Raw genomic sequence first — 262,971 nt, forward strand, 5'->3', positions numbered from 1 at the left:
ATGTGAAGGAGGATAAAGGCATAAGCTTTACTAGGACGTTTGGGAACATGGGCTTTTTCCAGCCTCCCAGCCTGCCTTTCCAGGAGAAGCCATGTCTCGTGACCGAGGAGGACCTCGGGACCTTTAGGGAGCACCAAGAGGGAGCGTCTCTTTTGGCCCTCAGGGGTCTTCAGGAACTGGAACTGTCGGCCTGCTCCAAGTTAACTGACACCAGTATCACACAGGTCAGTACCTCAGTGATTAAAGCATGTACTTTCAAAAAATGACACAGGATATGATGTCAAAATGTTCCTGGCCATCCCAGGTACTCCGGTTCCCAGACCTGCAGCACCTCTCACTTTCTATGCTGCCTGAGATCAGCGACGACAGCTTGGTGTCCGTAGCCTATCACTGCCGCAGCCTCACCAGCCTGGCGCTCAGCCACTGTCCCCAGATCAGTGACCAGGGCATGGCGCGGGCCCTTCCGCTCCTCCTCAGACTGCAGCATCTGTTCCTGGCCTGCTGCGATGCAGTAACTAACGAGTAAGTGGCATCATCCAGTCATCTGTGTTTTTGTACTATCATTATGGAGAAAATGAACAGAGCTTTACTTCTGGAACCCGACTGCTGCACACTAAAATTATATTTAAAGCACTTTTAGCTCAGGTATGAATGAGTAATCAATTCCTAAATGCTGTATTGTTTTGCATAGGACTGTAATTGTGCAGTTAATGTGGTGAATTACTGCTTCTGAATGAATCTGTGGGTCCAAACATTTCGAATGACTCCAGTAATACTGTAAACATGATCTGCTATTGATTAGTAGATATAAAACTCTACTTCCAGGCAGTATACGACAATAAATATTTTGTAAGAATTTTTTTTTATCCCACTGTGATTTGAATGTGCAGTCTTTATAAGGCCACACTTTACAACTTCTGGTGCTGATAAAACACAGAAGTTGTAAAGTGTGGCCTTATAAAGACTGAGTAATAAGCTCAAAGGTCTAGTTTTATAATACAATTTGTTGCTTAACTCAACCTGTAATTAAAAGTATTAGTCATGTTTTAAACGTGGAATTATACTATCTACATATATTCTAATTCACAGTTTATATTAAAACATTTTAGCAGATGCTGTTGTAGTGACAGTTAATTTCAAGTTTATGACGTTAATAAATCAACAGCGTACCAAAATGATAGCAAAGCCTTTCTATTGAGTTCTCCTCACGGGCTTCACGCGAAACAGTGCCTGATTTGTAATGAAAGAACAAACTAAATAAAAGACAGTAAGACTATTATAATAATATATATTCTTTTATTCCATACAAAGGATAAACAAATCTTGAATTAATATCACGTACCATTGTCAGCTGGTAAAGTGGCCACATTGTTGATCAAGATTGTTACGTAAAACCAGAAGTTTAACAAGGAAAGCTATATACAAAACAATACAGTACATGGTTTTTTTTTTTTGCTAGATCAATTGTCATTAGATTTGTGAAAACCACAAAAAAAAAAAAAAAAAAAAATCAGCTGTTTACACAAGTGTTTATATAAATCCTGCAGATTTTCCACACATTAAAGTCGTCATCTCCATTAATGCACTTTACAATGGCACCACAGAATATTTTAATTATATATTTTTATCTTGATATATTGTTTGCATTATAAATCAACATACTATGAAGTGCTTATGTGGTGATGAAACCACATTTAGATCATTAGCCAAAACAGTCAGTGAATGAAATCAGATAACACAAATCTTTTTTAAAACAGAAACATGATTATCTCCCATATAAAACACTGATGTAGAATCCTACACGGCTAGTGGTATTTTGAACTGAAGGGAAACTGGCTATTTCAAATATATCAAGTAAATTGAAAATATTATTATGTGACAAAGCTCAAAGTATCAAAATCACACCGATAATTTTCAAAGGGTCTCCAAACCACTTGGCCAAACTACTCCTCTAACAACACCCAAAATATCTCCAAACCATTTTCCATATGGAACTTAATCCCACTTCAGTACCTATTTAATCCAGCACACTGACCTTTAATATGCACCTAATAATGCTACAGACTTGTTTGAAAATGCTGCCAATGCAGTAATGCCATCAGTGCATTAGTATAAACAGAAACATGAAATGTTCCAAGCACATCAGTACTCTTTCCATGATAAACTATTAATCGGCGATTGTAATAAATGTTAAACTGTAAAACATCGTACTAGACGAGTACCATTTTGAGTCTCATGAAGGGAATGAATAAGGATGCCAACATTAAGTACAAATGTTTATAACATACTTGATTTTTTTCCCCCTTCCAAATAAGCTGCTTAATGTAATGCCTTTTAGTACAATTTTGGTAGAAGCTAAATAAGTCAAAAAGGGGAAAAGTACCACAAAAAGTGTGCGTTCAGACCTGAGAATTTCAGACAGGTCTATTATGAGATTTGACAAAAAAGGCACGTTAGATAAAACACTCAATGCAAGACTGTCTTATTCACTGCAGGCACTTATATTACAGCATGGCACCACAGATAAATGCGTTCAACAAGCACAAAGTGCTCTCTCTCTCTCTCATATCAAGCCCTGTAATACTATCATAAAGTCTCCCAATCCGAAACCTGCATTTCTGCTGCCACCAAGTGGCCATTTCCAGTTGTTTCTTGTCTTAGCAATGCAGTAACCGCTGCTGACCACACGCTTACGACTCGGCTCGCGTTATTGTTCTGCTTGGCTGAAGTCGTAGCAGAAGTTGAAGTTGCTGGGTGTTTTGGGGATTGGCGGTGCAGTGTCTGGGATCGGCACGTTTTCCAGGTCCAGGAGGCGGAGCTTGATTTCCATAGAGAGGAGAATCTCTAGTTCGCTGCGCATGCTCTCGCTGCTCATCTCTTTACCCAGGAGCACATTGAGCCCGTCAGTCCATAGACAGAACTGGAGGACAAGAACCGAAAGATGAAATTGGACTTTGGGTAAATAATACTTGTTTTTATTACCCCAGTCAGTTAAATTAGCACGCTTGAACTGAATTAACAATAACAGAAGGCTCCCAGCAGTTCAGGAGTGGAAAAATACATTAAACTCACATCTGTTCTAGAAGAGGCGATGAAATTCAAGCTATACTCTTCAACATCATATGTGATGCTGAAAGCCAAGTCCAACACTTCCTGCGAAACAAACCAGGACACAGTTCAGTTTTATCATCTAATGAAACAAGAAAACCTTTGAATTATACATTTTTTGCACAGCCAATGTTTTAAAGTTAATGCATTATGGTAATTTACCACCTGTTTTGAGATTGTTCAGTTTCAATTTTGATTAAATCACAAAGCCAATTGTTTTTTTTAAATAAACCAATTATTTATTCACAATAAGACCAAGCATTAAAAAAATAAATATGCACAATTTCAAGAATGCACAATATATTGGTACTATACTGATTATTGGCCAATATCCTCAGATTTTAATCAGCATTTATCAGTCAATATTCAGATACTAATTTTCCTATTTTTCCATTTAGATTGCAATCATCTAATACTCAATTTTTAAAACACTTTAAAACACTGTTAAATGCAACCTTAAAAAATGCAAAATAATTTTAGTTTTGCTATAGAGTTTTGCTTTTTTTTAATTAAAAGGTATTTTAAAAGTTATCCCTTCACTATTAACCATTTATTTTATTTTCATTTAGATAATTAAAATTAGTCATTCTGATTTTAATTTCTTAAATTATTGCAATAATATTAATACAAAAGTGTTAATCTATTCATTTACACCACATAACTAATTGATTTAAGATATATATATATATATATATATTTCTAATTTAAAAATTATAATCTTAAATTATAAATGATCACCTAGAATTACAATATTGAATCAATTTAGATTTTTATTTGAATTTTAAGAATGAATAGAAACCACTAAAAGAACATTAGCATCATACCTTAGTCTGTTTTCCCTTGTTCTCCTTCATGTGAGGACAGTCTTTCCCTGTTACCACATTCTTGATGTCTGCGACAGGAACTAAGGGCATATCAAAATTAAATGATTTATTCGACGAAGGTCAACGGTCACTTACTCAAAAACGGAGCTCATTCTAAAGCAGTCAGACTCACTCTTTTCCTGAAGAGCCTCAATGGAGGGCATTTCCGTCTCCACTTCCACATCTCCATAGTGCAGGACTTTGTGATTAGGAGAGAGCCGACAATACCACAGCTTGTCTGAAATAAACAAATGACAATTACTCCAGACAGAAGATCCTGATCAGAATTTTCTGGTGTCTGAGAGGTTCTTGGCGTCTCACCTTGTCTCCGTCGGCTGCTGATCTTCCGGAAGAGCGTTCCGTGACACAGACGGTTCAGTCTTTGCTGTCGGATGAGCTCCAGAAGCTCTGGCTTCAGACGTTCCTTCAGCTCACTGAAGGCAAAGACAACAAGAAAATGCATGTGATGGACAGATATGTGCCAGTCACATACTCTGTAAAGTTAGTGATAGGTGATTTCGAAACTTTTGCTTCGAATCATTTGTTTCAGACCATTGATCAAACCGCAAAAACTCCGTAGACAAGCCTGTGTTACATCATAACTGTTTTGAAATGGTCAGATACTTCAATGGTTCACCACTAGGGGGTGACTATCTCTGTACATGAATCAGTTTCTACATGATCTCCTTGCTACGTTTCTGGACTTGGGAACATTTCAGTTGCGTTGCTGTCTATGGAGGGTCAGAGAGCTCTCAGATTTCATCAAAAATATCTTAGTGTCCCGAAGATGAACGAAGGTCTTACGGGTTAGAAACGACATGAGGGTGATTAATTAATGACCAAATTTTCCTTTTTGGGTGAACTACCGCTTTAATACTGATTTTGAGCTTTGAATCATTTAATGAAGCAATTGATTCAAAGATTCAAAAACTACTTACAGCACAGGTGGAGCAAGCGTCTCTTCCTGGTGGAGTCTCTCCGTCTGTCTCAGTTTGAGGATCTCGCTGTAGTTGAGTGCGTTCACCTTATTCTTGAAGAGCTCCAGAGACGTGGGTTTGCTGGACAGAGTCCTGGTGATCTGCTCCCGGACAACCTGCATCACCTTTAGAGAAAGAACAAGATCAAATCTGATTATTAGAAAACAAACTGATGTGTTATGTTTGCAATGTGTGTGATTGTCTGAAAAAGTCGCACAGCGTGTCTTGTCTCTTCCAATAAACTCACACACACAGACCGCTTAACCTTGCTCACCCCTCAACAACATGTCTCTGGGCTTCAGGTCAAGAGAAATGAAGGAGATGGGGAAGCGTGAATAAACCAGCAGGGGAGGAGAAACGGACACTGAAATGATGGGTCTTTCTTCTAGTGAGCGTCCAGCTGTGACACAGACAGAACTGCAATGACACACTCGCTCAGCTGGAAGAGGGTAAACGCTCGCCGACAGAGAGACTGCTCACTTCAGACTTAAAAGGTCAATGCTGAGATCTTTTACATGTTTTGGTCCTGAGAGATATTATAGAAAACCACATTAAGGAAAACAGGTAAGTGTATTATTCAAGTCCTGATATTTTTGAAAACAGGAAAACTGAATTGATGATATAACTTTTTTAGAAACTGTGATAGCATTTTAACAGGCTTCTTTGATTAATAGAAAGTTTAAAATAATTTATTTGAAATAGAAATGGTTACGGTCACTTTTGATCAATTTAATTCTCCCTTGCTAAAAATAAAAAAAGACTGACCTTGACCTTTTATCATCATATATGCGACAGACTGATATATAACTAAGTTTACGTAATCAGTGATTTTTAGATTAATGAATCGTCAAATAAATAAACTTGGCCAGTTAACATTTGATTGTTACCTCTTTGTCACTCACACATTTTTGGTAGATTTTAAATATAATGTAATAAATGTTTATTTCATTTTAGCATGTTAAAATATGACAAAATATGATTCCTAAACAGTTTATTGTGAAGGTTATTCATTAAAAAATTATGCATTTTAATGCCATTTATGTTGTTTGCTTTTCTGAGTGCTGCACAATACCTGAAAAAGCTTGAAAAATATTTTTAAAAAGGCATTTTTTAAAGTTATCCCTTCACTATTAACCATTTAAAAAGCATGCTTGCAATGTAAAGAAACTGGGCTTGTTATCAAACTCAAGCAAAAGAGAGTTAAATAATATAAATTTCTACAATACTACTCAAACAATATACAGGTGCTGGTCATAAAATATCATGAAAAAAGAATATCATGAAAAAGTTGATTTATTTCAGTAATACCATTCAAAAAGTGAAACTTGTATATTAGATTCATTCATTACACACAGACTGATATATTTCAAATGTTTATTTCCTTTCATTTTGATTATTATAACTGACAACTAATGAAAGTCCCAAATTCAGTATCTCAGAAAATTAGAATATTGTGAAAATGTTCAATATTGAAGACCCCTGGTGCCACACTCTAATCAGCTAATTAACTCAAAACACCTGCAAAAGCCTTTAAATGGTCTCTCAGTCTAGTTCTGTAGGCTACACAATCATGGGGAAGACTGCTGACTTGACAGTTGTCCAAAAGACGACCATTGACACCTTGCACAAGGAGGGCAAGACACAAAAGGTCATTGCTAAAGAGGCTGGCTGTTCACAGAGGTCTGTGTCCAAGCACATTAATAGAGAGGCGAAGGGAAGGACAAGATGTGGTAGAAAAAAAGTATACAAGCAATAAGGATAACCGCACCCTGGAGAGGATTGTGAAAAAAAAACCCATTCAAAAATGTGGGGGAGATTCACAAAGAGTGGACTGCAGCTGGAGTCAGTGCTTCAAGAACCACCACGCACAGACGTATGCAAGACATGGGTTTCAGCTGTCGCATTCCTTGTGTCAAGCCACTCTTGAACAAGAGACAGCGTCAGAAGCATCTTGCCTGGGCTAAAGACAAAAAGGACTTGACTGCCGCTGAGTGGTCCAAAGTTATGTTCTCTGATGAAAGTAAATTTTGCATTTCCTTTGGAAATCAAGGTCCCAGAGTCTGGAGGAAGAGAGGAGAGGCACGTAATCCACATTGCTTGAGGTCCAGTGTAAAGTTTCCACAGTCATTGATGGTTTGGGGTGCCATGTCATCTGCTGGTGTTGGTCCATTGTGTTTTCTGAGGTCCAAGGTCAACGCAGCCGTCTACCAGGAAGTTTTAGAGCACTTCATGCTTCCTGCTGCTGACCAACTTTATGGAGATGCAGATTTCATTTTCCAACAGGACTTGGCACCTGCACACACTGCCAAAGCTACCAGTACCTGGTTTAAGGACCATGGTATCCCTGTTCTTGATTGGCCAGCAAACTCGCCTGACCTTAACCCCATAGAAAATCTATGGGGTATTGTGAAGAGGAAGATGCAATACGCCAGACCCAACAATTCAGAAGAGCTGAAGGCCACTATCAGAGCAACATGGGCTCTCATAACACCTGAGCAGTGCCACAGACTGATCGACTCCATGCCACGCCGCATTGCTGCAGTAATCCAGGCCAAAGGAGCCCCAACTAAATATTGAGTGCTGTACATGCTCATACTTTTCAGTTGGCTAACATTTCTAAAAATCATTTTTTTTGCATTGGTCTTAATTGATATTCTAATTTTCTGAGATACTGAATTTGGGACTTTCATTAGTTGTCAGTTATAATAATCAAAATGAAAGGAAATAAACATTTGAAATATATCAGTCTGTGTGTAATGAATGAATCCAATATACAAGTTTCACTTTTTGAATGGTATTACTGAAATAAATCAACTTTTTCATGATATTCTAATTTTATGACCAGCACCTGTACATATCAACATACTGACAGCCACATCACATCATCAACATCTTCCGCCATAAGTTGCTTAATAAAACTAAAATATTTATTCCATTTTATTCAACACAGAGACAAAACACTCATCCTACCTCAGCTGTAGTGAAAGCAGCAGCTGCAGTCCCCTCACAACCACAGCGACACTGAGTGAGTGTGTGTGTGTATATGTGTTAGAGAGAGTGTATGGTCCCTCCCTTCTAGATGCCCACCAATAAACTCACACACACTTCACATCACAGGCCTCAGCAAACCAGCCGGCAATAGCAATATGCCAGCAACTATTAACGGTCGTTAAAGAGAAACAGCACAGTCAGGGTGCAAAGAAAGAAGGAAAAAAGGCGGTTAAGTGCGTAAGTTATTAGAAAACACACACAGTGAGAATAATTCCCCTTCTGAGGTGAAACAAGAGTTCAGCTTTAACTACTTTTCTCAGGTTTGACGTTAAGAAAACCCTTGAATCGTAAAACACGAGCTACGTTTAACACGTTAATGTTTCCAAAAAACCTTCCAGAACAAAGACAAAAAGGGCACTTTATACACTGAAAATACTATTTTAACATGCTATTTTTGGGATGTGGTTTACTGCTGATGTGTATTTCTGCGAGGGAGCGGGATTCCTTTTGTTCCTCTAATACCCCTTTATAAAGTCCCTGGCCACGAGGTTGGTGTGGTGGGGGCAACGATCAGCGAAAACAAAAGACAGGCCGGTCAGCTGGACGCTCGCTCTATCCCAAAGGTCACGGGGGTTTATGGCCTGAAAGTGGTTATTAAACGGAGTAGTGAATAGTTTGGGCTGGAGTAAGGAAGCTTTCTTTAACATCAGAAAAGGAGACGGAACAATTTATGGAATGTTAATATACACAAAAGCACTTTAAAAAAGGAGTCTGGCGCTTTGGTCGAGGAGCAGCATGCTTGTCATTCCACTAGCTTGATGTTTCTCCGACACGTCCAGATGAACCGATCAATATCCATTTGTTCTATAAACTATAAAATCACTGCTGCAGCTGGTCACTTCTCAGATACGTCTGTTGTGTGATTCAAAAGCAAATTAATGCTTTCAAGAAGTGATAAATACTCTTTGATTTTAAAATAATGGCCAATTAAACTTTAAAAATACACTAGCTTTCTTATGACTTTCTTTAAAGGGATAGTTCACCCAAAAATTTAAGTTTAGTCATTAAGCGCAAAACTGTAAGACCTTTGTTCATCTTTGGAACAAAAGTTAAGATATTTTTTGATGAAATCCAGTAGTAAGGACATCGTTAAAATAGTCCATGTTGAATAAAGTCGTTATTTTTGTTTTCTTTGCACACAAAAATTATTCTCGTAGGTTCCACTGATGAACCACTGATGTCACATGGACTATTTTAATGATGTCCATAGCTGCCTTTAATAAGAATGTTATATTACATATTCAGTCAAAAAAAAAGTGTTTATATACTTGATAAAAAAAATTACATTTTACTTTAATTTATTTGTCAAATTTGAACTTTAGTAATTTTAGTAATTCAACTTATGAAAATTAGAAATGTCTTGGTTGGTAACTAAGTAAATAAAGTAAGTTTTTTTTTTAAGTTTAAATTTTGTGTCTAATATTTGTCATTTTATTCCAGTATTATTTTAATTAAAAAAATATTAGAATAATTGTAGTTAGCAGTAACACTGGTCAGCGAGAGGATGGAAAAAGCAAATGTAAAACAAATTGTGTTTTTTGGTGCAAAATTGTGGATTTCAGAAGGGAAAAATACAGTAAAATACAGTTTAGTTTCACTTCTCTGAACAACACAGAGGATGTGAAAAATTCCCTATCAGCAAAGAGATGGTGGCGGTGATGATCTACCTTATCAAAGTCCTCCTGCGTGGCTCTCATCTCCTTCCACGTCTTGTTGAGGAGCTGAATGCAGATGCAGAAAAGCTCCTCCAGCAGCCGGTCCTGAGCAAAGAAGATGGGATGATAGTCTGAACCGGTCTCAGAGGCTGCGGAAAAGACAAGAGTGAAATGAGTTGAACGAGAAAATAGAAATATTTGTGCATGTATGTATGCATACATAAATATAACAAAAGTTTCCAGTGTGCAAAATTTCAAGTGATGAAGTCATATCAAAACATTGTTTTTCCCCATCAGTCCATAACCAAAGCTCTAAAATCATCTGATCATTGCCACAATCTCTAGCGCTGTGTCAATTCACTCACGGGGTTCTCCGATGCGCAAGATCTCGCACAAGATGAGGGTCAGCTGAATGCTGCTGCGGGCAAACGGACACTCGTGCTTGTCCTCTCTGCTGCTGTTCTCCAGCACAAACTGAGACAGAGAAACAAAGACGTATGGGCCGATACATACTATTATAGTGACATTCAAATATTTTTCTGCATTAGATAATTTAATATCCAATTGGGCTCACTCACCCTGCTGTAAGCATCAGGGTAACGGGAGGCAAAATACGCCATGGTGTCCAATGCCAGGAGACCCGGAGGACACCGGCTCAGGTCCTGACCAGGATTACTGTTATTCTGGCACACACAAACACACTCGAATTTAAGCTTTGAGGTTTGTTGTGGTGCAATATTCACACTTTCACTCTAAAACATTTTTTGTTGTACTCACAGAGAAGCCGAGTTTCTTAAACTCTTTAGCGCAGAGAGAACGTCTACGTTCGTTACTCAGACCGCTCTCGCTTTCTGTCTCAAACGCGGCCTGCCTGAGCCCGTGAAGCATGTCCCTCTGCTCCTGCAGGATACCAGAGAAATGCTTGTGTGAGAAATAAAGGTGCGCTAAGCAACTCAATAATCAAATGAAGATGCAGAATGAAAGTAAACCTGGTTGTAGGAGTCCAGAGGCGTCCTCATACGGGCCTCTAGGTGGTTCAGACGGACCGTCTGCAGCACATACAGATAGTGGGCCATCTCATCTCCTACTGAACTAGAGCTGTGGATGATGTTCTGCAAACAGCATCAAAGTAAGATACATGATATTTACTGTTTATTCTGACTGTAATCCAATGGGACATGTTCAGTGTAACAGGAAGTATTGCATGAATGATCTAGAGGTTCAAAACTTTCTCACACCTTGTGAATGTATTGGCGTAGGTTCCTCTTCTCAAGAAAATCAAAGAACTCCTGAAATGATTTCAAATTTAAAATCAGAAAGACAGAAGAATCAGAAATAGTGCTGTCAAATGATTAATCGGGATTAATCACATCTAAAATAAAAGTTTTGTTTACATAAAATGTGTGTAATGTTTATTTATTATGTATACATAAATACACACATACATTCATGTATATATATTTAAGAAAAATGTTAAGTTTATATATTAAATATATTTATATATAAATTATATGAATATAAATATATATGTAAATTACTGCTGTCAAATGGTTAAATCGCGATTAATCGCATCCAAAGAAAGTTTGTTTACATAATGTGTGTACTGTGTATATTTATTATGTATATACAAATACCCACACATACAGTATATATTTTGAAAATATTTACATGTATTTATGTGCATTCATTTATATTTATATTATATATAAATATATTTAATATAAAAATATAAAACTTTTCTTAAATATATACATGCATGTGTGTGTATTTATATATACATAATAAATATACACACATATTATGTAAACAAACTTTTATTTTGGATGCGATTAATCGTTTGACAGCAACAACTAATCAGAAACACCTTGCAAAAATGTTGTGTATGTGTATATATATATATATATATATATATATAAAATATATAATATATTTATTTATTTGCATCTGAGTCCAAAATCAATTGCCTGCACAAGAATATAAATTATGCAGCTATACATTTTTTATCAAATTTATTTGGTCAAAAAATACAGTAAAAACTGAATTATTGTGATATATTATTACAAGTTAAAACAACTGTTGTCTATTTTAATATCTTTTGAAATGTAATTTATTTCTGTGATGGCAAATTTGGATCACACTCCTAATAGAATTTTTCTACTAGCAAAACGGTTCTCAAACACCAATGATTAGCCTTTAACTAATAAAGGGAACTTATTTTGCTAGCACTATTTTTTATCGCAACAGACAGTGGCAGCAAAACCAAAACCATCAGCGAGACAAAACAAAACCCTCTCAACCTCTCACCGGTCTCTCAACCCCTCACCTGTCTGTCTGCCTCGCCACCAGCCAGCAGCATCGCCATCAGCAGAGCCATGGCCTTAGTCTGCAGCTGCTGGTTTGTTCTACGGTACATTAGACAAAAGCAGAGAAACTGAAACATTTATGTTGATGTAGAATGCTGATTTAAAAATTCAACACATGCTAAATATCTATGATGAGCTAAACCAGAAGGTATTTTCCAGAAACAGGAAGTAACATTCACTTGCATGACAAAGGGAAATAACGTTTATTTGTGTTACGCAGAAAAGAAGACAATGACACCCTCTAGAAATAAATCTCTCTTGAAATGCACTTTGAATGTAATGCAACTGTTAAGCAATTTGATTACTAATGATAATACTATATAACAACAACAGTTGTTGATGTTAATTTGTGAAACTATAAAAATGTACCAATGAAACTATGTTAGTCACTGTTTTCAAACCTTAATATAGAGTCTTTATTGTCATCTACTGTCATTACTGCGGTGTACTTCACACCCTCAAATATTGTAGTTCCTCTTTCACACCCATAAAATAAACACTGGTAGTACTGCAAACAGTTAAAGCAAGCGCTCTTCTGAACGTACACCTGCAGATGGGAAATGAGTCTTTCCAGGGTGACTTCTTGTTTGACCTCATTAAACAGACTGCTGCTGCTGAGCACCATGCTCTCCAGGATAGCCAGCGACACCTGCTGGATAGATGTGTCCAGAGCCTTTGCATTCACAAAACTGGCGATCTGAAAAACGAACACAAGTAAACAGATAAAAATAGATATAGGCAACTAGGTAACCATTTAAGATGCAGAAAGGAAAGGAAGGAAGTAAAGGAAGTGACGTGTGGCCAAGTATGGTGACCCATACTCGGAATTTGTGCTCTGCATTTAACCCATTCAAGTGCCCACACACAGCAGTGAGAAGTGAAGACACACAAACACACTGTGAACACACACCCGGAGCAGTGGGCAGCCAATGCTGCGGCGCCCGGGGAGAGAAAAGAGAGAAAATGCTTCAAACGCGCTTTGCATTTTGTAAAAGATATCTATTAGTATGAGGCTCATATAATGCATCACAATATAAACAGACATGTCTGACAATGTATTTTGAATTAGCCTGAAGGGGTATTATAATAAATAATTAAACAACTTATTGTGACTTATTTTCATCGTTATCATCAATAGGTTCTTATTATTTAATGAAACACTTTTCATACTTATTTTACTCTTTTATTTATTAATTAACTAACTTATTAAATAATAAATACAATATATAATACTTATTAAATAATAAATACAATTAATAAACAGTTTAAACAGTTTTCAGATTGACATAAGATTGGAAAACACTTTGGCGGTCATTATGCAAAGAGAATTCTATAAAAATGTGCAGAATGCAGCAACTGACCAATCAGAATCAAGTATTTAGTAAGTCATGAAATAAAGATGGATACGGCTGAATTGTTACAGTGTTCTTACTGTATTATGGAGTTGAAGTGTATGTGTAGCTTTAGTACCTTTTTGATAAAGACACTGGACAAATTCTCCCAGGACACAATGCCATGATCCATGAGCTCCATGAAAGCAGTAAGAGTGTGTGTCATTATCAGAGGAGACCTGCACAAAAAACAACAACACTTTCACTAGTTTAATCTTACATTTATGCTGTAATACAACAGTCCAAACCATAGAAATGCGTCAAAGACAGGCAGGAAACTGACTCGTGAGCGTCCTCTACTATCTTGACGAGCAGAGAGTGTCCATCACGGCTGATAAACTCTTGAGCGAATGTGATGTCAGTGGAGACATCGGCCAGAAGCTTGAGAGAGTCACAGCGCACGCCGGAGTCTGAACTCTGAATGCCTTTATACAGATCTTCAGCACAACGGCCCTGTCAAACACAGTGGTATAAGTCACTGAGCGACAAAACATGGCCATTACACGGTACTGTGGTTGTGTACATTTGAATCTAACACAGACTGAGTGAACAGATGAGTTTAGATACACTATGTAAGTTAAATACGGTCGCTGTCAAACTCTGGTTGCAAAATGACCATTTTGGGCACATGAGGTTGTGTGACACTCACTGGTGCTTTGGTTAAACGCAGGATGCTGCCGTTTTTGATGTCTAGGCGGTTCTAGAACAAAAGTAAAAGAGCAGCCAACAGTCAGTGTACAGGAAATGATACCGTTATTATTAGACATCATTATCACTAGCACAAATGCATGCAATAAAGAGACAGATGGACACAGCATGAAACCAAAAAAAGACAAAAACAAACAGAAAGCTAGATACAGATAAAGACAGAATGTAAAAAACTGATTCAAAAATAAATAAAAAAAGCAAGCAAGACAGACACAGACAGCCATACAGAAAGAAAGAAAGATTTTTTTTAACTGAATGAGAAAGAAAGAAAGGAAAGGAAAATATATATATTTTTTTAATTGAGAAGAAAGAATAAATAAAGACATACATACAGAGAGACAGAGATAAAGAAAAAAGAAAGAAAGACAGTCATTTTTTGGGGGGGGAATTGAATGAAAATAAAGAAGAAAGGAAGACATATAGAGAAAGAACAAGAAAGAAAGAAAAAATAAAGAAAGACAGATGGATGGAGAAAAGAAAGAAATAAAGAATAGTCAATTAAGACAGAGGCAGACAGACAGTCTTTAGTACAGTGCTGATTAAATATGGCAGATGATTCACGTTGTGTAGTTTTTGTTTATAGTATTGCATCCTTATTCCAGTTCATTTTAAACTCTCAGAGTAAGCGTCTGGAAATCTGCTACAGATGCTGCTTGATGACGCTGGTATTTGAAGGGCTCTACTTAGGGTGTCCAAAAGCCCATTTGGGATGCAGACCAAGGCTTGGTGGTTTATGTGCACAACTGTAATTCAAGAACTCTCAATCTCCACACTCTCACTTCATTCCCACGCATACAGATTCATCATATTACACACTTTCATCAGCTCTCAGCTACATCCTCACGATACAGACAGACAAACAACCATGTCTGACTCCACCCGAGATCAACAACAAATATACACCATCAGATAAGTGAAGCACACACATTACTGGACTAAAGTCAACACACAGACACTAACAAGCTCATACACAAAGTTATACAATGGTTTGATTAAGGTGGAAATGACCTACAGATTCAGTGATATATGTCTGGATCCCATCTGCATACTGCAGAGCATAGTTGTCAGGACCCGGAAGATTCCACCTTTAAAAATAACACAACACCCTTTACAAAAACAGGTATTTTACATCATGGAAACATATACATGGATGTTTCAGCAATAGAAAAACACACAGACACCTCAAAAACACACACTTACTTGTCGCAAACCTCTTTTATGACAGAAGTGAGGGGCTTTTTCTGAAATAAGAGACAATTATGAAATGTGTTAAGTGTACATTAGCTAACATGACAAAATGTGAGCAAGGGTCAATGAGGTGATGCTAATTCTTTGTCTGGATCGATTCACAAAATACATAAAAAATGCAGTTCATACATGCAATGACTTGAATACAACTGCTTTATGAGGAGTCATTTCTGAATTAAATGTCACTTTGATATTTTTCCAAGGTTTTTATATTGATTTTTTTTAAATAAGGAAAACAGTTTTGTAATTGTAAACTAAAATGAAAATATTATCAATTGTTTTAGGTCAATTCAAATAAAGCTGAAATAAAACATATTAGATAAAGAACAAACTTAAACAAAAAAGTTAAATATTGGCTTAGCAGCTAAATGAAATAAACTAAAGGACTAAAACAACTAATACTAAAACAAAATGGGATTTTAGCTAAATATAAATATATTTAAAAAATAATAATAACGAATGATGTGCACATACATAAACTAAATTACTAAATGAAAATGAAAACTGAAATGATAAAAATAAAAGCTAATTCAATATTAATAAATACTATAATAGCTCCCCAAAACCGAGTGATATGTATTATTAATATTTCATATTAACAGAATTATTCATTCTAATTAAACGTTCGCTCACTCATTCATCATAAAGCATTTCAACCAAAACAAAACAAGTGACACAACAGGAAGGGAAAAGCTTCTCCCAAGTCAACATCTGGAATATCTCATCATTTGTGGCAGCTCCTGCGGCTCACCGATCAGAAATTTTGGTGTTCTGTGGTAGACCAATCAGTGGCCTATAATTTGTGGTGCACAGGCTGGCAGCGAATGGAGGCGTTTGGGACGGCGAGAAAGTGCAGGAGGGAAGGTCATCGGGTGTTTGAGGTTCTTTCTAACTAATCCTTAAGCACCAATCAGGTTCATTCATATTTCAGCCCTGTCATCTCATGGTTTTGAAAAACCAAAGGAGAGCTTCTTTAAGACAATAACACATTCTGTTAAGACGTCCCAAACAATGGGATCAAAGCCTCTGAAGATAGCAAATACGCTCAGCATTTGTCCACCCTATCGTTTCAAACGGAGCGCATTCAAAACAACTGAGAATGAACTAATTGGTTATGATTTGTAAGAAGTCATTTGTAAGAATTCATTAACTGTCTTTAGCTGACAAAATTCTTACAAACCCTTTAAAAAAAACATGCAAATAAAAATTATACAGCTATATTTATGCAAGAAACATGAGAAAAATAAAGAGTGAATTAATAAATAAACAAACAAACTATAATAAACAAGAAATAAAAATAAAATAAGAGTCATTATTAGTCATTACCGATAGCCTTGTGGGCAATTGCGCTATGGGCGTCTCGAGTTTGAATCCCGATTCGAGGACCTTTCCTGATCCCGCCCCCTATTTCTCTCCTACTTTGATTCCTGTCAGTTCTGATCTGTCCTATTATAATAAAGGTGAAAGCGCCAAAAAAAAAAAATATAATAATTATATATATATATATATATATATATAAATTTAATAAAAAGGTTTGTCTGAAAAACTAAATCTGGTCTCACTTCATTAAAAATCAAGTCCTGGCGTTAAAAATATTTCAGTCCAAATAAAAATTATTTAAAAAAAAAATACATTATATCCATTACATTCATTTTATTTCAGAAATAAGTTATTATAGCCTAAAATACAGGCTTCCTGTATTTTAACTGCACCCAAGGAGCAGTTGGGGGTTCGGTGCCTTGCTCAAGGGCACCTCAGTCGTGGTATTGAGGGTGGAGAGAGCGCTGGACATTCACTCCCCCCACCTACAATCCCTGCCGGCCCGAGACTCGAACTCACAACCTTTGGATTACGAGTCCGACTTGCCCAAGGAAATGCATTGGCTGGGAATGTTTAGTATATAATTTCACTTTTACTTAAAACAGGTTGTTACAAGTGAGAATATTATGTTATAATTCTGATAAAATACAGAAAATCACATGAAATGATCACTAGATTGTTCTTTTACATAAATGTATCATCTCTAATTTTAATTTAGCAGGAAATGTTATTACAAAACTTTCTACATATCTTGCACTTGTAAGCAAGAATTCATAATCAGTTTCTCAAAACTCAGATCTATAGTATTCAGACTTCCTCATTTGCATAAATCCCTTTGTCTTTATGAAATGTATCTGTGAACTTCAGTATGATACTGAATAAACAGTATTTTTATTCCTCAAATGCTGATTACCAACAAGTTTTGCTGTGTTGCATGCACACTGGTCAACATCCTCTTTATGACAGGAAGTACACAGCGGCTCACCTGGTCTAGCTGAATGAGCTGCGGGTATGCGCCCGGCATCTGAATGGCAATCTTTACTATATCCTTTTGTTGCGGCATGTTGAGAAATTAATGTCTACAACCTTGAAAGAGAAAAATCAGGAAATAAACACTAAAATCAGCCTACAAGTATTCAAAGAATGAGTACAAACACATTATACAGGGTTTAATGTTACATACCTTTCATTTCAAAGTGTATGAAATATGCCAACCAAACATAAATACTGAAATATTACAAAACATACTAAATGCCACTGAGGTGAAGAGTGTGGACAAGCACTAGGATGCCAAATGTGTTACTAATTCTATTTCCAGGCTGACTGTATGTTCTGTGTTTACCGTCTTCCTCTTTTAAAAGAGAACTTGTGTCTCTCTCAGGTTGTGCTTTATGTTAAAATACGTCAGCATGCTGGGATTAATGGTATAGCAAGTGCTCTTATTTTCCACTTGTCTCCTACACTTGTGACTATCAGCCTTAAAGGGATAGTTCACTCAAAAATGAAAAATCTGTCATCATTTACACAAAGCGTTGCTGGTCTTCTTTGACTCCCATAGTATTTTATTCCATTCTATGGAAGTCAATGGGGACCATCAACTGTTCGGTTATTCACATTCTTCATTGTGTTCAGCAGAAGAAACAAACTCATTCAGGTTTGGAACAACTTGAGAGGAGGTAAATAATGACAGAATTTTCATTTTTGGATGAAGTATCTCTTTAAGACTAGAATAAGTCTAGACCAACCAGAGTTTATTTTACACACCATCCTATAGTGAAAAGTGATACAGAATGTTAAAGTGATCAAAATTCAAAAAAAAAGTTCTGTCAGTATTTACCTTCACGTCATTCCAAACCTGTATGAATTTCTATCTTCTGCTCATCACAAAAAAGTACATTTTATTTTAAGTATAAATAAACTATACAGAAAATGCAGTACTGCTCATGAATATCCAACTTGCTGCTAAGTGTTAAACAAATCTGTCATTATCATTCAAGGTTTTGACGTCAATAATAACCTTACAAATTCCTCTTCCTCAAAGGTTCATAGTAGCTGCCCGGTGCATTTTTAAGCATGTAACTTCAAGGAACAGCCCAGTCAAAAACAAAAATACAGTAATCATGTCATTCCAAACCTGCGTGACTTTCTTTTTTCTGTGGAAAACACAAGCAGATAGTTTGAAGAACATGTATTTTCTTTATATTTAACCATTTATAGTACAAGGGGGTCCAAAACCATTATGGCCCCTATGATTTCCACTGTATGAACAAACAACATTGAGATATCACATAGTCACACAGGTTTGGAACAACATGAGGGTGAGTAAATGATAACAGAATTTTCATTTTATGGAGGAATGCTCCTTTAAAGTCAGCCAATCAGAAAGAAACGTGTGATTTCAGTCATCTTTTCTTATTTTTGCAAGCAATACGCATCAGACAGTCAGTGAACAGACTGTGGCGGCCCACGAGTGTGCCATCAGCGGCTGAAACTACTTCTATACGCACAAGCACATGGCTGCTTTATTCCAAACTGTTAAACAGACTCAAGTACTTCCATATGTGTCCTCAGAAAACTCCCCAATGGAAGAGGGAAAGCTGCTTTTTGACTGAACTTGGACAATAAAATACACTAATGGGCCCAAAACAACATTTCAGCTAAAACTTCGAAGTTAACTAATCTAAAGCACATGATTGAAAACCTCGTCATATTAATGAGCTTTTTCAAGCTGATTAAATTACTTGTAAGACAAGGCTTTTGGTAAGAGTTGCTGACCCACACTGAATGTTTGTGTTTCCCAGACTCCATTCCCAGCATGCCTCAGCCAGCTCAGAGAGAAGTTGTGACAGCATAGCCCTCCTGCCACTCTATTTTTGGGGGGGTTGAGAAATGGCTACGACAAGAACGAAACCGTCGAGGTACACGGACAACTTCAGGGTCCACTGACAGCATTCCAGACTGATTCTTGCCCTTTGGACCCTGAGCATGTCTGATACAGTCTGATCTCCAGTGGGAGTGAATGGAAGAAATCAGGCTGCCTGGAATTTCCTCTGACAGACCAACAACCTCCAAAGCAGACATCGCACACTTTTACTGCAAAGTTTCATTGGATTTCTAATTCAAATTCTCCTTTAACACATCCAAATGTGCTAGAAATATTTTTAGTCACGTTTGAAGATTTAATGAGCGGGGTTATGCATTTCATCCACTAATAATTGACATCAAGTACTACAAAAGATTTATAGGGAAACCGTTTTATTCAATTAAAAACTATTTGCATATAAACCCTACAGAGCATTTAAACGATATGAAACGCTCTGTTTTACAGCCTTCAAGTACCAACAGAAACAAACTTGCGTTTGAAGCTTCGTTGTTCTATTCGTAACAATAGTTCCCAATGCAAAACGAATAGGTATATGTAAATATTTATTTATTTAGTCATTTAGCAGACGCTTTTATCCAAAGCGACTTACAAATGAATATTTACACGTTTAAATCTGTTTTGACTTATTTAGCGTTCGAGAGGAGTAGCAGCCAAAGTGTTTCGAACAAAAGTTATTTTCTGTCGTCTTACCTGTTGGAAAGCAGGGGGAAAAAAATCACACTCTGCGAGATCGCGGAGCGGATAAACATCTGCGCTTTGTTCGCGCGAAACGGCGACAGTGATTTGATTCTTTTCGAACGATCGGCTGTTACATTTCGTTCAAAGTTGTCGGAGAGTTCTAATTGATCACATTCACAGTTCCGGGTTGAATAATGTCCCTCCCGCCCCCTGGAGGAGGGAGCGGAGATCCTACTCTCCAAAATTTTATGGGATTTTTTTTTTTTTTTTTGAGGGATCAAGAGGGGAGACCCGAATCTTTACCTTAAACTTAACGCTACATTTACAATCAAAGCAGCTGTTTACAGTGCAAGTTAGATGGAAATATCTGAATCTAAATCTGCTAATTTACATATTTTAAACAACCTAGATCTGCAGAATTTCGACTTGAAATTGAGTATTTAAAAATACTAGTAATAAGAATACAATTTAATTAAAAAAAACTTTTTTTTCGTTTGTAAGCTATTATTGCATCAGTGTGTTTTCATGGATTAATATCCTACAAAACAGCATTAATAAATAATGTTAAATGGTTTGTTGACCATTTAATTGTTGAAAAACAATTAAAAATATATTTAATTATTTATACAATTATATAAGACAGTTTTTTCTTCACCAATACATACTATTAGCATAGTGCCTTCAATAGTAAATTAAAATAGGTTTTTTGTGATATTTAAATCTACAGTGAAGTATAACAGTAGATTTGTTGATTTATATAAAGAATAATCCTGACAAAAACAACCAAATAATGCTGCTATAATTAATGCAATTTATGTTAGTGTGACTGACTACAAAAAGATAAAATAACTCTTTGACTGTCTTATATAATAGCTAAACCATTTTATTGACTACATTTGAGTAAGTTACCAACTAAAAAAAACAAGGTTGGTGCCTTAAAACATTACTGGTGTGCACCTCGAGACAAAACAAAGCCATCGATATATTTTAAGATCAGTCAGTGCAAGTTTCTTTCAGTTGAAACAGCTCAGAATTCCATTTTAGTCTAGGACTAGGCTTAAGCCTTGTCTGTGAAACCGGGGGTTTATGTTATATGTTACCAGCCCTAATTTTAAACCGCTACACTACAATAGACCTATTCAAGTGAAACCTGAACAGAAATGCCTAGATCTGCAGGATATGACTCAAGCACCTAGAAGCAGTATGACAGACTTATGGAATTAGGAGAGGGAAAAAAAAACAAGAAAAGTAGGAACAAATGCCTCAAAGTCAAACAAAGATATATTCAAGTGCATCACAAATACAAAAACATTCTTTATTTCATGGGGATGACGATTCCGCTAAAGAACAACAATTCTGGTATTTTGCAATGACAGTGAAGATTTGAAAACTGCTTGAATTCCCTGGATACTGTAAAACTGACTCGGCCAACCCAATCGATGCATAGGGCTGTAAGTGACCTGCGTGATAAACTGTTTTAAAGTGCAATGTGGAGATAAGCCAGACAGAAAAAACTGCTGACTATTTATCTAATGAAAACCAGAGCAGTTGGAGATCTATCGAGTACAAAAATAAATGGCAAATGCTTACTGTATACAAGCATAAAAATATCATTTAGCTGATAGGAACATTAGGAAAACAAGAAACTATTATAGTGGGGCCAACCATCAGTACGGACACAATCAGGAGCCCACATATAATGACATTCTGTTTGGACAGCGCTCAATACACAGCACATTGATACTCTATTTCTAACCATATAGAGAAATAGGGTATCCCCCCCCCCCCCACCCCACCCAAAACAAACATCCTTCTTTAGACAGTTTCTCATATACAGACATAATGAAGACGTCACTTATTTTCAAAAGTATCTATACACATAAATGGGATAAGGAGAGATGTACTTTATGGACTGAAATCATAAAAAACATAAAAATAGCAATTGGCATCTAATTTAACATTTATACAGGACCTTATATATGACCTTTCCACAGCAGTTACTCCATTAAACGAGGTTAAAATCATATTCAAACACTGCAAGCTAGCCATTTTATATGAAAGAATTCTCACAAACCGAACTTTTCTCTGAATTCTAAATTTTTTTTTAGTTTCAAATAGAATAAAAATATTAATTGCAACTTTTTCCTCACAATTCAGATGGTTTTCTTGCAGTTGCGATTCCATTTGTTTTTCCTCTCCAAATTGCTGAGAAAAAAGTATGAATTAAAAAGTTGCAATTACTTTTATTTTAAATTCTGTGATGAATCATTTTGTGGTACCCATAGTGTTAACAAAGCATACCTGAAACATACAAAGCAGGAATGGTTCATCCAATGTTCCTTCACATTTTCTGAGAATAGACGCTATGATAAATAGATTTCGCTATGTAGCACCAAACTATCAATTCCACACAATACACGCCATTCTGCAATGCAATCGTCCCCCTACGTTATTAGCTTAACTTAATTACTTCAGCACGGTGTTTCCGAAAGCTGCAAGACCAAACCTTTTCCTACTGGCAGAATCGCTTCAAAATGTACGCATTAGAGGCATGCGTTCTTCAAAAGCACAATCAAACAAATAATACACCGTTTCATGAACAATCTGTATAATAATCAGTAAATACACTGAACGAGAGGGAGGAAAAGGTGCTACTTTAGAAGAGGAAGACCATTTAAAAAGAAACATCTAGCTGGTATTTTCATTGAACCATTAACCTCTGCTGGTGAATTTAGTCATGAAATTCTCTCGATGTCTATACAAAAGCAGTATAAAAACAATTCATTTGGGACTAATTAACAAAAATGGTTTGTATGGATGTCTAATGTCGTCATCAGATTGGATTAGTTGAATTTAGCAGGGAAAGTTCATTTTCAGTCAGCTGCTTTGGGGTTGGAGTAAATATACATAAAAAAGCTTTATATACACACAGAATCAGCTTATCATACATATGGATCTGACACAGAGCCACTTTCTTTTTTCTCTCCTTTCAAAAGGGTACATAAAAAAAGAAAGTTCTTTTAAGTACACTACTCTCATTGTAAGGTGTGTTTGGAGGTCAAAGGTTGGCAATGGGAACATCAAAGAGGTCACAAAGGCCCTCCGTCTCATCCAGGTTATAGATGTAGTCATGGTCACCCGGAGGAGGGGATAGACGGAGGAGCGGAGAGAAAACTATGAAAGAGAAAGAGAAGAAGAGTGATACCGTGGCCATGTTTGTGTAACCATATGAAACTGTCGCTTGTTTGAGCATTTAGCATCTAAAATGGATAAAATGGCAGATGGTCAAATTTGAAGTACTTTTATTGATTATATAAACATCATATAAGACATAAACAGTGGATTTGTTATATACATAAAACATATATACATCCAAATTTCCATTTCATGTTTAGTAATACACTATATACAGGTGGCCTGACTCATGATCGGCTTTACCTTCTGATGACATCAGCTCCTCAAGCAAATCTGTACTCATAATTTCTGTATGAGAGAGAAAGAAATATGACATACAAAAAAATACTTCTTTGTGCTACATAAAATCACAGATTCTCTGGTTGAGCTAAGCATATCAGCAATAGATAAGCATCGAGAAGGAGCAGCACAAGTTAAGCATGTTTAACCGGTTCTCACCTTTAGGGTCAAACATTTCTGAAAGTTCTTTGGGGAGATCCAGCACTGAGAAAACAAAGAAAACCCAGTCAGAATTGTTTAAGCAAGTCAATTCGGTTGAAAACTTTGAAGCATTAAAGGAATGTTAATTTATCACTTTTATAGTACTGCCCAAAGCCAGACTTCTTTAAATAAAGATTAATGACAGAATCATGCCTTTTTCAAAAGCATAGGCACTTACGATCTGAAGGGTCTGTTTTGATTGGTTCAAAAAGGGTTGAGGAATCAGGAAGTGAAGAGCTGCTGTCCAATGACGCAGAGGACTGAAGCTGCTGCGTGTCTGTTGATGTCGGATTGGCTGCTGTATCTGAAGTGGACGTGCTTGAAATGTCTAATAATAACAACAGAAATAGTAATACAGTGTGAGAAATTATATTTTTCATTTTATATAATTCTATAGCTACATAATGATAATACATGTTATGTAATTACTAAATATAAATACATAATATAGGCTACACTACTGGTCAAAAGCTTAGAATAATTAAGATTTTTTTAAATGTTTTTGAATGAAGTCTCTTATGTTTAACAACCAAGGCTGCATTTATGTTTTTTTAAATACAGTCAAAACTGTAATGTTGTAAAACATTACAATATGTAATGTAAATCATGGTCTAAATCATAGTACAATAAGACAACAAAAAGAGCATTTTCAGACACAATAATTCATTAAAATATGGGCAGCATCCAACCTGTAGCTGCCCCAGCAGCAGAGGCAGTGGTTGTGTTGGAAGGGACGGTGGTGGCGGCGATGGTGGTCGTGCTGGAACTCTGACAGGTGGAGGTGGAGGATGGCGTACTGTTAGCTGTTGGTTTGGTTAGGGCAGCAGAGGTAGTTGAAGCTGGGGTGGACAGGCTCTGAAGCATGTCGTCAGGCGGGGGCACGGGCAGCACCACTGGAGAAGAACTAGAGGGGTCCTTATTCACCAGCAGGACCTCGATGGGGCCTGCAGAGCTCTTCAGGTGAATCTGGTACTTCTTTTGTCCATTAACATGCTAACAAAATTACAATAATAATAAAGAAGTGTACTTTTTCTTTTATAAATGTATAAACTTTCCACATTACTTTTTAAAGGAAGTACAAGCAGGACTTACAGATTCAGGCACAGGAACCTCCAGCTGTGTTCCTGAAGGAGCTCTGATTGCTAGAAGAGTGTCACCTAGTGGAAAACAAGCATATATACAGTTAACGTTAATAAGGAAACATCAACACAAGTAGACATTTGCAGCTTTCTGACTGCTCATTTTTGTTAATGCAGTAACACTGGTGTTATGTTGGGTGTCTGATGGGAAAAACCAACCTTTGAAGCAATTGCAGAGGTCTTGATGTGTTACATACGCCAGAGTGTGTCAAGTTAAGGACATACAGCAAACATATGCTTTCAAACACAAACTTCACTTTGAGGATCAATTTAAAGTATCATAATAGCACCTTGAGCTAAAACAACCTGGACTGTAAAGGATAAGTTCACGTCCAGAATAAACATTCCCTTATAATTTACTCACCCCCATGTCATCCAAAGACGTTCATGTCTTCAGTTGCAAAGAAGTTTGAGGAAAACATTCCAGGATTTTTGTCTATATAGTTGACTTCAATGGTAGCCAATGATTTGAAGTCCAAAATGCAGTTTCAATGCAAATAAATATTGCAAATATTTATATATTTAAATATTGCAAAGTGGATAAATATTAATTTTTTTCAGAAAGTGACCAATCGTTTTGCTAGATAAGACCCTTATTCCTCGGCGGGGATCATGAGGCCCTTTGAAGCTGCATTAAAACTGCATTTTGGACAAATAGTTGGCCACCATTAAAGTCCACTTTATGAACAAAACTCAAGGAATATTTTCCTCAAAATACTTAATTTCTTTGCAACTGAAGAAAGAAAGACACAAACATCTTGGATGACATAGGGGTGACTAAATTATCAGGAATTTTTTATTCTGGAAGTGACCTTATCCTTTAGGTGCTGTGCAGTGGTCACACCACTCAGAATATGAATCCTAAAGATGTAGCTAGAAGGATATGGGCTATTTAGCGAGTCGTCGGTCACATTCTTGATGCTCTGCTGAACCCAAACTCTCTGCTGGTCCAGTTCATGTTCTCTCCTGTCAAGATCCTCCAATTCCAACTTGAGGTCTATCAGCTTGTCTGCGATTTCACGCGTGTTGCAACCCGGACCAACACCCCTACAAATGAACAAAAATAGAAACAGACATTTAGATAGCTCTCTAAAATATAAATAGCTACAGCTTAATAAAGACACTCATTTTAAACAGATGTCTCAGAAGAGCAATTAACTGCATTTTCATGTATGGGTTGGGTTATTTCTCAAAATATAGTAAAAATACAGTAAAACACTAATATTATGAAATAGTATTACAGACAATTTTAATAAATGTCTCTACTCCCACTTTAATATGCCTTTGTCGAATAAAAGCATAATTCATATATTCATATATGCACACACACACAAGTGTTTACAATATTTGTTCATGTTTACATATTATACTTTAACTGAAAAAGGCTGCCATACCCATGCAATAACATTAAAGAGTTTAATATGAATAAAAAAGCATTGGCCTTCTATGCTTGTGCTTAATAGCATATACATGCATAATTGACATTATAATTACATAATTCTACTTGGATTCACAAAGAAAAGATGTCTGAGGGTCTTTTAACCTAGCAGCCCAGAAAAATCTTTAAAGTGTGATTCCAAACACTTTGATAATGCAGTAACAAACAAAATAGGCATAAGGGGTAAGTTTCCACATTAAGGTCATAAGAAAGCATCTGCTAGTCTGCCTTACTTCCACTGGATGCTGTTCTTGGATTTCTTCTCGATGAGTCCAATGCCTTCCAAAACATTGGTGATATCATAGATGCGGCGTTTCTGCCTTACAGCCAAAGTATCTGCAGCCTAAATCACATTCACACAAACAGAGCAAACCAGATTATTGATTCTTCTCATTACCTGTAAATTGACTAACTACACAGCACAGTGCAAAAGTTTTACATAAGCTATTAAAAGAACAGTTCAATAAAACAAGTCACTTTTTATGAATTTACTAATATTATAAAATAATATTAGGCACAATATGAGAGACAGACACCGCTGGTTACCATTCACTTGCATTGAATCTTTATTCCATACAATGAAAGTGAATGGTGACTGAGGCTGTCATTCAGTCTAACAGTGTTCCCACTTAAGAAATCAAGTCAAATGGGCTTGAAACAAAATGAGAGTGAGTAAATCATTCATTTATCCGTCTCTTTAAGACTTGCTAGCTTTATAAAATGGACAAAAACAGCCCAGAAAAGTTGACAAGCAAGCAACTTGATTCAGTCAAGTTCCAGTAGCAGCTGCGCATTTCTAATCTACTACTTCAAACACACAATCCTAGATCACTCAAATCATCAAATTATACTTTAACATTACAGAAGTGTAACATCGCGTTCAAACCCCAATATATTCAAAGAAACGAACCCCTAGGTCGCGCGGGCCTAAACTATCCCAAACTCCAGAGCACGTGCTTGTTTTGAAGGCTTTTGTTTGAGTTTTCTTTCCGGATGGGATTCGCAGTAAAAACCCTCCGGGATACAATAACAAACACCGGAGCTGGTTTGCTTTGCCGACTGGAGTGACATAACATGTGCAACCTGTTAGCTGGCTCGCCTGGTTTAGTTGAGGAACTAGTTTATGTGAGTCGAGCTGAGTAGAGAGGGGTTGTGCGTGCACACGACCCCCTCTTCCCTCACTAGAGCAACTTTTAACTAACTTTTCTGTGCCGTTTTAAAACCTAAAGTGCATCTGTGTGCATGCAAACATGCATATTCAGCAGGCGCTGCGCATCTCGATACTGAAACATCTAACGTTAGCAGAAGATGAAGATGACTGAGCTCGTGTCGTGCTTACAGCTTTGAGATCCAGCACTCCGTCCTTCGCTTCCTGCAGCAGAGTCACAAATTTAGTCGTGAGCAGTCCCAGACTTTTCTCGTGGCGACTGGGGGTCTGCGGCTGCAGCGACTCTCCCATTGCTCCCAGTTCGTTTCTTCCAGTCTCTAAATCCATCAAGTTGCTTTTAAAGTGTGGTTAAATTCCCACCGTTCTCTTTCCGGTTGGTTTATGTCTGTGTATTTAACGCTTTCTGCTGTTATATCGCTGACAGCACCGCTTCTGCCGCCCAAACGCTCGCTTCCCGTCAACAGCAGGTGATTCCTGAAGCATGGACGGGGAAGTTCAGCTCGAAATGAGAGAGTAGAGACCCCCGTTCAGGGACCGGTCCGGTTCAGGACACAGGTTACCCGAACCCAGATGGCCTAACAGAACAGACACTCTCCTGAGCACCAGAGCTGAGCTGCTTGAATGACTGAAGCCGTTGAAGGCGCGGTGCATCATGGGATGACCTGATAAAAAAATGGAAGCTCCTGCATTCTGTCGAGCGGTCTGTAGGGGGCGATAAGAACGGCGCGCGATGAACTAAATCGGCCATGTGGGGGCCACAGATACCGTTTTTTTCTCTTTGTCATATGTTAAATTGAAAAAATGCTAGTTTTTTCAGCTTTTGATGTATTTGAATCAGTTAACCCTTTCAAAGCAGTAAGGTACCCGTGGTTTCGCTTTCTTTGTATTATTTGACTTTTTCTATCACAGATAGATATAGATACTATTTTAATAGATAAATTATATATTAGACAGACAGATAGACATTAGATAGATAGATAGATAGATAGATAGATAGATAGATAGATAGATAGTCAGATAGATAGATAGATAGATAGATAGATAGATAGATAGATAGATAGATAGATAGATAGATAGATAGATAGATAGATAGATAGATAGACGGACGGAAGGATGGATGGATAGATAGATATGTGTGCTGGACCCCTTGAAAAACTTCCTGCTGTGGTGCGATAGTGTAAAGCTGACTCTCAGCGATAAGGTAAGCATGTGTTATATTTACATATTAGTGTTATATTATATAGGTATAGCATTATAGTAGGCCTATTTATTAATGTTTAGAATTTTCTGTTTTAGCAAAAATAATTTTGTTTTTCAAGTTTTTATAATTATAAAGTACTTAATATTTCCGTAACCAACCAACCTCCATCACAAGTCTAATCATGTATTTTGAAATAAAATTTCAAATACAGACAAAGACCTAAACTTGGAAATATATACCACTGGGCCTGGGGTACATTAATGTCTTTAGGTGTACTTAAGTAAAGAGGGTACAGCAGCAGAATATGGCATGCTTGCCAAAGAGGACATCGAAGAGGACCACGTCTTGTTCTCCATACCCAGAGAGGTTCTTCTGCATCAGGGCACCACTAATGTAAAAAAGGTCCTTGAGGAAGGTATAAGAACATTAAAGTTATTGAAATCCCACCTTCTATAGCAGGCTTATAACCATATAAGCATATGTTGTCTAGGGAAGAAATCTTTGGAGAGCGCATCAGGCTGGGTCCTCTTCTTCTGGGTCTCCTATATGAGTACACATGTCCACAATCCCACTGGAAACCATATTTGTCTCTCTGGCCAGATTTTAGGACACTGGATCAACCCATGTTCTGGTAGGTTTTGCTGTGAATATTTACTGACCTTTAAGATACTCCTCAAGGATCCTTCAGTTCTTTAATGGTCACAATGTCTCTGTTTTGAAGGTCCAAGGAGGAGCGTGATAAACTAAACAAAATTAAATGTCTAATTTTATGTTTAGATATGTTTTCTATTTATAATAACTGTATATTATCTATATTTTAATATATTTATATGCAGTGTATTAAAATAAAATAATAACTAAATAGCAATAGTTTTATATAAAGGCTTAATAATAATTATTTATTTATGCCATTTTTATGGTATACCAAATTGGTTATTGGCCGATATTTAAATGGATCAAATTATATATTTAATTGTTCATGCTAATCTCCCCTAATTTTATATTTAAATGACCTATGCTATCATCTAATGAGCATTGAAACTTGAAGCTTATCATACCAGCCATAATGTTAATATCACAATGTTAATATTCCCTACTTTATTTGTAACATTTCCCAACGTTTCTCAATATTTCCTCAGTTTTCAAGAGCCTGTAGAGGATGAGGATGAAGAAGAAGAAAAAGAGCCTAACCCTCCAATGATGGTGCCCATGGCTGACATGCTGAATCACGTTTCCAAGCACAACTCCAATCTGGAATATACACCTGTATGTGGTGCACATGTATTGATTTTTATTGTTTTTATGCTAGATGCTTAGAAATCTCACAGCTCATGTTCACTTGATTGTGCACAGGAGTGTTTGAAGATGGTGTCCATACAGCGCACTGAAAATGGCGAGGAGGTCTTTAACACCTACGGACGGATGGCAAACTGGCAGCTCCTCCACATGTACTGCTTTGCAGAGCCCTTTCCTACTAACAGCAATGATACTGCAGATATACAGATGTCCAGGGTGTACAAAGCAGCAGTGCAAGGTGCGACTTCGTAGACGTCTATAAAAAAAGTCAGTTACTCAACACAAGAAATACTTTAAAACGTTTTTTTTTTTTTAATGCAATTAGAGTGGCAGAAAGTGAAGCAGATCAAAGGCTACTAGTGGACAAATGGAACATGTTGTGTGAAAGTAGATAGTTGGGGAGAAGGGGCTTTTCATCTTTGGCAAATCAGGCTCACTTACTTACAGCGAGCTCTACACTACACTGAAGGTAACCATTTTATCCACATAATATGTTCCTACATTACCTGTTTATATATGTGTATATATATATATATATATATATATATATATATATATATATATATATATATATAAAACTGCATAGGTCCTGTGCATGCCGGTGCAAGATTTCGAGGAGTTCCGTGAAAACGAAGGCTGGGAGGAAGATGAAGAGGATGAGAAAATGGAGCAGGCTCCGAGTTTCGATGGACTGATGGGACTGTCAGCAGAGTGGAAATGTCTCCTGCATGCGGCAGCTGCTCTGACGCTGGACTCTTATTCTGAGGATGTAGAGACGGACAGGAAGCGGCGGGAGGACCAGGGAGCTCTGGCTGAACTCTGCAGCAGAGAGAGGAGAGCTCTGCATGTGCGTTATGGTCAGAAGAGCATCCTACAGCGCTTGCAACAGCTCCCCAAACCAACGTCTTAAAGGATGGGTTTCACAAACATTCTTACATATGTGGTGCTGACACTGCATTCTGTAGTTTGAAGATTGAAAAATCCTCAGCTGATATGGTGTAATTGAACTTGCAAACTGTGTATAGTTTGAGAGTTTTACATTTTGTATGCTGTACATTTTCCTTTAAAAAAAAATCAATTGGAATACGGTTCAGATTGTTTTGATTGTGTGCTGTTGTGGAATGTAAAGTTGGTTTATTTAGCGGGACTTTTGGTGAGTTCAAGTCCAGTCATATTTATGAATTTAGTGGACACTTTTACTAAATAAAGGCATGTATTTCCCGGGAATTGAACATAATACCTTAACATTGCTAGTGTTGTGTGGAACTGTTTGAACAGGAAATTCTCGGTGGCATGAACAAATTTACAAGTTGAGCACATAAGCAATGTAATTTTTTTTATCTTGAAATAGCAGTTTAAAAATCATTCACGACAGTGAATTCCACTTGTTTAATTGTAGAGGGCCCCAAAGCCACAAAAATGTACAAAACTACTTGCAGCTGTTTTAATGTCTCTGTCAAGTCATACCACAAAGGATTTTAAGTCTGATTTTCAGGTATGTTAGTGAAAGATTTGCTTCCACACAAGAAATGTTTGTCAAGATAAAGAATAAATTACACACCTAATTTGCACTCTTTTCAATGTGTGCTCAAAAAGCTTCCCAATTTTTGTCAGTACATTGAAAACAAAATCCAGCTAATCAATTTTAATTACTTGTATGCAAGTCAAAATTATGCTTTATGAGCTTTCCAAGAGGACCGGAACAGTGCTTGACTCAATCTCATATCTGTTTAGAGTGTGAAAAAGGAATCCACAAACCGTTCATATGAAATTCATATTTTGTGTCTCCATTTGAATGGTCAGTGACACACAAAAACGCTTATTCACCTGAATGCTAACTGTGTACAATTGTTGAAGCGATTCACACAAAAACGAAAATTCTGACATTACTCACCCTAATGCCGTTCCAACCCCCTAAAACCGTTGTTCATCTTCAGAACACAAATGAAAGTATTTCTGATGAAATCCGTGAGTTTTCTTACCCTGCATAGACAACGCCAAGGTCCAGAAAGGTAAGTACATTGTTAAAATAGTCCATGTGACATCAGTGGTTCCACCTTAATTTTATAAAGCTATGAAATCATTTGTGCACAAGTAAAAACCTTATTCAACATTTTTTTTTTTACATCAGTTTGACATGCGTTCACAACAGTAATAAGACAAAAAAAACAACAACTGTTGAACAGTTATTTTTGTGGGGTCTTTGTGCACAAAAGTATTCTCGAAGCTTCAAGAAGTTATGGTTGAACCACTGATGCCACATGGACTACTTAATGGGCCTTGAACATGAAAATTGCATTGCTGTCTATGCGGAGTCAGAGAGCTGTCGGATTTCATCAAAAATATCTTAATTTGTGTTCCGAAGATGAACAAAGGTCTTAAGGGTTTGGAACGACATGAGGGTGACTAATTAATGACAATTAATTTAATTTCAATGACAGAATCCATTTTTGGGTGAACTATCCCTTCAACAGAGACCAGAAACCATATGACTTCGTTTCAACTAACATTTCAACAAATGCAAAATAATACAAGGAGGCAAAGTTGCAGTTCAAGTGTTTAATGCGGTAACTACAGAATGCATACATACAGGAAATAAGTAGCGGAACTAAAGGCAACTACAAAGTACTACAAAATACAACACGCAGACCAATACATTTACAAAACAGTCGAAATCCTTACAAAATGAGCTGTATTGGTCCTTTTTGTTCTGCAAGTTGAATCTTTGTACAAACTCCGAAGATCCAATTTACCAACAAATTTCTGAATATTTCCACAATTGTACAAGTGCCAGGGAAGAACCTCCAACCCAAGATTTGTTTCCTCACAGGTGCAAACTAGTGACTCCCCCCCCTCCCCCTCCTGCAGTCCAGGACATCTGTCCAATCCTATCAGCTCACCACACTGATAGCGCTCCCCTTAAAAACCAAACTTAAAAAAAAAAAAAAAAAAAAAAAAGGAAATAAAACAAGACCGCTTCCCTAGCCACTACCAAGCTTCCAAACAAAAGTCAATCCGTCTTGGAAGCAAAAAATAATTTATGGAGAGTTAGGGGAAGCCAAACAGTAAGGAGTGAAATGTGCTCAAGCATGTGCCTCACCTTTGACAAAAAACAAAAAAACCCCTCCTCAATCTGCTCTTAAATGTCCCTTTTTAATATTTACATTGAACATTTAACTTGAGGGGGAAAAAAAGGAAACAGAAAAAAACCTCCTCAGGTCAGATGCCGCCCGATAGAAGGCGAGCGGGAATCCAGTGCCGGCTGTGTCTCGATCAGACGTGCAGGGTGTTGGTGGGGCAAATGAAGGGTTGGGGAGAGGGAGAGCTTTGTCTCTGGGCACAGGAGCAGTTCCTGCAGCCTAACTGGCACCAGTTCCCTCCATCACCTGCTGGGCCTGCTTCTGCCCCATGCAGCACTGAGCCACCGACTGGAACAACCTACACATACACACACACACACACACACACACAAAAAAAACATGGAGACACTGCAGTTCTTCTGTTGTGAAAAAGCAGAAAGATGTGTGTGTGACATGTTGGCTCCCTTACTTCTCGATCTCTGGGGCACAGTGCACAAAATCATGGCTCCAGAACTTAAAGGCAGGGTTCTTGATCAGCTCAATGAAGGTAATGAGCAGACCCCAGGGGTGCGGCCTGTTTACAATCAGCCTCTCCAGCAGGACCCTGCACGACAAGGTTATTATAGTTAACTAAAACAAAAAAACTGTTGTTTCAAAATACACTAACTGAAATTAATTAAAAATAAAATGAAAACTTCAGTTTAATTGCTTTACTAACTTTACTAAAACTTCAATACTTAAATTGTCCTGAAAACCGATTCAAAACACTAAAAACTATAATAGTATGTCAATGACACCAAAATACACCAATAGACCAGAACCTATAGTCAAGTATAGAACTTAAAATTAGAAGTAAACCTTTATTTCTTTTTTTAATTTTTGGTATAACTTTACAATAAAGCTAAACATTTGTTAACATGAGTTACCACAAATTAACAATGAAAAATAATTCTAAAGCATCTGATCTTAATTCCAACATTTACTAAAACATTATAAAAAAGCTGTAAATGATAACATTTAATATTTATCAACTAATATTAACAAAGACTTGTACTGTAACAACTGAATAGTTGTTAGTTAATTTGTTTGTTTTCATTGTTAGTTCATTTTAATTGTGCATTAACATTGACTAATGGGAATTTGTAAAGTGTTGCTGATTTTTTTAGAATTTTAGTTATTAAAAACTAATAAAATAATTAAGGCAACCTGTTCTGGGGTGGTTGGGCAAAGATTTAAAATGTGAAATGTTAATAAAAGGATAGTATCCGTACAAATAATAATGTAATTGTTGTAAAGCCCAGCTCACACTGTGCAATTTTGGCCACAATTTGGTTGTCCAAAACTAATTTTGAAAATCCTAAAAGATTCCTATAATGCTAGGCTAAAATCTGTAGTTTTTAAATCGCTGGTTTGACATGTTCACTGACAGCTGAAGCTGATTAATGGCTATTGCAATCAAATTTTACCTGCGATGAAATTCTGGCAGTGTCAGAAGATTTGGTGCACGGTCCTGAAGTGTGACTTCTACGACGACGGTCAAACTGTCTCCGTTTTTCAGGACAAGCCATGATCAGAATTAATGCTAGAGATTTCTTCTAACCGCCATAAACCTCTGCTCACAGAACTCATTTGGTATGTTGCATTTGCTACGGATAAACGCCAATTGCACCGCTGTTTTCATGTGGGTCTGTAGTGCTGCTTATACTATTCTTAAATACACCGCTATTGGCACCATTCATATACTTTTCACGATAGCTAACATTTCAGCCCTGTGTGTAATGCAACTCAGTCGCTTAATGTGTATAGCCGCATTTTCACTGCACACGTCATTCGGATATGACTGTTGCATTTCTCCCCCTAATGGCAGTCGCACATACCTTTCAAACTTCAGCAACCGTTACCTCGGCATATTCAACATGGTCAAATTAATAATTTTAATGAATACAATTAATGTACGAATGCATAGTCACAAATCAAATGACCCCTAAAGTAAAAACAGTAGTTTTTTTTTTGGGACTAATCAATGTAAATTTAATTATAAAATTATTTCTGCAATAATTACTCTAAAGCAACATTTTACAGAAATAGTGTTTAAAGAATAATGATTCAGGTGAACAAAATATTGGTAATATAGTAACATATATTAACTAATCTTATGCTCAGTTTTTAATAGAATACACAATCAACTCCGTGCAGCTCCCGCACTACTCTCCATTGGAAATGAATGAATTCCAGTCTGTCGCTTGTCATTTATGATAGTGGAAAGGCGGCTTATGGGTTGATGTAAAACTCTGCGCAAATTTTCTTCTGCACACCCATTTTTAACTAGTCTTGACTGTCGTATAGTCTGACATTAATGACAACCAAGATCCCAGTGTGACATGATCATCATGTTCTTACATCTAACAAACAACAATCGTAAAGGACTACTTAAAAAAAAAAAAAAAAAGTGAGCCTGGCTTAAATAAAAAGGAACCGTGCATTAAATGGAACTAAACACTGCTAAGAGTTTAGACAGAAATATGTAATTAAATTCACTTCCATACCTGGTGATCTGCTCTTGAATGGCTTCAGCATTGGCCTCGGCAAACAGATACAGCATGGTACAGCTGAAGTAGTGTGTGTGGCTGTTTGGATAACGCAGCTGATTGGCTATCGCATTCAGGAACAGATAGCGGCCTGGGAGGAGGAATACAAGTCACAATGTGAACTAAAACTAAAGAGCAGGGAAAAATAAGTAAAAATGATTTTTTTTTCCTTCTCACCCTCAGTGTCTAGATCAACTGCAAGGTTCTGGAAGATGTCCATGTGAGCCGAGTGAGTGATGGTGCTCATGGAGGGAGTGCTGCCCTTGTTGTGGATGTGGGCAATGGCCTGGGTTCCCACGTACAGCACCAGAGCATTGATCAGCTGAATGTTGTAACGGTTGCCTGGCTCGTTGGACACCTGCAGGTAGAGTGAATTTTATAAAAAATAAAGAAAAGTGAATCACTGACTAAAAGAACTAAATTACAAAAGATGAACATGCAAGTCTGTTGGGAATGATTTGTGATTCAGAGTGGCGTCCCCTACCTGCAGGTTGCTGCGCAGCTCAGAAAGGAAGGTGACAGGAGAACGGGTCTTGAGGTAGGAGTCAAGATCCTTCTTAAACTGGGACGGCATCACACCGGTGAAGTTAGTGAGGATGCGGGGAGCGATGTTGATCTCACTCAACATATCCACCTGGTGAACACACAGAAACTGTTACATACAGCACAATATGACCACAAGCATACTTTAAGTTACATCTACATACTAAACCACAATGCATCAAATCTGATGTCAAATGTGCAACTCTCTACCTTCAGATTAGGGGTGAAGGGGTCTGGAAGCCTCATGTTGCGGGGGAAGGCACTCAAGATCAGGTTCCTCAGCTGGATGCAGTTGGGCGGGATGACGTCGCAGAAGCCATAATGGTAGTCGCACAGGAATTCTGGGAAGTCATGTAGCAGGACAAGTAGCACACGAAGTGTTCCCTTGGAGAATAGAGAGAGTAACAATGCAAGGTCACAAGATGACCTAAAAAACCACCAGACAGGCGTTCAAAGGCAGGACTATGCTAATACCTTGTAGAGAATTTGCATAGGTTTGTTCAGTTCAACATTCCTTAAGAAGGGTGCAAGATACTTGAACAAGTCTATCAGCAGCTGGGCATACATTGGCCAACCCTGCGAGAGTGGAAAGAGATGTTTAAGGCACAGAAGACAGTCAGTGATTGGGACATGAAAAGACACATGGGATGTGCAATCTTCCTCCTGGAGGGCCATTTTTCCCCAAATTTTTGCTTCAAAGTTTAGTTTTAAATGATCATTAAAGGGATAGTTCACCCAAAAATGAAAATTCGGTCATTAATTACTCTCCCTCATTTTGTTCCAAAACCCGTAAGATCTTCAGAACACAAATTAAGATATTTTTGATGAATGCCAAGAACTCTATACACTATAGAACCATTTTGAAGAGAATCACATACGTAAACAACGCATCCACGTACAGTGCCCTCCATAAGTATTGGAGCAGTAAAGACAAAATTGCTCTGTTGGCTGAGGAGTCGAGACATTTGCAAATATGATTAAAAGATGAATGAGACAAAACTACAGAACGTCACATTTTATTATTAGCCGTTTCAACACAAACATGTTTTACCAAATAAAAAGAACAGCACTTTTAGAGTTCATCCCACTCATTCATGTGAACATAAGTATTGGGACAGTTCAACATAAGGCAGATATAAAAGATTAAAAGCTATTATTTAGTTGCAGATCCCTTGCGCACAATCACAGCAGTGAGTCTGTGACCCATAGACATCACCAGACTCTTGGTCTCATCCTTTGAAATACTTTTCCCAGCCTTTAATGCAGCCAATTCCAATTGTTGTTTGTTTTGGGGAGTTTCTGCCTTTACTCTCCTCTTCAGCTGGTGAAATTCATGTTCAATCGGATTTAAATCTGGAGATTGACTCGGGCAATCTAAGACTTTCCATTTCTTTGCCCTTATAAATTCCTTGACTGAACTGGCAGGGTGTTTTGGGTCATTGTCCTGATGCAATATGAAGCACTTCCCAATGAATCTGGTGGCATTTTCTTGAATATTGGTAGGCTAGATAGTTTTGTACCCTTCTAAATTCATTCTGCTACTGTCATCATACATTAAGTCATCAGTAAAGTTGAGAGGGCCTGTTCCAGAGACAGCCATGCACGCCCATGCCATGACACCACCTCCACCATGCTTTACAGATGAGGCTGTATGCTTGGGATCATTTGCAGTTCCGTTTTTTTCTCCACATTTTTGCTTTCCCATCACTTAGATAAAAGGTTCATCTTTGTCTCATCGGTCCATAAACACAGTTCCAAAACTCTTCTGGCTCACATTTGTGCTTTTTTGCAAACTCTAATCTTGCCTTTCTATTTTTGGTGCTGGTCAGAGGTTTGAATCTTGTTGTATAGCATCTGTAATTCTGTGTCAAAGTCTCCTGAGGACAGTAGATAGTCAGAGCATCACCCCCAGCTTTCTGAAAGTTGTTAGTGATTTTACAGACATGTCTTTTAGGATTCATTTTCACAGCTTTTATGATTCGTCTGTCATCAACTACTGTTGTTTTCTCAGCCGATCAGGTCACCGTTGGTTGCTGGTGTCGCTGGTGGTTTCCAAACTTTTGATTTCTCCATGCCCTTTGTTTTTGCTAGAGCTCTAACTGACTTCCTCTTTTCTTTTAGCATCCAAATTGCATGCTTTTCTCTCAAAAGTCATCCTGGTTTGTGTGTCATCATCGAATGCAAGTTTCAGAACACAGAAGTAATGGATATAACTGATACGACACATTCCCTGCTTTTAATATCTGAAGAATTAATGGAACAAGACACAGCTGATCACTTAGAAAGACCTGCGAGGCAACTGTTTCAATACTTATGATCACATCAGATAGGAGGATGAAAATCTTAAAGTGCTGAACTTCTTAGCTGGTAAAACATCTGTGTTGAAATGGCTCATAATAAAATGGGACATTCTGTAGTTGTCTCATATTCATCTTTTAATCATATTTGCAAATGTCTTTACTCCACAGCCAACAGAGCAATTTTGTCTTTACTGTTCAAATACTTTTGGAGGGCACCGTACATACGCATGTTGTTTACGTATGTGATACTCTCCAAAATGGTGCTATAGGGTGACAGAGGAAACAAATTGTTGAATAAAGTAATTTTTTTGTTTTCTTTGCGCACAAGAAGTATTCTCAGCTTCATAAAATTACGGTTGAACCACTGATGTCACATGGATTATTTTAGTGTTCTTGCTACGTTTCTGGACCTTGATCGGGTTAGTATCCTTGCTGTCTATGGAGGGTTAGAAAGCTTTCTGGATTCATCAAAAATATCTTAATTTGGGTTCTGAAGATGAACGAAGGTCTTAAAGGCTTGGAACGACGGAGTAATTAATGACCGAATTTTCATTTTAGGGTGAACTATCCCTTTAAGACATTGATTAGCTGGTTCAGGTGTTTAATTAGATCAGCAAAACTCTGTAAAAAGTGGCCCTCCTGGATTGGACACCTGATATATATCATGCAGCAGATACAGACCTTCTGTTGTGGGGTATGCGCAAGCATCCTGGCAATGAAGATGCGGTGCGAGATAAGCTCCAGCCAAGCATAGACAAAACCAGGTGCTTTAGTTGGCCTCAGGATGTGGAAGGTATTGCTGAAAATAGGAAATGTCCTTTAATACCCAATCAAAGACGGATTAACACAATAAAGGTACAGTCCCATTAGTAATATTGTGAAATTATTCACAATAGTTTTCTATTAGTAAACGTGACAAAGCCGCATCACCAATTCAAACCCACTGGTCCTACTGAAAAGACTGAAATTCACTGTGAAAATTCACCAATCAATGATAGATGTGACTGCACCTTAAAACTAATTTCATGTGCTTACCAGAAGGCAGTGAGGGTCTGGAAGTTGATGGTCTCCAGGACATGCTCTGGTGCGTTAAGCTCCAGCAGGAGCATGATGAAGATTCTGTGGTACGGAAGCTGCTGGAACTCTGTCTGCCTCACATCGTGATCCTGGATCAATACACCCACCACAATGCCTAGAACCTGAACCATGACACGAATTATTATTAAGCAGCATTATTATTTTTTTTGGAGATCTTGATTAAAGTCAGCATTGAGTCATATCTAACCATTGTAAGCATTCCAACCTTGTTGAGCAGGTTAATTTTGGTGACCGTGTTGGTGGCCTCTCCGGAGTGTTTGACAAGAAGCGCAATGAGCCGAACAAAAGCATCCAGGTTATGGTAGCACTTGGCTCTGATGATGGCGGGGCTGGTGGTCGGGTGCTGCTGTTCGGCTTGAGCGCGGTAACTGATCTCCACGCACATTTCTGTGCACAGCCGGAAGAAGCGAGTGATCAGGTCATCGGTCTTGAGGATGCCCTGCTGGTGCATCTGCAATAGAAAACAAGGCAGGTGTGAATGAAGTACAATTACAGCCTTGAGAGGAACCAAGTTGAGACTTGAAACTTTTGTATTTTGAGTGTTATTGCTAACCTGGCCAACAAATGCAGAGAAGGCCTTGGTGCTGTCTCTTCCTGCAGCTGCTGAGTGGTACAGGTTGACCCATTCTCTCAGTAGGTACTCTGCCTTCTCTCTAAGGCCTGGTGGGTCATCGTACTCAGAGGCTTGAGAAATCCCAGAGTGCATCATGAAGTTCGGCCCACCATGATGACGATCGATCATGGCCTCGTAGTTGGAGCGGACAACATCCATCAGCTGGGGCAAACTAGGGGTTCCACAGAAGTAATTCCAATTTACTTAAGTTTTCCGTAACCAATTGGACAATCAATTGCAGGACCAGCAACATAAGCAGTTGTCTTACCCTTCAGGAGCATTGGCTCTGGAGTGGGCGTTGGTCCTCATCAGCGTCTCAATGGTGTGGAAGAGATCTGCTTCAGTGATGTGACTCCCGCTACGTTCGTCAACCAGTAGGAGCTTCACCAGCTGCATGGCGAATGCCACAGCCATGTAGTTGAGCCCATTCTCCATGGACTATATATACACATATATATAAAAAAAAACAAAAAAACACATGGGTGTAAGATAGGGATGCTCCGATCAGGATTTTTTACAGCTGATACAGAGTACCGATTTCTTGTCATGGTGCTGGGCCGATACCGATGCCGATTCTGATGCTTCACGCTTTATTTAACATGTAGCCTAATAATGTTATATAAATAATCACAAAAAATATTCCTTATACAGTGAACATTTTAATATTCCTTTAAAATGGTTTATGCATTACATTATGTACACTACTATATTGCCAAAAGTATTGGGTCACCCCCTTCTAATGAACATGTTTGACTACTTTAGTAACTTCTATGAGTACAAATCTTAATGTTAAAGCATATAATGATATTCTAGGGAATTGTGTGCTTCTAATTTTATCGCAACAGTTTGGACAGGACCCTTTTCTATTCTAACATGACAGTGCCTCTGTGTATAAGGCAAGGTTCAAAAAGACATGATTGATTCAGTCAGTGTGGAAGAACTTGACTGGTCTGCAGAAAGCCAAGTCCTGATCCCAGCTGAACTCCTCTGGTGTGACTTTATATGCAGACCTTGAGCCAAAAACTCATCACCAAACACCAATGACTTGTACATAAGTGTACTGTCATTTTAGACATGTCCAAAACTGTTGCAACAGACATGGAAATGGCAATGGCAATTTTTAAATACATGAATTATGTTTCCATCTTTGTTGCTACAGTTTTGTTAGTGCCTTTTTCTGTTCTAAAGAAGGGGGTGTCGCAACACTTTTGTCCTTATAGTGTCTCTACAAGTCATTGGTGTTTGGTGATGAGTTTTTGGCTCAAGGTCTGCATATAAAGTCACACCTAGGGATGGGTACCGAAACTCGGTTTATTAAGATTTGTACTCATAGAAATTACTAAAGTAGTCAAACATGTTCATTAGAAGGGGGTGACCCAATACTTTTGCCAATATAGTGTATATCAGGATACTTAATATAAGACAAAAATAAATGCAAACAAAATGTGTCTGATATATATATATATATATATATATATATATATATATATATATATATATATATATATATAAATAATGTCGCCAGCTGTTTTTATGTGCAATAATATTCAAACATTTGTCTATGATGCATTTTTGCTATGCGCAATTCAGAAGCCAGATCGCGCTCACGCGGAGGAGCTTCAGCACACGCAACATGAAAGTCCTGTTTAATTATGATAGAGGAGAGAACCAACTATTCAAACATCTGCTCACACTTTAGGCCTGTGGCTGTTATATTAAGGTATTTTTTTTTTTTTTTTGATTTTGGCTTCCAAGGATTATAGCCGCCTTTCTTCTAGCACAACTCCCTTCCCTTCATAGCGGCGCGGATTCGTTCCTCCGAACCAAAACTTAACATCTGAATCAGCTCAATCAGTGATTGTTATAAAATGTCGTCTTTACTGTTGCTACATTGCAGGACATATTTGATAGTAAAACGTTGAAAGTACAATCTGCTGTTCCCCAGGCTGAAATGTGTGTGCGCACGTGTGCCTGCGCGGCGGCGTGCTCCAAAACGGACAAGCAAAGTACACTTTGAGCTTCGGGCGCGTCGAAATAACACAAAAATATGCCAAAAAATACACACACAATGTGTCAAAATGGCCGGTCATGAGAGTCTTCACTTTTGTTTTAAGTGGACGAGAACAGTTGGGAGAAAATCCGATGCTTGTCAGTATATTGTCTTAAAGTGTCAGACTGGAGCTTGAGCCATCAATGTTAATCAAAGAACAAAATGCAAAGAGAAAATCACCCACAGCTCTTAATCTGAACAACGTTATAGCTTTAATAAACATAAATCTATCAGTACATACAGTGAAAACTATGCAGTTCTCATTTACATTTGATTACTTTTGTAACTATTACTTACCTGAACATTAATATTAGTAGACCTTCATGGAAAAATGAAAGCACTGTTTATTTCATTTCGTTTGTGTGTTTGTTTTATTGTATTTGTCAGTTTGCTTTACTTTGTTTCTTTGTTCATGTTGTTACTGTATCTTATCTTATGTATATAAAACACTAAAAATACCTGCACACTGGTGCATTTACAAATTGATGAAGTGCAGGCATTTTTAGTGTTTTATATACATAAGATACTGTAAGAATATGAACAAAGAAACAAAGTAAAACAAAAAGTACCGATAAGAATACCGTTAAAGTACCGGATCGATAAGCAGTATCGATAAGAGTAGTAATACCGTTAAAACCTTAACGATACCCATCCCTAGTCACACCAGAGGTGTTCAGCTGGGATCAGGACTTGGCTTTCTGCAGACCAGTCAAGTTCTTCCACACTGACTGAATCAATCATGTCTTTTTGAACTGTGCCTTATACACAGAGGCACTGTCATGTTAGAATAGAAAAGGGTCCTGTCCAAACTGTTGCTATAAAAATTAGAAGCACACAATTCCCTAGAATATCATTATATGCTTAAATATTAAGATTTGTACTCATAGAAATTACTAAAGTAGTCAAACATGTTCATTAGAAGGGGGTGACCCAATACTTTTGCCAATATAGTGTATATCAGGATACTTAAGACAAAAATAAATGCAAACAAAATGTGTCTGATGCAACCCAAGGCAGAGACAGGCTCGGACTGGAGTCGCATATAGCCTTCAGACTTGACTTGACCTGAAATGACTCCAGACATTACTCGACTCGAGGAAAAGGACTTGTGAATATTTTAAAAGCAACTCTAGTCTTTTATCCTTAAATACTTGTATAACTGATCCATCCGGACCATGAGCCGTAACAGCAGCACGTCAAAACAGCGGAGCGGATCACATAACAAGCGCTCTGGGTCATTCATTGTAAATATCTTTCAGCGCTATATCCTCCTATTTTTATCTAAAGCTAAATGTGCTTTATTCAAGCCCTTTCAGCTCTGTGCACTTTCTCTATCTGGATGCACTCCGGCGCCAAGTTCTAGAGCTGCTGCAGTTATTTTATCAACAACAGAAACACGGTGAGAGGCAAAATTAAAGATTACTTTCACTAAAATACAGCAGAAAAAAACAATGCTGCAAATACAGTTATTTTTCTTACCATCTATAACCAATACTTAAACCAGATGTAACAAGACGTTTCTGATTTACATTTAGCATTATTAATCTGTAGGCTAAGAACATATATACACACACACATACATATATATACACATGCATATAAAAAATTGTTGTTAGATGCCCAAGTTGGAATTTAAACTTTGAAACCGTTATCTTTTCTGCTCAAGATGAGAACGTTTTGATTGTTTGTTTATTTTGTCCTCTAACATTGGACATTTAAACTCCAATAAAATAAATCAAATGGTTAACTACATTTTTTCATTAGGCAGACGATTTCATTTGTGTGTGTGTGCGCATGTTCGCCTGATCGGGAAGTTGCAGTGACAGAAACGGTGACATTCCAGATAAAGTTTAAAAGGAGTAAAGCCTCTTTTAATGCTATTGAGTAGGCTAATATGGCCAAAAAATATATTTTGTTTTATAAATAAATGTTCATAGAGCGGCCGCGATCAGCTCTGGTGCCCATGGACCCGTAAAGTCTGCGCTCTGCAGACGCATGCAGTGATGCGCAGATCAGCTCTAGGTCACTGAATCTGCATGATGATATGATGAATGGATGGTTCATTTTCAACAGCAAAAACTAATTCGCTCGAAACGTCATAGCATTTCCACACCGGCGATGACTTGCAGCATCCCACACATATATATGTCCTCACGCGTTGCCGTCATCAAATTGCGATCGGTTCGTGAGATCGGCCAAATATACCGATCGAGTCATAAAATGTGATGATTGGCTGATACTGATCTCCGGCTGATCGATCAGAGCATCCCTAGTATAAGAATCGACTTATTTCCAACAGTTTTGTTTTAAGTCCTAGAGACACGCTCCTCACCTGAGCCAGGTGCAAGTCATACTGCTGCATGTTGACCAGGTGGTTTCTGATGAGGAGCTCTACGGCCTCAACGTTGTACTTGTATTCATCTCTGCACTCAATCAGGCATCTGCAGGAGGTGTAGAAGAAAAGGTTAGGACCTTCAAGACCAGTCTATGATGGTAACAAATAAGTTTATGCTGCAGTTGTAGTACTGGCCTGGTGATTTGTTTGTTGCACCACTGTGGGCCGTAGGCACGACCGTCCTGTAGGGCTTTTAGCACCAGTAGGTGGCACTCCCTGTAGCTCAGTAAAAGATCAGTATCAGCGCCACTGGTGGCATCCAGCAGACCCTCGACAGCCTGAGAGTGAGCAAGCATAAAATTAGTTCGATTTAAGCTGAAATCGTATTGCAGGGATGTCCAGTCTTACACCTGTAAGGCCAATGACCCTGCAGAGTTGAGCACCAAAATATTTGCTTGGACGTTTCTGGCAGTGGTGGACAAAGTACACAGATCAAGTACTTGAGTAAAAGTACAGATACGTATAATAAAATATTACTCCAGTAAAAGTCAAAGTACTGCTTTTTAAATTTTACTCGAGTGAAAGTACAAAAGTACTGATAGGTAGATTTATTTAGCAATTTTATGTAGACTACTTAATTTTATATTAGCACATTTTTATAATCCTACTGCCCAAAATACCTGTAATTTTCCCAAAATGACCACAATATGGAGTCAAGATATATATATTTGTTGTTGATATGGACTACGTTGATAAGAGTGATGTAGTGATGTTCACTGTGAAGCTTACACTGCGATGTACCTGAGAGAAAACAGATTTGACCGTCTAATTTTCCCCAGTAAGAAAAAAAGTTAAAACTTCTTGTTTTGCAGAACGTCAGTTATATATGACATGAGAATTAGGCCTGAAGTTAGGAAGAACATTTTAAGGAAAATATAATTATATTTTCATGATTTTTTTTTTCCTCAAACCTTGTCTGTGGTGTAAAAACACCCCTGGCCAAATCACTTCACACTTTGATAATTACTGTAGTTACTGTGTTCTGAACATCACATCCTTTCTTTTTACATCAGATGGAATCGATCTAAGTGGCTGAATAAAAATATTTGGATTTTATATCAAAAAAATTCCTCAATTTAGCACCAGCAATCTTGTTAGCTAGACAGTTAGTATTAGCTAAAAATATTTACTTATTTTCAGTATGGTTATGAATAAACATTCATATATGTCTGCTCGGATCAATCTAAACAATATAAAAATTTGTACTGTTGATAAACAATATAAAAACAGACGTCACATAGGGCTAAATGCATAGCAATTTAATAAAAGTGCTAACTTTACAGCAGCGGGGAATATGAATGTGCATGAGTTATTTTATTTAATCTGTGTTATTTTAACGTTTTGTTTTTTGACCTAAAACAGAGACACTGACATTGATCTGTGTGCATTCAAGCATTTCAGTGGGCTTAAATAGATCATTTATAGCAGATTTAGTTCACAAACAACTGACAGTTTTGACTTAAATATGATTTTCAGTTACAATAATTAATCCTAAAATTCGACATTAGTAACTTTTAGCAGCATCAGTTGTGCGCACGGGCGCTCACAAGATCTCCAGTGTTTACTCGTGAGTTGAGTTCACTGGAGACTCACTCTAAACGGATCATTTGAATCAGTGAGTTGTCGACTTGAGAACAGCTGCAATCGGATCATTCCAATTCGTGAATGAATCGTTTGTTGCGATTTGCGAACCAATTTCACTGAAAAATTGGTTCATTGAAAAGAATATTATAATATTATAATCATTGAAAAGATTATAAGGAGTAACGATATGCTTTGGAATGTAGTGAAGTAAAAGTTACTCAAAATAAAACTACTCCAGTAAAGTCCAGATACTTGAAAAATTTACTTAAGTACAGTAACGAAGAAGTTTTACTTCGTTACTGACCACCACTGGTTTCTGGTGATCCTGAAGACCAAAATGTGTTAGGACTGAAGCTAAACTCTGCAGAACAGGGGCCCTTAAAGGAGCAGGATTGGAAAACACTGCCATAAAGTGTAGTCTTTCTCCTAGAATCTCTCTAACCTTCTGCAAAAGGCCCAGGGCAGCGATGCCATCACGGGAGTTTCTAGCCATGACAACGGCCTCCAGAAGGCTGCGTATGGCCTGGGTCTGTGGGTTCATGGCCAGAGCAGGTGGAATTGCATGCAGGTGCTGCTCCAGGTCTGAAATGCACTTATCATAGATGTGAGCCACATCATCAGTAGGCCATGCCTGTTGCTGCAATGCAGAAAAGAGAACATCTGAGCTACTTAACCAATGTCACAACCAAATACAACCACTTCAAGGATTGGGTCTGTACCTTCATTGGTTGGGCAAGGAAACCAGTGGGCTGAGACAGGTCATTACTGGGTAGGAAGCCTGGAACATTACGGGCGAACTCCTCATAAACAGCCAGCTGTTTAGGATCCACTCCACCGACCTGGAAAAGAGAAGCAAGTCAGAATTGAACATTGTCGTACAGAACAGTAAACCACTGACCCAATGAGAAGTTTACAAAGAACTCGCCTTCAGTCTGATCTGCTCTGGCATGCGCTCAGCCTGATAGGTGAGCACCATGGGGTCACAGTAGCGACGGCCTTCTTGGCGAGCATGCTTCCTTAGCTCAAATTCCTGCAAGAGAAAATTGTGTCCAAATCAGACTGTATGATATTACATAACCACACTACAGGTGACAAGCAGCTGTTCCTCATCTGCTGTAAAAATTAGAAGAGTGTGCAGGGACTCACAGTTGCCAGTCTCTTGTCCATCTCTGGTCCAGCTTTCTCCACTGCTGTCTTCTGGATAAAGCAACAAGCAAGCTCACAGTTGTCCTGTGCAATGCGAGCAGCCGCCTCTTCCATCATCTCTCTCTGCTGGGGTGTGGGAGCCTGAAATGGACATGCTCAGCGAGTCAGAAAATGCTGAAAATTACAATTTTGGGTCAGGATTGAGTTGAAAATTTCCCTACCCTAAGAGCTGCAGCAAAGCTATTCTTCAGGTTGGTGGCGATGCTCATGAGCAGAGGCTCCCTGCAGGTGATCATAGCCATGCCGGCAGTCAGGTTTCGCATCATGTGGTGGGCGGCCACACGCATGTGAGACTCCTCAGAGTCTAGTGCAAAGTCCTTCCTGACTATCTGCTCACAGGTGGTCATAGCGATCTTGATGGATCGGTCCACCACTGGGTGAACCAGTTCCTGTACAGCACGCTCAATTGCGGGTCTCACACACTGCTTCAGCTGAGGGTGGGCCTGAAGTAATGGGATCTACACAAAAAGAGAGGAAGAAAATAAAAATGAATGAAAACAAAAAGTTACAATTTACAAGTTGTCTTGGTAGAGTGCGAGACTAACGTTAACATTGATGTTGATGTGTGGGGCCAGGCCAGCCAGGGCATACACATTGATGTCATGGTAGCTGAACTGTGGTGTGGGCGGTCCGGTAGCTGTACAGGTCGTGGTGGTGGCCGGAGTTGACGGAGCAGCTGTAAATGGAACAGAATCTACTCCTGGTTAAACAGGAAAAGGTATACTATGGAAAAAAGCACGCACCTTACAAAGTGCCTGTTGTAATACCTGTTGTAACTATAGGCAGCATCTCTTCAGGAGGCTTGGTCTCTTTCTTTGGTGCAGAGAGCTGCTCCTCCAAGTTCTTCAGCTTCTCTTTGTCTCTCAGTAGGTTTCCTGGTTTTAGCTCACTGATGTCCAAAGACAGATTCTTGCAGAGCACCTCAATCTCAAACTTGAGGTTAAGCTGTGAAGAGAGAATTGTGGGACTGAGTGAAAACTACTTCCACTGGAAGCTTATGTACCATAAGTTTAGCGTCAATGAAAGCAACTGACCTTTAAGTCATGTTCCTGGTGGAGCTCAGCCAGTACATTCATTATACCCATCGTCCAAGGGTTCTGCGGTCTGAAGATCTACAAAACAGGGCACCAATTGTTAAAAGAGGTTATGTCGTGATATTTACAAAACTGGCCCACACAACACCTGACAGCAAAATTGGGAGAGAAAATTGCATGACTATTACCACACTCCGTAAACTTGATTCCAAGACTTTGGCCACAAAGGGGACGACATACAGTAACTCCTGTTGGCCTTTCACATAAGCCTCCAGCAAGAGAGATTTCAGCTCCAGGTCCTATAAGAGCAAAACATCAATGCAGTCACAGCAAGTATAACAACAAATTGGATCCTTCTATAAATGTTTCAAGCTCAGGCGACGGATAATAAAAATGAACTCACTGTGTACAGGATGGGTTTGTTTTTAGCTAGGGTGATCATTCCAAGCCAGTGACCCAAATTCTTCAGCAGGGATCGATCTGAGAAGTTAGCAGCTGCCTTATCAGAGGTAAGGAGGACCTGAAAAACAAAATGGGTCAACATTAATTCATCAATGTAGGCATACCTAGGTTTTATTACTTTAATCAAGTTATATTTCAAGAAAATTACTTTGATGTTTCTGTAAGTCTCATTGAGAACCATCTTGACAAACTCTGGGTTTTTCAGTGTGTCCAGGAAGTTAGAATACAGGCTGTGGAAGTTGGGCTCAATGCTGACACGCTTCATAACCAGGTACTGAGAGACCCAGGGCATGAATTCTTCTTTCACAGTCTCTTTCAGCTCTTCCACCTTCAAAAACACAGAAAAAGATGATTTAGGAGCTAAAAGCACAAACTTATGATATGTAACTTAAAGATACAGATTGTAAGATCAAACACCTTTTGGGACATGTTTGATTGGGACAAGTTGTTGAAGATGAATGCAATCTTCTCCTGAACATTCTCTGGGGGCTCAACGATCCTTTCAGTTTGGTCTGTGGCCACCAGCAAGGTGTCAATGTTTGTGGTGTTGATTGAAGGCTGTGAAAATTTAAAGCATCAAATACCACAGAGATGAGTTCATCTAGGACCAATGATACATTTCAGAAAATGACATTAACGGAACAATAATTATGTGCACTCACTGGCACGTCCTTCTTCGGTCCAACAGCTGTAGGTCTTGTGATGGTGGTGGTTTTGGCAGCGGTGGTGGTTGTGGTGGCTGTGGTCACTAAGGTGCTGGCCTGGCCAGGTTGAGGGGCTTTGGGGGTCTGAGACTGAGCTTGAGCCTGGGCTAAAGCCAGGCTACCTGGGGTGGTAATGGAGCCTTGCATCTTCACAGGAGGGTCTCTGGACTGCTGGCCATACTCTATATACTATACACAGAAAATGGACGACATACAACAGAAGATTTATTCAGCTGAAAGTTTAACCAACTAGAGCAGAGTGAGATATTATAGGAAAATGCTGTGGGCATGACCAAAATAAAATGAAAAACTAGGTTACCTCTTGTAAATGGTGCGGAAACTGCAAGAAATGGGCTATTGATGCCAAGTGCTGACAGTACTGGGGATAGTCCTTCAGTCTGAGGAAGAGAGCGGTTCAGATTTAATACAATTCAACATATCAAGATGCAAATTAAATCTTGTGTGTTGGCTGAGAAGACTAGACAAACTAGTGACAGTACCTATTTTTAAATCTATCTAGTGCAGCGATTCCAAAGTAATACATCTTTGATCCGAAAGGTTTGCGTAAGGCTTCCAGGACATATCGTAAGGCTAAGCCCAGTGCCATGTACGTGACCAGGCCTTTCTCAATGATCCCCCCAAAGAGGCAAGCGGTGATGTGCAGCTCTTTGTCCGGATACTGAGGGAAGAATCGGTACTCCTCAAACAGATTCCTCAGCATGCAGTTAAAAACTTCCCGTTCCCGCTTGATGTTCGAGTCCTTAAATCTCTGCAGCATTTCCAGCACCTACATTGAAAGAATCACTTTGAATTCAAAAGCTGTACTTAAGAAATTAGCACTGAGGAACAAAGAGCAAAAGCATGATTCTACTCAGTTACTTCTGCTGATCTCACCTCATCCACAGACATTGTGGGGTGCGGCGGATGGTTGTAGATGCGCTGGAAGTAGCTGTTTGCCTCATCGTCTATCTCCTTACTAAAGTGCTGGTTTGCCTCGGGCCACACCTGAGAGAGGTCAGCTGTAGCAAAGGAAAGACTTGTTAAAGCACAATGAATTAAAAAAAAAATAAAAAAATTTGAAGACTTACTGACTAAAGCGCAAATTCAGAAAAAAAAAACAACTAAATAGACGTTCCAGGCAAACAGCTTGTTTCCTTCATATGTCTGATGGAAAAAAACAATATTTACAGACGGATCCAAGCTGGTTGCCAGAACATCTTGCAGAGAATCTTGAGATGGCGCCGCATATGGCTGCTGTGGTGTGGAACGCTCCCGTTCATTTAATGTTTTTGTTTGTTTGTTCTGTGTTTAGTCATTCTCTTACCGTCAGTTTTACCAGAGACGAACTACTGGACATAAGGCAACACACTACAGACAATTGCACGCTCAGACGGAAAAGGGGGACGGCGCGCTGGTTAAGCTCTGCGAACGCGGCTTCCGAACTGCGCTCCCAAGCATTCATCTAGCGAATCTCCGATCCCTTCCTAACAAAATGGATGAACTACTTCTCCTCACCCGCACAAATAAGGACTTTTCAAACTCTGCTGCATTGTGCTTCACTGAAACCTGGCTGAGTGAAATCATCCCGGATAACGTGCTTCATTTGCCGGGATATCAGCTGTTCAGATCAGATCGCATCACGGAGCTAACGGGGAAAACGAGAGGTGGTGGACTATGTTTCTACATAAATGAAGGTTGGTGTTCAAATGTAACAACTCTGAAGAAGATGTGTTCTCCTAATTTGGAGGCCTTCTTCATAAACTGTAAACCGTTCTATTCGCCCTGAGAGTTTTCCTCCTTCATTCTCGTGAATGTGTATGTGTCTCCTGACGCGTGCGTGAGCGCCGCGATGCAACAGCTGGCCGAACAAATATCTAAAACAGAGCAAAGGTACCCGGACTCTCTTTTAATCATTCTTGGAGATTTTAATAAAGCAAATCTCTCCCGCAAACTGCCAAAATACAGACAGCACGTTACATGTCCTACCAGAGACCATAATATATTGGATCATTGTTACACAATAATTAAAGATGCATATCACTCTGTCCCACGGGCAGCTCTGGGGCTCTCTGATCACGGTTTGGGTCATCTCATACCGACCTATAGCCAAAAACGTAAATCTTCTAAACCTGTATTAAGAACTGTTAAAAGATGGACTAATGAAGCAGAGCAAGATTTAAAAGCTTGTTTTGACCTCACTGATTGGAGTGTTTTTGAAGCTGCTGCCACCGATCTGGACGAGCTCACAGAAACTGTAACATCATATATCAGTTTCTGTGAGGATATATGCATCCCCACCAGGACATTCTTATCATTCAATAATGATAAACTGTGGTTTACTGGGAAACTCAAACGGCTTCGTCAGGCCAAAGAGGACGCTTACAGAAGTGGGGATAAAATCTTGTATAACCAGGCCAGGAACAGACTAACAAAGGAGATCAGAGTAGCTAAATAGAACTACTCTGAGAAGTTGAAAAAAGAACTTTCAGCAAAAAACGATCCAGCGTCAGTATGGACTGGTCTGAGGAACATCATGTACAAGACACCACCCCCACAGTCTGTGGAGAATCAACAACTGGCTGACGATCTCGATGTGTTTTACTGCAGATTTGAAAAGGCCAGACTGACGCCCAGTACCCCCCCGCAACCCCCCTTACTCCCTCCCCCACCATTCTACCTGCGTTTAAAGTCTGCGGAGAGGATGTGAACCGGGTCTTCAGAAAACAGAAATCTAGGAAAGCTTCAGGACCAGACGGTATTTCACCTGCCTGTCTAAAAGTCTGTGCTGACCAATTGGCCCCCATCTTTACACAGATCTTCAACAGATCTCTGGAGCTGTGCGAAGTTCCCTGCTGCTTCAAACGCTCCACCATCATTCCCATCCCCAAAAAGCCCAAAATCACTGGACTTAATGACTACAGACCTGTTGCACTCACGTCTGTGGTCATGAAGTCACTTGAGAGACTGGTCCTGGCCTACCTGAAGGACATCACTAGACCCTTGCTGGATCCTCTTCAGTTTACCTACAGAGCAAACAGGTCTGTGGATGACACTGTCAATATGGGACTGCATTACATCCTGCAACACCTCGACAAACCTGGGAATTATGCAAGGATCTTATTTGTGGACTTCAGCTCGGCCTTCAAGACAGCTCTCTGTGCCCTCCTCCATCTGTCAGTGGATCACCAGCTTCTTGACAGACAGGCAGAAGCTAGTGAGGCTGGGCATACTCACATCCAGGACTCTCACCATCAGCACTGGCGCCCCTCAGGGTTGCGTTCTCTCCCACTGCTCTTCTCCCTCTACACGAATGACTGCACTTCAAAGGACCCCTCTGTCAAGCTCCTGAAGTTTGCAGACGACACTACAGTCATAGGCCTCATCAAGGACGGTGACGAGTCTGCTTACAAACAGGAGGTTGAGCAGCTGGCTGTCTGGTGCAGTCTTAACAACCTGGAGCTTAACACGCTCAAAACTGTGGAGATGATAGTGGACTTCAGGAGGAACCTCCCTGCTCTCCCCCCACTCACCATCATGAACAGCACTGTGACTGCAGTGGAGTCATTCAGATTCCTGGGCACCACCATCTCCCAGGACCTGAAGTAGGACAGTCACATTGACACTCTTGCGAAAAAGGCCCAGCAGAGGCTGTATTTCCTCCGCCAGCTAAGGAAGTTCAACCTGCCTCAGGAGCTGCTGAAACAGTTCTACGCTGCCATCATCGAGTCGGTCCTACGTTCTTCTATAACGGTTTGGTTTGGTTAAACTACCAAAACAGACATCAAAAGACTACAACGGACAGTTAGGACTGCTGAGAGGATTATTGGGGCCCCTCTGCCCAGCCTCCAAGAACTTTACACCTCCAGAGTGAGGAAAAGGTCTAAGAAAGTCACTCTGGACCCCTCACACCCAGCTCACTCTCTCTTTGTACTGTTGCCCTCTGGCCGGCGCTACAGATCACTGAGCACCAGAACAGCCAGACACAAGAACAGTTTTTTCCCCTAGGCCGTATCCCACCTGAACAACACACAACACACTGTACATATACATGTACATTACTGTACATCTGTAAATAACTCAAACCTTCATCTGTACATAGGACACATGCACATTCACAGTTCTGTCTATGGTCATGTCTCTTTTCTGTATATTTGTATTCTTTATTACTATTGTTATTCTTAATTATTGTCTATTCTCTTCATTATTAGTGTTCTTTATCACCTTAATTATATGTTGTCTGCACTATGTTAGTACTTTCTGTACTGGAAGCACCTAACACCAAGACAAATTCCTTGTGTGTGCAAACACACTTGGCAACAAAGCTCTTTCTTTCTCAGTAATGTAGACTGACCTGTATTTCCTCTTAGGTTCTAATGACATTTTTGGGCCAGATATGAAAGTTACACAGAGATAAGACTCTGAAATGTGTCAAAAGGACTTTTGTAAGGCTCTGAAGTGCCAGTTTTGAGAGGAAATACAGCTTGAGGTGCCTGGCACTCTCTCAGCCACACCACCACTTACAGGCCTTCATCTTACTCTGCTGGAAGGTAGGCGGGTTCAGCCCCGGTGTGCTCATCTTCCTGGTGCCAAAGGGGTCACTGCTGACGGCGGGCATGCCCAAACCTGACCCAATCCCAGTCAAGCTTGTGCTCAGAGGACCTACAGAAGCAATTCAAGAAATGCAGTTGTAATTAAACTGGAAAACAGTAGTACAGCCTCACTAGATTCTAGACTGGAGTTTCATTACTCCATTGAAGTCTCATGGTACCTTGGAGCTGAGAAGAGAGGGGGTTGATTCCTGGGAAAGCTGTACTGGGGTTCGCGTTGGGCAGGTTTGAGAAGGCTTTGGCTGGGGACTGGGGATTACTGAAGGCAGAGCCCTGCAGGCTGGGGAATCCTTGCATGCTCGGGGTGTGAGAGGTGGACGAGACACCTAGACTCAAAGAGCCCATCGCAGAGAGAGGGTCCATCTGGAATAGAAAGAGACATATTTGAATGAAACTCCATCAAAATCCAATTCTGCCAATCTTGACACTGATGGCTTTTTTCATTCAGTAGATAATGCCACAGTTACCTGCACAGGTGAAATAGCATCTAAGCTGCTGGTGCTGGGAGCTCGTCCCTTTGGCAAGACTCCTGGTGGCGGCTGCCTGGCCTTGTTCATCACATTGCTACAGTTGGCCACCATGGTCAAGATTGTCTCTGACAGCTCTTGAGATACACTCCTGCTCAAAGAAGCCAACAAAACCAAGTGTTTAACTTTAACCCAAGCTTTTCTTTAAAATGCTTAAAAACATGCGCAAGGGCCCTATATACGCACCCAGCACAAGACTGCAGACATGCAAGCATGGTAGCCAGTGTTTCAGGAGGAAGTTGAGCACTTTTCGGCTGGTCTTTCTCTGGGGCCAAACCACCCATGATAGAGGGACAACGTCTCTTCAGGAATGTGACACACGCCTGGATGAACGGCTCCTAATCGACAAACACGACACGTCAGTCTTCATGTGCATTGACTTAGAATTCAAAATATCACACCGTTCATAAGTCTGGGGTTAGTAAGTTTACTTTTTTTCAGTAAGGACACATTAAACATTAAAAGTAACAGACACTTATAGTTTCACACATCATTTCTATTTCAAAAGATGCTGTTCTTTTGAACTTTGTTCAATGTAAAATCTTGATAACTTGAGTATAAGCAGCACAACTGTTTTCAACATTGATCTGTTTGAGAAGCAAATCAGCATATTAGAATGATTTCTGAAGGATCATGTGACACTGAAGACTGGAGTAATGGCTGATGAAAATTCAGCTTTGTAAAAAAATAAATCTTCAAAAGCCTTAAAAAAAAAAAAAAAAGACCCCAAAAAAGACCCCCAAAGCTGAAAGCTCATTTACCCCGTGCTCTCGAATTTTGTCAGTGAGCCATTTGTCAAGTTTGAGGTATTCACGGCGAGAGGCAAGTGCAGCAAGGTCAATAACAAAGGCAAATGGAGTACCATTCAGCAGCATCGATAGAGACTGCAATGCACAAAAACAAGAACATTAAAAAATGTTAAAGTACCACTCTTTTAATATAAAAACTTGTTCTCAGTCTCCAACCCTTATTAATCTACTCCTCATGACAACAGGGGCAGGAGATCAGTACCTTCAAGTCCTGAGCCACATCCAGGATGCGGGATAGCTTGGCCTGGTCGTATTGTTCTCCTCTCATGTACCACTCAGCCATAGAGTGCATGATCAGCTGACGGATGGAGGGGGACTGGCCCTGCAAACATAACGCAAGCACATTAATACACAGTGACAGCAGAACAGAACTTTGCACCTCTTCAAACTGATGTTAAATCCACCCACCTGTCCATGCCAGGCATAGTGCAAGATGATGGCAGAGTTGGGGTGGTTGCCCAGGAAGATGGGCATGAGGGTGGAGATGAGCTCATGACGCAGGGTGTGCCAGGAGGTGCTGATCTGCAGAAGCGCCAACACGAGCATGTCCGGGCAGTGCTTAGTGGGGAAGCTGAAGAGCTGCTTCACCTGTTCATAATGCCCGACTTCAGAGAGGCGCAAGAGGCTCTCCACTAGGTCCAAGCTCTTCCTGTTGAACAAAGCGAAAGGAGAAGATATAAAGTTGTGTTCTGTGTGTTTCTAGAAAAACTAGATGGTCTTAAATTTGTCAAGACTTACCATGTGGCTATTTCTCTGTTGTCATCCTCAGGTGGGGCCTTCAGGATGTCTATGGCAACAGTATGACAGGGGTAGTCAGCAAAGCAGAAAACTTCAGGACTCATCAGCGAGTGCTGAATGAATGACAGCTGGAGAACACAAAAGAGCAGGACTTCAATATGCTACTTTATTTCCAATGCAAATTAGTTTAATCTGATTTAGCAACACTTCAAACCAAGACTTTTTTCTACCTGTCCTTCTGCATGCTTCCATGGTCTGTAGATAAGATCCACTGGGAAAACCTCCATTCCCAGACCCCTCTGGATCCCATAGACCACTATCTGAAGCCCCTTACTGTCCCGGATCAGGAAGCCTGGGTGATCCAGCTCGTAGGTCACCTCTTTGAAATTCAGATTGGGGTTCTGAGAACAACAAGCTCAGTTAAGCAAATTAAATTCTGGTCTGCCAACTAACGTTTGATCTGGTAATGCATCTAAAACAAACACAGCCTTACCACTTCTTTGACCACATCAATTAGAACTTCAACATTCCAGGTGTGGGCCTGAGAGCCGTCACTCTTGTCCTTCCCATCACTCCAGATCCCACCGCCCACTGGATTGGAGATGGACTACAGATAAAAAGAAAAACTAGTTATTCAAACCTGTTCAGAATTCCAACAGAACCAAAAACCAGTTAACAACAACGTACCTGTAGGCCGATGCCATCAGACAGCCCAGAGTGAGTACGGGCCATCATGCCCAGCACTCTGGCCACCTGACTGGCAGTCACCTCTCGCACCCCATACTGCAGGATTATGTTCCTGCATTCTTCAAGACTGTGGAAACACAAATCAATAGATACATGGGAGTCCCTCTAAATGAACAGCATCAATAGTACACTTTCAGGTTATATTCAACTAAAACATTTACATTTTCACACATTTAACTCAAAAGAATTTATTTTCTGTACATTAACCACATTCATGACAACAGGGAAGAGCATACAGGTTTGAAATAACATGAAGATGTGTAAATGACAAATTTAATTTTTAATTTTCCCCATTTAAGATGTTAATACCTCGCACAAAAGCCATAGCCAACTTCTTGCATGAAGTCAGCAAGTGAACTCTCCATCATGGTCTTGTTTAATTCTCCAGAGTCTGGCAGGATCCTGTCCATGAGAATGTCCCGTTTGTCAGGGTACAGCAGTGGTGCGAGCACCACAGGACAGCGCTCCTGCGGGAAATCTGGGACACAAACAAAAACACGGGACTAAGTGACTCTAGAGCACAGCATGAGAACCAGTTCCCATTGGGTGGCCTAGATAAATATAACAAGAAGTAATTACTTAGTGGATTTTTCCACTAACCTCTGCACAGTGTTTTGAGGAACGCGTCAATCTGCTCTTGTCCGACTCCACTCGAGCCCTTCTGACCGAACAGAAGATGGGAGAGGAGCAGATGCAGAACCTCTATGGCAATGTCCTGGAAGCCACCTTCCTGACTCCCTCCGAGGTCTGCGTCCACGTATGAGCGGAGGAGGTCAGGGAGCTTCTGCTTCACAAATTGAGTAGCTGTGAAAGAAAATTACAGGGGTTTGAGCCTAAAGACCCTGCAGAGAATCTAATGCTGCAGAAGTGAAACTGAAAACAAATTAAGAGTCAGGAAGTGAACACTTACCAAACCCTCGGAGGTCTGCGTTACTGGAGTTCAGCAGAGCAAGGCCAAAAATCACCTAGCGAAAGCGGGTACATTTTTAAACAGCCATTCTCACAATTTTTGACATTATTTTAGAATATACTGCAAGACTTTATGCCTACCTCCTGAACCTTGCTTAGCTTGAGAACTTTACTCAGCTGAGTAAATAAATGAGGTGATGGTTTCAAACTCTACAAACAGACATGAAATCAATGAACTCAATGAGTATCAAACAAGCACTTAAAATCACAAAACTGCCAAATTTGAATACAAAAGGTTAAATATTTTGAAAGGCAGATCATCAAACCTTTTGATAGTGCAGGGGATTGTCAATGGCGTAGCAAAGCGTTGAAATAAAATTTGGTTTCGTAATAAGAGAGACACACTCCTGGATCAGAAATTGTGTCTGAAGCAAATAAGAGATGAGTAATAAAACATTAAAACTAATTCTGAAACTAAAACTTTCATGTTTGATAAAGAGTCTCAATATTCAAAGCAGAAGCTACATTTATTACCTGGTGGAAATCTTTGCCACTGCTTTTACCATCGCCACTGAAATCCACATGGGAAAAGAGACAGCGTAATAAATGCCGGTCTGCCTCAGGGCCGTGACGATTCACAATCTGAGGGAAAGTGATGCATCAAATTGTCAGTAACTTCAGTTCCCTGATGTAACTAGCAATGCTGACTTAGTTCTCTAAATTTCAGGTTTAAAATTAAGCGACACCAAAACACCATCGACTCACATGTTGTATTTCCTGCTGGCTGGCTCTGTAGTTTTTCTTAGTTAAATTGTCCACCAGGTAGCTGATTTGAGACAAAGCCAGCGAGAGCGAGTCAAGATTCATTGCTGGTTGGGGCGGAAGCAGGCGGCCGAGCCCGGCGCAAAATCACCATTATTCCCCTTTAGTCACTTCAGTGATAGGTTACTTCTGTCGGTCCCCCCCCCCCCCTCCCCAAAAGGTGTGAAAAGTGTTCGGTGTCCAACAGGCAAGTCTCTGGGTGGATGCTGATTCCAAGTAATGTCCTTCAGTGCAATTCTTAGTGTAACATCTGGACAAACAATGAAAAAAAAAAAAAAGATTAGAAATTGCAAATTAAAGCGACAACATTAAATCTTCACTTAAAACATCTAACAAAATTTCCATAACACACTTTGAAGGAATAATTGTCCCAAAAATGAACATTGTCATTATTTACTTATTCCAAACCTTCCTTTCTACTACGGAATACAAAAGATGTTTTATTGTTCATATAATAAAGATAGGTCACCAAACATCCATCTAAATATCCTGAACTCCAAATTATGCACTAAATATAATACCCATTATGTACTCAACCATCTAGTCCAGGGGTGTCAAACTCAGTTCCTGGAGGGCCGGAGCCCTGCAGAGTTTAGATCCAACCCTAATTAAACACACCTGAGCCAGCTAATCAGATCCTTCAGGTTTATATGAAAACTACATGGTTTGTGTGTTGGAGCTAAACTCTGCAGGGCTGCAGCCCTCCAGGAACTGAGTTTGACACCCCTGATCTTTTGAATTTATTTTGTCCTCCAACATAAATGTCTGGTAGTCCCTCACCTTTCGCTATATAAGGAAAGCTCCAACAGTTGAGTGCACTTAGTATCCAACATTCCACACTTAGTTTTTCAGTTAAATAAGTGCATCAAGTGGGCTTTTTCCTTTTTAGAATTTTAAGTGTGAACACTTGTTACACTTTCTACTAAAATTGGCATACGAATAGACGCATATTGTATAGGACGTACCTAGACAGGTTTGAAGTGACATGAGGGTGAGTAAATAACATTTTTCATTTTTGGGTTAACTGTCCCTTTAATAACATTCTACAACTTAATTCATTAAAACGCTGCAATATAACAGTAAGCAATTTAGATTTTAAGAGAGGTTCAAATCTCCAGTTCTATGAATTAAGTAAACGTTTTATTTTTAACGCGCTGAGGAACTGAACGGTACCTCTGCAAAACCGGAAGCCATATCCATTTAGCCTCTCACAGGCCTTGAATAAAGTTGAAGGGTCGTACAAAGTGAATAAACCTTTAGTGTAATTGATGGTACATTAAAGCCGTCAAGCGCTTGTAAGTATATTTATGAGAAAACAGATGTTTAAAGTGTGACGTTTTGAAACTTAACACGAACAAAAGTGATTTCCACAACATGCAGGCGTGTTTCTAACCTCATTTACCTACTGAAGAAACTTCCTTTAAACATTTAGTCTAAACAATCAAAAGAAACAAAATAGTTACATTATTTGAAGGGCAGTTTTTAAATCTATAATAAATAACTAAATTTTACGAACACTAGTCACGTAAAACCACACGTATGACCGACGAAAACGTTCAATCATTTGAGCAGATTTCAATCTGCATTACTAACAGGTAACTTTGGTGTTATTTTCAAACAACAGCTCTTAACAACAACAACAGTTTGACTTCAAATCATCAAACACTCCCAGTTTGGCTGTGGACAACACTGTTAGCATATTAGCATTCCTAATGCTAACTCATCTTCAGTCTATGTTGCTTCTAATTGATTAATAACTACCTTATTATGACTAGAACATCTTTTTGGATAGCGTTTTAACACGGTCTATCAAAAAAAAAAACTCGAAATGAACTCCCGATATCCCTTTAACAGCCAGTTCTGTCAGATTCAACAGCAGCCGTGCTAATTCAGAGCTGGCTAACAGCTAGGCTAAGCTAACAGCCTAAACCTCATTGTTCCGAACGGAGATGAGCGCTAGCCTGTTCCTGAGGTCTGTGCGATATGTAGCCATAGCGCTCACCCCACGAGCCTTAGTCATATTTAGAAAGTTTTCACAATTAATATTAATGATTGCATCCACCGAACAGTTACAGGCCGTTAAAGGGAATTTCATCGTTGTAGTACGCGCAGGGTCGGTTGGGTTTTGAACAATTTTAGGTCATTAACAGCAATATTAGCTACTCGCTAACGAGCTACCGTTGAATTAGCCGAACAGACAACATATGATGACCAATTCATAAATTCAGCGATTTGTAAGATTGTAGCGAAAAGCCTATCGCGGCGAGAAGACGCGTTACCTCTATCCTGGAAAAATTACGTGCGGATAATCATTTTCATCGTATTTCTTCGTTCTGATCTTGACAGATAAAAGGTCGCTTTCTCCCTCGGTTCGGTTTGGATTTTTCAAAATAAAATGGCGACTGTCAACGGCACGCGCGCGCACCCAGTGCGGTGCTTATTGAGCTCGCGCACAAGCTCGAGGCTACGCAACATAATAAATGACGCGCGCTGACTCTCCTCCATTCCCATGCGCACAAATGTACAAAATGATGGAGGCTTCGCGCAGATGCGAACGCACACCTGTTGCTGTGTGGACGGATCGTCAATTACGATTAGATTGGATATCAGTTGGGTTTTTGCAAGAATGTATTTTTTTTTTCTCTAAATAACTCAAAACACACACAGACACACGTTAGAGTTGCCGTTATAAAAAAAGTTTTTAGAACAATCTTACTAAATCTAACAATCTAATAAATAACTTTTACTATAGTAAAATAGGTTATAGTAGGCTAACCGTGTTTTTTGGGCGTTTTTATTACCAGTTGTAGCCTATAACCACAGTTTTATTACAAATACCACGGTTAAACTATGGTTAGTGTAGCAAAACGTGTTTAATTTGTTTTTTTACCATGCTACCATGGACCTATAGTAGCCATGATTTTTTTGTTGTTGTAACCACGGTTAATTTTCGTAAGGGATATTTTCATGTTATTTTATATCTTTTTATTTTACGGCGTGTATTTGTACAAATTAGGCTATACGTTTAGCACACACCACATAATGCTGTGCATTTAAAGGCACTTCAGTAGACCTTTAATGTTACCCATGTTTTGTCAATGTTAAAATTCTTTTTAATATATCAATAAAAAGTATGAAAGGCTTTTACTCTAGTCTTTATCACTTTATTAAAATTAAGCGAAACAAAACGACAAATGTTTACTTTCACAAGCCGTCACGTATAGGCTTGTAGTAAGCTGTCTCTTGCCTGGAGACTCAATCAGGTAACAAAAAGTGTGGGGAAATGACACCTTTGGCCATTCCGTTGGGTCGTTTGTCCAGTCACAGATACCGTACGGACAGTCCGACCTAGTATGGCTCGGTTTTTCGACGTGTCTTGCTCTATCGAGCAGCAGAAATTATTTTATGTAGACCATTCTGGGTCAATACCATGCTTTTCCACGCCGACTCCGCCCACACAGCTAAGTCTATGCCTTCTAAATAAAAAAACAAAAATTCACCTACGGAGAAATAAAACATAAAACTGATTTCCAGGCCTAAAAAATTAAATGTGTGCATTTTAAAAGTTGAAAAAAAAAAAAAGTGACAAAAGTAATGAACAAAATATATGTGGGAAACCAATTTACTAATTATGATTAGAACTAATTAATTACCTATTATAATCAGTTACCAGTTAAAATTAGTTTTACTACACTTAAAGTGTTATACAAGTAAACAAAGTTTATAGAAAAGGATTATAAAAGACAATGTTTCAATGTCATATTATTATTCCTCTACTAAACAGTTCTCATGGTCTATTTCAAGGCCCAAATAATGAGATTAATATTTAATGACAGTGTGTTTTGAATAATCGCGTGCAGCTGGAAAGCAAAGTGCTCTTGAATGTTGACACGACACTTTAAAAAAATAAAATAAAAAACCCAAACAAACACAAACATTCACTCGTAGAATTTTTAATATGTACAGGCCACATTGTAAAACTGAAAATCCCAATTTCAAGAGCCTTAGCTGTGGATTACAGTGTCACAAAATATTCAACAAAATTATACAACCATATAAAAATTTCAAACATTTGAATGCATTGAAAATGTGAGAGGACACTCCATAAACACGTAATTGATTGACCAGAAAATTGAAAACACACCAGAGAATGCCAAATAAATACTGTACAGCAAGTACTGCATGGTACAAACCCTGCCTGCAGGCCAGCAATGTTTTTGATATTGGTTTTAAAACAGTAACAATAAAAAACAGTGTAGTGTAACATAGCTAATGCAGGACGTGTTTAGAGCAGTGCAGCAATTTTTTTTTGACAGACACAGAAGCTGCTCCTCCAATCCTCCAAACAAAACAACAAAAAAACATCTCAAAGTTCTGACTGCAATACATGTGCACTTTGGCCCAAATCCTGATAAGACAAATAGCACCGTAACAAACTAGGATCTTAATGAGAAAAGCAACAGGTGCTACATTAATGGCATTGTGGTTTTTGTCTTCGAAATGGATCAAAACACAATGCTCGAGTATCTTAGTCTACAATACACCATCATAAAAAAAAAAACCCTTGGAAGATGACATACAGTAACAATACTGTGCTGGTTGTAATGACCTGTTCAATTCTGTGCACCTTTGGGTTGACTGAAGCCCTTTGAATAATTAGTATCAAAGCTGTCCATCAGAAAAACAGTCCATATGTGAGCCCTGAGCGAGTCTTTTGAGTCAATCTGTGATGAAAGTTCCTGGAAGCTTATGGAATGAGCGTTATTGTCTGAAGAGCTTTGTAGATTATGTTGGAGTAGCTATAAAGGTTTTAAAAAAGAACAAACTTGTAATACAAAAGAAGAACTTTTTTCCATGGGGATATTTCCTAAGAAATTTTATATCGGGTTAGATAAAATGGCTCTTTTTGCTGCCTGGACACCAAAATTCAAAGCAAGACCTGACTTGATTACATTATTTGGCATTCATCAAAAGGAATCCAAAACCTTGAGCTCAATTACCTGAGGTCTTTCACACAAAAACAGAGTAAACTACCTCGAAATCACATATATATATATATATATATATCTTACAAAACGTGCCATATTTCAATACATGGTGTTGGTACAACTGCAAAAAATTCTCTCTTAAGACTTGCTTTACAAAAATAAATACTCTTTTCATTTCTTTGTAAAAAGACGAGTAGCCAAATACATTTCAACGTAAAAAAGGTAAAAATTCTCCTTGGTCATCTTAAACGTCTCACTATACACAGCACCAGTTCAAACAGTGTTTCAGAATTTGATGAGGCGGCTGAACTTTATTCTTATGGAAACAACACGTTTCTGAAACCAGATCCTTAGAATAACAGTAAAAACCAGCCAGATAACAAGTGGTGACATTGCTGGTTGAGTACAAATGCACAAGACGCTGAGAAGTAAAAATGAAATATTTGAACATAATGGGACTATTTGGGCAGGTATTTTAATTAAATATTAGCTTATTACACAACACGCTTGTTCTTACCCACAATGCAATACAGATATGGATGCAATTTTGAAAAACAGCTAAGCCTTTGCACAAATCGGCTGTATGGCGACAAATATCTAAACATGTTTCAGAACATATTAAGATCCCAAAGAACAGCAAACCTCCTAAATGCTCAATGAAATAAATTGTTCTCTTTCATAAGTAATAAATACGTAATTTAATAACAGTATAGAAAATAAAAATCAAGCACCAAGATAAAGGAATAAATTAAGGGAAAATGTCTCTTGCCTCATTTGAATGATAAATTCAAGCACCATTTAAAGTCAGTCTCCGGATGCCCACTAGGTGGCAACAGAGGACCAAATATAGCTAAACTACCCAGCGCTCCTCAGCGAGCTATATAAAATATGACAAGATGAATACAAATGTCGACAAAAATAAATTTTTTCTTCTTTAATTTCTCTCAAAATGTGAGAACATTTTGACTGACAGGTAGTTCAAGCAGTCGTCCTGGGTTAATTTTGTCTTGAGGCAGTTATGCAAATTTTCTTGGGAAAAGTTGGTTGCAATCACAAAATGAGAAGATCAAAAAAAGTCAAGCACCTTTATGAAATCAGTTCATCACTTTTTTTATAATGCGCATCCTCAAAGTGAAGCGTTTCTGTTGTGGGAAGCAGCCTGGATGTTATCATTGAGAACCGTAAGCCTTAAAAAGTGATGTTTTCAGTCTTATTTCCTTTCAGTCACCTTGTTTCTTTGGATGAATATTAGCAAAACTAGGAAACCAAGCGGTTATTCAGATGATTCCCAAGCTTCGGGTTGCTTGGTAGCCAATGCCATGCTTTTGAGCCAGTGTGTTCAACCAAACACATTTTATACCCTGTCACCTTTAACATGCATGCTCAGCATCCCAAATCTTCTGCAAGCGGCGGCTGCAATCACTGGAACTACACAAAGAAGGGTTTGTGTCTGCTCAATTTGAGAATCTTGCCCAATCGCTGCTTCGCTGTAGCCATACCTTTCTTCGGACGTTTACCTACAAGAAAGAGGCAAAATAAATAAAATGTATAATAATTTTTATTTGATCATTTTTTATTTTATTTAATTATTATTATTATTATTATTATTAATAGAATGTATTTATAAATAAAACAAAAACAGAAACAAATAACAAAATAAAAACAAATACAAATATAAATAAATAAAATCAAAACAAAAGTAATAAAATAAACAAAACCAAATAAAAAACAAAATATAAAACATTATTAATAAATTAAAAACTAATTAAAACAACAAATAAAGTAAAGAAAACAATAAAAGTAAATAAAAGCAAAATCAAAAACAATGGCCTAATGGTTAGAGAGTCGGACTCGTAATCCAAAGGTTTGAGCAAGACACCGAACCCCCAACTGTTCACTGCTGTGTGTGTGCACGTTGGATGGGTTAAATGCAGAGCACAAATTCCGAGTATGGGTCACCATACTTGGCCGTATGTCACTTCACTTCACTTTTTAAATGTGCAGGTTTTGTGTTAAAATATTTAATGTGTAGAGAAAATTGTGATGCTGTACCTTTGGTGGCCTGATTGCTGATTGGTGGGGGATTTGAGGCAGGTCTCTTGGATGGGTGCAGAGGTGGCGATATGGAAGTTTCACAGTATTGGTAGCCCAAAGTGGGGCTTTCCCCATGGGCTGGGGAGTGTGTGTGACTGCTCCACGCCTCACTGCTGCTGTTGCTGCCACTGTCCTGGCTGTCCATGTAGTTCTTGTGTTCCTGGATCCTATGCTTGAGTTTGGCGTGACGTTCTCCTTCTGAATCACGCTCCCGAAAGCCCTCCTAAAGATAACAATAAAAAAAGATTTAACCCAAATCCTGGCCGTTGGAATAAATGCAAAAATCAATATCAATTTAAGTTTAAAATCAGTAAAAAAAAAAAATGCAATCTCTCCTGTAAAGTAAACCAGATTAAGATTGGGTTTACCTGTGATGAATTGCTGTCTGAATCCTGGTTCTCCTCTCCTGATGCAACCTCCTTTCTACCTGAGAATGGTAAAAGAACACATGCAATGGTTCATCAAAATAATATTTTATCGGAAAAAGTGCCGTTTAGCACTAAAAACTCATGAACGCTTACTGTAGTCAGGGGAGGGATGGTTGGTTCGGGACCACCAGGATTCCTGTGAACTGCTGGGATCTTCTGACGGGTGAGAATACAACAGTCCTGCCATAGACAGCATTCCCTGGATAGCATCCTCTTCTGTGCTTGGCGAGGTAGCGGATTCACTGCAAATATGATTGAGCTTTAAACCAGTGCATTTCAAACACATACACAACCCTAAATTGTTCCCCAGCATATCGGCTCTTACCTTTTAAGACGTTTTTCAAAAGGGTCAAGGTTTTGCCTGGATTGATGTGCATGCGTTGTGTAGCCAGAGCAACTTTTGGTCTTACTTTGGTCGTCTCCATTCCTAATCTTTTCATCTTCCTCTTCCTCTGAAGAGCTTTCAGATTCTCCCTCAGAGCAGTTATTTTTCTGCATGGATAGGAAAAGAGGATTAATCCTAAATTAGGACTCTATGTGCTTCCTGTGCATGAGGGGAAATGGCAACATACCCGTGTAGTGTAGTCCGCATCTGATTCCGAGTCCGAAGAGATGTCTGAAAGTACTAATTCTCTGTTCCTGAGATCTGAACTCTCTTGCTCATTAACGTCTGTGGACAAAATAGCTCACTATTATGGGCAGCAATAGTTTTTAAATGCTAATATCTAGTGACTTGAGTACACAAAATTGCTTAAAAGGAAAAAAATTAAATAAATAAATAAATAGTGCTCACAATATTAACTGAAAAATATTTGAATTTAAATGTAATTTATTTTTGTGTATCACCCATTGACTAGTGAATTTGAGACTTGATTGTACCTGCGAAGGGCTTTATGTCTCTGGCTACATGATGCTGCTTATCCTCGTCTTTGATTTGAATATCCACTTTCTGTTCTTCCTCTTTAGGTACTAGTTTAATCTTGAGTGAATCCATCTTCACATCTCTGGAGCCTTCGTCTTCCTTTATCCTTGGTCTTTTTTCTCCAACATGCTGCCTGTTATCTCTGCGTGGACAATCAGATGGGGATTTAAATGGATGTGTTCCCAAAATTACATGACCAAAATTAACCAAAAAACAAGCGTTGCAACTGCAAGTAGAGTGCTAAAATGACTATTACCTTGCATAATCCTTCTAAATTTAACACTGTCATCAAATCCTGCATGAGTCATTTGTATTTGGTAACATGGTGATTCATGCTAAACTTCCTGCAGCTCCTGACTAATGTGTGATAATCTTCATAAATTAATGCGGTTTACCTGATTATACGTCCATTGCACAGCACCAAACGCAGGTTGTTGACCAAACTCTGCTCTGCCATTGCAGCTGAGGCCGTGGAGACCTTGTTGAACTTGCTGTTGACCTTCAGGTTAAAGGAGGCATCCTAAAAGACAATAATTTTTTAGATGATTCTCTATAGGTTAACGGTATTCTTTAATCCCACTTACCTCCTCATAAGGACCCATTTCAAGTCTTTTTAAGACTTCCTGGGTGTGCTGCTCAAAGATGTCGAGGTTGGAGGGAGCTTTAGGGCTGTGAGATTGATGATGGTGATGATTGTGCTGGTCACGAAGACGTCTGGCTGTCCTGCGTGCGTGAGAACCTCTCTCATGTGCTGACCTCGTGGAAGGACATGCAGAGATTCCTTGAGATTTCATTAGCTTGTTTCCGCAATTCCCATTCTGATAATCCTAGGTTGTTTGAAACAGCATTGTGAGTGAAATACAACAACTACAATATTAGTTATAATGTAGCATTGAGAACTTTTTAACCTCCAAAGATCCATAACACTTAAGACTACACTGCAAAAATTGATTCATAAGACCATTTTAGACTTTACATGTTAGGTTTCTTGGGTTTGCTATGTTCGTTAGAATATAATTTATAATAATAACAAACAAAAACAAAATTTTATTGTGAAATTTTCACATTTAGTTTTATTTATTTACTTATATTTGTTCAATAAGTAAACTATTTTCACAGATTATTTTATCTGATAGATTGCTGATATTACAATTGTATGCTATTTTGTCTTAAATTAAAAATAAAATACAGAACTAAAATCGGTCATTTTAAACACTAAGTGAATTTAGGCATGAAAAATGGATATGATATATTGAATAATATTACTAGTAGCATTCTTAATTTATCTTATTTGAATATTAGCTGATGGCAAAGATAATCTAAACATAAAAATATGAGCATGAGCAAATGTATTATTCTTATTATCATATAATAAAAGCAGCAACAGAACTAAAATGAACGCATAATAATAATAATAACAATAATATTTATATTACATTTTTCTGGTGATGTTAGGTTTTTTTAAAAATACCTTTTTGTAGAAACTTTATTTAAAAAAAAAAGTAAGCAACCTACAACATAAAAACTTTACTGTCCAAGTAAGCAAGTTTCAGTATGTTTCAAGCGGTCTGGCTTACCTCAAGGTACTGGATTTCCTTGGTGAGCATTTTAATGAGATGGTTGGGTCTGATATGGTCAGGGACCTCGCTGGCTGGCTCTGTGACCTGCGGAAGATGAGCACACATGGCAAACAATAAGGGGTTTGTGCCACAGAGCAAACCTCAGGTTCCCACCCAGAACCGCTGACACCAGATACCGGCCCCTGTGGGACGCCCCTTGCCCTCATTTTCCAACAGGGATTACAATGTACAATGGGATGATTGCAGGTGGTTTTAGAGTCAATTTTAAGTTTGCATTTAATCTGATGCAGTTTCTGGTGTGGTAAGCCACTATTTCCTTCACCTCTCTCTTTAGCCAGTTCCTCAGTGCAGTAATCAAAGCTTTCACCCCCTTGATCAGGTATTCGGGAGGCAGGCAGTTATCTTCCCGGGATTCTGACGACAGACAATAAACAGTCGATTAGGAGGGACACCCGGGAACAGAGTGGCAGCACGCCAGTGATTTAAGTGCTCTGTATTGACACGCTGAGTGATTTAAGATGACGTACCTCTGAGAGTCTCCAGCAGATTCTTTGCTACATACCAACAAATGGCCTCAAAATAAGGAAACTTAAAGAGGTCTGGAGTTTTCAGACGCCGCTCCATCTCATAGCACCTAACATGAGGACAGAATTAGTTACAATTGAGCCACGATATATATACACACACAATTCAGAAAATGATACACTTCTTTGGAAAAAGCAAAAAAAAAAAAAGCAAAACACACTAGACAGCAATGTTTCTTTGATAAGACAGTTTTTCACTGTTTTGGTTTCCAAGGTTGGCTGTATTATTAATACTTTAATTTGAGCTCTTGTTGCTATTTTTATTATTGTTTATTTAGTTAGTTAGTTATAACTGATAAGTGGCCAATGCATAAAAGATAACTTAATATTTAAATTAACATTTTGTTGTTGTTAATATTAATAATACAATTTGCAGTTCTTTACTTATTTTTCTTTAATTTTTTGCTGTTTTGTTGTAATTATTATTATTATTATTATTATTATTTAGTTATAACCAATAAGTGGCCAGTATAGTTAAGTCATCAGTATTTAATACATTATTATTTTTATTATTGTTTTTAATAACTTTGTCACCATTGTTATTATACTTATTAGTAATATTTTTCTCCAATATATCTGTCTAGAAAGAAAATGCCCCCAACAGAAGAAAATATAATTAACCATTATTGTTGTTGTTGTTATTTTATCATCATCAACATTTTAATATTTTTGCTTTGTTGCTCCTTTATAAAAATAACAACATTAACTATTCCTTCACTTTTCTTCACATTTTTGCTTTATTACGGTTTTGTTATTAACATTACTCTTAATACTACTATTATTAAAAATTCCCTAACATCATTATTATAATTAATAACACTTATTTTTTCCAATTTCATTTTTGCTTTGTTCCTGTTACTTTTGTAATAATAATAATAATAATAATAATAATAATGTCATGCTGTTAGGGAATTCATTTGGAGAAAAACAAGTATATGTGGAAAGAAAACATGTATATCTGCTAAAATGTAATTGGTTAGACTTTAGGAGACACCATCAAAGCTAAAAGACTTAAAGCCACAGCACTTCATTTCTAAATTTAATGATATCTTAAAAAAATTAAAGTGCTAACTCACCTGAGCTGCATGCCTATGTTGAGGTTATGGAGGAAGTTTCCTCCAAAAGCCATGCAATCCTGAGAGGTGAGAACCGCATGGATCCATCCTGCAAGAGAGGTCAAGAGTGTGTCAACAGCTGACCGACAGATGCAGACACATGTAGACATCTGGTCTGAACTGCAGCTGTCCCTTAGCAGACAGTGAGACATTCATATCCGCTGTACCCAGAGAGATTTCACAAAATCCATCGAAAGGTTTTGGACAATTCAGATTGAGTTCATAGAAACGTCACTCTAACACCTCCAAACATGCTTGTTCAACTAACAACTGATTAAATGCACAGGACTTTAGATATAATGGCAACCAAAAGTTGACATGCATTTGCTGGGCTGAATCAAACTGAGATCTGAGATCTGCTGAGCTGAATCAAACCCCCAGAGTGTTTCAAAACCACTGCAGAGCCCACCAAACAACCAGTCTGTCAACTACATCCATGACTTCCTGTCTATGCTCAAAAATACAGGCTACATGCGAAGGGTGGAATGCATAAATATACGTTAGATTGAGAGCAACTTTCATACTGTAGGTTTTGAAGAACTTTTGAAGTCTGTCTCACTGCGAGGGACATGTAGGGTCTCACGGTCTTAAACCGGTCTGCTAGTGCCATCAACACAGCTGGGAACCAGATTCATTTAAGACCACGCATCCTGACCTGCTCATTTTGAGTGTGGGGGTTCATAAAAGAATCAGATTTATGATACCACCCATAAATATCCTCATATGAAATGAAGTAACGATGACGATATACTACTGGATGAGTACTGTAACTCAAAAAAGTCTTTTGAGATTCACTAATGAACCATTGGCACCAGATTGGATAACACATTGCTAAGATTCATGTGGCTTTCTGGGTGGTAAGAGTTTCTGCTCATTCTTGCAACGTTTGAACCTGAAACGAAGAGCACAAATCAGCCCTGGCCTTCTTGCGGAACTCCCATTAAAGACAGCTGCTCCATAATAAGTGGAATACCAGTTCCTCCACGATTTCTTTTTGAGATAACATCCGTGTGTCAGTAAAAAGTCCCGAGATAAACATAATACTTCCTTTTTCTCCTCCAAGGTGAAGTGTGACATTTTTGCATTACAAGCAAATAAAATTACTGTTTTTAAGCAGGTTTTCACTTAAACAGTAGCCCCGCCCCAAACTCACACCATTGGTTAAGCCTGTTGCTATGCCAGGTTGGCTTAAATCAAAGACTATAGAAATACAAAGATAGTTCACTCCTATACTTATGAATGGGAGAAAGTGCAACGCGCAATATGGTGGGATAGTCTCGCCTTCTAAATGAAGGAGCCAATCGTTGATTGGTAAAGTCATTGCGTCACTGCAGCGGCCGTTAGAAGCTCTGGTTCCCATAGAAACCTGGGGCTGGACCAGCAGGCGCGTGCGCAGTCATAAGCGTGTTGGAGCTACGCATGCGCACTGGCTGGCCTAGCCTGAAAAATAAGCTTTTTAAACACTATTTGAGCATAAGAAACAACATTCATGGGGCAGTTCATTTAAGATTTTATTGCTGATTTGAAATATGTAATTTAATCGTGAGTTCAGCGAGCCGTTTTTGAGATTTCAGGATTCCCCCATTCATCTAGATAGGACTTGGTCTTGTCTGAGCTGCCCGGAGGCATTGCAAATATGGCGGCCGAGTGAACGGACTTTCCTTGAAAGGGACTTTGCTTAAAATCAGAATGAAGCTGCAGTTGTAATCATGTTTTCCTCCCTGTTGTGACACATATAGTGAAACAGCTTCTTGAACAAGAAGAAAAATGAAGGGCATGACTTGATTTTGTCCATCGGAAATAGAATAGATCATTGTCGTTTGCTTTTACGATCTCATCATAATACATAATTCAAATATAATTTATTTTAAAACACTTCGTTTGATAAGAATGTTGTTTTTATCATCATTTAATATCATTGACATAATGAAAATTATTTTTAAATTTAATTTAAAATTATTATTTTTTTATTAAAATAAAATAATGTACTAACCTGTCGGAATCAGAAGTGTTGTTCCCTGCCGCACGACACACTTGTAGCACTTGTCCACTTTCTCCCCGAAGAACACTTCACTCTGGTTTGGAGACGAGCTCCACTCCTCATATAGTGCAAGGTTGGCTGGGGTCGGCTTTATCAAGTAGAAAATCTTCTCCCCCTAGAGTTAAGTAGTCATTTATTATCCCTATATTCTAGTTGGTATCAAATAATTCAGCAATTTATTTTTGACACAAACAATAAGGTACAGTATTGTTCAAAAGTTTGGGTTCAGAGGCTGCATTTATTTGATCAAAAGTACTATAAAAAAAAACAGTAATATTGTGAAGAATTATTAATTTACAATAACTGGATTCTATTTTTATATACATTTTAAAATGTGAAGTCAATGCTGATTTTTCAGCAGGCATTCCTTATTTTGAAAACAGCTGTACAGCTTAATTTTGTGGAAACCACAATACTTTTTTTGGTCAGGATTCTCTAATGAATAGACCGTTCAAACGTTCATCATGTGAACTTACCCACAGGACATGGTACCACACAGATGTGCCCCCAAAATCAATATGGAAGTCGGTATAACTGTCCTTCACGCCCATTAAGCAGTATTTCTGCACAAAGGGCTTGGGAAAGTAAGAGTCATCAGGCCAGTAGTTCTCCACCCAAGACATCTTCTGAGCAATATCAGGAACCACCACCAGCTCTGACATCCTGAGCACAAGATATTTAAGTTATCAAAGTTTTCTCTGCACCCAGAAAAAAAAAAAAACACCTTTCAACATCACTTTCAAACAATACTAACCTGGTGTCTGAAAACTCCAGACTGATGACGTTGAGGACTTTGGGCCGCTGAGGGCTGTAGTAATACTTCACAAACGCACGGAGTTTCATCTTGCTGTCTGCTTGCCTGGCCACATCGATGACATCAATCACTTTGTCGCCTCCTGTAAGCAAAAGGAGCACATTGAGTGATGTGCATGTGTGGGCATCAAAGGAACAGAAAAACAAAACGAATATCGTTACCCAAACAAACTCAACAGGGATAAATTGCAATAATCAACATCATTAAATGACCATAAAGCATATTTTAAATTAAAGAAAGACTGCGTATTGGCACTAAACAGTTTCCCAGGCCATCTCTCCTCAGATGCTCCTTAGAAATGTTTCTTTACAAGACGTTAACTGATGTTTAGAACTGTGAGAGAGACAACTGGCAGGAAAAACATCAAAACCCATCAGAAAGCTGCTGGGAAAAGCCTCAAACACAAAGCAGGACAGCTGGTTCTTGTGTACACAAACGGCACCCTAGTGTACTTAGCCAGAACCAGACTCATCCCACAAAGAAGACCATAAAGAGATAATTTATTGCTGTTCTGGGATCAGGTACATAAACATGACTTGTAACACTGCCAATAAAAATCTCAATTGGATCCTTTATGGATTCAAATCCACAGTGGTGGCTACAACAAATATGGGTTTGATTTAAAAATCCAAGCACCCCAAGCTCCAAGACTGTAACGTGTTTATATGTGCCTAAATTAAAGCATTTATGCTATTAATTACTCCTTTTATCCAGTAACAACAAACATTTTAATAGTTCTGGAGACATAAAATGTCTTATGATCTCAAAAGCACATTTCCAATGCAGCGTGGGACAAAAGCGGCTTTCACAAAAGCAGGTGGAGAGTGCGGTTTGTCATTGTAAGAAAATGGCAATGTGGAAAAAAGCCACAATGTTCGATTTTGCCGGGCAGCTAGCCTGCAGTTAGCAGTCAGAAGTGCATTAAGGACGAAAGCTAGAGCTTTTAGTGTGAGCTCCAGACGTAACGTCACTGCAGTTAACTTTAACATTCATCAAGCAATTCAACTTATGTACCCAACTTTTTTTTTGGTGGGCATATTGTCAGACTATCAACTTAAAGTAGCAAACTTCTTAAATTTAATTGAATTTAAGCTTTAAACAGAGTATCTTAGCATGACACCGTCACTTAGCAAGCCATTTAGAAACCAACTTGAAATGACATGACACTAAGGAACGTCGCACCCATTGATGGTCGTTGCTAAAAAGTCACAAATTGCTTAGAAAACTGTACAGACAAGCATCTCTGACATTCCTCAAATTCCCTGTCATGCATCTCAATAGCTCATTTTACCAGCAAATCAGCATGTTCTTGCAGAAATTAGAGCTAAAATGTCAATAATTAGCATTTTGTACTAACATTAGCAATGTGCTAAAATGTTTACAGAGAAAATGAGGGATTAAGAGGTTATGAAGAAAGAGGTTGTGTTGGGTCACACAATACAAATCTAAATATGTATACATAATATATATCTGAAAACTTTGGCGATGTGACCAAAATCCTGTATCATGATGAGTCATTCTATTTCACGGTAACGATAAAAACTACAGTAGAACATGCTACATGCATTGTATAAAGTAATCAAATGTATAAAAACACTGCATATTCTACACTGTGAAAATTAAATATACATTTCTTCTTATTAAAGTTACAAAAGGGCAGCCAGAGATTTTCTCGTTTTTGATTGACGAATGACAGACAGCAGGAATATTAGACTGCTGTCACTTTAAGAGCTACCCGGTTCCAATATACTGTTACACGTGTCTTCTTAGCCGTTTGCTTTCACTTAAGACCAGGGCTCGAATTGAGGGGGGATGCAAGGGGGGAGATTGTGCTGTATGTGTGTGAGGAACTGAGAGATGATCTAGGAGAGCTGACATTATCGAGTCACTGACTTTCCAAAAAACAAACAAAAACACATCTTGAGAGTCCAAGCGCATTCACTGCGAGATGAAGCCCATTAGAATGCAGTTAGAATTAGTGTTGCTTTCGTCAACGAAAATTATGACTAAATATCATCGTCAACGAACCTTTATCACGTGACGAAAACGAGACAAGGCAAAAATGCTGGTCATGTGACAATGACGATAACTAAATGTATAATGCAATACTGTTGACGAATAAAAACGTGACTAAATGTGGTTTACAAAATAAAAACTATGCTAAAATGTCTCCATTTTCGATGACTAAAACGAGACTAAACTAAATGTTATAATGTTATTTCATCTCGTTTAGTTGCGTTATTATTATTATTTTGCAGTATTTCTGTTTCCGGTGTCTCACTTCAGGTCGCACTGCGCAGCCCCAAGCCCCACTCGCGGCATTATTTTGAAGACGACAACAAAGTTAAGTCTGACACTGAGAAAGGGACGATGGCCGGCCAGCCAGGGTTCGTCTTTGGGAGATGTATGTGTACTTCTAACATGTTTGGTCGGTAAAATAAATGTTGTAAATTCAAATCAGAGCATCTTCCGTGTCTGGAATGGATGTATTCTTGAGTCTATAAGGTAACAATAATATAATAAGATAACCTTGTTTGAAATGGGTTTGGCTAAAAGAACATTTTGGTTTTGTCTATACTACTAGGTACTTATACTATATTGACTGGGTTAAATAGAACTGCATTATTAAAAAGAGACTAAATTACAATTTTCGTCGACTAAAACTAGACGAAAATAGTCATCAGTTTTTGTCGACTAAAACTAGACTAGACTTCTAGTCTAGTCTAAAAAAAAAAAAAAAAGTATGAACGTGACAAACTAATAAAAACTAAAATGACAGCTTCACACAAAGACTAGACTAAAACTAAAATTAAAACAGGCCGCCAAAAACAACACTAGTTAGAATTCCCTTATAATTCAAGCAATGAAAGAAAACAATACCCATGTAAGGTTTTTTTTTACCCATGTAATGTACTTTTCTGAATATCAGCACATGCGCGAGCATAAATATCCTAATAATTTTATACAACAGTGTACAGCAACAAGTGTTTCGTCCCTTGAATTAATCTGTTTTTGAACAAATCAAGTGAGCCAGTGATACAATGGTCTATTCACTTGTTTCGTTTCTAATTGAATCAGCCTTTTAGAAAAATCGCTTGATTTGAATGATTCAATGAATCATTTATTAAAACCATAAACTAAAAAAAAAAAAAAAAAGATTAAAACTGCTGTTTGCGGTCTAAATTTTTCATTAAATAAAATCCTTTTTAGACAAATTTTGTAATCATTGTGTAAAATTAGCTACAGTACAAAATCCCCATTAATGTACTGTACCCCATTCACTGCAATGCTTAGAAATGTATGTAAACAATATGTTTTCGTGACCACGTAGCACAGCAACATCATGTGAGTGTGTAATCGTGACCGAGACGATAGTCCAAAATCCCTACCGGTTGACACATATCTACCGGTTAATTGTGTAGGAATGAACTTGAGGTAAACAAGGCTAACTTTTGAAAATCAGTGAAAAAAAAAAAAAACACTTAGCAGGCAGCTAGCTTAAAAGGTTAAATACATTAGTAGTGGCCCAAAAAGTGTCACGCGGTCACCAGAAGGTGTGGCAGGAGGAAAACTTTGTCACCTCACTGTAAGTGCAATATAATCACTTCATTCCCAGTGGGCAGCAGGCTCCCCCTCAGGACCCAAATGGAGCAGCTGATCGCCGCGTGTATCGTGATAACAATACATTATACACTCAAATGTGAGAGGTAGAGGAGTGAGCTGTAACCTAAACTGCTCAGATAAAGCTCAGTGGGGAAGATATAGTGGCTGTGTAAGCGGACACTGTAAGGACCAGACTCTCAATGGGATGAGGTCTGCTAGGCTGGTGTAAGGAACACCACTTTTATCTGCACTCTTATTTCATTACGGGTTGATTAATGTTTGCTAAAAGGTTAGACCCATCTGACTCACCTAAGATTAACATCTGATCTCCGCAGTGACTGGACTGTAATGCAACTCCATTACATGAAGACAACTCTTAATGTAATTAATATTTAAACCCATGAAGCACTGCTGCTCAGTGTCTATAATGTAGAGCACAATTGGTAAAGGTGAAAGAAACAGGGTGAGAAAAGGATGATTCACTCTCCCTCCTTACCAACATAGCGCTCAACATCCTTGATGGAGAAATCCGGTGGAGGTAAACGAAGTCCGAGCCCTTCCATTTTGTGTACAGCAATGGGATAGCGGAAGCCATGCCTTTCCAGATATCTCTGGGTGACCTGACTGCCATGCATTTGCTGCAAGATCTCATCTCCACTGCAGATTAAAACACAGGAGAATTACTGATTAGAGAGCAGTAGAGAATTACTGATTAGAGAGCAAGCTTAATCTTAATTTTTTTTTCTTTTATGGTTCTTTTGCATTCTTTATGAAGCTTCAAAGAGCTAACCTTTTGTATAACTGAAGAACTGACTTTACACTAAACAGAGATTTCTAGAAAATGCCACAAACACTGGCTTTCAGAGAACATAAGCTGTGCCCATATGTATCGTGTGGCATCATGGGTAGCACCAAGCGCTGGAGTGCTTTGTCATGATGGTGTTGGTTTCCCACAGCTGGCACATATACCTGGGGAAGGTCCTGGCCTGCAGCTCCCGCACAAACACTGAGGTGCCAGCCTGCACTGGCTTACTGCCATCATCTGGCTCCGTGTAGTCATGTCTGTGCCAGTTTCTTTGCTTCTTCACTGTAAAATCAAGCAGAGAGAATTCAATACGTCTGGCCTCAGAACAATACCACAGTCATTACTAGACTACCACAAGTACATAACATCTGTTGCGCTCCACTGCTTGTTGATCACAACAGTTCAGCTGACTAGACATACTGTGAAACCTCTTAAACCAGTTCCTGCCTCCATCTGATAATTAGTCTGATAATTAGAATTCCTGAACAGAAAATCTGCAGAACTTCATATAAATATGGCGGTAAGGGTGAATCAATAGATTCTAACAGTCCAAAAAGTGGGCACATACTCAGAGAGGGTCCATGGTGGACGTCACAGTTGGGACAGTGGTAAACGTCAATGTCCACAGCATGGTGCTCTTCTACCTCAACACAGCTGCGAGAAAATAAAAATGTAAATGAATTAATGATTTGTGCACATTAAATATTTTTTGAGGGCACTGTATGTGCGATTACAAATGAATCCATTATATAAATTACTACATAAAGTAAAATCTGAAAAGTGAAAGGGGCGGTAAGTATTTTTTAATGTGTTTTGACTTTGAAGTAGTTTCTTATGCTCTCCAAAGCTTCATTAATTTGATCAAAAATACAGTAAAAACTAATATCGTGAAACATTGCATTTTTAAAAATAAATTCTATTTGAATATTTTAAAATGTAATTTTAAATGACAATATTAATATATTTGGTTTAGGTGGATTAGATCTGCTATGCTGCTGCTGTTGGTTATTGCTGTAGTAAGTACAGGAACTTGCTACTGCCAATCCAAACAGCGATACAGTGCAGTGAGTATTTAAGACATACTGCTGCTTCACAAATAGCATATAAAATAACCTGTACCAGATCTATACAGGTGGAGCTGGGGAAGGTGGAGGATTTCAGAAGAACTCTGAAGGCGCTGCAAAATGCTCGAATGGATGCTACCCAGCCTTTTAAAATGTAAAGCAGTAAGCTCATTGGCTGCATATACAACCCGAATTCCGGAAATGTTGGGACGTTATTTAAATTTGAACAAAATGAAAAAATGACTTTCAAAGTCACATGAGCCAATATTTTATTCACAATAGAACATAAGAGAACATAAATGTTTAAAAGGATAAATTTTACAATACAGGTCTCAAAAAAGTTGGCACGGGGGCAACAAACGGCTGAAAAAGCAAGACATTTTGAAAAGATTCAGCTGGGAGAACATCTAGCAACTAATTAAGTTAACTGACAGCAGGTCTGTAACATTAGCTATAAAAGGGATGTCTTAGAGAGGCTTTCAGAAGTAAAGATGAGCAGAGGCTCTCCAATCTGTGAAAGAGTGTGCAAAAATGGAATACTTTAAATTTATATACTTTGTGGAATACTTAAAAACAACGTTTCTCAACATCAAATTGCAAAGGTTTTGCAAATCTCATTCTACAGTGCATAACATCATCAAAAGATTCAGAGAAACTGGAAAAATCTCTGTGTATAAGGGACAAGGCTGAAGACCTCTGTTGGATGCCCGTGATCTTCGGGCCCTCAGATGACAATGCATCACTCATCTGCATTATTCTGTCATTGACATTACTAAATGGGCCCAAGAATACTTCCAGAAACCACTGTCGGTAAACAAAATCTACCGTGCGATCTGCAGATGCCAACTAAAGCTCTATCATGCAAAAAGGAAGCCATATGTGAACATGGTCCAGAAGCGCCGTCATGTCCTGTGGGCCAAGGCTCATTTAAAATAGACTGTTTCAAAGTGGAAAAAGTGTTCTATGGTTAGACGAGTCCAAATTTGACATTCCTGTTGGAAATCACGGACGCCGTGTCCTCCGGGCTAAAGAGGAGGGAGACCTTCCAGCGTGTTATCAGCATTCAGTTCAAAAGCCAGCATCTCTGATGGAATGGGGGTGCATAAGTGCACACGGTATGGGCAGCTTACATGTTTTGGAAGGCACTATGAATGCTGAAAGGTATCTAAAAGTTTTAGAGCAACATATGCTCCCCCCTCCAGACGACGTGTATTTCAGGGAAGGCCTTGTGTATTTCAGCGGGACAATGCAAAACCACATACTGCAGCTATTACAACAGCATGGCTTCGTAGTAGAAGAGTCCAGATGCTGAATTGGTCTGCCTGCAGTCCAGCTCTTTCACATATAGAGAACATTTGGCACATTATTAAATAAAAAAAAAAACCATCAAAGACGACCACAAACTCTTCAGCAGCTGGAAACCTATTTCAGGCAAGAATGGGACTAAATTCCAACACCAAAACTTCAGAAACTCAAAACCTCGATGCCCAGACGTCTTAAAACTGTTTTGAAAAGAAGAGGAGATGCCCCCATCCCAACTATTTTGAGACCTGTAGCAGCCATCAAATTTGAAGTGAGCTGAGTTTGTACATAAAATAGTACAATTTCTCAGTTTAAACATTTATGTTATCCATGTTCTATTGTGAATAAAATATTCTCATGTGATTTGAAAATTCGGGTTGTACAACATGAACCAATCAGCTTGTGCCAAGTCATTTAATGCTGTGAATATCATCAGTTGCGTTAAGAACCCATCAGCCTGCGCCATTCATTTCATGAAAGAACTCGGCATTTGTGCTGCTTGGTATTTTTGTGGAAAGTGTGATACTTTCTTGTATTCTGTGATTCTTTGAACAACATTTATTTATATTAAATGGAAATGTTCTGTAACAATATAAATATATTTACTGTTTTTTGTTAATCCATTTAATGAATCCTTTCTGAATCTTGACCCCAAACTGTTGAACGGTACTTCATATTGTGCTTCTTGACTGAAATAAAGCTAAACAAGACATTGTTAGGCTGCATGGTACTTTATCCCCCGGTTTCACAAACAAGGCTTAAGCCTAGTCCTAGACTAAAATGCAAGTCTGAGCTGTTTCAACAGATTTTAAAACATATCAGTGCCTTTGTTTTGTCTTTAGATGCACATCAGAAATGTTTTTTCTCTAAGGCACATTTATAAAAATGACTTGTCCTATTTGATGTCCTAAAAAAAATTCCTAATTGAACAATTGCCTAATCCCGACTTCGTCTAAGCCCTGTCTGTGAAACCGGGCCTATAAGTTTAAGTCAGTTCTAAACATAAGTTGCTAAATGTTCATCAAACAATACAACAGAGGCTTGCGCTTGCTGATGGAGCTTATTAAAACATTTCCCCACATGTGAAGTGTTCAGTAGCTTTGCCAACAAATATCTTATCGCTCAAGACCCGTTTGCCCCACTTCTTCATTTTCCCACTTCCAGCCGCACCCTCCAATTAGCTTAAATGCATGTTTCACAGGAAGTCATATGACAAGCAAGCTCTTGGCATTGTGTGGAGATTCATTAGCCAGGCAGGTAATGAGGCCTTGCACACTTCTCTGGCTCAGGTTTTGCTCGGAACAATAAGGGATTTACATGGAGAATGCTTGACTAGCTGGAAGTAGCCTGAATTAGTCAGACACTGCAATATAACAAACGATATGCAGGATATGCAATGTGGCTTCTTGAACCAACTTCGCAGCCATGATTAGCACATATAGCACATATTAAAATATTCCAAAACATGCTTGAAATGCAATCTTGCCAGAGATTGAGCAGATTCTGCAGTGACTGAGGAGTAACTCCAGACTGGGTCATCTACGGTCGATTATGTTTAACCCCAGACAGGCCTGGCTAAACCAGAACTCCAGATGTGAGGTTACATTTGGTTGGGCTCCAGGGCACGAGACATGAGGTGAAGGGGGAAGGGAGTGTTTGTGTTGGACACAAGTGTGGGAAACTGCAGCATTGAGTGGCAATGGTGTGTCCACATCAAAAGATGTAAATTAGCCTTCCTACTGGGAAAATTTGGGGTTTTGTGTTTTTTTTTTTTCAATGCCACCAGAACAAGAGGTATTACATAGCCACATTATTAACAACATTAGCTGCAAAACAAAAAAAAAGAAAAGTTACATAAATTTCAGTCATTTTTAGCTTGCTGCAAAAGGTTTAGGCAAAGGATTGTGAGACTACTGCAGAATTATGACTTTCTTTCTTGCAATTCTGAGTTTCCTCTTGCAATTCTTGAATCCTCTCACAATTGATTTTTTTTATGCCACTGATAAAAAAAAAAAAAAAAAAAAAAAAGCTAAATATAATTGTGACTTTTTACCTAATAATTCAGATTTTTGCAATTTCATTACAATTATAACTCAATTGTGAGTTATAATGATCAGAACTGCGAGATAATTACTTTATCCTATGGCGGAAACAAGCTTCCAAATACTTAATGTATATGGTATTTTCCTAATTAAAAAAATAATTGCATATTGTTCTTTACAATCCAAAATGTAATTCTGAAAAGAAAAAAAGAAAAAAAAATTCACATAAAAATACAAAAATTTCTATCATACACCCCAATTTTTTAATGTTTACTCAACTTTTTGCACTTTTCTAAAATTGAAGTTTTCATCCAAAAAATAAAAATCTCAAATGCCATTCACACAAGTCACCAAGATCACCAAGTTCGATTACATGCAGTTTTTGGTTTCACTGAACTGGATTCATGCAAACCAGCTTGGTTTGGAGTGGCATAAGGGTGAGAAAACCATTCGCATTATCCAAAAGTGAACTAGTCAATTGTTTTATATAGAGAAAATGACGCCCTAATCGGAAGCAAGTGCACCATATCAACATCTATGTACATTTTTGTCTTCCTCAAAGGAGCCAGAACAATCTGATCTAGCTGCCACTGCAAATGCTGGCCAAAACTTTCCCTCCTTCTGTTTCCTTCAGACTTTCACTTGTGATTGTGATGAGATGACCAAAAAGGACATGCAGGAAGTGACTCATTGACATAATTACATCACAGAGCCTCAGTTCTTGACATACTGTAGGACGAAACACTGGCTTTCTCCTCAAATCTGGGAGAAAGGTCTACTCCTACTCTGAGTAATCTGTGGCGAGGAACACTGTGTCACTAAAAACAGATCTGACTCAAGAGTTATTGAGCCACGATAACAGATGTTGAAACATTCTGCTGCCAAGCAGGATGGGTGAAAAGAACAGCACTGGGTGGGAAAGAAAAGACTGCTTGAGTTCTGAATCTGAATGAGTTCAGGCCTCAAGAGAGCTTACATCATGAGGGATCGGTGGGTTGCTAGCGTAACAAAAAGATTCAGGCAGAAAGAGAGAATGATGCAACAAGCCTAGAAAATATGAAGTGCAATATTATTGCAAGTTTCTGCTGTGGAGAGTTAAATTATGAAATAATCGAGTGTTGTACTCAAATAACAAGTAACTGACTACTTAAATGTTCACCTTCACCTTAAAGGTTCACTTCTGTTGCTGGTCCTCATTGACTTCCATAGTGTGGGGGGAAAAAAATCCACTATGCAAATCAATGGGGACCAGCAACTGAAGGTTGCTTTAATATAAGAATTTTGAAAAAAGTAAAAAATTAGTTTGTAACCGTTTGTCTTGATGTATTGATGTTTTTATTAATGCTCGTTGTTCATTTATTCATATACAAATATGTGAATAAATCTATAGATATTGTATCAATAATGGTTTCAAAATAAGCCAACCACATTTTTCCTTTTTAAATAAACAAACAAACAAATAAAAAGCAACAATAAGCATGGCATCAAAAACGGTAACATTTTAAAATAGTTAAATTTCATCAATGTTACTTATAAATAATTAAAATTAATTCAATAAAAAAGGATTTACAGACTATTTTACCCTATATTTGTTTGTGCATTGCACTATTTCTGTGCCAACTATAAATCAGTATTTAAAAAAAGAAAAAAGAAAAAAAAAAAGACGTTCCATCTCTGTTAGGATCTCGTCTTTGAAGTCAGTTGATTATCGAGTGTTTCTTTCCTTCAATTCTGGTTTGGAAACACCTGAGAATAAATCTATCATTGTGCTTCATGTTCCTCTGTTAGAGTTTCCCTGTTAAAGCAAATGAGTAAGCCATGTTGTCACAAACAAATTCCACAAAACCTCATGAGACTTGCTAAACTGTGCACTTTTCAACCTCAAGAGGGTGGTTCAGTGTAAAATAGGATAATAGCATTAAAGTATGAGAAGCGCAGTAACGAACTTGTTTGTTTCAGTGTTATTGTATTGTATTGTATTGTATTAATTTAAATCTCACCAAGCTCTTGCATTTGCTCATTGCCAAGGCTACGCTGTTGCATGGGGGGGGGGGGGGGGGGGGGGGGGTTTTGGTGTCTGAATCTGAATCAGAATTTGCATCTGTCCAAATCCTTTGTCTAAATAGGACACACATCACAACAGAACAACATTGAGATAATGTACTAGATGATCATACTGGATGATTGTTTGACTAAAAGCTGATTGACCTGAGACACAAACAATGCCTTTGCACCGTTCCATCAATATCATAAATCTGGGTTGTCCATGTCTGGAAGGAAGAGCCTTTAAGCCCTAAAAAGATGTTGGGATTTGGCCTCAAAAGACATAAGAGCACACTGAGTGGTTGTGAAGGGCGAGATCCTCTTCCACGGTTGAAGAACACTCTGACAACAGCCGTTCCTCACAGAGCTCTTATGAACTGCCATTTAGCCTAAATGGAGATAGTCATTACTCCGCGGAAATGTAAGCTTGATCAGGAGATGGAATAAGTCCAGACAAACAATAAGAGGATGTGGCCATTTTTCTCAACGGCACGTTTTTGGAGAAGTGCCCATGGGCCCCAATGAGAGCGCAACATATTTCTGATGGTTCCTGAGATAATGGGTGAGGGCTGGTTTCGTGGGGCTTGTTAGGTCAAATGCAGATCCTAGCAAGGGGTTTAATAGCAGAAGGTTGGAAAATGCTTGAAGGCTCCTTTGAAGAAGTCGTCGCAAGTACAAAACCCAACACAACCAATGAGATCTCCTGAAGGCTTAACCAATCGTTCACGTAGAGGGCAAGCCGATAAAAAGAGCCTCCATGTTGATGGCAAGTTCACAGGCAGAACTTCCAGTATGCAAGCAATAGATCCCATTATGCTTTCAGAATCCCACTTTGTACTATGGTTTGAGCCTGAGGCCTCCTTGTCAACAAAAGTATGCATGAAGATATGGAGATTTTTAACTCAAATGTGTATTATTCCATCACAACCGCTCTAGATTTGTGCTACTAAAGAATTAGGAATGGGAAATCAAAAGGAATTTAATTATTCATAAAGATTCAGAAATGCTTAAAGTCCACCCAAAAATTATTCTACCATCAAAAACAAAAAGTTCTCGTAGCTTCATAATGTTACGGCTGAACCACTGATGGCAGATGGACTATTCTGACTATGTTTTTATACTTTTCTGTGCCTTGACAGTGTTAATTGTTTGGCAGTCAATGGGACAGTCACAAACCTCCCGGTTTTCATCTAAAATATCTTAAATTGTGTTCCGAAGACAAACAAAGCTTTTATGGGTTTGGAAAGACATGGGGGTAAGTGCTTAATGACAAAATTTACATTTTGGGGTGGAGAAATGCAACTAAATGGTCTTTGTCATCACAAAGTTATAGTCAAATTTGCAAAAATTTGAAATTTTGCAGGCAAAGGGCATCAATTGTCCATTATCACAATCAACATGAAGCAGCATTTACTTAGGGTTAAGCATATTTTTATTGGTAAACATAGCAAATTTGCATATTCATAGTTTAACAAACTTGAATCCAATGCAAAATTTGTGTCGAGAAATATTTAGCCATTCCTAAAATTCTAGATTGCATGGATTCCTATTCAGATGATTGCATTTCACCTGAAAAATCTGCCATATAATAGTAAATGTGACCACACCTTAAAGCCCAAAGTATACTTTGTTTTTGTGTGTACGCTTACGGAAGTGTACAGTTGAACGCATAGCCTTTTAAAGCATACTCAAATTGATGGGGTGCGCAAACGCAGGCTGTCGACACATGCGTTAAACTAAAGCTGCGGTTCTCTCATAACCTCCTCACACAAGCGCTTGTCAATGCGTGCATCAGTGGTTCTTGCAGTCTCCACTATTTTGTTGTTCCATGTCTTTAGTTTCGTTTTCTACAGTAAAGCAAAGCCCAGGCCACTGTTGCAACTGAACAACTAGTTAGTGCAAAACCAAGTCAATGCGCATGTACAACCTGTGTACAAAGTAGGTTGCATGATGTGCTTACAGTACACACATACTAATTTTGCAATGAAATCTGTTACATGCACAGTACGCGGACTCTTGCGTACACGTAAAAACTGAAATATCCTTTGACCTTAAGACTTCAGAAGATTTTGAATATACCACATAGTAGCGTTTTCTAAAATTTAATAAATGTCCATTTCCCGCTAACATTTGAGCGGATTCTAAACACAGCTGATTGGCCATAGTGCTCACGCATTCAACAGATATGACTTGTGATTGAAAGTGAAAAAGTGAAAGTGGCTACAATAATCATTGCTTCACGCTCTTCACAGACTGTGCTCACACGGAAGCGTTTGAAAGTCGTATCTATCAGTGGATCCGTCTATTTGCATATATATCAGGGATCTGCTGATAGACACTGCTTTCAAATGCTCCCGTGTGCTTCTGTGTGAGCAGTGGAGTGTGAAGCGGTGATCACTGTAGCCAATCACACATAGATCATATGGACTGCTTTTTGAGCTTAACAACCCCTGTATAGAAAAGAGCAGCATGAACACTCTGCTAAACATCTCCTTTGGTGCTCTGCAGAAGAAAGCAAGCAAGCTCATAAAAGTTTGGAATGACATAAGGGTGAGTAAATGACAATTCTCATTTGTTTAACCTGCTGAAAGCCTAAAGTATAGTTATATAACCTCAGGCCTGGGTGAACACGTCATAATTAGCTCATTTACTTGACTTTTATTTATGGGGTCCCTAATTATGAGGTGGAAGTGTAGGGTTTCCGAGTTGGACAGCAAAGCAGAACCTGACAGTGACCTCTCGTATCCATCAGTCCCAAGCTTGAGTTACTCATCATTTAGTGGACCCCTCATCCTGTGTGACCAACAACACTCTAATTGCAAAGACAGTCCTCCTGGAATAAACTAAGGTTAAGTGCTTTGCTTGAGGGCATAATGATAGAACAGTAAGATAAAGTGGATGAGCAGGACTGTGAGGTGAACCCACACCCTTTGTGTTAGCAAAGATCTCCACTGCAAAGAGCACAGAGGACACTGTCCATTTTGATGTTTGGCTGCACTTATTCGCTAAATTAAGCCTGGCTGAGGGAAGTCAGGGAGGAAACTGTGGGCAAAAAAAAAGCTCAGCCAACAGACAGTGAAGCAGCAGGAAACATAAAATAAAACAAGGGTAACGAAAGATAAACTAAGCCTTCCCCTTTTCTACTTTGTCTCTTTGTGAACCTGACCGTCTGTCTTAAATGCAGACGAGCCCCTGAGAGTAATGAGCACAGGAAGCTGCATTTAGCAGCATAGGAAACTAGGCTTTACTGCTTCAAACCCACAAGCTCGGCCAAGACCATAACCCCAACAATAGCAGGGGACTTCCTCCAGACGCTACTGTGCTGCAAATTCTCACATTTGTTTAGAGATCAAAACACAAACAAGATTGTACCACTGAAAATAGCATAGACTCATACAGTTTAAACAAGACACTACTGTTTAATAGTTTAGGGTCATTTTTGGAAATAAATTACTTCTATTCAGCTAGGATGCATTAAATTGATCAAAAGGCAAATACATGAATAATGTTACAAACTATTTTATTTCAAATACATACTGTTCTTTTGAACTCTTTTTATGCTAAAAATCATGTATCATGGTTTCTGCAAAAACATTAAGCAGCACAACCATTTTAACATTGACACTAAAGAGAAATGTTTCTTGAGCACCAAATCAGCATATTAGAATGATTTCTGAAGGATCATGTGACACTGAAGTCTGGCGTAATGATCACATTTTAAATAAATCACATTTTAAAATATATAAAAATAGAAAGCAGTTCTAATAATATTCCACAATATTACTGTTTTTACTGTAGTTCTGATCAACTAAATGCAATCTTGGTGAATATAGGAGACTTCTTTCAACTCTGGTTTGAGGTGATATTTCCACAGCTCTAACTACATTCCCTTTTCAAAGCATTAAAACACTATAAAAGCACATATTAGATATGACAAATGTGACAGATGACCAGTGAGATCATCCGGTCTATTCATAAAGTGGATAATGGTGTTGAAATCAATAGGTTGGCAACCTAAGGCCGTTAATCATGAGCAGTCTGTGAAAAATCCATCTGACAAGCAGCTCAAATAATGTTGTTACTAAAGACTATAGAAAACCGATATGCACAGACTCTACTTGTTCAGAAGAGATTTTATTGTCATTTAGCAAATGTAACTATAAGATTCCATCAGATTATCACCACATTTTATCCTAATTTATCACAGCACATGATCATCTCGTTATCATTAAGAATCCCTAATGTCTCGTACGAACACGGGGTGACTTTACGACCGGGCCAATCCTAGTAAAAACCTGGGCTGACAAGACAGAAGTCATCTATCTCTCCTCCGTGTTTTCAGCCTCAGAGGGACGTTGATGAATGGGGCTTTGAACTTGCCTCTGGGCAGCGAGGCCTCCATCAATCTTTCCCCTCCTACAAACACACAAGCGCACCCACGCACGTGCATCATGCATGCAAATACACGCATTATTCAAAAGACAGAGACGCAAACAGAACCACAGACCTCAGAACTGATTTAGGAGGATTTGCTAAGGATAAACTAACCATTTAAATGAGTCATTATGTTGCATTCCATTTCTAAGGTCACTGTAAATGCTGTAAAACTGGCCTGCACCTGACAGGTAAAGCATGTATGGGCAGTTTTTGAAAGGGACCCAGTTGTACAGTTTCAGCCTATCAGGAATGAATATCAGTAGTTTCATAATCCTCTGAGGCCTTCACCCCCCAGCAGCTCCTGCCTCCCAAACCAGGCTGTGCATGGAGCCAGATAACAGCCAGGCCCCGGCGACTGGCTAGACAGCTTAATCCCATTGGTGGCAGGCAGCAGTGTCACATGGAACCTTTGAGTAACCGAACAAAACACATCAACCACGCATCCCGAAAATATGATTAGCCCATGTTATCAACACACCACAATGTTGTAATGCAGAGATATAAAACCCCCTTGGCAATTGACTTGCAATTCGAACACACAGGCCGACTGCAAGAATGCTTGAAAACCATGATAAATATTTATATTCTATCATAAGGGTGGAGAATTTGGGTTGTGAACTGTTTCTGATTGACCTCTAAAATGCTGTTATTTAGAAACTGAATTCAAACCATGTCAGTTTTAAGCTGCATATATAGGATAATAAATTTCACATTTGTTTTTTATTTTAATAATATTTGTATAATTTTATATAAGAAATTAAATAATAATAATAATAGTAATATATAAATAATACTTATAAATTATAAAATAAATATTTTAAAATATCAAACTGGGTCTTGTGAAAATATTTTTAATAATTTATACGAATATTTTCACATACATACACACACACACACACACACATATACATACATACACGCATACAGGAACATCTCAAATTAGAATATCGTGAAAAAGTTCATTTTTTCTTGTAACTTATTTCAAAAAGTGAAACTTTCATATTTTAGATTCATTATATGCAAAATTAAAACATTTCAAAAGTTTTTTTTTGTTTTAATTTTGATGATTAGAGCTTACAGCTCATGAAAGTCAAGAATCAGAATCTCAAAATATTAGAATATTTACATACGAGTTTCAATTAATGACCATCCACTTACTGTATAAATTCTGGGGTATCTCTTGTTCTTTGAAACCACAATAATGGGGAAGACTGCTGACTTGGCAATGATCCAGAAGACGAACATTGACACTCTCCACAAAGAGGATAAGTCACAGAGGGTAATGAAAGGTGTGGCTGTTTACAGAGAGCTGTATCAAAGTATATTAAATGCAAAGTTTAAGAAGAAAGGAAGGAAGAATTTGGGTAGGAAAAGGTGCACAAGCAACAGGGATGACTGCAAGCTTGAGAATACCATCAAGCAAAGCTGATTCAAACACTTGGGAGAGCTTCACAAGGAGTGGACTGAAGCTGGAGTCAGTGCATCAAGAGTCACCACGCTCAGACGTCTTCAGGAAAAGGGCTACCAAGCCACATCTGAACCAGAGACAACATCAGAAGCGTCTTACCTGGGCTGTGGAGAAAAAGAATTGGGACTGTTGCTCAGTGGTCCAAAGTCCTCTTTTCAGATGAAAGTAAATTTTGCATTTCATTTAGAAATCAGGGTCCCAGAGTCTGGAGGAAGAGTGGAGAGGCACAGAATCCATGTTGCTTGAAGTCCAGTGTGAAGTTTCCACAGTCAGTGATGATTTGGGCTGCCATGTCATCTGCTGGTGTTGGTCCACTGTGTTTTCTGAAGTCAACAGTCAACGCAGCCATCTACCAGGAAATTTTAGAGCACTTCATGCTTCCTTCTGCTGACAAGCTTTATGGAGATGCTGATTTCACTTTTCAGCAGGACTTGGTACCTGCCCACACTGGCAAAGGTACTAAAAGCTAGTTCAATGACCATGGTGTTACATGTTAATAAATATATGTTATATTATCAATAAAAAAAGGATATTTTAAACAGAAATGTCAAGCCTGACATTTCTGTTTAAAATATCCTTTTTTTTATTGATCTTATGTAATATTCTAATTTTCTGAGACACTGAATTTTGGGTTTTCATTATCTGTAAGCCATAATCATCAAAATTTCAAGAAATAAAGGCTTGAAATATTTCACCCTATGTGTAATGAATCTTTATAATATATGGGTTTCACTTTCTGAAATGAGTGACAAAAAATATTGACCTTTTTCACGATATTCTAATTTTTTGAGATTTAGCTGTACATATATACACACAGACACACATGCACAATATTTTTTGTATTTGTTTTATGCTGTTTTATGAAGACATTTTATATATATTTCTGGTTTCATGAAGATATCTTACGAGTAGTTTCTTAAAGCTCGTAAACTAAAAACAAACATGCCACCCAGGTATTTCACACTTACAAACAAGCTCCAACACGATGTTCTCGCACACTTTCCGGCAATATTTACAGTTCAAGCTAATTTCATCCCGAGCATTTCACACATGGCTTCAGCTCTACGCTGCACACGTCAAACGGTACGTATCCCTTTAAGAGGCGGAACCGTATGCCCATATTTGTAAAACTGGGGGATTTAAATGCCCAACCCCTGCTGTCAATCAAAAAGACCAAACAATCACAGAAACCTTAGGCGCTGAGCTCCATTGCAAATGTGACTTTCCTTTTTAGATTTAATACTCCCATAAAACCTAGCAAACCCCAAAATCAGACGCTACTTTCCAAGCAACCCGTGATGCACATTTAAAGCATTTAACGAGAGAAATAGGGAAGGGTCTGATCTCGTAAACTCAACCACACGTCTTTGTTTAGTTACCCCCCCCCCCATTCCCCGTGTAACTTTTCATCGAAACCCCCACGTTTCCTCACGCTTCACAGACTGTCCGCTGCAGAACAACCAACAAAGAAATAAACTGCATGTTATATTCATTTAATTTACAAGCAATTTTTAATCTACTTTTCCTTTATTAGTAGTAGTAGCGGTGTTGTTTTGAATTGTTTATGTCTCAACTTATATTAACATTCCGATATTTGCTTTGACATGTAGCACGTTGCCCCAACTGCTGTTAAATATGCAATATAAACCTTCAATAGACGTCTGACATACCACAATCTCACGTGCACTTCGATGCTGACATTTATTTACTTTTATGTGACACGAAACAACATAAGGGGTTAATGTCAGCTCCTCGCCACAAAGCTTCTGAGAAAACCCTGCGTGAACCCATTTTTGCTGGATTTTTTGAGAAGCCGCGGAAAAACAGTCAAATGTTACTGCAAAACAATGACAAAGCTTTAACTGACGGGTAACACGAGTGTTTATATTATGAAAACTGCAAACGGGGCGATTAACGGCTGGAAATATTGACAAAGCAGCGCGTGAAATCGCCTCAACGCTCGTCTTACTGGCTCCGAGGTGCCACAGAATTTCAAACGCGGATATTTCTGTTGCGTTTCCAACGCAACGTGTGACGGTTGAAATCCTTACCTGCCGTGAAACCAGTCCTTACAAATATCGCATTCTATCATAAACCGGCTCACATCGTACGGCTGCCGGCAGACGCAGTACAGCTGGGCCGTCGCCATCTTCGGACTGTCCCCAAACAACGCAGCCGAGCTGGGCGGGGATTCCTTTAATTATGCGGAAACAACACCGAGAGGAGAGCAGCGCGAGGGCGGGGCGGGGCGTCATGCATCAACACTGCGCGCGACGCACGCCAAGACACTTCATCATTACGTAACACGATGATAGAGTGATAATAAAACGCATTGAATGAAACAAACGAGTTATGGATAAATAAATTCAAGGTTTTATTTAGTCAAGACCAATAGTTGTTATTTTTGTTAATACAAACTATAGAATAGTTGAAATCACTATCATGTGTAATCATATTTTACATTCATTACCTTTTTTTTTTTTTATTAAAGAAGGAAAGGTACTGGTTTTCTCCTATTTTTAAAAACAATAATAAAGTTTTAAGAAGATATGAACATGAAAGTAAAAGCTTTTGAAAGTGCAACAGAAGTATTTTTTAAATTGAAAACATTTAAATGATGTAACAGACAATTTAACATTTAATTTCAGGAGATTAGGGTCACAAACACTATGTCATTGTAAAATTAGGGAAAATAATTAAGGAAAGAGAGAGATTTTCCACCATATTTTCAATCCAGGTTGTTCAGAATTTACCTTTAGAAACACCTCTGGATTACAGTTTTATGAATGTGTTTATGTTTTACATATCTTGTCAAATTTATATGCTTTAATAGCCACCTTGCATGATGGGAAGCAGACAAATAAACAAAAATCTTAAATATGACAATTTTACACTGCATTTTTTTCACACTGTGCCATTATTTTTATTTTATATTAAGAATTTATGTACCATTTAAATAAGGCTGAAATTGATCTAAAATATATTTTAATATTAATGACTTTATATAATTAACGCAAATTTGTTTGAAATATTATTTATATTTGGAAAACCTATATGTATTGTCATTTTATTTTGTCATGTGATTTTTTTAATGTAACTTTTTGTTAATATCAGTACCACTTTTGTTACTGTCGATATCTATGATTCACATTTTAAAAAATATTTTATGACATTCTTTTGATATTATTTTATTTATTGACGTTATTTTTTTATGACAATTAAGCAGCCCCATTTAAAAAATGAAAAAAATATATATAAATATATTACAATTAAAAAATATATAATTATTTGATTATTAATTTTATTTTATAATATGTTTTTAAATATATATATTATATGTGTCAATTCCACATTTCTTTGTATCATTCTTTGTTTCATTGTATTCTTGCTTTGTTTGTCGAATAAAGTAGATCTGGTCGTCTCGAAACTGAGTAGAAGGTGGACAATGGCACCGCCTTGTGCAAAATCTGATCATTACAGCCGATGTAAAAGCGCAACTCTGACTAAATACTCGTGTATGAACTGCAAGCGACGCGACAAACTACAACGGTTGCATTATAATGTATTATAATGTATTATAATGGCGTTGATTCCAAGTTTGTCGCGTCGCGTCAGATGGGCTTTAAGCTTCTGGGCGTCGCCTTGGCTCGACCCGGACCAATCGGGATTCCGCTCAATACTTTGTAAACAACACAGTTGCACGCTGTTTTGAAAACTTTACTACGAGAGAGGATGTCGCGTGCCGAGGACCGCCAGAAAATCTCTTAATTCGGTAAGGGGCATGTTTAAAATATTTGCAGGGTTTGTGATCTTAAATGTTTGTCACGTCGATGATACAAGCACTTTTCTCATCTCTGAAAGAACGGGCGCAACTACGATGTTGGCAGACATCCGGGACGTTTGTCGGTGAAAAATAGTGTATTTCTTTGGCAAAATCTTTTGTTGTGACATGACGAGTAGCTTTAGGAGTAACTAAAGGGATACTCTTACTAAGGTGGTCATTTTTGTTTCTCCTTTGTTTTGTTAAAGAACGAAGCGTAATGAGATCCTTATAGTAAGTGATGAACTCTTGCGCAATTGAGCCCTGGGGAACATCGGCTTGTTTTCATTGTTATTTTAATATCGTGATGTTCAGGGGTCAAGATGTTTAGTCCACATTTTCACGACTGTTAAATGTGTATGTATGCAAACTTATGGCTGAGGATGGCTCAACACGTGAAAGATATTCTCAATTATATACATGTACACTCACAGTCATTTTAAATATGGGTCCATGACGTGATGCTTGTTTTTGGCCGGAAATTACTCAAAATGCAATTCATACAAGAATGATTTAAACGCATTGTTTTATTAATAGTTGTATTTATATGTTTCAATGTGTGAAGTAAAAGCAATTTAGATTTTTGTAAGGCTTTAAGTCATAAAGTCTTGGTGGTGTAACTGTCCACAGATTGTAAAATAAAGTCCAATTAAAAGGCTAAAATTCTTCATTTATTGAAAAGGTGTTACATTATAGCATATTATTAATCGTTTCAAAAATCATCAAAGCTTTTGTATTTTTTATGGAGAACTTTGTATATCAAAGTCAAGAATTTGCAATATAGAAGAGCCCATTTTGTTGTCGTTGTTTTTAAAAAATATAAAATTTTGTGAATATCAAGATATTTTATTACACTAGTTATTAAAAACAATTAAGTAGTAAAGCAATTTTTACATTTTGACAACATTGTAAACCAAAGTCAGTGTGGCATAGGCTTGACCAATATGTAAGAACTTGATTTGTTGTCAAGTGACATTTTAAAAAAAACAACAACAACATATTTTAACCTTTTTATTTATTTAAAAAAAAGCAGTGAAGCATTTTTTTTTATATTTAATTGAAGAAAACTTTGTAAATCAAAGTCAGTGTTGCATAACAAACAATAAGCAAAATGAACCCAATAAGAATTTTTTTAGTTTTTGAAACTAAATTAATACATTTTTCTTTACCTTTTTATGAAAAGGCAGATTTTGTTACTGTCAAGATCTTTTAGGTTTAGATATTCATAATTAATCTTTAATAACAACAGTTAAAAGTTTTAAATGATTTTTGACATTGATAAAGTTGTTTGTGTATTCAAGGTTTAAAAATATATTTTTTTGTACTTTATATTATGGTTCCACTTTTTGACATTTTTTGTCATTAAATTAAGCCATTAAATAAAATATGTGTTAGTAAATATGAACCCCCCCCCCCCCCCCCCCCCCAAAAAAAGTATAATTCCAACATGATTACAGAATTGTATATGTCTAAGAACTTGATTTGTGTGTTTTAAAATCGATTTCTATCATCCTTACTCATTGGCCCATGCATGTGACTTTTTGTCCCTGAACTGTGAATGGCATCCCAAGCAGGCCATAGTGAATACCTTGGCTGTTATTAAAATCCATCAAAGAACAAACTTGTGGATCTTTTGCTGAACTAATCCAACCTAAGTGATCAAACCAAGACTATATACAAGACTATGTATTGTGTAATATTAATTTTAGTGAGTCATTTGTAATAACAACACAATAGATGCTTCTAAGCGCACCGTCAAGTTTCAACATTTTCGTAGCTGGAAGGTATATGGCATTCAATAACTGTTTCTGCAGTGTATGTTTGCTTTAGTCATGTATGCAGTGCTTCCTCTGTGAAATCTGCTCAACACATGCTTTTCTGAATACAAACACAAACCCAAAAACAAAACAGAAAATGGCTCAGCAGTTTCAGTTTTTGGGTAACTGCAGAAGGCGAGGGGCAGGGCTGGCAGGTGCTCGTTTAAGACATTGAACATGTACACAGGATGTGGGCACAGCCTTCATTTTAGAGCGTCGGCGCTGCACGCGCAGCGTTCATCCAGAGTACTCTCTCCTGAGGAAGAGGAGGAGGGGAGGATGTAGCTTCCTGCCGGGGGGCTCCATCAGGAACACAGTGTCTCTGACTCCTGAGACAGATGCAGGGAGGTCTTTGTGCTTCAACATTCAGTGGTCCCGACACTGCATCTCAGCAGTGTTTTTGACAGAACAAAATTATTTATTGAATATTTTATTATTGCAAAGAATTCTCAAGGTATGCCTGATTTCTATCAAGAGTGTTAAAGCACCCTTCTTGAAAATCAAAATGGCTGATCTTTCTGTGTGGCCGTTATGGTTGATTTATCTCCTACGCACACTGTCACCTGCTGTGGTTTTAAGAGACTTGACTTCTGAGAAATGACATGGTTGACTTTCTGTTACTTGCAAGATCAGTGTTTCGATTTGGAAGAACAACTGAAGGAAATAAGTTTTGGAAATAATATTTTAAAACACCAATTGTATCAAAGTATATTAAAGAAACACATTTTTATATTGTATTTACATAAATAATATTATTTAATTGATTTAATGTTATATATACATATATTGTAATTCTGACTAGATGTGTGCCTAGAAGTTGTTCAGTTGATTTTTAGAATCATAGAAAACATCCCCTCAAGTTATTTTGATTTCACACACTAAATTGATCACTTATTTAAAATGTGAATTGCTCAACGTGTGCATCCTCTCGCTCACACTGTGCGCTTTTGTTTGCTGTTCTTCTGAAGCGGAAATGACGGTAGTTGTCTTCTGAGCAGCTGTTTACGGGCACTGATAGACTGACAGTGAAAGGCTCATCTGGAGCAACTCAACGTCATTGTTTCCTGGAATCTATGCTAATGTAAATAAAGACAACAACAACAAAAGTTATCCGCATAAATAGGCTTTAATATATGCATGAGAGTTTGAATAATTTTAATCATTATTTAGAAATAACATCTGTACTGTTATAGAGACTGGCTTCTGGCTTTAGGTGAACATATTATGTAATAATAATATTATGTAATTCCAGTTATTTCAGTAGGCTATTGTTTAATAGTGCTTTACACAATACAAATAGTTCAAAAGCAGTTTACAAACGATATTAGTATCTTATTACAATGTACAGTTAAGCAGGCCAAATGACACTAGCATGGTTAGGGCTAGTATGAATCTTGAGATGAATCATAACATATTAGTCAGAAAAACAGTAGTAATTTCCATTGGGAAGTGGCTTAGCAATAAAAGCTCTGACTTGCCTATGAGTTATTCATTATGGTAAATGGTTTGTATTTTAAACAGGAAGAGCTTGGCTCAAATCATACATGGGATTTTTTTTTTTTTAACTTTAGTAAAGTCCCTCAAAATCTGGTTTGACTCCTCTCTTTCAGTTTATGCTGTAAAAATGACCTAAAACTGTGATAAAAATGTTTAGCTAACACAACAGAGTGTTGGTAAAGCTCAACAAAGAACGTGAACGCCTAACTTTACACAAAGGAATAAGAAACCTGATACGTTTCTTTGAAAATGCTGTCATCTAGTGGATGAAAGATCATCTTTGAGTAACACTGGAGAAAATTTGGTAACTTATTTTTCGGTTTACGGTATTGTAAGTGAATATACATTGAATTATGTAACTCAGTTATGATTAAAAACAACAAGCTATTTTGTATATGTCATGTTGGTCTTTATTTTGTTTCTAATTTATATTAATGTATATGTAATGTGGCTCGCTGACACATTCTGGAAGAGTAGCCTAGTTGTGCTCAATTTTAATGTCAATTCAAGTTTTGCTTCAATTTTAATTTCAGCATAGTTATCAGTGTTTAAATATATTTTTATTATGCATATAAATGTTTATTTTATATATACATATATATATATATAATATGAATAATACAAATAATGTATACATTAATTAGTGTTATTAGTATAGTATTGTTTATTATTACTGTAGTATTATTATTATTATTATTATGTTTACATTTTAGCTGAAGATTTATTCATTTTTATTTGTTTTTGTCATTTTTATTAATTTAAAAAAATATTTGTATATGTTTTTTCTTTTTTTACTATCATTATTACTACTCTTTTCTTGTCTTTCTATACTGAGAAAGACAATGTTATCAATAATGGTAACAAAAGAATGAATGAATGAAAATGAATAATGTTATTTAACTAGCTATTTACAAAAAGTAAGAAAAAGAAAAAGGAAGCGGGAAAAAAAGAATGTTATCACATTAAAAATCTACTTTTCTATCGTTTCTTCTTTGTCTGGTAAATGTTATTACCAATAATGCCTCACCTCCTAAAATTAGTCACGCTCTAATAAAAATGACTGAAAATATTGTGTTACAACCTATTAATGTCACAAGAAATTGTGAAAATTAGTATACATCACAACTGTATGCTAACATTATTGTTACTTTTTTCTTATTTATTCTTTTTCTCCCTATCATATATTGAAAGGCTGTGGAAAATGTTTCTATATATTTGTCTTTGGTTTTGGTATATTGCTTTTTATTGCTGGTGGTGTTGTTTGTTCATTTTTCTGTACTTTATGTCTATTGTCATTTTTCAATTTGTCACATTCTCAATTTAAAAAACTATATAGATCAAATGTAATTTATTTTTATTTAAGTTTTAGTCATTTTAGAAGCAACTTCAACTTATTTCAGTTAGTTGCCAAGGCAAGATTTGTCATTTTTATTCAAGATTTTAAATTTATTTTCATTTTAATTTGTAAAAATTATTTTATTTCAGCTTTATTTTACTTATGGAAAATAATCTCAATAGTTTTTCTTTTAGATTTAAGTAATAATTACAATACTGTAAATCAATAAATGTGTTCTTATTGAATTATATTTTACATATTTAAATTTTATTTTGTTCCAACACTGACAACTATATCATAAATATCTGAAATATTAGAAATAATAAAAAAACTAAACAATATGAGAAATAACAAGGACAATGAGAAATATAGGCCTATATGTAAATACAAGTGGTACTCAAGTCTATCTATCTATCTATCTATCTATCTATCTATCTATCTATCTATCTATCTATCTATCTATCTATCTATCTATCTATCTATCTATCTATCTATCTATCTATAAAAACTTGAGTACCATGTGTATTCCAATAGGTGGCAGCAAACACCTACTTAACTGATGGTTGTTGCTCCTCAAAGAGGGATTTTTCCCTACTGTTCTGAACTTTACTTGATATCCTCTGCTTCCTTTGGCAGAATGTATGAAGCACTGTCATATTCACCACTAGTGGATTCTAGTTTTTTTTTCCTTCACTCTGCCACGTTAACAAGAAGCAGCCAGGATATTACCTACAGAGTAACCCGAGCCGTTTGTGGTCCACGACTGAAAAATAATGAATAAAGAGTAATTATTGACACACAGGATCCAAAGTTCAGTGACATACTGTACGCACACACATTGGGAAAAACCAAGCGTGGCACAGCGTTTGAAATGAGACCTGCACGCTGGGCGAAGTGTGGGATTAATGCAGCTCATTGAGAGACAGTGCTAGATGCATGTGTGAGATAGAGAGAGGTTTGTCTGAAAATGAGAAGCTATGGATGTGAATGTGGCTAGAGAGTGTGCGTCAGACTGAGAGGACTGTATGTGTAAAAATGGGTGGTCAGCAGGAAAACTCTGCTGTAGACCTCCTCACCTTCCTGTTTAAGCAGACTGCTCTTAATTAGCTCGCCCTCCGCAGCCGCCCAGTAAGATCAACAGCTTAATCAGGCTGGGCCGGCTGTAGCCTCTCTTAATTAGAACAAATAAATGAATCAGAGTCGCAGTGGTCACACACAGGAGTGCCTGTCGACGGGACGTGAATATTGTAATTGATTTCTGTGGGAATTCTCACTGCCCTAGCCCTGGTGTAATTTAGATGCTGGTTTGCTTTACTAGCTTAACTAGCAAGTTTTCTTGACCAGCATAAAAATCAACTGGTCTTTTTCTGTTTCTTTAACATTCATCATCATCTCTTATCAAAGCTTGTTTACCTCAGGGAGTGTGTGTGTGGTTTCAGAGATCTGTGGCACATACAGAAAGTATGTGTTTATGCTTGTGAATCAAAGCATTCATGTATTCGTATTCATGTATTGGGCCATCCGTTGGCATACACACACACACACACACACACATACATATATATATGTATGCATGTATGCATATGTGTATATATATATATATATATATATATATATATATATATATATATATATATATATATATACACTCACCTAAAGGATTATTAGGAACACCTGTTCAATTTCTCATTAATTCAATTATCTAATCAACCAATCACATGGCAGTTGCTTCAATGCATTTAGGGGTGTGGTCCTGGTCAAGACAATCTCCTGAACTCCAAACTGAATGTCAGAATGGGAAAGAAAGGTGATTTAAGCAATTTTGAGCGTGGCATGGTTGTTGGTGCCAGACGGGCCGGTCTGAGTATTTCACAATCTGCTCAGTTACTGGGATTTTCACGCACAACCATTTCTAGGGTTTACAAAGAATGGTGTGAAAAGGGAAAAACATCCAGTATGCGGCAGTCCTGTGGGCGAAAATGCCTTGTTGATGCTAGAGGTCAGAGGAGAATGGGCCGACTGATTCAAGCTGATAGAAGAGCAACTTTGACTGAAATAACCACTCGTTACAACCGAGGTATGCAGCAAAGCATTTGTGAAGCCACAACACGCACAACCTTGAGGCGGATGGGCTACAACAGCAGAAGACCCCACTGGGTACCACTCATCTCCAATACAAATAGGAAAAAGAGGCTACAATTTGCACGAGCTCACCAAAATTGGACGGTTGAAGACTGGAAAAATGTTGCCTGGTCTGATGAGTCTCGATTTCTGTTGAGACATTCAGATGGTAGAGTCAGAATTTGGCGTAAACAGAATGAGAACATGGATCCATCATGCCTTGTTACCACTACAGGCTGGTGGTGGTGGTGTAATGGTGTGGGGGATGTTTTCTTGGCACACTTTAGGCCCCTTAGTGCCAATTGGGCATCGTTTAAATGCCACGGCCTACCTGAGCATTGTTTCTGACCATGTCCATCCCTTTATGACCACCATGTACCCATCCTCTGATGGCTACTTCCAGTAGGATAATGCACCATGTCACAAAGCTCGAATCATTTCAAATTGGTTTCTTGAACATGACAGTGAGTTCACTGTACTAAAATGGCCCCCACAGTCACCAGATCTCAACCCAATAGAGCATCTTTGGGATGTGGTGGAACGGGAGCTTCGTGCCCTGGATGTGCATCCCACAAATCTCCATCAACTGCAAGATGCTATCCTATCAATATGGGCCAACATTTCTAAAGAATGCTTTCAGCACCTTGTTGAATCAATGCCACGTAGAATTAAGGCAGTTCTGAAGGCGAAAGGGGGTCAAACACAGTATTAGTATGGTGTTCCTAATAATCCTTTAGGTGAGTGTGTGTGTGTGTGTATATATATATATATATATATATATATATATATATATATATATATATATATATATATATATTAGGGATGTGACGAGATCTCGTGACATTCAGGAGATTCCAGCAGTGAAACAAGTCTTTATGATGTTGAGACACTGACTCCTTCATTGAATCATTGAATTTTTTTTCTTCCAATATATATATATATATATATATATATATATATATATATATATATATATATATATATATATATATATATATATATATATATATATATATTTAAAAGACTTAAGCAATGAACATTTTGTCAGAATCACTAGTAAATTACGTTATTTTGTGAGAGAATCGTGATCTCCAATTTATTTAAAAACAAATGTTGATTCTCAATTCATCCAGAATCGTGCAGCTCTAGTTTACATGTTGTTTATTACTGCATATGATTCATTAAAAAAGAAGTTTAATTTCATAAAGTATAAGTTGATTTCAAAATGCACCTACATTTTTTTTGTCAGTCTCATGTCTCTTCTCGTGGCATAAGTGTCTCGTCACACCCCTTTTATATATATATATATATATATATATATATATATATATATATATATATATATATATATATATATACATACACACACACACACACACACACACACACACTATGTTGCCAAAAGTATTGGGTCACCCCATTCTAATGAACATGTTTGACTACTTTAGTAATTTCTATGAGTACAAATCTTAATGTTAAAGCATATAATGATATTCTAGGGAATTGTGTGCTTTAATTTTATCGCAACAGTTTGGACAGGACCCTTTTCTATTCTAACATGACAGTGCCTCTGTGTATAAGGCACAGTTCAACAAGACATGATTGATTCAGTCAGTGTGGAAGAACTTGACTGGTCTGCAGAAAGCCAAGTCCTGATCCCAGCTGAACTCCTCTGGTGTGACTTTATATGCAGACCTTGAGCCAAAAACTCATCACCAAACACCAATGACTTGTACATAAGGGTACTGTCATTTTAGACATGTCCAAAACTGTTGCAACAGACATGGAAATACAATTTTTAAGTACACAAATTATGTTTCCATCTTTGTTGCTACAGTTTTGTTAGTGCCTTTTTCTGTTCTAAAGAAGGGGGTGTCCCAACACTTTTGTCTTTATAGTGTCTCTACAAGTCATTGTATAGACACATACGTACGTGTGTGTGTTGTAGTTGACAAGGCACTGCCTATTATTGATACAATATATATACGAATACACACACACATATATATATATATATATATATATATATATATATATATATATGAAAAAGTAAAAAAACAAACAAAAAATATATGAAGTTGCATTTGTAATCCGCTTGACTCAGACATCTGAAATGGCAAATTTAAATGGCCATGGTGCCTCTGGTTTGTGTTAGCGTTAATATGTAGAAACTATACATGGCTTTCTATAAATACTGTTAAAGTCTATGGTATGTCCATTGAGATGGCAGGATAAATGTGTATATGTGTGTGTGTTCTTACACAGAGCAGGCAGAGAGCACAGCATACGCCACTGTGTGGGAACCTGAAGACACACCGACTGAGAATGGCAGTGATGGATGTCTGATCCTCTCCCACAATCCCACTGTTTCTTCACTGTCCCTTCTCTCTCAACACTCCTTATTTCACTTTAATTCCAGCTCTCCCACAAACAAATGGTAAATCCTGACAGCACTGCTTCTCCACCACAGGACTCAAACTGTGTTTGATGCTCACGGCGCTCTAAAAGGTGGCTATTATGCTGTGATATGCTCGCTGTGATAGTTTTTGCCTGTTTTTACCGCCACGCTTCATGAGAAATGGACGCAGGACTTGCCTGGGGAGCAAAAAAGTGGATTCGGCTGAATAATTGAGCTTTCCTTCATAGCCAGTTGTGAGAACGACCGCTTTTAAAGTGTCTGTTGCTCTAGCTCAATAACGCTGAGAATGAGGCCTTTAACACTCAATAAGTTGTGTAAATACCTCTGTCACAAGCGCTCAATAGATCCTTCTGTGAGGGGGACCGCAAGTGACTGTTTAATCAAAATTGAGCCGCTGGTTTTGAAAATCTCCATCTGTGGTTTTCTGTTTGGACGGATCTGCCAGCTTGTTCGTCACCATCGCTGTAGCCTAATTTCTGAAGGCCAGGCCTGTTACGGGGACGTTGTCGGTCCGTTTTACATCAGCTATGTAAAGTAATGACTTCACAGTATGAATAAGCACAACTGCTGCGATTCATTGGATAGGTAAAGTCCTGTTTGAGAGTGTCACCCAACAGACCAATCAGATGCATCATTAGATATGATGTCATCACACAATTTTGGATATTCCTTGGCTTGTTAAAGCAAGTCACGGTGTACTGCAGGACCAGTAGGTACCCCTAAAAGTCCCAAATCCCCTCCCCAGCACAGTGAACCCTTACAGGGGGAACAACCACAGCCTTTGTTGGCCGCCCGGTGGATCTCACACACAGTTAATATAGACTTTTCCCACTGCCTCTGCCAAGAGTCTGAAGTCATTTAATGAAGTGGCGCTGAGTTTGGAAGGAACCAGTGTGCTGCTCGGCGCTGACAGAATGGAAAAAGCGGGCGCTGTGCGCGCAATGCGGGGCCCTGATAGCTAGTCACCTCCGCGGTGCCGAACACAAGAACACCATTTAGCCTTAACCTCGACACCCCCTGCTCTCGCCATTGAGAGATACACATGCACAGTTGCACACTAGTCAGAGGGTTGCGGGGCAGGGACGGGTACCTTCTTTGTCGTGGCGGTAATGTATCTGTTAAGAGTAGTGTTTGGGAGGGCGGCCTGAAATGAATTACTGGTAAAGCACTTATTGGGGTCTATTATATATATAACATTTTATAGATCTCTCTCTGTCTTCTTTTGAATCGATATCTGGGACAATGACGTATTGTGTCCATGATAAAAGGAAAAGTCTTTTAAAAATCTTGTTTAAAGCATAGTCCAATGTATGGGTTCATATAGTTTTGAAAAACTTTTATGCAGTTTTCAAGAAAAGGCGAATGTCTCCCAAAATGTCATCTGGTGTAACCATCAAGTAAAAAGCAATACATATTTTTCAGTGTGTGAGTATATATGTTTTCCAAAATACTGTATATGGTTTCAAAGTAAAAGTATTTTTAACAATTATTAATCGGTAAATATTATAGGATTTTTGTGGAGTCGCACCATATGACATTTTATCTCGTCAAGGTCAAATTTATCAGATATTTTAATACACTAAAACACATTAAAGTCATGTGGTACAACCAAGATTCAGAAAAAGATAGATGTTGGTCGCACCACATGACTTTAATTTTGCTTGTAAAACAAGTCATATGTTTTTGAAAAACGTATACAATTTTAAAGAAAAGTTATGAATACATGTGAGTGGTCGCATCTTAATTATTATTTTTCAAAATATATATATAAAACAAATCAAGGTAATTGTTTTAATGAATCATTATTCATAATCAGTTTTGCCACATGACTTTTAGAGATTTAGATAATCAAGACACATTTGAGGGTCTGAGTGGGTTGTCTTTATGATATAATTTTGTTTTATATCTTTTTCTATTTCAGAATATTGGTTGCTCAACATGACTTTAATTTTGTGGAAGTTTTTCAAATAGTAATAGGCAGTTTCACTTATTGAATTAACCCAAACTACTTTTCTTTTAAGGAGGCTATTTTTCTTCTTTGATATATGATATATATTTTAGATATAACAAACAAGCATCACCTCATTGACTTGTCTGTGAATTGTTTTGTAATCTCTGTGCACCAGATATCATAAATTGAGTGGTTGTTTGGATGAGAATAAAAGGCCCATTCTTAAAGCTCGCCATGTTTCTGTTGTTTTAAAACATTTCCTATAACTCTTAACTGAGTCTTTAGCTTGTAGCTGGTTCCCTCTAGTTTCCCCGCTCCCATTCAGATATCAAACAGTATGTTCACAGATTGCTTCCTCTTGCGCTTTCCCATCACGCAGCTGTTTGGTTACGAACCCCCCTCCTGCCACCACCAGAACCCTTCAAGTGTCATCTTCCTCCAGTTTGATTCACAGTCCTCATCCATCTCTCTCTCTCACAGACCCACACTGCTTACTGTTCTCCCCAAACCATTGAGGGACTGTCATCACACCGACTCAGTGTGTGTCTTTCAGAGGGCGCCTTGTTTTCATGGAGGCCATAAGCCTTCCCATAAATCCTCACACAATGTGGTTTTGTCTGGGCTTCGGATTTTGAGAGCAGGGCCGGGGTGCCTTCACTGCATCTGCGGGGCTTCTGTCGCCCTGGCTCCACGTGTCTATGTGCCTCTAATGAGGCCTGCTGCCCAACACACACAGAAACGGAGTCATTCACCCTGCCTGCGTTCAGCTGTGTGCCACTATGCTGAGCGTTTCTCTTACTGCTGCCATACTTCCTTGTTGAGGCTCGAATGAACTCGTTGTCTGTAGTCCTGATCCTCTTGGTAGCCTCAAATTCCACAAATGCTCTTGCGTACATGTGGTATGATAAGCTCCAAACTCCAGTTATCAATTATCTGTCTTAAAATGTTTTAAGTCATTTTACAGACATTTCTATACATATGGATGCCAGGTCTTAGGATGAAATGCTGGTTTGATGCTGTTCCCACTAGGTTTCTTAACTAGCAAGAGTCTCAACCAGCTTCACTAGAAAAATCAGCAGTTTTTGACCAGCAGTTTTTGGTAGTAAACAGCATAGCTGTGCTGGACCACCAGTTAGATGAGTGCCAAACTAGAAATTGCCAATGTTAGTCGGTTGGTTGCTTAGTCAATTAATTGTCTTAAGGGAGTTATGTATAATTAGTGGACTCAATTAGTGGTTTCCTTTCTTATAGGGCATTTATTCAAAATGTGACACAATGCACATCAATTAAAGCAACACTGCTAAAATATCTAAACTAAAAAATATTTTACGCATTATTTTTAAATGATATTAATATTAATTTAAGAAAACTATGATATTTTAAAAATCTATATATTTTTTTCTTAGATTTGTTTTATTTTAGTATTCACAGCCTCATCTAGTCTAATGAATCCCCAAAAGTATGCATAAAAACAAAGTATACTTTTGGGGTTTAAAGGAACAGTTCACCAAAAAAGACAATTTTATTGTATTAACTTATGTCGTTCCAAACTTGTATGGCTTTTTCTTCTGTAGAGTATAAAAGAAGATATTTTGAAGAATGTTTAAAGGGATAGTTCACCCAAAACTGAAAATTCTGTCATTAATTACTCACCCTCATGTCGTCCCAAACCCATAAGACTTTTGTTCATCTTCAGAACACAAATTATTGATGAAATCCCAGAAAGGTAGTAAGGACATTATTAAAATAGTACTTGTGACATCAGTGGAACCACCTTAATTATCTGAAGCAACGAGAATATTTTTTGTGTGCAAAGAAAACAAAAATAATGGCTTTATTCAACAATTTAATCTCTTCTGTGTCAGTCGAAGCACGTTAATGAGAGTAACGCAATGCATGTCTGTGGTGCCGCTGTGCCTTGTTTGCAAACAGAGGAATGCATACGCATGCGCCGTGGTACTGTCATGAATGCGAGTCGAAGACTGACACAGAAGAGAAGAAATTGTTGAATAGAGCTGTTATTTTTGTTTTCTTTGCACAAAAATGTAGTCTCGTAGCTTCATAACATTACGGTTGAACTACTGATGTCACATGGACTATTTTAATGATGTCCTTACTACCTTCCTGGGTCTTGAACGTGTCAGTTGTGTTGCTGTCTATGCAGGGTCAGAAAGCTCTTGAATTTTATCACCAATTTGAGTTCCGAAGATGAAGGTCTTGCAGGTTTGGAGCAACATGAGGGTGAGTTATTAATGACAGAATTTTCATTTTTGGGTGAACTATCCCGTTAAGCATTTCTTCTATACAATGAAAGTCAATTGTATCCAAAACAATACTGTTCCCCAAAAAACACTGAGACTGTGTAAATTATGACATAACTTTCATTTTGAGGTGAGTTATATGACTTTCATCAGAAACAGCCATGAGATTGCTGTTATTTTCACACCACACAACTATCTGTTGTTGCCGATGTCAGTTTCAGTCAAAACATGTTTCACACCACAAGACTTGGATTGCAGACAGGTTTAGATATTTAAGGGATACTCCACCCAAAAATTCTGTCATCATTGACTGGTATTTTTCTCACACACACCTATAGTTTCATTTATTTATCAACTGGGGTTGTATGAACTATCATGTTCGCATTGTGTTTTTTTTGGAGCACCAACTTCAAATTCCTGTAGACTTATCAACGTTATGTACACGTTATATGAACTCGTGTAGAGTGTTGGCGGCATAAGACGAGAAAAGAAAGAATTCTCTGACTCTTTAAAGAAACACCAGAGAAGGTGACTGCGTTCAAGTCAGGAGTGTGTTGAGCTCCCCCCAGAGGCCACGTCGCTGCCTGATACGGCTCACATTGAGTGTGTGCGTTTGACTGGCGAGGAAAAAAACACAAAGCGTGCTTAGAGTGTGCCAGTTCACCAGTTTGGTGGTCTTCTTCTGAAGGCTGTTAATTAGTGCAGAATGCAGCTTACAGTTCCACTGCCAGCTCTGATGAAAAGAGAGAGAGAACGGACAGGGGAAACGCAGAGATAGAGAGAGATCGAGGGTATAAGGCGAAGACTTGAGCGGCTGCCAAGAGTGAGGAATTTGTGATGGGTTTAGAGAGAGATCCCACATGCCCGTGTGGAGTGTGGAGCCTTGTTGCGCTGATGGCTTCTGACCCGGTTCAGTAGGGTTGACTGCACAAAGCGTTCACTTTACTCGGCGAGCGTCATAACATCGGTGCAGACATTTCGGCTCCTTACATCACCGGTTAATAATTCACGCTCTTGCGCTTGACATCGGCGCATTTCCTGCACGCACGAAGAACCGTACACCGCAAGGAGGTCAAGCCATGTGATGAGCCTCTGGTGAGCGTGTGACTGACCCCAACGGCACGAGAGTCCTGTGAAGTCGCTCGGGCCAAGCGAATGCGCCCGGCACCAGTGAGAGACATCTGAGAAACATCAAAAGCGCCTCTCACGTGTGGGCCGGGGACGTGCGCAGCCTGGCCTTATTTAGCGCTCTCTCGCCTCGTGTGCACAATGCGAGAGCATGATTTAGCTCTAGTCTCTGCTTGTCACACTCTATTTAAGCACTTTTCTGGAGGGTACCCGGCCCCAAGTGAGCAGTTTCAGAACGACCCTCTTGTTTTAACTGCAATGTGTTTGGAAAACATCGGGCCTAGTGGCTTTGCTCTCGCTCCCACTAATCCGGGAGATATAAATGACTCCTGGCAGACAGACAAAGAAGTCTGCTTATACTTAAAGGCCATATGCTTTTATCCAAAGAAAGCCTTTACACACACACACTCTTGCCCGGTGGCTTCTCTCGAAGGAATAGCAGAGTAGACGTTTGGCAGAGCGAATTGAGGAGGATTCCTCCATCGCTTATAAAAGCAACTTTGCCACCCTGAGGGGCCCTACGGAGGCCGACCACACTGGGGAGAAGGTCAGGAGAATGGAAAAGGACATTATGTCATTCCGGAGTGGTTCAAAAAGATGGGATTCAAGGCCTTCCTGGTTTCCTCAGGCTTCATATGGTTTTCACATCCAAATGTCCGCTTGCCGGGAATCAAGCTCGCGATGCCTGAAGTGCTATGGAGCTACATGTTGGCGCGCTGCCCATGAAGCTATTGGCACCGACAATGCCATGTCTTTTAAATCTCTACTTTGAACTAACCACTTATATATCATTTAGTGTTCACACTAACACTTTTGGTGTATACTCGGATTTGTTTGATGTCAGAGTTTGGTTCGTTTGGGTAATGTGAAGCAATAGCACAAACTACAGTAGAACAAATAAATAATGCTACAAACATTGTATAAAGTAATCAAATGTATAAAAACACTGCATATTCTTCATTGTGTAAATTAAATATATATATTTCTTCTTATTAAAGTTACAAAAGTGATTTAGTCAAGAGCAGCGAGAGATTTTCTGTCCTTTGTTATTTAATTAACATGAATATTATACTGCTGTCACTTTAAGAGCTTCCCGGATTCAGTATACTGTTACACGTGTGTTTTCTTTCTCAGCTGTTTGCTTTCAATAAAGGCCTTAATTACTGTTTACAAGGATACTTGCAAAGACTTCAGTTCTCTTTTGCTGCTGATTGCATTTCAATGGCTTAAAATCACTTGTTTTTAAACCACAATATGTGCAAACAATAAGTTGTCATGAGAACGTAGCACAGCAACATCACGTGAGCGTGTAACCGCGATAGAGAAGATAGTCCAAAATCTCTGTAGTGATTTTTTTTTTTTTTTTTTTTTTTGTAGTGACGTATTGTCAAGTATGGTGACCCATACTCGAAATTGGTGCTCTGCGTTTAACCCATCCAAGTGCACACACACAGCAGTGAGTAGTGAACAAATGCACGCACACACACACACACACACACACACACACACCGTGAACACACACCCGGAGCAGTGGGCAGCCATGCTGCAGCGCCCGGGGAGCAATTGGGGGTTCGGTGCCTTGCTCAAGGGCACCTCAGTCGTGGTATTGAGGGTGGAGAGAGCGCTGGACATTCCCTCCCCCCACCTACAATTCCTGCCGGCCGGGGGCTCGAACTCGCAACCTTTCGATTACGAGTCCGACTCTCTAACCATTAGGCCACGACTTCCCTCTACCAGTTGACCAATTTCTTCTGGTTAATCATGTCTACAGGTATATCGCCCACCCCTATCACCCTTACAGGTCTACAGGTATATCGCCCACCCCTATCACCCTTACAGTTTGGTTTTTTTGACGAGAATAAGTAATGCGTTTTGTTTTGTCATGTAATATTCATACATTTTAGACTATTTTACGCTCTTCGCTCAAAAAAAAAAGGTACAAATGCTGTCACTGAGGCGGTACTTTTTCAAAAGGTGCACTTGTTCTAAAGGTGCTAATATGCTAATAGGTGCTAATATGTTCTTCTGAAAATGTCCTAAAGGTTCTTTACACCACCAGTGATGTAAACAAGTAGTAACCCAGATGTTAAGCTGTTCTATTGTTCTGAATTTGTTAAATTGTGACAACAAAGGAAACTGGCCAAACAAAGCACAATTTTCTCGATTTGTCTAGTTTCCTTCCATCATGGTTAATTTTGGGTTACTGCTGGCCAGTAACAGTGTGGTGAAGAATAGAGCAGATGTCATACTCCAGGACATCAAACTCACCCCTATGCACGCACATGTGTCCATAAGGATTGATTTGTCTTCTGTAGACATCACACATTTAGAAAAAAAACCTTTTGTGCCTGCAATGCAAAAGAAAAAGAAACACCAGACTGACATTGAACTATTTTAAACAACTTTGCTCATGCACTCATGGCTATTCATTTGAAGCTAGGCTAGTCATGCTAAAAACATCCACTTACAATGGTTGTTGTAAGTCATAGTTATAGATAAAGTCAAGGATCCAAAAAAGACTAATTTTCAACAGATGTGTTTGTCTGTGAGGAACAGTTTCTGGTCTCTCAAGGTCTTTTTTTTGGTAAGATTTGACGTTTCTTGGATGGTGTTTGTGTGTTGTACCAGTCACTAGGCAAAGCTGTATGATTCTTGGATTGACCATGAGATGCTAAATTAAAGAAGGCACGTGTCTAGCCCTGTTTTGGAGAATGTTCTGACTAAAACCACATTCTTTCAGATTCTATTGTTTTTATAAGGACTCAGAGAAATGTTATTTACAACTGTGTCACATAATCTTTAAAATTTGATCAATCTCAGCCCAAGTAAGAATATATTTGCTGCGCTACTATTCTGAATACTATGCTAAAACCGAGTCACGGCAAGATTTGTTAACATTTTTGAAAGGTCTCTTATGCTCACAAGATTATTATTATAATTTAAACTAACCATTTTGTATTTAATAATCTTCAGTGTCACAAAATCCTTCTGAAATCATTATAATATGCTGATTGTAAGGTCAAGAATATTTTTATTATTATTATCAATGTTGAAAACAGTTGTGCAGCTTTTTTTGGAAACCGTGATACATTTTTTTTCAAGTTCAACAGAACAGCATTTATTTGTAACAAACGTTTTTTCTTACAACATAAGAGTCTTGATCAATTTAATGTATATTTCCTGAATAAAAGTATTTCTTTAAAAAAACTTTGAATGGTAATTGATTGTGACTAGTTAAAAAAATACAAGTAAAAGTCACTGCCCTAAAAAAATGACAGCACAACTGTTTCTGATTACTTGTGAAAATATATTAATTTATAATACGTATTAAATTTTGTTTAATTATAATTCATAAATGGTATTTCTAACAATAAAACTAATTTTACTATGTGGTTGTAGGGGTGGCAAAATATGGTGTTACAGGTCAGTGTTTCCCACAGAATTCAAAGACAGACTTTTTCTAGAGTGATGAGATGTCTGGCTGCGTAACTGCTGGCCCAGCTGTCTTCATTTCTCAAGGCGCCTTTTCCTCCACCGCTCACATATGACAGTGTTGAAGGTTTTCAGTGAAATCCTGCCCAGACCTAGAGAGCTGCATCCCACCCAAACACTAACCTGGTGGTGACAGAAGAGGCAAGTCTTCACACCTCGTCCTGTCCCTATGGGGAAATACTTCTAGCTCTCATGAATTAGGCACAGATGCGGTTCGTCTGGCCTAAAACTCTCCTTATATTGCACATTGGCAAGAGACATTTCCTTGCTTTTCTCATCTTTTTTTCTCCCCTTTGCTCCTCTGCACCCCTAGACTAAAAGCATCAAATGTGCAGCAAGCTTATGTCAGCTCTTTAGTATACTAGGCTAATGCAGTGTCACAACACTAGTACTGACAGCTTTGATTAGTAAGTGTTCTTCAAGAGGCTTCTGTTTCTCCGACAAAACCAAATTACAGAAGATTGCACTCTCTTGATAACAAGTGTAATAATAAATCAAGAAAATGAATTATTTTGACTAATGTAATTCTAACATTAAAGAATGGAGTAGAGGGTTTATTTTGAGTTAAGATGGTCTTATTTATTGTTTAAAATGGTTTATATTAAAAAAAGATTATATTTATAAAAAGTTTATATTACAAATAAGTTGACTAGTATGCCAAACAAAATCAGTGAAGGATGGAGCAATAGTTGCCCATTACTCCATATCAATTTTTTTAGTTATTGTTATATAAAACAAAAAATATTAACATTAGATGAAAAATTTTAACATAAATTTGAAAGGTTCCCTTGGCAACTAACTGAAAAGGGTTCAAGTACTTTACTAAAATGACTAAAACTTATACAAATTCAAGCTAAATAAAAATATAAAAACTACATCTAATTAAAATTTAAAAAATAAGAAATTATAATTCAGTGTTATTATACTAAAATACTATACAAATAATACTAAAATATCCCTGGCCCATATATATCTGTGATAAATTAAATAGTTTTATGTTATTTTGTATTTTTGTCACAAAATGTCAAAATTAGGAATACAATTTGTTAACGGTGAATCCTAAATTATGCTTCTTAAACTGAAATCACGTTTAAAAATAGGATTCAAAACTGTGAAGGTCTACGAAAAAGATTTTAACTGTAAGGCGTGCCATATTGAGCATTATGACTTTTCCTATTCATTTTTATACGAGTAGAGTGTATAATAAGTCTCTCTTCCTAATAATGTCTCTTGTCTCTGGCAACAGCTATCATCCATGCTTAAAACATCCATGTACGAAACATACACTTTAGATTATGTGAAATTTTGTTTACTGAAACTGGAAAAAAGTGTGACATTTAATCACAATTAGTTATTTTAATCAATTCATTCGTCTGTTTTATCGGTTTACAAGACCAATTATGTTCCTCCTTGTACATGTACCCCCGTTTGTCAGTCACTTCAACATTGACATATGTCCTAAGTCCCTGATATTTTGTCATTTTGCGGCTTTTTTATGTCTCTAAAATAACTAGCCCCCATTGTGCCTAGTAAGGACAAGGTGTTAACCTGAGGAAACTGGTATCATTCTTTCATTGCACAGGTGGTGGCAGCACAGAACGAGAAAACTTTTCCGTGGAACTTAGTGGAAAAACCTTCTTTGTCTCAGCCACATGTAGGCCTATAGGTCACCACAATCATTTGTAGACTTCAGTGTCAAAAAATGCTACTATGCTTACATCTGTAAAACATGACCCTCATTCAGGTGATGTGGGTCTAATCTAGTAGAGCATCATGGTTTGAACCCTGTACAGGTCCCCGTCACATAAGCGACACATACTGACGCTCATTACATAAGAACATCAGCCACTAATGTAAACGTTGTATTTCTGTATGGTAAACAGAAAGATGTGTGTATGAAGTTTGCGGCCAGGCAGCTGCAGAAACACGTCAGGAACCCGAGCCGTAGCGTATCTCCCGCCTTTGGGTGAGGGATGGAGCTCTATGAATCATCACCTGCGTTCCATCCAGCGCATAGCTAGCATGCTTTCCCATTAGCCGCTGGTCATTTTTTTTTGTATGGTGCTTGGTGCTGATCTTGCTACTTTCCTGAGTTTACATGTTGAAAAATGCTAGCAGAGTCCTCGCCTGACCTTCTAGAGCCTCATAGTATGTTAACAAAATGGTTGCGGCCAAATGCTTATGCAAGCGGTTTTGCTTTGAAGTCCATAAGCTTAAAGACCCTGTGAAGTCAAAATGGAATTTTGTGACTTTAAGTCCATGGCTGCATCTGAAATCATGCACTTCCCTACTATATAGTAGGTGAAAAAGTAGAATGTCTAGGCCTAAATTCATTGTATTCGTAAAACAGTAGGCGAAAAAGTGCCTACATAAGGTGAGATTCTGAAGTGTGTATTTGATCCAATCCCATGAGGACACGGGAGAATATGAACGCATCTGACACTGGTAGGTCACATGACAAATGTAGTCTATCCGAATTACATTCATAATACACATTTAGGCCTATACTATATAGAGCATATTTTTAGAGGTCACAAAGTAGTTACTTATTCAAGAGAAGTACCTTCTCTAAAAGAATGCGATTTTGGAATTGTTAGCAAGTTAGATTGAGGCTATGTCCTAATGTACTTTTAACTTCGTTTGTAGCAGAAATACGCACCTAGTTGTACAGTTTTTACTTACTAGAAATGGAGTAAAAATATTGATGAGTCATCCTGCACTGCACACAGTTTTAGCCTATCATATGCCCTCCAGAGAAGGAAAGTCCCTCCCTTGGGGACCATGTAGGTATTTAAGGTATTTTATGATGAAGTAAGTTGCGATGAAACTGAAGTAGTGACAGAATTTTTCAACTCTATTGTGACATAATCCGAGTGAAATAAATTTTGGGGTGGGGTCTTGGTTCTATCAGTTTGTTGATTGGATAGAAGCACTACTGAATGCGAGTTTGAGGTTGATTGTAAGAATGGGGCGCGGCGGAGTTGAAATGATTAGAGAAGTCTGACATACATCACCACAAAGATATTGTTTACTGCAAGATGGAGTTATGACATTTTAATTAAAAAGGGCTTTCTGTTTTTGGATAAATACATTGTTCACAATAAGATCACTAATATGCATTTAGAGAATAGGGTGAATTTTCATTTCATATCAACATTACACAAAAGGTGTACTTAAAATATAAAGCTTAAACTTCCTGTTTAAACAGGAAATATGCAAACACGGAACAGAAATTGTGCTCTTTAAATGATTACATGATTTTTTTAGGACCTAGGTGAGTTAATCTATAAACAAAGGCACTTAGATAAAGCCACAGGCATTGGAACTAATGGAAAACCATCCATCTAAACAGTTCAACTTCAGCTGAGTTTTCTTTTTTTTGTATAAGTCTCCAGGCTTCTCGGGTCGATTGCTCACACCCCCAATTGGAATGCATTTATCTGTCATAACTCTTTGCTTCATATGTGTCCAATTAATGCATTTGACAACACCCCTAAAACACAGAAGAAAGCATGAAATAACAAACACCAATAAAACTGTAATGATTCTATTTCTCTCTCCCTCTCTTTACACAGTTTGGCTCCAAACGAACAACAAAGCTTTTCACGGCGGCCTACGTCATTTGGTTACATTAACTCTATGGTGGTTTTGATTGAATGCTTTCCTTGATTTTACTCTTTGAATTAAGCTATATTTCCATTACAGCCAGCAATTTTGGGTTTCTCTATATCCAAGTGTGCATATGTAGCTGCTTAATTTCGTCCTATTGCCTATATTGTGCCAGTGCTTCTACAAAGCATGAGAAATGAAGCTTGCTTCAATCATGTGCTTGGCTACAGTTCCAGATGAATTTGAACCATTCTTTTGTTTGTCATCTCATGAGAATATCACCCAAAAGTTTTATTCCCTCTTACTAAAAGCATTAACCATTGTCACACTTTGTTTACAGTTGAAAACTGGCTAGCTGTTGCACAAATGAACTCTCCTGGAAACATAACTTTGTTTCAGAGTGGTATGTTGTTTCATAAACTTGGTAGTTAGAGATTTGCTAACATTAAATTGACTTTCTTTGCTTACTTTAAAGGGATAGTTCATCCAAAAATGAAAATTCTGTCATTAATTACTCACCCTGATGTCGTTCCAAACCCGTAAGACCTTCGTTCATCTTCGGAACACAAATTAAGATATTGTTGATGCATTCTGAGAGCTCTCTGACCCTCCCATAGACAGAAAGGATCCTTACATGATCAAGGCTCAGAAACCTAGCAAGGAGATCGTTAAAATAGTTCATGCGACATCAGTGGTTCAGCCGTAATTTTACGAAGCTATGAGAATACCTTTTGTGCGCAAAGAAAATAAAAATAGCAACTTTATTCATTTCTTCCGTGTCACCCTATAGCACAATTTTGGAGAGTATCACATACGTAAACGATGTATGCTGTTCTGTGCCAGCAGCACCATATGCAAATACGATGTTTACGTGTTGATCTGAACGTCAACAGCGTATCTGCGTACATATGTTGCATTCGTTGTTGTGATCCTCTCCAAAATGGCGCTATTGGGTGACGCGGAGGCGATGAATTGTTGTATAAAGTTATTTTTGTTTTCTTTGGCTTTAGCTAATTTTCTTCACAAGATTCTCTTCAGAATGTTGACAGTATCACCTGAAAGAGGAAAAAGTGGTCTAATTCAAGTGTTTACATGCTTTATTTTCTTAATTTTTTCCCCATTGATTGAACTACTTAAGGTGTACACCACCTTTTCCAGTCCAATCGAGACTTCATTTAGATCGAGTTCATTCGGGTTGTTTGAGGTGTTTATATGAAGGCTTTTCAGTCAGATTAAAGGGTTAGTTTACTCAAAAATAACCGTAATGTTATGAAGCTATGGGAATAATTTTGTGTGCGCAAAGAAGCAAACACAAATAACAACTTTATTTAACAATTTCTTCTGTTCCATTTCAGCCTTTGCATCAATCGATACATCAGTCTGTTTACTAAAAAATTATTTGGTTGTATGTGAACATAGCCCAGTTATTATTCATATTTTCAGCTGTAAGGCTTGTTGAGGACAGGTGCGTTTGTAAATGACTAGATGTTTTGGTTGTGTCTGGCGCACGATAAAATGAGCGAAAAAAATCCCTGCAAACTGAGCTGCATACGGAGACCAGAATATCAGAGACTTAGGAGTTGGCTCTTTTGACATGAACTAGTAAACGACTACCTTAAAAATGCCTTAAAGCACCTTTCTAATAGATTAGGAACCAGTGGAAAAGTTCTTTAGATGAACTTCAGCACTTTCCATCACATCATAAAATAATCTGGAGTAATTGTAAATGTTCAGTTATTAAAGTTGGACGTTTCCATAAATCAAGCATAAGCCTTAGGGACAGGGGCAGTGTTTTTTGATATGGACCAAAGGAAAAGTAGTAGATAGATCTTTTGAGGTGATACAGTTGCTGCAGTCTACATAAGCCTCAACTGCTATCTTTGGTCCATTCAATGCCGTCTAATTGGGCGTCAATGAACCATAGAGCCAAATGCATTGAATTAACGTCTGAAGTGCATTATTCTGTAATTTCCCCCTTTCTCCCAGGGCTTGGCTCTTGAGCAGATGGAGATATGGCTTCCTGTTACATAATCCCACTATTATAAATTTTGACTTCATTTGGGGTTTCCTGTGTGCGCACACGGACTCCTGCACATTTCCCCATTCTGTTCTTGTGCAAGGCCTAGTCTACATCCAGCAGCCCAGAGACTATGGCTACTACAGTATGTTGTCAAAGCAGACGAGATCAGCTTCCCAGCTGCTTCCTTCCCTCCCCTGCCTTCTCCTCGTCTCATCTCTCCTTCCAGTCATTTCCCTCTGGCCAGACATAGCTATCTTGTCCTTACTAGCTTTCTCAGAAACGGGGAACAGAAGGTCCCATCAGCAGGCCAGCTGTTGCCTTGACGCATTCTCTCCTCAGAACAGGCCAGTTGAACTTCCTAAACTCCATTTAGCATGAAAAAACAGGATAAGGTCCTTTCTTTCTTTCTTGGAAGCAGGTCTAAAACACATTCTCGTCTCCATATCAGTGTGTTACGGGAGATTTTTGTATGCTTGCTGTGGCGTGTAAAACATCCTTTGAGCTGTTTTGGAGAGCTGCTCCGTTCTACTTGCTTTGCGTTGTGAACCATAAAGCTGTCAGCTGTTGGAATGGAGGGATATACCGAGGCGAGCGTCTCTCAAGTTCCAGATTGTTCTTATTCCAGTTGCTGCTTTTCCAGTAAATGGCACGGTTAGAACTCAAAATCTGTGCTATACTGGAGAGATGCATGCTACATGTGTACTAGAGAGGGTTTCTTGGATCCAAAAGTGTTTTTTTCTATTATGCATTTACAGAACAATGCACAAGAGGGCACTCTGGTGGCTTTTTGACTCACGTGTTGCAAAAAACCATTTGGTGACTAAATCAAGTGGTAGTGTTAATCAGACTGCCTTTATGATAAGTATATCTTGTATTGTATTAAATACTTGTTGCACCTTTTTAGCTTTGCTGAGGGATACGTTGTCATTGATATTCTATGTCAGTGTACAATATAAAGAGATAATTCACCCAAAAATTAACATTCTTACCCTCATGATGTTCCAAACTTGTGTGACTTTTTTTTTCATGGAACATAAAAGCAGAAAGTTTAAATAATATCCTGGCTCATTTCCATACAGTTACAATGAAAGAAGCCTGGAGGTTTTAAGCTTCAAAAATGTAAAAAAAAAAACAACAAAAAAAACTGCATAAAGTCTAAGAAAAGTGACTTGATATTCCAAGTATTTGTGTGACTAACAGATCAAAGTTTAAGTTATTATTCACACAAAAAAATCCCACGGTGAGCTGATAACCTCATTTAATCAGTGAGCTAAACACAAGAACCAGATCAGTCACATTTTCCTATGAATCATTGTGATTCTGGATCAACTGATTAATTAAAAAATCAGAGTCAGAATGACTCATTCACAAATCAGAAGTCAGAATTTTCATTTAAATTATGTTCTCTTTTTACTCAAAGAGCTGTTGTATGACTTCATAAGTCTTAAAATACGTAGCACACAAGTCGTTTGAATCTCTTTTATGAAATTTTTTTGACGTTCATTATTTTGAAAAGATTGGCCAGCATATTTGTCCAAAATGTACCTTTTGTGTTCTGCTGAACAGAAAAAAATGGGTCTGGAACATTATGAATTTGTCATCATTTTAATTTTTAGGTGAACTGTTCCTTGGGAACAGTCCCTGAACAGCTTAACTTGCCTTGTCAAACCTCATCCTCCAGCATGCATCCTGTGGACACGAATGAGTCCGTGCATGTCTGTGGCGCCCACTCTTAAAGACTGCCTCCCGACTCTCCCTTTACGGTTGAAGGCTATGCATAGCAAGGCTGCACTTTCCCATGCGACGCTGTCCTGACTTGCTGAACTCTAGGACTTTAGCCAACATTGTACATTAAACCACACTTTTTTTCTGAATGGCATGCCATGCAGGACCGTTTTTGGTGTAATTGGTCGAGTTTATCAGGGGTTGAAGCACTACAATTCTCTGTTGTAATGTTTCCCATTCTCAACGCACAGCTCACCACTATTAAGTCACTTTATTGACTGCAATCAGCCCTGTTTTTTTGGTTTTCGTGGTAAAAAGACACGGATTAGGTTGAAGGCTCTTTGAAAATCTGCTCCAACTGATGTGAAAAGCTTGAATGTGTACGTAAATACTTGTTTATGTGTATGTGTTGAATTTCAATCTGAGACAATGCATGTTTCTTAGCCGGAAAAATTCCATTGACAACAAACACACGGGATTCACAGGACCTCTGGTCAATTACATGCAGTCATACCCGAATTCCTTTGAGGACAGCGCTCTGAATACCCGCAGTCATTGACTAGGGGCTTCCCTGCGTGTTAGACATGCTTTATACTCTCATTCCAGTTGACTCAGTGTCACAAGTAGATTTAATAAAGGGAATTCATTATAACGGTTAGGAAATGTACAGTTAGACAAGCATCTGAATGTGGAATGCAGTACCGGATTCACCCTTTAGATGGAACTGCTGCATTCGTAATATCGGGCAGAATACTGTGCATATTTATCCCTATTTATCATGCCTTCCTATAGGTGATATTTAAGGTGATGCTAAATGCCTCCCCCATTCAGAAAACGTCACTATAATGTGATACACAATAGAAGTTGTGAAAAGCTCTTATAGAGGCATGTGGATAATCACAACATTTATTTGAATGTTTTATTGCCATTTAATATTTAAGAGATCTTTTTAGGCAATGTTATATTATTTATTTAAAGGGATCATTTTTAAGAGATATTTTTCAAGAGGTATTACATATTTAAAGAGGTCATTTTAAAGGATATTTGAAAGAGATATTATATACTGTAAGAGATATTTTAATAAGCTATGTCCATGTAGTAATGAGATTTAAATACTTTAAAACTTTTAATACTTTTATTCAGCACATACACATTAACTTAATCGAAAATGGCAGTGAAGACATTTATAATATTCCGACAGATTTATATTTCAAATAAATTTTGTTCTTTTGAACTTTCTATTCGTCAAAGAATCTTGAAAAAAAACTGCAAAAAAGTACAATGATAATAATAAGAACTATTATTAATAATTGAGCACTAATAATAATTGGTAATAGTTAGGCAGCAAATCAGCATATTAGAATGATTTCTGAAGGATCACGTGACACTGAAGACTGGAGAAATGATGCTGAAAATTCAGCTTTGCATCAGAAATAAATTACATTTTAAAATAAATTTAAATAGAAAAGTTATTTTAATTTGTAATAACGTTTCATAATATTACTACTTTCCAGTGTTTTGAACAAATAAATCTTTCGGTAAGCATGACTTCTTTCAAAAACATAAAAAATCTTAATGATTTTGAACTTTTTATATGTACTATATATCATTTTAATTATTAGACCTAAATAGTGTCTGTGTTAGTAAAAGTATGCATTTTAACGAAAAAATAGTTCATGTTAATTTTTATATGCTTTATGTGAATATATGTTAGACTTTTGTTATTTGTAATATTCATTGGATGTTTCTACTCTCTGTAAACAGTAGTTAGGACTTTGTAAATGATTACATATGTCTATTACTGTGAGACATTTTTTTTTATATTTAATCAAGTCAATTAAAGTTCTCTGAGATGAATTAGGACAGTTAAACCATATTCAACAAAATGATTCAACAAACAATATAACCTAAATTAGCCCATATGCATTTTTTTGCAAAGGGAAAACACTATATGTATATTTTTTCCTGTAAAGTGTAATACTTCAAAGATACTGATATTAAACAGCGCAAAACTCCAATAACAGCCACTGTGACTCGTAAAGTTAAACTGAAAGCGTAATTGTTAATAACTGGAGTATTTACATTAATCTTCGTGGACTAACCCATTTTGAGCAGCCATATGGCGTAGTATTAACACCTGCTCCATCGCCTAATTTTTGACACGTCTTTGTAATTGTCTTTTTATATGTGTCATCAGTTTATATTGTTGTAGAGTCGGCGCTGGAATGAAATTACACCGTGAACACACTAATTGCTTGTTTTTTCTGTTAGATTAGTGTGTTTTTAAGCTGGGAGTGCTATTGTTCAGGACCGTAATGTTGTGAGGGAAATTTGAATGGTGGTGGGTCGCTGTGTTGTAGCTGGGTCTCTCGCAGGTGTGGAGCCATCTGGGCCCCAACCGTTGAACCAACTTCCCAGGCAAAGGGGCCCCAGTGCTTATTGAGCTCTGCTGCTGTGTCGACTGCTCTTTCTCGGTCTCTCTATCGCGTTTTCTCTCGTATCGCTTTCATGCATTTATGTATAAACAGGATTGTTGTTCATATGTGACATCTGCATGCATGCGCCAGTTTTCACAAGGGCGACATTTTAGTAAGGTTTCGAGTCAGAAGTCCAATTACACAAATGTGATTTCACTAGCAGTGGTTTTGTTTGTTGGTTTCAAATATTGAGTTCTAAAATTAGAATAATTATGGCAAATTCTGTATGTTATTACCTGCTGTTACATTTTGCTGTTTGTTAGTGTTTTTTATTTATGGTTTCAATTTAGCTTATAATATCCTTTTTAATGACAGATTGCACTGTGACAACATGCCTTGCTTTTCCATAAATGAACTGTATTTTTTTTCCCTGGACCATAACAGTAGTCTGTTTAATAGCTTTTTCTACTAAAAACATTAATGTAGTAAAAATGTGACAACTAGCCCCGGTCTCCTCACAGTGAGCTCTATTTGTTTTGGATTTGTTGTTGTTACTGCCTGCCGTCATATTATACAGGCCTGTCGTAAATGTAGCCTTGTGTGCCTCAACTCGATGACATGCATAGATGCTTCCTACCATTAACCACACATTTCACTAGAACATACATGGTCAAACTTCTAACCAGAGATGTGAATACCTGGAAGTTCACCGAAGTAACTTTAAAATAGACTATCATGATGGTCAGCATGAAGTGGATTGGATTTGAGCGTATCTAAAAATGACTTGAGCTTATCTTTTGAAGGGTTTGGATGTAGTCGAACGTAAAGCCTTGATCCTGGTTGGTCAGTTTCACTGGGTTTTCCCAGTTATCATGAGGAATAACACGTTTCAACCTGTGGGAGTTGGGTATTTGATGATTGTGAACCAATTTAACCACATCATGCATACAAATCTAGAGCAAAATACTCAAATAAAAGCAGAAAAATTTATTAAAACAAGTTTTGCATGTCTTCCTGTTTGCAGCTTTCATTTAAGAGGGTTAAACCAAAAGCATTGCACGCGTCCGGTTCTTAGTATCATAGTATTTCTTAAGCAGGCTTCTCAGAATTTGAGGCAGTTGATGCTCCGATTGTATCACACATTTGTTTCCTCCTTTGTTGCATCAATATATATATGGGTGGTGAACCAAATACGGCATAATAGGCAACAGCTGACATGCCAGTGCCGATGTCATCCCCTTGGTACCTCCAGATGCACTGTATTCATGAATAAGCAGTTAGGTGTCCTCACCTGGCCCCTATCTGTGGCTTGTGCCACTTGTAAACATTAGCTGTCTGTCAAACTGATGATTGTAAGCCATTGGCATCAAATAAACAAGGATATATTGAGAGCTTTCTCATCTGTTGGGAAAAGTGATTTAGTGGTACGCTAGTTTGATTATGTAATAATTACCGTTCATTGATACCAGGTGTCTGTTGGAGCCAAATGACCATCTGGTGGCCAAGCACTTTGTGTAACTGTAGAGTCGATGGCGCTTTGGCGGGAATTAGATTTGAATGTCAACAAAAAAGTATAAAAGCTTTATGTTAAAAAGATAGAGAAACATTGCACAGGAAATAGTTTAGAAACAACAAGATTGCAAGTGTGGTTCCTGTTTATGACATTTTACTCTATAATGTCATCATTAAAACAGTCAGGCTTTTTAATAGGACAGTCATGTGACTTCAATTACCATTTGTGTTACACCTTTCCGTATTATTATTATTATCTTGAAACGATTAAAGAAACCAGATTTATGAACTCTTTAAATATGTTATAAAAAAGCAAGTAATCATGTTCAAGTGATTGGGAAAAGAATGTGCCATTTTATGGAATACTTGATTCTGATTGGCCGTTCTGTTGTCAGGTAGTTCTGTATAATGTCGCTAACTTTGTCTACATAGATCTCTTTCTTCTCGCATAAGTAATTTTAAACTCAAATCAGTATTCAGTGTTGATATATTTGATATGTTATTGGAAAATAAACCTCTATACATAAATCATTAGACTCACTATCCTTTACGAAATAACTTTATGATACAATTTAAACTATTATATTTAATTTAAACCATAATAGTTGGATTTTTTTGTTATCAGCAATTAATGTAATATGATATTTTAAATAATTTGTTTAAATGAATTATTTTTAATTTCTTTAATAAGACAATTTTGACAGAAACTATGGATATCCTCATGAGATTCCTTTAAGCTGTTCCTGGTGACACATCACTATGACAATATGAACAGAATAGAGGGTTAGACTGTCTTTCTTTTAGATTAGACTTCTGCCCACAGGCACTAAAAGTCATGGGATCAACTACAGAGATGGAAAGGAGGTTGTCAGCCGATTGCATTTGTAATGACACCTGCCTTGAGGAGGGTTTTACTGGGATTCAAACACAGACTGGAATGCAAAATGTTAAACCACAGCAAAACAAATACAGTTTTTAATGTTCAGTATCGTTCAATACTGATCACTAACACTGAGTGTAGGAGTAGCATCTGCTATTATTATCATTATTAGTAGTAGTAGTAGTAGTAGTAAAATTATCTTCAGTTATCATTTTGTGGACAAAATTACGTTTACATTTTTTTAAAATAAAATTGCTGACACGTTTGGCTATTGTTAATAGCCCCTTTTTTAAATAGCTAATAATGAATAAATATTTTATAAATATTTGTCAAATATTCTCAAATTATAAAATTCAAATACTACTACTACTACTATTATAATAATTATTATGAATGTATTTTTACATCAGATTATCAGCATTAGCATTTTACCTTTTAGTTTATTCATAAAATAAACTATTAAAGGGATAGTTCACCCAAAAATGAAAATTTTGTCATCATTTACTCACCCTCATGTTGTTCCGAACCTGTATGAGTTTCTTTCTTATGTTGAACAGTGCTTTTAAAGGGGTCGTATGATGTTGCTAAAAAGAACATTATTTTGTGTGTTTGGTGTAATGCAATGTGTTTATGTGGTTTAAGGTTAAAAAAACATTATTGTTGCTCCTTTATGCCCCACCTTTCTGAAACACGCCGATTTTTACAAAGCTCGTCGTTCTGAGAAGCAAGGTGTGCTCTGATTTGCTAGCTATCCAGTGCGTTGTGATTGGCCGAATACCTCAAGTGTGAGATGGAAATGTTACGCCCCCCTACCATATTGTGATGCCGTGTCCCTGTGCGACGACACAAAAACAATAAAACCCATTATAAACTAGGCATTTGCTGCATCCAGTGGGGACATACTGTCTTTTTAAGCATCGCGTTGCATCACGCCGTAGGCCTGGTCGATTATGACAAAAATCCTAATCACGATTATTTTGGTCAATATTGTAATCATGATTATTTAACACGATTATTAGTTGGCCATATAACCAAAACAAATTTAATGCAAGTTTAAAGTATTCAGTTAACAGCCTACTATATAAATTGAATAATCAAATGTAAAATAAAACAGCATAGTCTTCACTGTAAGTATTAAACTTCCTTTGTTTCTTATTAAAGCTACAAAAGACCTTCTGTGAAGAGCAGTGAGTGATTTTTGTCTTTGTCTTTTATTGTTTTGTTTGATTAATATTAAGCACACAGTCACTTTGAGAACCGCACGGATCCAATTTACTGTTACACGCATATTTTCAGTCTCATCTGTTTACATTCATTTATTACATAACCGACGAGGTGCTGCATTTTGACAAATTTGTTCATGTATTTGACCGTTAAGGCATACGTTCAGGATCAGCTAAAAGATGACTTTACATGTCCTTGCTCTGCTCCGTCACTGAGCGCATACACAGATATCCCCCTGAGGAACAGCAGTTCTTTCACGCTTTTAAAAACATGAATAAACCTAATCAACTTTATTAATTCAAACACGTTTCATTTTTCAAAAGTCACATTACGTGATTTTACTGATTTACACGTGAAAATGGGCTTTTATGGAGGAGTGAAAGCGCATGACTGGAAAGGGGGCAGAATGGGGCGTAATAATCGTTTTATCTCGATTATTGTATTTTCATAATCATTGGAGGCCGAAATCGAAATCGAATTTTGATTAATTGCACAGCCCTATCACGCCGCATAAACATTAGCATGTCTGCTTTTGTGATCGGAGAAACGACAAACAACAAGCACTACTCTACACTGCTCAAAACACGTGTTTGAATCATCAGTGGCAAATTCTTTAAATAAGAAAACGTACTTACAGGCTGTGAGTCAGAAGCACCAGACTGTCCTTGCAAAGTTGGAATTGCCCTAGTCTCAGCCTCAGACGTCACGCCCACGGAACGTTGGCTAAACGTCTGATGCATATGGCACACTTTTCTGGAAACACTTCAGGAATGTCGAAGTCGTAATCTGAGTGGTTGAATTAAACCGGATTTCCGAGAAACATGAGTGTCGCGTTTATTTTCGGTCCGCCGGGAAACAAAGATGCCGTGGCGCCAAACCCCCTCATGAAAGAAGAAAGCCGTCGTGTTTACAAATGTGACGACGAACGCTTATCAGGGTCAACTAAATGCTGGATTTTCAAAAGTATGTGAAATATTTAAAGTTCGCGGCATAGAATCTTTAAAATACATCCGAGAGTTTCACACACCGGTTTATTATTGTGACGACATTTCCACGCCCCGAAACGTAATGCTAAACGTGATTCTAGACTAATTGCCCCTCTTTATAGAAACAGCCTTTGTGCAAGCCAGCATTGTAGGCTACTCCAGGTTCAGGAAATAGTCCTCCATAAAATGCGCTGCACACACTCTAATATTTGCATTGTACTGTTCTGGAACATTGTTGTAAATATAACTTAACCACTGATTTCTAGTTGTGTCCTCTTTTGGAAGCCCAAACAAAGTGCTTTTGTTTTCACAACAAAACACAGCATCTCCAGGACATGGCGCCAGCGGTAGCAACAACTGCGAGAGTTAAAAACTACAACTACAGCAAGAATAAAAATCACGCCCCCCTCTTTCTTTGTGTATACATTTGGATGGTGTTATGCAAATCTTCCAACACAGTGACGTAGACGTGGGGGCGTGTTTAAATGAGCCGTTTTGGTGGGCGTGGCAGAATCTTAACTTTTAGAAAGAATATCTCTTTGGTTTTGAGACTTTAGTCTTTGCAACTTCAGGGATCTTATCTATGCACAAACAGCTTGTAACACTCCAAAGAGAAAGGAAAACTTGAAATCGCATCATATGACCCCTTTAATCAAACTGTTGATGGTCCCCATTGACGTCCATAGTATTTCTTTCCCTACTATGAAAGGCAATGGGGAGAAACAACGGTTTAGTTCTTAAACATTTTTCAAAACAAATTTTTTTGTTCAACATATGAAAGAAATTTAAACATGTTTGGAATGACATGAGGGTGGAGTAAATGGTGACAAAGTTTGGGTGAACTAGCCTATTACTTTAGGTACGATTAAACTAATAATTATTTACTTGCTTAATTTTTTGTTTTAGCCTTTTTTGTGCTTTTAAATGACAGGACAGTGAAGATTAACAGGAAATTGTTGGTTGACGAAGGGGAGTGGGATCAGCAAAGGACCCTGGGTCGAGATTCGAAGTCAGGTCAGCGAGAGGCGCAGTTGCGATATATGTCAGTGGGCTAACCACTAGGCTATAGGCTATATCTCACTTGTTTAATTTAACAAAATGACAAAAAAGGAATTTAAAAAAATGTCTTTCAATAAGAGATATTTACCTTGATTTTGTTAAAATCACACACCGCATCTTAAAACTATATTTAAAGTATGGTCTTCACAGACACTATGTAAAATTTGTGTGTGTATTTTTACATGACATCACAATGATTAAGTCAGAGATTACCGTAATTAAGGAAAAGTTACAAAATGAAGAGTATACAATTCGGAAACTCTTAATTCCGTCATGACGTGAACGCAGAATTATTGTACAATCTCAATATGTTTGGTCTTTGATCCAAATAGGAAGTGACTGTATAATCTGATTCCTGATTGTTTTTGGACACAGATCAAACCTTGCTTTCATTTGTCCATGGTTCAAGCGCTTGGCTAACTATAGGTAACTTGTGCGAAACATGACGCTTAAGCTCCCGGATGGCCATGTCATGTGTTTCCCAGTGATTACTCTCAATCCTGGAAGACCACCTCATATCTGTCTACTCTGGGTTTGCCATGGCTTTAATCAGGTGTGCGGTGTCTGAGTGCCTAGCAGCCTGAAAACAATCTGGGCTGACCTGAAGGGTCTTGTCTAGCCATTTGCCAGGTTTATACTTGTGGAACGACTGGATCAGTCATGGATTAGAAAAGGAAGAAGGTTTTCCTTTTCCAATCTTCAACCGGGTTTAAATGAGATTGGGCTCAAAACATTTCACACATGCTCGCGTTTTAACTTAAAAAGTAATACCTAAAGTAGAGAAAATTGCGGGAAAGCTCTCGGAATCTTTCTCGGCTGTTAGAGAGCATGCACAGATGTCTCTGTTAACCAAACACTTTTGCTTTTTTTCCTTTCCTAATCTTGACATTTATGAGGCTTTGGTTTTAGCCGAGAGATGAAGGGGGGAATGCCGGCCCGGGTGGTGGGTGGTCCTGATGTGACAGTTGCCCCGTTACTTATGTATCCGTTGCGTTCAGAAAGGCCGGACACTGGCCTTCAGAGACCCTCCTGTTTCTCCATCAACCTTCGACTCAGATTTTATGGCCATCTGCTGGTTAGCCGCACTGATTGCATGGGTAGCTTTCCAATGGTGGGCCGTCACATTTGACCTGTGCTTTCCAGGTCGTGACCTTCACCTCATTTCCTTACACGCAACCATTCCGACAGCAGGGTTGAGTTTATCTGATATCCCCCCTTAGTGCTGCTGCAAAGTGCCAAGTTTCGGGAAGCAGACCACTTAGCTTTGATACTTCAGTTTCTGTTTTGACCCTGCTCTGTCCTCGCCAAGCCTGGGTCCATCTGGACAGGTCTGCCCTGGCCTCCCTTCCCACCACCCAGGGAGGGAATACCAAGCTTCCCGTGCAGGGAATTACTGGTGTCACTTTTTACCTTTCCCCTACTTAAATGCACAGAGAAACTTGGAGCTATGAGGGAAGTAACAAAGAATAAATTGTGAATATGTTTTGTTTTAGTGTGTTTCATGTCGGTTTTGAGTGCTAGGTTGCGGAAGATGCAGCAGTCATGTGGTGTGACAAATATTCAGAAAAAAAAAAAACTTAAAACAGGAAAGGATATCACAGAGAGAACCCTGACTGTGTGTCAAGGTCATTAAGTTTTAAAATGATCAGATAATTTTACTTTTAACATGTCATGTGGTGCGACCACCCAAAACCAGATTATTTTATGACCTATGATATTTACAGTAGGAATTAAAAATATCAAATAATTTGACCTATTTATGACAAGGCAAGTTTACTTCAGGTTTTGAAATGTCATGTGGTGTGACCTCACAAAAATTATATAAAATATTACTTTTGTATTTATGAATTAATAATGCATTATATTTGATAAGTATCTTTTTATTTATCTAAATACCAAATAATTTAACCTTTTTATGACAAGGCAAAGTTAGTTTTAGGTTGTTACATGTCATATGGTGTGACCAAATTCTATTAAATATTATTTTTATATTTCTGAAATAATAATTCATAATATTTGATAAGTCTCTTAAAATAGCAGATAATTTGAACTTTTTATAACAAGGCAAGGTTAGTTCAGGTTCATGTCAAGCGGTCCATGTCGTGGTGCGACTCCTAAAAGCTTGTTTTATTCATTTATTCATAATATTTGTAAAAAAAAATTAAAAACTTGATGAATATAAACTTATTTGAAATGAAACGTGTATATGTACATGTACTCAAGGTGTAAGAAAAATATATTATTAATTCTTATTGTATACATTTTTTTTTTCAGAACCATATGAAACTAACTAGGCAGACGGCAAAATAAGTTATTAATTGATGGTTCCACCACATGACATTTTTAGAGTCATTAAATTAAATTTTTTCCTGAAAATTATATAAAAGCTTTTCAAAACCATATAAAAACAACATATAAACAAAGAATACTGTACATTTCTAAGAAAGATGTTTTAAACTGGATTTTTAAAAGGTTTTCTTTATCATGGACACTTATACATCACTGACCCAGATGTTTAAGCACATTTTGTGCAACACTGTCCGCTGCTCTTTCCAATAGCTGCAATGCATGATAAACAATTTGCTATGTAATACTAGAGGTCTTGTTGGTTCCTTGCAACAATTTTCCCAGAGGAGCTTGTCTGGAATCTGGGAGGCTGTGATGTCAGGGTTCAGGCTGACCTCAGGAATCTTTTGGAGGTCCTTGTAGCCAGAAGTTTTTGCATTCTGGAGCTAGCGCAGCGTAGCTTCCGGCCCACATTCAGAGTTTCTAGGAACAGCCAAAGCTGGTGCAAAGACAGCCTTGTGTAGATCAGAAAGAGTAGGGACAGAGAGAGCTGAGGGGCGGCGCAGATACGCGGGGCTGTACATCAGACAAACACAATGCTGTTGGCCGAGGGAACATCTGGGTTTTTCCCTCCAGACAATACTGACATGGATATGCACAAACATGGCCAGAGGGACATGCAGGCAGAAAAGACAGAATGGAAGAATAACTTGAAGTTTATGTACTGTGAGAGGAGAGAGATTTACAGGGTTTTGGAGGCTGATCAGTATAAGATTTAAAAAAAAAAAAGACTTAAAGGGACAGTTCACACAAAAATAAAATTCTGTCATTATTTACTCACCCTCTTGTCATTTCAAACCTGTATGAATTTCTTTCTTCTGCAGAACATGAAAGGAAAGAGTTTGAGAAGCACGTTAGTTGTTGTTTTCTATGCAAATACATTGCTTTCAAGCTTCAAAAAGGATCAAAAATGTATCTGGTCCATACAAATGTTTTGATGTCATACGATTACTTTGTGTGAGAAAACAACTGAATTAAATCGTTATTCACTGATGATCTTCCTCTCCAGTCAGTTTGAGTTGGCGAGTCATAAACAAATCATTTTAGACCACATTGTCAGAAAAAAGGTGCAAAAACCTTTTCAAAAGGTACTCTTTTGTAACTTTTTGGTGCTAATAATTATGTACCTTTTAAGGTAACAATATGGACCTTTTATATACAAAGGCGTACCTTTTGAAAAGGTACCACTCCAGTGACACCTTTTGTACCTTTTTGCAGGTTGCATAAACTGCTAAGATTACTCTTAAAAAGTTATTCATCAAATTTAAAACTGGTCATAACTTTTTTACAGTTGGTTACAAAAAAGGTAGATTGGCCCAATTTGAATCAGAAAAGTAAGGCTGATTACCTTTTGGCTAATAGTTACTTGATCAAACCAATTCATAACATAGTGGTAACAAAGTTTATGAAGCTGGCCCCAGGTTTGTGACCTGAATCAACTGATTAATTGAACAGATCCATCTCAAAATAATAATTTGTTCACTACTTCTCTCATGAAGATGTCAAGGAGATCTAGATGTCAAAATGTTGGGGTGAACAGTTCCTTGAAGTTGCCTTTTAAATGTAGTGTGGAGGTCATCACACCGGTGTCCGTCGGGAGATCAAGACTCACTGTGTCGGACAGGTAAAGACGGAAAGATAAAGTTTGGTCGGGACACTTAGCCGTCATCCAACTGGTGGGCGTGCTCACCCGTTTGATGGGCCAGCGGCGTTGACGTAGGAGGAAAAGGAGAGGTTGTCCGGCCGGGAGGCTCTCGTGACATCCGACGGGAGATCAATACTCGCGATTCGGCCAGCCAGGTGCTAAGACCCATGATTTATCATATGGATTGCATGATCAATGTCCTACTATTGGGAGAGAATTTGTCGAGGGGAATCGAGGTGTTTATGCTGAAACTGGTAGTTATGCGGAGCTGACAAATCAATAGGTGTTTCTTACCCAGGGCTCCAAACAAAAAAATCGAGTAAGGAGCCATTGGCTCCTATAAAAGAAAAACTTAGGCGCCAAATTATTTTTTTAGGTGCCACAGAATAAAAGTGGTTTATTTTATTATTATCTTTTTATTTTCCCCCTCTATTTTAACATTTCAATCATTTTGTCATGTGTTTATGTCTTATCTTTTCTAGGCTTTATCAGCATTTTAATCCATCTTGTAGATGAGCAGGTCGACCGGGGGACTAAGGTTCACTTAAAGTGTGAATTAAATGTCTTTTACAACTTGAAATATACAGTCACAAAGAATTGTTCGTTACACAGAATCTGTACCAATATCATGGACCATAAGCATCACTTGGCAACTGAGTGCAGTGCATCCTATAAATGTTGTCACATCTTTCACACATTCAGTCTGTTTTTCTTCATTAGTAAAATGCAATTTTATAGGAGGAGTTGAATCATGTACAACAGAATAAGTAAAAATATTAATATGCAACAGCGCATGAATATAGCAAAACGCTCCTCTTTATAGTTATTTTTCTAGCTGACTGATGAGTTTATGGACACTGAGTGGTTATTCTGAGGTAAATGTATTACAATGCAATGTTTACAAGCTTTATACATTTCCTCAGTTTGAAACACTGAATGAGTACAACAGTAAGTTGTACTATAGGCTTTCTTATTGCCTACCTTTTGATCATGTTCATTTCATACTATAGTAGTAAATCGAAATATATAATGGGTTCACTTGCTACTTTAACTGAGGCGCTAAAGAGATCGCGCCTGAGCATTAAGTGCGATACTCTCCGCTCGCGCGACCCGGACGCATACACGGACCGCGTGGACGCGGGGTACTGGTGTTTATATTACCGAAAGTGTTCGCTTGTGGTCTGCATTAAAGAGCACACAAACCGCATCATTTGAATTTCGTAGCATTTTAAAGCTGATACTTTTTTTATTAAAAAGTAAGACAGCACAAAGCTTTTTGCGATTACTGGATGGCAAGTGCGCTTCAAATAACAGGAAGTCTATGCATTAACAGAACACAGCATATAGACTAAGATCTCGATAAGAAGATCTGTGATATTGAAATTAGCTGATAATTAATAAAATTATCCATTGCTTTCATTGACGTGAACTCCGTTATATTTGCATATGAAGCGGGAATTGAAGAACGGATTTATATCCGTTGTGCGAAGACACATTTATGTGGCCAAGTGTAAATGGGGAAACGTTTTAACAAATCATATAGATATCCGATCAGAGAAAATGCATGAAGTGAGCAGGTGTAAACAGGCCCTTTCAGGTCTCTCTCACTGCGTTCAGCAGACTGTGTGCGGCAGAGACGAGGACTGTTTGAAACTCTTTTCAGTAAAACTTTGATGCGCATCGTCTTAATGTAAGTTTAATACGTGAACATAACAAAAGATGTGAGCGCAAAACAATCGGGAAAAAAGTCCTTTCATGCAAATTATATATAGTCGCCAGTGGCGACCTCAGCAAAAACTTCACTCGCAAATTAATATTTTTGGTCGCAAATGCGACCATTTTAGTCGCAGTTTGGAGCCCTGTTACCCCAGAATTTCCTAGCAGCCACTCGAATTGGCTAATGCTGACGATTGATGCGGCGTTTCTGTCGTAAGGAAATGGCCGAATGTTACAGATTAAGTGGACATTTGAATTGGATGTTTTACCTGAACGAGGATAAGATCGCACGGTGGCATATAGACCAGTGGTTCCCAACTCATCCCGGGGACCCCAAGCCACAGCACACTCCACATACCCCCCGGTATGTGCTCATTGGTAGAGTCTGCAAGACTTGAAATGGGCACGGCCCGTGAAAGAAACACACAAAAACGTGCAGCGGCCGGGGGCCCACAGGACAGGCCCGAGAACCACCGATATAGATGATTGTCTAGCTATTGGAGCCCTCTGTAGGCTTTGGTGTAATGCGTATGTGCATGATATTGTTTAATACATTATATTAAATTTTCGACAAAACCATATGTTACTTACTTTTGATACTTTATACAAATGATTATGGCCTATTGGGAAACTGATAGAAGCGTTAGAGAAAAAGGGAGTATGATAAAAAGATGTGTGGGTCTGTGTTGCGAGCGGAGGCAGCCTCGCGCTTGCTGTGGCTGTAGGCCACTGCAGAGTCTGGAAAAACTTGTGTAGCCTGCTCTGCTAACAGAGGTAGCCTCACGCTAGTGTCTGCCACTGGAGCTGGAGGCTGCTGAAAAGGACAAAAGGGGTTATTAGTGGCGGGAGGAAAAAGACTGAGATGTGTGGGCTTGTGTTGCAAGCGGAGGCAGCCTCGTGCTTACTTCTGCTGCTGTAGGCCACGGAAAAAGTGGTTTGAGACTTTTAGCTGGACATGCTGGAATGCCGATTTAGCCATTTTATTGCACTACCCTAGTAACTTGTTTTTCAAGTAACTAGCAGCAAATGTGGTGATTTAAAAATTAAAGTGGTAAAGTAATACATTTTTTTGTTTTTTTTTAATCATGCCTTGAAGAAAAATATTGAAAGAGCTAGCCAGCCAAGTGGCACATCGGCTGGTAACGTTAGATACTTTGGGAGAGGTGCCTAGCAGTACGCACTTCACATATGAATTAAGTTGCAGTTTCCACTTGTTGCCTTAATTTTTTGGTTTGAACCTATGATTGTTAATCATTTACTGTTGGTCCACTGTGAAACTTTCCTCTTCCACTGTTGGTTTTATCCACAAAACAAAAATTAATCTTATCCATCTTTTCTATTCATTTATTGAAATGCAATGTGTAAATTACAGGTAAAAATGCTGGTGAAAAATAAGGAAATTGAGTAATTCCAGTGTGTATCCTATGCACTTGCGTCATGGTTACATAGTGGCATTAACATCCAATGATGTCGCGACATCCTTTAACAACTTTTATCAACAAATTACCTGTGATTTTACCTGAGGATTATTTGGCAACACTGGTGGTTGTGCTGCTAGCTGAGGCTGCCTCGTGCTAGCATCTGGAAACAGAAGCTAGAGGCCCGGCTGCATAAGGCGCTGCGGCCGGCAGAGCCGCGGTGAAGGCTGAGGCGGAGCGGGAAGCGAGTGAGGCTTTGCTGCGGTGAGAACTGGGGCGCGGCCCAGGCTCGTTGAAGGCCTGCTGCAGAGACCCGACCCTCACGGAGAGCCGGGTCTTTAGCGGGACAATGGTGGTGTCGAGCGAGGCGATTTCGGGGCTTTACTCGATCTATTGGCCGCCTTGGCGGCTGGAGTGGATTTTGGGTTGGCTGGTTTGCGGGGGGATGGAAGATCGTGTAAATCTGCTTTGTTTACCTTCCGCGATGATGGTGCGTCGGAATTAATCAGCGTTTGCCTCAGGCTTAAATACGATCTACTTTCCGATCTGAGGAATTGTTGGCACGGATGAAATCCGTGCATCCGAATAAGATGCCGGTGGAGGAGCGTGTGGCTGGTTGAGCAGAGAGCAGCGGCCGCAACGAAGCCTGGTGCTCGGCGGCCATGTCTGGTGGAGAAAGACCGATCCTGGGGCCGGCAGATTGGCCAGAGGATCCGAAAAGATCCCAGCATAGGTCTCGCTGTTTGGATGGAAGAAGTTGAGTCTGTGATGTAATAGCAAGAGGTGCGGACCGAATGCTGATAGACTGTCGAATGAGTGGAGGTATGTCAGCTGTATTTATATCCGTGTGTTGATTGACTTGATTGCTTGCCACTTGTGTTAATTAGGCTAAGTATCTGACGTGCTCCTCCCGAACTTTGTTAATAAAACATCATTTAATAGTTGTGTGTGAATCTTTTGATTTGGATTGTTTTCAAATGAAGCAGCTAATCCAGTTCACTCTAATCTGACATCAAATTGATCCACTTCTGAGCTTCAACTCATTGATTGATTGATTGATTGATTGATTGATTTAGGGGCAGTGTTTAACACCTTTTGGTGCGAAACATTTAATTTAATTGTGTCTGTTTCTAACATAAAGCTATCAGACTTCAAAAGATTTGGAACATAGTGCATACGTTGTATGGACCACTTTTATGATACCTTTGCATCCTTTTTGAAGTGTAAACGCTTGAGTAGTCTGATAGTGTAGATGAGGGGTTTTAGTGCGTGTGTTGCTCCACCCTTCTCTCATGTGGTATGGGCTCAGGGCCTAGGCTGGCAGGGTGGAAAAGCCCCATCACCCAAGCAACATAGACGCTTGCTCTGCTCTTGGTGTGGTGTTGTTGTTTTTCCTTCCTCTTTTATGCCCCACAAGAATTTCTGAGAAATCCACCTTTTCATATTTTCTCTGCCTTATAAAGCAGAATCAAAGAAAGTGGTTAGCATGTGCTCGTGGTGCAGCACTGCTTCTCTTCTGAATTTGCTGTGAAAGGCCATTTTGCCAACAGGTTGCCAACAGAGCGGCACCGAAGGCCTCAGCCGTTTGCTCTTCTAGACCTGCAGTGCCACTGAATTTATGACCTTTTGCTTGCATCAGGCCTTTATATGAAATAGTGTCTCATTTAGTTTCTTCACACTAATGGGTGACTTCACAACCTTTTTGTTTTCTTTATGCACTACATTGTTTTCTTGTTAAATATCTAGTTTCATTCGGAAATGTCACATAACAGAAAACCCAATCTGCGCATGGTTTTGGAAGGTGGAAAAAAAGAGTTCATAAATCATAAATAATACATTTTCCATCAGCTTTTTGCTTGCTTACTGCTTGTGTGGAGTAATGTTTCCGTACAGATATACAGATTATAATATAATTATAATATAATTTGAAATTATATTGTGTTGTACTAATGATTTAAAATTTAATTGAATCGAAAGTATTATATTTATATCAGAAATACATTATTAATGTTAATAACATTATTTATACAAAGTAAATATTTTCAAGATGTTATTTTAATAATTAGTTTGAGTATTTTTATTTTATTTTATGATTATTTTTTGTTTTATTTCTTATAAAAAAAAATAATAATAATTATATTTCCAAAACTAAATAATAATACATAATACAAGTTTTTAAAAATGTTAATAAATTTAATTAATTTTAATCAAATTAATTTAATTAATTTGAAAAATATAATTACATTTTTTTATTATTAAAATTGTAATTTAAAAGTAAAAATTTTAATTTTGGACATTGTCTTTATCACACTATACTTTTTTTTTAATACAATTTGAACTATACATCACTATTGGTAAAGTTTTTAAAAGTGTTTTTAAAGAAGTCTCTTATGCTCGCCAAGTCTGCATTTATTTGATCAAAAATAGTCAAAACAATAATATTGCAATTTATTCCTATGATGCAAAGTTGAATTTTCAGCAGCTTTACTCCAGTCTTCAGTGTCACATGATCCTCTAATATAATCATTCTAATATGCTGATTTGCTGCTCAAGAAAATCTATTATTATCAATGTTGAAAAGCATTTGCTAAATGGTATAGTATACCTATCGAAGTAACATCCTCCTGCCTATAGCGTCTCTATAGTATGGACTGCAGCTCCTTCTGACATCACTGGCATGCACAGAACGTTGGGTCTGTTCCCATGACTTTCTCTGTTCCCACTCCTTTGCTCAATAGCTCAGCGTAAACGAAAACTGCATTCCTGTGCAGCTCAGTTCAGATTACCTGATTGCTCTAAAAAGTATACTGATGTGCCTATGTGAATCACACATCGAAAAATCCTCCAGAATAATTGTTGCTGCATGTTTGGCTCAGTTCGAGGCATTTATGTGACATGTTTTGTAGAAACAGACTCTCTTCTTTGTGAAAGGACAGTAAACTGAGCCTATAAGTGGTTGCGCTTTGATCTCAGTATCACAGCTTTATGGGAAGCCTTTTAACGTTTCCGACATATACGAGTCTCTTGTTCACCGAGGCTGCATTTATTTGATTAAAAAAGTTAAATATTATTAAAATTCAAAATAACTCTCTTCTACTTGAATATATTTTAAAATGTAATTTATTCCTGTGATGCAAATCTGAATTTTCAGCTTCATTTCTCCAGACTTCAGTGTCACATGATCCTTCAGAAATCATTCTAATATGCTGATTTGCTGCTCAGGAAACATTTATTATTAGTATCAATCTTGAAAACTGCTTAACATTTTAACTTTTTTTTAGGATTCTTTTATGAATAGAAAGTTTTTTGTAATCTTTTGTTAATACCTTTACTGTCACTTATGGTCAGTCTAATGGATGTTCATATTTGTGTGTCATTGGCATGAAAAATGTAAAAAAAAAAACTGTACTAAGTCACATCAGGAAAGTGTTTGCTAAATTGTAACAAGGGAAGCCTTTTAACGTTTCCAACATAAACGTTATTCATTTCTAAAATCTGTTCCCTTAATTTTGAGGAACAAGGCACTCAGGATATTGTCATCGCTACCCGTTTCGAACGGTTTGCAGTCTCATGTTTCAATTGAAAGTGACAACTGTGTTATTTACCGTGCAGTCAGGTGACGGGTGAGTGGAAACCCGATTTATCCTATCAGGTAGTCTGCATTCGGGAAGAACATGTCGGAGCATCGCTCCGCGACGACACTTTGAACGTCAACCTCGTCTCTTTGGTCAGGAGTTCATCCATTCCGCATTCTTGACTAAGGGATAAAGCTGCCCTAATCCCTTTTACCAGGTAGCCAGAGTTGGCAAGCGCTGCCTAAGAATTCCAGTGGCATTCCTGGTCGGGGAAGTTGCTAGGGGCCTGGCTGCACGGTCCCGCACAACAAAGGAGAAACTCCCATTCAAAGAAAAATAAGGTTTTAAAGTTCTGTGAGAAAGTCGGCTGCCACTGAGACGGGTGTCATGTGGAATGTGACACATTTGAGGAGAGCTTTGGGAGCCGTCGGCGCTTTAGAGGCAAAGGGCTGCGTGGAGCCGGCCCTCGAGGGCAGAGTGGCCTGGAATCGTGATGTGACTGGACTAGGCTGTGCTTAATCCCATAATGAGCCGGGCTGTGGAGTGACACGAGTGGGGCGGCTTTGAGGTGAATGTCAGCTCACCTGCCGTAGTGAGCCGACGGGGCCGGTGCACGACCCGACAGCCATCGCCTGACCTTATTAACACAAACAATAACGTCACGCCAGTTTACACTCATGGTAACCAAAGATCATTTAAAACAATGCAACTGGGGTAACCTGGTGTCAGCCATCACATAATTCATTCATTCATTCATTCAAAGATTAATAGAAAGATAGATATATATTTACAGCATTTATCTCAAAAGAATCTCATATTTATTTCAGATTTTATACATTTATTAGTAATAATAATTTATTATAATAATGGTGAAAGCTGGTTTTATGTTTAAAAATGATTAAATAAATAAATAAATGTTATATAATAAAAGACAGATTTAATTTTTTATATGAATGTTAATATGAAATTATGGTTTCAAATATGTGTAAAATCTATAGTTTTATTGGCAAGTGTTAGAATATTTGTGTTTGTGGCGTGTTGTTGCTTTTATTTACACTGTTGTTTAGAAGTTTGGGTTCTGTACGTTTTTTAATTTTTTTTATTGTACTTTTATTTAGAAATGATGCATTAAATTGATCAAAAGTGACTGTAAAGACATTTATAATGTTAAGAATTCTATTGCAAATAAATGCTGTTTTTTTAATTCATCTAAGAATCCTGAAAACAATGTATCATGGTTTTCACAAAATTATTAGTCACAACCAAGTTTTGTTGGGCTGTGATTAATAATAAGTAGCTTTGGTGAACATAAGAGACTTCAAAAACATAAAAATCTCACTGAACCCAAACTTTTGAATGGTAGTGTATGTACACCATAGACTGCCAGTATTGAAATTAATGCTCAACCAGTGTGGGATTTACATTTGATCCCCCCAGAATAATAGTAGGATAATAGTAATAGTGGCTTTGTCAGAATTTGGGTTGTGCTTCTATCAGGTAAAGTGACTTTCAGGCGTGAAATGGTGGAGAAGTACAAATCCCTCAGTTACTTTACATTCTATAGTCATATAGTCATGTAAGAAGAATGGCTCTTTTTTTTTTCTTTGTCTGTTGCTCCTTTCTTTGTGAGAGGATATCTAATTATCTCCCTGTCTGGGTGCTCATGAATGCTGCATAAACATGTGCTCTTGTTGTAAAATTCCATTTAACAGACTATAGGGTTGAATAACGCACTGTAGTCTAAATGAATCGTAGCCTGTCTGAAGGAGAAACTTGCCATTTCCTTTCTATTAAATGGTTAGTACATCCAAATTGCATTTGTATCAAAGCTATTGTATTCTTTTTGTCATTTTTGCAACTCAACAGCACCCATTCTCATTCATATTCATTGTACGGAAAAGAGTTGTATACGTTTTGCAAAGGCTTTTGTAGACGATACCAGAGCCAGAATAAGAAGGGTGATAGCAACGTTGTTAGATTGTATTGCTCAATGTAAAAACATTAGTGTAATTTTAACTGTAAAATATTGCAAAAAAGCTATAGAAAAAACTGTTAATATGTTAACACATATTAAAAGATCTAACCAGACTGACTCCGGTCTATGAACTTCCGTTTACTTGCCACCAGAGGTCAATCGCTCACCACATTGACTCTTGCAATACACTTCTGTTGCACTGTCCCCCCTGGACTGCATTTCCCATCATCCATTGCACTGATCACAGCTGTCACCAATCACACATTGCACTGATTACACATCTGATTTCAACAGACACGCTTTATAAGCATTGGACTTCCTCTCTGTCATCACTGAGTATTGTATGCACTTATCGCTACCCTAGCTGATAGCTACCTTACGGAGCCTTTCGTAGTTTTCATAGTCATAGTCTTACCTTGCCTGTTTTGATTCTAGCCTGTGTATCTTGGTTTAACCCTTTGGCCTGCTGTTTCGGATTGTGTTTGCCCCTGCCTGGATTATTGGTTGTGTACCTGGATTATCTCTCTTTGCCTTGCCCTGTTGGATACTGTTCGCCGATCGAAGACCCACGCTTGTCTAAGGAATACTCTTTGTCTTGCCTTGTCTATGTCTGTTTGCTGTGTATCGACCAATGCTTGTTTATGACCACGCCTTTTAATAAAGCTTTGCAGATGGATCTGCACGCCTCATGTTTCTGTCACCCCGTTACAGAGACGTTTCATGTCATTTTACAGCAAAATGCTGTTAATTGTACAGTTTTTAGAAGTAAAAACAACAAATCAATGAAATTTTGTCAAAAAGTGTAAACTGATGTTCCCAGAATTCCCCATATGAAATTCCACATTTGAAAGTTTTTTGTTTAAATATCATATTTCTTAATAGTTTTTGTCACCAGTTATGCACATTTGGGTTTTATGTTACCCCTTTTATTGTTTAATGAATGTTTATTGCATTATTTAAGTGTTGTGCGTTACCATGATGGTGTTTTCTACCTGATCTCATGACGAAAATGTACCTGTGGGAACTTTTTCGCAAGACGCGAAATATGTACCAATAAGTACATATCACTGCAGTTTCCAACAGAAATGAACACTAGAGGCGGTAAAACAGTGAGCACTTGTAATCATTTTCGTACACAATTATGTTTACAGCTCCATATATTTTGCTATCCGGACATAACAAGGTTGCTTGGTAGCTCAGGCAGCACGGAATTAGACTCTGTGCAGAATCCTTGGCTACGAATCCCGTGAAAAACACGACTTGCTATGAAAGAGCTGAAAGATTGAAAAACAAGCTAAAACGGCATGTTTGCGATTTGCGTTTTTACGTCACATTAGCTTTTAGGTGTAGGTGTAGTGCAGATGGTACGTTATTTTAAAACATCACACAACATTAGTTTTAGCGCCACTCAACATACATTTCATGTCAGAACTGCGGTGACCCGATCAAAACCAACAAATGTACCATATATACGTTCATCTGTTCCTGGGAAAAAAAACAAACACTCTTTTAGTGCCACTCAATGGATATTTCACATCAAATATGTCTTGAAACATACACGGCGCTGTGTATTTCACTTCCTCACTTTCACTAAAACATTTTAGTTGCAGTGTATGTTGTTGACTTTACTGGGTTTGTAAATGACAGTTTTATACTGTAAAATCTACAGTTTGTTCTGTTAATGTGTTTACAGGTTTTCTGCATTTTTTTTTTAATTACTTTGGGAACCATAGCTACCAAACGTATTTTGTAAAAACTACAATTTTTTTACAGTGATGCAGTGAAGAAACAGAAAAAATTGGTGCAGAATTGACTTTGAAACAATTTTTTTCAGAAATCGCTAAATTTCATAATTTAAAAGAAATGGCAAGTTGAATTAAACACGGAATGAAGTAGCATTTTCAACATACATCAATTATATTTGTTTTATTTATACTTCAAAACAATTTTTTTTACAGTGCAGATGCATAAAGCCATGCAATGTCCTCATATATTTGGATATCAGTACAAAAGATTATTGCAGTAGGTTTTACAAGACAATACTACAAGTATGGCTGTTTTTCTACTTCAAAATTTCACATTTGAATCAATGTTGTACTTGTCATTATTTGTGAAATGAGAAATTTCTGAGCGAAAAATATTTCAAAGTAAATCCTACACCATTTTTTTTGTGTATAACAGCTCTCTTGCTTACGATATTGCTTAATGTATGCTAAAATTGAGTGTTTTTAAAGATGTCCAACAACTTCTGTCTTTAAGCTATTGAAGCAACAGAAAGATGAACGTTGGCGAACACGTCTTGGCTCGATCATCCAGTTTAATCCATAACCAGAACCAAGTTGACAGGAGAGGAGAAGACATCTACTCCCGATGTCACTTTAAAACACTCCTTTCTTAAATCACTCCTTCACATGATTGACCAACTGTATCTACTCTACCTATTCCCAGAGAGGAAGACAAGACAGGCACAGAGAGACCGAGAGATTGAGTTATAGGTAAAGGAAAGACTGAGACCATCATTCCCTACTGGTGTGAGAGAGCGAAAAAGAGCCCTTTTCCCACACAGTGACAGTAACTCTGCCCAGAGGAGCAATGCCCATTCCCATCCATCTCACTGTTTCACAGGCTGGAAATCCCCCGGCTGCACAAAGAGCCCAAATTTAATACTGAGCCTCTGCAGGCGCAGGAGGGTCCCCTGACCAATATTGATACGAGAGGTACCTTTTGTGTGAGAAACCTTAAGGGAGCAAAACAATTGTTGTGGTTGCCGGCTCCATATTATGCCCAAGTGCGGCGGATACGCATTACGTTTTGTTGATTAAAGGGAATTGTAGACTCACGTTCGCAATCGATTCCTTTTCTTCGCAGACATTTAGCCTTGTACCTGTCAAACTATTTTGGGAACTCGGGTCGTGCTTGCTGAGTTGTGCCCCGAATGAGACGCTGTGTAATTCGAATGCGTGTTGTCCGCTCAAGGCTCGGATGCCACCAATTGTGTCAAATATGCACAGTCACCTGGTTGCAGGCCCAAAGGTAATGGAAACGTAAAGTGGGTGGTTCACTTTCTGCCACTGTGTCTTTGTTAAATCAGCTAGCTAGTAATTGTAATTCAAATCGTTTATATATTACCTCTACAATCAGCTCACGAGTGATGCTTGGGGACAGGAAATGCACAGAGCTCAAATTACACAAGACAGATTTGGGAATATTGTGTAGGGATATGCAACAAAACATTTTCAGAAGCAAGTAGTTGTTTGGTATCTTTATAAATGTATATAAGTGTTTACAATTTATAAGAATATATAAATAAATTGATATATATCTGCATAAACTATTTTATAAACAGTTTATCTTAATTAGGTTTTTATATTTGATTTTGTATAAAAAATAAAGCATAATTATAATTATATATACATTTATGTATAAATATATATATATATATATGTGTATATATACTTATATTTATTATATATATTTATAATTATATTTTAATACAATACTCTTCTTTATTATTTTAAAGATTTTTTTTAATGTTTTATTTTGTATGAAAGTACAGCCTAATTATACCTTTTCCTGATTAATTTTATATAAAAAATATAGATAACATATATATTTTTATATACAGTGTCGATTGTTCTAACTAATTGCACTAAGAAAACACTATAATTTTCCTTTATTTTTCTTTATTTAAATTATTTAAATTATATATTAAATAATGGTTGGTTGGTACCTTTATTAATTTATATTAGGTTTTTTCATTTATAATAATATATTAATAATTTATCAAACATAGCTAGACTCTGTGTATGTGTATATAAATATATATATATATACACACACACACACATTATATATATATATATATATATATATATATATATATTATATTAATTATATTTTTAATTTACATTCTATTCTTATTTATTTACTTATATTATTTGTATGTTATGTATGTTATATTTATATATTTTTAATATGTATATATTATATAATATTTTATATATGTATGTGTATATATATACACACTCACTCACACACACACACACACACACACAGCTACATATTAATGAAATGATTAGATGTATGTTTATATATTATTATATAGTCAGTGGCCCATTGCGAACCCATTCTTAATATGATGAGGATATTACAGTGTCTCTGGTGGTGTGTGAGTGTGTACAGGATACGTTGTTGAAGTTCTTCTGGGACCAGGATTCTCCGTCGCTAAATTATACCAAATTCAACCTGGACCTTCCAAAACGGCCCCATTCCATGTCTGCGTGTTCCTCTCCTCCTCTCTCCGCTGTATAATGAAGCTCTGTGTGTATCGGTGGTTTTTGAACGCACATCAGACAGCGGCGCACATACAGCTCCATATGTACTGGCTCTCCAAAACCACATCATATTTACAGTCTAATGAGAACTGCAGTCAGGCAGCCCTGCTGTCAGACCCCAGCCAAGAGTATGCACTAGTGACTGCTCCAAACAAGAAAAGAATCCCTTTCACTCTACCATTGTACACTCACTTTTTTGATTGCATGGAGAATGAGCAAAGGCATTTTCTCAAAATTATTGGAACCAGGCGCGCCTTTATGTGGTTTAGAGGTTCTCATCATTGGTTCTAAAAACAGTGTGGCACGATTGCGTTTTAACCCCTTACCTGTCAGTCAAAACGTTCTGCCCTCATCAGGTTTAAACCAGGACTGTCAGTGTAGCACATTAATTACAGTTGATTAATAATAATAAATATAACACAATAATATAATAACTATTATACCAATACATTAATTACTTTTATTGTAAATGTACGTAAATAAATATTAATTTGTTGAATTCTAATATACACTGCCACTCAAAAGTTTGGGATCAGTAAGATTTGTAATGTTTTTTAAGGGAGTCTCTTCTGCTCATCAAGGCTGTATTTATCCGATCAAAAATACAGAAAAAACTGAAATATTGTGAAATCTTATTGTAATTTCTAATATTGGTTGCTTATTTTAATATACTTTAAAATAGAATTTATTTCTGTGATGCAGCGCTGAATTTTAAGCATCATTACTCCAGTCTTCAGTGTCACATGATCCTTCAGAAATCATTCTAATATGCTAATTTATGCCGATCATGTGAAGGAGTGATTTAAGATTAAAGTGACATCGGGAGTAGATGTCTTCTCTTTAAAAAAATTACAATAAGATTTCACAATATTACAGTTTTTTCTGTATTTTTGATCGGATAAATACAGCCTTGATGAGCAGAAAAGACTCCCTTAAAAAACATTACAAATCTTACTGATCCCAAACTTTTGAGAGGCAGTGTATATATATATATATATATATATATATATATATATATATATATATATATATATATATATATATATATATATATATATATATTATATATATATATATATATATATATATATATATATTATATATATATATATATATATATAATATATATAATTTATTTTCTAAAAGAAATTAATAGTGTTATTCAGCAAGAAGTCATTTATAATGTAGCAAAGGCTTCTATTTCAAATAAATGCTGCTCATCAAATTTTTATTCATCAAGGAATCCTAAAAAATTATTAGTTAATAATTAGAACTGCATTATGGTTTCCAAAAAGATATTAAGCAGGAAAACTGTTTTCAACAATTATTGAACATTGATTCAGCATATTGAATGATTTATGAAAGATCATATGACACTGAAGTCTGGAGTAATGATGCTGAAAATTTAGTTTTGCTATCACAGGAATAAATTACAGTATAAAATATATTAAAATAGAAAACAGTTATTTTAAATTGTAATAATGCAGCCTTGTTGAGCATATAACACTTATTAATTTTTTTTTATATATTCCATTTTAAATATAAATATTATGTATTTATTACAAGTTTAATTAAATTTCATTGATTGACATTCATCGATTTGGGAGAGAGAACTGCATATTGTTGAAATGCATTTTGTGTCATGATTCATAATCAGCCACTGTAAAGTTCAAATTGAGCACTTTGTGCAAACAAAACGGTCCGTAGCAAGTACAGAGATGAAAACTGTATTGTTTTTTGTTTGCGATAAAACGTTTTGGCACAAGAACTCACATATGCATGAGCCACGGACAATTAGCCTACCGGATAGTCGAGAAAACGATGTTGCTTTAACGATAACGATTCCAGACATTCCTGCAATTATCAAAAAGGCATATAAAGAAGTCTTGCTGATTGCCCAACCAGATAGCACAGCTCCAGCCAACAGGTTGGATGCATTTGAATGAATTTCAATTTAAAAGAAGTTCATACATAGGTGGACCTCTGAGATACAAGACGGTTCTGTTTAAGTGTCGCTTGATGGATCCAACAACTCGAGGAATATGTTGTCTGAATCAGCCGTACTGATGACTCATGCTTGTGGTTATGGAAATTGAATAACTATAACTATAACCACAGAATTCATCACATTATCAGAGTATCAACGAAACGGTTTATCATTAATGTCACTTCTGTGCATAATTTGGTGCTACTATTCCAAAATGAACAGCTGTGCCATTTTAAGATTTTTCTTATTTTGACCTATTTGTCAGTGTAGATGCCAAATGATATAATGCAATTAATCCTGGATCATTTCTATTACGCTCTCATGTCATATTGTTGGAGAGCAGCAATGATGCTTATTTCTTTTTCTTCTTTTTTTTTTTTTTACAGTTCAATGATCAACAGGCGTTTGAGCGAATGCAAATGATTATTTTGTGTCCTTTTGAATTTGGTTTTAACTTCCTTCTCTATGTTTATTTGCCTAGGGGCTGAAATTTTAGGGGAATTCTGAATTGAAAGCCTATTTAAAGAGTGCCTGCCTGCTTAGGCCTGACTGTGTGTCAGTTTACCACTCGTGTGTCTGTATGATGTTATGTTGTCATGTCACCTGCCCCCTTGCCTAACCACATCTTCAACTGGCCACACAGCTGCTATGAGTCTGGAACTGGCTGAGCGTCAGTCAGTTTGTCCATCTGTTGGCTTTCTATGGTGCTTTTACCGTCAGTCGCCAGTGACTGGATGGGAACTGCAACAGAACGGTATTTGGGGTATTACATAGATCCATGCATGATACTATCTACTTTAGGGTTGATACTATTATGATCTGTATAGAGGTTTTAAAGTCTAGATCTTAATTTTCCTGCTCCTGGATGGCTGATGTCCTTCAGAGTTGGGCCTCTACACACTTGCCTGGACGTTTCTGGTGATCCTGAAGACCTTGATTAGCTGGTTCAGGTGTGTCTGATTAGGATTAGAGCTAAACTCTACAAGAAAGATAGCTGATGATTTCTTTTGTGATGCAGAATACACTTTTAAAAATAAAGGTTATTTTTTGGCATCAGCGGTTCCATGAAGAACCTTTAACATCAACTGCTTTTTGGCATCAACTTTAACCTTCAACATCTTTGATTCTGTGAAAAACCTTTAACATCAATGAAACATTTCCATTGCACAAAAGTGGACATAGGTTCACAAAGAAAAACGATTTTTTAAGAACTGTTCAAAGAAAGGTTCTTTGTGGAAGCCAAAAACGTTCTTTAATGACATTGCTGTGAAAACCCTCTTTTGGAACCTTTATTTTTAAGGATGTAGATCCTGACAGCTGGTGATGTCAAAATTAATGCAATTTAGATCTAGATATAATGATCCTCATTGAGATGCTGGATAGCTCTAGATTTAAACAAATTGGATCCAGATTGCTGGTCATTCCCATTGTGGAACAGTTTAGATTCTTGGATAGCTGATGCTTTCATGAATTTTACCGTCTGGATCTAGATAGCTCGTTCACATTGCAATAAAATGTTGGTCATTTCATGAGTGATCATTCTAGATCCATACATCTTGTGATCTTGACTATATCTAGTCATTTTATGAGTGAAACAATCTAGATCTAGCTGGTGATCCAATAATGTACAAAGCGCTGCAGTCTTATGGAATGGAAGGCCTTTTTTGGTGAAGAGTACAATTGTCTATAAAAGAAGAATGTCAGGGGAAGTGGGGCAGAGAGACTGACACTTTCTGAAGGTCCTTCAGACAATATGTTCTCTGAGGAAGCTGTTATGCAGCTTCATTACCCCAGACACATTCATTACCCCCTTTGTCGCAAAAGAAAAAACAACTTAGTCTTCTCCGTCACTTTTCCCTTTCACTTTCTATAGGTGGTGAGTTTAAAAGTCTCAACCAGTTGCAATGCAAGTCTCTCTCACACCACAAGGCCTTGCAGAGATATGAGGGGATTTCATGCTGTTATGAGAAACTTTAGTTCTTGTTTTTATATGACTGTCAGTTCCCAACATAAGTGAGGGCCTCTTCTATCACTATGCATCTTCTAAGGATCACAAAAAAAGTCAACAGTCCCATCGCATGGGTTCCTGCAATCTCATATGTAAGAACCGTTGTATAGCGAAATAGATGTGCAAACATTGCAAACTCAGCACAACACCCACATTATGAAATTTACTTTATTAGGAGATGCTATAAATAAGATTAAAGCTCGTAGATCTACACAAGCTCGGGTGCCGACATGCACGCCCACACATTCTACAGTTCAATGAGTGCATCAGTACAGATACAAGGACTTCCTGTTTGCATTGAGCTTCAGTGTTTGAGTTTGCATATGTTTAGAGATATTCTGTTGACCAAAATATAGTCAAGGCTCAATAATAAGTATGGCCCGATATTCTGAGGCCAGTTTGAGAGAGTTTGGGCTTGTTGAAAGAACTGTCACTGTGCCTGTTGGGCCACATCTTACATTTGTTGATTGTGTAAATGTGTTTTGTTTTTCTGTGATTTATTGAACAGTACTGTTTTAATTCGGTTAAATTGTCTAGCATAGATGTTTAGTTGAAACTCCAGGAAGGCATGAGTTAGAATGGGATGAAAATGACATTTTTGCACTGTATGGAAATAATTGTATTATTATTTTTTAATATTATATTACTTATAGACCGCTAATTGATTATTTTAGTCTTGAAAAACTTAATTACTATATAGTAATATTACATTAATAATATATTATGTACAATATTAAGTAAAGACTGCTATTGTTATTTTTATTATTATTTAATAATTGTAATAATAATAAATTAATAAAAACAATAATTATTATTCTTATTACTTTATTATTTATTATATTTATATTATTGTACTTAACAAAAATAACAATATTAATATAATAATAATAATAATAATAATAATAATAATAATAATCAAATGTAGTAATTGTAATATTATATTATATACTAATTATATGAAATACTAATAATAATAATAATAATAATAATTATTATTATATTAAATACTACTACTACTACTACTACTACTAATAATAATAATAATCATTATATTAAATACTACTACTACTACTACTACTACTACTACTAATACTAATAATAATAATAATAATAATAATAATAATAATTTAAACATTATGTACAAGAATAAAAACAGTTGTGGTGAGGCCAGCAAAAATGTTGGCAGGGCAAATGAAACCTGAACTACTGGCTCAACTGGATTATCATGGGGTAAAAAATCATTAGGTTACTGAAATTGATATGTTATTTCCCATTAAGACTCATCGTGGAGTCGAATCACGCCAGAGAAAACATGAATGCTTCTGAATGAGATGACAGCACTGTTCAAGGTGTGTTCACCCCTGTCTTGGGGTTTATGTACGTTGCCCCCTAGTGGATGGAGGATTTCATGATGGTTTTCTTGAGCGTTTGTAAGAGTGGGCCATCTTTCCGTTGACAATTTTAACAACTAACAATCCCATTCTTCCCGCAACTGTACTTAAGTCCCATTCAACACGATTAACCTCATTTTAGTCCCAGACAAAAGTGATTTGTTGGGTTTGTTGAACAAGGATCATATTTTGCCATCAGAAAAAAAAGATATAGTGAAAGCTGACTGTAAGAAAATGATCTGTGTTTCCAGGTTTGGACAAGCATGAGCAACAAAAATGGATATGGCAGTTCCTACGGGAAATGCAAACAGTCACTTGACATTTTGAAAAAGAAGTGTTGCTGCTGAAGCGACATTCCAGGAGACGCAGAGCTGGGCTGGGTCCTGTCGGAGGAGAGAAGAACAAGAGAACGAGAGAGATAGAGGTGAACAGAGAAAGAGTGAGAGAAAACATGAGGGAGCGCCATGCGGTTGGATGGTATTCTTGGGAAAGTTTGCAGCTTTTGCAGTATCTGGAGCTCAGCTGGGGACAAATACCACATGGAATCTAGAGGAAGCCTGTAGAAGTAGAGAGGGCCTTCTGGAGCAATGTTTCACTTCAAATGGAAAATGTTTGCAGCTGTTGCCATTGTTTAATGTTGTGTTATATATGGTATCCCCTCTGATTCGAAACAAACAGACTCTTCTGTTGTCACCTGGACTTTTTAGGGCATCATGGTTTAGGTCATTATTGTGTAGAAGGTGTATTGTTTTGAAGGTGTTCACCAGCTGGAGTGAACTTTTCCAAGTTTTTCAAGCTCCAGAAACAAACTCCAAACAAACAATATTTTGGCCTGATTTTGTTATAAATCATGTCACCCCAGATCATTCTTCAATTTCGCTTGAAGTATAATGGGGCTGTCACAGTATATCTTCTTATATCACGGATATCTTTAAATCTTAAAGGGATAGGTCACCCAAAAATGAAAATTCTGTCATTAATTACTCACTCTCATGTTGTTCCAAACCCATAAGACCCTGCATAGACAACAACGCAACTGACACGTTCAAGGCCCAGAAAGGTAGTAAGGACATCATTAAAATAGTCCATGTGACATCAATGGTTCAACTGTAATTTTATGAAGCTACGTTCTTGTGGGCAAAGAAAACAAAAATAACAAGCTTTATTCAACAATTTCTTCTCTTCCATGTCAGTTTTTAACACACGCTGACATGAGTACCACGACACGTTACCATTATTTGTGGAATTTCTGTGGGCGAAATCAATCATTTCAAAAGACACACCGATTGGTCGGATTGGTCACACTAATTTGCCATGTTGGCCAACAGAGACTATTGTATGAGCTGTGCTTCATGCAAAGCTATTAATGGACAATGAACCCTTTTCGCCTGCGAAATTTCGCCGAAGTTTTGCTAAGGTGCCTGCACCTTGAGTCTTCTACTTGTAGGGTATGTTGGCCTTCTTTCTGCCCCAACAGCACCTGACCTGACCTCTGGCAAGCTTCAGGTATGGATTCCTTAAGAAGACGCTACCTGCTTTCACCAAGACGCCAACCTTAGAGCTTGGCTTGGCGAACTTGGCACGGCCGTAATGTCATTGTACTCCAGCCACTTATTGTGAAGTTCACCTTGAGTCCATCTATTTTCATCATTCAATGGCTCCTCTGTTCTCTGTGGTTTATAATAGCCCCGCAGTTTGGATGACAGCAAGGTGTGGAAACAGTTATTGGAAACAGTTTTCCAGCGGGCGCCTTCGCCTATGCCTGCTCCGAGAGGCCTCGTGCAGAAAAGACCAGCCTTTTCGGGTCTGCTGGAGGTTTGTTTGTTGTTCTTCACTGTCATGTTTCGTGGTTATTGTTGTTGATGAGCTAATGCTGTTTCATCCTCACACATGCTGGTGGTTAAAGCTTATGGACACTTGTGTGAGAAAAACGAACAATGCGGCAGGCGAGAACCTTGCCGTTGTTGTATTAGCCAATTCGGGGAAAACCCCTAAAATGATTAAATTTTTCCCTTCGAATAAAAGTGTGTGTGCACAAACTGTACACTGTTTTTTCATGTCTGAGTGTCTTGGTTCCTTGGTGCGAGGTATGTTGTTCTTGCACCAGTTGCCTTTCTCCTGATGACGCCACCCTGTTGGAATTCACCTCCTTGTAGTTGGTGTGTGTGCATGCACCAGCGCGGACACACACCCCCGTACATAAAGGGGAGTCGGGTCCCCCCAGAGCCCAGGGACTCAGAAGACCCCTCTGTTCTGCCGCTGCTAACCAGGACCATTTGCTGCAGTGTTTTTTCTTGCCCTGCGTCTCCTCCTTTCTCGTTTTCTTTCTTTCTTCCTATCTGTTTTCACCCGCTCCCCTTCCTGTCTGGGTTATGGCAATTGTACATAATTTTGTTTCGGGATACGGCGGAGCGTTGCATGTGTGTGATGTGGGGGGCACGCGGATCGGTCCTCCAGAGGCCATGAGGGGTTCGCCTCAGTCTGATTGATGGGGGAGGTGTCGCCTCTGTTCGCTCATCCATCACATACTTTATTTGGGTTTTAGAGAAGAGGAAAAGTAAAAGGGAGGGCAGGAGGGGGGTCCTCGCTCCTCCAAAAACATCAGACCGGTGAGCCCACCGTGCTTTCTCTACCCCCCTGAGCCCACGCAGGAATAGACGTCTTACCCTTGTGACCCAGCACCATTCAGCAGTCTCAGCACTGGCAACAAAAGACAGATAAATGTGGCCCAGATAGATTTAAAGCAGATTAGGGAACAGGTTCCTGTGTTCTGGAACTTTCTTTTATTTCCTTAGCTGTGAGGAGTGGTAGAGGAATTCTGGGATAGTTAGTGGGCGCTCTGGCTTTGTGCAGGACTGGTGGTGTCTGTTTTGATGTGCTTTTCATTTAGACCCTGACAAACAGACTGTACTAGTTCTGTCAGTACTGCTAATTACTTAGCGTCTGATATATTTTCAGGTTCAAAAATGTTTTGCCACACCTGGTAATAGCTGGAGAAAGAAAATGTAAGAGTCCTAAACATTTCTATAATAATAATAACAACAACAACAATACTATTATTGTTGTTATTATGGCTGGTTAGAAATATTTATTACTGTTACATTTTATCTTCTCCCTCATAATTTTTATGTTGTTCTGTTGTTCTATAAAAATGTATTTATTTATTACAAAATGTTAAATAATAATAGCTATGCAACTATTCTACTTTATTTAGCATTTAAAAAAAAAAAACATTTGTATTTATTAAATGCCTTTTCCACAGCTTAAGATAGCTTCACAAACAAATACATATTTAAAAATGTATATGTTATTGTTTATTATAAAAATACTAAAGTAATTCTGTTTTATTTACTTAAAACAGATTTTTGTTCTCTCTCATATTTGCATATTTGTTGTGTGTTAGCATAAACACCTGCATGCATATGTTTTACTTCAGGAAATATAACAGGATTTTTTTTTTAAGACAACACATCTGCTCCTAAAGATCTATGAATAACTGCTTCTAAAGATGAATAACAATATCGAAACCGTTTCCTGTCTATTCATGCAGTTTTTAAATGCTATTAAAATATTCAATCCTTCTTTTTCTTATAGACCATGTTGTGTCACTGCTTCTTGTTGAAATGACTTTTCCTTTTCAGCTTACATAATTTAGCCTGTGCTGGCAAGGAAAATAATGTTAACCAATAGCCAAATAGCCACATTTAAGCAATATTTTAGGTAATGCAACATGTCCAACAGTAATTAAATGCTAGTTTACCTATATAATAAAGCTTACAGCAGTTGTAGCAAATATCAGTAGATATGAAAAAGATGTTTTACCCTTTGTATACACTGACATGATTTTCAGCGTCCATGTTCTCATGTCAACACTCAATGTGACCTGGAAGTCTGCAAGCTCTCACTCCACTTTAGTTTATAACACCTATTTTTCATGATCCAGTTCCCCATTTTTTTTTTTCACTCTCGGAAATGCATCCTGAAGTAGAATGTATTGTTAATGTTTCATGTCTTTAAGAATAATTGTTCATTGTTTGTATTGCTTACATGATCAGCAAAAACAGTCTTCTATGAAAAAAAATACAAATTGTATGCAGGTCGCCGGTTTTTGTGATTACATTTGTGTCTTGTTTTGATTTTAAATCAACTTCACTTTCTTGCTTTCAACTTGTTTTTACAACTTTTACCTCTCAATGTCTTGGGACCAGTTAGCAACATCTCTAGCAAGTCTGTATTATTCACGGTTGACTTCGTTAAAACAGAGGAAATAGATTTGAGTTTGAAATGCATCATTTACCCTCTGTCAAATGCTAGGAATGCACCCTTTGAACTGTCCAGGGCATCGTCTTGACTCTCACTGTCCTTTTCTCATTTTTATTCATTTTCCTCTCCAGTCTCTTTTTGTCAGAGAGGCTGGTGTTGTCAGGGAGCCAAGACGCTCTGATATCCATTTTGCATGCTTGTAAGAAAAAAACACACTTATGAATATTCAGGGCATTCAGCAATTTCAAGGAGGGGGAAAAAAGATGGAAGGTAGCAAAAAGAGAGCGGGGCAAAAGTTTAGCTTTGTTCTTATTTTAAGTGCATCAGTCATGGAGGGGAGTAGCTCAGAGGCAAACAGCTTACTGTAAAAGTCTGCGGCGCAGGGAGAATGGCAGCTTCAGATTAGGCATGGTCTCTGTTTGAGGGTCCCATACTGGACTGGAGGATATCTGGTGCCGCTGAACCCCATGACTTCAGACAGGCGTGTCTCTGGGGAAAGATAGTGTTACAAGAAGCTCGCCTGGTACGACAACATTTATCATCACCTAGAAAAGTGAAGAAAAAGTGTCAGTCGGTCAAAACAGAACTGAATTGGTAGGAAAAGTGCATTAGCAGATAATTCCATGAAGACAGAGAGCACAAAAAGTTATTAAATTTCAAACAAAATATTACATCTGAAGACTTCATATACCCATTCAAACAGATTCTGGACTTTTTTTGCAGACAAATGTAATTTACAAAAATAATGATTTGCATCTCAGATTATTAGAAATTGCATGATAATTGTTGGAAAAAAAGGCAGAAATCACCCATTCACATGTTTACATTTATACACTTTGCCCATATTATTTCTCTAATAGATTTTAGTTTTAAAAATATAATTTTTCTATATACATTTAATTGGCTCATTACTCTGGGCCTGCGTTCAAATCCTGACCTATAAAATAGATTGGTTAAAAAAAAATTAACAGATAGTGATCACCATGTATTTTATGTGTATGGAAAATAGCAGCTTTAATGTTTTGATGATAACTCCTTAAGTGTTCCACTGGAAAAAATTTTAAGTGACACGAGGGTGGGTCAATGATGACACAATTTTCCATCGAAATGATCTACAAAATAACTGAAATGTAGTGATATGTTAGTAATACCACGTTATATTAAATGAGTGGTTCCTGCACAGCAGTTTTACACAAACTCTTTTTTTTTTTTTTACTTGCTACAATCAAACAACTTAATTAAAGATACAAAGATACAAAAAAAGGTTGATCATATTGATGTGACTGTTTTGCAAATGCCACAACTTTATGGAACATTTTCCATGATGTTTATTAGGAAAGAGCACTTATTGGAAAAGCTTGCTGGACTTTGGCCTATACGCGATTCAAAGAGCTCAGCATATTTCTGGATGGCTTCTGAAGGAGCACTTGTTGCCTCCTCATCCTACGCAGTGCACTGGACCCTGATCCTTCATTATTCTCATGCTCTTTTCCAGCTGCTTCTGAGCAACCCCCCCCCCGTAACCGTATCCCACTGAAATCTCTTTGGGAAGTCCTGTGAAGAACGCCGTGGATGTTGTTCGCCCTCATGTTGGTGTGTAGATGCTGAGTTTTCACAACCAGGAATCAGTTTTAAGACATGCCTTGACGTCTCAATGCGAATATTTATCTGAACTGCGTACTTCAAACAAAACCTCACACTCGTTCGCTTACGAGTTATGAACAACTCTTGACAACATCCTGTCATATCATGTATCAAAAGCTCCAGTCCAACTCGACTGCATTGCCGGGTGAACTTGTGGCTAAGGAAGAGAACGCTAAACATGATCTTTATCCAAAATAACCGGGAGAGGTTAAGAGGCCATATGTGCTACAGACTCCAGTCAACTCTATCATTATCTGAAGCTTGTTATATACGCATGGGCCACTTATGACACCCCGCAGGGCTCTGTTGTGCCCCGCCACATCAACAATTTGTGATGAGTCACAAACGTGTGGCACGCTGAGTTCCTACGAGAAACACCACTAGGGACGACAGCAGTGGATAATGGGGGATACGAGCGGACAGGAAAGAAAACCACATCATAAGGGGATGCTGCTGTGACTCACTGCCTCTGGAAGCATACTGTTTATCCAATAATGTCAATGAAGTCCTCTGAGATTTCAGATGCCTTGATCATGTTCAAGCTGTTCGTGTGAAGTTTTAGATTAACCTTAGATTAACCTTTAAAAAAAGATTTAAAAAAAAACATGGTATGGTATTGTTTTTTTGTGGTACCTTAGTAATACCACGATGTTATTTTATTTTACAGTATTTTTACATCATAATATCACTATTTATTTTTATTTTTTTATTTATATCAGTTTTTGCACATTTGCAAAAACTGATATAAATAAAAATATATGATATAAATAAAATAAAAAATATAAATAAAAATATTCAATATTTTTATTTTTTAAAGTCATATTGTTCCAATATAGCAACGAATACAATTGTATTACAGAGGCAAACAAAACAAAATAAATATAATAAAAATATTGAATTTTATTTACTTAAATTTTATTTAAATTTTTTTTTGCACATTTCAGTTTTATTTACATCATCTGATCAATTTAATGCATCCTCTGTGAATTTTCTTTCTTTTTTGTGTATGTATGGCATAGCACTCTGAAGCTGTCTTGGCTATCATGTGATTTTTACACCTCTTTTTTTCAGCGTCTCACAACATTTCAAGACCCCTGCATTCTATTCTGTTTCACACTGTCTGTTCACAACTTTATTTATAACTTTATTTATAAAAAACTTTTTATGAATAACTTTTTTGCACATTTCAGTTTTATTTACATCATAACGTTACTACTTTTTATTTATTTAAATGTTTATTTTATTTATTTTTATTTTATTTGTTAATCATTTTATATTTTTTAATACATTTAATTTAATATAAATAAAACAACTTTTTATTACCAGAAAATGCCCAACAGGTATATTAGCCAGGTGAATCTGTTATGAAACATTATTCGTACTTGATAAACCATTTAAAACTATTATATAATATTAAATCGTAAGAAGCAGTGAAGACTTCTTCTCGACCACCATGTGTGAAATACTTCAAGAAAGTAATACTAAAGAAATTCTTCACATCCAGTTGTCTTGCATGCTCTCCATTTCTCCTTCCTCCTCTGTCATGTTACCAGGAGAGCTTGAGGTAAATGCTATTTGTCAGTGTTCCTGCATCAGTGCCAGCATTAGGGTGGGCTCTTTCTGGTGAGTCCTGCTCAAAGAAGCCGGTGTAGTAAGTTAATGTTCTTGAACAATGTGGTGGGTGGGAAAACAAAGCAAGTTCTGAAGGGAGAGCACACCTCAGAGACTATTAACAGCACAGTTGGGGTCTGCTAATTGCTAGAAATAACTGCAGAGCTTGGGAATATGCTCCAGTTTGCTGGAGGGAGCTCCGCAGAGCAATTTTAGAGTTTACAGTGTTTTGTAGTTAAGTTTTGAGATCGTCAATATTGGTGGGATTTGCACGTAATTTAATGGTTTTTATGATGACTTCATCTGGAAGTGCAAGATGTTTAGGCTATCTTTTCTGTCTCCCCCTTGTGCCCCCATGTCCACGCCGGTCGGTCTTGATGGCTCTCTGGGGGCTTGCCTCTTTTCAGCCAGGGAGGAAATGAGTTTTTCCATGCTTCTGTGTGTTGGAACATTTATCACCGCCATCATCAGGAACTGCAGCGCAGGAAAAATTGGCTCGGCGTAGGATCTGTCACCAGAACCTCGATGTATATGACACAGAAGTATTTAGTTCTTCATCTGTTCACCACTGAAATCATGACCTTCTGTTTAATTGAGTGAACTAGAGTTTAACCTAACATGTCGCTTGGATCCAACATGCTGACATTGCTTGATCAAAATAACAAGACAAATTTGTAATACAGATCTGTGTCTAATCAACATAGGTTCTTAATAAAAAACGTGCCTCTATTTACATTTTTGCAAAACTCCAAAAACATACCAATACATAAAATTCATAATCTGAAATGAAAACTATTGGCAGTAAAACACCAACAACATTTATTCCTTTTCACACAAATTACAATTACAGTGGCAGATTATTAATGACTAAAGACTAATTTTTTTTGCCCCTTTTTAATTGCACAATATTGTTATGACTTCTGTATGCTTTTATTATAGTACATGATTTGAAACCAAATACATTTTGATCTTTGCATCACATCACCAGCTCATTTTATATGGCTTTTCTGGTGTAGTAAATTTGCTTGGTATCTCACCCGGTACAGCATTGTATTTGCATTGCGAAGTGCTCAGATACAAGTCCTGTGAAACATGAGTTATGATAAAATAGCTAGTGAAAATGGCATGGTTGCTTCAGCAAATGCTTTTTTATCTCACGTTTGATTTTGTTGACACTATTAGGTTTGTTTTCTAAACTGCCACGATATGTACAACAACCAACATACTAAAAACACTGCCAAATTCACATTCATCTGTTGTGGATAAAATTGAACGTCCTTGTATCTCCACTCACTGGGCATTTTACAGAAATATTGCCATAGGCATGTTTTTACAATGTGTCTGGGTTGAAAAAAAATCATATTTGGGTGCACTCAGTGGGTCAGGGTTTGAGACAAATGGAAAACCATCAACATGATGCCATTTCCACAGATATTTAGCACTGTTTGTTATTGAGTGTGAGCAACATCAGCATTTCTGTCCCTCATTTGGTCTATTCAGAACAGGATAAATGTAATACAGGTGTTTGACTGTGTGCATTAGATGTCCCTGAACGTCACAGATGAGTCAGGAAGGCATTGTGGAAACGTGTTCATCAATAGAGGGGAAGTGTGTGGCATGTAGAATAACAAGAGCACACAAGGCCAAATAGGATAGTCTAATCGTGCTCATTCTAAAGGGACAAATATATCTTATTTCAGGAACAATGCTAAAGTGTGGTCACGCCTGGATGACACACAGGTCAATTGTTTCATTCCAGGCGAGAATTACCTGGTTTCCAAAGGAAAGGCATCCTCTGTGCAGCTCTGGGAAAGTGATACATTCTGCCAAGTGCCACGATCACCGCCCAGGTCGATCTGGAGTCAACAGTGCAGGCGGCACGGGGGGATTCCAGCATCATCAGCCTGGGCTATTTTTATCAGATATATTTCAGACACAAAAGGAAAGGGCGGTATGTTAATAGCAATGTCTTTGTCACATGCCCAAGGAAGAAACTTGCCTATCAGAATTAGCAACTCTTCAGGAAAGGGAAACAAATACTTTGCTTCTGGTATTGGATTGATCTAGAGTCTCTATGGACAACCTTTAAGAATGAATTGCATCTGCTGATAGTGTGGCTGATTTGCAATTTGTGCACTTTTTGTTTTTGTTTTTACACTCAATTCACTAAAAGAAGAATTTTTCCTTCTTCCAGGTCCACTGTTGTAATTCCTACACCGTTCACCTAATTTGGATGTAAATACCCTCAAATTAAAGCTGACAGTCTGCAGTTAAAGCACATCTTGTTCGTTTCATTTGAAATCCATTGTGGTGGTGTATAGAGCCAAAAATGTTAGAATTGTGTCGATGTCCCAATATTTATGGACCTGACTGTAAATGTAACAAATTATTATTATTATATATTTTATTATTAAATATATATATTACATTTATTATTAATTCCATTGTCTTTTGTGCTCCAGAGAAAAATTAACGTCATACAGAATTGGAACAACAATAAGGGAGCATAAATATGACAGAATTTGCCTTTTTTTTTTTTTTTTTTTTTTTTGGTAGCCTATCCCTTTAACGTTACTGTAATCTGTTACCATGTATTTTCATTTAATATTTTTTTTTAAATTCTCTTTTCTATGTGTCATCTCTGTACTGAAAGAGATTTTCAGTTGTATTCTACTGTTATGCAGGTCAGTGACGTGTCTCAGTAGTCCAAAGTGAAACACCTGTGGATAAACTTGGCAATGCCAATGTGTGGAATCACCTAGTGTTATAGTTTACTGTGCACTATCACTGCTTTCAATGTATGCTACACCAAACAAGTATAGCCACTGCCAGAACAAGCGCACAAGTTAATGGCTCGGAACGCATGCTTATCCTGACCATCAGCTTAACAAAAGCCATAATTATCTGCAAAATAAACTCAATCCCATGATTGTTAGACAAATAATGCATTAAATACTTCCAGATAAACTATAGGCCTACTCTGAATAGCCAGAATCCTCTGATTCACTTGTACCATTTTAACATTGAGTCATGATGGTCTTTTATGATCACCAAGGCTGAATTTGGCAATTTGGCAAAGCCAATTTTTCAGCAGCCATTACTCCAGTTGTCACGTGATCCTTCATAAATCATTCTAATATGCTGATTTGCTCAAGAATATGGAAGCCCGTTTCTGCCACTGAATAAAAAATAAAAAAGGCAATTGCGAGTTATAAAAGTCCTAATTGTGAGATATAAACTCATAATTCTGACTTTTTTTTCTTCTCAGAATTATGACTTGATATCTCGCAATCCTGACTTTATATCTTGCAATTACGAGTTTATATCTCAGAATTCTGAGGAAAAAAGAATTGTGAGATAAAAAGTCACAATAACCATTTTTTATTTTTTATTCAGTGGCCTAAAAGGGCTTCCATACAAGAAATATTTTGTGGATACCATGATAATTTTTTTTCAGGTTCAGCATTTATTTGAAATGTTTTTTGTTTTTTTTGTAACATTAGAAATGCCATTACTGTCACTTCTGATCAATTTAATGCATCCTCTATGAAATTAATTTTTTGAAAGTATGGTATAACACTCTGAAGAAGCTGCATCTTGGCTATCATGATTTTTCACACTTTTTCAGTGTGTCTGTTTCACACTGTCTAGCTTCTAAACGTAAGAACATGTCTAATGTAAAAGCCTCCTTCAGGCAGCCCACGACTTGTCGATTTTAAAAAACAAGCCCTGTTGCACATGCCCTAGACCTGTAGGAGTTTCTTCCATTCTGCTTTAATTTGGAAAAATAACAGGTATAGCAGATTAAGCATTGCAATGTGATCTTTGTTCCTCTTGAAGACAAATGAAATCGGGTCCTTTACAAAAACTTGCCTGAGTGGTTGCTTTCTTTATGACTCAGCATTGTCTGACCCATGTGATTAACTTTATATAGGCCCAGACATTATTTTTGGCATTTTCCCGGCCTCCTCCTCTTCCTCCTGCCATGTAGGCTGGAATTCCTCCAGGAAGGCCGAAAGAAGCCTGGCACTTGCTTGCAGCTTGCAGCCAGGCTTAGGCAGCTGGGATCTGGAGGGAGTTCCCTGCAGTTCTGGAGCACTCTGGCACCAATCACACCCCCTACATCAAGCCCGTACCGCACACCCCGCCTGCTCCCGCTCCACCTTCTTCTGTGCAACACAATACAGAGGAGCTCTGTACTTCTGCACACCCACACCATACACACTTAACGCACACACACACACACACACAGCGAGGACGCTGTAAATGCGATTCAAGGATTCAGAGTTCTCTGTGTGGCACTTGACACAGGCGCTCTCGCATAAGCTGCCTATTATTCATTGTTAGTGGCGAGACCCTTCAACACACTTCAAGGTCTATTCATTTGCAGAAACAAGTACTGTACTGGGTATCAGCGCTGTGGAAACGGTCCCCCCTTTGCCCTTTCAAATTCGGCTACCGTGCAAGATGCAGCGCTGAACTGGCGCTGTTCCTTCAGCTGGAATCCATAGCGGTTTCTTTCCCCCAGGAGCATCACGGCACCTGCAAGGAGTCGCTGAGAGTTTTGGCTACACCGGTAACGTGCCGCTAGCCCCGCCTACCTGCTGAAAGGCGGCCCGCTGACACCCTCCCGATCGGTTGTCTGGGGTTCTCAGCAGCCAAAAAAGCAGTAAAAAAGGAATTCCTTCCTAATGGTCCATGAAAGCTGTGATTCACCACTTATTATTGTTCGAGCCCTGGCGAATCTTTCCATATTACCTCAGCATTGTAACCTTCAGAAAACCTATCCGTCACACTCTAGGGTTTATTTTCACATCGCGCCCCCTCGTCCCACTGTTCTGACTTGTTCGGGCAAATCTGCAGAATACAGTCGAATAATCAATGGCCCAGAAAGTCCTTCCAGCTGGACACTTGTCATTGGTGATGGACAAAAACCATGACAACCGGCTGCTTCTAAAGGACCGCTGGCGTTAGGGAGGTCAGTGGCCTGCCACGAACCCCCTCGCGAGTAAACAGACTTGACGGGGAAGGGCTCTCAGACTTGGACTGTGTTCTTTTCAATAATTGCGCTCATTGTTCTCCAGCCTCTGTCGTTATGGTCGCAAGCTGTTTGGTAGGCCCCTGTCTGTCTGCCACCCCCCTATGCTAGCAGTGGTAGTGTTGCACCCTCATGGGTATCTGCTTGTGCCAGGGCTGAGATGCCAGCTTGGTGACCCTGATGCCCTGAAACTGACAGTGTAGGTGTGTCTAGTAGAATGAAAATAAAACGCATCCTTTTGACATGTATAAAATTAATATTGTACCTGCTAACATGTTAATATGCAGTGGGAGATTAATATATTATATTAATTATGCAATCAGAAGATGATGTCTATCTATCTATCTATCTATCTATCTATCTATCTATCTATCTATCTATCTATCTATCTATCTATCTATCTATCTATCTATCTATCTATCTATCTATCTATCTATCTATCTATCTATCTATCTATCTATCGTTCTATCTATCTATCGTTCTGTCGTTCTGTCTATCATTCTGTCTATCATATCTGTCTATCTGTCTATCTATTGTTCTGCCTGTTGTAGGCTTTTTGACTTTTTTTTCTGCAAACTTTTCTAGTTATGTTTTTTTTGCAAAATATTTTGCTAAATTAATTATTGAAAAACAGTGTATTCAGTTTTGAATTCACAACCTCATATGAATACACTCTGAAAGTACAGTACTATGAATCTGCCATCTTGGCATTGACATTACCTGCCATTTTTAATCTGGGTATTTTTCGGCTACTGCTTTATAAATACTTGATATTCAAACGTGCTGCTTATTTTACAAACTGCTTTTCCCTTACTATGTAGTAGGGAAGCATGGACAAAAGAAAAATCTTTGATGTTACTAACGCCATGCTTTACTATTTGAGCTACAGAAACTACAGGAAGTACTGGTTTCTGCATCTCACATCACAGCGCACCCGAAGGCACATGCCTCACAGATAAACAGCTGGAACATCATCAATATTAAGACTTAAAAGCGAGAAATCAGCGGAGCCCTTGCTTTCTGACATTAGTGCATTTCATTATACTGTATTTCATTGTACTTCTTTGTGTTTATCAAACAAGAGACTCCCGCAAGTGGGGCCTCTTAGACAGACTCACTGATATGGAATGCAACATAAGAGCCATTCAGGACGAGCGAGGAGGGAGCACTCAAAACAAGGGAGATCCTCACCCTTTCTTATTTTTTCATTCTCTTCCATTTTTAATCTTGTCCAGAAGCTTCTTCGCATTATGGCTGCAGGAGCTGATCTCTGCCAAACAAGCGTGGGAATTGACCCGGCCCATCCAAAGCAGCCTCATCTGCAGCCTGTAATGATGGAACCTCAATGACATCATACACGTTTCGGAGCAGGGCTCTGGTAACTGCGCCGTATGCCTCATCCAAATACCAGTGGCTAAACGGAACACACACGCCGAGCTGAGCAATGGAAGTCAGATGGTGTGCGTTTTCTTCCTTCCTTTCCCCCCTCCTGACTCAAGCGCAAGCGGCTGTCGGGATTTAGAGAGAAAGGGGCCTCCGCGAGGGTCGGCCTCGACTGTAAATGTCGGAAAGCGAACGCAGGCCTTCGTAACAAAGTGGAATCTGATATCATTTACCCCAGGCTTCGGTGTTTGATCTGCACCTACTTCAGGGTGCTTGTCATAGCCGTGGAGGGGGGACTGGTGCAGCTTATGGGCCAAAAAGTCGATGCTTATAATCTGACATCATGTGCGTTGAAAAGTATTTTCATGTGTGGGTTGACATTTTGAAAGTTGCAAATTGTATGCGAGCATTGCTGCTGTTTTCTTTTAATGCTTCCTGCATAAATGCAGACATATTTAGTTACCTCCAAGGACTCCTGTAATGTAAAACACTGCCTTCGTTTCAATCCTCATCAGCCAATCTAGGCATCTTGAATTTTTGCATAGTTCGCCTTCGCTATGTAACGATACAACTGTAGATGTTCAGTCAGACAGTATAGAACCATTTTGATTTATATACACTAAGAAACTGACCCTACGCAATTACACTTATTTTACATTTATTTTAGCATTGAGCTTTGGCTGGAGTAGCTTAGCGGTTAGCGCACATGCCCTGACACATGGAGTTGAGTTTTTGATTCCAATTCTCTCTCTGTTCATCATTTTCCATCCATCCATCCATCCATCCATCCATCCATCCATCCATCCATCCATCCATCCATCCATCCATCCATCCATCCATCCATCCATCCATCCATCCATCCATCCATCCATCCATCCATCCATCCATCCATCCATGTTTTGAAATATTAAACATAAAATCAATTACATAATTACATAAACCTCAGATTGTTTTTTAGGATTTTTTTAAAGAATTATAATACTACTAAAGTATATATTTAAATATTGAATTATAGGATTTTTATTTATAATTATATTAATGATAATTATTTATTTATATTTATAATTATATTATGATTATACTAATAATTTTTTTTTTGCTTTTTTATTTGCCCCCCCATATTTAAACATAGCATTTATAAAAACAATATTTTTTAAATATCTAATTATATGATATTTTCTAATAATAATAATTATTATTATTATTATTATTATTAGTTACCATTAAACTGAGTTTAATTGGAATTGAACTATTTATTTATTTATTATTTCCTAATTAGATGAGGAAATTTACATGAATAAAATGATCATAATAACAACAATTTACAGTAATTCAATCATTTACAGTAGTTCAACATTGTTTTGAGTTTGGTTTTGGAAAGCTGTACACTTGCTTTAGCATCTGTCCTTCAGTGGTGGCATGTTAGTTTTCTTCTTTTTAAAGGGCTTTTGAAGTCTCTCAGCTCTGTAATCGGCCGGTGACCACCACTCCTATAGTTAGCACACCAGGACATGTGTGAATTTAACAGCAGCTCAGAGTGCACAGAATTCTCCATCTTGGGCCCATCAGTGACTATATGAAACAATTCCACGTTTATAACACTTTACATATGAGATTCGTATACCCCATTATCTGCTACAGGAAATTCCCGAAGCATATGATAATTACAATAATTTGGAGCTTATGGCTCTTGTTGTCTTCCCATGCTGGTTCGTCTCCTGGTGGATCTGAAGCCTCAGTGAGCCACAGTGCCGATCTGCTTTGTGGCGGTTGCATTTTAAGTACCTTCAAATTACAGGTCTATGGAAAATAGGATGAGCTAAAAACATGCACTGTGCAGATATAGAAGCATGAGGGAATTTTAAACCAAACTATATTTCAAACACTCAAATATTTGATGCACACGTTGGGCCTGCTGCGCTTTTTCTGACACCTCAAGTTTCAAATGCAGTAAAACTGTGACAAGGAGTCAAACTTTTCACTGTTTTTTTAAATTACTTCAATTTAGTGAATTTGCTGGAAGTAATTGTACATTATTATACATTTTTCAGAAAGTAATTATACTTTATTATGAATTTACAGACAAATTACATTAATATTTCCTCATTTATTTACATTGAATAGGTCATTAAATAGATCATATGTATCTATTAAATACTGTAAATACTGTAAAACAAACAACATGTTAAACTTGAAATCAAAAGGAATGCAGTAGGAAGGCTAAGCAAAAAACAGACAACGCAACAGTGTCTGTTTTGCATTAAGGAGAAAACCTTAAAACAAATTTCTCTGCAGCTTATTAACAGTTTTCACATGCCAAGTAAAATTCACTGTTTCTGTTCATAAAGTGACAAAGGCAGCCAAATGACTAGTTGATGCCAGAGCGGACCACCTTTGAAGGCTTCTCCCATGGCTGAAATACCTCTGTCTCACATTACAGCCTTTCAAGAACAGGACTAGTGTAGCCTGTGATTCCAGGTTAATAGTCCCCAGAAAATCAGAAACGTCGATCACGTACTTTGCTGTTAGTTGCGAACATTTGTCCTTTAATTTGTGTGTTAACATTGTGCTATCGGCGCCGACATGAACCAGTCTTTTTTTGTAGTGAATCAAAAACATATAGCGCAACAAATGTAGTCTGATTCCAGACCAAATGACTCTAATGATTGAATTGTTTTATGAATCAAAAACATATAGCTAGGTGCAAGCATTGTGGTCCAATTCAGCTGACTCTAATGATTTGGTTGTTATTAATGAAGCAATATATTTAGCACAACTAGTCTGATTCCAAAACAAACGACTCTAATGATTTGCTTCTTTTTTAGTGAATCAAAAACATACAGCGCAACCAATGTAGTCCGATTACTGAATGAATGACTCTTACTGAATCATTACAAATAGCACACTCAATGTAGTTTGACTCCCAGCTAAATGACTCTGGAGCTGGATCTTTTTGGTGAATCTTACTTAATCAACTTAAATCAGTATAGCCAATGTAACATGTAACTATCAGTAATATATATATATATATATATATATATATATTTATTTATTTTAAATATTAATGAATAAAGTTTGATACTAGATGTGTATTTAGTATTGTTTAATATATAGTTAAGAAAAATTATTGGACTGCCACCTTCATTAAAAGTCTCTGTGTAAACACACCTTTTGCAAGAGCTGTCTTATTGAGTTATTATTTAGTAAATAACATTTATTAAAATAATTTCATTTTGAAATAAACTTTTGGCAAGGTACGTTTAAAGCTCAAGGATAAAAACATGCATGAATTATCAGAACAGTATGATTGAGTCAAGACCTGGTCTGCCTTAAAATACGATCTCAATTATCCAACTTACTACCACTTCCACACACTCCTGTACATACACACACATACTCTGCCACTTAAACCAGTTTAAATAAAGTCAGATTATTATCAGCAGGTAGAGAATGGGCGTTTTGTCGAGTGTGGATCCATTTACTAAGCCAATCTGTTAAAGCTGTCCTGCTGGGAAGCCTTCACAAGCCACAATTTATTTTCCTTGCAAGTTACTAATTGACCGGGCCTGTTGATGGGGATACATGGGAGTCATATGTGACTATAGCAGTGGATCAGGGCTCCATTTGCAACCATTTAGCGTGTGGCCAATCCTCGCGAAGCACACGCAGCGTGCGCGGCTTGAACAAATAAGACCTGACAGAATGCTCGCTTTCTCACTATCACCAGTTAAAATGTGGTTACCTTTGTGTCAATGACAGGGACAAATGCAGGGATGAGGTTTTCCCTCACTGCGGCTGAGGACTTTGAACTAATTTCCTGCTATGATTATTGTATATTTTCAGGGACTGGTAATTCTTACCGTACCGACACACAGAAGCGTATCCCACAATGCAATTCAGATGCTCCACTTCAGAGCGCGATATAAGGTTTGTGAACTGCGTATAACCTCAGGATGACTAACGAAATTGCTCCAAGCAAGCATTAATTGCACTAGCGGAGGTGAAAGTTCACACAAGAGGGATTGAAGTTCTCACAGGAGTGATTTATTTTATTTCTAAAAAGTAGTTTTTGTTATTGCTGCCATTGGCAAAAATGATGTCAGTCCAGCCCAGGGTATTTGCTTTTCAGGAGTCAGTCCTTAGATTGATTGGTTTAGCATTATGTAACCACCAGGCACAACGAAAGAGAGGACAACGTAAGGCCCAGTGTGTTTTTCTTGTGGGAAACCTTTGTCCTTCGGAAGGTGCGTCAGACTTTCAGCTGAGCCTGTGGAAAAGTATGAAAGAGCCAAGAGTAGGACAAGGGAGGATGAACTTTGGCCTAGATGTTTGTACAAACTGCAAACATCCAATGGGAGTCAGCCTAATATTTTCTGAAAGCTTCTTGTCAGTCGATGTGCACAGGTGAGTTCAGGTGTTGGTAACCAAGCTCCTCTGATACAGCAACTTACTGTTGTTTAAAAGAGACAGTTCACTCAAAAATAAAAATAATGTTATTATTTACTCACCCTCGTGTCATTCCTAAACTATACGACTTACATTCATCAGTGGAACACAAACAAAAGGAGCCATTTCGACAAATTTGCTAGTTGCTCTTTTCCGAGCAATAAAAATGAATGAAAGTGAAACAAATCTTTCTTTTCTGTTAAAAATGCATGCCATACCTTTTAACAATTTCCATCATTAAAAAAAATTATGACTACTGTTTTTTGTTTTTTTTCTTTCAAAAGTGACTGTCGGTAAAAAGAACGTTGACTTCTCTCGCCCATTAAGCCTAGTTGTCAAACTCTCATTTTAAAAGCACACCTCGCCCAAGTTTAGTTCGCACTTATTGACCTCAGAAGTTACAATTCTCTTTATCCATCCCACCCAAGGACAGCTCGGCCCAGCAGATGTTATGGATCTGGAAGCCTTAGCCGTGCCAGTCGTGTGCCAACCTTGCTGGCCATGCCATCAAAATGGGCATTTGGGGTGCGTCTGGCACCAGTGCCTAGTTCTGGCCAATTTTTTTCTTCTCATTAAATAATTATTTTAAACCACCTCCCTCCCTATCCTGTCCCTCCTTGTCCTGTCCCTTCTGTTACCCGGGTGCATGCAAATAGGGCCGGAGGTATGTGTTAGTTATCTCCTCACTGGAGACATGCCCTTGTTGCTTCATATAGCTCAGCTCTAAAGCACCGACCATTGATAAGGCTAATGTCTCTGATAGCTACTGCGCTTTCAAGTCGCCTGCACAAAACAGCCGGCATCCTTTCATGTTGTTTTCCCAAGCCAAGGACAGACAAGCCTCCCCACGGGACTGAACTGGCTAATCAGTAATCGCTAACTTGTTGAGTCCAGCACTGCTTCATATGGACTGATTGTCTGTTATTTACTGTCTGTCTTCCGATCTTTCATTTCACTCTCACTCCTTTGCCTCATTTTCGAGTTTGAAAGGGGAAAGTGTCACCAGCAATTCAGTTGGGAGGAATATCATCCTCTTTTCTTGTCCACATCTTTGCTTCTGCCACCTGCCCTGTCTCCCACCCCTCCTTCCCCTCATTTTTTTTCTGTCTCTTCTTCCATCTCTTCCATTTTATTTGGTCTCTCCGGTCCAGCCATATAGCAACTGTTGGTCTCTGAAGATGAGGGTCAGCGGGACACAGAGCAGACAGGGATGAGCATCACACAGCAGACACATGGTGCTAAATTAAAACATTAGTACCACTTTATGACTTTATTTAACTTACGCCAAAGAAAACTGATTAGACGTCTGCTTCGTGACAAAAGGGTAGTTGTCCGCACGGTCTGGATTTCTTTTTTGGATTTGAGGGTTTTATCCCTTTCAGAAATGGACTTGATGAACCCTGCGGTGTCAAGCTGCGCGCTGTGCCATTAAATCGCTCTCCAGATCAGCTGGCTGATTTTCTTGATGATAGTCCAGGTTGTTCATGATTTATCTTGTTGCCGGGTGGAAACCTAGTTACAGACAACATCTGCACCAGAATCCCACCCAAAGTCATGGTCATATGGTCGTATCATCATACAGTTTGTCCAGACTAAAGTCTAATGTACTCATCCAAGTCCAGTCAATGTTCTCTCTGTCTGTCTGTCTATCTATCTATCTATATATCTATCTATCTATCGTTGGTGCCTGCTTCTCCAGTTTTTCTCCAGTATTCTCATGTGGAGTGTTTACGTTACTAGTTACTTTTTATGAAAAGTTACTTTTGAGTTACTTTTTAAATCTGGGCAGGGCTTGCTTGTTTTTTAAATATAAAAGGTTCTTCTTTTACAAATGCAAAAGCCATTTTCACAACAAAAGTGAAATGAATGCCCCTCAGGCTGAAGAAAATGCTAATTCACGTTTGTACAGTAGAGGGCGCAGCTCAAACTAATTGCATGAAGAATATGACGGAGGAGAAGAAAGTTCAACACTATTTAGCAATAACAAAAATGAAACACAATTGTGACAATTTTGCTAAGTATGGTTGAATTAGATCATCGAAGATCAGTAGCAAAGACGTTGGTTAATAAGATTGGATTAAATACATCAATTATATTTGTCTTATTTAACATTTAATTATTTCACCTTTGTATAATATTCTGAGATTGCATTTGACTGTTTTTATTCATTTTAAGGAATACTGAATCTGTTTTTGTGCAGGTGAGATGAGTAAATACATGTTCATATTTAGAACTATCATGTTCACACAGCACGCACAACGCCTCTGTATGAGAGCTGTCAGTTAAGACATGGGAAACAAAGTAACTGACATTACTTATTTGAAAACGCAACTCAGAAATTTCCTTCTAAATGAACAAGTAATGCATTACTTTACTAGTTACTTAAGAAAAGTAATCTGATTATGTAACTCGCGTTACATGTAATGTGTTACCCCCAACACTGGTCATGTGTGACAGACACTTCAGAAGAAATTTTGATAATGTCTTAAACTGTATCCAAATTTACCATGATAGATTTTAATATGAACTAGGGCTGTCAACGTTAACGCATGTGATTAATCTAAAAATTTTAACGCGTTAATATTTTTTAAACGCAAATTAATCGTTTGATAAGGTTTGACCCCAACTTCTTGCCGTCATCGCAGCGCAGAAGGTAATCATTGCCTGCGTCCCAATTTGCACACTATCCATCCTAAATTCTATGTGATGTTAGTCATTTTCAATACTATTTAGGGCAGATAGGGTGGATAGTATGTACATTGGGACGCAGGGATTACGGAGAGAGAGAGCGAGTGTGTCCGAGAGAGAGAGAGAGAGAGTGCGCGAGAGATATGTATACTCATGTGATAAAGGTACAGCAAACCAGTGTTGCCAGGGTTGCGGTTTTCCCGCAAAATTGGGCTATTTTGAAAAAATAATATTTTGGAAAAACAGAGCCCTGGGTTGCGTTTTTTTGGGTTACTTTAATAATGTACCGTGGCCGCCCAAAGTATACACATGTGATCGCAAAAGGAAGTTATTACAAACACTCAATGGTGGTTTAAAGTGAGTTCTGAGTAAAAGTGTACTATTAATCTCATAAATTGTCTTATGTAGCATGATGCCAATGTTAGCTCTAATGCACCTGCAGAACAGGTCCAATTCCTCTTCATAATGCATTTTATCATAATACGTAATGTAAGGTCGCAAGAAAATGTTTTGTTGTATTTATTTAGAAATACTTTTGATAATAGTTGGGTAAATGTGTACTGGGATTGAAGCGATGTGGCTTGGTAAACGCTTTATTGCCAGAATAAAGGCTGATATGGCTGAATTAAAACAAAAGAATAATAAGGATTATGTCTCATATCTGGCGGAGATGTGAAAGATTCTGTTTCCTTAAACTAGTTTGTCATGCATTCCTTTATTTCAATACATTTACAAGTAAATCCTAGTATTTAAAATTTGCGATTAATCGTGATTAATCACAGTCCAGGACTGCGATTAACGCGATTAAATTTTTTAATCGATTGACGGCACTAATATGAACATTTCTCTTAAAATCAGACTAAAGACTGAACTGAGATTAGTTATCCACAATTTTTTTATAGCTGTGTACTCTTGACGTATATACCAACATTGGTTTCGTTTGTGTTGATTTTATTAAGAATTTTAAGAGAAAATCTGTGACAAAATTGATACTTAACATAACTAAATACTCCATAAAAGAGAAGTTCACTACAAAAACAGTTCTGTCATGATTTACTCAGCTTTCTTTGTTCTATGAGAATGCTGTATAACTGTTTTGTCCAAAAGTTGTGTGAAAGTTGGGGCCAAAACAACATTTATTGGACCCCACTGACTTTCACTGTATGAAAAAAAAAAACCGCTTAAGGCATTTTACAGAATATCTTTTATATTCTACAAAAGAAAAAAAGTCATTCAAGTTTCAAACGAAAAGAGTAAGTTACGACTATTTTTTTCTGAATATTTGGGTGAACTATCCCTTTAAGTCTCCTGAGCTATGAAAGAGCAAACTCTGACCACTAATATTTTCCTTGGTAGCCAGACACATTGATGCTAATGTTGTAGTTCAGATGCAATAAAAACATGTTGATATGTGTGACAGAAAGCAGTGTTGAGGTGTTTGCTGTACATGACCTATGAAAACTAACGTTTCACTCTTATTTTCTGTTTTGAAATAAAAACATTGACCCACATGTGGAACCCACCCCTTCTGGGATCAGAGGGTCATGGAGGTGGTTGCCTGTATGTAGAGCTTGCCAGTGGAAAACTGCAAGTCAGCAACCCCAGGGCAAAGGGCAACTATGACAGCTTTTAAACTGATGAAAAAAAAGACATGCGGAAGACGCAGGCTTTCAGGGCTTGACACTCATTGCCATTAATCTGATCGTCCTATTTTTGGCCTCAGATCTGCCGTGCACCTTTCACCCTGACTGTATGATTTCATCCTTCATGATTACTGTGTTTGTTTTCCAAACCTGAATGGATATTTTTAGGTGTTTCAAGGATTGACGCCTCTTGTTTGATTTAGAGCAGTAGTCTTTATACTCATAAAACAAAAATGTATTTCAACCTGTCACCTTCACCTTTTAACATTTAACAGCCTACAGGTGTCCAGATTTAGACCAGGGCCAGTCCCAGATCTCACCTGAATTACATCAAGGCTTCCTTGTTTGTTAGTCCTTTAAAACTGTTTTAGATTCATGATGTCATCTTGAAGAGGAAACTTTGAAGAGAAAAGTCACAGTTCTGACCAAAAATAGAGCAGAAAACCTCTTTTATCACGTATACTTTCAGTGATGTGTAATTTCCAAAGTGATACTAATTCTGACTAATTAGCCTACATATTGAATAACAGTGTCGGGAATGCTTGCTTCTAAAAGTAACTGTTAGTTACTTTTTATAAGTAATGTGCTTGCAATGATACCACTAAAAGTTGCATATAATGATTATTTAATGCAGCATACATATTTACACAAGTTTATATTTATTTATTTATTAAGGCCCGTTCACACCAAGAACGATAACTATAGTTCTAAAAGTATTAAAGAATAGCAGAGTCCACACCACAGCTATAACGATAAAGGCACAGAGAAACGATATCGTTGGAATCACTTTCAAAATGATTTTTTTCCCCCAGTTGATGAACGATAAAAACATAATGGAATATCGTTATCTTTATAGTTATCGTTCTTGGTGTGAACAGAGCTTTATTGTTATTAATACTGCTGTTCAAAAGTTTGGAATGGTTTTTGTGATTTTTGTGCTCTTTTATGGTCACTATTTGAACAAAGATAAACAGTGATATTGTAAAATATTATTACCATTTAAAATGTATGGTATCTATTTGAATATATTTGCAAATGTAGTTAATTCCTGTGACGCAAAGCTGAATTGTCACATGATCCAAATCATTCTAATATGCTGAAACAATGTTGTGCTGCTTAACATTTTTATCTAAACCATATTTTTTTGAAGGATAGAAAGTTCAAAAAGAACGGTGCTTGTTTGAAATAGTAATCTTTTGTAACATTATACATATCTTTACATTGTAGCTTTTAATGAATTTAATGTGCTCTTGTTGAATAGAAGTATTATTTTCTTTTTTTCTTTTCTTTCCAAAATCATACTGCCCCCAACATTTTGATTGTTACAATAATGTCTATATATCTTATATAGTTTTAAATGCATGCTTGCAACCAAGGAAAAACAAGACCTGCTTAACAGATCATTTTTTTGGTCAAAAACAACAGATCAACTTGATGACTTCTAGAAAGTTTAGTTGTCACCTCGCAAGAGCCCTGCTATCAGGTTTATGGTCTAATTGTATGCTTTCTGAAAACATGCCAGTTTGCTATCCCTCGCCTCTGGAATTCTTTATCTAGTTGTCAGGAAGTTGTGTTACCAAGGTTCATTCATTCACAGCTCATGTGATGTGTTTGAGGAAATGACTTGAGCTTTGAAACATTGTATTATCTAATTTTTACCCCTCAGGATATCCCATATAGAACTGACCACAGCACACGAGCCAGAGATAAGGCATCACGAAACAGATTTCCTGACAGTCTATGGCTGAATTTGGATAAACATACTAATAGCAGTTTGCTATTTTTTCCCTTTTCTTGATAGTTTACATGCAGGCAATTCAGTGGCCACCTCTTTTTCTGTCCAGTGAGTTCACACGCAATTTTACACTTTGATGAATTCAAATGGAATTGAGAGAAAAGACAGTTTTGTGGTTGGGATTTCAAAACACGTTCCCTGCTCACATGGAGTCCCTACTGAATCAAAAGAATTCATTGTTATTGCTAATTCATTTCGTCAGTGCTTGAAAATATTCAGATTAATAATGGAACAAATAATGATTGGATGAGTGTTTAGAGGTAGTCTTGACTTTTTAATGCGTAATAGGCTCCTTTAAGCATCCATATCCCTGAGGTTCCTCCCCAAATCATGATGGAAGAGCTGGCAATGGCTCTGTAGCGGAGCTCTTACAGTCATCAAGTGATTTTCAACACTTCCTTCAAGCTCCAGTGCATTGCACAACAAAAACCAAAACACAGGCTCTGGCCAACTCCTAGATGTGTTCCAAAAAGAGCATCCTAAGGAAAAAGAGGAATGGAACTAATTTAGAGCAGAGGAAGTCATGGTTTTGGTCATGGTTTTAAATGGAGACATGCTCTAGGAAGTGCTATTTTCTACCCAATTGCATTGCGTTGGGATACTACTCCCTAAATAAGGAATAAGTGGCTCCAAGAATTTTTTATTTTTTTCTATTTGATTGAAAGTCGGTATGTGTCTTTTGGCAAAGGTAAAGCTGATTGAAAGTTATAACAGTGGTTTGGCAAAGTACAGTTTAACTCTGTTCCAAACCTCAAGTGAGCATTTTAAGAAATTATACTTTCTTCTAAGATCAGTGTCATTTTAGCATAATTAAGATGCTATTTGTTTTTATTAATATTTTAAATTATTTTTTTATATATATATTGTTAGTTGAACTTTTAGTTCAAGTTTTAAGTAATTTATTTGTCATTGTTTAGTTTTTTTTTTTTTTTAAGTGTCTATGGTGCAAATTGTAAATAAAACAAAGACTATTAAAGAACATTTCACAGGAAAACAATTTCAGTATTTCCAAAATGTCACATTTAATTTAGTGTGTCAGTTGTTGTTTCTTTGTAATCGATTGTGAAATTTACTAGCAATTTCTTAATAAAAACTGTTTTCTGAAAACTGAAAATAGTTTTCAGTCATTGTAGTTTTTCATTCATTTTTATTTCAGTTTTAGTTATTTTAGTATGTCAAGTTAAACGAAACAAAAATGGTAAATGCTGGCAACTAGCTGACATAATAATTTTATTTTATTTTATATTTCCATTAGCGCTTATTTTATTTCAGGTAAGGCAAATGTTTATTTGCCTTAATGAAAGACATGAATACTTTTATTTAGCGAAGTGAAGACAATTAAAATGTTACAAAAGAAAAGATTTGCTCAAAGAATCCTGAAAAAAAGTGTCACAGTTTCCATTAAAATATTAAGCACAAATATTAAAAGACTGATAATAATAACAAATTTTCTTGAGCAGCAAATCAGCATATTAGAATGATTTCTGAAGGATCATGTGACACTGAAGACTGGAGTAATGATGCTGAAAATTCAGCTTTGCCAGCACAGAAATAAATGAACCTTTAAAATATATTAAAATAGAAAACTATCATTTTAAGTATTATTTAAATATTATGTAATGACATTTCACAATATTAATGTTTTTACAGTATTTTTATTTTATTTCAGGAAACTGATTTTTATTGTTTTAGTATAAGATTCTGCGAAATTTCCAGGCAGTATCGCATACACTGTATAATTCACAGAGCGAGCAATCCCATAATACATTGCGACAACCTCAGGTGTTTTTACCCAATATTTGTGTGTGCTATGGTTAGCATAATGCTAACATTACAATCTATGTGTTTTACATAATTATTGCTGTTATTGGTGTGCATGTGCTATATATGTGATACATACGGTGAGGTTGTATGGATGTGGGTGTGTAATAGGCTGTTTCAGGTTTAAATTTATCACTGTCTCCATGTGTAAACCCTTTTTTAAATCCTAAATTAAACTCACAACCATTTGGAGATGATTGGACTCAGTAAAGCTAGATTAAAAGAGCTGCTTTTTACAGGTCTCGTGTAAAATAAAGCTCCTGTTTCATGGTTTAACACCACAAAACAGGAGACAGTAACACCTCCAGACATTGTGCTCTGGAGCAGCTTTGAGGGGCTCAGGGGCCACTTCCGGCCAGCTCATTTTAGAGGAGCGCTACCTCTTTTTTCCCATGCACCACAGCCGGGTAGGTAACCAGACGCAGATGGTACCTGTTACCAGCACAAACCTTGCTTGTTTTCCTTTGTTTGAGTTCGAACCCCGCCGGTGGTAAAGGGGGAGCAAAACTTTATCATTCTGTTCACTAACAGAAAATCACTGTTCGAGGCTGGGGTCTTATCAGATGGCAGGATGTGGGGGAACAATATCCTACCTGCTTAAGGATGTAGATGAAACCCCGAAATATGAGAGATATTACAGTTTTAGTCACATTATTCGTTTTTTTACTACAGAAACTTTAACTGATATTGTATAGCTTCATAATGTGAGCAGTTAACAGTTACTCCTAAAACATAGTTTATTGAATGTGTATTAGTTACTTTTTTCTCCCTACCATTTTGCATTGTTTATAATAAAGTTTTGCCTTTGTTTGTATAGAGCAAGCACACAGCATAAGAATACAGTATGTTATTGTTATGGGCAAGTGATATTTTCAAATTAAGTATATAATAATAAATGTTATTTATATTTGAGAAAAATAATAAATTATTAGTGTTTAGAATATATAATAAATATATTAATAATAAATTCAAAAGTAATGCACATTATTTGTAAATGTATTGGTATAAATATGATAAATTCAGAAAGTATACTTGTTTGTGTGGCTGGACTGCATTAAAGTTAGTCAGTTTTGTGTAATAATTATTGCTTTATTAAGCATAACCGTAAATCTTGAAGGTGGATGGGACATCTCATCTGCACCCTGGAGTTTTTCCAACTATGACATGGGGCATTTTAGTGAATCAGGTTCATCAGAGAAACAGCATTTAGTGGGAAGTTTAAAGATTTTTAGATTGGTCCTGCACACAAAGTTTCCCCACCATTCATTTATCCTGTTAATGAATCACACATATGACGTTGTGTTTATATATAATACGCTAGAATTATTTTTGAAAGCTATTAATACTTTTATTCAGCGAAGACGCATTTCAGTAATCAAAAGTGACAGCAAAGTCATTTAAAATGTTACAAAAGATTTCACATATTTCACATAATTGCTCAAAGAATCCTGACAAATTATTGATAGCAATAAGAAATGTTTCTTGAGCAGCAAATCAGCAAATTAGAATGATTTCTGAAGGATCATCTGAAACTGAAGACTGAAGTAATGATGCTGAAAATTCCGCTTCGCATCACAGGAAAAAATTAAACTTTAAAGTATATTGAAATAGAAACCCGTTATTTTAAATAGTAAAAATATTTAACTGTTTTTACTGTATTTTTAATCAAATAAATGCAACCTTGGTGAGCATAAGAAGCTTAAAACATTAACAAATTGTACCAACTCCAAACTTTTGAATGGTAGTGTATATATAAAAATAAAGTTAAAATAATAAATTCTGCCAAACTGCCAAACCGGGTTCAAAGCTCATTAGAGCTCAGCATTCTGCCAAACAAATCCAATAAGCTAAATGACAATGAGCTGTTCAGGTCCCCCAGCTGTCAGGCTTGTTTCTCAGTTCCGCTGAAGTAATCGATGCTCCACCTACTTGAATTTCACTGATAGTTTACAGTAACCTATAGGGGCCGTCTCTTCCCTCCTATTCCAGTGGTTTACAGTGGCCCTGAATGCGATATGTGGCGTGTTCTGGACCCGACAGTGTCTCAGGAGGGGGAATGTGTTTGCAGTGTTGCGTTTCCTTGTTGAGGTGGTCACGTTCCCTGTCCCTGGTTCTCTATTCATGCTGATAAGACTTACCGCGGGCGGCTCAGGCTCTGGAGGGGCCATTTGTGCACAAACAGCGGTGTGAAAGGGTGCCAGCGGAAATAACACGAGCGGTCCAGCCGATAAGATTACATGACCCTCACCTTTATCAGACCAGCCTGGGAAAAGCGCTGGGGGGGTCGATGAGTGCGATCTCAGCGTCTGTTCACGGAGCTGTGTGGTGTGGGAAGCTGAACTTGGTGCATGAGAGATGACAGATAGTAACTATGGGAATTATGGTTAGTTAGATGGTACATGGAATTTTGTGTGGGAAAAAAAGCATGTTTTTATAAGTAATATCATATTTATGATGATGGTGTGGCGGCGAATGCATCATCAGTCTTGGTAGTTTGTTGTGACTGTCTTCAGGGGGTCTTTAAATGCGTATGATTATATATCAGAAGTTCTCAAAATTTCCCTTGCTGTTCTTACATACATGCTTGAATCATACGGTTTCATAATTATGAAAGAGCTACTAAAAATTTGACTCTTTTTTTTTTTTTTTGGTCTCACCATAAATTTCCACTGTAAATGTATTCTAATTATTTGTTAATTCAATCATCTAAAAATACATTTTTAATAGTTCAGTTAATATGTATTTTATATACTCTATAAGAATTTTAGCTTGCACTTAATTTGAAGGTATCCTAATTATACATTTAAGTACGGAATAATAATAATTAACTACATGTGCTTACTATATGGTTAGGTTTTGGATTAGGTTTGGCTTAGAGTTGCTTGCATGTAATTATGCACAATTGATTGTTATTATAATAGTAAGTACATGCAACATTTGTAACAAGGACACCTTACAGTGTTACCCAATTTATTCTAATATATTTTTACACTTAATATGTATTATAGATAGATTTCTTATTCAGCTCTTCATGCACACACATTCATCTTCCAGTGATTATTCTTCATTTATCACTCCTTTTCTCTTTCTAAGTTTGAAACATATGCACGTACACACACACACACACACACCCTTCCGATCTCTCACCCCTTCCTCCTCTCAGTCACACATACACACCCTATACTAATCATTTGTGCACCTTTCATGTCATAGTGAGATTGTCACCTCCCTGTTCAATCAATTTTTCCTTTTCCTGTTTTACAGAAAAGTGATCATACATCCTTGTTTAATAAAACGGTAACCTCTAACTATTAACAGACAACTGAGTAAACCTGTGACGGATAGCGCACTACCTGGTGTTGCCCATAGAGGGCGCAAACCAAACAAATCAAAGTCTGTCTTTTCACTGTTGACTGGTACAAGCGATTCAGAGACAGAGGCTGAATATAGAATAGCGAACTAGAATATTACACTTACCATTTATTTATGTATTTATTTATGTGTCTAAATACTGAAAATCAGCACAGCATACTTAACTTTGCCTGCTATTTGTAAATGCAACAGAAACCAATAAAAAATTTAGTTTGATATATTGTTGTCATATTAACAACATTATGTTGCATGCTTAATTTAGCAGATGGTGTTCAGCTAACGGAATGAGTTCAGTATGTTATATTTACATACAAAAATAATTATACTCACACACACCCATTTGTATAATGACACAGGTATGGCACAGGTATTACAAGGTGAAGGTGACTTTTCAGGACATTGACCCATGTCTCCACTTCCCAAAACGCTTCTAAATCATACAGAGTGAGGTTTTTTGGGGGGAAAGTAGAAATGCACAGTCTCCTGTGAGGGCTAAGTTTAGGTGTAGGGCAATAGCACATACAGTTTGTACAGTATAAAAACCATTACGCCTATGGGATGTCCCCACTTTTCACAAAAACAAACGTGTGTGTGTGTGTGTGTGTGTAAAATGGCATTTTAGTGCAATTCATTGTGGGATAGAATACCCAGCACATACTGCAAATTACTGTAATTGTTGTTGGTCATATTCTGAATATGAACCTATCCTAAATTACTTAAGTGATCTAAGGTTCACCTGTCTCTCCTGACAGTATGTTACATCATCACTTTGCAAATTTCCATATGCAAATCAAAGTTCACCCTGGGCTATTCGCAGTTATTCCTCATTCCCAGCCATCATACCCCAGGGAATGTTCCTGTCATGTGAACAATCTTCTCTTAGTTTGTGGGTCATAGGGCTTGTGGGGCATAGCTGACCTTTAACTGGCATGGTTTAGTCAGATGAGATGGATTCGGCTATTTTGAGGCTAAAAATGGCGAAATTAAGCAAATTCCTCTGTAGAAATGAATTCCAAGACACTGGAAATTAAGTTTGATTAAAGAACAACTGAATGCCAGCGATTTACTTCATTAACAGGGGAACAGTTTTACTGTGGGTTTGTTAACTGTCATTGCTGTTTGATGTTAGAATGATTTTTATAGCACATTATAAAACAGATTGATCCTGTCCTGGTTTCTGATTGGTCAATACAGCATTCAGGCTGTACTAAAATATACAACATAGCTGTGACACTGATACTCTATATATCTCCTCAAAGCACTCATAAATGCTTAGCAAACTACTGTTTTATTAAAGGTTTTTATAAAAACGCAGCGTAACCTTTCCAAACCGACTGGAATACCATCGTCCTGATGATCTCAGCAGTAACACCAATCCAACAGCCAAGTAGCATAAAGGAGCTTTTCATGCAAATCAGGCTGAGATATAATGAAGTCAACATACTGAAATGACATGCCGATTATAAGGGCAGAAAATAAAGGGCTGACGGATGAGCCGGACCAGTTCTGGTTGGCATGTCCACTTAAATACCAGCCACTTCCTGTGCAGCTCTGGGCTTCAATGCTTCTGACTGTCAGGCGGCTGAATGAGGCAGTGATTGTACGCATGTATGTGTCTACATGCTTTGCTTGTTTCTTGCGTTTACAGCATCGCAAAACAGCACGGCTTGCGTCACAAATTGCATGGCAGATTCTTCAGCTGCCACATCTGCTCATTTGCATAAATGGATGCTTGAGGTATCCAGCTTTCTTTTTTCATGTTTTATCATCTTTAAGGAATGATAATAATAACAGAAATAGGTTATTACATATTGAGCTTTTTCACTTTCTGCCTCAAAGAAAAAATAAAATAAAACAGTTAATTGTGAGATAAAGTTTAAAATTAAAATAAGAAATAAAGTACATTTGTGAGATACAGATTTACAAATACAAGATATAAAGATGCAATTGTGAGTTACAATGTTATAAAGAAATAAAATTGCAATTATGACATATAAAGTCACATTTAGGAGAAATAAAGTTTCAGTTGCTATTTTATTTTATTTTACTCTGAGACAGAAGAAATTCATCTTTTAAACTCAAAACAAATCAGCATGTATATATAATTTCATAGGCACATCATGGTTGATTTGACTCATGGAGGGTCCAAGGTGATATCAGACATTATAATAATAATAATAAATTATAGCAAATTAAAAAAAGAATGTGATTGGCTTGTTAATAAACAAACAGAAGAGAAATGGGGAGTTAAGTAGACTTTGCCAATTTAAAGTGACAGAACAAGTACACTACCATTAAAAACGTAAGATTTGTAAAGTTTTTGAATGAAGTCTCTTATACTTACCAAAGCTGCATTTATTTGATCACAAATACAAAACAGTAACATTGTGAAATGCAGTATTATTACCATTCAAAACAACAGTTTTCTATTGTGATGTATTATAAAATACTATTTATTCCTGTGAAGCTAAACTTAATTTTAAGCCATACCTTCAGTCTTCAGTGTCACAAGATCCTCCAGAAATTCGAATATGCTGATTTGATGCTCAAGAGACATTTTTTATTATTACATTATTTCTTACTATTACTTTATTACATTTTCTGCTTATTAAGGTTTTAATGGAAACCAGAAATACATTTCTTTGATGAATACAAAGTTCAAAAGAACCGCATTAATGTAAAAATGAAACCTTTTGTGACATTATAAATGTCTTTACTGTCGCCTTTGATCAATTTAATGCATCCTTGCTAAATAAAAGAAAAAACTTTTTGAACAGTAGTGTAGTCCTGATCTGATACTGACAATATAAAGTCCCCAGCATCTGCCTGGTCCTCGTGCCAGTGCGCCCTGCCAAAACCACTGCCACACTTGAGCAGATCGAATCCGCAAAGGTGCTCGCTTTCCACAGGTGACAAATCTGGCAGCCCGCTGGCTCTGTACTGGTGGGCCGGGAGGAGGCATCCCACCGAGGACAGTTGTGGGTCGGCAGGAGTGTGCTGATAAGGAGAAAAGTGTGTGTGTGAGAGGGGGGGGGGGGGGGGGGGGCAGTGGGGGGTTATGGATTGGCCACAGCTGCAGGGGCGAGTGGTCAGCCTAACAGACAGCTGAAGGATAGAGAGGAAATGACTAAAATAAACTGCATGTGATGTGTGCGGCCTCGTTCTGAGTGCGGCACTCCACCACTGCAGCTAACACATCTGGCCCGGGAGACGCACACCCTGTTGACGTAACGGACATAAATATTTAAAACGCCACAAAGGTCGCAGAGTTGATTCGCACCGTCCAAAAGTGTGAGAAAAGCTTGTACAGTGAGAGAAAAGACAGTGTGCTTTGATACGGGCCAATCATGAGTCAGCAGCTAAGGACATGCTAGTTAGCGTAACAGTTAGTGGAAACAGGACTGTTTTATATGATCTTCAGGTTACTGGGACTCCGTGGGAAAGGTTATAGGTTGTGTTTGCCTTACCATTGTCAACAAGTCCCACTCTACGCAGACCAGAGCACCGTATGTCATGCTGTACGGCCACTGTGCTGGGAAGCACCTAGCATCTCCGAGCTGTTTGTTTAGCGAGTGGCTCGGTGACCTAGAAATGTCAAACCACTGTCCTTAACGCTGCTGAAGGACAGGCGGTCCTCTGCTACCAGTCTCAAACTGAAACCGTGTACTGTATGCTATTTTGAAATGTATGTCTCTCTGACATGTCTTCTGGTATATACATGCAGTAAATATGTGCATCAGTGACTAAAACAACCTGCTGTGCCTAGAAACACAATCAAAGCAGATAGAAAGTGGTATAAATTGGTTGAGTCACATTAAAAAAAATTTTTTTACACTGGCAGCATAGATAACAGCTACGTCTTGTTGTATTGTGTTAATTTAGCAAAATCATCTACTCAAGTCTATTGCGGATATAGATATTCATAACTAGGGTTGCAGACATACAGGCAACTTGACCGGCTTTGACTATTCCAATATGGCGGACGGTTACGTATAGTGGCCCATAGAAACAGCAGCTAATAAGGCATCTACCTATACATATCTATGGTTTTAACAATGTATTTGTAGCTGCAAAAGTTAGTAAGAGTACCTGAACTTTGAACTTGGTAGTTGCTTTGCTGTCTATGCAGGGTCAGAAAGCTCTTGGATTTCATCAAAAATATCGTAATTTGTGTCCCGAAGATGTATGAAAGTCTTACTGGTTTGGAATGACATGAGGGTGAGTAATTAATGACAGAATTTTCATTTTTTGAGTGAACTATTCCTTTAAGCATTGTCTATGAATCCGGGAGTATATGTGTTGCACAAGACAAGTTTTGGCATATTGTGTGAAAAATTTGCCAGTACTATTCCTGTTTAAAAGAACAAGAATTATATTGTATACTTCACACACTAGGGTTAGCATTAGCATGTCAGCTACTCTGAGGTGCAGCAACCCAGGACAGACTCGCCTCACCTCAGTCCTCACCCTGCCCCCCGTACCGCTGACATTTGACCTCCACTCTTCCGTCTGCCAATGAGGTCTGACAACAGCTCCCTTTACAAAGAACAGGGTCTGACCCTGGCCCTGTGAGTGTGTGTTTCATGTCGACTCGAGCCGAACTGAGAGGGCACAAGCAGCTCTTTGTGGGACAGAGGTGGCTGGGCCCGGTCCAGAGAAGTCCATGCAGCTGTTCAACACTGACAGCAGCTTCATTCGCTGCGCTCCGTGTACATCTATGTGTGCGTTGTCGTGACGGTTTGTGGTCTTGTTAATAGAGAGTAGACACTTTATAGATGTTCTGACTGGAGGTAAATGACGCAAAGTAGACTATTCAAAGATAATTCAAAGAGTTGCTTTCATAGTGAGAGTGGCTGTGTCCAACATGTAAAGTTATAGTCACATGACATGTTGTTTGAAAGCAGTTATTTTAAATAGTAAAAATATTTCATAATATTACTGCTTTTGCTGTATTTTGGATCAAATAAATGCAGGCTTGGTGAGCTGAAGAGAATTATTTAAAAAACATTAAAAATCTTAATGTTCAAAAACTTTTGACTGGTAGTGTATACTATACACACACACACACACATACATATAAATTCCTGCTGAAACTTCAGCTTTTATATAAATAATAAATAAAGAACTAAATAAATATTGAAATATTACATTACAATATTATATTATAAATATTTGTAGTAATATTACTGTTTTTACACCATATTTTCAGCCTTGGTGTGCAAAAGAAACTTCTTTTCAAAAAAAAAAAAAAAAAATATATATATATATATATATATATGTGTGTGTGTGTGTGTGTGTATATATATATATATATATATAAACTAATATATGCATTATAAATAAATAGAAAATCCATAAATAACTAAATAAATATTAAAGTAGAAACAAATATTTATGGTAATTGGATTTATATCCAACTTGTGTCGTTTACATTTACTATCCCCATTATTTTATCAGTTTTTTTTTATTGAAATTTTATATCATCTCATATGTCTATCCAGCTTTTTCCTCTCTGCCCTAGTTTGGTTTTTCTAGTGCACCTTCACGTGCTGGGTTCTGATTCCACCAGAGAGGACCTGCCCAAACCTGCCTGATCATTTTTCCAACCTGAACCCGGCTGTCAGTGCTGGTACTTGAAGAGGAACCAGTGCTTTGTAACACAAAAGTGCATGGTTTATGTCCCATTAAGCCTTCTTAAACAGAGCAGGCGGTGAGGGGGGCCACAAAGCCACATGTTGTGTTAGCTCTGAGTGAGGAGATGGCAAGAATGCACTCCCCCCTGATTGGGCCGCTCCCCTGGTTTTTGCCACTTGTATGTTTGTGTGTCTGTGGGTGGACGAGAGAGCACTTAAAGCATGGCTGATCACAGAACTTGGACATTTAAAATAAAAAAATTGTAGTTTTTCACACCTGACGGTTAAAAACATTACAGGTTGGGACTTAAGTAGAAATAGAAACAGAAAGTATTCATGCCTTCATGTGTGCTCAAGGACAAAGAACTGATATGGATTCTACACGCACATCCTTTAAGCTTATTTGGATAGTCAGCATGGATCCTACAAAGGTGTGTGTGTGTGTTTCCAGAAATGTGAGCGTCCTACCATAGACTTCAGCTACACAGATTCTCAATGTGATAAGTTCATCAAAGAACAGTCCAATAAGGTGTGGGAGTCACTATCAAGCACCATTTGAAGGTGGGACATCCTGTTGGGACATTCTGTGGGACATCCTGACACATGGTCACAGGAGCACATGGCGTGAGAAGAAGGCAAGATTAATTGCTTTAGTAATCTTATTTAAAATTATATGAACATAAAAAATATGTGTGTGTGTATGAAGGTGTAGAGAAGACATTTGTCAGGTTTTATGATTTTTTTATTTTATTTTGCATGTTCAGAAATTCAGTTTTTCTTTTCGTTGCCTCAGGGCAACATTGCACAATAAGGGGTAAGGAAGCAGGGGTCCACAGCTCCCATCCCTAACCAGGATTTCCCATTATGTGTGACAAAAAGGGAAGATGCAAGGTTCCTGGGTTCAAAGGAACACCCAAAGTGATGTGCAAAAAGTGTAATGTGCACCTCTGTTTCACAGCAGAGAATAAATGCTTCTTGAAGTTTAACAAGTTGAAGTTTCTTAAAATCTCATTCCATGAAGTACATGATATGACACGACACACTACATCAGGGCTGGGAAACTTCGGTCCTGGAGGGCCACTGTCCTGCAGAGTTAGCTCCAACCCTAATCAAACACATCAGAACAAGCTAATGAATGCATTTTAAGATCAATAGAAAGCTACAGGCATGTGTGTTTGATTAGGGTTGATTAGAGCTAAACTCTGCAGGACAGTGGCCCTCCAGGACTGGAGTTTCCCAACCTTGCACCACGACACAAACCTACGTCTGGATCAAATGCAATATATCAATGTGTTTTAGGTGTTTTTCCCTTTTCACTTAATGATTTCTTGACATTTTTTGACAGATTTGTGATTTTGAATTGCTCTCTGAACTTTGTCTTATGATATGTGAATGGAGAATTTCCTTCGTAATTCTTTACCATTGTTGCACAATGTTGCCTTGAGGCAACGAAAAAAATTTTTGGGATGGGGGGTGGTCAAAAAAAATGTTTTATCAATAAAATGTTCCCAAATAAACCCAAAAATGATGTGGAATATTTTTTTATCGTGCACCATCAAAATGCATGCAGTAGAGGGTTAATGCTGATAAGTTAAGTGTTATTGTAATTTAAAAAAATCTGTTTTGTCTAAAAAAGAAATATGACAGAAATCATCGATTTGCATGTCCAAACTGGGTCTATCCAATCGAGTTTTACCTTCCACTGATCAGCTTTTTTTCATTAGGGGTCTCAAAATTTATGGAAGTTTGTTTCAAAAAATAAAAAAAGATAATTGCAACTTAATCTCACAATTAAAACTTTCTCTCTAATTCCTTGTTTATATTTCACAATTCAGACCTTTTTCACAATTATGAGATTTAAATTCAGAATTATGAGATAAATGCACAATCGCGAAATAGAAATGCAGAATTCCAAGTTGGAAATGCCCAATTCTGAGAAAAAAGTCAGAATTGCGAAATAAAAAACTTGCAACTGCAAGTTAAAAAATCAGAATTGTGAGATATAAACTCAGTCACAACTACCTTTTTATTCTTTACTCCATACAACAAAACTCAATAAAAATTCAGAATTCTGAGAAAAAAGTGAGAATTGCGAGAAAGTCATATCTCATAATTCTGACTTTTTTTTTTCTCTCAGAATGGCGAGTTCATATCTTGCAGTTCCGGCTATAAATTTTTGTTGATTTTTGTGAGATAAAAATTTACATTTACCTTTTTTATTCTGTGATGGAAACAGGCTTCCATACAAATTTCCTGATGGCAGCAAATACAAATGGTTTTTTAACCATTCATTTGAAATATGTGCGGTTTCCGGCACAGTTTAACAGTTGGTGTTGTGATTCATCTTTCCATATCTAGCATACTCATATCATAAAATCTAGCAAAATAAGTCATTTAAATATGTAATAAGACTATTAGAAATAAATTCACACCGTAAACAGATAAAAATAAATAATAAAATGGATGGGGAAAAATAGATTGGCACAGTAGCTGTGCATCAAAAATCACGTCAAAAATAATGTGAAAAATGCATATTCACTGAGAATTTCCTCCTTGTCCAAACTAACTAACTTTTTAAACTTACACTTGAAAAGTGCTTTTATTTTCTTCGGCCACGTCTTATCTCGCCTGGCCACCAAGCTCCAAAAGAGGTGCACGACGCCCTTCTGTGTATCCAGTGTTTTTCAGTTCTTAAGAAACCCCACAAAACTGCAGAGGAATGGCTTTTCTTGGACTATTCAGTCTCAGTCCGTGTCTCTCTGTCTTTTTTGCTGTCTCTCCCTCTTTTTCATCCCTTGACAAGGTGAAACAGTTCCATCAGCGTGCGCTGCCGCCAAAGAAACATCTGCGTGACACTGTCAGCTGTGAACAAACATGGCTCTGAAGTCCTCCCAGGATATAAACAGAGACATGGACAAAGACACAAAGACAGAGGAAGTGATTCTGGCTTAATCCTCCACATACTCACTAAATGGGAAGGTAAACCGTCCCGCTGGCAGAGCGGGAACAGACCAAAGACATTGTCCGTACTTCCAGTATTGCATACTTGTTTATTCAGCTTTTTTTTGTCCATACATATATCAAAGCATTTTGTTTAAAAAGCGAGATTGGAGGCATTGAAGAGGTGCGTTTGGACTTGATGCCAGCTCTCGCTTTTGACGCCCACCTGGATGACACTTGTGAACAGCTCTAACCACGCCCGCAAAACAAAGAGCAACATTCCAATCATTATGTTAAAGCTCTTTTTTCTTTTCAGACAGAAACAAAGACAGTATTAAGATGAAAGGTTTGGAGAAGAACATGATAAAGGAGCAATGACTTTTTGTCTTCACATTTGCAAGTTTCCCCTCATGGTTGACAACCCTGCTAAATAAAAACCCTGCTAAAAAAAAAGTTTGGACCAGCATGAATTTCCATGCTGCTGGTTTATACTAGTGAGTTTGGGGTCGGTCAAGCTAGTTAATAACCGTGTTAAGTATCTTGGGCACCCAATATGATGGTTGGCCATCAAGAATCGGTACTGAAACTGAATCAATTCCATTTTTTTTTTTTTTTTAACTGAAACAATATGATTCTCATGATGTTCAGTTCTGTTAACACTCCCTGAACATCAGCTTTCTTCCGCTATTTCTGGTGCATCAAACATGAAGTGCGAGTAGTGTTGTCATAGTGACAAACAAATGAAATCTGGAAAATCTGGAAACGGTTGGATAAAAAAAAAACTCAGATGATACTTTAATCATTCTGACTCTTCTGAATCATTTGGAGTGAAGTTATTGCTTCTGATGTATCCACTTTCAGTCAGTAACAGTTTACTGACTAGTTGTTTATTTGACAGTGAGTCATTTTAAATTCAAATTTATAGAATAGCATAGAATTAATATAATATAATATTTAATATAACATCACATAATATTTGTGATTTTAATAATGCTAATGAATTAAATCATGCTATGTCATTTTTCTTTTTCACACTTTATTTTATAGTCCAATTCTCGCTATTAACAAACCATTAACTACGACGTTTGCCTCAATAAACTCCTAATTTGCTGCTTATTAATAGTTACAAAATAGTTACAAAAATTTACAGATAATGTACTCACCACCTTGTCATCCAAGATGTTAATGTCTTTTTTTCTTCAGTGGTAAAGAAATAGTTTTTTTAGCAAAACATTTCAGGATTTCTCTCCATATAATGGACTTCTACAGTGCCCCGAATTTGAACCTCCAAAATTCAGTTTAAATGTAGCATCAAAGGGCTCAAAACGATAACAGGCGTGGAAGGAGAGTCTTTTCTTGCGAAAAGATTGATAATTTTCAAAAAATTTTACAATTTATATACATTTTAACCTCAAATGCTCATCTTATCTAGCTCTGCATGAACTCTGTTTGTTCCGGTTCATGACAGTTAGGGTATGTTGAAAAACTCATCTCATTTTCTCCTCCAACTTCAAAATTGTACTACATTGCTGTTTTACCGTTTTTTGTGAAGGCCGATTAACCTTCTTTGCATGTTCACTTTGTAAACACTAGGTCGATACTTCTGCAGCGATGTAGGACGATTTTGAAGTTGGAGGAGAAAATGAGATGTTCTGAAAGTGAACTACTCTTTAAGTTTAGGTATTGGATAGGATTAGGGATGTAGAATATGGTCGTGCAGAATATGTGCTTTATAAGTTCTAATAAACAGCCAATATGTTAATAATAGGCATGCTAATAAGCAACAAAGCTTGAAGTCCAGTGTGAAGTTTGCGAAGTCAGTGATGATTTGGGGTGCCGTGACGTCTGCTGGTGTTGGTCCATTGTGTTTTATCAAGTGCAAAATCAATGCAGCTGTCTACCAGGAGATTTTGGAGCACTTTATGCTTTCATCTGCTGACAAGCTTTATGAGATGCTGATTTCCTTTTCCAGCAAGACTTTAGCACCTGCTCACAGTGCCAAAAGCACTTCCAAGTGGTTTGCTGACCATGATATTACTGTACTTGATTGGCCAGCCAACATGCCTGACCTGAATCCCGTATGGGATATTTTCAAGAGAAAGATGAGCTGAAGGCTCAATAGTGCCTCAGCAGAGCCACAGGCTGATCGCTTCCATGCCACACCTCACTGATGCTGGAGTTTGTGCTAAAGGAGCCCCAACCAAGTATTGAGTGCATAAATGAACATACTTAAAAGCACTAGAACTTTTCTGTTTTGCAAATCCTTTTTTTTTGATTGATCTTAGGAAATATTCTAATATATTGAGATACTGTATTTTTGACTTTCGTGAGCTGTAAGCTTTAATCATCAAAATTAAAACAAAAAAAACTTTTGAAATGTTTTACTTGACATTTAATGAATCTAGAATATATGAAAGTTTCACTTTTTGAAATAAGTTACAAAAAAGAGAACTTTTTCACGATATTAATTTTTTTTTAGATGCACACCAATTTAAATAATTTAAGAAAAATGATTGCTTCTTCTAAGAAATTAATATTCAACCAGAATCATTAAGCACTGTTGGAATCAAACCAAGGATTGATACCCATCATTAACAAAAACACAGCAAATGTTGATGACCAACTTTGTTGTGGAAGAACCTTCAGTCACATTCTTTGCTGCTGCAACTAGATGCTGCTTTTCTCAAGCAAAAAGCATGAGTCAGCAGTCACACACACATATGCACATCACACCAAGTGGTGTAGCAAGAAGTGAAAAAACCACATCATGCATTGTCTTATAAGCTTCATTAACACCGACAGAGTAACATTTACATCTATCAGAAGGTCAAAGACATCTCTTGTGGTGCGCAGACTGTGGGAACCCCATAAGTCATGTAATCTGCTGTAACAGGAGGGTGCGGATATTTCAGCGCTAAGTCAGCATTCAGGCAGAAACACGCACTTATGCCACACCTACAGCGGTGCTACATGAAACACAAACCACATATACTCTTCTATGCAATTGACAGTGACGGTCCCTAACAGGGGACAGCACCGTTTGTGTCAATTAACATGCTTGAAATGGTCGATCTAAGAAGGCTTGCTGGTTCAGCTAGTTGAAGGTATATTCCAGGGTTCTATCGTATAGTTAAGCTTAATTGAAAGCATTTGTGGCATAATGTTACTTACTTTAAAAAGCAACAGTATGGGTTGCAGTTAAGCACTTACAATGCACGTGAATGTGGCCAATATGTAAATGTTAAAATAGCGTTGTGTGTTAGCGTAATTTCAGTGTAACAAAATTGCCTACTAACCTATTGTAAATAACTTTCTAAAGTTATTTCCAACATTACAACTTCACTGCAATAACACCATAACCACCAAAATGACAAAAAATTGTTAATTAAAAGAGCTTTAGGGCTCAAATGATACTAGGCTATATAATCAGAATCAGAAAGAGCTTTATAGCCAAGTATGTTTGCACATACAAGGAATTGGTTTTATTGTCACAGCTTCCAGTACACAGAGATAATAAAAAATAAGATGTGAATAAAATGCACATATATATATATATATATATATATATATATATATATATATATATATATATATATATATACACACATATAAATAAACCACAATAAAATAAAATAAATTAAATAAAGTAATAATAATAACGAATTGTATGTACAGGTGTGCTATAGACAAAAATATAATAGAAATAGAATAAAAATAAGAAATAAGATGTAGGGATGTACTAGGATGTTGGGTGATGAATAAATAAGATTATTGCACGAGAACATTTAACTATTCATGAGGTAGATTGCCTGGGGAAAGAAACTGTTCTTGTGCCTGACTGTCCTGGTATTCAGTGCTCTGTAGCGCCGACCAGATGGCAAAAGTTCAAAAGGAGATGGCATGGATGTGAGGGTTCCTTTTAACAGAAGAATTAATGTATGTGTTCTTCTACGGGGAAGTCGTGGCCTAATGGTTAGAGAGTCGGTCTTGTAATCCAAAGGTTGCGGGTTCGAGTCTAGGGCCGGCAGGGATTGTAGGTGGGGGGAGTGAATGTCCAGCGCTCTCTCCACCCTCAATACCACGACTGAGGTGCCCTTGAGCAAGGCACCGAACCCCCAACTGCTCCCCGGGCGCTGCAGCATAAAATGGCTGCCCACTGCTCTGGGTGTGTGTTCACGGTGTGTGTGTGTTCACTGCTGTGTGTGTGCACGTTGGATGGGTTAAATGCAGAGCACGAATTCCGAGTATGGGTCACCATACTTGGCTGAATGTCACTTCACTTATTAGTTTCACTACTTCCAATGTAAGTGCCTTAGAATAAAAAAACTCAGAAATTACTATTACATTTAAAAAATTGAAGTAGAAAGACTAAGTAGAATTTTTTTTTTGTAAAACGTACTCCAATAATCTCTAGTTTATTAACAGTTTTTTATTTATTTATTACAGTATATGTAAACTTTTTATTATTATTATTTAAAAAACTATAGATCCGTCCAAACTATTATGCCACATAATGCTGTCGACTGGTAACATCCAAAACACTACTTACAGTTTTTTTTCAACCACATTAGCACCTGAACTTGATTCAGTATTGAATCAATAACAATTCTCTTTTCACAATTGACCACCTGTGTTATGTATAAATGAAAAAGGAATTGTCTTCATCTGTCTTTTCACTATCAAATCAGGTGCTTTCATTGAAAGCCCCCTAGAAGCGTGGTTCAATGGCACATGCACACTAAGTACTCAAGTTTCAAAGACATTTTTTTGGGTGATAATAGTGCTGCTTCAAAATGCAGAAGGAACAATGGAAGAACTTTAGTCTCACATCATTTATCTCCTGAGTTTCCTGAGAGTCTGAAGCCTGGGATCTGCTCCAGACATCTGCCCATTCACACGCTTTGTATGCGTACTTCTTGCTCACTTTGTTCACATTGAAATATGTGTTTTGACAACTTCACATCTCAGTAGCTTTAGGGATGCAACCGGTTCCCCCTCACCCCTTATTTCCTCCTCGTGTGCTGGGGCACATTTGCTCTTTCCTGCCTACTTTCTTTCCATTCCTCCCAGGTGAGCTGGACTAATAAGTCTTGATGGGTCCAGACAGCACTGAAAAACTCACCTGTCTGCTCACCTGTCAATCAACCAATGTGCTGAACCCAGCTAAGAAAAATACGTTCTAAGAACATTTAGCAAATTACTTCTCTGAACATTGTTTCTTGGTTATGCAAATGTTAGAGAAACTGCTAAGGGAACAGTATATTTTAGCAATCATTATGTGAACATTACTTTTGAATGTTCTCTGAAAGATATATAAACAAAACTTTTGTGTTAGCATTTCCAGAATGTTTTTAAAGACAATATAACTTTAAATGAAGATTCTATTTAACATTCTCTCAAATTTTATTCACTTTGAGAGAACGTTAGCTTCTCTGTTAGCTGGAAAGAGAAATGCTGACTAGTACTGCTTATAAGGGCTACATATCGATTTCTCAATTTTATTCGAGTCTCATTTTTACGAATAAACATTGATTCTTAAATCCCAAGAATAGATTAGTCTAGCCTGTTTTCATTTAATGAACGGAATATTGTAGTGCGGCTCCCATCCAATAAATCGCAATAAGCTTTGTACTTTATTTTTCATCTCCTCAGCTTTTTCCGCATTAAATAAACATGAATGAACATCTGAAGGTATGTTAAAAGAAAGAGTACAACTTACCGAAATCCGTACTCTGTCACATGTCACATTTACCTCAGAAAATAAACATATTCCGTGATTATAAACTCGTTAGTCAGTTTCGATATATTCCTTATAATATTTTACTGTTCTTCTGTATTTAATTTACGTTTGAATAAGTATGTCAAGTTTTTATGACAGCCACTATTTAAATGTTAGTAATACTTTACAATAAGGTGTCATTTATTAACATTAGTTAATGTATTAACTAACATGAACCAACAATGAACAATGCATTTATTACATTATTTATATAATACAGAAAATACAGTTGTTCGTTGTTTATTCATGTTAGTTCACAGAGCATTAGCTAACTTTAACAAACACAACTTGTGATTTTAATAAAGCATTAGTAAATGCTGAAATTAACATTAACTAAGATTAATAAATGCTGTAGAAGTATTGTTCATTCTTAGTTCATGTTTACTAATGTTGTTAACTAAAGTTAACTAATGAACCTTATTGTAAAGTGTTACCTAAATGTTTATATTTCAAAAAACGAATTGGAGTAGGAATATTTATTTGTAAAGTTAGTTGGCAATTTTAAATTCATTGAGTGTAATTTAAGTGTTTCTATACAAATCGGTTAATTTTAAACCCCAATATGTAATTGTAAAGTAGTAGCTGACTCTCATGTATATTTTACAGCATTGGTTGAGAGATTTGTTTTTCCTTGAGAAAATTTGCCATGTACTGTACCTGATATATATTCAAAATAATCAATATTGAATCGAGTCAAATCAAAATTGTAATTGAATCGAATCTAATTGCAAGCTTGTGAATAGAAATCGAATCTAATTGTGAAATTTGTCCCTTGCATACAATTTTAAAAGAAAATAACAGTAGGCTGTATATAATGATAGCGGTTATAAATAGCTATTTATTTCAGCTGTCAACTTGTAATTGTATAATTGGAGATTGAGTTGAATATATCTGTAAACAGTGTCTATAATGCAAGTTTTTGTGCTAAAGTGGCACAACTTTTTGGTGAATTTGTATTCAGTGATAAAACAGATTCTGTTTTCAGGGATTTTCAGCTTATAGGGTTCAAATGCATTTTGTTTTGTTTTTTTAAAACAAAAAGAAGAAGAAAAAGCAAAAATGTGCATCTCTCAAGTAAAATGTGGCGGCATGAAGTCTAAATCTTTTGGAGATGGTTTGATGGTTGTTGTTTTGAGTCACTCTTCTTGTACTCTTAACAACCTACTCTTTTTCCATATCTGTTATTTATTCACAGTGTTGAACTCATACACATTTACGCTTCTCAACTGTGCTGAAACTTATTTATTATTATTTTATTTTTTCCACTTTCCAGACTCTTTAAGTGTAACAAAACCAGTCTGGTATGGAAGTGTGGGGTTGTTCTCCTCTGAAACTGGCCACCATTAGGGGAATTCCACCAATTTTAGTGCGAGGAAGACATGGATTTTCCACAAAAAAGAAGATACGTTCACTATGGTCCATTGGGCTGTACAGTTTAGTGCCATAACCAAACCGTGAAGCCTCATATGCCAGCTGAGAACATCAGAAGCATGTTTAGATTGTGAAAGAAGTCGTACAGAACGCTGTAATCATTGTTTGTTTCTCTGTTTTGTTTGGTTTGCAGGTGGCCATGGATTTCGTATAGGCTAAAGCTTGTGCATACATTCAAGTAAGTGCTGGTTAAAGGTTTTGCTGACACTGCAGCTTTTATAGCTTCTGTATCTGATTTTTCAAGCCACTCTTTATTAAAAAAATGTCCTGCTATGACATAAGACAGCACTACCTTGAAAAAGACTAGTAGCTGAAACGTTTGTTAATAAACAGCCTATGCTTAAGTGAGTGTGCAGTTTTTCTCCTCTAATTGATTCATATTTTTTCCTTCAACTTGCACCTCTATAGGTGTGTGTTTGCTTTGCCTCACTTGCTCTAATAAGATAGCAGTTTGTCTAAGAATTTGGCTATTTTCTGGCATCCATGGTTGAATGTTTCAGTTTCATTTAAGGACATATAAGAAGTATGCAATGAACCAAGAAATACCTGCTGGTAACGTGATGAAGTTTTGTGGCATGAAATACTAACATACCTGCTAATACTTATAGGATGTTGAACTTAAAGTAAATGTGTTTATGTGGTTACAAAGGCTTTAACTCTAATGTCAGATCGGAAGTGAAATGATTAATTATAATCAATGAACATGGAGTTTTTTCATGATTTGACACTTGTGCTGCACTTCATATCAGTTTTTTCATGATTTGACACTTGTTTGTTGTGTTTACATTCTTGTTGTTTCCTTCTTTCTGTGCCTGGCATCAAATAATTTCACTGTATCTTATCACTCCAGCTTCATTTTGAGTTTTTCTACATTTCCCACAAGTATCTAAATACACATAGTTTCATGTAACAGCACGGAGGTGGGTGTTGTTTTAAGGGCTCATTATTTCAGTAAAGTGATAATGCATGTGTGTGTGTGTGTGTATATAGGGACACGTCTTACCAGGAGCGGGTGTTGCTGACGATGGCTTTTTCAGTTGTTCCTTTGCACAAGCTGTGAACCTCAGGTCTGCATGTATTTTGTTTGTTGTGGTAGTTTAGATTCAGATATTGCAGCCTTTTAATATCTCCTTCAACAGTAGATGTCTTGCACATTTAGAAAATGCTAGATATGTTTGACTTAGCTCTGGTTCAATGCTTGCATACATTTACAGTTTAGGCATACAGAAAATATACATTTTTATTTATATTTAAAATCAGAATTTTATTATAATTTTGAATGTATTTACTTTTTTCTGAGTTGTTTTGTGGTGTACTGGATGTATTCAATTATTTTTTAATTTAAAGACAAAATTCTTATCGTTTTGATTTTATATTTCATTATTATGTTTTCTTTTACTTATGTATGTTTTGTTATTTTGTTTTTGAAATTGTTCTTAATTTTTCTTATGTTGTGAATTTATTTTTATTTATTTATTTTTAACCTTTAAAGTTAGACTTTTTGTTTTATATATATATGTGTGTGTGTGTGTGTGTGTGTGTGTGTGTGTGTGTGTATGTATATATGTATATATAGGCTGAATATCTACTTTACTATTTAATTTTAATATTTAAATATATTTAAAAAATAAGTATATACATACTGGTTTTATTATTTATCTGACTTTATGAGGAAATTATTTCCTAATTTTTTTTTAACTCTATGACCTTTAGACTCTGACCTAGACACTGGCCAACCATCGTACCAATAGCAACAGCAGTGAAGATTCTCAGTATCACAAATGATCTGATACTTAAACATGCTGAACCACAGAAACCTGAATTACATTTGAATTCCTGTAAATGTTCTCATGAGGGGTTTCCATGCTATTTATAAATCCCATTCATTACTAAACCTCCTTTCATTTACTCTTGCCTCTTTTCTTATACAATAATTCTCTGTAAATCCTGAAACTGAGGTTGTCTGTAACCTTATGAAATAAATTCAGTATAGACACAGAGGTAATTATGAACAGTGGAACATATGGCTTAAAGTGCTTTGCCAGTTCCTCTGTCTGGATGCCAATGAGAACAGTATAAACTCTTGCTTGGACTGAAGTCACTTGTTTGGGTTGTACTAAAGATGGTGCCGCTTTAATCTGCCAATCCAGAAGTTCACATTAGAACTCTGAAGTTGTGTGTCTTTGCTTAAAGACAGTGTTGAGAAGTCGCTAACTAAAAGTAGCTTACATGCATGACAGTAGCTCATTTTACAGTAACAAGTAATTTTTTTCCAACAAGTAGTGGTTATAGTGTGACAAGCTGCAGTTTTAAAGTAAAGCAAAACAGCAATTTATATTGAAGCATGTAGGGAATAAACACTTTATAGTTGTCTTTTGGTGAATTTGGATTATAAATTTCTCTATTAATATTTATAAAGCTAGTAGAATGGGGTGTGTGTGCATGTGTGAATATGTGTCATTTAAAAGAGAAACCTCTGGTGAGAATGACTTGACACTTTTGCACTTGCACTCTTTTCAGTTCCTGGGATCGGGTCTGTGCAGCTGCCGGCTGCAGCTGAGCTCCAGTTGAGCTCTGTGCTGGAGCCACAGTTTCTAAAACCTCTCTCCACCCCGGCTACACGTTCTCCTGGAACGCTTTAGCGCGTCTTTCCTTGCGGTCAGTTCTCCCTGTGGTTCAGACATGCCACCCAATCTCCTGCTTATTGGACCCATCTGTCTCATTAGATTGTGTGTCATTGCTGGTACTGTTTTAAATGTCAGATTTGGAGGCTAGCCTGTATCACTTCCTCTTCCATTAAATACGCTAGAGAAAATGCCAGGTTCTTCATAGGGTTGGCATGATTTCCCTACAGGGTTTAAGGGTTTAAGGCGGTATATGGGATATTTTGAGATCTAGCTGCATTTTTTCTTGGTTGAAATTTTCCATGTGTTCCACAAGATTTACCCAGGTAATACTCCTATTATTGCACCATCCTGTATAAATGAGTTTTTTTGCCACCATGTTGAACCATATCTGAGTTGAAGGACGTGCACCTGCAGTGGCCATCGCAAGACCCCATGCATAACGTACAGTGTAATTAGCAACACTCATTAGTGTGCAAAGCAAATTGATCATTTTTTTAAGAGTTTGGCATTAATGTGTTCCAACTTCTTTTGGTTTTTAGGATTTGTTAAAACGTAGCCATTTTATTACGACAGTTACTGTATTTAAAATAAGTGCATTTTTAGCTTGGTACTGTGTTAATTTTTTATAGTTCTTGTCTTAGTGGTAGGATTTTTCTTTTGATGAGTAAATTATATCATATTCATTAATTATTTGATTTTACTTTAAAATGGCATCTCATTTAGTTGACGAAAATACTGATCTAGTTCTAAAGAAAGTGAAAAATCAAACATTCAAACATTCTAGAAATAAATTTAAACATGTATCAACGTTTTACAAAAACAACATGAGAGAACTGTCCTTGTCCATCATTTTCTGTAGATATAAGTTACATAAAATTGCATTTATGTTGTGCATGTAAGTCATTTCATACAGGATGCACTTCAGTTTACTGGTGTTCATTCACTGATCAGCTGTAGTTCGCAGATTATTGATTATGATTGTGTTATATGCAAAAAAACTATTTTTGTAGATTTCTCTTCTATAAAAACATTGTTATTGCCTTATTAATATGTTGAATCATTGTTTTTTCCCTCATGTTTTCTTCAACAGCATGTTTGAATAAGAGTCATTTAAATACTGCCATGATGCAAATTTTTTTACTTTTTTTGTTATCATTAGCTTGGTTTCCATCCAAAGTTGCAAATTTAACTTGTGCGCAAAATTGTAATATCACATAAAACATTTGCGAATAAGCATGGTTTCCATCCAACGAGTCAAAATCATCACTTCCTGATAAACTGACACTAAATATCACAAAGAAAAGTAGGAGAAGCCACTGAATATAATAATTTTCATATGTAATACATGACTTGCACCTCAGAGCGAGCAGACGAAATACAATTGCCTTCGGAGGTGGATGCCTGCGTTCCCTAACAGTAGTCGTGTTGTTCTGGGAGGCAATTATACAGAAAGACTTTCCTCGGGCATTTAAGAATGACTATAACAATATTTCAGATGCTCTGCAACAAGATCGGGCTGCTAGTCAGGTTAAGCTGTCCCATGGCGCAAAGTCACATGACTTTTTTGATGTGCATAGAGGACTTTATTCGGCAGATGTGTTTCCATCTCCTATCATTTGCATTAACCCCTTTTCGCACAAGTCAAAAACCACCTCAAGCAAGCGTAAAAACTTTTTTGCTAATTTGTTTCCAAAATTTGGCGTCTCCATCACACGATTCTGATGCAATACTTCAAAATGCATATTAAAAACAGGGTTATGGAAAACAGGAATTGATCAAATCAAAAACCATTTGTTATCAAACATTGACATTAATTAATAATTTTATTGGTTGGGTGGCATGTGTTGTTAATTATGAGGTAATTATACAGAAATACTTAAATGAAAGACTTTGCTCGGGCATTTAAGAATGACTATAACAACATTTCAGATGCTGTGCAACAAGGTCGGTCTGCTAGTCAGGTTATGTCGTCCCATAGCGCAAAATTACATGACTTTTTTTATGCGCATGGATGAATTTATTCAGCAAATGCGTTTCCATCTCCAACTATTTTTCATACAAGTCAAAAACCACCTCAAGCGAGCAATTATTTATTTATTTAGAAATCTGGTGTTTCTATTATTAGTTTCTGATGCGATACTTCAAAATGCCCACAAAAACAGGGTGATGGAAACATTGCTATCAAATATTTTCATTGCTATTTTTATTGGTTTAATGGCATGTGGAGTTTTGACAGGACAATATTGACTTGTGCAATCCCATAAGGGTGTTTGGTTGGCCATGTACTGCTGATTTGATAACTTGATGCACGACAGATATATAGAAAATATATACAAGCTCGTGCACACAAACATTGTTTTAGTGCCCTGTTTGGCGGTGCACAACAACTCAATGAAGGAAACATCTGCCTGCGTGTAGCACCGTCTGCACCAGATCACCACAGCCGGCTAACTGAGGGAGAACTTCTGCACGGCACATCCACATCGCTGAAGCAACTGCTGCTGCTGTCTCATATACACAGGCACACACACACATATGAAGTTCTGCTTCAGCATACCACCAGCATCCTCCACAGCAGCTGTGTGCGTGTGTCTGTTTGTGTATGTGTGTCGACACATGAACTTTCTCTTTTCATCCAGCAGTTGGGAACATGCCTCGGGCCTCACTGCTGGCCATCAGCTCTGTTCCGTATTCTTCTGGAGTGTGTGGACGTATTTGCACGCACGTGCGCACAGTTCCTGTGTGGTAACCCTGTTTAGATGCAGTGGGTTACACTGATCAGTGCAGTGCCACACAGGTTTTTCAGTGCAGACTAGCAGGGGAAGGTTGTGCAGTATTGCAATGTGTTATATCAGAGCCGATTACGACTTGCTTTCATCCGTGTTCAAACTAATCTCACAAAAAAAGCTGATACAAAAATTGCATTTTGGTCAGTTAGGCTCCTAATATGGTTTTCAGGATAAAACCAGTGTAACTAATATCTATTAATAAGCTGTGCAAACTTGTTTTCCTTTTGAATTAAGTTGATATTTCTGAGCATATTTTTTGTATCTTAAAGGGGTCACCGGATGCAAAATTCACTTTTACGTTTGAACTGAAATGTGTGTTGGCAGTGTGTGTTCACAACCACCCTATAATGATAAAAATTCTCCAGTGTTTTTTAAAAAATCCAGATAAATAATACCCCCTTTTCCAAATCAAGCCATTCTCAGATTCTTGGCTGTGTGACGTCACACAGACCCAGGTCCCTCCCACGATTGTTGAATGACACTAGCGTTTTACCTTATACCTGCCCCGAGTGAGCTGTCATCAGTCCGCCATTGTTTCAATGCCGGAGCGGTTGTAGACAAGAATGTCTCCTAAGCAATTGAGGGTTTAGTTGTTGGATGTAATAATGAACATAGCAGTCGTCATTTACTCCTGACATCTGAGCTGCTGAAAACGCAGTGGAGTACATTTGTTGTTTTTTGAAGGGAATGCATCCCCCGATCTGCCTAAATGCGTCTATGTCCGTGCGAATCATTTGTGATTCAGCTGAATCAAATGAATTTTGCAAATCGCCTTTTCTAATAATGTGCTAGTTAGCAAGTTTCACGATGAAAGAGGCTAAAGTTTACAGTCTCTCAGAGAACTGCATGTCACCCCATGGAGGGAGAGGGGCGGGGTGAGCAGAGCTCATTAACATTTAAAGGGAAATGCACTGAACGTTCGTTTGGATCATCGATGTCAAATGTGGCTTATCTGAAACATGTAAGTAGTAGCAACATTACGTGGCCGCTCGCTTTAACATTAACCTAGAAAAATGTTCGCTATTGAAGTGTTTGTGCTGAGTGTGGAAGCTGAACAGTAGCGCGCGCTCACTGCATGACAGTTAACTTGGAGGCACCGGTGCAATCATTTGCATTTAACTTAAAATAGCCTGCCCTTCTCTGTCATATTTGCTCATACAGATAAGAGTAATACATCTTTCGAATCTGTCTACTTTTAGACAGGTCTACTTTTATTTGTGTGCACTCACAATTACAACAAATCATTGTGCTTTTGTAAAATTATAAAAGCTAAGAGGGTGCGTTTTCTGGCATCTAGGTCTCTGTGAACTTGAGCGCGTCAAAAAAATAAAAAATTTAACGAAACTGCGTTTGCTTCACAGACATGAAAAATATATCAATAGAAAATATCTACTTTTAAATGAACCAGTTCAAATGGAAAACAAATATTTTTAGATTATGCAATCTGTATGAAACTTGCACGTCCACTGTGGAAATGACTAGTCAGTGTAGTTGACTTCATCACTGCAGCCGAAAATACAGAAAACACTTATCAATTAATTACTATACTGTTAAAGAGGTCATATGATGCTTTTTTAAAGATCATTATTTTGAATATGTTGACATGATTTAATGTTCAAAAATCACATTATTTTTCAAATACTGTACATTATTTTTCAAATACTGTACATTATTGTAGGTCCTCTATGCCCCGCCTCTCTCAAACGCATCGTTTTCTACAAAGTCCCTCCTTCCTTCCAAGCGCAGTCTGCTCTGATTGGCCAGCTGACACAGTGCATTGTGACTGGCCAAACACCACAAGCACAAGTTGGAACTGTAACGCCCCTCTCCATAATCGCGAGCTTTAGCATTCAAAATAAATGTAAAGACAGTTAATAATGTCCTTAATTTTACCATTAGTTCAAGCCCGAAAGGGGAACCGAGTCGTGTGACAGACACAGTGATGATGTGAAATCCAAACACAATGTAGCACAGCAACATTTAAGACATGTAGACATAAGACCAAACAAACTCAAAGTGAACATACAGGAACGTAAGTACTCAGACCAAACAAGGATAATTAACTAGGCACACCTGAACAGAATAATACATCAACACAACTAGGGAAATGGTGCAAAAGAAAAACAAAGTCCAAATTAACAGAAATCTTGACAGTAAGAGCTATCATTATAGTGCCCTTCTGTTTTCATGCTGCACAGTACACATATAAAAAAACTACCATTAAAACATGTTTAAAAAAATAAATGTAGCCTTCTTAAGACTCATATCCAGATCGTCCTGCATCAGTTAACTGTGTTGCATCCTACTAAAAGTAGCCAAATTCTATTAGGCCATATTTACAATTTCAAACTTCCATTTCAATTAGCCAGTAACATCCAAGCCAGAAGTGGCCCTCACCTGTTTTATAATATATGGGGCATATTTGCCATGTCAAATGTGGGACAAGTAAGGCTCACAGCCACATTAGCCAGTGCTCACTGTGCCATACCTTTGCCAAAACTGGCCCAAATATGTTTTAGGAGAACTGGGCCACATTTGTGGCATCATATGCGGGCCACTTTAGGCTCACAGCCATATTAGCCAGTGCTCCCTTTGCCATATCTTTGCCAAAACCGGTCCAGATACATTTTAGGATAACTGGGCCACATTTGTGGCATCATATGCGGGCCATTTTAGACTAACAGCCACATTAGCCAGTGTTTACTAAATGTAATAAATGTACTAAATGTAAATATAATGTAAATGTATATGCTTACCATGCCATATCTTTGCCAAAACTGGCCCAGATACGGTTTAGTATAACTGGACCACATTTGTGGCATCATATGCGGGCCACTTTAGACTCACAGCCACATTAGCCAGTGCTCACAGTTCCATTTCTTTGCTAAAACTGGCCCAGATACTTTTTAATATACCTGGGGCACATTTGCTGAAACATAAGTGTACCACATTTGGTTTACACCCTGATTAGCCTTTGTCGATTGAACCACATTTGGTTGGCACTATTTGGGCCATATTTACTATTTACCACATGGGCCACTTTAGGGCAACATTCAGATTACACATTGCCGTGAACACCACATCTTTGCCTACAGAGGCCCACATGGGATTTGATACATTTGGGCCATTTTTGCTATTTTACATGTGGGCCACTTCAGGGTTACATCCATTTTAGACGGGCAATAAGAAGGCCAGCAGTGCCGTATCATTGCCTTAAGTGGCCCACATCCGTATGCTATGTGGGTTACATTAGGATGACATTTTGACTTAAGTTTTGACAAATGTGGCCCAGTTTTGTCCAAGTCATGAAAATTTGATGATTAAATTGAAAGGAACCTAATAATCATTATGTTCCCTTCAATTTAATCCTCAAATTTTCATTACTTGGTCTTAAAAAGGTCTTAATTAGTCTTAAATTTACCTTTAGAAAACTAAAGGTTATTATGCAATGAAGCTGAGGTCACCAATTAGTGGTCCCAATTAAAATCCATGGTTTATCCATAATTATATATAATTTCTATATGAATGTTTTTCCCCAAGCAGAAATGGAGCACTGAAGCAGCATTTATACCATGAAAATGTGCATTTCATGATTTATTTACACAGGAAGCACAATCATGGGAAACAAAGAATCAATGTATTAGCATAGACTTAGCAGGCAAAAAAAATGCCTTTTATTACCATACGTAGCTGGTCTCCTATCATGTGAGGTTTAGCAATTTCATGTCATTTCCAGTGCTATAAATACATTTGAATAGAATACTGACTTGACTTTTTATTTTATTTATTATATTCAGACCTTTTTGGTAAGAAATTTTAGAAGAGCTCTATAGAGTTATATAGAGTCACTTCCTCACCACAGGTTTGGGAAATAACCTTGATGTTTGCACTGTCATGGTACTTTTCATTTGCAATGTCCACCTCTAATGCAGCATTGTATGGGAAGGCCATTGTGCTCTTACTCCAATGATTCTAGTCCTTCTAGAGGTTAGGAAGCAAAGTGAAAGTCAGCTTCCTCAGAGAGGAGGCTCTTTCTCTGAGAAGAAATGGCTACTGTGGTGACTCCTCTGCAAGTCCAGACTGCCAATGGCCCTTGCTGTCCTCTCTCCCAACCACATAAATAGTCTAGCGTGGGTAAGGCACGATTGGATGTTAAAATAATAATATCCCATTTAGCAAAAGGGAAAGCACAGGGCTGCTCATTCCCAGAGCGAGTGGTGGGAAGAATCAATGACTTCCTTTTCTGAGTCTCTGTGGATTAGAGATATAGCGCAGGTCCCCAGGGTGTCTATCATATTAATAGTCCTCTCGATAAACTTGGAGAACATGTGAGAAATTCTGGTCAATGAATCAAACAAGAGATTGCATGGAAAGCGCATCTCCCAACCACGAGCGTGTAGTATCTTGTATCTTCCACACAATGGGCAAGCAGCGAAGGTGTGTGACATTTGAATGCGTTGAAGACAGCAACCTGAGATTTGAGCTTTTGAAGTGTCAGTCCGGGTTTCTATTGCTCTGGAATTGTCAGGCATTAACCACAAGTCTGTTCCGGGGTGCAGCGCCCTAAGCGAGGGAGTGGGGGACTTCTTCTCAGATTAAGTGTTCCTGGGCTTTGTGTGCTACCACAAATCGTAGTCCCATACACGAGTATGAGAAGCGCTCGAGTATCGGAAATAGATCGGCAGCTCTGCCCTATGGGATGTGCTGGGCTGATGACATCGGGTCTCTATGGTTACCAATGGGGAAAGCCCCAGCATATGCATGCTGACTCTATTCATGAGAATATCAATTAAGGATCACATGTCGAGTCTGACACTCCTCAGTTGTGCGAAACAATTGCGCTTGTTCTGGGAAAAAATAGCAATAAAAAAAAAGTTAAATATTAAAGTAAAATATTAACAGGAATTGTTTCACCTTATGCTCATTTTAACATTCAGAAATTATGAAAAACTTAATTTTAACACTTTTAAACACTACAAAACAACAAAGCAAAATCAGACACTTATAATCAGTTTGTGTGATGGTTTATTTCAATTAAAAATGTAAATAAGGAATGTTAAATTAAATTAAATAATACTGCTACGTAATTGGACCAGAAATGAACGCGCAGTGGGATCGCAGAACACAAATGCTTATCTTTTCACATAAAGTCAAACATAATGAACAGAAATTAATTTAATTGTTCAACTAGACCGCTGAAATATGGCCAGAAATAATTTTTTACATTTCTTCTATAGCTAACATCTCCCTAAGATGAGTTCCTCCGGGCAAGGTGGTGATTGTCCGACATTGAGGACAAACCCGATGTCCCTGAATGGGCACAGGAGCACCAGCGTACATACCGACATACCACACTGATGGCTGAACACGTCCCAAAGCGAGGGCCACCCAGCTCCGTTGGCCCTCCACGGTCTACCTTCCGCGTTCCTTGTCGGGTCCGGCTGAGGATCAAGGGCAGGCTGCGCGTCGGGGGACTCTGTAATGAGTGCAGGGGCCCAGCCATCACTTTCAAGCTCTGGCCCAGGAGTGTAATTTCATCAAACGCTATTTCCTGCAGATAAGACCCAAACATTTCTCCTCTTTTCTTATTTTAGGGTGGGAGGGAGCGGGAGTGATTGACATGATTTCGACTGAGGGAATGTGAATCATCTGCAGCTCTGGTAGCATTGCAGTGTGTCACATTAAAGCTCATCTGCCAAAGTATGTGTAAAAGTACACGCTTTGTGAATAGCCGCTTATCTATGGTTTGTTGTGTTTGGGCCACTTCCATTCAAACATAACGTAACTCAGCTCTCTAGCTCTTTAATAGCTTAATCAGGCCTGTATTACACTATTACTTTACTCACCCAAGACCTTGCAAATTGTTTCCAGCTTTGAGGAAAATCAGTTAAGATAGTTTGCAGGCCCTGATAGGCAGTAGATTTTAATTTAGTGTAGTTGGTCCTTGTTCTCTTTCTTTTGGTTTTGTGTTTAGACTACAGAGAGTTTGATATTTGCCTTATCTAATTTTGTTTGACCTCAGTAGCATATTGCTTGCTGTTGGCATTCCCACAGTTGGAAAGTGTGTTGTGTCAATGTATGTGAAACATTAGGAACTCATCTGAATCTGAACTGAATGATGCTGTACGTCACACGGGAGAGGAGGACAAGCAGAGAAGGACAAACATGGTACTTCCTTCCACGTGCCTCTGCCGTGATCCCAATCATTCATAAATTTGCACACCCAGGGAGGTTTGGAAGTCTGTCCATCCTGTTCATTATCTAGAAGTATCTGGCCATTAGGATGGAATGAGAAACCATCACAGGCTCATCTCTAGATAACGTCATGGTCCAGAGGGACAGCAACCTGAAAGCCCTAACAGCTCCTTTTCCGCTGGCTCTGTCTCAATTAATTGCTCCCTGTCAATGCTCTTATGTAGCACTTGCACTGACAGCAGTTCACAGCGTTTTTTAAGTTTTAGTTACAGTTGGTTGTTTATGACATTGTAAGCAACAGAAACTGGTTTTGATGCAACAAAGCAAAGAGCAAATATTTTTGTGCAACAACATGCAACTAGCAAAGCTTATGCGATCTGCTGTCTGATAAGAGTTTGATACTGTAGTTGAATTAGTCTACAACAGACAGTACACTTGGCATCTTCCTATGATTTAATCTCAGTTTTTCTGGCCCTCATTATTGCTTTGCTTCTTGTTTCTACTTTGTCATTATTTTTTACCTGATAAATACTTGACATTACCACTTTACCATGTTTTATCACTTTCTTATCTGCTAATTCTAAATGTACGTAAAATATATTTGCAAATAAATTGTATACATTATTTATATAATTTCTGTCATGACAACTCATGGGAATAGATTGTAAAATCTTTATTACTGTAAATAGAATGTACATAGGTTTGGTCTTGGTCTAGACTTGCTATGCTGTTACTGCTGCAGAGCAAGTAGACTTGCTTCTGCTAAATGGTCAAATCATAAATTGAAAAGGAAACATACTGCTGCTGCTAGAGAGAGGAAGAGCCCCCATAGCAGATCTAGACAGGTGGTGTTGGGGAGGAGGTGGGCTAAAATGGGGACCCGCATAGCGCGCAGACATAGCATTCATTGAATATGTCCTAGGTGAATGGTAATGAATATGTGCATCCTAATGGCTGGGAACACTGAATTAAATGAACCTATTAGAATGCAAGTAGATTTTCATGGCTGAACTATTCATTTATTTATAGTTATTTATATATTTTTATATAGTTGCAATTAAATAAACATATTTTATTATTACTACTAATATTATTTCTGTATTTATTTATTTGCAATGCATACTTAAGTTAATATTTTTAAGGAAAGAAAATTATATGAGTAAGTTTCAGGTTTTGGCAATTTGTGTGAATGACAGTTGTAGTGGAAAATATGTGCATATATATATATATATATATATATATATATATATATATATATATATATATATATATATATATATATATATATATATATATATATAAACACTGTACAGAGGTAGAATTACGCAACAGTGAGCTTTACTCGCCTCACACTTCACAACGCATTCTTGCTGTTTTCATCTCAGGTTCTGTATCTCTCAAACCATTAAATTAAACAACAACAACAACAACAAGAAATTATAATAACAATGCTAAATTAACTAATATGAGTTCATAGGAAGACAGTTAAACTTTGGTTTTGATTGGGAAGCACTGGTATAGGCTGAGCAGCCGCCATCTTGCTTTCTGTTTTCCAGCCCTCACACGTATCAGCACTCATGAAGGAGAGCAGACGAGGAAAGAGGATATTTTCAGTGTTCAGACAGGCCCATGGTCTTTCTCATCCTCTCTGTCTCTTTTGACCTCTGTCTCTCGTGTTAGTCTCTGTCTTCCTGTCTTGCGCACCTTCCTCTCTCGCTCTCTTTCCTTTCATTTTGACTGTTTCACTGTATGACTGCTCTGCATTGGCCTCTTCTCCATTTCTTAATGTCTGTGCCTTTTATCTCAGCTCCAGCCATCTATGTAGAGTTCTGTATAGAGCATTTAACAATTTTCCCTCTCAGTCATCTCACAGATTCACCTCTCTCAGCAGAGTCTGTTCTGAAAGCCCAACTCGCCAAAATGTAAATAGTGCAGAAGCTTTCTCATTACCTCACTGGGTATTTTTAGGTGCCTCTTAAGAGCAGACACAAGAGGAGGCCCATAACTAACCAGCTACAAGAAAAATCATAGACAATCCAAAACAACAATGCACTAATTATACGGTAGAGCAGTGTATGTAAAAATGTAAAATGTAAAATGTACTGCATGTAAAAAGTCCTTGTTGCTTTCGTCAATTTTATGTCATATTTGAAAGCAGCAGCACCTCAAGAAGACCTTGATGTTGCAAAACCGTTTGGGGAAGTTAGTAATGGTCTTGCTTTCCATAGTAGTCTGGGAACAGGAGTTGGTGTCTGAAGGGAGATCACAGTTGTCATCACATCATCCATCGCTCCCATTCCATCCATGTGCCTCTCCCTCTGCTGGTACGAAGTGTCCCTGTCTCTGACAACAGTGTCTTTGAGGAAAGGAGGGAGTTTTGCTCTGTCTGCTATGTCTGTGGGGCTCAACTTTAGCGGGGTGTTCCCTCCCTGGTTCCTCTCCAGCAAAATTACCTTCAGCTGCAGTTGAAGCCAGAGGATGACACACATCTGGGAGTCTGGGCCCAAAGCCGAGGTGGAGGCAGTCTTGATGCTTCTGCTTATGCTGTAGTCATCATAAGGCTCTCTTCTCTATGTCTCCCTGCTTTCTTCCAGGAAAGGCCTTTTTCCAGCCCGTTCACACTGTACTAAGTGAAGACTGTTTGGAAATGGAGCAAGGGATTTAGGAAGGGAAAAAAGAGAACAAAACTAATCAAATGATGACGAGGGTGACTTTTGACGAGGGTGAAATGATGTGCGTGTGTGTGTATATATATATATACACATATATAATATATATATACACATATATATACACATATATATATAATACACTATATTATAGTTATTATATATATATAATAACTATAATATAGTGTTATAACTATAAATATACTATTATAACTATAATAACTATATGTTTATAGATTTATATTGCAAATTTAAATTTTTACCATGATAATTTTTCAATGTTCAAATCTAAAATATAATTATTGGTTCCCAGAAAGACGAACTTTGAACTTTGTCTCCCCACGCACTGCAATGCAAACGTGTAGCTTAAATCACAGCTTAAATTTCCACAATTCATTTGAAATCCTTGACACTGTTAATTGCCACTGCAACAGGTTTGACATTTTTTTTGGACGTGTAGGACAGTGAGAAGTTTGATTTAAGGGTGTGTACTCACTGCACAGTTTCAAAGAGATGACTCAGAATTGTTTCCACTGAGGTGAACAGTCTCCATCCTGTTCCCCCGTAGTCATACAGAAACACAAAAAGTGACACCACGTGCACCTTTTAGCTACATACATTGATAAATTGCTCATTCTGTTTCTGGTAATGAGGATAGAACCGAAGAAATCACCTAAGCTCAGCACACAAAAAACAAGTCTGTAACACAACGGGTGCTGCATTTAATGGACAGGCTCCAGAGTTCGTCCCCCATCTCCATTCAGGCTCTGCTACAGTGAGAAGGCTCCGTTGGAGTGGATCGGGTCCAGCAAGGATTCTCCTCTCACACTTCCTCTTTTTCATCTGGCCGGAGTGGTTTCCTGCCCCCTGGATGCCGCGAGGCCATGGGGCGGATGTGTCCTGAAGAGGGTTTTCCATTAGTACAAAGAGGTGCTGAAGAGAGAAGCCTTCATCCTTCCTTCCTTTAAAGAAACCTAAAACATGACATCATAGACAGAAACCTAAAAGGGGAGGAGAGGAGGAGGAGGAGGAAAGGTTGAGAGGCTCAGAAAGGACTTATCTTCCCTTCTCAAAGCATGGCAGCTCAGTCAGATGCCAGTCTTTCAGGAGGTTTTGATCAGGCTCAGCTTTCTGCTTCCAAAAGGTTACAAAAATATCCTTCTTATTTCAGAAACTTACACAATTTCTTCTCTCTCTTCTCCTTTGCACGGAATCTAATAAAGCAATGAAACTAATAAAGCGAATTAGGACTTGAGCCGGGCACCAGCGCACAAGAGCCCTTTATGTCTTTCCTCACAATATGGAGCTCACAGGGTTGAGCTCACAGGAAGGTCTCCAGCAACGCGGGCAAATGGCTCTGGTTTGCCGTGCAACGTCTGCAAGCAATCCATGCATCTAAATGTATAGCTTTAAAGTCAGGTACTTTTCGGGGTCCACTTTCACATGCAGTCCATTTTCGTCTCAAGATGGATGCAGAATGGGTTTCTGAATCAAGACGGAAGGCAAATGTAGGAAGCTAGACGATGTCGGACCATGTGCTGTGCCATGCCTGCAGTGGCCTAAAGGAAAAAGATTGAGAGAGAGCAAGGAAAAAAAAACTGCTCTTTCATTTTACTGTGTAGCCAGCTGTACTGTACTTCAGCGGCTCTGTGCACTCTATACACTCTGCTGAACTGCCAGATAGTAATCAATTATAACCCTTGTCACTTGGGGCCATGGGTATAGCAGCTGGCCACAGGAAGCACGAGTTCCATAGCCTCTTAGCCAATCAACTGCCTCCAGCTGTCCCCACACTTAACCACCATTCAAAGTGTGGCTGCTGCGTGCTACTGACGAGGTTCCCTCACCGGACTTTCTTTTCCAGTTCTTCCTTCCTAATTCTCAACAGTGCAGACACATCCGCCTCAGGCTCTGACCACCACCCTCCCCCCTAAAGCGTCTCTCTCTCTCGCTCTTTCTCTTTCTTTCTCAGTCTCTGCCTTTTTGACATACTTTCCCTCTGCTCTTTCCTTTGTCTTTTCTGAGTCGCATTCTCAATCTTTTCTTTCGTGTCTGTGAACTCTTCTCGGCTCTTCTTTTCTTCCCTCATGCTCTTGGAGTTTTTTCACAGGTGTTTTTGTGTGTGTGTCGGGGGGGGTTTGCATGTTCTCTGGATATCCAGCCTGTGGAGAGCAAGCCAGCCGGCAGATCAAAGCCCGACCCTGTAAAATGATCTGAAAGAGTCCCCCATTAGCATCCATCAGGGTACCCTGAAAGCTCCCCACTTGGCTGAGGGGGTCTGAGGGCCCCCCAAAGTGAAAGGCAGTCTGCGGAGGGAAAGAATTGGAGGGGGGGTAAAAAACAGGCAATCGGGCTGAAGATATACAGGAAATATTTTAGGAAGGGAGGAAAATTCCCACAACACACCGAGGTCGTTTTTTTCTTCTTCTTTTCTCTCTTTCCCTCTCTCCTTGTCTTAAGATTTCCATATAGTGTCGAGACTGTAAGCAGAGAATATCTCCATCTGTGCTCCATCTCAAGCGTCGTATCCTCTTTACCCCTCTGTTGGAGGGTCAAGGTTAGTTCCGACATCAGCAGGGAGGGAGCGCTTCAGCCTGGTACATCGCGTGGTGTTAACGAGCACCTCCATTTGTCAATTTGAGCACCAAACTGACCTACTTCCAAACCGGTTTTGGAAGCACAATGTGAGTTTCAAAGGCACAAACCTGATTACAAATCTGCCATCTGGTTTTACATCAAATGTATAGTCTCTCCCAGTGCTGTAATGAACACTTATGCTAGCTCCTTCCACACTAGTGTCTCGCAAAACCTTTGGTGCCCCCATATGGAAGAGAACAAGGGGACCCCGCTGTAGCACAGTTATGTAACCCTGTGGCCCTCCCATGCTACTTACCCGCACACATGCTCAGACACACTCTGCTTGCTTGTCCCTTTGTGCTGACTGCTCAGGTGCGCATGTGTTGTAGATTTGACTGATGGCTGTACAGTACGTCTGCATGCAACTTCCCATCAATTGCGACTTTGTTGCGTGTGAGATGGTACTGTATATGTTTGCATGATAATTTGCATTCGAATCTGTGAACTTTAAAGCGTGCATGCACGTGCTAATGTGTGTGTGCGACTGCATGCCGCTGTCCCAATAATGGATGTCCCGTTTGGCATGCCGAACACTCGGCTGTCCGACCGAGGATGAGTCTGAGGAAAGAGGATGTGATCTCACCCTTTAAAAATCCAACCTATGTCGTTTGCTGCTCATGACTTAATCCAGGCTTCTTCTTTGTGCTAAGCAGCCCCCTCCACAACCCACCTCCCCTTCTCTCTTTTCCTTCTGTCCCCAGTTCCTGCTGGATAGGAGAAATGAGGCCGGAACGGGTGAAGGTCTTTTCCACTGTATTCTAAAAGACTTTGGCAGATGCAGAGCTCTACTATTGCCTAATCTTCACATTATTCCTGTTGTCATTAATGCTATTGTGCGGGTAAGTATATCACATTGCAAACATCAAAACTGGTTGGCCAAAACCTGCACACACACTCTCAAGAAAAGTGAGCCTTTAATTGCGCTAACGCCACTGCTCAACAACTGTCCCGGCAGCTGTTGGGACGCGGCAGATGATGGTGGCACATCATAACTCAGGCTGCTGTGAGAAATGCCAGCAATGCAGTGACTGCAGCCCGCACTTCCTGTCCGAGGGCAAAGGACCTCTGTGTTAGCATGATGTAGCAGAAGGGCTCACAGATGTCGCTTAAAACTCTGACCCTGAGCTTTCACTTTCATTCAGCAACATCTGTTGTCACAAGTGTTATGACATAGAGCAGAACATCACAGCAGCTATAAATAGTGTCGGACAGTACTTGTATGTACAGCTAGCATCAATGCTAATTGTGTCTAAATGATGCTAAACCTCTTTTAGATGGTTGCTAGAATTTGCAGTGCATAAATGTGGTATTCAGCATTCTCATTCAATGAGAAGATTCACAAGACGATGTCATATGGCTTTGGAATGAATGTGCATGCCAAGCTTATTGCGAATCATTTCTTGAGGATAGATTGATCTGTTTCGGAACACTTCGGGGGACTGATTTGCATCAGCGCTTCAGGACAAACTGACACCTTGCTTCCAGAGTTCCTTATCTTTCCTAAGAGAATGCAACCCTCTTTTATTGTGCAATGTGTGTCATAATCATATCTTTTATTATTTTACAGCAACCATAGATGAACCATGCCACACACGACAAGGACAAGGAATATTTATGTAACTTTTCATCATACATAATTGTGAATTTGTTGTGCATGCTATATGTTTAACTCCTCGTGGAATGTGTCTCACGAGACTTGCTTCCTTCCCATCATGTTATCTACTGTTTTGTCTGAGGAACATTCAGCCCCCCTCATACGGCACAAAACATACATACTCCTCAAGCCTCGTGTGCTGAAAGGGGGCCGAGCACCACCCCTGATAATCGTGTGCAGGCAGCTGAGGTAGCTTAAACCCTCGTAGCCGACACACGGCTCAGGAAAGCGTTCCCAGCACCTCCATTCCATTGCACAGCGGATGTCATTACCTTGTTCCCAGCCTAGCTCACTCCTTCTCCTCATAACATCCAATTGATTTATCCCTGATTGTTTGAAGCTTGCAGAGTGCAGCTGGATTTGGTCCATATGAGGACGGCGCTGAGGGGTCATCTATAACAATCATTTTCAGTGGCTCATTATTCTCGGGCCAAACAACCCAAAGACCCAATTTCCTTCTTGGCTGTCCATAAAACTGACAGATGGCAGAAACCTGGAAATAATTTTTTTTCTTTTTTTTTTGGTTCTCATAATCATTAACCCCTCAAATGTCAAATACAGAGCTCCCCCACTCTGAAATTTCTTTTTTAAAGGTGAGGAATTTTGGGGGGCGGGGCGGGAAAAGTATGTGAAATACCTTGAGGGTGCGCTACACCAAAGTTAAAGTTTTCACATGATCTGCTTTGCGATGTAGATTTTTGTTTGTCTTGCTTTATGGTTATTGTTTTAAATGGAGGAATTCCCCAAACAGCATCCTTTTTCATGCAGTTTGGATGTTGAGAGGACATGAGACAGATAGCCTCGCCTCTGAGAGTCTCTCGATTTCTGGGGGAAATGCCTCTGTGATAAATGCAAGGCCTGGAACAACAGCTGAAGTAGGACTTGGCCAGATCCCCCAACTGTTTGAGACACGAGAGCAGTTTCCTCATAGCTTGGCTCAGGCTCATGAATGACCTCTTAGATTTTTTCCAATAATAACCAAACTCCTCTACTCAGCATTTAAAACATCCCTTTCTTCCTGTTCTTTTTTCTACCTCTTGTCCTTTCTTTTCTTTGAAATTTCCACCCCGTCATTCTGGCAACGCTAGTGCAAGTTCAGAGTTGAAACCTAATCTATATCACAGCAGACTGCAGGGCCCAGGACAGAGTCTGAGAGCAGTGAGTGGGTGGGCGTGTGTGGGGGGCTATCAAGGGGGGCTAACAAGCCTTTTCTTCTGTCCTAAAAGAAAGATGAACACTGCTATCTTAGAGTTTCCCATTGGTAGAATTCTTTTAAATTACGTATTCGGATTTAATCAGGCGTATTTTAAAAATATCTCTCAGTACAAGATATGTTTGCCATTGAGATATGTCATCTATTTTTTATTTTATTTTAGTCCCTCTTTGTCATCTGTCTGTGGTTTTTCCTCAAAACATTATGCTTTTCAATTAATCATATCCTGGTTATAGTTTACGCAGAGGCCTGCGAGGAAGATGACAATCTGTTAATTTGCTTGTAGTGACATTTTTACTCTGCCATCTTTCATTGCGGTCACTGACCTACTGTAAATATGTAGTTAATCCCTCCCCCGTGTGTTTGAAATGTCATGGCTGATGAGAGAACATGTATTTGCTTGTTATGGATTTCCTATGGAATGCACACTTTCGGTCATACCCACGTTTCATGTTTTAATAAGCAGTCATTATGGAGTATTTATTTTCCTACAGGGTGTGGAAGCCAAACCTGTTGGTACACTACTGATTCACGCTCCCCCAGCCCACCATGCCTGGCATCACGGTTTGAACTAGTCACTCACATTCTTGAAGTGGATAGGAATACTTCACCCAAAAATTTAAATTCTGTCATCTTTTACTCAACCTCAACTCAAAGATACTTCGAAGAGTCCATACAATGAATGCAGTGGGGTCCAAAACACAACATTGCCGCTGTTGAGGTGAATTTTGTGGTCAAGCTGAGGGCCACTCATGTGCCTGCACTTTCATTTCTGTTATGATGCTCCACTCAAGTTTTAATGAATGACGTGTACTGTATATGCAAGCGTGGGTCTATTAAAGCGAGAAGAAGGGAGGGGAAAAGGGAAGCAAACTTTATATGACTCTTCAATGAATGGTAGAAGGGAGGGCAGCAGCCACAGCATGACAATTCCAATGATGGCGACCATTCATAGACACGGGAAATGCTTGACCTCACACCCTGAGAGACGGCAACAACAGCCTGCTTGTGTGAAAGGTGTTACTGGGTATAATTAGGGCTTGGCAATGAAAATTGTCTACATGCTTGCTGCTACCACCAACATTGCTCTCCTGATAGCATTCTAGGATGCAGTTTATGCTTGGAGTTCTTAAATGGATAGTTCACCCAAAGACTTCGCTCAATACCTGTATGACTTTCTTCAGCAAAACACAAAAGAAGATACTTACGGCACTTTTCCACTGCGTGGTACTCAGTTCGGCTCATTTTGTGTCTCCACTGCAGTTTAGTTCTGCTTTAGAGTGGGCGGGATTATTCACGTGTCGTTATAGTTGCGCCGCCTCTACTGCCGTGACTCCTGAAAAACTTTAATTCTGCGTCACTCCATCGCGCTCTCGCTGGATCCACTCCTCAGCTATCAAAGAGAGGAACATCTGTACTTCCTCAACAGACAACGAAACAGCCATTTTTTGATTGTTTAAAAAAGATGCGCTCATTCGAAACAGTTGCGTTCGATCCTTCGCTGGCGGTGCTGATTTAAATCTAGCGGGTCTGTTGTGTCTCGTGCTAAAAGTTCAATGACGCAGGCAGAGATGACCCTCTCCGGCCAATCAGTGATCAGCAGAGTTTACACGTCACGTTTTGATAACGGTACGGCTCGCTTGGAATCTCGGCCGAGGTGGTACTACAAAAAGTACCAGGTACCAGGTACTGTTCCCAGTGGAAAACCCGCCAAAAGTGAGCTGTACTGAACCATGCCGTGCTGTACTATGCAGTGGAAAAGCGGCATTAAAATGTTTTGTCCACACAATGCAAGTCAGTTGGGTCCAATACACTTTTTGAAGCTCATCACAAAAGGAATTAGATTTTTGCATACTTGTTTGTCTGTGCTTCTCACAGGGTCAGGTCAGCGATGTAACTATCCCTGTCTCAATTTCACTAATTGGATATATGTAACAACATTACCTAGATGATGGTTTTGATGGAGCATGTGACAGGAGTTAAAAGAACCGCGCTGTTTTCTAGAACTAACTAGTACTAACTAACTATCTCTGACCTTGTTTATGGACCCCAGACTCAATCCTACTATTGTGCACATGAAGGCTTGACTAAGGGCGACCGATTCAGGCTCTGGTGGCATGACTGCTGTAGCCTGTAATGCATGCTCCCAGGCCCTGCGTAGGAATTCAGAGGTAGCTTTACTGCCGTCACCGCAGTGCCTTTCTCCATGGCTCGTCTGTTCATAACTGCTTCTATTCACTGTCAGCAAACTTCCTGAACCACTCAAGCTAAGCAGCGTGGAAGGAGCCGTCACTTTAAAGGTCTTTTGGTCTCTCCGAGCCATCTTTTATGGCCGAGCACTGGGGTCCAGATTGGTCCCTCCCCAGTTCATTAGAAGCTTGTTGTCCATTCTCCCTTTCTGGCATTCTCATGGAGAGCTCTGGGGAAGTCAGGGGGTTGACCCATCAGTCAGGAGGTCTGGGGGGGCTGACCCTTGACATGCTGGGAAGCTCCGGAGAGTGGAAGTCGAGCCCTAGAGAAATTAGTGGGGGGAGCAAGGCATTTCCATCCCACATCCCCAGCAGAGTTTCTCTTCCCTTATTGAAATGCTTTTTACCATTCACACCCCCAGATTGAAGTGGACAGTTCTGAATTCTGAATCAGCATGGAGGGAGGGTAATGGAGATTACCTTCCTGGAGAGACAGACAGAGAGATGAAGGGGGCAGGGGGAAAAAGAAGAAAAAGAGAGAAAGGAAGGGGGGAAGATGTAAGAAATGGGTCATTCGGACCCCTGAAGTCCTTGTTGGGGAGAAGATTCCAGGTCTGGTTCCAGCCACGGCCACTGTTTACACTCCCCCTGCTAAAAATAGTGCTCTCCTGTCCGGAATGATTCAGGAAAAATGTTGCATCCCTTTTTATAGCCTTTGCATGACACAGCATGGTCAGTGTTGTTATCTTTCCTTTTCCCCCTTGTCCTCCTGTTTCTCCGACACAAAGCATCCCTCTGTCTTCGGTGAAACACATGTATTAGATTGGGAGTGCAGAAAGCAAGGGTCACACTCCTGTCAGTAATTGCAATGCGATTATGAATGAGCTAACGTGATTAGGGCAGAGGAGTGATTGAAAGGTGAGTGCCAGCCTGTGATGTGGACTGGCTTCTCAACTATGTGGAGGAATTCCAGAGGTAATGGATCATGAATGGCTTTCTCTACCCCAAATGTGGACAGGAGAAGGGCAGAAAGTTAAGAATGAGTCCTGTGCAGAGAAATGGAAAATTAAAAACAGGCATCAAGATGTTTTCTGAGACTATGAAGAAATTTTTATCATTTGTGGTTCCAAAATTAAATTTAACATACAGGATTTTTGCATGCTAATGTCTGACTTGAAAACTAGCAGGAATGGTTCTAATGATAGGAATGATTCTATCAAAATATATGAAATGAGACATGAAATATGAATGAGAAGAATTCTTTTGTTGCATGACCATGCAGTGACATGATTGTAAACGTTCAGTAAAAACTCTCCAAACGTTTTATGATTTATAAAGCTTATGGTTTTGTGGGACTTTAGATGTATTAAAGGAGGTCGTCACATTGCTGTATTATTGGTTGCTAGTAGACATTTATACTTCTTCATGAGATGGATCACAGTATACAAACTTACTGGTAATCGATGCATCATGTTGCTGCTTATTTGCATAAAGTAATCTTTGTTCAACTCTTTTGCATTGTCACCTCAAATCAGGAACTCTTAAGGTTCAAAATTAAAGTTACAAAATACATCTAGTGAATGAAAGTGGTTATTTGTTGCATTATCATGCAGTGATGCATAATTGTATAAGTTCTGTATATCCTAAGCATATTTACTAAAATAAACTAAATGAAAAGTTCATTATGTCTATAATGTAATGTCATTATTAATGCAGGTAGCAATGAATGGACACATGCACTTATGTTTTTGTAACAAATCTGGGTTTTATTGAATTTGCCCCAGCAAAATCTTTAGAATTTCCTATAAATTCTGAAACTATGAATGTTCTTCTTTATGGAAATCAGGTAAACATTTGGGACTATTTTTAATAATATAAAATCTTTTTATATATATTTGTAAAATGTTTATTTTATTTATTTATTGTATTGTAAAGCCTGATGGTTGAGGTGAAAATTATTGTTAAATATTTCAGTTCAGTCAGGACCACTCTGTTTGAGTCAGAATATTGTAGAGGTCCTGAACTTTGTATTTGGCTTCACTCTGATTCTGAGCTATCCACAGGCAAATCTCACTGAGGTTTGAACCCCACTGAAGCCTAAGCAATTGCCAAATATTATATATGCAAGAGTTGTATATGCCAAGTAGAGTAATACAGTACTGTGAATAAATTGGACAATTTAGCAACAAGCTGAACAGATGATATATCTCTGTGGACAAGCAGTTAAGTGATCATGTATCTGCATAAGGTGGAATTGGGGATGGAGGAGGGTAAGCGCATGTCTGTGCGACAGACTATGGCAAGTGTGAGTATGGATGAACTTATATATCTTATTAATTGTAGTGGGAGGATTTACGATCAGCTGAGTGTCAGCTGATGCTGCAGTCATGCCGTGGTCTGCCTGAACTACACTTGAGCTCCATTCGTCGCTCAAACTAGATTTCAGTCAAGACCACTCTGTTCGAGTCAGAATATTGTAGAGGTCCTGAACTTTGTATTTGGCGGCAGGCTTCACTCTGAAGGGTTCAGATTCTGAGCTATCCACAGGCAAACCTCACTGAGGTTTGAACCCCCCAACACAAAGATGTAGCAGTTCGGCTCTAAGATCATTCAGGGAGTGCACTCTCTGAATGGTTAGGAGAGCTAGCATGCCTTATTATTTAAGGAGAGTAGCTTCTTACTCTGCAGAGAATAAACCATTATCAGATCAGGTCACGTGTTGGCGCAATGGGCAACAAGACGTTCCAAAATATTCAATCCATGGCCACATTATCCACATTTTCCCATTGGATGCCAATGTCTTCCAGGTCTCTTAGAAAGCCTGTCTCTATGTCTCCGTTGATCTTCCTTATTCGGCTGTTGATTCAGCCGATGTCCCTCCATCAGTGACGACTATGCTCACAAGGTTGATAAAATCGGCTGTCCTCGAACCATCAGTGGAACTTTGGTTTGTGTACCTCCTACTCTCATCGGTTGGTGTTATCTGTTCAACTTCCCACCCTCTGCATTCAGGCTGATTGTCTCTTAGCGAATACTCTCGTCTCAGCTGGTGAAGATAGTGTTCAATTTCAATTATGTTCGATTTCAATTATGATCAGGAAGCTAATCTCTGATAAGACAACTGTTGAGGATAAACTACAAAATGTATGTATATCAGACATAATGTTGAATAACTCCATAAGAGGAAGAAATAATGTAATATTCCCACAAACAAAATGAAGTACAAAGTTAGCTGCTTGAAGCTAGGCAAACATTGTCTCCTTTATGTAGACATAGAGGGAAAATGATGTTGTGCTAGCATGAATAGCATTATCACTAAATGAGCGATTTTATAATAATTACAATATAGCTACGCCAACCTGCAGCCCTAGAGAAATGGTGTGAAGAGTGAAAGGCTAAATATCTGTGTTAATGTGGAGCCTCTTAATAAAAGTTGAAATATAGCACAGTTGAAATGAAGTCACATGTAGCCAGTGGAATGTCCATGTCATCAAAGTCCCTTCTAGGCAAGTCACTTCATGTGAATAAGTCCTTAAAACGCCTCTCAGTTAGGTAGTGCAGCTCCTCTATCCTTGAACGGGGAAACACCACTCCATCAAAGTTTATCACCAATTGTCTGACTAAACATCGTCATTAAAATCTCAGATGAAATCTGACAATGACTGTCTTATAATGTTCTAAACGCACGAATCCCGAAATTGCGTTTTCTCAGCTAACCAGTCGATGCTTATGCGCTGTCCTAAATGCGCGTCTCAAGAGCACCGCCCGCCTCCACAGCAGCTGGAGCCTCCAACAGCAGCCGAAGCTACTTAATCCATCAGCAAATGGCTCATAACTTAGAAGGGCGAGACCTATCGGCCACTCTGCGTGCTGCACATCCTCCCATCAGTGTTAACAATTATGCAACTTTTTGCTAGATAACGACTTCCAGACCCTTTAGCGACTTTTCCAAGTGCCTAGTGACAAGTAATGTCTTATGTATATAGAGATTTTGTCAGACAACATCTGGAAAATAAATCAGAATTTAACAGAGCATTGTAGTTTCTATTTCAAACTGTCTGACAACAAAAGAATTATTAACGGTTTATGCAATGTGGCTGTATTAAGTACATTAATGTATGTGAGCACAGAGAGTAGTAGAGAAATAAACAATAAAATGCTGACACTATGTAGAATGCAATGTAGGTAATGAATATGTTAAAAGGTATATAATGTCATCTAGAGATATTTAGCGACTCAAACAGGCTTTAGCTACTCACTGCCAAAGTCCCTTTAAGGCAAGTCATGTCACTCGGCGGCCATCTTTGAAATGCTTCTTGGGCATGCAAGTGCAGCTACTATGTCTTTGAATGGGGAAACATCAAATTCTCCAAAACTGATCGCCAAGACTACGATTAAATTCATATTTGAAATCACTAATGAAATCTGACAACAACTGACAACAATGATACGTTTCCCATAACACCAAAGTGTATTAAGCATATTGACGATAACCAAAGACTGCAACAGCATTCCAATAACAAATAGAAGCTTGTTCAACAGCATATTTGCTAAAACACAGCTAGCCTTAACAACGAGAATGTTCCCAATGATAAACATAAAATCCTGGAAAACAGTATACTGTAGGTTCCAAATAGTGATAACAAATAATTTTTAGCAACAGCCGATTCCAAACAAGCTTTGGACAATGAGATCAAAAGACTATAGCGACAGCGTGTACTGAGCAATTAAGCAACAGCGTGTTGCCAATACCTGATAACTTTAAGCATGAGTATGAAAAAGAAACTTGGCTTAGCTTCATGAAGACACATTCGGATGAATGGAGAGTGAAGTATATCCACATCTTTTGAGGATGCTTAACTTCTTAATGATCTACAATTCCTTCTTGCAGGGAGGTCCGTTTTCGACTGAATTGTTCTTAAGCTCCGAATCAAGCCGCGTAACGTTATACTGGTCGATGCGACGAATCGTGTGTTCAAACAAGACTGGAATCTGAAGCGATAACTGTATGGTTGGTATCCTTTAAAGGGTCATCGGATACCCATTTACCACAAGTTGATATGATTCTTTAGGGTCTTAATGAAAAGTCTATTACATATTTTGGTTAAAATTTCTCAATGGTGTAAAAAAACACCTTCTTTACCCGGTCAAAGTCAGCTCTGTTTTTAGCATGCAGTTCTAGTTCATGTTGCTTTAAATCCTAGTGAGCTCTGCTCTCTTCCATGGAGTGATGAGCGGACCATAAATATGTTTAGATTCCCTATTCGACCGCTCCAGATACGTTGACGCGTCAATGAAAATTCAAAGATATACAAGCGTGTAACTTGCTGTTGTAGATGCACACAGTCATGGCGCTCAAAGATTCGCAGACTGTTCCAAAAATGGCGAATGGCTTACGTATCGCGGCCCATTGAAACATCTAGGTATATATAATGTATCTATGGAGCATAATAAACTTCAGCCGCAAACCAGCTAACTAGCACATTATTAGGAAAGGCGATTTGCAAAGATTCATAAAAACCCTTATACTCACTTCTTCTGTAGATAAAGGAATGATTTGTGTGAACATAGGCGCATTTAGGCATATCGGGATCAGCGCATTCACTTCAAAATGAAAGAAACGTTAATCCTCTGCCTCTTCAGAGGCTCAGATGTCCGGAGTAAAAGACGACTGCTATATTCATTATTACATTCAACAACAAAAGCCTCAATTGCTTAATTGGAGACATCTTTTCTTCCCCTGCACCGGAGGCAGACAGCTCTCAGCTCATTCAGGTCCGGTCTAAGGTAAGACGGCCTTGTCAATCAACTATCGTGGGAGCGGTTTGTGCAGAACTACGTCATTCTGACAGGAGTCTCAGAGCAGCCTGATTTGAAAAAGGGGATTTTAAAACAGGGATTTAAAAAAAAAACACTGGGAGGATTTTTATCATTATAGGATGGATGTGTACACACACTTCCAACACACATTTATGTTCACTTTTCAAACAACTTGAAAAGTGAATTTTGCATCCAATGACCCCTTTAAATTCGTTTGAAAGCTGTCCTGGGTGAGTGTTTGTGACAAACTAGGAGACTGTTAAGGTATTATCTGTGCAAAGGATCATCTTGAGCGTAAAAGCGAGTGTCTGTGCGACAGAACTGAACTGACTCGTTTGTCTGTGCTACAGACTAAAACTGTTTTTGCACGCGTCTGTGTAACAGAACTCAAGGCTGACTAAGCCCATGTCTGTGCGACAGACTATGGCAAGTGTGAGTACGGATGAACTTATATATCTTATTAATTGTAGTGGGAGGAGTTACGAGAGGCTGCAGTCACTCCGTGGTCTACCTGAACTAAGCTTGAGCTCCATTCGTCGCTCAAACTAGATTTATAAAGAGTCAGTTTCATGAAGTTTAAGCAGGTGTGAGCATCCCATGCAGAACACAATCTACATCTGCGTCTGCTTTCTGCAACACGTAGGGAATGTTTTCAGGAAACGGAAAAGGGAAATTCAGAACCGAATCTCTTTGAATAGAGGTATCATTTGATAAATATCTAAAATGGCTTGGAATCACTCCAAACATAACAAACAGTTAAAAGCCAGAATAGAACCACTTAGATCTGATAAAGTGGCTTTCAGGCAGTTCTGTGTTTATGTCTGTGTGTTGTACTCATTTTAAGCACAAGAATTCTCACCATTACGGGAAAATATGTAAGAATATATTTCTTGCTTACAAACAGAGTCATGCATTTTGTCATGCAGGAGCTCAGCAAAATGTTGAGGTTATGATAGGGTTGATAATTTTTCACAAAGTGTCACTCGGCAAACAGGTGCATTCAGCTAGAGAAACTGCTTTTCTCTAAATGACTTGAAAATCTAGTTTGCCCAACCCTCATTTTGTTTTATCATTTTCATTTTCTGCTCAGTGCAGAGCAATCCACCATGCCACATTTCTCAAATTTAGCTTATGACCACAAGTGTGCTGTAACTTTTAAATGTTTCTATGCGGGCTGTTGGCTCATGAATGTTTGACTGCCATGGTCTGATTAAATAGATTTAATTTTATCAATGCATTATTCAGATAAGTGAATGTAGTGACTCAGAGCTTTGATATGTTTTGTCAAGTTGCATGGCAACTTAAGGAAACATACCCTGTCTTTATTTAACCAGTAATCAATTTAATATCATTTTTGCTCTCAATAAATTTTCTTTGGAGTACATTTCCTTGTTAGCACTGTTACTCAAAGAATGTCAAGAATTTTCTGTTGTTTTCCCCAATCCTAAGCCAGTGCATGATCATCTGTTATTGGCGTGCATTTTAAATAAAATTATTATTTTTTTTTATCTTGAAACCCTCAGTGCTCGGCAGGTAATACATTATGTACAAATATTATTAGATTTCAATTTTATGGGTAAATTTTAGAAAAAGCATTCATAACTAATGGGTGAGTGTACAGGACACAAGATATAACAGAAAACATATTTAAAAGTAAAAAAATTTCTCTTTTCATAGTTTGAGGTTACTCTAAACATGTTCTCTAATTATATTAGTTTCTCTCCTTACACAGATTAATTTCTAAGACTGATAAACACCTTCACTGGTCCAGATTTCATCTTTGGTTTTAAGGAGTGGAGGCAAAGAACCTATCATAAAGTCCTCGGTTTACCTCGGAAGTGTGACGAGAACTCAGGTTCATTGTAGGTTAACAAGGTGTGAACAACCAGTATCATAAAGCCTAAGTTTACAGAGTGCAGAATTGTAACCCAGGAGATTCAGACTCGCCCAACTAAAAAAATGCAACATCCAACAATATTGTGTCTGACATTTAAAAGGTGCAATTCCACAAATCCCTGAAAATTTCCCCTCAGTATTAAGTTCACACAATAGCATCACAGCCAAAACAACCTCCACCCTTCTTAAATAAACCCAAACAGAATCTTGGGTCTGTCCTGCAGGGAGGTGCGGCTGGATCACCATTGACGTGTCGCGTTGATCAATTCTCTTCATGGCTCCTGTTTTGGGGGATGTGGTCAAGAATATGGTTTTTACAATACTCAAAAACCTGTATATAGTCATCTTTTTATTGATTTAAGTATTTAATTATTTTATTTTACGCTGTCGTGCTCTGTACTGCCTTTTATCTCTCTCAGCTGTTCTACTGTGGTGTGTTATGGGTTCATTGAGCTGGTATGCGGCAGGAATCTTTGGATCAAGGTAATTTCACTCTGTTTGAGATTTTCCCAGGATGTTAAGCTTCCCTTTACCTTTGTGTGCCTCAGCGAGCGAGATAGCAAGCGACACATGTTGCAAACACACACACGGTGGCTCCCGAGGTTTGACGCCAGCAGCGGGGCAGGGGGAACTTGAAAGATACGGATCGTAAATTACACCCGACACTAGAATTTCCCAAAAGGATCAGATTATTGCAGCCTGACTCAAGTGCGGGGCTATACTGTGAATTCATGTGTGGTAGGGCAATCGTGATGGAGGGCTATTTGATTTGTAATGCCCCTTGCTGGAGGGCTAGAGGCCTGAATGGGGGGCCTATCACTGAACCTTTAAGATCCTTTAGTTATATTAAAGGAGTAGTTCCTTTCTTTTTTCCCAAAAAAGAAAATTAATTTACTCCCCCTCCATGTAATTCCAAATCTGTATCTATTTCCCCTTCCATAAAACAGTCACTTTTAGTCCATATAATTTGTGCATTACATTACAAGTCTTCTAAAATCATATAAAGGTTTTGAGTGATGAACAGATAAAAATTAAAGTCATTATTCACTGATACTGATATTATTGAACTGACCAAATCATTGCCGCAACTTCAAATCAAACAATTGAAAATGAATCAAACAAATAAAAAAAAAAATGTATTCCTCAATTGGACACTGCTTTGGACATCAGTTATTAATAAAGGGATAGTTCACCCAAAAATGAAAATTCTGTTATTAATTACTCCTTATGTCATTCCAAACTCGTAAGACCTTTGTTCGTCTTCGGAACACAAATTAAGATATTTGGTTACACTTTATTTTAAGGTGTCCTTATTACAGCGCAATTATACATTTAAGTACTGAGTAATTACTTACTATATGATTAGGGTTTGGTTTAGGGTTACTTGCAAGTAATTATGCATAATTAATTGTTATTATAATAGTAAGTACATGTAAAGTGTGTAACAAGAACACCTTAAAATAAAGTGTTACCAGATATTTTCAACATAGGCTCATTGGAAATACGTGCCTCTACCTGCATTTCTGCAAAACACAAGACACGTACTTATACATACGAATCACTGCAGTTTCCAGTTGAAATGAACACTAGGGGCAGTAAAACTCTCATGACTTTTATTCCTTTTCACACAAACTATGATTTGTTTCGATTAATAATGCCTAATTTTAGCATTATTACTTGAGGAATAATATGTTATGAATTCAAAACCATTTTAACATGCTGCGAGATTTGAAAACTGATGCATTTGAAGCTTAACATCACATATCCAGAGTTTTCTAATTTTGTAGGTTTGCTCGGTAGCTCAGACGATACAGCATTGCGCTTAGGTGATGAAGAGCTCTGGTATGAACCCTGTGAAACTACGGTTCAACAAAACAGCTCAAATCTGCACAAGGAAGTTAAAATAGCACAGCTGCATCAACAAATGCATTTTTATATCACTTTTGCATATGGTAACACTATCGGTAGGTTTAGGGTTGGGTTTGGTGTAGGGGATATTTCCAACATGATAAGAGCATGCTTTTAGCGACACTCATCGGATATTTGAATTATGAACCACAGCCATACGTGCCTATATCAACGTAAAAAGGGTCACGTATTGAACCCGCGTTTTAGTGCCACTCACTGGATATTTCACTTTGAAACTGCTGCAAAACGTTAATTAATGGTCCTGCAGAAATGTATTTAGAGACACGTATTTCCAATGAGCCTGGGTTGGATATTTTTGATGAAATCAAGCTTTCTGACCCTCCATAGAAAGCAACATAACTACCACGTTCAAGGCCCAGAAAGGTAGTAAGGACATCATTAAAATAGTTTATGTGACATCAGTGGTTCAACCGTAATGGGTGGTGATGGCGCAGTGGATAAGACACATGCCTTTGGTGTGAGAGACCCGGGTTCGAATGCACTGTGAGACACCAATGTGTCCCTGAGCAAGACACTTAACCCCTAGTTGCTCCAGAGGCGTGCGACCTCTGACATATATAGCAATTGTAAGTCGCTTTGGATAAAAGCGTCAGCTAAATGAATAAATGTAATGTTATGAAGCTACAAGAATACTTTGTAATATATATACTTTGAATACTCTACGTGTCAGTTGCATTGCTGTCTAAGCAGGGTCAGAAAGCTCATGGATTTCATAAAAAATATTTGAATTTGTGTTCTGAAGATGAACGAAGGTCTTAAAGATTTGGAATGACATGAGGGTGAGTAACTAATGACAGAATTTTCATTGTTGGGTGAACAATCCCCTTGATACCCTCAAAATTTAATATATTTGAATAAAGTGAAAAATAACATATATTTTGTTCTGTTTCTTACATAAAGCTATCATAAAACTCCAGAAGACTTTGAATATGCCGCATGAGTAGCATTGACCACTTTTATGATGCTTTTTTTGGTCATTTTTTAACTTAAAATGTTCATTCCCCAGTTCAATGTAATTGCATGGAAAAGAACTAACAGCACAGTCTTTAACAGAGTTAACAGAAGAAAAAAAAGTCAGTCAGGTTTGGAAGGACATGAGAATGAGTAAATGATGACTGAACTGTAATCTTTGGATGAATTATCCTTTAAAGTGAATGTGTAACATTTTAAGGTATGCTTACTTTTACTTTTATATCCCTCACATTCAGTTAGTATAACTTCATAAGAGCTTTTAGGCTATATATGGTTAGCACTATTACTGAAAACACTAAATGAGGTGACACCTGAAGTATGTTGAACGTGAGAATTTGCAGATGATCTCTCTCACATCTATGCTTTAACCCCACCTGACTTTGCCAGGGACCCACAAGTCCTTATCCAAGAACACAACTAGGTGACTAGGGCAACCAAGGTGCAAACCCATCTCAAGATGCCATACCTTGTGCATACAGTGCAGGTGTGAGTGTGGGATTGCAGGAGAACATGACAGGAACCTACACGATTAAAACAGAACTGCAAAGCTCGCATTTGGATCAGTGCAGTAAGAAGTCTTGCGCACTAGTTTGCTGCAGGTGGTTTTCAGCTGATAGAAAAAGCAACAAGATTCAGTGCGAAACACAAAAGTTACTATAGTTTCAAGTTGGTTTCAAGATAGAGGAGAGAAAAAGCAGTGTTTCTGCTCAAAGGGTATTTGATCTCGACTGCTACATTGTTGACAAAGCTGAAGCATGCTTTGCTCCCAGGTGGAACTTCTCAGGATGTTTTCCCAGTTATGGGAGAGTCAGCCATGCAAAGACTGGATGGCATTTTTTGTGCTGACAAATTCTTGAGGGACATAACCTGCCCCCGAAATGTCCTTGCATTCTCCAACAAGGCTTTTGTTTCTCTGTGTGGGTTCTTTGCTCGGAGGGAGAGGGAAAAATGGGCACTGGAATGGTAAAGTATCAGCTAGCAGCTGTTGCGTGAATGACAAACTCAAGGGCTTGTGATATGAGAGGCACAGAGGAGAGGAAGACAGCATTAGCTGTGCTGGCCAACATAAAATGTGCTGGTGTGTTAAAGAAAAGACAGTACCTGTAAGAAACATCTTGGAAACAATCATATTTGCATGTACTTTTGGGGAGAAGGGTCTTTGTGCACAGTGAGCCCCGGTTTGACGGTTGTCTGTGATGTTTATATGAGGATTCGGGGGTCAGGAGTATGAATGCTGTAATGATGGCAGGGGGCTTTTGACAGGGATCTACATGACATCTCAGACTATGTCTGAAGAAAATGTCTGTCATCATATTGTCCAGGTTGGCTTTTGATGTCTGAAATGATGATGGGATAAAAATAACATAGATTCCTCCAGTAATTTTTTTTAAGTCAAGCAAAGAAAGTCTTTCTTTTTTTTTCTAATAGGAGATATGCCTGACGCTATTTTGTGACTGCTGCTCTATACTGTTATTTCCTAAGGTCTGTTGCACCTGTTGTGGGTTTGTGCTAGTAAATAAGATAAAACTGAGAAGCAGTGTTACAACATCTCCACCAGTGTGTCAACAAAGCTTAATTCCTCTGCATCTCTCAAACTGTTATTAACCTTTGGACACTACCTTTATTTGACTATACAAAGAAATGTCCAGTCAACAATAAGACTTTGTTCATTTTGATTAAAGTAATGAGATAAAAATGAGTTTTAAGGAGTTTGTGAGGATCTTGCATCCTAATGAATGTGTTAGGCAGCATAAAACATTTTACAGATCGGGTCATTTAGGCAAGCAAATTAATTGATTTAACCTCCTTTAGTTCCTCTAAGTCATAGAGGAACTAAAGGAGGTTAAATCTGAAAGGAGGTTTTATATGCTGGGCATATTGAGGTAAGATAAAGTAATGTAATGTGTTGATAATTTAATGGAGAGATTTGTTTCTCATAGTTGGATGAAAGAAAGAGAGATTATTTATATAATTTATATATATATATATATATATATATATATATATATAATTCACTTCTGTGTAAACTCTTTAATTGTTTGTGCAAACAAAATGTACAAAAAAATGTCACTCTTTCGTTTTTTGTCAACAGCAGTTTCAACCAGTAGTTGCCATTTACAATAATTGTAAACTATGTCAATTAATGAAGCATATCAAATATTTTTTGTGATGGCTAAGTGCTCTTGTTTTTATTCAGTAAGGACATCTGCAGTTGCTCAACCACAACATTATAACTGTGAGAAATCTGTTATTTTGTTATTCTCTTTCTGTGCCTTTTACTAGGAATTTAACTTTAATTTTTGTTGTTAATGTTAAAGACATTTGCTGCTTGATGATTTTTGCTAAAAATGCATGTATTTTATAAACATACAAGCCTGTTCAGTGGTCACCTGTTTATTAAAAAATATATGATTCTCCAGGAAATAAATGTACTATTTATTAATTTGATAATATTTGTAGTAATTTAATCATATACAAAATTGTGATTTATGGTGATGAACCTTATAAAAATGTTTTCTCCCTTTCATTTTTAACTGTTCAATTAAGCAGAATTAAACAATAATGCAAATAAAGAATTGTTTGTAATTGTAAGTAAAAAAATATGTATACTGAAATGAAATAAAACTGAATTAACTGAAGGTGGAGAATATTTTTGTAAATAATATAGCCTAGTACAATACAAAAGTGTAAAATTATATTTGTAACATTAGTTAGCACAAAGATTTTTTTATTATTCATTTATGTTTGATAATAATAAACAAACATGTTTTGAACATGTTTATAGAAAGACCTTCCTCCTAAAATATTTTTTTAGAAAAATTTAATAAATTAGCAGTGGCTTGTACCTTATCTTTTTAAATCAATTTATTTGGTTTTGCAGGCATATTCTTCTAGAAAACAATATGTCTAGTAATCTAGAATAATTTCTTAATGATTGTGGCTTTTTTTGCAACAATGGTTTCACATGAAGAAAATGTTTGTTCAGTGCAGTAGATTATTGCTGTAATGCTTAAGACTGATATCTGAGTTTAATTGAAGAGATGATTGTAAATGAGCAAACATTAGTGTCTCAACATTAGTTTTCTCATTATCCTATTATAAGATGCTTGTTTTGTATAACTGTGATATGTCTGTGTTTAAATTAATATTATGTTTCTTTTATATAATCAGAGATACATATTTAATCTTATCATTACACCTTTAATTTGAGGAATATAACTGTCATTATTTTAGAGTTTGCTTTGTCTTATTGTGTGAGAATGACCACAAAGAAAGACTTCCTTGATTTATGGAAACCTAAAACTTAAGCTCTTTGAGTTTCCATGGAAGAAAATAGGCTACATAGGGTAATGTGTGCAAAACTTAAATGTAAAATCAGCTATGACATTTGGACAATCTTCACGGATATCGCGTTAATTGCAGGCATCCGGAAATAGCATGAGCTGCTTAGCCCACTAAGAGCAGCGTCTGTATGACGTCATTATTCCGCGAAAAAACAGCATGGTCAGGTTAGAATATAGAGGCGTGAACCACAGACAGGTTAGAATCAGACCGGAGGTAACTTTTTTGACGTTTATTTGAGAAGGGCTATGTGTTCTGTCGTGTCTTTTTGTTTAAGACTGTTTGTTTACTGTGATTTATATATCCCGACATATAACTGTTGAAAAAAAAAAAAAAAAAAAAAAAAGATAGGCTATAAAAATGTTTGGCTTCTTTAATGCCTTGAAATGAGCTCAAAGGAAACTAGGCGTTGATTTATAGATGGTTTGAATTACACGTCATTTAATGGGGGAGTCAAAATGTTGCTGAAATGGAGGGATATTTATATATTTTATAATTCTATATGTGTATTTTATACTAATAATCTTATAAAAGCATCTTTCATGTGACGTTTGTTTAAACAGGTGCGTTTAAAAAATCTAAAACGGCTTAATAATAAATATTTGAGTAATTTATTAGTTATTGTTTTATTTCAAAATAACATTTGAATGATATAAGAGTTTCAATGCGCCATAAAAGGAAAGCTTTATATCGTTAAAAAGAAAAAGGATGCATCCTTGATGTTATTATGACTCGTAGTGTCCATTGTTTGAAGCCATTAATATGGCATTTGGATGTCTGAAACCCACTCATAATGCCCTGCATTAGCGAAATTTGACGTGTCGGCTGCGTGTGGAAAACACTGCAGTTTAAAAAAAGCGCATGTTACAACTAGGAAATGAAATGAGATGTTTCAGCATTTGAGTAATTGGAATTGCTTAATTATCCACAAATTCCATGCTGTCGCTGAAAGAAATCATTTTTGCATGCTCTGTCAATTTAAATTCATAAGGGTTAAGTAATTTAATAAAAATATAGACTTATTAGCAGACTAACTTTGAAAATAATAGAATAGGCTATATTTTTTTTATATCTTTATATTTTTATTATTATTTTTGCCCCTTAAGCATGAATTGTAATCATTTTATCATCTGTATCACTTTACGGTCTTTATAATGAAAATATCTTTGAGTTTCTCAAAGCATCACTCTGAGGGCTGCAGATATTGCTGTCGCTCTGCTACATTTGTATAAATGTGTTTATGACATCTGCACGTGGCAGACTCTGAGAAGTAGCAACGTTCATCAGGTGATCGGCAAAATAGATTCGGTTCTTCCTGGCACTTTAGAAGGTGAACTTCCACAGACAAAGTCTGCCCAGTAACAATCCGAAAGCCTCAGACGCGCGCAGAAGAACTATTGGCTATGCAAATTGTCAAAAGGGGAGGAAACAATCTACAGCGAGAAAAAAAAGTTTTAAAGAGACATTTCCTATCACATTTAAAAGTGTTGAAACGAAGCAACTCTTGCAAAAGTACAGCTGCGGTCTGTTGAGTTTTTCAGAATCACTGTTAGAGGCTGGAGAACCTCGAGATGCACCGTGATCAATAACTCACTATAGATGTTCTCTAGAATGTCTTTGAAGACACATTAAAGCTATTTAATTCTGATTCCCCCATTATTCGAAATGTTGAACTGCTTTGACTCATTTGCTGCTTAAGTGACTTGCATGCATGTTGAAATCCGTCACCTGCACAGCAGATCACAATTTTGGAATGCTCACATCTCCTTTTGAGGCTTGGCTTTTTGATCCTAAATAGAGACGATATAATGTTTTATATAATACTCTGGGGGCAGCTCAAGAGAATAAGTATCATTCAGCTGCTATCTTTGACGAGCGAGCGATGCTTCATGCTTTCGCTGTATTTCCTAGAAAGCTATCTCGTTGACCACAGGCGTTGCAGCTCCGTGTAAGATAGCTCTATTTCGACTTTGTGATGACGATGTGGCGTTTTAGTGTCCTTAAAGTCAAAAAGAAAGGGTTTTGACCGTTTATTGGTCTAATTTGCTTGGCACAACTATATTGGTCATCTAGGATATGCATATTATATGTTTATTATTTGATACGAAATAACATAATAAAAACCCCAAACCACTTTTTTTAGAACACTTTGAGATAGGCTACTATATATAAGTTGAGTGTTGGGTTGGGTGAACTGTGTTTGTTTATGTTTGCCCAGTGTCGTTAAAGTAGTTGCGCATTAATGGGTGAGTTGACTAAGGCTGAACATCTTGCATGATCCATAAATCAGCCAATATTGCAATTCTTGACCATTTTGTGGGTGCTGTTGATCACCAGAGCAAGAGGGCTGGAAAAGAAGAGGAAGATCGAGCATGTTAGGTCTGGCCAATGATGAGACTTGCGTCACACAGCCTTACATCTGCAGACCTCAAATGTTGCAGCGAGTGTAGCAGAGCAGAGCAGAGAAAGAGACTAGTGGGGGAAAGTTTGCAACAGGATCAGGACTAACCTGGACAGCCTTGTAGACTGGTTTTATGTGCCTGAGAAGTCCTTTCTGCTCTTTTTGACATTTCGCAACCATTGTATTTGACTGTTCGTAGGCTTATTTGAGATCGAAAAGGACTGTAACAATCATGGAACTGCTTTGTCTCGAGATGGACACCATTGTAAGAGCCCGTCCTGACCCGAATCTTCTATATGATGACAGGGTACTACAAAGCTTGTTGACCATCGAAGAGAGGTTTCTTCCCCAGTGTTCATATTTTAAATGCGTTCAGAAAGATATCCAGCCCTTTATGCGGAGGATGGTGGCAACTTGGATGTTGGAGGTTTGTACTTATCCGATCATTTCCGTGCTTACGCCGTTTCTTCAAAACGTCTAGCTAAGTGTTTTCTCGTTTATTCCATCATGTAAGCATTGTGGAATGCAAGTAAAGGAGCTTCCTTAATATTTCCGAAATGGCAGATCCGATTTTGTCGGGCTATTTATTTTATTGCAGTCATAAGCGCTGATTTTGGACCAAGTTCTCGATTAGATTTTCAGGGGGGGCGGAGGATATCGACATATGTCAGTGATCATAAGCCCATATTTCTTAAAGTTTTCCGTTCCGTTAACACAGAGAACAGAATCGTGCATAATGTTATTTATTTATTTTTTTGATAAATATTTCCATGCACACGTATGCACTTCAATGCTTGCCGCTGTGCTACATCTACCATCGCCATGTTGGTTTTTCTTTCACAACAACTTTATCGCAACAAACTGATCATAACAACTCTTTACATGTGCATGACTTGATAAATGAGCCTTTAAGGTACATATTCATGGTTGAATATATTGGGAATTACGTTTCTATAATTTTGTACAATTTTTGGAAATATATGGTTGCGGAAGGGGCGAGGGCCCGCACTGCTTCTTAACCCATGCTGATCGAAGTCTATAGCCTTGGAATTAAGTTCGGTTTTTATCAGAATCTTTCATATTTCTAATCTCCGAATGTTGAAAACGTTAGGGGAGGACCTTAGCTTTATTTTCATGTTTTAAATTGTCAAGTCAATCGAGCAGGAGAATTTATAAAAAATTTTGAAAAAAATATTTTGGTCCGATGGTGACGCACTCTTCTAAGACCGCATGCTACTTCGTTTAAAAAATCGTGATTTAATCATATAAAACATCGGTTTGATTGCTTGTCAATTGTCGGGAATGATGTGAAAAGGGTTGGTGAATATTTAGAGGTATGAATAGTAGACCTAGACAATTTATTTATATTTTTAAATATTTTATGAAAATATGACGAATTAAAAAAAACAGATCCCGTACTGTGTTGCATGGGTGTTTTTTTGGCTCGGGCGATTGTGACTTGAATTCATTTCTTACTGAATGAACCAAAGGAATGTCAGTCTATTGACAAAGATGTTAGAGCCCCCTTTTCATCCATTAAATGTATACATTTATAACAACGACAAGACAGAAATTGCACATTTTTTGGAATCAATCTCAAATGTTACCGTGACGATTTACAACCTGTTATCTATGCAACTGATGGACAATACTATGTATTTCGTTTAATCGGCATAATTATTTGATGCATATATAGTCATTGCGAGTCTTATAAATTAGACTAATTTTGTTGCGCCACGTGCATCTTTTCCTCTGAACTTATTAAGTTATGCCCTGCCCTTTCCAGGTCTGCGAGGAACAGAAATGCGAAGAAGAAGTTTTTCCACTGGCTATGAACTACTTGGACCGATTTTTAGCGGTGGTACCAACAAGAAAATGTAACTTGCAGTTGCTCGGCGCAGTGTGCATGTTTCTTGCGTCTAAATTGAAAGAGACGCGTCCATTAACTGCAGAGAAGCTGTGCATCTACACTGATAACTCTATCAGACCGCAGGAACTGCTGGTAAGCACCAAATATACTCTTTGCATACCGAAACTTACTAACTTATCTCTAGTGACTGCCAGAGAATTGGTTACCTTATTCACAATTTTCCTTAATATATACTATTGCTAATTGTTTATTTGTTTACATTACAATATATTGCCTACTGCTGTTAAGGGTACACTAAATCGTTTAGTAGGTTAGTCATCCCACTTAAAATTTCAGGTTATGCAGATACTTGTATACTTTAATTTGTGATGGAATTTTTCATAGTGTGTATGTTTACAAATCAATGCCATAAGAATTAAAAGTAGTCTACAGTAAAGACTAGGTTCTGTTTGACAAAATATTCTACCGACTGATGGATGTTCTCCACAAACATTCAAATATCAACTCAAGGGTATTAGAGAGTCCATGCTTGACAGAGCTATTACGCCATCTAGTGGCAACTATGCAACTCACAGCTACATCAGGGCTGAAGTCTTGTTCCACCTGTATATACTGTATTGGATGAATATTGATAGTCTTGCAGGAGTCCAGTGATTTTAAGACTCTGTCAATTGAAAGATACAGTCTACTGACTACTTGTCATTGTCTAATTAGCTAATCATCATTCAACTTCTTTTCATATAGCCTATATATATATATATATATATATATATATATATATATATATATATATATATATACATACACACACACACACACACACACATACATGGGTAGATGACGTATCAATGTGTCCTATAGGTGTGACGGAAATATGTAAAAAAAAAAAAAAAACTAATATTGAATATAAAGCTCTCTCATGCTATTTGTAACTCTAAGAATGAAGATGCATTTTTCGCATGTTATTTGTATGTTAAAGTTTTTTTTCTACACTTTTCATAGGACACAGTATATATATATATATATATATATATATATATATATATATATATATATACAGTGCTCTCCATAAGTATTGGAACAGTAAAGACAAATTGCTCTGTTGGCTCTGGAGTCAAGACATTTGCAAATATGATTAAAAGATGAATATGAGACAAAACTACAGAATGTCACATTTTATTATTAGCCGTTTCAACACATACATGCTTTACCAAATAAAAAGAACAGCACTTTTAGAGTTCATCCCACTCATTGATGTGAGCATAAGTATTGGGACAGTTGAACATAAGGCAGATATAAAAGATTAAAAGCTATTATTTAGTTGCAGATCCCTTGATCACAATCACAGCAGTGAGTTTGTGACCCATAGACATCACCAGACTCTTGGTCTCATCCTTTGAAATGCTTTTCCCAGCCTTTAATGCAGCCAATTCCAATTGTTGCTTGTTTTGGGGAGTTTCTGCCTTTACTCTCCTCTTCAGCTGGTGAAATTCATGTTCAGTCAGATTTAAATCTGGAGATTGACTCGGACAATCTAAGACTTTCCATTTCTTTGCCCTTATAAATTCCTTGACTGAACTGGCAGGGTGTTTTGGGTCATTGTCCTGATGCAATATGAAGCACTTCCCATTGAATCTGGTGGCATTTTCTTGAATATTGTTAGGCTAGATAGTTTTGTACCCTTCCAAATTCATTCTGCTACTGTCATCATACATTAAGTCATCAGTAAAATTGAGAGGGCCTATTCCAGAGGCAGCCATGCATGCCCATGCCATGACACCACCTCCACCATGCTTTACAGATGAGGCTGTATGCTTGGGATCTTTTGCAGTTCCCTTTTTTCTCCATATTTTTGCTTTCCCATCACTTAGATAAAAGGCTCATCTTTGTCTCATCGGTCCATAAACAGTTCCAAAACTCTTCTGGCTCACCTTTGTGCTTGTTTGCAAACTCTAATCTTGCCTTTCTATTTTTGGTGCTGGTCAGAGGTTTGCATCTTGCTGTGTAGCATCTGTAATTCTGTGTCAAAGTCTCCTGAGGACAGTAGATTGTCAGAGCATCACCCCAGCTTTCTGGAAGTTGTTGGTGATTTTACAGACACGTGTTTTAGGATTCATTTTCACAGCTTTTATGATTTGTCTGTCATCAACTACTGTTGTTTCTCAGTCGATCAGGTCATTGTTGGTTGCTGGTGTCGCTGAAACTCTAAAAGTACTGATCTTCTTAGCTGGTAAAACATCTATGTGTTGAAACGGCTAATAATAAAATGTGACATTCTGTAGTTTTGTCTCATATTCATCTTTTAATCATATTTGCAAATGTCTCGACTCCTCAGCCAACAGAGCAATTTTGTCTTTACTGTTCCAATACTTTTGGAGGGCACTGTATATATATATATATATATATATATACACACACACACATATATATATATATATATATGGACAGGTCAACTATACGAGTCATGTCTTAAAAAAAGAAACTGTGAAGACACAAAGGCAAAATATGCTGGTAAATTTTTCATTACTCAGTGTCAAGAGGAAATACAGTACAATGTGGCATGAAAACTTTTGAATATGTTACGCCTGCACTTGGTTTTTCCTCAGCTCTTGACACCACTGCTCATCAGTGTCTTTCAGGCGGAAATGGGCAGTTCTCTTAATAGCTCAGGCCAAAGATAAAAATTGTTTTATTTGCGTCCTCAGCAAATTGCTGCTGTGGACAACCTCGACAAACCCACCCCCACCCCCCGGCCTGGCCTATTGTTATATCTTTGTTGTTGTTGGAGCTTCTGCTGGTCTGCGAAGTCCAACAGATGCAGGAAGCTGAAGATCAGCTGTCACAGTCACATCTTCATTTTTGGCCTCGTTAGCTGGCAAGAAGTTCTTGTAAATGAAACCGCAGTGACAGCCTGGAGGTAGGACTGGAGGGCTCGAAAGGAGGAAGTGGGTTCCTGCATCAAGACTTTGTTGCAAGAGTGTCAGTGAGTTTTAGGGCTGGCCTCAGAGCACTTGTGAGGTGACAATGGACTGCTGACTTGATAGTTGACAGAAAAAAATGGTGTCCTCAAGTTAATTAAAACTGGTATTTGTGGTAATTTATGGCCTCATAAAGGTTCAATGGTCTGCTTAGAATATGACCAAAGATTGAGTTGGACAGTATAGGTACACAATCATTTGTTAACATCTTATGTAGTGTTGAACCTTCAGTAGTTGCAAAAATTGTTTCTTCAGTTAATTAGGACAGTTCAACCAAAAATGAAAATTCATCAAAAGTCAACATCTACTCAACCTCATTTAATTCCAACCCTGATTGACTTTCTTTCTTATTCAGAAGTTATTTTAAGAATGTTTATCCATAAAATCAAAGTCAATGGGGTCCAAAACAACAATGACTGGACCCCATGGATGTGAGTTGTATTTATCAAAAAACAAAATCATGAGGATGAGTACATTTTAATTTTGAGTTGATATCTTTTTAAGAACAAAGCAGCTCACACCAAACTGAAAATGCATACTACTTTTTACTGCCCAAATTTCACAGATCAGTTAGAACACAAAGGCTCATTTTCACATTAGCATGTAATTGGTTTACTTTTGGAGAACGCCTCTGCTCATAGTTTACATTCCAACATACCTCTATGGTGTACCAGGAGCCAATGGTTTTTATTGAGCGAATGTGGCTCTAACATGTCATCAGGCTTCATGTTCATATCAGGAACCTCCCCTGAGAGAAGAACTGACACAAACGTTTAGCTGTTTGTACTTTTGGGTGAGTGACTCACCAGTGAAATCCAGCAAAGAGAGGAAGTGGAGAAATCATGCATCAGCGGATGGCTGCCATTGTATTCCTTCTCACTTAGAGTGTTGCATGGGTATACTTCCTTTGTGGGTGCTTTAGAGCAGTTGTAAACACCTATACTGTGTCTCGGAAGGTAATGGCAACCATATTGGGCCATCTCATGACTAAAGTGCATGTGGTTCACTTGTGGAGAAAAACCACCTCCATCTGAGCGAGGCGCTCAGTCATAAGGACTGTCCCAACGAGTGCAAGTTTTCCCCAGTTAGTCACTTGCTCCCCTGTTACTCACCCCACTTCAAACAGGAAGGGGGAGTGGTTATTTGAAGGATGCTGTCTTCTTGTTGACTGAAGCCAAATGACTTCGCATCTAATGTTTACATTTGTCACTGTGAGTTAGGTCAAAGCAAGTTCATGTTATGCATCAAGAGTGCCCCCAAATGACGAAATAGTGTCATCAGCAGTGTTGTACAGTCAAATTCATTGTCATTATTGAGCCTTGTTTATTCCATTGTTACAACTCAATATAATTAAAAGTCTTTTACATATAAGGTTTCAAATTAATGTGTTCGTGGTTGCAAATGGGCTAATGACAGGTCCAACATTTAACTATGTGTACTCAGACCTCTTTTGACTTGACAGATCACTATAAAACATACTCACAATTACACTTCTATGCTAAGGAGGAAAGTACCCGATGCTGGACATTCTCTGTGAAGTGACTGGGCAATCTGAGTGACCCATTTTTCAACTCAAGTGTGCCTGCATGCAGCCTTGTAGCTTTTAGGATTTCAGCTTGTATCTTTGCGTAGTCAACTCAAGACCAAACCATGTCCTGGAGGAGCTCTGCTGATGCTAGATTTTGTGCAATCATAACTGGCTAAAATGTTTAACATAAACATTCAGATAAGTAACAGCAGTGTTTGAACACATTTAGTACTTTATCTCTAGTAAATAATTTTTTTAGACCTTTTGTCCGAATGGTTGATGAAGAACATTAGCCCCAGCATCCAGTGTCTTAACAGTGCAGTGAAAGAAAACATACACAGACATGAAGCCACATGAGAAGATGCAATTTGTCATTCCAGTTAAATGAACCTTGAGATATGAATACTTCAGGCATTGCTATTTGATTCTTATCACACAAATGATTTAGGTTTTGAATCTTTTTTTGCTTGTTTCCTCAAACCTTCTTTTAAAGGAATGGGAGCTGGTTGTCCTGGGCAAATTGAAGTGGAATCTGGCTGCTGTCACTCCCAATGACTTTATTGAGCACATTATGAGGAAACTTCCGCTGCCTGAGGATAAACTGGACCTGATCCGTAAACATGTGCAGACTTTCATCGCCCTTTGTGCAACAGGTAGTGTATTCAGTAGATGTTTATAAATAAATAATTGCCCGCAAAGAATGTTTAACTGCTAATTTGTGTAGTGCTGCACAGAAGCTATCCTGCTCGGTTTTAAAATATTCTCACAAGTGCATTTGTAAAATAACTTTGTAAAGTAGCCAGTATTTTCCACAATCTAGAAATTAGGTTTATCATTAGCTATCGTGTTCATGGTTAGTCCATAAATTTAAATAAAATAAAGAAAGCTAGTGTTTGGCAACTTGTATTTGTCTTCCATTCATGTTTTTAAGTATGAGTGATTTAAAGATCCACTGCCTAGTCAAGTTGGTGTTGATGTCTTGCATCAAAACATCTAAGTTTTTTCTTTGCAAAACCTGAAATTAAAGCCAACTTCTGTGGGTTTAGTATCTATGGCAACTTTATTCAGGTTCTCGTTGCAGGCAAATTATCAGATGCCGTCTCATTACATTCATGAGAAACTATGTGGACTGAAATAGCGATGTGTAATGGAGAGAATTTCTCTGGAAGCCTTATGTGCTTGCCTGGTATGTTTGGCGGGCATATCAGTGGCTAGGCCTGAATACAGTGACACTTCAAAGGGCAGTTGTATAGTTAAGGACATTCCTGTGTGCTGGTGAGCCAGTGGTTAGACCATTCCTGCTCTCAGAGGTGGACCACCTTTAGGAGATCAAACATGGAGATGAGAGGAGGGTGAGAAAACGTGAGTGTATTGTTTTAGCCGAGCCAAATAGTGAAGCATGTCATGTTTTCATATCTTATCCCCTCTTCTCACGCCTCCCAGATGCTCCAGGGCATGACGACTTTCCCATAATCAGGAGCCTTTGTGGGGCTGGTTCTCCCAGCCAAGCCTGCACCCAACATCACCATAGGCGGTAATGGGATCCAATGCACCACCCTTGTTCCCTCAGGCTTTTCTCTTCCTCCCTGGGGTTGCTCAGCTCCCCAGGAACCTCAGGAGTGACTCTGACTTTGGGAAAGTGGGATATGAGGGGAGAGGGATTAGTAGGAGGATCTGGCAGCTTTTGATTCTCCTGTTGGTTTGTGCAACTGCCCTGACATGAACAGGATCCATGAAAACTGGATAAGAATCTCTTGTGTTTGACAGGATGGGCACTGATGACAACTGGGATAATATGAATAATTTAGCTGTATAACTTGGTTTTTTGATAAACTCTGAAGCTAGTGAAACATACCCCTGTTGTTATATACACAATCTAGTTACTAGTTTAACAGCAGGGATTCAAGGGGTATCCAAAAGATTTTAATCGCTGAGCAGATGTCTTGACTGCTGCTTTTCTTTCTTCTGTACAGTTTGCTTTATTTGCAGAGAATTCCACGTCCCCTTCTTTTCTGAGACATGCATAAATCAAGGCCCCCTGTATCTGAATGAGAAAGGAGGAGAAGAGTGTGGAAAGGCGACAGCTAACTTTTAATGGTTCTTCTCTTCTAATTTTCTTCTCTTTTGATAAAACAGTTCCGTTCAGAGCACTCGGCAAAATTTGGTCAGGCAGAGTAGACCAGTTCAGCATGAATTAATAATACGGAGGGGCCTTTCAGAGATATGCAAATGACTGGAAGGCTTGGCTAGAGACCGCAAGAAAGGAGACAAAAAGGAACAACCCTTTATTTCATATGCAGAGGCATGTAAGGGTCAGTGCTGAAGGAGAACCCGATAAAAAGTTTCTCTGGAGGGCAGTCTGTAGAAGGCCTGCACAGGAACGAGCTCATTAAAAGCAATTATACCCCATTCTTACTGTTAAACACCCAGCACCCCATTTACTTCTCCATTGTAGATTGTTTGTAGATGTATCGGAACATACCTGAGAAACACTTTATCATATTCGATAATCTTGCCGCTCTTCAGATGTTTACTTATTGGAGGAATAACTAGCGACTGGTGGAGACTTCAGCAGGGTTGAAAATTAAATCTACCAATTCATGTCATTTCTCATTCAAGAGGCTATGTTTCCTCCCACACCGGCCTGACTGCTGTTGCGCAAGACTCTGCACTGGAGCAAGACTGAAACAAGTTGTTACAGGATTTTAACAGTCAAAGAGGGTTCCTGTTTTTACTATGGTTTGACAGGGCAAACCAACATGCCGCTTTTGATGATGAAATTACTAGTGGAAGATTTGTGGCAGATCAGTGTTAATTTTGGCAGGCATTTTTGATTTAGTCTTAGTCTTTATCTTGAGACGAAAATGCTTAATAGTCTTAGTCACATTTTAGTCATTTGAGTCTTTCATAGTTTTAGTGTTTTAGTCGATGAAAAGTCATTGCATTTTTGTCAACTTTTAGCCATTACTTTGTCAAACTGCAGTTACCAACACTTATTTTGGTAGCTATTTTATATGTAGTATTCAAACAAAAATAGTCATTAATTCTTCTCTCTTTAGACCAAATCAATTAAGCTTAGTTATGAGAAATCTGAATCAAGGTTTGAATTTGGAAAAACTGGAATAAATTTTCATTTTTTGGTAGAGATATAAATTAAACTGTTTCAGATACAGTACTTTTACTTAACAAGTATACATTTATTTAACATCTTTTGTTGGTTAACATTTATGACAGATAATTAGGAATGCTGTCCATTTAAGACGGAAGGTATGTATGTAATAGCCTACTGACATACATTCAGTTTTGACCCACCTGTTTAAGTTCACTTAAACCATAACGGACTGTATTTCCGTGAGATACTCTACATGAGAGACATTTGGACTGCTGTGTGTGTATTTGAACACTGAGAACTGATCGCGTGCTGTATGAGAACTGAAGAAGTGGAACGTGTGCGAGAGAGAGCACTTCTATCAGCACGTTTCCGCCTATCGCACCTTCACTAACTTTAAGTTAATCAACAATGAATTGTGACTCCCGGGAAAAACGGGACGTCTAGTCACCCACTCCCTAACCCTTCGGGTGCTGAGGCCATTGTTTCAGATCGCTAGTTCGCGTTTTGGTAGCCTATCCGTTTTAGCTCATCAACGTCTCGTCTTAGTCACAGAAAAAAGGTTCGTTGACGAATATTTTTCGTCGTCGTCGTCTTCGTCGACGAAATTAACACTGTGGCAGATTGGACCATTTTCAAAAAATGACAATAGACAGTTAATGTAATACAATTCTATGAAGTAATGCTATACATAAATGTCCCAGACATTCAATAATTTGAATGAGAGTTATTAAAAAATCCTTTTATATTCTGTTGTAGGTTTAACAAACAATTAGCATTTAGTTGAATATTTTTGTTACAGGTTTACTCCGTTATTCTGTTAACTCTGTGACTTTAAGATGTTAACTTGCATGCTTTACCTGACTTTCCATTTGATTTTGAGTGTGAAACTGTGATGCCAAATTCATGTTTATGTTTGATCTTTATCAGTAAGGTCGAACATGGCTGCTTGAAACAAGACTTTCTGTTAACTCCAAACCTGTGCATCTGCATGTGCGTCTGGCACTTGATTTATTGCCCCTCAAATCATCGGCTTCTTTGGCTGTTCCTCAACTTTCCAGACCCTTAATTAATTTACAAGTTAAATGCGTATACAGCACATTGCACCCACCAAGGAGCTTGCTGTGTTGGCACAGGTCTGGGGATGCAGTGTGGCGAGGGCAGGAGAATGGTCCATTGAAGGGGGTGAGAGGCTGGTATACCAGGCCAGCCAGCCGCCGCGTACTAGGAGCCTTCCATCACAGGCGTCCCCACTCAGCTACATGCACTGTTTATCCTCTGCATGAATATCAATGAAGGCGTGTAGAATACAGCCATTCTTCCCTTACCACTCTCACAAACCAGAGCGTCCAGCTCTGCCGCTAGCACGCGCATACTCTTGTTCCATCGACAAACTCAAAAAAATCAGATCGCAACCCACTCAGCGCATGCAAGCTGTGTGTGGGCACCCAATTTCCACTGTATGCTTTTTTTCTCTCTGCTGCAAAAGACCCAAAGAGTTGCAATGTGGTTGGTTTTGTCCTCTTCCGCTTGACCAGAACTTCTTTTAATAAAATTTTCTCTGGCCCGGAATCAACTACAAAGGGAAAAGTGTATAATAAGTTTATTTGTCAACACTGAGCTGCAAAATGAGAAAATGGTTGGCTTTGAATATTAAAACGGCAATGAAGGCATGCTCGTCAGTTATCAAAGGCCCCAAGGCTTTGATTTTTTTTTCTATAAAGAAAAGAGAAGAAAAATCACCCTTAGAGCCATCACACACAGTTTGCTTTGCAATTGAATATGGCAATATGGTAATGCAAAGACTGCCAGGGAGTGTGGGACCATGAGCCCAGAGGTGGCCCTGCATCAGAGGAATGGCATGGGGGGAATGAGGTGGGTAGGAGGGTCTTTTCTTCTGCCAAAATCTTACGAAGGTCTGGACACTGACTAAAGAATAATGCTTAGTGCCCCCCTCAGCCACCCCTGCTGTCTAAAACCCAACAACACCCTCCCCCAACACCCATCTTTTGTCCTGGCTGTCGGGATGAATTGGAATCCACAGAGAGGGCTTGATGTTGCATCTCTCAATTGGATGAGATGAGGTGATGGTTTCAGACAATGAAGCCACACTCTCTTGCTCACTAGACCCAGGTCCATCTGTGGCCACACTCAATTAATATGCTAAAAGATAGCAGCGACACTGGTACAAATTCAGAGCTGTTGTAACAACAAAGCTAGAGCATGTGTGCCATTCAACCTTAGGGGTATGTGTCTAAAAAAAGAGTTGAAAAACAGTCTGAAAAAGGGAGAGGGTGAGCTGTAGAAAAAGAAGAAAGACAGAAATCAATGAGGCAGGGGGCAGACAGCCTAAGCTGTTTGTTTCTTTCTCTTTTCCTCTTTCTTTCTCCCCCTCTCGCAGTCAGTCGTCTTTTTGGGCTTCAGGCCCGTTCACAAGCTGTCTTATTTGCATTATGAATGACAGTGAGAAAGCTAACAAGGTCTTTGAGATGTACGCCTGTGACCACACGTGGAAAAAGGACCTACAGCAGTGAGCACTGGCAGGGGGACTGTGGCTCTTTATTCCATCCTTTCCGAAGGTTGTAGGGCTTTTTTTTTCAGCACACGATTTACTTAGGAACTGGAAGAAAAGGGGCCGATCTGCAAAGGGTGACTGGAGGAGAGGGATGGGGGTGGGGGTGCTTTTCAGATTCTTTTCAAGTCAAGTGAACCCTCATTATCCTGGGCTGCAGTCATTAGCAAAGGACTGTGCACGGACCTAATGGAAAGCGCTTTATTTATTAGTATTTCCGATTTTTATTTTGTATTAATTTCATAATATTTGATATGACTATTCAAAATACCGTAGAAAAGTACATTTTCATGAACTCGGAGCGAGACCGATCTTAACGCTTAGTTTGCTCTTTCCTCAGATTTCAACTTCGCCATGCACCCTCCATCCATGATTGCAACGGGAAGCGTGGCAGCAGCTATCTGTGGCCTGCAGCTTAACAGCACTAACCGCTCACTGTGGGGAGACAACCTAACAGAGTTACTCGCCAAGATCACAAACACAGAAGTTGTGAGTATCGGTGCTCTGACAATACATTTCTCTAAACTTTTAATAAATAATTATGATACAAGGTATAAGGCATGTGGACCATGATAAGAAGATTCTTCAGTTCTGTTTGGTGATAGGATGGGGCAGTAATACTATTGGTAATCTGTGGGGCGAGTGTTGCTGTGCCTGTAGGACTGTGAGAGGAGGTTGTGCATTTCCCCTATTTACTCAATGGGCTTGGGTCCAGCTCCAATTCAATTTCACATTCAGCCACTGAATTACTGGAAGTGAAATGGGATTGACTCTGACTGAGAGACTGTAAGGAAAGAATCTGCAGGGCTAGGGGAATGTGTCAGGGATACTATGGCTTTATGCATATGACTTGCATACAAATTCACACAGTGTCGCGCGAGCGACCGCCTCATGATCATTCAGCTTTGTTTAGGTCCTGTAGTTTATATTTAGGGGGGAAATAAAATCAATCAAGAATAGAAAATTAGGGTTAAGAGAAAAACCCAGGAAACGCATTTAATTCCTGCCCTGACCTGAAGAGGTCAACCCTCCTCAAGATACCCTAGAGTTCACTGCTGCTGGTAGAATGTCTGCTGCCCTGCATGTGGTGTGTGAAGTCGTACACCATAGAAAAACAAATAGTCCTCCACAGCAGTAAATGTGCTCAGTGTCTGAGGAGTGTGAGGTCCAGGGCAGAAGGAATGAACTACCTGGTCCATGAACAACTCGTCACATTGCAGGATGCCAACAAGCCATACCTCTGAAAACATGCAGGTATGGTGTATGTCCGTTACCCTGCTCACCATGAGCTATACCTTAAAGAAAACATACAAGAAAAGTTCACACAGCATGAACATTCTATGATCCTTTACTCACCCTCATGTCAATTCAAACTTGTATGACTTTCGTTCTACCATGGAACATAAAAGAAGAAATTCTGAGAAAAGTCTCAGTGTCCATACCATGGAAGTTAAATTTGCTTGGTTACCAACATTCTTCACAATATCTTCTATTGTGTTCCACAAAAGAAAGTCATATAAATTTGGAATGACAAAGGTGAGTAGATGAACATGATGATGAAAACATACCGCAGTTCCAAAAATGCAGTGGGAATAATTCAGTGGGAGCAGGGGGCTGTAGTGCAATCAAACTGTTTGCATTATTGTGTTGAGAAAATCTTTGAGATCCCATCTAAATGGAATTCTTTGACCATTTGGTAAATCAGAGATATGAAAAACAGAGAGATATATTTATCAGGAGTAAAGCAGAAAAACCTAGTCTTCAATAAACAAAAGTTTGTGTACTTAACTTTACCTAAGTGTGACAACCTTCCAGATTGAGGCAGAGGTTGGGAGGTGAGCGGTCAGACAGAGTATGAAAGAAAGTCAGCCTAATGCCAAATGATGCTGCCAGCCTACCCACCAGGAACCTTGCTGACATTTGTGGTGTCCAGTGCCTGTAGTTTCCAGTAGACATATGATAGCGGCAGCCAGCCTTTTCCAGTCGCCCTTGGAATGTGTGTGTAGCCCAAGACACACCTGGTGAAGCATACGCTGTGCAGCAGTAAGGTACACACATGCATGCCAAACCAGGAAGGCTGAAAAATTGGCTTGAAGTTTCCACAAATACTCTAAGATCTCTCTAAGAAAGAAGAAAAAGACAATACATATTCAACTGGCACTGGGTGTTTATAGTAAAGTTAGCTACAGTAAATACAGTAAATGATGCTCACTGGGCTGTTGTTTTCAGTTTAGGTTGTGTTTAAGTTGAGGCATGAATGTTTGTCCTCGTGCACCTCTAGAATACTTATAATACAGCTTTACAAGCATATGGAAAAACTAACCAGGAAGAGAAAATGCAGTGAAAACTCCTTGACATACCTCAGTTTCTAAAAGTAGGTGAAATGTTAGAAACTTTGGGTCTGGCATGCTGAGAATGTTCCTTTGCATAAAGTCATAATGTCATGAGGACTCTGTTATTTGCAACCGAAATGTTATTTGGAACTGAAAAGTTGCAAATTATTTAGAGAAGAACTGCTTTTTTGGTACAAATAGTTGGGCGGAGTTGGATGTGTTAGGCCCCCTGGCCTCTTTCATTTCTCAATGCTGTGATAGCCTTGCTCTGAACCCAGCAATCCTTGCTTTCACTTCCCAATAAAAAACAGACGTTGTTTTCTGTGGCTACTTTGTCTCTCCTTTAGGCTTCTTTTGTCCAAGATGGCACACACTGAGTGACATTACAGTCTGCTTGTTCTCCAGTAGAGCTGCATTTCAATCCATTTTCATTAACTTGTAACAAACGTAGCCATATTCCTGTGGGATAGAGAGTGTTCTTAATCAGGGCGGAGTTGATTAGGCAGGGACCACCCACTCTATCTTGAAGCACACCAAGTACCACCCTTCTCTGGATCTAATAATTGAGAAGCTCTTCTAGAGCAAGTCCTGGTTTTTACCAGTAGTTACACACTGAAACTATTAAAGTTGCCTGAATTAAGCCTCTGGGACTTGGCATGAGTTTGGTTGCGCAGCTATAAAGAGCAGTGCACAGGGAAATGTCTTTTAGGAAGTCAGGCCTGGCATTCTTGTGGTAAGACACAGGCAGTTCCTTTACATGTTTTATGCTTTAGTAAATTTTCTAGAAGGAATTTATTTTTCATTACTAATAATGACCTCTAAAAGAAGTGCCCATTGTTAACCATGATGACATCAAAGAAAACAACCTCGAGTGATATTAATTTCATCCTCAAAAAAAAAAGACAAAACAAAAAGATGAAATGCTTTCTGTCAATTCCTTTTCTTGTGTGATGCACTGCTTTTACAGGCATGAAACACATGGCTCAGGAGCCATGCATAACATAACTTCAGACTTTGGCCCATCAGCTTTTAATTAGCAGTAAATGTCAAAGGAATGCAGCCTCTCCACAAGTAACATTCTCCATGGGCCCTCCCCATGGGCCATTCACAGCAAACTTCCCACAGACGCCTGGTGTGCCTCAGACATACCCACTAAACAGGACAGAGAGCTTTGATCACTGTGCATCCATTTAGTTTCACTAGAGGGCATTATTGCTCATTTTGGTGACAGTGTGAAAGCCATTTTAAAAATGTCATGTGCTCTTTGGAGATACCCACAAGGTTGCATTAGGCATCTATATATATAAAAAATCTATTACAAAAATGTTTTTGTTCTTAGCTCTACTGAGCAGGAAGAACACTCTGGTGGGCTCAAGTGAGATCCCCTTAGGTCATTACATGCTGTTGTGAAAATGAAAGGGTATGAAAACCTAAACGAAACACTGCTTTATTTTATCCACAGGATATGGATGTAATTAACATAGTGAACTACATTGTTTTTTTTACTGTTCGCAGTGCAACTATGTGCATGTTTGTTTTTATATATATAATATATATATGTATAATTTTTGTAGTTTGACTGTAAAACCTGCAAGTCAACTGTGTGAATGTGCATTTGCTCAGTGCTACTGATGAAGTGATTCTGGAGATAAGTATAGACATTGCAGCTATTTTGGCCCGTTTGTATAATGCCTTGTGTCTGATGCATTGCAGGATCTGTTAAAGGCATGCCAGGAGCAGATTGAAAGAGTGTTGATGAATAACCTGAGGGAGGGCCGTCGGCAACAGCAGAAACAGCAGCAGCAGGAACAGGGTGGCCCGCGCAGCAAAGCACTTGATGACCAAGACCAGTCCAGCACCCCAACCGATGTACGAGACATCAACTTGTGAGCTTGCTGCAGGAAGGCTGTGATCAGTCTTCAAGAAAAAGAAAAGAAAAAAACAACAAAAAACAAAAATGACAAAAAAACAAACAACCCCAACAAAAAGTGCTTGCTAGTCTTTGTAGAGTTTTATCTTCATTTTCCAGTAAAAATTGCTCCCATAAATGAAAAAATTTAATAAAAATCAAAGCTATTTTAGATACAAAAAAAGAGATATTTTTCAAATGATTTGATACTGATGCAAAAAGCTCTACGGTGCCTCAGACTCTTAGAAGGGAAGCGTGTAGTATTTTGCAAACTCTTTTGATTGTGTAAACATAATAATATGATATTTAATGCAAAAGTGTTAGTGTAAAGGGCTTTTCAAAATAGAGAGTCTACTGTATCAGACTGGCTTGAAAGGGTACAAAAAGTGGGGCTATGTTTTTTCCTGTTTTGTTGTGATTTTTATTTTTTTTTTTTACATTTTTGGTTCATGTTGGAATGCCTGAACTTGAACACACAATGAGGTGCCATGAGTATGAATGGACGCCGCACCAATTCACTTGGCTGTGCATTAGGACCAGAAATAGGGATTTAAAAAGGAGTGGTGAGACACAAGTCTTATGCTAAGAATGCAGTGCTCTTTTGCTAGGGCAACAGGGGCTTATATATTGAGAATAGACCATTAATATTATTTTTATTATGATTATTATTATTATTTCTGTTAAACAAGCAAGTTATTGTCTCTCAATGCTAAAGTTACAGACACTTCAAATAAGCTTTTGTCAAGCTGCTTGTGTGCATGCATTTGTGTGGTGTATGTTAGCTCATGTGCAAGCGTGTACAAGTTACTCTATATCAAGCACTCTTGTGTGAGTCATGTGGGCTTTGTTTAATCATCTATCTGCAAGTGTTTGGTTATAGAGACAGGTTCAGTGGTGGGCACATGGTCAAAGGACTGGACAGGGGGATAGTACATGATTCCACAATTCTTGGAGGGCCTCCTGTATCAGTGCCTTATATTAAATGCTTTTTTTACTGGCCTGGAAACTGCTTGAGGGCTGAGCCCAACCCAGTGCACAGAACAAGAGGAGGCAAGAACAGGGAGTGGACAGAGACGACTACGTTCCCTTGTATCTTCTAAAGGCAAGAAGAGTTGTTTTTAAAATATGTGGGTATGGTTGTCCTTCATGGCAACCTCCCACTAAATATTACAGATGTATTGTATACAGGCAGTTTATTACGTTATTACGTATTTTGTTGTGAGCATGTTGAAGGAGCCTTAGGCTGATTTATGGTTGGTCCTATCAGGGACCGAAAAATGAGTTGCGGAGTTGTTTGCAAACAAATGTGTGCTAATGCTGTTAGCAGTAAAGGAATGTGTAGGCAAGAATGAACGAGGATGATGACGATGAAACTTAGTTGGTTTGAGGTGTGAAGCATGCCGCTGAGATGAGGATGCTTATATGGAGTTTGGAGAAGCAGGAAAGGAGGCCAAAGGAGAAACAACAGCTATGGTTTCCATATATCACCTGATATTTAAGATCTTTAATCTATTTGTCTGTTTATTTGTTTGTCCTTTAGTTTTTATGTCTCATGTTTGAATTACAGACCAGTATCTAAACCAGTTCCATTGATGCCGCTAGTGCATAATTGGGGAAGGTTACTCCATTGGTTTCAGTTCAGAGAGCATGTTTGCAATGGATAACAAATGGTTAAGGTTAAGTCTTTTTCTTTCTATTTTTTTTTTGGGCTGGTTTCCCATGTTTAGTTCATGGCATGTTCAGTTCATTATAGTGTTAAAGCATTGGAAACCAATGTATAACAAGCAACAACAATTAAATAATATTAATGCAAATTAAAAAAAAAAAAATTCTAAATAAAAAAGACCAAAAAACAGACAACAGAAAGACAGAAAACAGATTGATTTTTTTGTTGATTTGCACGCTCCAAGCGCAGTTTTCAATTTGAAAAGACTTGTGCAACTGCAACGTTGCAGAAAAAATGTTATGTAGTGCCTTGAGTCTAATGTAGACTTCCACCCTGTTTTGCTGAGCTTAAGCATAAGAGCCACTACCCAGCCATCCAATATATGCTGCTTCCAAAGGTTGAACTGGCATGGGGTTTGAAATCTTCCACAAGTCATTACACAGTGGCTAAAAACAGGGTGCATCAGCAGCACAAAACGGCTTTCATATGCTGAATTCTCATAGCTTACCTTGAAAAGGGGCAGTCAAGCTTGGGTTTGTGTCCGTCTATGTATGCGTGTGTGTTTGTGTGCATGTCTTTCTGTGGGTAAAGGAGATGTTTATGTGTGCTCATGCGTTTCCTTTCTCCAGAAACGGTTCTTAGTGATGCTTGAGTTTCACAAGTCACATTTCCTCCATCCTCACACCAAAACCCCCGTGTCAATCCTATTGTATTAAGTTAGCTTGTCTTATTATTTTCCTAGCTCTGTTCTGAAAATGAATTACAGTACTGTTAATAGATTGTATGGGTGGCTAAGAGGTTTGAGTTTAAATATGGACCGAAGTTATGTTCCTTAAGGGGTATGATACTGTATTCCAAAGTGATGAGAGATGGAAAGAGTGTGAAGACATCAATCAAGTGTCAATATTGTTGAGTTATTATTGTTTTTTTCCGCTGCTAAAAAGCTATGATTTTTTTCGTTTCATCTTATACACAAAAATAACATTACATAGTTGTGATGTCACATCAGTGTGCTGCTATTTTATAAACAATTGTATAATTATTTGACTGCTTACAGAATACTTTGAGAAAACAGAAGTAGAGGGTAAAAGAAGAACATGAATTGAGTATTCGACTGGAAATGCTCTTTGTACAGTGTGCTCCTATTAAGGCATGTTTCTTTTACCTTTTAATCTTTTTTTCCTCCTCTTCTTTCTCTGTCACATTCTGTAAGTGTGGTATCTCTATACCTCAGGTTTACTGGACATAAAAGACTTTCCCATTACCTCACACAACTCACAACAGTTTTTTCGGGAACCTGGACAGGGCAGCACAAATAAGAGGTTATGATATTTCTGCTGTGTCCGATGTAGTAAATTAAGTGGAATTGAATTTCCAAAGTAGATGAATAGCAAGCTTACAAGGCTCCCACTTCAGAAATGGTAGACGGAGGAGGTGATGAACATTTGACTGTGTCTTATGTACACGGCCCATATCAGTGGTAATAAACCTGTAAATATCAAATAAGCAACAACATTGAGAAAAGCCCTCCTCCCTCCACTATAACCATATCATGTACCTCAGTTATGTCTGTTGCACAACTTCAGTTCAATAAATCTGCTTTAAAGAGTGTGGTGCTATGTTGGTCCTATCTTATTGTTCCCTTTTATTGGCAAAGTTAACAGTGAAAATAGCAATGGGGACCTATCCAGCATGTTATAACCTGGTAAAGAATGAATTAAAGACAGTGTTGATAATCAGACACAGGCCAGATGGAAAATGACACATTTCAAAAATAAAGCAGAGGTTGAACTTTTCTGTTCAACAATGTTTCCTTCCAGAATAATCCGCTAAATAATTACAACTAAATGAGGAGATGAATTAGGGCTTGGCAACTCTGTGGATATTCTTTGGATTTCTATTGAACTCAAATAATTGAGAGCATGAATGAAGTTAAAGGAGAGGACATGCTGTATGCTAAGGTCAATAAATTTACCATGAAATAAGTATTCGTCTCCTGTTCTCTTTTTTAGTACGTCATTGGTGAAAATTGATAAAATTCGACGTCTCTGTTTTACAACTGAGGAATAGTTAGTGAGCGATTTAAAATAAAGTATGATATACTGGTGATGATATACCGTGATATACCTAATAAAACGGTACCTTATGCAATTTCAAATCCCGCCACGCGCCACTGGCGCCAATGACGGCAAACATCTACGTCAGGACTGATTCGTGAACGAATTGTTCTTTTGAGTCGGATCTTTCCAATGAATCGGTTGAGCTGGTGCGCACAACCGGTCTGAATGATTTAAAACATTTAGTACGTTTAGCATAGGATAAATTATGTTACAGAAAGGACCCTTATAAATAAAGCCTTATAAATATAGCTTTAGAGCTTAATGGGACGACGTAATGACTTCAATAGGTTTTGACAAACAGAATCGCTGTAATGTTTTTGAACCGTTCAAAAGAACCGATTTGTGAATTTGAATCAACCATGAGTACTAACTTCCGGCTAAATCAAGTACAGAGTCAGAGATAGAGCTGTCAGTACATTCACCCCAAAATAGCAAATATTAGGCGCCTATTTGAAAACACAAGAGGTGTGACAGTTTGTGATTGACTTCGGGCGCAAAGGATGAACATCATATAACCTCACGACGCTGTAAACGGCATCTTTATAGCAGCACCGATGATCGCTTTTGGTTTAACGATAGTCCGACAGTAAGTTGCCTTTATTGTTTTGTTTACTTAATAAAGGAGATTTGTTCTTTTCATAGCTATTCTACATAGCCAACTGATAATAATTGCATTATAGATTCAGTAACGGTAAATAAAATGATCTAAGAGAATACTTTTAATCATGTTACATCGGTTTTAATTGTAACATCATGGCATTATACAGTAGATCGGTAATAATATATGACGTTGTCTGACATTTAGTACAGTTTAAATATACTCGTAGGACTTTAAGTTTACTGGGCTCCTCATATCATATTACTCCTGTCTGTTGTAGCTTATGCTTAAAGGTCAGTACGAATCTCTTCCAGTGAAAGGTCAAAAGCAAATTTGATGTAACCTGTGGTCTAAGTTACTCTAATAAAACAATATGTTCTACCGTTACTGTCCATGTTTGAACGATATGGGCAAAGTCTGCTGTCTTTATTGCAATCCCTTGTATTGTTTTGTTTTTTAACTAACGTTAACTTAACGTTACATGTCTATTTACAATAGACCCATTATAACTTTCCTAACTTAAAACTGTGTGCTGGTTAATAATGTCGTTTTTATTGATCATACCGTTTTGCTTTACCAGTGGTGAGACGCAGTGCAACAAAGATGGCCTTTTACAAGGTAGATTTTTTTTTTCAGGGAAAAAAAACATGATCTGTTATCCCTAACTATCAGTACCCCTTCCTTTATTCCATTAGCATATTAATTATAAGCATTAATTATTAGCTTTTTTACTGTATCTCAGCAAATGGTCTTCTAACCACAAACTATATTTATAAATTCTTTGCTTTAGGTCAGAAAATCGACTCTCCGCTTTCTGAGATAGGGATTCAGCAGTCTGAGGCTGCTGGTCAGTACCTCAGGAATGTAAAATTCACTAATGTGTTTGTCAGTGACATGAAACGTGCCAAGCAGGTAAGCAGAAACATACTAGTAGAAGTCCTACAATCTTACCACAGGTAGAGGGAGATGTTTCTCCACAAATTTGACAAAATAACCCAAATCAAAACCAGGTCAGATGAGTTGTAAATGCATGTTTCCTTGGATAAGATTCATTTTATTAAAGGGAGTAGTTTTGAGTATTAATAAATATATTTAATGGGATACAGAAATGATCAATAATACTCATCATCATATGTTTGGAGTCAGGCAATTTCTGTTATAAGGTTGCACATGCCCTTCTTGTAACCCTTCTTTGTGTATTTGTTTGCATAGTGTATTTGTTGACACTTTTATTATTTGAATAATCACATCTTTGTAAAATTACAGACTGCAGAGATCATTGTGAGGAACAACAGAACCTGTCATGATATAGAACTAGTTGCAGATCCATCACTTAAAGAGAGAGTAAGTATAGACTACAGCTTGATAAAATAAGAAAAATGTCCACTCAAAGTCTGTCCTTTCAGAGCAAATTTTCATATGCATCTCAAACCTATTTCTTTTCTCCAGAGTTTTGGTATAGCTGAGGGAGGTCGAGTCATAGAAATGAAAAATATGGCTAAAGCAGCCGGACAGCCTTTACCAGAGTTCACTCCACCTGAGGGAGAGACCATGGAGCAGGTAAAATCACTTTTTTTGTGTGATGAAAGAAACTAAATGGCAACACTTGCTGCATCCAAATATGAAAAATGCTGCATCCACATACAGATATAGGAATGCAACCAAGTACATCCAGATTCAATGATCGTGTCACATCCTTTCTACCGAGTTACCTTAGTTGTAGATAGATGAATCCTTCGCTGTCTATGATATCCTGCTGTCCTGTGAGACACTTGGTACTATTGTTCTGTGATAATACTAAAGTTGACTTGTACTTCCTGGCTGAATTTTTCATTGCATGTTTTAATAATGCTATTTGAATATATTTTTTCAGTATATAGAAACCCTTTTTTGTTTTGTTTTTTCAGGTAAAAGTGCGAATTAAGGATTTTCTCAAGGCTATGTTCCATCGACTAGCCAATGAACATCAAGACAAAATACAAGATGGTGAAACATCTCTACCAGATGAAACCGATAGGGCTCCAGCAGGACTTCCAGATGATGGAGTCTTGAATGTGCCTGTCCATGCCTTGGTGGTCGGCCACGGGGCTTATATGAGCATAGCTATGAAGTATTTCTTTGAGGACCTGAAGTGCCCCATGCCCCGTGGTTTAGACCCTTCTCAGAGGTATTCCATCTGCCCCAACACCGGAATGTGCCGATTTCTTATCACTTTGAAATGTAGCAATGCAGATCCTGCACTTTCAGACATGAAATGTGTGTTCATCAACAGAAGAGATCACATCAAGACTTAGAATTAGATTAAGGACAACAGTTTTAAAATTTAAAAGGTAAAATGTAAGAATTGCATTTACATGTGTTATGCAAAAAAAAAAGTCATACTGTATTCAAGCACTTTAACCAGATAACAGAACTTTGTGATAGACAAAACATATCAACTTTTGGAAAGATAATATAAAAAAAAAAATATCTGAAGGATTTCAGTTGTATAGATATATAACTTACTAGGCCTATATTATATCATTTTACTTGTGTGCTTACCATTTAGACACTGGCAGTATTAAATATTGACTTAAAATGATTTAATATTCTGTAAGGGAGTGTTTGTCTAAGTTATTGATTTCATTTTAAATACTTTAAAAGTATAAATTTTAACTAAATAAATATATCCTCCATCTATATTCTTGTAGTTTCCCCCCCTTATTTGAATCACTGCAGTTTCTCTAATATTATGCAATGTTTTCTTGTATTTTTTTAACTATTTCCAAAGTTATTTAGGTGAACTTTTGTTTCATCTTTGAATCATGACTATAATAACCTGCCCTAAATTAATGCTAAACCTGAAACTGATATGCACAAACACAATATTTGTAAACATGCATTTGTGCCTCATATTTGCATAATAGTTGCAGAGTGTGCTGACATGTACTTCAACAGCATAGAACAGTCAATATTGAAGATATTCAGCTACTCTGACCTCATTTTAAGGTGTTTGAATTTATTTCTGCAAACTCATGTACCCAAATTGTGGCCTTGAACACTAAAAGGAAGGATATATTATTGGATGCACACGCTGTTTGCCTCTTTCAGAATTACATAATCACTAAAAACAAACATCAACAAATCCAACTGATATCACTCCAATGCAAATGGCAACATCAGTTTTACCAAATAGATTGTCAGTATCTTTATCTTACTATTTACTGTCACAGTACTTGATTCTAATCAACACCGTCATCAAGAATTAATGTAAAAAATCTGATTTATATAATAAATAAAAATATATCAGTACTTTTTAATAAATAATTCAGTATAGGTGGCCAGCACCATTTCATACGTATTAGAATCCATGACATTCCTTCTTGGTATTTCATGACATTACTACTTCAATCAATTAAAAAGATTCTTGCACAGTTCTTATGAAAAAATGTCATTGCCGCAGCATTGCAAAGTAGTTTACATTTTAACTCACTTGAAAAGGTGAAAGGACTGACAAACAGTGACCTAAACTAGCCTCAACACCACACCGAGGTCCTGAGATTGCATCAGTTCTGGGTGATATGGTTCCTCGAAACCATTTGGTTTCTTAACATCTTATAAGTTCTTTAGGTCAGTGTATTGTTTTTAGGAATCATCCAAAAAAAAAAAAAGTCCTCCTGTGTGGTTCACCGATGGTTTTCTTTGGTGCAAGGCTTATAAAATCATTAATGAGCTTTTATTTTTAGGAGGTCAGTAATTTGGATCCGATGGTCCAACTTGCTTGTGTTTCTTCTGTTTTTGCAAATTTGGACTGACAGGGCTCTTGGAGAGCAGTACGTGTAAAGGGTCGTCATAGGAAGTGATGGTTTCTTTAGAAACATTACTGCTGCGCTCGTGCTCATGATCTCGATTTGGTCTTCGATAATTAGCAGTCCTTGACCTCGGATTCTCAGATCCCAAGGGATCAGATGGGTCAATATACTGGCTTCTTCTCTGTCTGCGATGTGTTTTATGGTTGTTTGACTGCAGAGAATGATGTAATTCTGCACTATAAGCCTCGGTGTGGCTTTCACCTCCAACAAGCTTGATCATTGCATCACTCCTCCGTGGACACAAAGCATGATGGGAATTCTTTGTGTGAATTGTTTTAAAGCAGTCCTTATTAATGCCATCAACCTGAGGATAATAATGTTTTATTAAAGCTTTTTTAAATTAGTTATACTATAATAATTATATGTATATTAATCCATAATATAGTAATTAGAATTGCAAAAGTCTTTAAAACATTGTAAAATCATATATGTGACCCTGGACCACAAAACTACGTGAACACAAAAATAAGTGTCAATTTTTTTTAAATTGAGATGTCTACATCATCTGAAAGCTGAATAAATAGGAATGAAAGCAACAAAGCTTTCCACTGATGTATGGTTTGTTAGGATCGGACAATATTTGGCCGAGATACAACTATTTGAAAACCTGGAATCCTGGATTCTAAATGAAGTTCTTAGCTATGCATATTACTGATCAAAAATTAAGTTTTTATATATTTACAGTAGGAAATTCACTAAATGTATTCATGGAACATGATCTTTACTTGATATCCTAATGATTTTTGGCATAAAAGAAAAATTTATCATTTTGACCCATACAATGTATTTTTGGCTTTTGCTACAAATATACCCCAGCGACTTAAGCCAGGGTCACATATTGTTTACAATATCGAGAAGAAAAAAAAACTAATACTCACTGAAATATATGGGTTTTTAGTTGTATCCAAGCACATTATATTATTAGTTTTAATATGAAGTAGTAAGAAGCAGTCCTTGCTTCTTTTCTTCAGTAAAGTAGCTCCTTTATGAATTAAATAATGTTACTAAAACAGTCAAAATATGTAGAAATATGCCTGTTTATGTATAAAAAAACAACAACTTACCTTTGGACTCTTGATTAATGGCTTCCCTCGTTCTTTTACTAAATTTCATCATCAGGAAATATCCGTATGTGCTGATTAAGGTCTCCATATTGCTCAGATTTTCTCTCGTTAAATCTGTTCGGATTGTTTCCTTTTGTATAGGAAGACAAGTTATTAGTGTAGAGGTGCTTAGAGCAGCCAGACAGAGAAGAGGGACCGTGTGCATGGTCAGACTGAATCAGGCAAGAGCTCAGGATACAGTGAGGCATCTCACTGCTAGCTTATATAACTGGGGAAAATTAGTTCAAAGGTCATGTTTGCCGACCAAGAACATTAAGGTTGATGTTGATCACCTACAACTGGCAGTTGTAGCCAAGGACCGGTTTCACCAGCTTTACATAAGTTAACCTAGTTTTGAAAGGGCAAATTCTGAAGTTAGCACTTATGCACTACTAAATATTTTGCACCATTAGCCTAATTATCATTTCTCACCTCTTTAATGTTTTCTTTTGTACATAAGTGTTTATATTTTTTAGAAAAATATTATGTTATTCACTTTCAGTAGAATTTTTTACCATTAATTACATAAGGAAAATTAAGTTAGATTCAAGGCTAAACTGAATTCAAGGCGTTTCATCCCAACTTCTGCTCATGTAGGCCTATTTAAAGGCTGTGATTGGATTACTGAGGGCAAACGTCATAATGTGATCTGAACATTTCACAGATTTTACAACATAATTGAAGTTGGAAAAAAAAAATCTGAAATGGCTGTAGGACTAATGTGCGTTGTCATTCATTCATTCATTCATGCTGTTTTTAATTAATTTATTTCCATTTTGACCAATAACTTCTTTAATGCTTATATATCTTCTATTTAAGATATTTTATATTTTTAAGTAAATGCTACAGCCTTACAAGATAAATGTAATGTATTTATTATTAATTTATTTGCTAGGCTATTTGTATGTTTAATTAGTCTGTGCATAAAAAGGTATGTGAAATAAAACGAAAAAGGTAGAGGATGATCATTTTAAGCAAAAACTTATGCATTTCTGATGTTGACCACATGAGGGGGCGCTAACCCAACTAATAATATCCATATTTTTTTAACCCCCTACTAACTAAACATTTCAAACCAGTTTAAATAAAAAACGAAATGAATTGTGATTAAGATATAATGCAAAAACACAGAGGCTAAAAAACAACCTTTTATTTTCATTTCAGTAATACAGTTGGCTGCTGTGCACAGCACATATGTATAAAAATAAAAGGAAACATTTTCTTAATATATTAGAATTCTTCCTCATTTTTTCTTTCTTTTTTTTTTTTTTTTTCAGAGAACAAAATGATTGGCAAAAGGTTTGTTGTCTCCAACAAATCGTACAATCATTTCAACAAATTGGAACTAAGGCAGAAGGTGAGGTATATGTTAGAAAATAGGAGGGGAAATTTGGAGGGGGCGTCTGCCCCTCAGTGCAGGAATACAAAACTGAGAAAACACAAAGTCTGCATACATACAAGGACACACACACATGCATCACCCCTTACAATCATCTCGCAAGCCGCAAATGGGGCCAATATCAAAGCTGGAGACAAAGTACAGTACAAGAAACTGGTGGAACTTACATGAGAAATAGCTGTTTCTGTAGAAGCACTTAGAGGGCTTAACTTCTAGATGCACATTTCTGTCCATCATTTTGCATTAAAAATTATTTTCATTTCATCTAAGTTTAAAGAGATCAGAAATGTGATAGAGGACAGGGTACAGTGGATATACATATGAATAAATTAACATCAGTCATCACATACATAAAAAAGCAGTCATTTTGACAGTTTCATTGAAGCAATCACATTGCATGCCATATTTGGGGTACAGAGAATTTTAAATCCATAGCCGTCAATACGAATATATAGTTCATATTTTCAACATAGTACAGCTGAAAATCTCTCTTTATTCCCAGAACATTAAAAAATGACCATAGCCATAGACCATAGTTTTCATTTTGCTTAGACAGTTCACCCAAAAATGAAAATTCTGATGTCATTCTAAACCGGTGTAACTTCTGTTCTTAAGTGCCCATATAATGAGAGTCAATTGGGTCCAAAACATTCTTCAAAATATCTTCTTTTACATTCCACAGAAGACAAAATGTCACGCAGGTTTGGAGCGACATGAGGGTGAGTAATCTTTTTGGGTGAAATACACCTTTAAGAAAAAAATCACAAACACACTCCATGAGCATATTGTATATATTCTAAATATCAGTGTACCTGGCTCAAACATCCCAGCCATAAGTGTTATAAAAAATAACATCCTTCTCCTTTGTATCATTAAGATGTCTCAAAATGTCAAGTAGAAGCAGTAATGCAAGAGAAAGCAAGGTCAGTATGTACTAGCTGCAGTGATTATCAAGCACATTGCAGCTGCGACAGAAATACAACACGTGTTCTAACATGACGTGTTTTGCACGTGCTTCAAGGGTATAGTTGCAAAGATAAAAGCAGATCTTGATTGTTGCAGTGTGAGCAGCAACCGCAAGAAAAATGAAGATGGAAAATGAGAGCCTCAGACTTTAACTGAATATTCTAATAATAATTTAGCATTATTTGAATTTAAAAGAGTTAATTTCTTTAAAGGAGAAGTTCACCCACAAATCAAAATTTACTTAAAATGTACTCACCCTCAGACCATCCAAGACGTAGATGAGTTTGTTTCTTTATTGGAACAGATTTGGAGAAATTTAGAATTATATTACTTGCTCACCAGTGTATCCTGTGCAGTGAATGGGTGCCATCAGAATGAGAGTCCAAACATCTGATAAAAACACCACAATAATCTACAAGTAATCCAGATGATTCCAGTCCATCAGTTAACATCTTTTGTGAAAAGTTGAGTGTTTGTAACATCAAAACTCACTAACATATTTTTTAAATTGTTTTAAACTTTGCTTGATCTGTCATACTTTTTCTCTTCAGACAACACAACTCTTCAGACAAAACAAGCAATGCTATAGATAATAGGACTCGTTTGACGTTAAAAACATCTTGACGGATCTGTTTACTACAAATGTGCATTAACTGATGGACTAGAATCATGTGGATTACATGTAGATTATTTAGATTTTTTAAAGCTGTTTGAACTCATTCTGATGGCACCCATTCACCGCAGAGGATCCATTGGTGAACAAGTAATGTAATGCTTAATTTCTCCAATTTTTTCAGATGAAGAAGCAAACTCATCTACATCTTAGGTGGTCTGAGGGTACATTTTCAGCTAATTAAAATTTTTGGGTGAACTATTCCTGTAATTGTATAATTAAAAAATAGTGGGGTGGGGGAAGGGGAATGCCTATAAATACCGAAGTTCAATTCAATTTCAAGTACGACTTGAAGCAAATTCTCTAGAAGTCAACTGACTTGGGAATTTAAGAGTGTGCATAGGTGTTCAGGTGTATGCTTATATTCAAACATAAAGTAATGCACAGATTATGTTATCTCGAACAGATTAAGACGGTTGTATTGGTTTTTACATTACAAAGATTTTTTGAGGTGGAGTTCAAGTATGCAGTCAACATGTTGCTGAATGAGCCCTCACT

At 37.9% G+C, this 262,971-nt stretch overlaps 6 protein-coding genes, 2 long non-coding RNA genes and 1 pseudogene across 13 annotated transcripts; 4 read left to right on the forward strand and 5 right to left on the reverse strand.

Moving 5' to 3' along the window:
* Window positions 1-1,279: 1,279 nt before the first annotated feature.
* On the reverse strand, window positions 1,280-20,439 carry LOC306868404 (engulfment and cell motility protein 3-like). The gene is made up of 21 exons (XM_079414532.1): window positions 20,259-20,439; window positions 17,670-17,770; window positions 15,317-15,357; window positions 15,129-15,201; window positions 14,058-14,108; window positions 13,692-13,861; window positions 13,488-13,587; window positions 12,563-12,714; window positions 11,978-12,056; window positions 10,893-10,943; window positions 10,644-10,766; window positions 10,432-10,554; window positions 10,233-10,337; window positions 10,020-10,128; window positions 9,667-9,803; window positions 4,910-5,073; window positions 4,293-4,405; window positions 4,105-4,209; window positions 3,933-4,012; window positions 3,073-3,153; window positions 1,280-2,920 (listed from the first exon to the last, which is right to left on the reverse strand). Exons 2-21 carry the CDS (start codon window positions 17,745-17,747, stop codon window positions 2,708-2,710), a joined length of 2,148 nt encoding a protein of 715 aa, XP_079270658.1. The 5' UTR covers window positions 17,748-17,770; window positions 20,259-20,439; the 3' UTR covers window positions 1,280-2,707.
* Window positions 20,440-21,509: 1,070 nt separating this feature from the next.
* LOC306867933 (transcription factor E2F4-like) lies at window positions 21,510-28,310 on the reverse strand. The gene is made up of 10 exons (XM_079413886.1): window positions 27,838-28,310; window positions 26,732-26,841; window positions 25,946-26,107; window positions 25,220-25,263; window positions 25,014-25,078; window positions 24,611-24,914; window positions 24,100-24,249; window positions 23,880-23,924; window positions 23,685-23,729; window positions 21,510-23,420 (listed from the first exon to the last, which is right to left on the reverse strand). Exons 1-10 carry the CDS (start codon window positions 27,991-27,993, stop codon window positions 23,305-23,307), a joined length of 1,197 nt encoding a protein of 398 aa, XP_079270012.1. The 5' UTR covers window positions 27,994-28,310; the 3' UTR covers window positions 21,510-23,304.
* Window positions 28,311-28,798: 488 nt separating this feature from the next.
* On the forward strand, window positions 28,799-31,733 carry LOC306868369 (N-lysine methyltransferase setd6-like; annotated as a pseudogene). Its single transcript has 7 exons — window positions 28,799-28,867; window positions 29,138-29,282; window positions 29,358-29,498; window positions 30,007-30,133; window positions 30,221-30,401; window positions 30,491-30,632; window positions 30,750-31,733. The product of its transcript is annotated as an N-lysine methyltransferase setd6-like (transcript).
* Window positions 31,734-32,708: 975 nt separating this feature from the next.
* On the reverse strand, window positions 32,709-61,383 carry cnot1 (CCR4-NOT transcription complex, subunit 1). 3 transcript variants are annotated; one of them, XM_079414814.1, is made up of 49 exons: window positions 61,259-61,383; window positions 58,923-59,229; window positions 58,692-58,799; window positions 58,484-58,582; window positions 58,299-58,367; window positions 58,159-58,213; window positions 57,849-58,052; window positions 57,558-57,726; window positions 57,189-57,315; window positions 56,995-57,108; window positions 56,732-56,902; window positions 56,502-56,629; window positions 56,172-56,412; window positions 55,966-56,085; window positions 55,716-55,838; window positions 55,141-55,292; window positions 54,895-55,045; window positions 54,589-54,790; window positions 54,357-54,479; window positions 50,715-50,839; window positions 50,321-50,607; window positions 50,140-50,218; window positions 49,779-50,009; window positions 49,534-49,674; window positions 49,265-49,444; window positions 49,058-49,174; window positions 48,843-48,953; window positions 48,655-48,732; window positions 48,388-48,565; window positions 48,166-48,314; window positions 47,782-48,078; window positions 47,561-47,701; window positions 47,340-47,444; window positions 47,134-47,253; window positions 46,857-47,051; window positions 44,966-45,108; window positions 44,768-44,876; window positions 40,654-40,823; window positions 40,326-40,557; window positions 39,978-40,223; window positions 39,710-39,873; window positions 39,356-39,473; window positions 36,849-36,950; window positions 36,585-36,758; window positions 36,316-36,465; window positions 36,009-36,189; window positions 35,790-35,922; window positions 33,713-33,847; window positions 32,709-33,601 (listed from the first exon to the last, which is right to left on the reverse strand). In XM_079414814.1, exons 2-49 carry the CDS (start codon window positions 59,022-59,024, stop codon window positions 33,523-33,525), a joined length of 7,128 nt encoding a protein of 2,375 aa, XP_079270940.1. In that variant the 5' UTR covers window positions 59,025-59,229; window positions 61,259-61,383; the 3' UTR covers window positions 32,709-33,522. The 3 variants fall into 3 exon arrangements, with proteins under 3 accessions (XP_079270940.1, XP_079270941.1, XP_079270939.1); XM_079414815.1 differs by having other exon boundaries at window positions 32,710-33,601; window positions 48,166-48,296; window positions 61,259-61,366; XM_079414813.1 differs by having other exon boundaries at window positions 32,710-33,601; window positions 39,960-40,223; window positions 61,259-61,366.
* Window positions 61,384-62,918: 1,535 nt separating this feature from the next.
* Window positions 62,919-92,493, reverse strand: kdm7ab (lysine (K)-specific demethylase 7Ab). Of its 2 annotated transcripts, XM_079414348.1 has the most exons (21): window positions 92,361-92,473; window positions 80,926-81,019; window positions 78,522-78,607; window positions 78,118-78,235; window positions 77,645-77,805; window positions 73,486-73,627; window positions 73,208-73,394; window positions 72,684-72,846; window positions 70,652-70,739; window positions 69,519-69,625; window positions 69,314-69,405; window positions 68,989-69,075; window positions 67,996-68,238; window positions 67,807-67,931; window positions 67,369-67,553; window positions 67,062-67,159; window positions 66,815-66,981; window positions 66,583-66,731; window positions 66,430-66,488; window positions 66,020-66,284; window positions 62,919-65,484 (listed from the first exon to the last, which is right to left on the reverse strand). In XM_079414348.1, coding segments are annotated over exons 3-21 (2,526 nt in total). In that variant the 5' UTR covers window positions 78,523-78,607; window positions 80,926-81,019; window positions 92,361-92,473; the 3' UTR covers window positions 62,919-65,395. The 2 variants fall into 2 exon arrangements, with proteins under 2 accessions (XP_079270474.1, XP_079270473.1); XM_079414347.1 differs by lacking the exon at window positions 80,926-81,019 and having other exon boundaries at window positions 92,361-92,493.
* Window positions 92,494-93,968: 1,475 nt separating this feature from the next.
* On the forward strand, window positions 93,969-199,335 carry LOC306868481. Its single transcript, XR_013784105.1, has 4 exons — window positions 93,969-94,081; window positions 195,599-195,643; window positions 196,456-196,532; window positions 197,986-199,335. It is a non-coding gene; the product is annotated as an uncharacterized lncRNA (long non-coding RNA).
* A 34,203-nt stretch (window positions 199,336-233,538) lies between these two features.
* On the forward strand, window positions 233,539-253,743 carry LOC306868479 (G1/S-specific cyclin-D2-like). The gene is made up of 5 exons (XM_079414667.1): window positions 233,539-234,225; window positions 235,585-235,800; window positions 240,668-240,827; window positions 246,196-246,344; window positions 249,902-253,743. The coding sequence occupies exons 1-5, from the start codon at window positions 234,031-234,033 to the stop codon at window positions 250,076-250,078; spliced, it is 897 nt and encodes a 298-aa protein (XP_079270793.1). The 5' UTR covers window positions 233,539-234,030; the 3' UTR covers window positions 250,079-253,743.
* A 490-nt stretch (window positions 253,744-254,233) lies between these two features.
* Window positions 254,234-257,793, forward strand: tigara (TP53 induced glycolysis regulatory phosphatase a). Of its 2 annotated transcripts, XM_079414668.1 has the most exons (6): window positions 254,234-254,469; window positions 255,062-255,099; window positions 255,272-255,393; window positions 255,748-255,825; window positions 255,931-256,041; window positions 256,389-257,793. In XM_079414668.1, exons 1-6 carry the CDS (start codon window positions 254,438-254,440, stop codon window positions 256,773-256,775), a joined length of 768 nt encoding a protein of 255 aa, XP_079270794.1. In that variant the 5' UTR covers window positions 254,234-254,437; the 3' UTR covers window positions 256,776-257,793. The 2 variants fall into 2 exon arrangements, with proteins under 2 accessions (XP_079270794.1, XP_079270795.1); XM_079414669.1 differs by lacking the exon at window positions 255,272-255,393.
* LOC306868483 lies at window positions 257,757-259,637 on the reverse strand. Its single transcript, XR_013784106.1, has 3 exons — window positions 259,397-259,637; window positions 259,211-259,314; window positions 257,757-258,636 (listed from the first exon to the last, which is right to left on the reverse strand). It is a non-coding gene; the product is annotated as an uncharacterized lncRNA (long non-coding RNA).
* Between the last annotated feature and the right edge of the window lie 3,334 nt (window positions 259,638-262,971).

Source organism: Barbus barbus (genome assembly GCF_936440315.1).
Source record: "Barbus barbus genome assembly, chromosome: 50".
Lineage (NCBI taxonomy): Eukaryota > Metazoa > Chordata > Actinopteri > Cypriniformes > Cyprinidae > Barbus > Barbus barbus.

Excerpts from the sequence above, each read along its gene's own strand:
- cnot1 (XM_079414813.1), bottom strand. The coding sequence starts at position 59,024 with ATGAATCTTGACTCGCTCTCGCTGGCTTTGTCTCAAATCAGCTACCTG. Across the intron at positions 57,109-57,188 it reads CTGATGGCATCGGCCTACAG|TCCATCTCCAATCCAGTGGG; the intron begins GTACGTTGTTGT and ends TTTTATCTGTAG. Across the intron at positions 39,474-39,709 it reads CAGACCCTCACTGCCTTCTG|CAATACCTTCCACATCCTGA; the intron begins GTAAGCACATGA and ends TCCTATTTTCAG.
- tigara (XM_079414668.1), top strand. The coding sequence starts at position 254,438 with ATGATCGCTTTTGGTTTAACGATAGTCCGACA. Across the intron at positions 254,470-255,061 it reads GGTTTAACGATAGTCCGACA|TGGTGAGACGCAGTGCAACA; the intron begins GTAAGTTGCCTT and ends TTGCTTTACCAG. Across the intron at positions 255,826-255,930 it reads ATCCATCACTTAAAGAGAGA|AGTTTTGGTATAGCTGAGGG; the intron begins GTAAGTATAGAC and ends TCTTTTCTCCAG.
- LOC306868479 (XM_079414667.1), top strand. The coding sequence starts at position 234,031 with ATGGAACTGCTTTGTCTCGAGATGGACACCATTGTAAGAGCCCGTCCT. Across the intron at positions 240,828-246,195 it reads CATCGCCCTTTGTGCAACAG|ATTTCAACTTCGCCATGCAC; the intron begins GTAGTGTATTCA and ends CTCTTTCCTCAG. Across the intron at positions 246,345-249,901 it reads AGATCACAAACACAGAAGTT|GATCTGTTAAAGGCATGCCA; the intron begins GTGAGTATCGGT and ends GATGCATTGCAG.
- LOC306867933 (XM_079413886.1), bottom strand. The coding sequence starts at position 27,993 with ATGGATTTAGAGACTGGAAGAAACGAACTGGGAGCAATGGGAGAGTCG. Across the intron at positions 26,842-27,837 it reads GAGTGCTGGATCTCAAAGCT|GCTGCAGATACTTTGGCTGT; the intron begins GTAAGCACGACA and ends AATGTGATTTAG. Across the intron at positions 25,264-25,945 it reads GACGACTCGCTAAATAGCCC|TCTGGCGTATGTAACACATC; the intron begins ATATCCTTCTAG and ends AACTTGACACAC.
- kdm7ab (XM_079414347.1), bottom strand. The coding sequence starts at position 92,458 with ATGGCGACGGCCCAGCTGTACTGCGTCTGCCGGCAGCCGTACGATGTG. Across the intron at positions 69,626-70,651 it reads AACATAGGCATGCAGCTCAG|GTGCTATGAGATGGAGCGGC; the intron begins GTGAGTTAGCAC and ends TCCTCATGTTAG. Across the intron at positions 69,076-69,313 it reads GGAACTGGCTAAAGAGAGAG|GTCACAGAGCCAGCCAGCGA; the intron begins GTGAAGGAAATA and ends CATCTTCCGCAG.
- LOC306868404 (XM_079414532.1), bottom strand. The coding sequence starts at position 17,747 with ATGCCGCAACAAAAGGATATAGTAAAGATTGCCATTCAGATGCCGGGC. Across the intron at positions 15,358-17,669 it reads AGCTCATTCAGCTAGACCAG|AAAAAGCCCCTCACTTCTGT; the intron begins GTGAGCCGCTGT and ends CTCTTATTTCAG. Across the intron at positions 4,013-4,104 it reads TGAGGCTCTTCAGGAAAAGA|TTCCTGTCGCAGACATCAAG; the intron begins GTGAGTCTGACT and ends ATATGCCCTTAG.